At 36.7% G+C, this 274170-nt stretch overlaps 1 protein-coding gene and 1 pseudogene across 1 annotated transcript; one reads left to right on the forward strand and one right to left on the reverse strand.

Annotated features, from left to right (window-relative positions):
• Positions 1 to 1119: 1119 nt before the first annotated feature.
• Positions 1120 to 211847, reverse strand: PTPRQ (protein tyrosine phosphatase receptor type Q). The gene is made up of 45 exons (XM_054719730.1): positions 211794 to 211847; positions 211336 to 211447; positions 210498 to 210724; positions 207472 to 207541; positions 204657 to 204856; positions 203273 to 203522; positions 201507 to 201635; positions 196203 to 196349; positions 189110 to 189282; positions 173881 to 174061; positions 172380 to 172541; positions 172096 to 172275; positions 171403 to 171510; positions 170978 to 171259; positions 157921 to 158103; positions 157381 to 157482; positions 151174 to 151294; positions 136826 to 136986; positions 135973 to 136118; positions 131616 to 131784; positions 129188 to 129478; positions 128645 to 128920; positions 128120 to 128271; positions 123473 to 123614; positions 121538 to 121807; positions 85483 to 85806; positions 68964 to 69085; positions 63522 to 63708; positions 60310 to 60554; positions 57033 to 57099; positions 54047 to 54205; positions 53335 to 53557; positions 50839 to 50912; positions 41402 to 41501; positions 40088 to 40216; positions 25536 to 25562; positions 24802 to 24883; positions 21573 to 21663; positions 16745 to 16821; positions 12414 to 12548; positions 12094 to 12219; positions 11159 to 11307; positions 7328 to 7463; positions 1465 to 1588; positions 1120 to 1223 (listed from the first exon to the last, which is right to left on the reverse strand). The coding sequence occupies exons 1-45, from the start codon at positions 211845 to 211847 to the stop codon at positions 1186 to 1188; spliced, it is 6903 nt and encodes a 2300-aa protein (XP_054575705.1). The 3' UTR covers positions 1120 to 1185.
• LOC103288104 (uracil-DNA glycosylase-like) lies at positions 29461 to 30177 on the forward strand (annotated as a pseudogene).
• Positions 211848 to 274170: the final 62323 nt, after the last annotated feature.

Here is a 274170-nt window from a genome sequence, read left to right on the forward strand (position 1 = left end):
AGATATAATTCTTATCATGAAAGAAATAGAATAATTAACATTATTTTGTTTTATGAGTCAATTGAAATCTATGACAAAATACCTTATAATTCAAAACTTAACACATTGTTACTATCTAATAAAAAGGAAGTTGAAATATTTTCCTTTTTAAAAAATCTCTAATTTGCTATAACCTGGTTGATTTTTTTGTTTTCAGTCCCACCAATCACACTCCTCAATAATCACACCAAATGTGGGAATAAAATAAAGACCATTTCTGTGGTCTATTCGGAGGTCTCTATTGGCACCACAGGGCACATCATTAGTTTACAAGCTTGCAACACATTACCTGCTTTTATTACTGTTTTTATACATTTCTGCTGACGAAAACCTTCAAAACTGATAATATCGGGTTGACTAAATAGCTAATGGATAAATACTCTGAGACATTTAACCGTATATTGAAATATACAATATAGCGGTGCAGCTTGTGTCTGAACACATACCAATGTAGACAAGCTAGAAAAGTCCTCTACAGTTTCATATAAGCGATTGCACTGTTCAATTTTTTTTTTCCCAAACTAAAGATCACAATGCAATTTAAATAGCCCTCAGTGTCCCCGAAGAGCTACTGTGTGTTGTATAAAAGCTAAGTAATCCCTGCAGTGTCAGGGGTTACTGTTCAGCTGTTCGAGATCATGAGATGATATCTCAGCACTCATAAAACAGAGGATTCAAAACACAGGGGCATACGTGGAAGTACAGATCATAATGACAGTCCTGGACGTTATCCACAAGAGACGTCAACACCCCGGAGGCCAAAATAACACGACTGAATCAACATTTACAACTTTTGTTCAAGAGTAAGTCCAATATGGAGGGAAAATTCACATGGAAACATTAATGCTATAATAATAAATTTTATTTTTGGCTTATTCCCAAAATATGAAAGTCTTCAAAACCCTCTGGGATATTTTTTCTTAAACATTTTAAATGCATAATATTTATTCTGTACAAAAGAAATGACGATCCTGAATCAGCTACTTATTAGAACTATTCATAAAATGTCAATGTATTTAGCAAGGCACAGTAAGGGAAGCATAAACGTTTCTTTAGGTGTGCACATTTCAATTCAGAAGAATGAGGGGTAATTTTGGCCCCTGGGATTTGAAAATATCTTCCAGTTGTAATCTTTGGTCTGAATATTTACATGGTGGTTTCTTCCCATTCAAGCTCAACATCACCTATAACATAAATATATCACAAGAGAGAACTGAAGTTAACAATTCAAAAGATTTAAATGTTTCATGGCAAAAATATAGTGCAGATGAAAAAGCTATCCTAACTGGGCTTAGAAATGAAAAAAAATTGATAAGTGCACCAGCCAAGCTTCTAAACATTTTCAAACATACGGTTATTATTACGTTAATACTCCTGCTATCTGTGGTAAATTAGTAAATTGGGGTATGCATTGCCTCTGTTTACCTTCCATTGCATCCAAAGAGTCCATCTTCTGAAGTGCTGAATAGTTAACAAAACAGATGGGCTGGTTATTGCCTTTACTTGATAGAAGATCCAGAATGCACTGGTGTAAGAAGATGTACTGCGCCTAGACATAAAGGAAAGAGTGCTTAAATAAATTGATGTGGTGAACATAATTTTTATAAGTTGATATGTACTGTTACAGTGAAAAGTAATATTGAATTCAACAAATGCTAAATAGCTAAATTCGAAGCTACATACAGAATTTACCTTGTATGTAAATGATTTTCTACCATCTCAAACATAAGGTTTTCCAAATTCCTGTGGCTTCTTATGGCTTCAAGTGTCTTTAAAAAAATACTTGTCATTGAACACCAAGTGTTAATATGTTCCTTCTTGCCGTGATTATAAAAAGTGGCAAATTCGATTATTTAAATTTGAGTAGAAGTTTCCTTCTTGCTGTTAGGTCTAATTGAGTAATTTTTCTTAAAAATAGTTTTCTTGTTAGAATGGCAGTTGGAATGCAGATGCTAAATTTACTTTCAAAATCTGTGAGTGAGCATATCCATACACCGTGAACTCATTTAAGATAAGTTTAACAATTCTTTTAATCACCTAACATTTGGCCTACTTATTGTCAAGTATCTGGTCTCTATTTGTAAATAAAAGGCAGTTGACCATTAAAATATCCAAACAATCTGGTGCTGGACAAGAACTCCTAACAGTTCATCGGAATGTTTGGGCTAAATTTATTACCATCCGAATTCTTTAAGTTTATTCAGTATAATTCAATATTCTGTTAGCATTTTTGAGTTTGGATTTCCCCAAAGGTATATAAAGTTACAGTCATAGGAAAATCACCTTTACTTTTACTTAGGAAATATATCTGACATTAAAGGAATGTAACCATGTGTTTAAGATATATAAATATACAAATAGACAACTGCTTTAAATAGAATGTCCTCTATGTGACCATCTGAAGAGGTTATATTTATATCTATTACTACTATACTACAAAACCTGTTTGAAACTGTCTTCAGAAATTGTTGGTCATTATCAGGAATATCTATTTTTTTGTGAATTACAGAATGTTTCCCCAAACACCTCATCACTGAAATGTTAGTGCTATGAGAACAGAACTCTCATAGTCACTGCTCAATTCCTGTTGCCTGTAACACTGGCTGGCATGTCTAGTTGTGTAATAAATGTTTGTTGACTTAGTCGCATTTAATTCTCACAGCTAACCAATCTTTACCATATAAGGACAGCTTTCATTTGGAAACTATCCAGAAGTCATTAGGGATAAAGTTTTGTAACTGCAACAGATCGCTAAGTTTCATAATTCAATTTTGTTATGGAATGAAGTGTTGTTATATTATTTTATAACTAATAAAAAGTCTATTGAAATCACTAGTAAATTACTTCTCAAGGTAATTCCAAAGCAGTATTTTCAAACATATATTACACAATGAATAACATTATTGGTAGAAATAAATTGACACAATATTTCCTTTGAAAACATCAATCAATTAGTCTGCTATTTTTTAAAATCACATTTGAATTTGAAATGTGAAGCTTCTGACTGTCCCCATCTCATCTTCTCCACTGGAAAGCATGTTGGGTGGAAACTCCGCCAGCAGGGCAGGCTGAACTCCATGGGGCAGTACTACATTTTCCAAGATCCCTCTGCCATGTGTGTTATTGCCAAAGAGACAGCCAGGAGTGAAATTTCAGTTTCTTCCATAGATAGTTATGTTACCTTAAGAATTAAACTTTTTGATGTTGTTTCCTCATCAGAGGGATCATAAAGTATACGTGGTAAGATTTAAAGGACTTAACATATGTAAAGTCCCTGGCAAAAAACTAGGAACCCAAAATATATTAGTTTTTTTTTTTTTCTTTCGTGTTCTTCACATCAGTAAATCTCCAGGAGAACCAGAGCAGAAAAGAGGCTCATCCAGATTAACCCTGATTTGAACCACCAATAGTGTCTCAGGATACTATGTCACTGCAGAGTATTCTTTCAGAAAGTCCTTTCAAATCTCGTGGGGCTGCTGGGAACTGTTAGACAATGAAAGATAAAGCTCTCTCCTGGGTCTGGGCCATGCCCCTCTGGTGTCTTTTTGTTCAATATTTTGTCCAGGTTCCCGCTCCCCACTCCTGCTCACAGCTACTGTAATATGTGCTGACATGAGGATTCTTCATAGGAACTGGGATTACTCCCAAGTGCAATAGAAGAAAGTAAAAAAACTTGTGCAAGGCAATGCTGGTTTGTAAGGACTGGAGCCGGGTGTGGTCATTTTCTTTCTTTCCTGCCCCCCCTCCCCCATCCCTCCCTCCCTCCCTCCCTTCCTTTTTTGCTTCCTTCCTTCCTTCCTTCCTTCCTTCCTTCCTTCCTTCCTTCCTTCCTTCCTTCCTTCCTTCCTTCTTTCCTTCTTTCTTTCTTTCTTTCTTTCTTTCTTTCTTTCTTTCTTTCTTTCTTTCTTTCTTTCTTTCTTTCTTTCTTCTTTCTTTCTTTCTTATCTTTCTTTCTTTCTTTTTCTTTCTTTCTTTCTTTCTTTCTTTCTTTCTTTCTTTCTTTCTTTCTTTCTTTCTTTCTTTTTCTTCCTTCCTTCCTTCCTTCCTTCCTTCCTTCCTTCCTTCCTTCCTTCCTTCCTTCCTTCCTTCTTTCCTTTCTTTCTTTCTTTCTTTCTTTCTTTCTTTCTTTCTTTCTTTCTTTCTTTCTTTCTTTCTTTCATCACAGGGAAAGGACAGTAAAGAGTAAAACCCCCCAGGGAATAAAAATGTGTGAAAGAAAGCTTCAGACTTCCAGCTTGGGACATAGCAGAGCCTTGTCACATTTGCTGCATGCTGGGCATTGACCACATGCTTGATGTTTTAGATACTGTCTCTTATTTAATACTGACAACAAAATCGTGAAAAAAATAACATGGCTATTTTACAAAAGAAAATGATCTCAGAGAGGTTAATTACACAAGGTTCCAGAGCCAGCAATTAGTGGGGCCTGATTCTGAACTCAGTTCTCCAACTCCAAGACTCATGCTCCTACCATTCCCCTACCCAACTGCTGCATTTTGCTCTAGCTGGTTAACAAGCATAATGTATGAAGATTATGTAGCATGCATTGAGTATTAACTTGTGTGAATTTATTAATAGGCATTTTTGAACACACTCTTTACAAAGTTCAGTTCTACAAATTTGTAGAGTATGGCAAATTCTTTTCAACTTTTATTATTTGAAGATTGACTCTGGCCTCTAGAAGAATACAATATCCCCATCCGTCCTACCCTCTATTCTATTCAAGAGAGCCAACCAAATTTTGATCAATGTCAAGAGCATTAATCATCAGTGCATGTGTGTTCACCTAAGCACCTGGGAGGAAAATCAGCTTTCTATTTATCTTTATTGTTAACTAAAAATATGAAAAAATTTGAAGTTTCATAATGGCTAATAGTTGGATTGATACTGGCGCTCTTAGAAGACCCCTGGATAAGAATCAGATACAAAATTTGCAGGGCCCAATGCAAAATGGTGTGTTCTCTTCCTCCAAAGTTATTAAAGATTTTCAAGATAGTGACAGCAAACATTAAAACAGGTGCAAAGGCCCTTTTGAGCCCTGGAGATCTGAGAGACTGTGCAGGTTTGCATATCTATGATGCCAACCCTGATCACAAGTCATCTTCCATTTCTGAAGTATCCTGAGAGAAGGGTAGCACATCACTCATTTATTCCCTTTCAGCATATCAAGGAATGGATATGGATTACATTACTTAGTTTTACATAACCATCAATGAATTGATGTGGCTTTAAAAGATTCCTACAAAGAGATTGTAGATATTTATTATGCAAGCTTAAATGAATGACAAAATAATGGCAGGGGTGACATTCTTTGTACTCCTAGAGTAATCCTCTTGTAGTAAGCTAGATTACTTTTAAAAAAATAGAAATAGCCTTTGCCGGTTTGGCTCAGTGGATACAGTATCGGCCTATGGAAGGGTCATGGTTCAATTCTCAGTCAGGGCATGTCTCATGCCTTGGGTTTCTGGCTTGATCCTCAGTAGGGGGCGTGCAGGAGGCAGCTAATCAATGATTTTCTCATCTTCAATGTTCTATCTCTCTCTCCCTCTCCCTTCCCCTCTGAAATCAATAAAAATATATTTTAAAAAACAAAAAATTAGAAATAATTTAAAATATGCATTTTTAAATTAAGTAGAATTAACCTGTCCTAAGTATATATTTTATATTTTAAAAATACCTAATAATACAATGAAACCCTCACAATTAGCAAGATTTTCAAAATAATATTAATCTGTCAAATGTTTTCTTTCTTTCTTATTTTGTATACGTTTAATAATTTACATAATTGTACAAGTACATCTTAAAAGCAAATGCATATGTATTGGAGTTGAATGCTCAAGCACTTTTTTCTGAAAGAGATGTGGAGTCCAAGAAGGTTGGATGTCTCTGGTCTAGAGCAACATCTTGCTAAGAACATTAATGTTTCATGAAATGGCATTATAAGTCCTCGGGTCAAAAAGGGTTTAAGGATTTCACAATCATATAAGTTTAGAAAATGTTGCCCACAAAGGTTCTGCATTTGCAGTTTTCAATGTGCATTAGTATAGAGGCTCTAAGAAACTTCTTTCTCCAACTTACGTTAGCAAAAAACCTGTTTTCTTACACTTTTAAAAACTGATGCCACTCATGTTTTCTAGGGTGTACCTTGGAAAATACTGTTAGAACAGATCTTTATATTTACTGTGAGAAAATCTCAACTTGGATAGCATACAAATTCCAATCCAAAGATACAGATAGGAACATCTTGTATATTATGACTTGGTTTGGCATTTGGCTCTGACAGTTATGAATAGTATAAACTTGGAATATCACTTAACTACTTGGAACATTTGCTTCCCTGTTTGTAAAGCAGAGCCAATAATACCTAGTCTGTTGATTATTTTTATTGGACTACAGATAAAAGATTAAATAAGATAACACATGTAGGGATCTAGTATAGCATGACCCACTAGACACTCCATAGAGGGTTTTTAGTCTCATTACCATTATAGTATGTGATTTTTTTCTTTCTTTCTTTTTTTGTTTGTTTCTTTTTCCTCGTCCAAGAATATTTTTTTCTATTGAGTTTTTGTTTGTTTTTTGTTTTGTTTTTAGAGAGGAAGGAGAGAGAGAGAGAGAGAGAGAGAGAGAGAGAGAGAGAGAGTTTGGATCCCCTGTGTCCTTGACTGAGAATAGAACCCGAGACCTTTTGGTGCACAGGCTGATATTCTAACCGCTGAGAAACACTGGCCAGGGCAGTATGTGATTTTTTAATGAAGAAAAGTCTGTATATTATAGAAATATTTTTTACTTCCAAACCAAAACAACAAACAAAAATTCCCAGTTAGTTAACATATACTATAATAAATGTTATGGTATTAACATGCAATAGGAATACATATGGACAAGGGAAATACATAGAACCCCAAAAGTCAACATTTTAAACGTTTTCCCTATTATAACTAAGCATGTTTATAAAAGCGATTGATTTGATCATTTTCTAAGCTCCCCAAATTTGAGAATGTTACAACAAGTCAGTTTTACGGATTATTTTCTACGTGCCTGTAAGTACAAACAAACTACGATGAACAGTCAACTAACATTATTGAAGGGTGATTGTGGCAACTGGGCTTCAGTTCTCCTATAATCTCCATCTGCTGCCCTCCCCCAAGGATGTTTACAATGCAGGAAAAGAGAGTGTCTGCTAGGCAAAGACAAGTTCAAGTCCATGTCCAATCACATGGCTGCCACTAAGATTCTCCCTTGTAGGAATTCTAGAGCTGACACCTCACGCAGCTTTGGATCTTACCAGGTTCTGTACCATGCACATTCTTTCACTTCTCAGTTCAGCTACGAGTCCATATATATCCACAAAATCATGATCATTTATGTGTTGTGTTAAGTGGTCCAGAGCAATAAAAACTCCCGTTCTTCCAACTCCAGCACTGCAGCAAGAGTGAAATTACATAAAAATTATTCAGTAAAAAGTGGTTCATGTGTATGGTGACGAAGAAAATAAGTTATGATAGTAATATATTCCAGACAGTTTCTTTTTTATTTGGAGGTAGATATTTTGGGAGTTTCTTTGGATTGATAGTGTTACCAAGAGTGTTTAGATAGGGCAAGATGATTATTATTAATACAAAATATTTGAGGTTTTTGTTTTTCTTTAAAGGAATACTCCTTCTCCTTTCATAGTATTTTATAGGTTGTAGTTGGAGAAGTATAGAAAATATTTTGAAAAATTGTTGAAAATTCTTAACACCCCAAATTTTGTATTAAACTTATTTTGGGTTACCAATAGAAATGCTAAACATTCAGCCGTATAGCATTTCCTCTGTATGATATTGAAACAATTTCTCATGTATTTTTTTCCTATAGAATTTTGTTTACTTCCTACAAATAATAAAATTGTGAAGGTATTTCCTTTTAAAAATTAGTTTAATGCCCAAGACAGGTATGAGCTCCATAGAAACTATTATGTGATATACCTGCGAAGATTTATTTAGAAACTCCCATTAGAAAGACAATGGGTATTTAAATAGTTAATATAGGAAGTAAATATTAAAAATAAAAAAGACATTTTTAAAGTCTATCTAATCATACAAATGTAACTTTAAACAACATGAAACTGCCATTTTTGTAGTTAAGAAAAAGTCAATTTCCTGTGATTTGACCTAAGAAATAGGAGCATTACAACATAAATCTGACACACATAAACATGCCTGAATGGGGTAATCAATCATTGCATCATTCAATATATTTTGAGTGTCAGACACTATCCTAGGCATCTTGGGGTGTAACAGTGAAAAATACAAAGTTCCTCACGTATAAAGCTTGTACTCTAGAGGACAGATTATAGTGTTACACAAACAAATGCATAGTATGTACCGGCAGTAATAAGGGTTATGACGATACATAAATCAGGTTTAGGAGATGGAGGGTGATAGGGTAGGATAGGGTCATCAGAGAAAGCTTCTCTGACAACGTAACGTTTGACAGGAAAGTTGATAAGGTTAGGGAGCGCACTGCGTGGGTATGCGGGAGAGGATCATGGCAGCCGGAGGGAGTGGAAGAACAGATCTGAGTGGCAGAATGTTCTGTGTTAAAGGAGAGCAAGGAGACCATGGTGAGGAGAGCGGAGTGGAGAGGGGATGGGCCGGGTCAGAGCGGGCGGCAGGCTGGAACGTGGAATGTGAGAGGAAGGGGGGAGTCAAGGATGAGTGCGGAGTTTCTGGACCAATCAGAGTGGACTTACTGTTTACAAACTTGGGAAGGAGGAGAAGGAGTGAGATTGGAAATTGGATCAAGTGTTCAGTTTTGGACACATTTAATTTTCAGAATTTTGTGGTCATCCAGGTTGTCATGTTAAACTGAAAGTTGAGGTAAGAAGTCAGAGTTGGAGATAAAAACTTATAGGTTTAACATATTATTTAAAAGTGAATATTAACATAATCCCACTTTTCTGTAATCTCTTTTATTTATTTAAATCACAAAAGAGAAGACTCTACTGTTTTTGAGGCTTCAAGAGAGGAGGTGCTTTCCTTTTCCAATGGACTGGTGCCAGTGGCTGTGTATACGAAAGATACAGAGAAGGTGAGGCAACTATCCATTAAAGATTTTAATAATTAATGATGCCAATTTAAAATAAATCACTACATTTAGGAGCAAACTGTTGTGTCATTTATACTATATACTACTTTGCTAAAAATATTATGTATGTGAAGGGAAAATATAATTGGTAAGGTAAGAATGAGACTTTTATATCTTGTTCTATATGCTTTTTAAATATAAACATTGTTCAGATATTTTATCAAGAGAAAGCACTCATGTAATAAACATAAATTTATAAAAACAGGACATATTAAGAGAATTACATACAAAAAAGATGACTTGGAACTACAATCTTCAGACATATTATCATTAATGAATGAATGTTCATTTGTGTTTTAAGCTAAAATAAAATAATATTTTAAAATTGGGGAAAAAGAGCAGGCATTTATGTATTACTCTTATAATTTATTTTTATATTTATTTATTTTAAAGACAAGTTATTTTATTTTTTAATATATTTTTATTAATTTCAGAGAAGAAGGGAGAGGGAGAGAGAGATAGAAACATCAATGATGAGAGAGAATCATTGATCGACTGCCTCATGCATGCCCCATACTGGGGATCGAGCCCGCAACCCGGGCAAGTGCCGTTGACTGGAATAGAACCCAGGACCCTTCAGTCTGAAGGCCGACACTCTATTCACTGTGCCAAACCAACTAGGGCTCTCTTGTAATTTAAAAAATCCAAAATATCCCTGGAAAAAGTATGACCATTTAAATTACAGGTTGAGTTTTTTCCTTTAAAAAAAGTAAAAACTGGATGAATTGATATTTTCTTACTTAACTGCACTAATTATAATATATATCTATTTGAAAAATTACTAATAAACTAAATTTTAGAATTATTATGATTAATAATAAACTTATTGATTATTACAATTAATAACAAACTTTAAAATTATTATAATAACCAACTTATTAATTATTACAATTAATAATTAATGTGTTCAAAATATATTGCTAATTAAAATGTTTTTTGTGATAAATGATATACAACATAAAATTTACCATTTTAACCATTTTGCAGTACATAATTCAGTGCCATTAAGCACATTGACACTGTTGTGCAATCATGACCACTATCCACTTTCAGAAATTTTTCATCACCCCAAAGCTCTGTGCCCATTAAACAATAACTCCTCGTCTCTCTCTCCCCCAAGTCCCTGATAACTATCATTCTTTCTGTCTATATTAATTTAGCTATTCTAGGTATCTTATGTACGTGGAATCACAAAACAGAATATCATTCACTTTTTCTCTAATCTCCAAACTCCAACTGTTGAAGACACTAAAGTTGAAATTGATTTAGATATATCATGTTAGAAAACAAAAATTGTATCAATCTGTCCAGGAACACTCTGAATACTAAACAACCTTAAGTTTTATTTTTAAGAGTATTAAATACTAGTATAAATAATGAAGAGGAAAAATCTCAATTTATACTCATATCTATTAACCATGTACAGAGGCTCAGGTCAAGGAATACATTTGAATAGCTAAAACTTTGTAGAAATTTGGAATTATACTTGGGTTGGTCACTTAAATTGATCTTTATTTTCTTTTAATTATCCTCTGTAATACCCATCTAGAAATTTGCTTTTACAAGAAATGTTTACGTTACAATAGTATACTAATGTCTGTTGAAATAATAAAAGATAAGACGTTTATTCATAAAATCTTACACATACACACAAACACACATACATTAATGATGGGCTATAATTTTTAAGTTTTAAAAGGCCTATAAAGGTAAAATCCAGGCAAGAATTCAGGAAAAGTTCTATACTGGTATATATGTCTTTTATATATCTTTATCACTCACTTTATTTCTACCATCTGAACTTTTATAAAGCTACATCTTTATTTATTATAGCCAGTAATATATCTGAAAAGTAAAACCTGGAATGAATCTACATTAACTTCTGCCAGAAAAATAATCAATAGTATCATGATAATGAAAGACCACATTGAGTTTAAAGACTATTTATAGTGTCTCATATAAGGTTCTAATAATATATCTTCCTTACCTGCAGTGAACAATCATAGGTGTGGTGTCATGTGCTCGGCTTGCTCGAACCAGCTTCACAAAGTGGATGAGTGGGGTACTGTTTTCAGGAACCCCATGCTCCGGCCACGCAGTAAAGTTACACTGTCGGACAGTCATGCAATCCCCATGCTAAACAAAGTGACAGATTTAAGAAGCATGACACAATCATTTAAGTACATAATGAAGGCTGAGAGAGCTGATGCCTTTTGAAAGTGATCTTTTAAAAATGACTGTTTACCAAACAGAAAAACTGTTTTTATTTTTCCTGTAAGGTCTTTTACTGCTGCTACCATAAAGAAAATTGCCTTTAGTATGGATAAAAACAATAAGCTTGCAAAGAGATGATAACATTTATATTAAAATGTAGTATAACATTTTGTAGCATTGTAAAAGTAGATTTTGAAACAATTTTGACCCTAAACTTAAATAAACACGTTCACCAATTATTCAAAATACAGATATTGGGTGTCTGATAATGTCGGAAAGTACAAAGATCCTTATATTATTTTCTGTGTGTATAGACACTTCTACAGACTGATAAAGAGAGACCCCACACTATCACATCTGTGCTGAAGGCAGATAGAGAAGAGTGCTTTGGGAAATTCTTGGTTTAAATAAAATATTATAGTTTATCAAATAAAATAATCCTAGTAATCTAGTTATTTCCTCCTTTTCCCCCCTTGTCTACCTAAGAATTTGATGCTACCTGGTTAATATAAACTTTAACCATGTGATTTGGAATTCAGACACAGTGACAGAGATATTGAAGTTAGATGACAATTCAAAACTTCTGTTTAAGACAACAATAGGAAAGCATTGTTGACTATACAGTGCAAGGTATAGTTCTAGGAATTCATTTTACAAATTTAGAGCATTCATATTTGCTATCACATTCCTGCCCCAGCCATTTTTTACCCTTTCAATTTTCAGATCCCTGATGGTCCAATCTATTTGAACATCCTCCATTAGCTTTGTAATCACTATATCTCCAAACACCGTAACTGGTTTGTTGTCCTCTGGCCAATACTGATGGCATCTGATCTGTATTCAGAGAAGATCACCACTCATAAGAACCACTGTTATATGGATATGTATCACAGTTATTGCTACTTAGTTAAAATTGCCTTATAGATATCCAAGTTATTGATGATTTGCAGTATTAGCTGAAATTGTCACACATACATTAACACAACTATAAAATAATATTTTGTGAAAAGATTAAAAAATAAACTTACCCGCCCTTTTTCAAAACACTGTGTTAGCATTACCAGTGTTTTTGCTCTGGTTTCCCAAACCATTCTCCAAAAATCCCCAACTGTTCCTGGTAATGGACCTTGAGTAGCAATAAATTCATTTGGACATAAGTAACCCTAGAAGGACATAAATACAACATTACATCAGCATTTACATATATGTAAATAGATAATAGGTTTTCTTTTGTGTTTTTTTATTATATATGTCTCCTTTTTCCCCCATTGACCTCTCCCCAGCCACTCCCACTCCCCGAATATGCCCTCATCCCCCTACTGTCTGTGTCCATTGGTTATGCTTATATGCATGCATACAAGTCCTTTGGTTGATCTCTTACCCCCCTCCCCTGCCTTCCCTCTGAGGTTTGATGGTCTGTTCGTTGCTTCTCTGTCTCTGGATCTGTTTTTGTTCATCAGTTTATGTTGTTCATTATATTCCACAATGAGTGAGATCATATGATATTTATATTTCTCTGACTGGCTTATTTCGCTTAGCATAATGCTCTCCAGGTCCACCTATGCTGTTGCAAATGATAAGAGTTCCTTCTTTTTTACAGCAGCATAGTATTCCTTTGTGTAGATGTATCACAGTTTTTTAATACAGTCATCTACTGATAGGTACTTAGGCTGTTTCCAAATCTTAGCTATGGTAAATTGTGCTATGAACATAGGGGTGCATATATCCATTTAATTGGTGTTTCTGATTTCTTGGGATATATTCCTAGAAGTGGGATTACTGAGTCAAATGGGAGTTCCATTTTTAATTTTTTGAGGAAACTCCATACAGTTTTCCACAGTGGCTGCACCAGTCTGCATTAGTTATTGAGCAGTGTATGAAAAATATACTAGTGTAAAATAGTTTAATATTTTAAAATATTGTGCAGTTTGGATGCTAAATAATATTACTCAAAATGTCCAACACTTAATTTTAACCTCACAATGTGATATATTAAATTAACTAATTGTTCTTGAAATTTATTTCTAACTTTTCAATAAAACATGGACTACATAAAAAAAGAAACAGCAATAATGTTGACCTTAATCAAATGCTTACTTTATGCCAGAAAATATACTAAGCAATTTATAGTAAATATTTTAATTAACTTATTTCTTCTAAAACCCTTGTGAATAAGTACTATTATCCTCATTTTATTTTTTTTAATATATTTTACTGATTTTTTACAGAGAGGAAGGGAGAGGGATAGAGAGTTAGACACATCGATGAGAGAGAAACATTGATCAGCTGCCTCCTGCACACCTCCTACTGGGGATGTGCCTGCAACCAAGGTACATGCTCCTGACCGAAATCGAACCTGGGACCCTTGAGTGCACAGGCCGACACTCTATCCACTGAGTCAAATCGGTTAGGGCTATTATCCTCATTTTATAAATGAAGATACTGAAGCTTAGAAATGTGAATTTGCTCAACGTCTCATAGTTGGTGTGAGTCCAGAGCCAGCACGCTTACCCACTCCACTGTTTCTGTCATATATTTACGGGTTTTGCAGAAATTTTCATTCTCTTCCTCTAAGAAATTACTTACCTACTTAAACTTTGGTGTTGGTGTTTATTCTCTAGAGCTCAGAACCAAGAGTAATGTTGGGTACAGATACAGAGAACAGACTGATGGTTGACAGAGGGAAGGCGGTTTGGAGGACCGGATGAAAAAGGTGATGGGATTGAGAAGTACAGATTAGTAGTTACAAAATAGTTATGGGGATATAAAATATGGCATAGGAAATATAGCTAATAATGTTGTAATAACTATGTATGGTGCCAGGTGGGTACTGGAAATATCAGGTGGAACACTTTTAAACATATGGTTGTTTAACTACTGCCTTCTGACTACTGCCTAAAAATAACTGACACTATACCTGACACTAATACAAAATAATATTGCATATAAATTGCAATGAAAAAAAAACAGAAAATAAGTAAAAATGAAGGAAAGAAAAGAGTAACATGGGTAATATGAAGGTTTATTTAGCTAATACAAGAATAAAGAATTTTTTAAAATATATTTTTTTATTGATTTCAGAGAGTAAGGAAGAGGGAGGGAGAGACAGAGAAACATTATGATGTGAGAGAATCATTGATTGGCTGCCTCCTGTACACCCCATACTGGGGATCGAGCCAGAAATCTAGGCATGTGTCCTGACCAGGAATCAAACCATGACCTCCTGGTTCACAGGGTGATGCTTAACCACTAAGCCATGCCTGCTGGACATATGACCAGAGATTTATGACCAGCTTCAACTTTATTTTGACAGCTCTTGTACGTTTTATCAAATTGTGCTAAACCCTGGTCCATTCACCTGGAATGTAGGTATGCAACTTGTGCCATATCTGTGGATTTTTCTTATAAAAGGTACTGTGTAAATAAAAAGGTAATAATAGAATCATATTGATTCCAAACATGAAAATATTTAAAGAAATAGGAATAAAAGATAAAGTTTATTTTTAAATTGCAATTATCTCAGTAGTCAGAGAATAAAGTATTATATAAGAATAATACACATTTTTAATTTCAAGTAACTTATTTTACTTGAAAGGATAATGAGGCACTTTAAGAGATTTCCCCAAATCTCACTGCTAGCCATTGACAGTCTCTGGGGTAAAACTTTGAGTCTCTTAAATACATTAATTGTTAAAGCATTTCTGTTTTTCCAATCTCAGTTGAAGTAAACATGACTGTTCAATTATTTTACATTTTAAGAGTTTGGAGTTATTTTTAGGACTAAAAAAGCAATATATATTTAGTATACAATGTTTGGAAAATTCAGAAAAGTATATATAATAGAATGAGGACTTCACCTACAATCTCACTATCCAGAATGAAAAACCATTAATGTTTTCATCAATTTAGTCACAAGTTTTTAAATATGCATGTTACTGCATTGGGTATGAGAGTTTGAAATTGAGGAAGAAGTTTAAGCTAAAATATACATACATTTGAAAGTAATCATCATATAGATCTTACATAAAATCATGAGAATGATATATAACCTGAAGTTGTACTTCTACCACTTATTAGTGAAATGATTATTGGTAAGTTGAAATCTCTATTAGAAGCCTCCATTTCCCCCTCTATAAAATGGGGGTACATAGTTGTAAGAAACTGGCACATCAAGATCCATAGAGATTATAATGAGTTTGTTGTTTTAAATAGTTAGAAAAGTAATATAATTTCAGTATCTAAGTTATAAAAATCCTATCTAATAAAAGAGTAATATGCAAATTAACCATCACTCTGCTATACCCATAAGCCACACACATAATCCATGCCCACCAGCCAATCAGGAGCAAACATGCAAATAAACCCAACCAAGATGGCTACGGCCACAGAGAGCAGGAGGGAAGCTTGGGTTTCCCTGGCAATGGAAGAAGCCAAGCTTTCCACCTGCCCTTGCCGGCCTTAGGCCTCCACTCAAGCTACAAAGTTTCAATGATAGAAGATACATAAATCCAAACAGAAATGGTGGCAGCCACAGAGCTGGAAAGAGCAGGAGGCTAGGGTTGCCCCCAGCGATGGAGGAAGCCAAGCTTTCTGCATACCCTGGCTGGCCTCCGCTTAAGGATACAAAGTTTCTGCACTTTGCTTAAGGATACAAAGTTTCAATTATAGAAGATACATAAATCCCAACAGAAATGGCTGCTGCCTTGGAGAAAACAGAAGGCTTTGTTCTGCTCTAGGCTACAAAGTTTCAATTGTAGAAGATAAATAAACCCCAGATAACAGGGCCTCCACTTGGGTCGCCAGGGGGCATGGCTGGCCTGCAAACCACCACAGGCCTCTTGCCCAGGCTGCCCCACTCCCCAAGGGAACACCCACCGTGATCCGGGACACCCTTCAGGGCAAACCAGCCAGCCCCACCCATGCACCAGGCCTCTATCCTATCTAATAAAAGAGTAATATGCAGATTGACCATCGCTCCAACACACAAGATGGCTGCCCCCATGTGGACACAAGATGGCCACCACAAGATGGCCAGCAGGGAAGGGCAGTTGGGAGGGACCCAGGCCTGCAGGGGAGAGCAATTGGGGGGAACAGGCCTGCAGGGGAGGGCAGTTAGGGACAAACAGGCTGGCAGGGGAGCAGTTAGGCATCAATCAGGCTGGCAGGCAGAAGCGATTAGGGGCAATCAGGAAGGCAGGCAGGTGAGCACCGGGATCAGGCCTAAATGGGCAGTCGGACACCCTTGAGGGGTCCCAGATTGGAGAGGGTGCAGGCTGGGTTGAGGAACACCCCCCAATCTCCATGCATGAATTTCATGCACCAGGCCTCTAGTATAAAATATATAAAAATAACAACTTACAGAAACATAGCTGGCATTAATGTAATCCGATCCTGGAATACTAGCATCAGCTATCAGCTTCACTCTGTTATTATTATCTAGAAAAAAATGTAAGAAATCAATGCTAATTCCATTTTAAATTGCTACTAGATTTTTACTATAAATATAATACAAATAAGTTCATGACATAACATTCAACATTACAGATGGATATAAAAGTAAGTTAGAAGTTCTGTTTTATCACATATTTTCACTACCTAGGGACAATGACTATTGATATGTCCTTGCATAAGTTTCCAGAGTTTTTTTGTACATACTAATAGAAAATTAATCACAAACTGCTTTTTTCATTTACCTGTATCATTCCATATTAACATATATAATGATATCTATCTCATTATTTAAAAAAATCCATGTAGTATTTCATTGTTTGATTATATCATATTTAAAGATTTGAATTAATGTCATTTATTTTATAAAATGCTGAATAAAGATAACTGAAGTTTTTGCATGTACTATGTTGGAGTGTATTTATATATTACCAGCAGTAAAATTCCCAAATCATAATGTGCATTTCAAATTTTGAAAGATAGTCCCAAATTATTCTGTAAGTATTAATACTCTCAACAAAAATATTCTAACAATTCTGTTTCCTTTTACTTTCACTACCACACAATATTATCAAACATTTTAATTTATGATCTTTTGACAGATACAAATTGATATCTCATAATATTTATTTTTATCCCCTTAACTATAAGTAATATTCAGCTTTGCTTGTTTATTGACCTTTTCTATTCATTTCCTTTTCATACAATAACACTTTCCTATTAAAAATACTTCATACTAAAAACAAAGGTTACATGTGTCCTATTGTATTATGTATTAAACGTTTCTCCTTTGTTAGTTGTTTGTCTCTTACTCTATCAATCTCGATATCTTATCCCACATAAAATATATTTTTTGTAATCAAATTTCTCATTTCTTTTCATTATGGCTTCATTATAGTTACTTTTATCATTCATGTAAGGGTGTTTGTCAACAATATTCCTATTTTCACAAATTCATTCATACTTTCTTCTGGAACTTTAATATGCTCTTCTGCTTTTATTTTAAGTATTTCAATCCATTGGGATTTATGTATTTATTTATTTATTTTACAGAATGAAGTAAAATCTATCCTTTATTGTTTGTTTGCTTGTTGCCATTTGAAACAACAAATAGACCTAATTTTTTACATTCCACCTTCCCCTTCTAATTCAAAATATTACTTTATTCATTCACTAGGTTTCTCTATATTATTTACATCTATTTCCAGAGTACTATTCTCTTCTATTAATTTATGTGCCTATTCTTGATTTAATACCAAACTTTTAATTATTAGAATTTTTAAGATTTAGAAAATGTAAATTACCCCTATTACTTTTCTTCAAAATATTAATTTTTCCCCTGAGAATTTTTTCACCAAGTTGGTATTATAATTGCAATTTTCAGTGCTAATTTTAACCAGACATGGGAATAATAAAAATAATATATTATTACTAATTAATTATTTTGAATGATTTTTTAAACCTTAATGAGAAGGCACTCAATACCGGAGGAAAATGGGAAAATGAGTTTGGGTTTGAATTACAGATGATCTGTCTACCATCCTCCTTTGTTACCTCAGCTATGATATGTAGTTATAATATTTATTTTGTAGAATCCTCTTGCGGAAAACTTATATAAAAGCTTATGTTAAGCATTTAATACGTTTTCTCATATTCTTAAAACTTGAGCCCATGTTATATGTTAAAATGACTTAGCCAGATTGTTAGTAATTAATGACTTTCCCAATGGTTTTAAAGTTAGAGATGGGAAATGTTTAGCAAATTCATGCCGATGATTGTGTTCTAAAGATTTTGAATTTGGTATCATCAAACTATTTTAATGACTTTGTGGCTAGTCTTGTAACTAAGGAAGGTTTCTATTCATTGGCTACATCTGTTTATAACTAAGTCAACAACAAGTTAAATTTTTTATTCGTAGTGTTGGAACACTCCTCAAGGTCATGATGTCCTGTCAAGCAGAGATTTGCAAATCTCTTCTGCAAGTATTTGTGGCTAATTCTAGCATCTTAAAGCCCTGTAAGCTAATACCTTCTAAAAAGCACTGTGATATTTGAAATTCTACTTCCTACATTACTCAAGGGAAACAATGCACTTCACTGATCTGGCTCAGGCTGAAATTCAGATTCTATTAAAATGAATTCATTCTCTACAGGAGAAAAAACATTTCTTCGGCTTTATGACTTCTTTGCAAACACAGTGGGTAAATATATTTAATCTAAAGTCATTTGCTTATTCCGTGTGTGTGTGTGTGTGAAGGGGTGGGTGGTGGATGGACTGGGCATAGGGTTGCTGTGAGTTTACCACTTGCCTTTTAACCCAGGCTGGGAAAGTGATCTTGTTATTCCCAGACTATAGATCATAAGGGCCTATTCTCAAGTCTTAGTCACTTAGAAAGTTAGCATTTTTGTAAGATAAGCAACCTACTGATTATTTACAATCATAAGAACCAACATATTGAGTGTTTTTCCTGTTTCACTACTGGGCAAACTGATTTACATGATTATTTCATCTGATCCTCACAATAACCTTAAGAGATAGAAACCATAAATAATATGTCCAGTCACTAAAGTAGTTAGTGGGTAAATAGGGTCTCAACTCAGGGTATTTGATTAGAACCCATGTATTCTTAGCTTATTTTTTTTATTACTATACAGAGGGTATGTGTTAGTTGAATTAACAAATTGTTCTAATAACATTCTCAAAAAATATAAAATTTTACCTAACAAAATTATTTCTTATAGGACCTCCAACTCTTTAAGAGGACAGTTAAGAAAAAAGTTTCCTTCTACAAATCCATAGATATAGATGTAATATATTATTTGAAAAATTACCATAGGTTTTTAGTACTGAAATTAAGAAGAAAGCAGAAAACAACTGGATATTATCTATTTGACTCTAACAAAGAAGTAAAATGCATGAAATGTCCATTCTATTATTTTGGAACATCATTAATTTACAACATAAGTCTATCACTAACAATTATTTTTTTTGTCTTAGCCTCAGAAATCAAGAATTGGGATAATCATGTTCCTCAGTTCTTATTCTAAAGTTGTTTATTTAGTCCCATCAACCATTCTTATTCTCATTTTATCCTATAAGAAATAAGCTAGTACTGTCTATTTTATTGCTATGATGTAAATCCAGAAAATAATGCAGTGAAATCTTAATCATAAAAGATTGAAATAACACATTTAAAAATATTTCTCTAACAAATTTTTACATATTTAAGTTAAATAGTCTTTGATTCTGGACAACTAATTAGACATATTTGATTTACTTATTTTACATATACTGACATATAATAAATTCATTCAGCTAACTACATAATTGTAAACAAACATTAAATATTACATAGTAACTGTCCTTCAATCAAACTATAGTATTTATTTTCACAGAATATCACTGAGTGTGCATGAACTAGATAGTCTGGAAGAAATTTAGGTATAGATGAGTATAAAAATATAATTTCTATAACTCTTAAACTTATGATGCATCCAACCCAAGTTAACTCTCTTAAAGGGAAGACCAAAGAGCCTGTTCAGAAAGGTTATGTCATAAAAGTTTGGAGATGTAAAATATTTTTTATTTTCTACAAGGTCTTATTTGTCAACTGCTCTTAAAGTCATTTACTTATGATTTGTTTTGTTCCAGAAAGGATTTTAGGATTAAAGTTATTTGTATTTTCATCCTATTCTAATTCTTGGGAATTAGCAGATTCCATTAGATTACTACGTCCTATATCATGTTTCCTTAAATTTTTTATTTCATGTCTCAGTTATCCTCTAGTTCTAGAATATCAGAATTGGGCTCATTTCTCCCTATCCATATACTTTGTGACTTAACATTCTGTGACTGTATCCTTCTCTAAGTCCATGTCTTTTTAGACAGAAAAGTTCAGTTTTTAAGTATGAAATGTTTCTCAATATAGCTTCGAAAGGCATAACACAAAGAAAAAATTATATTTGCTTTAAAATTAAGAATATTTTAAAACTTTAGATTTTGAAAAAATATTGACAATATTTAAAAACATCACAAGTGGCACTTTTTATTTCATAATGTAAAGGGTATTAAATTAGAATATTGATAGCAGAAACATGTTCAAAAATACAACATCATATATATAGCTTTTACTAGCAGAAGTATGTTATGTTTTTTTCTTTAATTCTTAAAGCAATAGTATGTTTTGTTTTTTCTTATTGATTGAAAAACAAAGCCATTTTTAGTATGGTAAGGCACAGTTCAGCCTTATTTGTAAGACCAATCCTGGTAAGCATAAATGTACATTAACTTTATTAAATATATTTGATTCTCAATGAATATTTTGCAATGCACTTTTTATATTCCATAAGAAAACAACGCAATTCTCTTAAGGGAAACTAATGCACAAAGTTCCACGTGAACTTTCTCTTCCCATTTGAAAACTAGGTCGGTAGGAAGATGTTAGAGAGTTTTGTTACTTGGGTTCAATTACAAAGCTGAAAAACGATTAGGTCTACAGTTTCTTGCACCTGCATTAAGTGAACCTTGTGTGAACAAACTGCAAACCAGGTATGTTAACTTTAATAAAATTAACAAAGCAAAAATGCTACAATTTGGAAGCTGCTGCTAACAAAACACATTATTATAATTTAATTAATATGCAATAAAATATATTTAAGAAGTGAAAAAATGTTAAGATGCATTTTGTGGTCATGTTAAAGCATTTCACAGCTAAAACCAGAGACGGTAAGAGCACATACATGGTTTTATGTTTGGAAAGCGGTTTTTTGCTCGGTTCCAAGGCAGATCGGCATCAGTTGAAGAAAGATCCTGAAGAAATTTTGGTAATTCCTGTGGAATGAAGTCATTGCACAGTTTACATTGATTTCAAAGGTAAACAAAAAATTCCACTTAGTAAAAGATCATTCTTTTTTCTAAACCCTTTTATATTTAAATTGAAAACTCTCCTCAGAACTATAGAAACAAGGTATAAGTAACCTTAATGAATTTATGTAAACTTTCACTGAAAATATCTTGAATAAAAGTGGTCAGTTGGGCTATTGCTCTCTGGTATAATTTCTTTATACTTTGGGAAGCTCTAAGATGTGGCAACCATGTTATTATCCCTTTCTCATATTTTCTTAATGGTTTTATTATATACACATATAATATTATTTAATATTTTAATGTCTACTTAGGAGGGGAAAGGAGTCCAGTGATTTATTTTTTGTTTTTTCTCCTCAGGCAGTGTGATTTCATGCCTAGTAATTGGTACAACACTGGTCAGTTTGAAAAGATGCCAAAGGTCAATTCCTGCTCTCAGAAGGCATTGTTAAACCGAGAGTAGAATGCAAAGGTGTGATTAAGAATGATCAGACACAGATGAAGGGTCAAGGAGATCTATTATTGACATTTTGGTGAAAAATCATCTATTCATCATTAAGAAAGTTGGTGCTAAAAACATATTCATTGTTGTGTTGAGCTGAGATTTACATTTTCGAAATTTATAATTTTTCATTTTAGAAATGTCTCAACTTGCCAAATTCCTTAAAAACTACTAAAATATTTGATTTTACAATTCATTCAACATCATTATAAATAATTTATTTTAATTGAATAATTCTCCCTCCCACCTTGTTTTATATCAGAAAGAAAATCTGGACAGTCTTATGCGGATGGGTAAGTGTTAGAGCATAGGGACAGTGTAAACATCTGAATTCTGGGGTGTTGGCCTCAGAGGCTTAGAAAAAAAATTAATCAAGTGAGGAATCCTACAGCTTCCATGTGTCACAGTTTTGGGAGCATATTTGAAAGAGACCAAGAACTATGTGGGTGAGGACAGAAGAAAGGTGAACTGGAAATTACCTGAAAAGTGGTACTTTTGTAATTATTTCACATATAAATGTCCATTTATAGATTTAAATGACTCTGGCCTTGATAATCAATACACAATTACCAGGCTGATTGTTTGGATAGTAATGTTACACTTGATGGCCTCAACCATCCTCCCCACTGTTAGCTCTTTCTCCTACTGTTTCCTCTTTGCAGTGGGATCACAGTTGGGCCGTTTTGGGTCTTTATGCTTTTGCATTCATTCCCTCTCTCTGGAATACCTTTTTCCCTTCATGCACTCATTGGATTTCTGTCCGAAGTTCATCTCAAAGGTCACCTTTTTGTGAAGTCCTTCCTGACTGCTATCCTAACAGAGTTGATCCTCATTTCTTAATGAATATCTCTGTCATGATACAGTGCCTCTATAATCTTTATATACATGTCTGCAGTTATTATCATAATATGATCTTCTTTCTGGTAGGAATAATTGTCATAATAGCTAACACTTGTGCCAGCCACTATTCTTAGTATTACACATGTTCAATCATTTTAGTCTTCACAACTCAATGAGGTAGATGCTATCATTTTATAGATGAGGACATCAAAGCACAGAGAGTTTAAGTGATTTGCCCAAGGTCACTTAGATATTAAATATGGAATTGATAGAAATCAAAGTGCTAAATACAATGCCTATTATATGGTATGAGCTTATAGATATTTAAAATATAGTATGTGAATATAACTGAATTATAAGGTTTTTCCAATATATGCATCAAATATGCATTTGTTTATTAAAACATAATTTTGCTTTAACAAAATTAATACAGCATTAGGATAAAAACATTAAAAAAACCCAAATCCCTTGCATATATAGATACATTTATATAACATATACACAAAACCTATATATTTATATAAAAACACTCCAAGTTCTTAAAACCGTGATCTCCAAAAAAGCTAAACTAGAAACTATCTTAGTATAATATATGTGAAAATGTTATTGCTAATAAAACTTTTCATCTACTCAGTCATGCATAATGTAATTATGCTCGCTTCTATTCTAGTGAAATTACACTTTTGCTTCTGAAAAATTGAGAGTTCTTGCTGTGTAAATGCTAAAAAGAGTTTTATGGTACCACCGATTTTGTTAAGTCCAGACCAATATTACTTAAGAAGCATAACCAAAAAGCTGTAGGAAATACCATTAATCTTCTCACATTTTTTGTTATTATTCCCTGAGAGACTGAAATATTATAATGCTGAATCATTCAAGCCAATTGTTCAATTCTCTGTTTCATAAGTTCACACACTCTATGAATTTCATGAAAAAAAGTTTTGGTGACATTTAGAAATCTGTTTTATTTTCATAATACAAAATAACCATCTTAGTTAGGAAAGATGCTTGCAAGTCTTAAAATAACTTAATATATGATAAGACTTAAAATATGATATCTACTGTTGGTTTTAAAATAACTTCAATTTTATAGCTATATAAAATGCTAAAAGCAACAAAACTGTTCTTAACTTTTAAATAGTTTTTAGGTGACAAGTTCTTTACTTACTTTCCATAACATGAGACAGCATTATTTTCATAGTAACTTAAAAATAGGCCTTGTAAAACATAGACATTCCTTATCTATTTTTTATTTTTGGACAGTTCTAAAATAACATTATTTGTATAATCTCTGGACACATCAACTTCTGCTCTCAGGTTCTCCTATATCACAAACATAAACTAAGCAGGCAAATATAAATTGGAATTATTTAGTTTCTATATTTAAAATAATTATTTAAATATAAACTGCATTTATGGTATAACCCAAGCCCCATACTCAATCAAAAACTAATGAATACAAGTGCTATAAATTAGCGTCTACATCTGAATGAGAGAGCAGAGAAGAAAGGAGGCCAGGATGCTATCCCCGGGAGGTCTGAAGAAGTGCACCTTTTCCTGACACAGTAGGTGAATAATTCTGTTCAGGTTGCACCAGAGGCCGCCCAGTGTAACATTACTATCCAAACAATCAACCTGGTAATTGGGTATTGATTATCAAGGCCAGAGTCCTTCATGGCCTTGCATGCTTAAAGTGGACATGAAATGTGACACATGAAACGACCAGAGGTCTGGCAATGTTGTGACAACTGTTAGTAACATACCGAAAATTCTTCTTGAAACTTTAGGTTGTTGTTTGTGCAAAGCTCTTCAACATGTTGTAGGAAGGATTTCTTGCTTATCGGCCTCCAAGCAAGAAAAGGTATAAAATGGAGTCACGTTAGATTGAGTTCTTTCACTTCAGCATGGCACTGGTTAACAAGTTAAAGAACAGCAGACATTTCAAACCCCATAAACCACCCAGCTCCATAAAGTCACTCTGTCATACTTACAAAATTAACTTTTCTCCTTTAAGTGCACTTTTTTTGTATTCATGGTTCAAAATTCCTTCTATTTTTAAGTGACTTTAAGTGAATGATTTAACATTTTAATGAAGAAAGTTTTTCAAGTAAATGTAGGGGCATAAAGTTATCATTGAATCCTCAAGCACATAATACCTCTTTGTCATACAGAAAACATTTTATACATTACAAGGTTTTAGAAGATATAAAATATTGCAGTGACCTCATTCTCATAATGACATGGCTTTTAAACCCCAAGGAGTTTAAATATCCCCGTATTACTTCCCAAGCTAAAATACAGACATGCAGACTTCACCCCAGAGAGAGAGAAAGCATTTCTCCAGTTACCATGCAATTAGTCATGCTTTTATGATTTATATCCAGCTTGGAGGTTTTTCTAACAAACATACAAAAAAGGAACCATACATTATGATTCATCAAGTCAGAGAGTCTAAAGTTGATATGCAAAAAGAAGAAAAGATATTTGATAAACTTACTTGATGGATTTTCTATAACTAAGTAACCTGCAACAGAGATTGTGTTAAATGCGTTATGAGTTGAGCGTATGGCTCTTTCTAAAAGAGTTCTAGATTAAAATAAGAAAAATATAAACCAGTTATGCATAATGTGCCATGCTTTTAACTAACATGTGATCATTATTTAATATTCTATTTCATTTTTAAATGTTACATATTATTTGGACCCAAATATAGACAAATGATAATTTAGCTTCTTTCTCAATCTAAGAAGGAACTTTTCTCTGTTGTTAGGTATTTTGGGCACCACATTCAAATGGGTCACTTTTTAATATATTGCATAGTATTTAGTGGTATAAGAAAGTTAACGGGAATTTTAAAAATATTTTCTTTGTCCATAGAGAATGCTGAACCAGGAAGAATGGGTCATTGAAAACTGACATCATATTGCCTAAGGCTTGTTTCATGAATGACTTTTGATGAACATATAATCATAACAAAAATCACAATCATTTCAGTTATTTTAAACATATCTTTTGTGACAGTTCATTGGTCATATTATTTATGCTCTGAAAAAATTGAAATTATTTCTAGCAGCTAAGTAGACTATGCAACACACAAATTCAGAAATGGGTACATCTTCAGTAACAAGTTTGTCATGCATAACAAATTAGCACTGCAAAAACACAAAGGCCACAAAGTATAATGAAATAAAGTAAAACATATAACTTATAAAAAGTTTCAAATGTTAATTATTATTGGGGATAATTTTACTGTATTCATTCAATAAAGAATCTTTATAAGAGGATGCTATGTGAAGTAAAGGATGAATGGAAGGAAATACTTAGATTGAAAAACATGGCATAATGAATATTATGAAGATGGTCACAAAGGGGTGTGTTCAATGAAAAAAACATGAGTCAAAAAGAAGTATATTTCATCCTAATATAGGGATTGGTGAAAAGTACAGGGGTGGTGGAGCAAGTATTATCAAGAAGAATGATAGAATCTTGGTTAATACTGTAGGTGTCCTCAAGCAGAAGGAAACCTCGCCCAGCTTCTCAGGCTGTAACCTGGTAGAGCATCCCATTATCAAATATGGCATGACAGTGATAAAGTAGCAATGTTTAAGCAAAGTCTTGGTGGATGAGCTTGTGGGCTTTCCACGACACCTTCTAGAGATTCTAAGAAGGCAACAGAGAAATCCTGGCTCCAAATGGATATGGAGATCGCTGAATGGGCTATTATATCAGAAGAATCCTTGGTTTGGAGAGAGGAAGACAAAATCTGAAACAGAGGCCTTGGAAATCCTTCAGACATGGCAACAGTAGGAACTGAGGAAACAATTGGAAATAACTACCCCTCAGCAAAGACCATCAAGAAAAAAAGACACTATGGCCTAAACCCACACTACCCCAGACCCTTTAGATGCCTGATGCCTGAATGCTCCCATGCCATGATGTTCCTCAGAAATAGGAATGGAAAGGGAATTAGGTTGGGCAAATCCTAATTAACCGAGCTTCAGATAGAAATAAATGAGATACTTGAATTATCAAATCAATTTCCCTGTTACCAAACAAATGAAAATTTTTGAGTTGCATGGAGATCATTTTTATGGCAACAAGGAACATTTTTCAGTTTGTGATTGGTGAGATTCAAACAAACTACATCTGATTTAATTACAGGCTCATGGTCCATCTATTTAAGGACAATCAGACCGAACACATTCTCTCTTTTCTCAGAAGATCCAGGATTGCTTGAGTATCCAGGCTGGACTGGTAAAATATTTTTACTGGAATATCTAGAATCTGAAATAGAGCTAGTTTCTGGGCAGCCATCAGTAAGTCATTTAAAGAATCAGTTATGTTTAAGACATTCCCAAAAAAATGTTAAACATGAATAATCATATTAAAATATAAATAAGCAAGAAAGAGCTAAAGCAACATGTTGTTATTCATATTCTTATTCTTTTTTCATTAATATCTATTCTCATTTAGAAATTATAATTAAACAATTTTTTCCTTTCAAGTAAGTTGTTTTCAGTGAAAAATGCTACAGAAAGTTGATTTTATTTTACTATTCTTATTATATTTTTCATTTGAAATATTTCTCTAAAAATACTAAGTTTAAAACATAACTGGCTAAATATTAGACTTGAATGAATATTTGTGAGGCTTCAAATACCTGCTCTGGTTTCATTATCTTGAGCAAGTTACTTTGATCTTTCTGTGCCTCACTTTCTTAATTTGAAAAAGTGGAATGAAATTATATAAATCAAGCCCTGGCCAGTATTCTCAGTGGATAGAGCGTCAGCCTGCGAACTGAAAAGTCCCAGGTTTGATTCCAGTCAAGGGCACATGCCCGGGTTGTGGGCTCGATCCCCAGTGAGGGACTTGCAGGAGGCAGCTGATCAATGATTCTCTCTCATCATTGATGTTTCTATCTCTCTCTCCCTCTTCCTTCCTCTCTGAAATCAATAAAAAAATAGAAAAAAATTACATAAATCTAGTTCATATATGTAAAATATTCAGAAAAAAAATCCCTGGTTTTGGTAAGCAATACATAAATATTAGTTACTATCCTTAGTACAATAGTTACTTTTTCTAGTTTATTTTGTATAACTCAAGTTCATCTTACTCATTGTTTCTATAACTTATGATATAGAGAAGAATATTTTTGGTTTCTACAAGAATATTGTCTTAAATATACTCAAATATGGGTAAACTAGATTGTGCTAGATTAAGCAGCAAGATTTCCTATTTTATTTTTCCTAATCAAGGTTTCTGCATAAAGAATGGTCACAAATATCTAGACTTTCAATCCAACTCTGATTTTCCAGTTCTCAATGCAAGGTCCTAAGTGCATTTCAGTTTTCATGTAATCATCTGAAAGCATTTCTAATCATGCCCACATTTTTGACATTATTCCTTACATTTCCCCTTTAGACACTCTGTTTGAACTCCAGAAATTCTCTTGGAATTCCTCCCTCTCAGTTTGTTTCATTCCAGGTGTTTTCTCACAACCAGATTCTACTGATTCCTTAATAGCTGATTCATATGTTAACTTCCCCCTGGAATTTTCCCTCTTCTATTACAGAGAAAATAAAATCTTCCTTCTGTGAAAACAAATTTCTTAGGACAAATCACCTTCTACCTTGTATTATGGCTATTTAATTACATGCATTAAGGATGCTGCACTAAGGTCCATGTATTTTTGAAGGCAAGGTCAGGAGTAGCACTTGATTTACCACAAGTCCCTCATAACCTTATTCATAGTAGACAATGAGTAAATCATTGTTAAGTATACGATGTGGATGAATTCAGACCAAAATACACAGTAAGCTAAATACAAGTGCTCTGATTACCATGAGAGTATTTGAATTAAATCAATTTTCACTAAAATATTAAGCAATCAAGAATTCTCAGAAGGTCCTAACTCAAAGCTTTGGATAATTATGGTCACTATACTTACCAGCAAACAGTATAGAGTATAAACAAAGGTCCGATCCTGCCATCTAACACTAGAAGTTAACAGGTGCTAGATACTTTGTTAGGAAATTAGATATAGGAACAAAAAAAAAAATCGCTCTTGCCTACGTAAGTAATAAAAAATAGGTTTTAAAAAGGAAGTAAGGCCTGTTTTGGCTTTATTTTCTTTTGTATCACTCTATCTAAACCCAATCACTTTCTGCAATCTGTCCTTCACATTTGGATTTATATAATGTAAGAAACAAAGCTTTGAATAGTCTAATTCTTATGTCATTGTCCAGTCTAGGCTTATGTTACAATTCCATTTGCAATACAATTTTCAGGCCAACCTGGCGGGTCCCGGGGCCCGTTTGCTCCCCCCTGGACTTCGGCAAGATCGGCCAGAAGATGCTCTGCTGCTTCTCCCCGAGGCCCGCCAGGAAGCGAGGCCGTGGGAGCCCTAGCGGAGAAGAGCGGGGATGCAGCAGCCAGCCCGCCAAGAAGGCCCCGTCGGAGCAGGAGGTGCCCAGCACAGCGCATCGCATAGATTCAATGTGCCAGTGGGTTTCGGTGAGAGTTGGAAGCACCTCAGTGGAGAGTTCAGAAAACCGCATTTTATAAAGATAATGGGATTTGTTTGCAGAAGAAGACGTTACACTGGTTATCCACCCCCACACCAAGTCTTCACAGGGGCCCAAATGTGTGACATAAGAGCCGTGAGGGTTGTCATCCTGGCACAGGATTCGTATCACAGACCCCTGGGCTCTGCTTGAGTGTTCAAAGACCTGTTCCACCTCCGCCCAGTTTGGAAAACATTGATCAAGAGCTGTCTGCAGACGTCCATGGTTATGTTCCTCCTGGCCATGGAGATTTATCTGGGTGGACCAAGCAAGGTGTCTCCCACTCACAGTCAGAGCACATCAGGCCAATTCTCATAAAGAGAAAGGTTGGGAGCAATTTCCCGATGCGGTTGTGTCCTGGCTCAGTGAGTAGTCGAAGGGCCTGGTCTTCTTGCTCTGGGTTCCCATGCTCTGAGGGAGGGCAGTGCCATCTGGCAGCGCCACCACGTGCTGCAGACTGCCCACCCCTCCCCGCAGGCGGTGTACAGAGGGTTCTTCGGATGCAAACGTTTCTCTAAAACCAACGAGCTGCTGCAGAAGTCTGGCAAGGAGCCCATCAACTGGAAGGATCTGTGACCCTGAACTGGGAGGTGGGGTGTGTGTGTGTGTGTGTGTGTGTGTGGGGTATGCCTCTGGGCAGTTTCTAGAAGATTCTATTGAAGTATTTGTCCGTGACAAGTCGAATTTAAAAACGTCATTTTCCTAGTGATTCTGAAGCACTTTGCACATGGGGGTGAACGTTTCGGTAAAGCAGCCATGAGCCAGGCTGCCCAGGAGTGGGAGCTTTATCCAGGAAAGACTGTATGCTGTGACCAAATATCTACCACTTTGGAACCTGGCCTTGGCCTAGAATACGGTCTTGGAAGGGAGAGGAGGTCAAATTCTCTAGACTGTTCTCCTCTGTTTCCTTTATGGTTAAAAATTGGGAGAGAAGCACCTTTTTGGTGTATGTCCGCTGCTAGTGTTTTTACCCAGAGGTCAAACTTTAGCTTATAAGGCATTGGGTGTTTTTATGTAGAAAGGCTCCCTTTGCGCACCCTGGTGTTCCAGTCTGGGCCAGGTCCACTGCCCCTTTGCTCCCTTACAGAGCCCTCAGGCCCCTCCTGGAAGGACATAGGATTTTTTGGCAGCTCCCAGAAATTAGGGATCAGTTTCCTGATTGTAGCAGAGGTGAAAATTCTTAAGGAACAACCCTTGGTGTGAGCCTTCAGGTTGGCAAAGGCCAAGAGAAGTAGGTTGGGTCTTATTCCCACTGTTCCTCTGGGTGTTTCTAGGAGTAAGCAGTGGAATTTGAACAGAAAGGAAGAGAAAAGGGGATTTGTTTAAGAGAGGAAATATTTTTCTGCCAGATGTATCCCGAATTGGGTTTTGAAGGCAGTATAGTGCCAAATGCTGTTTTTTTATGGACAAATCACTTTGGGACACATTTTTCTAGAACACTGGAGAATTTTGATCTTTTAAAAACTACTTATGAGGATGCATATATTATTTAAATCCTTTTTTAAAGATGCCATCTTTGTTAGGTCTGCCCCGCCCCTCTAGATCCTGTTAGACAGACTGTTCTGCTGTTAGCTGGGTTCAAAGTTAAACCTACTGGAGTTTGGTAATAAAAGGTTGATGAAGTTAAAAAGAAATCTCCAAGTACCTCTCTGGATAGCTTAAACCTATGCCAAAATGGGCATGAATTACCTATTTCAAATAAAAATTAGATTTTTTTTTCTTGTTGTCTGTGGTATTCAGATAATAGTCTCACATTTTATGGGTATATTTTGCCCTTAAGTCTTGGCTATGGTCTAAATTTTATTTTTCTTTGAAGTTTTAAAATTTTATTTTTTAAATAAGAGAAATTAACCTGGATGATGAATATGGAAAATTAGAAAAGAAGGTGGGACATAATATGAGGGAAATATGAATTAACTTACCACTGGTGAGGTAATTAAATTCCTTTAGGAAAAAATGTTTGGTTAGATACAAATAAAAATTTACAGAAATTGATGTGCATGAAAGTTAATGTTATTTCAGGAGAGCTATTTTCAAAACAAGTGCTCTGTGGTGACCTTCAAAGAAACTCATACAGAACACTTATTTTTATTAACATTTTTTAAAACTTCTAAAATTCTTAAACGGAGAGCATTTTACTGGTAGGGTACTCTTGTTTTATTCACTTACTATATAGGGTGTCCCAAAAAAGTAGATACAATTTTGAATAATTATAAAGGCAGTGTTTATTAAAATACATTTCATTTTCAAAATTGAGCAATCAGCTGTTAAAATGTGTGTACATTTTTGGCAACTCCCTGTATTTAAGGTTATTGTCAAGTCATATTCAGCTCCTTAGTATATAGATCAGTTGGGTAATTGTCCAGATTTCAATAAGATAACCGACCATGTTCCAATATAAAAGGCTAAACAGTGCTATTACATGAATCTTAGCTATCTTAATTCCTATGGCCTTTTGCTGAAAAGAGTATTATTTCACGGCTGGGCTCATTTTTAAAAAGTCTATCAAAAACTTAAATTCCACTCAGATTACTCTTGATAGATCCAGAGAGGAACCATTTATTTATGTTGGCAGTGGTGATTGAAGACCTTATTGTCACAGAGACTCGGCTTTCCCTCAAGGTCAATGAGTTGAAATCTATAGGGAATTAAAATATAGTCCAAGTAGAGAGCCATAGATGATAGCATATAGATGAGCAGCTTAAATCAGCATTACCAGTAGCTTAGGGCAAATTAAGAAACGTTGTGTTTTCTACTAACCAGTTAAGTTAGGCAAAAAAGAAAAGAACCTCAAAGTCTATTGCTTTGATATAAAAATATGAAATTTGTACACACTCATTTGTACTTCATCTTAAAATAAAAATTTGTGAACAATTCTACCTCTCTGGTAAAATGTATTAATTAATCTTTCCAAGTTTTGCAAAATGGTGAGTGTGAGTTTTTAATTGCTCCGACACTTACATTTACTTCTAAATGATATTCTATCACTTATCCAAAACATTGTAATGCTGTCAAAGGTGTCTTAAGTTTAGTTCTTCCTCTTGTTTTTATTTGTCTCACTTAAATGGCAGCCTTTCAGATCCTTCTTCATTTTTTATAAAATCATCAATAACTTTTCTGTGGTCTTCAATATAAATTAAGAATATTATCCTAACCATTGGCTGGTACTATAGAGCTGATGCTAAAACTTCATTTTATAAGGTAAATATACAACCCGAGTAAGTCAGTAATGTATGTTTTTCTTATTTAATTAGAAAAACAATCAATTAGTAAGTGATATCCAAGTACTCTCCAAATATGGCTCCTTACATCTGTAAGGACAAACAGGTTGAAAAGGAACTCAGCTATTTGAAGGGCAGCTCTTTGGGGGCTGCCTTCCTTTTTTCATCACAGTATTTCCAGTGCCTAGAACAGTGCCATGCACGTGATAGGTGCCCAATTGTCGCTTATTTTATTCAAGCAACGAGAAATGGACTTTAAGATAGATAGGGGAAAGCAACATTCTTGCTGATGTCAAAGAGCTGAAATAAGATTCCCAGGGTGCAGGAGTTATATTTTCCTCATTACTAAGCCTCTCCACATTAGCACATTTGAAAACAAATTCTTGACAGTTGGTGTATTTTGTCAACCATGTATTCTAAATTAAAACCATGGGCATAAGCTTAGCTACCCCAGGGACAATGGGGCTGAAGCAGTAGATAGAGAGGATGAAGAGCCTGCTGACAGCTGTGTGAAAAGATGGGCAAAGTTCTCAGTGAGGACTTAATGAAGAGGAAGCTGATGACATAACACCATCTAAAAGGAAGCACTTGCAGCCTGAACTATTAGCTATGGAGGCAGATAAGCACTGAAGTTCCTCTGGAAGGAGTTGGAAGGCATCCTCAGAAAACTAAATTTCGAAGAAGACCACATCTACTTTAACAAATACAATTTGTGTAGAGGTGCTCTATAAAGATTTTCCTTAACCCAAACTATTATATTTAGTTCTGACTGAGCAGGAAACTATGCAGGACACTAGGAGAAAAAAAAATGGTGAAAGGGGAGAGACAGTGAGGATTCTATGAAAAAGGGAACATTTTTTTCCTAATGGCATAAAGCAAAAGGATTATGTTTAATGATGATGAAGAAAGACACTCAGCAGAATTGCTCAAACAGAACATTTGTGTGTCTGGAATGATGACAGGTCAGCTTCGAGTGCTGGTTAGAGATGGATCTTTTATGTGTGACATGATCACTTAAATCTTTAGCTCAAGAGTGTCTTACTTTGACAAATGTTTGAATCTGATCAAGCAGGTCCTTTGAGGAAAAGGTATTTTCATAAAACTATTTTAATTCTGTAAATGGAAACTTGATAATTAGTTAATAAACAGTAAAACAAGATTAATTATGATTCCAAAATGCTAAATGTGATTAGAATAGAAATAGGCCTGGTCTCCTCTGTTTCATCATGCCGAGTACTATTCATGATCAATAAGAATGCTGGGAGCATTGGCCCCATCCAGCACTGTGGCTCATGGAGACTGATTCCTCTGTAGTAGATTTGAGATTTTGAAATCAAATGCATTTTCATTCTCTGCTTCCATTTATATATTTTGCAGGAATTAACTGATTATCTCTGAGGCATTCAATCAATTGCTGGGGTCCAGTATAATGCTGATATTTTGCTTTCAGAATATAGTAATTTTTGTGCTAATATATAAGTGACATTTCTGAGCAACAGAGGAGTGCCTGAAAATATGCACAGGTGGCCATCCAGTGGTCCGGACAAAATTAAAGATTCCATGAAATGTGCTACACTGTGTGCCCCGGTGTCAGGGAACAGGACATGGCAGCGTCTTGGTCCTTACAGATTACCACCTGCAGTAGTCGAAATGGGCTTGTGTGGAGTGTAAACCCAGCCTCCACTTGTCAGATGGCAAATTCAGCTCTTGTGCCATGATTAAAATAGGACAAGAAGTATGTGAAGAAATCTAGGTGAACACTTGTTTTTCAAAGCTAACACAACATGAGAACACAGCAAATTCTTAGACATGCACATTATGAATCAATGTGCATTTTGATAAGATTAACTTTACCATATCAATAGCATGCAGTATTATAGAGGACACGTTGTAAGTAGAAAGCATGGGGGATGGCTTTGAGAAAAATTGCAATTTAGACAACAAAGCACTCAATGATATTTTAAAATACAGAGCACACCACCTGACAAGATTAAAATAGTCACAGCAGAGCTCTGCATCACCACAGTAACTTACTGGATGACAAAAATCTCCTTGCGTCTAAAGAAAAATGAAGAGTATCTGGAAGTAAAGATTCATTAATTATTGAGTATACAAACACTGAATTACTTTTGATTTTCTACTATAAGGACATGTGCATTAAATATTTTAAGTTTTATTCTACTTCAGGATATTTCTTATTCTGAATTCATACATTTGTCAGACATTTCTTATTTGGATTCTCATATTTTTGCCATTGCTTATAAAATAGTTTAAAACAGAAGTAAAATTAACAACCAGAATCTGCCAAAAAACTGATGGCAATTAAAATGCTAACTGTTTTACATAAAATTTCCTGTGTCAGTCAAATACTATGTATTCTTATGAAAGCCACAGTAAAGATTGCACTACTAAAGATTTTCCAGTTTCTGCATATTTGAACTTATATTTAAATGCCATCATTCCTTTGTCCCATATCAAAAATTCAAAAGGAGGAGTGCTTTCCTTAGAATTGGTCCCTGATAGAAAATGCTGCTTGAAGAAGGAAACCATGAGCCCTTGTGTATTTGAGAGGGTTAATACTGATCTCATCTAGTATGCCTCAGAGTTAAATACACACTGTGCACACACACACACACACACACACACACACACACACACACAAATATAGGTGTATTTTGATATCTCAGAATCAAACAGACCTGGGCTATCACCATGCCTGTCTTATTTACTAGATGTATGACCTTGAACAATTACTTAAAATCTCTAAGTATCTTTTGTTTTTCATTTGTGAACCAAGGATAAGAGTACCTACAACAAAGACTGAAAGTTATTTGTAAACTTGACATACAGAATTTAATACATAGTAATTGCTCATAAACAGTAGCAGTTATTATGTTACCAATCCCTCCATGAAAGTAGATTAGGGTAATTTTAATTTTACAAATATTATAAATAACAATAATAACAAAACCAAATGTATTTTGATTTATAGTTTATAAAGCACATTCATAGGATTCTTTCAAATGGTAAGCTTCCTGAGGACATAGCTATAAGTTGAACAAGAATTCAACATGCAAACATCTAAAGTTATTGAAGAAGGAAAGATACTCTTAAACTAGCAATTCAACTGTTTGCTTCATTTTGTTGAAAAATTTAATTCCATTTATTATTACAGAATTTGGCCTTGAGTCTTAAAATAATGTACCATTACATTCACTCAACTATAGTAGGCAAGATCATTGGTATGGAATGATACACAAAATTTCTGGGGGGAAAATTGTGGCTAAGAAGAAATTGAGTGTCTGTCAAGTAAGAATATTAGAAACATTGATTAATGTTATTCTGCTATTTTTTTCTGATTTAGTCACAATAGCAACCAAACTTCTGTAACTTAAGTGTGAAAAGGAGGTGAAAATAAGCCCTTTTAGAAAATAGAACCTTTACCTTGTGTTATTTAATTTTTGTCATACCTCTTTGGGAAGGCAGTCAGTGTTGCACTTAAATTAGCTTAAAAAACAATCCACAGGGCCAATCTCACAATCTTAAAGAGACAGGTCTCTGTTTTACCTGTGCATGTATTGCTGACCTTGCCAATATTTTTACCTAGGAACCTTTCTCACTTCAATGAGTTAAGTGGTATGCTTTGAAGGAGTTATCACAAAATGTTGCTTTGTTCATTTGTTTATCATATAATAGGATCATTTGTTAACCTGGTAAATGTGTAATGGATGAGCCAAAAATATTAAATGTTCTTCCTAAAAATGTGGCTTGTATTGTCAAAACTTAAAAATAAAACGTGCATATTGAAATGACATAATTATCATTCCATATAAGAATTTGAAATGTTATGTTGGTGTACCCTGACTGTTCTCATGGAGTTATAGTATATTAAATCTTTGAGTTTTATTCTCCTTCAAGAAGAAAAAGTATAAAGCGAGATAATTCTTCAGATCTTTTGTGAAACAAGGTAAAATATAAATTAAAAAATAAGAATTTACATATATAACCATTACAGTATAAAGCTTAAAATGTAAGTAATAAATAGATAACATAAAATAGTTAATTTTTAACTATAAAATCCTTTAAAGGATTTAGTACCGAGCATCACAATGCTTTTTTCTTTTTCTTTTTTTTTCTTTTTTTTAAATATATTTTATTGATTTTTTACAGAGAGGAAGAGAGAGGGATAGAGAGTTAGAAACATCGATGAGAGAGAAACATCGATCAGCTGCCTCCTGCACACCCCCTACTGGGGATGTGCCCGCAACCAAGGTACATGCCCTTGACCGGAATCGAACCCGGGACCCTTCAGTCCGCAGGCCAACGCTCTATCCACTGAGCCAAACCGGCCAGGGCCACAATGCTTTTTTCTTATCTAGATAACTCCCTATAATTAATATTTTAATGATTGGTTAGATATTCTCCTTTATTATTTCTTTTATGGACATGTGGAGACATATAGCCCTGAGGAAAATTGCCAGTTAGCAAGAAGAAATTGAGCAGGTTCTATGGAAAAGAACATGCTTGAGCACAAGTAAGAAAGAGCATATGGGTGGACTTAAAGGAAATTACCTAAGTTCTTTCCTGCAAATGACAAAGACATACAGCATAAATTACTCAACATTTTGGAAGCGAACTCAAGCTCCTTGATTCTTCACTTCTAGAACCTACTGGTACTATCCGCCATCGGTCTCCGTGGCTCTACCCTCATCAGACCTGTATGGCTTTGAATAGGTTTAGATTTTCAGCACCTAATCATGGATTCTCCTCTGTTACTATTTTTCTAGTCTTACTGTCTAATGTATTAGTGACTTTATTAACATGAACAATTTCAACAAATAGTAAAGCTAGAGACAGATCTCTGTAATGAAGAGTTAATACCCAAACCACTAGATGGCTATTTTAACAAATTTCTATAATAAATCAAGCAAAGCATATTATTATATGCCATTGGAATTACAAACAGAATGTTTTACAGTCACAAATACTAGAATCATAACAAACAAATGGGAAAGTAAAAAGCATGGACACTAAAGTTTCCAAGTTTGCTATTACTAGGGGTAATATATACTAATTTTCTATGTGTAAAAGTAAATAAAACATTTAAAATATATTTGAAAGACACTTCTACATCCTTTTATAAATAAAGTGACATATAAATAAATGTGAAAATAAGAAAAAAAAATAACCAGGAGTCAAGGTTAAATAAGGCAGTCCCTGAATTATAAACACTGAATAATAAACAATCTGTAACTCCTCACCCACTTTTTCTATTAATTGCTATGACAGTAATTGTTAAAAAATAAACAAACAAAAATACAACAACAACAACAAAAAGCAAACTCCTACCTTTTTATAATGGCTGTGTTCTGAAGTGGAGGAAGTTTCAAACTGTACAAACATGTAGAGTTTAGGGGATCTGACCTCATCAAAGCCTCAAGTTTGCCTAGAAATGGTAACCTCCTTAATAAAGAATACTTCCTCTGACACTGACACTGACTGGCTTTACCCACCCCCCACACACACTTTATTATTTGATATCTGTTAGATATCAAATAATAGACCTACTTCCTAAGGACTTTTGGAGAATTAATGAAAAATATCTTTTTAAAAATTCCCTAAAAGTTAGTGCTTAGCAGTTCACATTTTAGTATGAACAGATTAAAACAAATAAAATGAATTGCACTGAGAGACTTGAAGTTTTATCACTTGCACACCTTGGGGTGTGGAAGAAACAGACTGGGGCCCCAGGCCTGTGAGGAGGCAAAAAGCCTTGAGAAAGGAGTACAGAAAGGCATTTGCAAAAATACTACTGAAATTCAGTTGGCCCACAGAGAAAACGACTAGACACTTCCTTTCACTATGCAGTATGACCCTTCAAGGACTGGGAGACACAGCTTCCTACCACTACTGCTCTATTGTTCCCATGATGTGGTTTCACTTTGGCAGGTTACCTGGGGAATCTACTGATCTTCCACACACAACATTTCTCAGGTTGAAAACTATGCCTTGAGTAATATATAGCTATCTTACACATAGTCTTTGGAGTAATATCGATTTCAGGTGGGAATGGTCTGCACTAGAATATTAAATAGAAAGAAGTTTGCAAAGCCAACAAGCCAAATTTCCTTGTAATTTAGTGATAATACTAAATAATTTCCATTCTGTAGCATTTGGAAGGCCCCTGCTCATCAGGTGACACTTCGCTCTATAGCACATTGTAGGTATCTTAGACAGGCTGGAAATATTCATACAAAGTCGATCTATATGTAATACCTTAATCAATAAAGAAATTTTAAAAAATAAAAAAAATAAATAAAAAAGTTGATCTATTAGGCAAAGGGCAAACTTTGTAAACAATAGCTATAAGTGATTGATTCCTTAATAAATTCCAGATCTTTGATGTCATATTTTCATAGTTAATACTTTTTAAAAGTACAACTGAGTTGTTTTGTAACAATTGCCTTGTATTTATATAAGCATCACAAAATATTGACTCTTAAAAGAATCTAAACTTGTTAAGACAGCCTGATGATAGTTTTTATTGAGAATTTGATAAATTATCTTAATAGACAAAAGTTTTTTAAATGTGCCAACATTCTGAATAATATGTAATGATTTTAAAAGAATTAAAAATTACCTATTCTTTAAAATTAAGCACTTTACTATTTCCAATACATATTATTGATACATATTTAGTACACACATATTTATTTTTCCTTCCAAAGGTAATTTTTACTTTACATTTAATTTTTAAATACTAAGCAATTTAAAAAATAAGGTTTCAATATACAATTTATAATTTTAATGTAATTTCATACTAAAATAAAGAATTATAAAAAGGCTTTTATAAAAATAAACAATATCAAGTAGTTACAAATTTAACTATTTTAAACTTGTGATTAAAAATGTGGACACCTCCAGGAAATCTGATTTTTTTAAAAATCTATCATATGAAGCGAGTTATTAAACAACATAACTTTAAAGGTTTAATGTGTAAAGATATTTGTCTCAGAAAAAAAAAAAAAGCTTGGTTGAAAACACTGTAGTCCGAGGTTCATATTGAACTCTAAGTATTAAGAAGATTAAGTGATTCTCCGAACATCAGTGAGAAGTGTGCAGAAGATGGAGGTCACCCTTTGAAAGAAGATCTCTGTGACCTGTATAAATAGGAGCCCCACAAACACTTCCAACAAGCATAGGTCAGAATAGGGTCATGGCTCCAGGCCCTCTGGACCACTGTTCGCCCAGAGGAGTGTGCTCACCGCGTTAATCTCTCGTCCTTCAGTTCCAGGTCTGCCACTGTGATTAGCTGGTCCAGCTTGAATTTAGTGTCAATAATTTCTGCATCTCGTGGAGAGTATGTGCCGCCTTCTTTCTGCTTCTGACGAATCCTAAAATCCATGCAGCAACGTCCAAGAAGGGGATATCACAGAAAACATTAGACATGAGTCAAATAATTTCTTCGTTGGGATCACTTCTCTGACTATACTGAAAATATATAGCTACTCAATATCTTTTTCAGTTTTAATTCCATAGCACCTATTTTAATAAATATTTTTAACATGTTAATTTCTTGAATTTTCAAATTTTAATGAGAATTAGTTGATCAAGGCCTGAGCCATGGGCATATTTAAAATATAGAGCAAATGAGGCTGATTCTGTGAGCTTTCATTCCTCCCCTCCAATTGCCTAATAGATTTCTCACAAATAAAAAACATGCCAAAGTGAAAATAGCTTAATGATATCAGCACCACTGCTAAAAGGCAATGCTCTGTTGTTTTAATTATTTTAAATATTTTAATTAAATCTGTCAGTTATAAATTATTCAAAAATACAGAGAAAGCCTGGCATCATCTTCTTTTGTGTTATCATTTTATGGTTTCTGAGCCCTAAATCCACTCTTCTTTGCCCTGGTTTGTAATATTAGAGCTAGATACTGTAACATTTCTCTTTTGCCTGCTAGCGAGATGTTAAACTTTGTCGACAGAGGACACTGGAGTGACCCTGCAAGGCTACAGGGATGGGAGACACTTCCCTTGGGGGTTCATGCTGCAATATTTTTATTCATGTGGGCGCCCAGCAGCCCACTTGCATGAGCTCTGGCTGCCTCTTAAGTGCAGGCTCTTCCCACAGGTGAATGGTAACAAGTAGCTTCAGCTGAATATCCAGATATTCAGCAAGAGTTTGCTTCTACAGACCAATTCAGCCTGCCTACCCTCCAAAAGCAATGGGTAGCTTCTAAAGAACAGCTCCAGCCCCTTCCCTCTGTCATATTTCCTTGCCCACCGATAGGCAATAGGCTGCATGTGCTTGTGGTAGCCACTCCTTGTTAGCCTGGGGCCTTTTCTAGTTCTTAGTTCCTTTTTTTGTCCTCTCTCCCTCATCCTAGAGAGGGCATCTCCTTTGCTGCACTGACACGTTCTAGATCCCTTAGATTCTTTACCTTGTAGTAGTTAAGTATTTCTACTAGTTAACAGTTCCTTTTATTAGATATTTCCCATTCAGGTCACTGATGTGGCTTGTCTCCCTATTGGACTGTGACAGAATAGTGCTCACAAAGCACAAATAATTCTTACCTTGCAAATGCAAAAATAGCTGTTCCAAGAAGAATGATTGAAAGGATACACAAAGTGACTGAAAGGATAATCTCCACAGTTCTTTCTGAAAGTCCTTCACCTGAAGAGGACGAAGTATAACATTATCATTAGTTATTATTATTATTAAATACTATCTTGGATCTCAAAACACAGAAAAATATTTTCTTAGAATATTGCTCAAGAATACTAATAAAATTTACAAATTTGTGTGCTCATCTTATTCTCCTAAATCTTATAAGTTTGGGGCTTAATCCTTGGACTTCATTTTTTTATCTAAACTCACTCCCTTGGTGAGCTTACCCAGCCTCATGGCTTTAATCTTCATCTATATGATGTTGACTATTAATTGTTACCTAGTGAACTTACTTGTATAACCAATTGCCTCCTAGAAGTGTAATTAAAATAAAAAATAAAAATTTCCAAAGCTAATCTCCTGTACTTCCCTTATTTCAAGTGCATCCTTCTGCCTCTAGTTGATGGCAACTTCACTGTTCCAGTTGTTCAGGCCCAAAACCTTACAGTCATACCTGACTCTCTCTTAGAACAAATGCAAAATCTTTGAGGAAATCCTGTTAACTTTATCTTCAAGTTATATACTCTTTTCATTAAAAGAAACTAGAAAACTTGGGTGATAATTCCAAAGTGGTAGTAAGGAACAAAAGGAATTCACATATCTTATGGGGTAAGAACGCTGAGAAGCTTTCAAAGACTAATGATATAAGAACAAAAGATCCTCTTGAAGAGATTCCTACTGGCCAAAGAAGAAACAATTTAAACTTTATAATAAATAGAAACTGAAATTGATTGAAAGAGTCAACATATAAAAAAATCCATACATTCAAATATTATTGAAACTAATAAGCTATGGGAGGAATAATAAAATTAGATACACAATATTACATTCCTAATGAAATAAGTGATTCAGGTAACCATCATAAGTGCATCTCTAAATGATGAGTTAGGTTGATAGGAAATTGGATATTTATAGAATCAAAAATATACCCCACAGATTATCTTATGGTTATAATAAAGGAAAAAACTACTTTCTAATAAAGGATTATGCTGTCACTACTACTAAACTTGCTGATCAATTAAAGTTCATTGAAAATGTGGCAACAAGATATTATACACCTTCTGATGTGAGGTATTTTGATCTAGGCAGCAACACTTTTAACATATCCCTGCCAAAATCATTAATTGTGAATATTCAAACCTTTATATCTAATTTCTAACTTATAAGAAAATATTAAAGGAGGAAAAAGTTAATCCTACCAAGCAAAAGTAATCTGGAAAATTCAGAATATGGGACCTCCTGCAGAACAACTTATTTGATTGCTTCAATGAGTCTAAGTCATTGGGGGAGAAAGAAGGGGAAGAGAAGTTTCTTCTAGATTAAAAGAGATTAAGAGATAAGACAATCAAAGATAATGTGTGACCTGTTTATTTTGATCCTGATTCAAACAAGCTATAAAGAAAAATACCAAAGGATGATTTGAAAATATATGCAGTATTATATAATATCAAGGATTTATTGTTAATTTATTTAACTGTGACAATATAATGTATATGTAGTTATTAGAGAAACATAGTAAATTATTTCAGGGTTCCTTCTGCAATTTACTTTAAAATGCTTCATAAATAAAAGAATGAATGCATAAATAAAACAATATGGCAAAATGTTTAAAATTATTCAACTTAATTAGTAGGTTTTGGGGTGGTTCATTATAATCTTCAAAACTTTTGTGTATGCTCTACTCACTTCTCACTATTTCCGCTGCTAGCATCCTTGATCCAGGCTACCACCCTGTTTTATGTGAATTATTGTATGGACACCCAAGTTCCCTGTATCCTCCCTTGTCTTCTACCCATCTATCTCTACATAGCAGCAAGAGTCATCCTTTTAAAACATTAACTCTCTACTTAAAACCCTCCTCTCTTACCGAGAAAAGCCAAAGTCCTTCCAATGGACTATTTGACCTGGTCCCTCATTAACTCTCTGGTTCCCTGACTTCTCCTCCAATTTCTACCTTGTACACTCCTCTGGAGCCAGAATGTCCTCCTTGTTGTTTCTGGAACACACCAAGTCACTCCTGACATAGGGCTTTTGCATCAGCTTCATCCCCTGCCGAAAAAGTATCTCCCTTGTATATCGGCCTGGAAAGCCATTTCATTATCTTCAAGGGTTGCTTCTCAATGAGGCCTACACTGACCACCTCTTATGAATGTTTAGGTGCCTCCAAACTTCATATGTTGAAGTCATAAGCCCGAGGGTAAATACATTTAGAGTAAGGAAGTAATGAAGTTTAAATGAGGTCATAAGACATAAGAGTTGGGCCTAATCTGATAGGCCCAATAAGATTAGTATCCTTATAAGAAGAGATACCAGAAAGCTGGCTTTCTCCCTCTGTACACACACACACACACACACACACACACACACACACACACACACACACACGAAGGAATAGGCATGTGACTTTAGTGAGAAGGAGGCCTTCTACAAGTCAGAGTGAGAATCCTCACCAATACCAAATTGACTGCAACCTGGATCTTGCATTTCTAGCCTACAGAATTGTGGGAAAATAAATTTTTGTTGTTTAAGCCACCCAGTCTATAGTCTTTTGTTAAGGCAGCCCAAGCAAACTATGATAGCACCATTTAAAATTGAAAGATATAACTAGCTCACTTCCTACCTCCTCTCTTCTATATCCTCTGCATACTATTCTACTCTTTCTTTTCTCCATAGCCCTTATCACCCTTTAATTTACCTTATAATTCATTTATTTACTATCCTTATTGTTTATTATCTGTCCAGAATGTAAACTCCCTGAGGACAGGGGACTTTATTTTATCCAAAACTGTTTTTCAAGTTCTGAAAATAGTACCAGGCACATAATAAATGCTCAATGAATATTTGTGAAATTTACAAATGAATAAAAATATTGATTTTGAAATAAATATTAATTTTGGGGGGTTGGAGATCAGTCATTGAGACAAATAAGAATGTACAACTTAATAATTTATTTTAGACAACTACTAAAATTATAATCAATTTTAATTTATGTGATTTATAATTTTACTGTAAAAAAGTATTAAAGTTGAGTGATAAAATAGGCTAACTATCTGTAAAATATGCAGGGCTTAATGTTTCATATTTTTCCCCTGGATTGATGCTTATAAAATGTTAAAATATAAAAGGGTTCCTATGGCGATTCTGCATGGTAGATTTAAATGAACACTGGACGTTAAAGCGTTATCAGAGTTTCATGGTTTTCTAGAATCATGGGCACAATTTAGAAGACACTAAAGCAGCATGTAGCTCCTAAAGTATTTTAGATACACCTTTCTTTATACATAAAAATGTGAACGGTCTGCTCGATTGAATTTTCACATGCTGACTCTTAATTGGATATGCTTGGGAAAGGAAACGTGAAGATGAATGCGGAATCTTTATCAGGTAATATTGAATCACTGGACTTTAGAACTCAGTGGGGATAAAAATGATTTCATAGACTACAATTTTTTTTCCAGATTAGATTACTATTTCAAAGCACCAGCCAAGTGAAGTGAGGAAATGACATATGATGTATTAATAAACAATGTGTAATCCTTTGGGCACATGTATTACAAAAAGTACCATTAGGAAAGGACAAAATGTGCCATGACTGTGAGAACAGATTCTGATTCATTGCTATGCATGTACGCACAAAGCATTACCAATACAGAATGAAGACACTTCTATAAATCTTTTCATAGAAAATGGAATTATTTTACCTAAAAATATAGACATGAATCTTTTTGGAATAAGCACAAGTCATTTCCTCACTAGACTTAAGATTCTATAAAAGGTCAAATTAAATTATGTTGTATTTGTAGAATAAAACATACCATTGTAATTAAGTCATAATTATGAAGTACTAATTAAATTCTCATCAGTATTATATTTTGATTGTAATTATCATCATTTAATCTAAGTATATATATCAGATTAAGCCAGTTTTATATCTCTAAGAAGCTTAAGTTAAATTGGTTATAAAGCTTATCAGCTTTATAATGACTGGCTTTTGACATAGGAACATGTTACATGATCTTATTAATATTGCTATTAATCTCCAAAGAAAACAAGTTCAAGTTCTTTTAACCAAAATTAAATTTAAGGAGTACTTCTTTGGTTTAGTCATCCTGGATATTCTAATACCACACAAAAATTTATGAAAAGCCACTCAATTTCATAATTCAAGAAATGTAAATTAAAATAAGCTAGGCAAATGTTATTTTCATACATCACAATGACAAAATATTAAAAGTGGTTTCTAGAATGTAGGAAGAGTCTAACTTATTCATTGCTAAAAAAAAAATAAAGGAATTATTGTATCTTTATGTGTAAGAATAAAGCATACTCCTGTGAGTGTTAACTTCAAAAGCTAAGACAAGAAGATGAAAAGAGAACAGCTAGAAATCATTTAAAACGTTGAGAAGAGAAAATGGTACAGCAAGAACAGGAAGTCTGTGAGAGCAGAAACCTCACCAATAGTAATGAAATTGAAAGCTCCTGAGGCACTTAACGATTTTCAGCCAACGTGGTAACAGTGGTTACAAGCAGAGCACTGACTGGAGTCACACTGCCTGGGTCTAAAAGCTGGTGCTGCGACTTCCTAGCTCAATAGTCTTGGGCAAGTTTCTTAAAGAGCCAACTTCATACTTTTTACCAATAAATAGTCGATAATCTATTTGTCGAAGATCATGTTATAGGGTTGTGAAGAATACATTAGGTCATATATAAAAACACTAAGAAAAATCTTGGTACATAAATAAAGAATGTTTAGTATTTTTATTAATAAACATTTATCACATTAATTCATTTATTCATCAGATTTACTTTCCCAGTTATTTTGTGAGATGAGTATTATTATTCTCATTTTGGAAATGAGATTTCAGAAGTTACTTTTTTAAGTAATTAACCTGTCACATAAATTCAATATATGCCAAAAGTGCCTGAAATATGACTGTCTAACCACAAAGTTTATGAGGTTCACCCCCACATTACCACTATCTCTTTAACATAATAAAAATCTCCCCTATATCTCTGGTGTTTTGGGGAATGATTATTTTGCTGCAAAAATACATACAGACCCTGTTTCTAAGTGAGCATATTGGAACTTTTCATTGTTAGCTTAGTAATTAAAGGAGAAGTGTTATGACAGAAGAAAACAGTCACATGGTGCCTTTGCCATGGGGTTTAAGGTTTCATCTTATTCAGCTTTAATGAAGCCTTGTAAGGTGCAGAAAGGAGTGTGGTTTTCAAATCACAGGAACTCTCTATAATTAAACTTTGCAATCAAAACATTGCATACCAGCAGTTTCCATAAACTGATGTGCCTATAGAGGATTTCCAAAAAGGGTTTAAGAAGAATTCTTGTAAATTTTGTTAATAAAAATGCTAATGCTCAATCCTGAGTGGAAAAAAAAATCGATTAAGTTATAAGAATTTTTTTCAAGATTAAAATAATGGTGCATGTCATTTCCCATGTTTATTCTTCCAGGCCATAATGATATCCCTACGTGCAAACTCCTCTTAGACCCACTCATCCTTATCCAGCCAAGCTCTGCCTGCTTCTTCTCCCTCGCACTACTGTCAGCCTCTTTCACTAAAAAACTTTTAGTCTATCAGTCTATGGTGATTCTTTTGTTCATAATTTTAACTTCTGAATGATAATGTTTCTGAGAGTCGCAACCACTATCAAAATGGCCTGCCTTGGAATAATATGCCCTGAACAAATTTAGAAACACAGCCTTGCAAAGGCTCTTAAATCCTGAAGATTTCACTGATAGATAACGCAGCTAAGAACTCACTGTCTGTGGTGTGTGAAATGCCAGTGAATGAACATATATCTACTGGTGGCTTGATGACCTAAATGGGACCTATATTTCTTTCACTGAAGTCTGGGATCACAGACATGCATAAGTCTTTAGTAGGCTTGTTAAGAATGTTGAGAGTCACTAGCCCATTGCAAATGCCATTATATATCCTGATACATGACATATTTGAGAGAAAAAGGGACTTGAATGTCTTTTGTACCTTATGGTGACATTAGGGATATTATATTAATGCATTTTATTATTTGCTTGCCTCCATTATGATAGCCAATTTTTCCATTGCCCATTGACTATTGTAGAAATGGTCAATGTTATTTCTTTTTTGAGTTCTACTATATCTTCCTTGGCAATGTTATTTTTCTGAAAAGTTGTATAACTCAATGGCCTTTTATTAATGTCAAATCATGGACCAGGGCCATTTCTAGGGGAGCTCTTTGATGCCTGGCTTATCAGCAAATCTGATCTCTACAGAATCATAACATCCAATAGCCAGGTAGAAAACTGATTGGAGGACAGAAAGTGACGTTGTTAACTCCATTAACCAGCAAAGTGACGGGACTGCTTTGCTAGTCATCAAGGAAGTCTACTCTACTGGTACACTTCATACTCCAAATCTGAACATCTCATTTCACAGCTGAGGTTTTCACTCCTTGTCATTTCCTCTACTCCTGCCTGTCACTGTTTTACTATCTATAAATGACTAGAGAGCAGAAGTCCACATGACCAATCCAAAGCATTACAGAGCGAAAGCCTATTTATTACAAAGCTGCTATATATCAGAAGCGATCCCATGGAAGACCACTCTGAGGAGGAGCCTGAAAGGCTGTCCTTCTGCCACTGGCTTACAAATAATATATGAACTCTGAGAATTTAATCATAGACACATGAAACCCTTCCCTGCCGCTTCCCCTTACCAACCTAGTGCCTTTCTACCTACTGCATCCAGTCTGTGTTTCACCGGCCCCTTCCTCCCTGGCCTTGGCAGGATCCTGCGTTCTGCCCTTTGCTCCACATCTTAACATCCCTTCTAGACTGCTGTTGTTACCAGGGCACATAAGCATTAGTACCTGGGTGACTAGGGTGGTAGTAGTTATGATTCCAGAAAGGAACCAAGAACCAATTGTGTATTCCTGTTACTTTCTAGAGTTAATTATTGTATTCTACACCCTAGTCTGTGAGAGAAAGGAAGAAAGAAGATAAGCCTGGTCCCTGATACTCAGCTTTCTCCTTTTTTTATGGATTTTCATGCTCATTCCTATTCCCCTGAATATCTCAACTTTGCCTCTCAGATGACTGAATATGTTGTCCTCACCTCACATCAATAACAAAGACAAATACCACATGATCTCACTTATATGTAGACTCTAATGAGCAAAATAAACTGATGAACAAAATAGAACCAGAGGCATGGATGCATACATGGAATAGACTGACAGAGCTCAGAGGAGAGGAGGGCACTAGATAAAAGAAGGTGAAGAGATTAGCCAAAGCATAGCTCAGAGACACAGACAACAGTGTGGTGATGGCCAGAGGGAAGGGGGGTTGGGGCTGGGTGGAGGTGGGTAAATGGGGAGAAATGGGGGACATCTGTAATACTAACAATAAGTAAAAAAATACAAGAAAAAAGATAAAAAACAATATAAATTAAAATAAATAAATCTGTATGAAACCAACAAGCTATGAGAGGCACAGCACAGCAAGGAGGTCTCTTTTCAGCACTGCTAGCTATTCACTTTGTCTTTGACTCTTTTCTTCCATCAGTAAACACACCAGGATCATTAGTTAGTGGAGGCAATAGTCTCTGAATGCTGTAATCTCGAGGAAATTATGTTAATGCCTTCAAGGCATTTATTGCAGTGGTATCATTGTGTGATAAAAATCACCTATCAAATGAAGAAACACTCAACACAATTTAAATATCCCAAGTCTCATCAGTAAGCTTTAAAATGGTTAATATATTGTGTACAATTAACCAAACCAGTGATTTTATGAAATTAGAGAGAATAGTCAAAGAAATTGGTTATTCCTCTATAAACATCCATGTAGCAAGTCACAAGCCCCTTCTTGATTTCTTCAAGATCCAAAGTTTTATTAACTAAGTGGAGCCTGCAGAAGCTGGCTTTCTATACAATTAATGTTTAAAAACCTGGTGAGAATTTCTAACTGAAACTGGTAGAACAATTTATCTGCATCCAGCTTCCACTCTTACTGAAATCTATTACAGCTCATGATATGCTGTGTATCTGAGCAACATACAAAGTTCCACATTCTCAAAGCTTGGTGCAAATTGGAAGTTGGGATCCACTCAGAGAAATTTAGGGGATATAATTTCTCCTAAGGAAGTATAATTCTAAAGTTTTTAATTATAGCCTACCCCAAAATAAGCTATTAAACATTTAAATTTTTTCTAACTATAAAATATTAGTGCCTTTACATATGTTGCTTTATGTAAATCTTTTAAAGTAATACCGTCATCACCATTTTCCAAATAAGGAAACTGAAGCTTATAGAAATTAAATTATTTTCTCAAGTGGAGGAGCCAACATTTGAATGCAGGTGTAAATACTCTATTTGGGGTGTAATTGCTATCAAATCTGTGCTAGAATCCTGACCCAGCCACTTAATTACTTAATATGAACCTTGGTTTTCTCATCATTAAAATGGAGGTAACATTATCCCCTGACAGGGTCTCTGACATTATGGGTCAGATAATTATTTGCTGAGAGGGGCTGTCCTATGCACTGTTGCATGTTCAGCAGTATCCTTTGTTTCTGCCCAGTAGATGCCCATAGCTCAGCACCCAGAGTTGTGACAACCAAAAACATCTCCAAACATTCTCAAATGTCCCTGGAGAGTAAAATCACTTTGGTTGAGAACCACTGGTCTAAAGTAAAGGGTAGCTGTGAAGCGTTCATCAGTTAATACATACAAAGAACCTGAAAGTATGTCTGGTGTAGAAGATTTAATGTTAGATGATGGTGATGACAAAGAAGGGGAGCAGGAGGAAGAGGAGGAGGAGGAGAGAGGAGGGGGAGGAGGAGGAGGAGGAGGAAGAAATATACTTGCATTTGACTAAATTGTATTTGTATTTTATTCAGGCCTAATTGAGTGCATATAATTAAAAAGAAAACTCATGAAAGAGTTGATTAGAAAAAAAGCAAAATTAAAGAGGACAGGTAAGCTTCTAGATTTTAGGATTATTTCAGAATAATTGCCATAAGCCTTTTCCTTTGTATTAGGTAAAAATCTTCTGCTGCAAGATTGTATATTAAACAGCCAATTAAATATTTGCTTGGTATAATGTTAGTACACATCAGCATAGAACTAGTACCATTTCAAAATCTAGGTCCAGATTCAAATGGATGGAACTTCCATCTATTAATAGAATATTACAATATACTATTTTTCCTTAATCAGGTTAGTTAACCTTGAAATGAATTTATACTTGAGAGCATTCATTCATAAATTAATACATTTACAAACATTGCACTGTAATTAGCATGTTGAGAATTGAGAGTAAACTACAAAATATGTCTTACCTAAAGTCTTGACAGGGTCAGAGTAATCAGAGTCAGTAAATTGTCCCATGACATTTGTGGCTCTAAATTTAAATCTATAAAATAAAATAAAAATTAAAACTAGCAATTTGCATGCCATATGATTTTTTCTATGAATAATTTAGCAAATAGCTATTAAAATAAACATTTTTATTTAAGATAAAGTGAATTTACAAGATGTAGACTTGGAATTCAATGACCATCAGGACAAATAGATACTATCTTTATGTGAGATGAATAATTACCCTAGACATGGACTTCATGAACTTCATGAGAGAGTGATTAAGAATCTGGGCAGACTCATAAGCAGTCAGAAGCTCAACTGAAGCAGATTATCTACCTTCTTCACAGATTTGTTTGGATTAAATAATGTAGTCTGTGAAAGTGTGTTACACAAACAGACTTTTAAACTATAAATCATAAACACTGCTGTAACTTGTCCACCTTTGAAAATACCAGTGAACCAGATATAGAATTGTCATATAGAACTTATCTTGTTCATATGTACGTAATTAAGAAAAAGTTTCTTAAATCTATGTGTGCAAAGCTATATTTTTACTTCCTATGCTTTTATAACATACTAGAGGCCCGATGCATGAACTTCATGCAAGGAGCTTGGCCCTCGCAGCCCTGGCTGCCTCACGGCCCCATGACCCCGCCCCCCGCCCACTGGTCATTATGGAAGGTTGTTCCAGAAGGTTGTTCCGCCATCTGGTCTAATTAGCAATTAGCTCTTTATTATATAGGATGAAATAGAAAATGGGTACAGAAGAGAATCAATCTTAAAAATCACTCTATGATTCTAACACCCACAAAGACAACCAAAACACCTTATTTAAAAACTATAGACATCCAGGCATTTAAAAACATAAAACCAATTTACATTAATAAATTGCAATGCATAATTTAATCTTTATTCTCAGTTTCTTATTATTGTATTGATTATATGAGGAGTCTGTTTTGGAAAAATATACAAAATAAAAATACTTGAATAAGTATTAAACTTTGTGATATACCATTTTCATAACTATCATATGTATAATGATTATATTTCAGGCAATAACCTTGTAACCAAAGTAACTGTAATTCATAATAGATGATAGAGCATTTTTTAAAAATTTACCTACTTTCTCTAATTTTTCCAATGCTAATTTGACCTAAGACATTTATAAAGAATTTATAATGCTTTAATTAGTTGGCAAGATGAGACTAGCTATATTTTTCAAATTTACTAGTAAAAAATTATATTTTGAAAATAAAATAATCCAAGACTTTTAAAAATCTGTCATCTTGTGACACAGAAATAATAGTTAATTTAGTAGGAAAAAATGATTTAGCAAAGAAATTAACAAAGCCAGAGATGAAAACAGTCTTTTCAACAAATGGTGTCGAGAAAACTGGGTATTCACAGACCAAGGAATGGAGTTGGACCCTTACCTAATACCATTTATAAAAATTAATGAAAATTTAAAAATAGATTTCATTTGTAAAGATATTTTTAATATGATATTCAATTGGTGTGATCTACAAAATGCCAAATATTAAAGTGAGTTGCAAAGATTTCAATCACTAATTCAGATGTTTGATGAAAGAATAAAAGTATTGCGATGAACAAGGTAAATCGAAGTTATCATTAACCAAAAGACTGTAATAGTGTTTCTAAACACCTGCACATTAGCATGTAAGGCAAAATAATGAGTGAAAAATACAAAATATTACATTGGTCACATTGTCCTCTACAGAAAGAATCAAATCCTCCTATCTATATTCTCCAAGGGCACATTTTTCATATTGACCTTATGTCACTTATCAGATCAAATCATAATTACGTTTAGGTTTGTCTGTTTTTCCTATAGAACTATATGTCTGTGGAATGTGAGGACAATCCTTTGTTGATCATTCCTAGAGCCTAAAAATTCAGGTCAGCCCTGGCCAGTGTGGCCCAGTTGGTTGAAGGCTCTCCCATGCAAGGAGAGGTTGCTGGTTAAATTCCCAATCAGGGCACATGCCCAGGGTTGTGGGCTCAGTCCCCAGTGGGAGATGTGCAGGAGGCAGCCGATCGATATTTCTCTTTCCCTCTCCTTTCCTCTCTCTCTTTCAAGTCAATGAAAATGTATTTTTTAAAAATATTTTGCCGATACCGGTTTGGCTCAGTGGATAGAGCGTCGCGACGCCTGCGGACTCAAGGGTCCCAGGTTCGATTCCGGGCAAGGGCATGTACCTTGGTTGCGGGCACATCCCCAGTAGGGGGTGTGCAAGAGGCAGCTGATCCATGTTTCTCTCTCATCGATGTTTCTAACTCTCTATTTCTCTCTCTTCCTCTCTGTAAAAAATCAATAAAATATATTAAAAATATTTTAAAAAATCAAGTCACAATACATGATGGATGCCCAGTGCTTACTGGAAAGATAAAAGGATGGGTGGATGGAGGAATGAAAGATCTCAATACAATGCATGGTAGATATAAACTATACATACAAGTATTGCTTTTTTGGCTTCAGAGGTCCATTGCAAATTTTGTCTTCATTGCCAGGAATCATACATGCGTGATCAGCACCTATTATGTAGATTTCTTCATTGCTACTGAACTTTGTCTTTCCTTCTGTACATGGAGGATTAGGAAAGCCTTCATTTGTAAAATATGGTCTTGGTTTATTAAAATATGCATCATACCACTTTGTTACATTTCCATCATGCTGAGCTATTTTCAGAAAAAAAAAGAATATTGATTACAAGTAACATATACAGTATTTTCAAATTTATAAGTAGTTTTTATAATTGCATGAGGAAATTCTGAATGAAGTATCTTTCACTCTATGAACCACCAGGGTTGATTCAGCTGATTTACCTGGATAAGCAGCTAGAGAAAAAACATTCCTCAGTCAAGGGTAACTGTAATGTTCACATCTCCAAAGAAGTTACCAATAATCCATCTTGTCAAAGTCAAAGCAACCCTACTGGCATATGGAATAAATAAATCACATATTTTAACTATGCCTTTTCCTATTTTTATAAAAATTTTAGCATAAGTGTTTAGTATAATTAATGATAATATTGACAATCTATTAAGGTCAAGACTTCTGTGCTAATCAGGAGTCAGTTTATATTACTAATTTTGAACTGAAATTTCTGTACCATTCAGCAATTCATACTTTACAAATTAACAGGATAAGTTAATATTTAATGATACCTCCAGCTTCTGCTACAAGCACTTGTACATTTTTGATGGGTCCATGATCATCATTGTAGTAACATATTGGCATTCTGATTGTAATTGTTGTTGAAGTCACCAGCAATTTTCCTGTGGCATCATAAATAGGGGTTGGTTTGGTTTTTGGTCGTGCTGGAGCTGTAAACAAAGAAGTATCATAATTGATTTTTTTGTTTCTGAAGAGAAGAAATAAGCATTTAAATTTTTTTTCAGGCAGGGAATTTACAGATAAAGTGATGATAAACATAAAGAACAAATAAATTAGTCTTGTTTTGTTACAGCAAATATTAAGCAATTATTATCTCCTGGTGGTATAATTATATATTTGAGACTTAACCTGAAATAATGGGACTCAGGTGTGATTTTTGGACATCTGACTTATCTTTACATATTAAATAAATTCAAATTATATATGCTGTCACTCATATATAATTTTCACAGGTGCATTAAATCATACTATTATTTTAGTGTTTTTTTATTCTTTTAGTTCTTTTAGCTAGTTTTCCAATTTCTATTCTGGTCATACCAGCACTTCCCTCTCACCCAGTTTATCCATGCCAAATATCCTTTTATTTCTGTGGAATAAATTTCCAAGAGCAGAATTTCTGGAACAATATATGTGTTTTTAACCTTTAATAGATATTACCAGAATAATTTATAAAAGTGCCCTGATAATTTACATATTACCATCAGTGCATACAAATATCTCCAAAATCAATATTTATAGAAGCTCCGTTTGTTTAATTTCATCTCATAGCTATATATAACAATTGTTTGAGAAACAATGAGTTGCTTAATCAAATTTCATTTTCCATCTTTATTAAATCTTTTTAAAAGGCCTCTCAATAATGCTATAAAATTGACAATATTACTTCAATTTTACACATGAGGAGATGGCCTTAGACACATAGCTATAAAAGGGAACCAAATCTTTTTACTTGATCCTTTAGCTCATTCCTCTGAGATATAAAGCCTATGATATTAGATAAGTAGCAAGTTTATTGGGGAAAATATCTGTGAAGAGTAAAGATACAGTGAGCAAGAGGAGATGGTGAGAGCCTTTAGACCACAGAGCACAGGTCGGGAGACACCTGAGAAAGGGGAGAAGGAAGAAAGAATTCAGCAGGAAGAGTGTCAGGTTTCAGGGAGTTCTGAGAAGCTCTAGGCCACTGAGGAGCTCCCAAGAAAAGGTTCCCAATTTGAAGAATCTGGCATTGGACACTACTACCCAACCTGACATTATCTGTCAAATGCAAACTTAATGAGGCTACCATTAATTCAATATCACTCCATTTTACTAACAAAATCATTCATATTACTGAAGAAAAATTAATTTCTCTAGGACCTCACCACTGCCTCCAGTATATATATTTATAAATATAGAGAAGAAAGGCAGAATTAGTCTTCTTTACCTGGGATGACCAAAGCATCTGAAATGGGATTTTTTTTTTTTACTAAAGAATCAATATTGTTAATTGCATGTCTACATGTCTGCCAGTGAATAACAGACAATAAGATGAATTGATGTATGCTCTTCTTTATGAAGTCATTTTTTCAAATTGCTGATTTTTTAAAACTTTGTATTTGTATTTCCTAAACGTATAATTTATCAATTACCAGTAAAGGCAAATAATTAATATTTATATACAGTATTACAATTGTGTAAACTGCCCATTGATGAAAAGATAATATTTATCAGCTTCACCTTACAGTGAATGTTTCTCATTCTCTAGTAGGGCACTGTCCTAAGCGTTTCTCAAAGATTATCTTTACTAATCCTCACAACAATGTATGCAATAGGAACTAGTATTATCTCCACTACCCAGGCTTATAGGGGTTAAGAAACTTGCCCAAAGTCAAACAGATATCAAATGGCCAATCCAGGATTCAATCTTAGCAGTCTGACCCTAGACTCAGCCTAGAGCCTGCTTTTAATCACTGTGCTTGGTGTCCTTGCCAAAGACTGAGAATCACTGTGCTCTGGTGTCCTTACTTTTTGCTCTAACAAGAGAAGCAACAGGTGGTGGAATTCTACTAAAGGTCCATACACTTGTTTTGTTTGTTTGTTTTTAGCTCTGCAGGTTTTATACAGCTTTTTAGAGAGATGGCACAGTTACATGCAGGTTTTCAGTCTCAGGAATAGAAGGCACCCTGATGACTGAATGGCCCTAAATTCCTCGTAAAAATCTTTTTTTAGTTTTTATGGATTTGGCGGGTGACAGGCTCCAAATTTTAGTTATATTTTCAATGAAAACTACCTGTAAGATTAATGAATTGATAGATCAGAATCTTTATAGTCAGAGTCATAAAGCTGAATACATGGTTTTTCAGTAAACACTATTTAATTAACTGTAAAGAACTCAACTTTCAATATAAATAAAGGTCATTTGAGAAATCTAGTTAAAACTAGTCAACTTCTAGTCATGGGTAATTTAAAGAATAAGTTTTGCTTTCAGTAAAATTTAAAAACAAAATAATGGACTATAAAATTTGTCTCAGAAAAGTTTAAAGTTAGAGGAAAGGAAATATAAGAAAAATAGCAGGTGGGCATTCTCTTTATTTAACACTAGAGGCCCGGTGCACAAAATTCATGCATGAGTAGGGTCCCTAGGCCTGGCCAACGATCAGGGCCAATCATGGCCTTTTTCTCCCCGCCCTCCTGCTGTCGGCTGCTGGACGGGGCCTTCCTTCATTCTACGCTGCTCCCTGGTGGTCAGTGCACATCATAGCAAATGGTCAAACTCCTGAGGGGACAATTTGCATATTAGCCTTTTATTATATAGGATGGTAATTTGCATCATTATTTGGGCATTTTAATTATAGCTTTAACAGGCATATATTATTACTTAAATATGCTTCATTAAAAGCTTGACTACATCCTTAATTCTAATACAGAATTCAAGTTCTATTACTGTTTTATTAAGAGAACAGCACTTGTGAAATGAATGGGAGCTTGTGTATATACCTTTAATATCCATAGTTATTCTCATCTGAACTTTTGGTCCTGCACCAGCACTATTGATTGCATAAACCTAAAACAAAGAAACATCTTGTTACTATTTTCAAATTATTGCTTATGTGTACATATAACTGATTATGGTTATATGTAATTTTAAAATGATTCTATTTTTAAAAACAATTGCATATAGTCTATTAATTATTTATTTCTTGCACTCACTTAAATGTGAATTATATATGGAGGAAGAATATTAACAATGAAGTAATTCTTAAAACTGATCTTGTGTTACTAGTAAGCCCTGAGAACAAAGGCTGACTGGCCAAAATAGACGGTTCACAGAGACTAGGAAAGGACAGTGGCTTCAATTGGAACCTGTAGGAGGAATAGAAAAGACTCTATTCGCTCTCTTTGTCTACTCTAACATCTTTTCTTCTTCTCTGTAGCTAGGTAACTGGCTTTCTGTAAATCCATATTCAAGATCCTCTTTTTTCCCTTCTCTGAGATGAAATCCTATTCCTTCAGCCTCCCAGTTTTCCTGTATTAAATCATCCCTCTGAAAGTTGCCCTTTATGCCCTTCTTCACCCCTGCCCCAAAGTATCTGATGCTATAACCTGCGTAATGCAGCATATACACATAAAGCATTTCTGTTTGTATGTACAGAGGGTGATTTACACAGATGTGAATCCTTTCAATTAACTTTGTGTTAGGAAACTGCAGACACAGGATTTTCTTCTATTCACATTCTATTGCTATATGAAACAAAGACTATGTTCTTGCCCAGTTTATTGTATTTGATAAATGAAATTCAGAGTTTAATGTTTATTGAAGTTAATAAATTTGTTTATATGTTAGTGACCCACACTCCACATTATATATACTTTGATTGAATTAAAATTGTAATGATATGTATGATGTGGTAGTTATGGTAAATAACCCAAGCCCCAAAAACATGGTTAAAAAGTACCTAAAGAAAATACTTATTGAAGTTTGTAAATTTAAAAAAGTATCCACAACAAAAATGATATTACGGTGTGCTTCATTATTTTTATTTCTTTATGGTGCAACCTAACATTTAAGCGACATAGTAAATGATGAATTGGACAGTGCTTTTCAATTGCATTGTGGAAAAGGGTCACTTGGAAACCCTGTTAAATGAAGATATGCAGATTTTCATTCAGCAGATGGGGACAGGTGCTGAAGTTATACATTTCTAATAAACTCTCAGTTGAGGATGCTGGAAATTCCACTTTGTGAACAATCAGATAACTTATTTCTTGTTTTTTAAATTATGAATTAGTTGTGCTTTATTTCCTATTTTTTCTCATATTCACAATAGGCAAAACTGATAGCATACTCACTATTTACCATAACTACAAATCATTAATACTCACAATATTCCTATAAAGAAGTTATTATTCCTATTACTAATTTTTCAGATAAGAAAACTAAGATAGATTTGCAGAAACTGACCAGACACAGAAAATAGCAAAATGAGTATTTGAACCAAGGTCAGTTCATTCTCTTAATCACCACTCTCCCTCTAATAGATCTTTCACAAAGGTAGTCACAATGTTATGTGCAACAAGAATCCTAGAAAGACATATTATCTAGTCCTATCTAATAAAAGAGTAATATGCAAATTGACCATCATTCCAACACACAACATGGCTGCCCCCATGTGGTCAAAGATGGCTGTCCCCATGTGCACATAAGATGGCCGCCACAAGATAGCTGGCAGGGGAGGGCAGCTGTGGGCGATCAGGCCAGCAGGGGAGGGCAGTTGGGAGGAACCAGGCCTGCAGGGGAGGACAGTTAGGGGTGACCAGGCCTGCAGGGGAGAGCAGTTGGGGGGGACCAGACCTGCAGGGGAGGGCAGTTAGGGGCAAATAGGCTGTCAGGGGAGCAGTTAGGCATCAATCAGGCTGGCAGGAGAGTGGTTAGGGAGTGATCAGGCTGGCAGGCAGAAGTGGTTAGGGGCAATCAGGAAGGCAGGCAGGCGAGCAGTTGGGAGCCAGCAGTCCTGGATTGTGAGAAGGATGTCTGACTGCCCGTTTAGGTGGAATCGGGCCTAAACGGGCAGTTGGACATTCCTCGAGGGGTCCCAGATTGGAGAGGGTGCAGGCTGGGCTGAGGGTCAACCCCTCCCCGCCCCAGTGCACGAATTTCATGCACCGGGCCTCTAGTAAGATATAAAGTTAATGAGGGAATACATATACACATAGTAGTATTCTGATGATTATAAAGAGTTACTAGGAGGATTAGTTAATAAGCTAAGGTTTAGGGATGAATTCTATGTTGCTTAAAATATGAATTTCTGAATTAGATACTTCTATTTTAAAATTTCAAGACACGTTATAAAAATCATCAAATGATGAAACAAATTGTTCATGGATTGTATATATGCAATATGAACTCACATATACACTTATTTTCCAAAATGGATAATTTAGAATGAAGATATAAAATGTTATTAGCTTTTAGTAATAGCTATGTGAAATATATGTGAATTTCAATCATGTAAATAATTATTTCTGCTCTTTGCCTTTGAAATTTGCTTTTCCATGTTCCATTTATAATCACACATTAACAGTTTCCCATTTGGCAGAATTATCTCTTTATCTACCACCACTCTTTTACTTTTAGCATGCATCTCCTTTATCCTTTATTTTATTTCTGCTTTTCTAACAATTGTACAAATGTTGTTTTTGGTGTTTACTTTTGGCTTACAATAATGCACATTGTTTTCTTATTTACAGTACATGCACAACTGTGGGTTGGCTGCATGGCTTAACCTTACTTGATATTTTCCCATTCCTAGACACAGACTGAAGGAGCAGACTCTGCTCAGAATAGCTCTTCTTGAGACAGAGAGGAAGAAGGAGAGAGCTGACAGAAACTTCTAATGCTTCTCAATAGATGTGGCACATTTCATTGGCCAAAGCATATCATGTGGCCCAAGTCAAAGTCAATGGCATAGATATATGTATAAGCCACAGAATGGAAGGGGAATAAAATATTTCTAAACAATAATGCTATTAAAGTAAATGGCATTATTGTTTGTACAAATGCTTTATCTACTTATTTTCATAGGACTTGCTGTATTTTAATAGGATATCAACAACTTCACTTCTCTAAATCTATTTTCTGTTGGCATGTCTTAAACAATCCCCCAAAATATATGAAAAAAATGTAGTGTGTACGTAAGCTGAAGTATTTTTGAATGCTGAGTTTGAAAATTGACTTTGTAAAATAGGCAAATAACTAAAAGCTATGAATGCTTACACTGATATTGTATGTATGTCCACCTTTCAGTCCTTCTAACATTGCGATGACGGATGTGTCCGTTTTCTGGATAATACTGAGGTTGTGAATCCGGACAGCAGTGGGATCATCTTCTCGGTAAACCAAAGCTTGATATACTTGGATATTTCCATTGGGTTGAGAAGGAGGAAGGAATGTTAACTGAAATTTTGTCACTTCATTTGGTATCTTCTGAAATGTCATGTTGTTAGGTGGATCCTTAGGGACTAAAATGAAATATTTACCAATTAAATTTTATAAAAAATATGTTCTTTTCAATCACCATATAAAACTTATTCACTTCAAATTTATGTTTATAAGGAGTATTACACAGATTATATAAACCCTATGAATTATGGAAACAAGCAAAATGTCTGATGCATTGTAACATCATTGACATCTTAGGTCACAGGAACCATACTGCTGATCCAGTTCATTTGCTTATATATTTCCTTCTTATTTATTTAGCTTTATATGTGTATTATTTTTATGCAGAACACATTTACATGACTATTGGAGTTTAATTAAAAATAATAGAGACTCACAGGAAGTTGCAAAAATCATACACAGTTCCAAGTAACCTTCCCCTGGCTTTCACCAGTGGTGGCATCTAATATAATTGTAGTTTAATATCAAACCTGGAAACTGACATTGGTACAATGCTGTTAACAAGACTATAGACAATATTCAAATTTAACATTTTTTCATACTTTCTTGTATGTAGTTCTATGCAATTTAATCCCATGTGTAGATTCCTATAAACACCACCAAAAACAAGATACAGAGCAATCCCGTCACCACAAAGGAACTTCATCTTGCCTTCTCCTTGTATTTGCCCTCCATGCCTCCCCTCAACACGAATCATTCTTCATCTCCATAACTATGTCATTTTGAGAAACACAATGCATAATGACTGTGAGGTTCATCAGAGTTGTTGCACATATCAGTAATTGATTCTTTATTCATTGCCAAGTAGTGTCCCCTTATATGGGTGTACCAGAATTTGTTTAATCATTAAAAAAAACAAAAACATTTGGGTTGTTTTCATTGTTTTTGTTATTACTAATAAATCTGCTATTAACATTTATATACAGATGTTTGCATGAACACAAGTTATCAATTCTCTATGATAAATGCTCAAGAGTGTAATTGCTGAATCATGATTGGTTTTATAAAAGATTAACAAACTATTTTCCAATGTGGCTATATCCTTTTATAATACCACTAAAAATGTATGAGAAATCCAATATTTCTGCATCTTTGCCAGCATTTGGTATTCTCACCATTTTCAATATTATTATTCTGTAGATGCATAGTGATATCTCATTGTGGCTTTAATTTGCATTTTCCTAATAAGTAATGATACTGAAAATCTATCTTATCATGAGTTTATTTGCCAATCATATTTCCTCTTTGGTGAAATATATTTTATCAATTTTTAACTGGATTTGTTGTGTTGAGTTTTAAGAGTTCATATAGTCTAGATAGTCCAGGTTTTTTCTAAATAAATAGCAGTTAGTTGGATATATAACTAGCTAAGTATCAATAAATTATTGTGAAAGAGAATGGTATATATGAGGATAAATTTATTTTATGAATATAGTTCATAATAAAAAATATATTTTATGAACTAGTTCTTGCTATACTACATAGTGTTCTTTATATAAATAACTGATTGAATGAATATATCTATCTTGATCAAGTTGGAATGGATATATTTTTCCATACTAAAAAAAGAATTTCCATGAAGAAGGCTGTTAATACTTGGCTATTAGTAGTTCAGGTACAAGCTCTATTTTCTTGCAAACATCTTTGGAAATAGTGCCCTCTGGCAAGCAAAAAATAAGTAAATAAATAACAGTGAGGAAAAAAAGAGAGAATCAGATAATATTTTATTGTTCCAAATACCACATTTTAAGGGCAAAAAGGCATAGATAAAATAAAGGTTAAACTAGTTCAACACATTTCCACAACACTAGTTGTTAAACATTTTTATGCTACATAGAAAAAACTATATCTTTTTTTACAAGAGATGTTTTAAAAAATAAGATCAGGTTTAAAGTTGGATAAGTGGAAGAATTCTCTCAATGCTGGAAAGAACTTCCTATCCTGCAAACATATTTGGTTTTACATCTAAAATTCCATTTTTAGATGTTCAGTAAAAATGTATTAAACTACAATATCTTTGAAAGAGGTAGCACATTAAGGTTTTCAATGAATGCTTTATGGCATGAATGTAAAGAAGTTCAGCAGCATGTTTCCTCACAGGTAGGTAGGATGATGGTGACTTGCAACAAGTACAATAAGAAAATAGATACCTGGGATACATGTGGCAGCACATTGGAAACAAGTGGGATTTTAGGGTTTAGAGAATAAGATGGACCCTTTAATTTAGAACCATAACAGTAGACAATGCAGTATATAACATAATGAAAAGACTAACTCAAAAGTATTTTTACCTCCTATACTTACCTTACAGATAGCAACAAATAAACTATAGCAACACATCCCTTCATGTGCTCTTTCCAAAGATATATCTGGTGGCAAAGAACATCAGGAGTCTGAAGGAGGGTGGGCCAGCGAGTTCTGGGAGGTTGACTTTCCACATTTAATTCTTATTGGTTACAATCTTATTATTCACTCAGACCCTGCTTATGGGAACTTGAGGAAATCTGTATGGATTCTGACATTTATCAAATAGATTATATAATAAAACATGTCACTTAAATAAGTGAAGAAAACATATGATAAATGTGACCCGGATTCGGATTTTGACTTCTAGATTATTTAATAATAGAGTATTATCACTTTAATAAGCATTCAAATCATGAGACAGAAATAATTAAAATGGAGTTTTAGGTGAAGCATTTTTGGCTATAGACAATTGGGAAAATCATCTCTTCAGCAAGATAACAATTTCTAAAACATTTAGTGTTTAAATAAATGCAAAAATTGGGCTTATTATGAACTAATTTGTTTTTTGTATTTACAAGGATTGGCTATTCTGCATAATTCCACTTTGCCTCAAAAAATAGCAAGCTTCACTTTTGTCAACCACAGTGAATCACTGAAAATTATATTTATATGCATTAAAAATTTGATAATACATACCCTTTTTAGGGTGGGGTATGATAAACTGTAAGAAAGTTACCTAACGAGGTCAGTTTTTAGCAATGATGAAAAATACGTCTTACCTGATTCTAAAGTAGTAACAATCACTTCAGCACTTGACTTTCCTTCTACGTATGCCGCACTAACGTTTCCAGTGAATGCAGTGATCACCACAGAATACCTTGTGAATATTTTTAAATCTTTAATTTCTATGGTTTTATTCTCTTCATTTGACTTGATTAAGGACATATTAAATTCATCACTATCTACCTATAGGAAAAAAATAGCTGACAATGAAAGGAAGCAGCACTTGAGATACAAATCACTAAAGTATAATCATACAAAGCTACATGTAGTATATTTATATAGTCAAGATTTAAATTAGAGTTGACCCTTGAACAACACAGGTTTGAACTGCATGGGTCCAAATATATGCAGATTTTCTCAGTGAATATTTGTTCTGTTTTCAATCTGCAGTTAGAAGTCTACAGATGCAGCTTGCTGACTGTATGCATTGATGTAGGCGACTTGACTATCTGAGGATGTTGGTGTCCACAGGTGGTCCTGGAACTAATCCCTGTGGATACTGAGGAATAACAAGTTTTGGTGGAGTCAAAAGTTACATGCATATTTTCAACTGTGTGGGGGTCGGTGCTCCTAACCTCCATGTTGTTCAAGGGACAACTGTATTTTTTTAAAACAGATTGTCCTGGGAAATCTAAAGTGTTACTTTAACAGTTTACTAATTAGCAATTACTTCAATAATTAAAAGAAAAAGCAATTAACCCATCAAAAATCATCAAAATCATGCCAAAATCATCTCTGCAGTCAATGAAACACTACTTCCTACTCTAATGTTTTTTAGAGAAAAATATATATAGGTTTTGGTAGCCAACCATCAAAGATTCAAACCCCAACTTAGTCACTTAATAGCTCCCATATAGCATTTGTCAAGTCACTTATGCTCTGTCTTATTTTCTGTGTATTAAAATGGGTGATAACATGTGTTTATAGTGCTTTGTTGAAATTTAGAAAAAATAGATCTGCAGTATTTTGTTTTATTTTAATATCAGACTCACACAAAGGAAACACATTTTGTAACATAATTCAGGATATCATTTTTCATAACATAACTCATAAAATCATTTTTCAGGTATAAAAAGTATTTATATGTGCACTCATATATATACTTCTTTATACCTGAAAAAATATTTTCAGAAATACAACTTCTTTTTGAAATACACTTGGTCTTTTCTGCTCTTTCTAATTTTATTCCAATTAATTTTAAAATGCTGGTCTTGATTGCAGTTTGAAAAACTCTGAGCTGACACCATGCATGACACTGGATAAGTGTGGATGTCATAATTATTAAATATGCACAAATTAATATCCTTTGGTGTACTAAATATAGTTTTATAATTTATTTAAACATGATCTATGTTTGATGGAAAATCTAAGTTTCTAGCAGTAAGGAAAGGCTTTTCCAGAGGTGAACATCAGAACATTTAAAATCTTATTTTGTGTGCTCCTCTTAGGTACAGGATTTTGAAAGACTCTAAAACAAATTATACACACTGTTCCCAGTATTAAGTTCATTCTCAACTTCACCCTCCCTGGTAACTATAAAAGATGGCTTTTGTTCAGTATATGGTCTTCAAATGGTCTTTTCTAAGGCCTTCCTTAACCTAATCTAATGTTGCTATGAGAAACACAATAAAAGGCTGATAATTAATATCAGCATAGAAAAAAGCCAAATAGATTGTTCCTACCTCAAGACAGAGCAGCGAAAGGTGAAGTTCCACTGCTCTAAAATGGCAGAAAAAGAAATTAGCCTAGAAATCCAATTGATGAGGTGCACATTCCTCCTGGTAGAAAGTGTGTGTATTTTATTTGTTGTCAATATTTAAATATCACCTGAACATCTGGCTTTTAAAATTTTCCTTAGGACGAGGCATATATTCACACTGAGTAACAATGACCTAGGGATGAATGATAGTCAGCTTCTGTACAGAGGCATGGGTCTCCAAGACATCACTGCCCCATCCAGTTGGCTTCACTTGGACTGCTCATTTATGTTATTTGCCGGACTACATACTGTGGCTACTTGAACTCTGGTTTTATAGAGTTGAGGTGAATTCCTCAAGATTCAATAACAACTAAGTCGCTGACAGGATTTATAGTCAGCTGTTTCATTAGTCCAGAACTGTCTACACTATCATAAGTTCACCGGTAATAATCTTGTAAAGTACAATGAAACTATTCCAATGCCATCCATGAAAACAATGGATAACAAATATCGAGAAGTAAAAATATGACATAGCATATATGTGACCTACTGTATCTTAAATAATATTTAATAAAATCTAAAAAGAATACTAGGCCTTCGAATACAGCTTATATAAAATTTATTGTCTTTCTTTATTAAACCTACTTTGTCTTTGTTACTGTTAACCATTATTTGTTCACTTACCCAGGACCAATAGTTCAGACCTTTTTGACTAGCATTTCCCTTCAGTTAGTGCCAAGGTTGTTTGCTCATATTATATTTGATCCCTTATTATTATTATGAAACATTTTTTATTTATTTTTGAGGTACGGTAGTTTTTATATACAGTATCAGTAGTTAGACTGGTTCTATTTCTCTCCTTTTTCTTTCCCACCTCCACCCTTCCTACTTGGTAAACCCTTATTCATTCCTCAAGTCCCAGAACAAATTTAACCTGCTCTGTGAAATCTTGTCTTTATCCCAGGTCTCCCATAACAGAAGCTTTAATTACCTTGTTAGCTTTCATTAAAAACAAAAACAAAACAAAAAACTGCCTATATCACACTCTATAATTAGCTGTTTATATTCTAGTGTCTCCCACTACAGTGTGAGCTACTTGAGTACAAAACTTTATTTTCCATCTTTGTTTTGGAAAACAGAGGCTGCTCAATAAATATATATATTTTTTAATTTTGAAAAAGTAAATAAAACAATGAAAAAATGACTACAAAATGCATTAATTTCCAGTACAATCATCCAGGATGATATATATACACACATACACACACACACACACACATACACACACTAGAGGGGGCCCGGTGCATGAAATTTGTGCATGGGGTGTGTGTCCCTCAGCCCAGTTTGCACCCTCTCCAATCTGGGACCCCTCGAGAAATGGATCGGTAGGATCGGGCCTAAACGGGCAATTGGACATCCCTCTCACAATCCAGGACAGCTGGTTCCCAACTGCTCACCTGCCTGCCTTCCTGATTGCCACTAACCACTTCTGCCTGCCAACCTGATCCCCCCTAACCACTCCCCTGCCAGCCTGATTGATGCCTAACTGCTCCCTTGCCAGCCTGATTGCCCCTAACTGCCCTCTCCTGCAGGCCTGGTCCCCCCAACTGCCCTCCCCTGCAGGCCTGGTCCCCCCAACTGCTCTCCCCTGCAGGCCTGGGTCCCCCCCAACTTCCCTTCCCTGCAGGCCCGGTCACTCCCAACTTCCCTCCTCTGCTGGCCTTGTCACCCCTGACTGCCCTCCCCTGCAGTCTTGATCCCCCCCAACTGTCCTCCCTTGCAGGCCTTGTCCCTCCCAACTGCCCTCCCCTGCTGGCCTGATCACCCACAACTGCCCTCACTTGCAGGCCTGGTGCCTCCCAACTGCCCTCCCCTACTGGCCATCTTGTGGTGGCCCTCTGGGGCCACCTGGAGGCAGCCATCTTTGACCACATGGGGGCAGCCATCTTGTGTATTAGAGTGATGGTCAATTTGCATATCACTCTTTTATTAGATAGGATAGAGGCCTGGTGCACAGGTGAGGGCTGGCTGGTTTGCCCTGAAGGGTGTCCCGGATCAGGGTTGGGGTTCCCTTGGGGCATGGGGTGGCCTGGGCAAGGGGCCTGTGGTGTTTTGCAGGCTGGCCACACACCCCCAGCGACCCAAGCAGAGGCCCTGGTATCAGGGATTTATTTATCTTCTATAATTGAAACTTTGTAGCCTTGAGCGGAGGCCAGGGCCAGCCAGGAAGCTTGGCTTCCTCCATCGCTGGGGAAACCCAAGCCTCCTGCTCGCTCCATGGCCAGCAGCCATCTTGGTTGGGTTAATTTGCATACTCACTCCTGATTGGCTTGTGGGTGTGGCTTGTGGGCATAGTGGAAGTACGGTCAATTTGCATGTTTCTCTTTTATTAATATAGATATATATAATTTTTTTAAGATGGTCAATTTTGGCTTAATTTGAGTTTTATATGGGAAGACTTGTATGTCCTTGTGGCTAGTATTTGGCAAAACTCAGGCTGTATCAGGAGTGCAAAATTCAATGATATGTGTTCTTCATGGGTCTATGAACTAATCATTCTTGAATGTAGATAGTTATATATTCATGAAATGAGCTGCAGATAAGCTCTATAAAGACAGTGACCACATCTGACTTGTTCAATTCTAGCTATCCAGACCTTAGAATAATGCTGGCATGTTGGATTTACTTAAGAATTTGTGTTGGATTAATTAAGGAAAGAAGGAACTAAATGACTACTTGGATCCAAGAATCCCAGGGAAACTGTGAAGTGCTAGAATCTGTTTGAATTCTTGCTATCCTTGATCCAAAGTGGTTTTGGTGAGTGCATATTTCAATTTGGCAAATTTTATTTGCTGTTTAATGGCTTTCCATTTATCCTATCATACCATTGTCTCTGGTCTTAGCCAAGTCTCAGTTATATGAGAAATTATTTATCATGTCTGTCTCAGTTCACCTTTATGCAGAATGAAGATAGTAATATTTACATCAAAATGTTAGATAAGGTGTGATAATGCAAATGAGGAGATAAGATAATACTAAGCTCTGATGTTATTTATTTAGGATATATTTCTCCTAATGCCCTTCATCCTTCTCATTTGGTATTATGAGTCCCTTTTCACTGTATTTTAAACAAATGTATTATCAATTTAACCACTTGTTTATAAACATCATGTACATCCTGAGGATCAATGTAATAATAAGCATGTTATTATTCTTTGCATGTATTGAGTACTTATTATGTTCCAGGCAATGTTTTAAGTTCTTTATACATATTAACGGTTTAGTCTTCACAAAATTTCTGTACCTAAATATTATCCATTATTAACCTATTATTAATCTTTTTTTATAGATGTGAATACTGAAACACAGGTTAAGTTACCCAAGGTATAATTGAGCTAGAATTAAAATGCAAATAATTTGGTTCCAAAACCTGTGTTCTTTTTTCCCCTTTTTAAATTAAACTTATTGGGGCAACAATGGTTAATAAGATGATATGTTTCAAGTGTACAAATTTGACACATTATCTGTATATTGCATTGTGTGCTCACCACCTGAAGTCAAATTTTCTTTTGTCACCATATATTTGACCCCCTTTACCCTTTACCACTCTCCTACCCACTTCATTCTGCTAAGTACCATACTGTTGTCGGTGTCTATGAGTTTTTGTTTTATTTGATTTTCTTGTTTGTTCATTTCCATGCTCTCCATTGCCTTTTGCAGAAGGTAAGACAAGCCTTACCGATTCAACATCTATCAGATAGAAGGTTGGTCCAGTAATGATAGCAGGTTCACTCCAGCTGATGTTGATGCTAAAAGGTGATGTTGCTACTACATACACATTTTCAGGAGGACCATCTGGAGCTGTAAAAATAGGGAACCATTTACTCATCTACATCTGAGTTAGTATTTGCTACAGTATAATAATAAAGAAGTCATGAAAACTGGATAGCCATAATGAATTAATTATGCATTAATTTATAGTTCACAGCACGCTAAAGTTGTTGTTAAATAAAAACATGCAATTCCTTTCAAAATTACTATACATGAAGAACTTTCACATTAGAAATTAATGGTCATAGATACACGGTTTTTAAACTGAAAATAATATGGAAAATAAAGCTTTACTATTGCTAAAATAAATACTTATTTTTATTCTAAAATATATAGCCTAACAATGTTGTTCTAAGAAAACTTGTAAAACATATATGATTACAGAAAAGTGAAACTGGCACAAGGTAATTAGATTCAAAAATGTATTGTAATATGAATGTAAATTGGGCTTATTTTATTGTTTTCACTGAGGGGATAGCATAGTAAGTAAGTTATATAACTGATCTTATTATTACAAATGTATACATTTACCGGATTTATTATGATTACAAACAAATTCTTTAATTATTCTATTTTTATTATTGTTGTTTTATTTTATCAAGAATGCAAAACAAGGATAATATTTTAAGGAACTGACTAATGAAAACCCTATATAAGCTTTCTCTTTTTTACTTAATTTATGGGTGACACTGGTTAATAAGATCATATAGGTTTCAAATGTACATTTCTATAATACATGATCTGTTTATTGCATTGTGTGCCCACCACTTCAAATCATCTTCCATCAGTCAGAAAATGCTAAGAACCATATGATTTCATATGTGGAATGTAGGTTTTCAATTTGTGAAACCACTAGATATTATAAGGGTTTATAAAATGTTAAGAAGTATTTATTCCCAGTTAATTGGCATAGACTTTGACCTAGGAATACAGTTGTACACATCTCTCTCCTCCTTTGATCCCTAGTAGATTCTAGAGACATTAAATATTGGGAAGTAAGTATTTTACAGTATCTCTAACTTTTAAATCCACATAAGCAAACATTACTAGACAACATTATTCTGTATATCCTGAGAAGGTATATAGAAGAAGATCAAATATTACTTTCCTCAAATAATTTATAAAAGGAGGAAGTTGTGTGATCTTGGTCAAACAACAAAATTTCTGTATCTCAGTTTCCTCCTCATATACATACTTTATATGTTTTAAAAGAGGAATATGAAAACAAAACATGTAAAATTGGCCAGTATAGTGTTTGGCCCATTATTGTCATTTAATACAGTGTTTTATAGTAAAGGGCAAAGTAAAGATAAGGACTAATTAGAAATACAAATAATCTATGAGAGGGCAAAGGGCAAAGTGGTGAATACAGATGGAGCAGGAAGTAAAGGTAAAGTTGCACAGAGGAAATGGGAATTGAATAGGCTTGGAAAGATGAAAAGGATTTTGATAATCAGAAGAGTAGATTTAGGGGCACTTTTATGGGAAGAGGATGATAAGCAAAACCCAATGACATAAACAACAGGGTCCACAGACAGAATTGTATTACCGTACAATTGCTTTCTTTGGTAATCTTATGTTTATTATTTTATACATTAAAAAATATTCCTCTAGGAAGGGGTCCGAGCACTTCATCAGATGACCAAAGGAATCCATGGTACAGAAAAGATTCAGAATCTCTAAATTCAAGGAATAGAGATGTCACAGAGAGATCAGTGTTCGTTGAGAAATATAGTTGGGAACAAACTAAATAGTAGTTTGGGAACTAAGTTAAGGAGCACTTGCTTATTATGTTATGGAGTTTGAAGTCCATTCTTTAAATAATGAGAAGCTACTGTAGGGTTTTGAGAAAACTCGGGTAGCTCTGAAAAAGGTAATTGCTCAGAAGCATTGAGTCCAGGTAGGCTACTTCCCAAAAACCAGGTGAGATATGATGAGACCCTAAACTAGAATAGTGACAGTAAGAATTGATAGGTAAATATGAATTCTAGAGTTATTTAGAAAATTTAAAAAGAACTTATAAGCTTATTAGATGTTCACACAAACTGAGATAGAGGAAGTAGTAAAAGGTAATTCATGTATTAATATTAGGAGAATGCTGAGTTCACAACAGTGCATTAAGGAATAGATATTGGTTTTTGGTAAGGATAAGACTACAGAAAGAGATTATAAATTTGGATTTGTACGCATTGAATCTAAGAAACTCATGAGGATTAGGTGTCTACCTGGCAATTAGAAAAATGAGACTAAAACTAGGAAGATAGGATAGAAACAGTTTTTAAGTGTGTTGTTGTTTTTTTAACTTCAGATAATCCCTTACAAATTGGGGCAGTATAAATATGAGAAGTATATTTAGTTCAAGTGATTCTACCAGATAGATATTTAAGGTTTTAATAGTAGTGATAATCTTCAAACTATGAATGAATTATTGGTACTTAGAACATATTTTTGAGAGAGATAATATATGAGGAATTTAGTAACAAACTCAACCCATAAAAATATTTTTAATGACAGCATCAAAATAGTTTAATAATGTTATTATAGAGCAGTGATTTTCAATTAGTGTGCTGCAAGAATTTTTAAAACATACAGTACCTAACTACTTAGTTAGGAGCACTGACCTATTTTACTTTAGATTGTATAAAAAAAGAAATGGCAACAGCCAACAAGACAATAGCTGTCCGGTGTGAATGAATCAAAATTAAATTTTTTATTATATCGGCGAAAAAATCTATTTTTTGGTGTGCCACAGAATTTTAGCAATTAGTTTATGTGTGCCATGAAATAATAATAATAATAAAAGGTTGAACACCGCTGCTATAGAGGAATCTAGCAAATATGTATAACAAAGTTTCTGTGGGAAAATGCCTTTGGGGTGCCAAACATACTAGTATCCTGTCCACCTCCCCACTCAGCTCGCTCTCCCAGTCCCTGTTGGGACCTCTTGTATCTCTTCTGACCGTTGTGCAATACTCAGAACACTGACTCAGAGACCCAGTCCAAATGGCCCAGTGAAGCACCCAGGGGAGGGCTGAGGAGGGGATTTCCCAGGATTCAGAGATTTGATGAGCTGAAGGTGCTAATAATGATGACAGAATTGGGTCTGGTGACTACAATAGAAGAGACCATGGAATCTGCATATTCTGACATGTTCAGTCTTATTACTTCTAGCTTTATGAAAACTGACTCAAATTTTAGCATAATTTGTTCAGGTTACCATGCATAGCAAATGAGCATAATGAGAGCTCTCCCATCACCAGCATAATTAATTGCTTTTGGGTGTCCTCACAGAATAATGCACTTCGTTTGCATGCGTGGCAACCCTTTTCCTTTTCAAACTGGATATTCCTTAGCAGTGTGCCCACCTTCTCCTTAACAAACAGCAGCTCTGAATCTCTTTATTAAAAATGTTAAATGAGCGGATGGGCTTCAGGATCAAGTATAACATTACTGAGAATTACTACATTAGTCTCCTCATGGAGAAACCTGCTTTGAAAAATATAAAATCTTTGGTGGATTTCAAAGGTCTGTCATCTGCCCTTGACTCTCTAAAAGAGAATGAGCTACAAGCAAAGCATCAGTTTATTAGGCCCCGTGATTATTAATGTCTTAGCAAACTGCCTTCTAGCTCTGTAAGAACCATGGAGGGAGAAGCAATTTTCTGAGAGACCACACATTTCAAGTGGTATTAGACAGGAAAATATTTTTGGCTTCCTTCTCTTTATTTATACCCAAATGTTCTGTTGGCTTTTAGATGAAACTTATGTATTCATCCAACCAACAGGTATTTATTGAGCACCATCTATATTCCCAGCACTAAAAAACACAAAGCCCATGGAAGTGATCAAGGTAGGTGTGGACCTATCATATAGAGCTTCTAGTATTTAATGGCTCTTCTTCACTCCACAACTGTTTAGTGAACATATACTATATGCTAGGCACTTTTGAGGTGCTGAGATAGAGATGAGAAGCAAAGAGATGGGAAGCATGAAACCTCTATGTTAGTGGAAGGAGACAAATAACATCTAAGTATAGTATAAAAATTTGAATCAATATACAAGTAAAAATATACCATGTTAAGAAGTGATATGTACTATGACAAACAATGAAGCAGGATACTGGGAATGGGGATGCTGATGGAAGTTACCACATTAAATATGGTGGTCAGGGTATGCCTCTCCATGCAGATGACATTTAAACGAAGACTTGAAGGAGGTAAGGGAGAAATAGTGTCACAGGGAGGAAAGTGGATCCTGCAAAGACCCTGAGACAGGAGTATACCTGGTGTGTTCTATGAATAACAAGGTCTCTGGTGAGTCTGGAGTTATGTAAGTCAAACAAGAGCTGGAAACAAAATGGGGGCCAAGTCATGTAGGGCCTTTGATGCCACTGCTTAGGTCTTTAAAAGAACCAGAAGGGGCCTCTGTAGATTTTTGTATCTAACTCATATCAGAAAGATGGGTCAAAATAAATTAGATCAAAAGAGGGCAGACTATGTCTAGAATCTATCTGATTCATGTACCTTGATAGAGTATACCAACTCAATGGCTGTCAGGACTGCACTTTTAAACCTAACTCATTCTAACAGGCAAACAAGGCTGTACAATTTGTTGCCCAGACATCACAAACAGTTTACTGAGAATTTTCTGTGGCTAAGAAAGTTGACAAGATTTTTCTGTGACTATGTTGATGGTAGCTTGTGGTTGTAAATATTTCCAGGGAAATATGTCTATACCTTCTCTGCTCCATAATCTGGGTCCTTTGGGTTTCAACTAAGGAGAGATCCAAAATCATTTCCCAAGGAAAACCTTGACTAGTTTTGCAAATATGTCTATAGACCAGCTCAGAAAGCAGTATGATGCCTTATTCAACTTCTAATCTTTCATAGTAAAATGTCAAGCCTGTAATCATTCCTTAAATACTAGCAATCAAAGCCCTCATCAGGGAGTGTCTGCTACCCATGCAAAGCAGAGAGAAAAATAACATTCAAAATAATTCATGGCACATAGTAACCGTTAACAGTACTAAATATTTTAAGGTCTATACAGTAATCAATCATTATGAAAAGGTAAAGTATTTAGCTCCTTGCTGAGATGTGCTTTAATGCCAGTTCTTGAACTTTTTCCCAGTTTCTTTCTTCCTTTCTTTTTAAGAAACAATCACTCTAAACATATGCATTTTCAGTAATTCAATGAAATTGCCTATTTTGTTACAAAAGTGTTTTCTTTGTTGAATCCTTTGTGAAAACTTTCTCTTCAAACATATTATAAAATTTGTATACTTGAAGGATTAGAATATGATGGAATAAGAACTCTTAAATCCGAACTAAAAAGCAAAGGCAAACACATACATAACTGAACTGATATATGAATATGTTATTTTCATGTAATATATATTTCATCTGTATATTGAAATGAAAATGATAATTTGATTAATTCATAGGTAATTTGAGAGAAATATTTAGGACACCATATGCTCAAGTCCATTATAAAGTAGTATCTAATTATTTTTAAATTATTTAAATATTATAGTGTACTTATAAGTATATAAAATTTCATTTCTTTTAGGTAATTTTTCTTGGAATTTATCAAAATTCCAAAATACATAATAAAATAATTCCAGTGTTATATCTTTTATCTCAGTGTACAGTAAATTAGTATTAGATTCAAATAATGGGAAGACAAAATTACAGTTATGAATATCAATGATCAAAATAAAAGAAGCTGATGGCAGTAAAGGTATGAGAGTTGAAATATGCCAGCTTAAAAGCTTAGTAACATATTAGCATCCTTGGGAGACTTTGTTTGTCTCCCCATAAACTGTCACATTCTGATTTAGGATTGTTTGTGAAATGAATCTAGTCAGTAATGGGCCAAGATATCACTATACCCTTTCTCTTATAAATCACAGCAATTTACTCAGTAAGAATGATCTATCCTTATTCTCTCATTCCCCATAATCCAATCACTTCCTCTCATAAGCACTTTCACCCTGGTTTTCACAATAATGCATTTTCTGTAACTAACAACCATCATTTCCTGATTATCATGCTTCTATCCTTGCACAGGAATGTGGGTCTTATGTGGGTCAGGGTCATCTTTCCCATCCATCTGTGTCCTCATGCTAAGTGTGTTAGCTGAAAGGTGAGTCTGGATAGACCATCATTTTGCCTAGTCCATATAAAAGTTTGAATGCCCCCAAGTCTGTGCCACTTTGATTAAGGACCATCAAATTTTGGTGTGTCTAATACTACACTTTCAGAATAAGCACATTCAAAGACTTATTAGTAACTTTACCTTCTGCAGATCCCTGTAAATTTAATTTAATGATGAAAAATGTTGTAGAAAATACTCCATGGTTTTTAGTGCACCATGCTAGAATGACTTTCCTACAAGAATAAATACAAATAAATAAATGATTTGACAGCCACTTGAAGGACAGAAAATCTTGAGCTCTGTGCACTAATGATTTAAATTGTCTGCACATTTATTCAAGTTCAGTTTAAAGCTTATTTAAAGGGCCTACCCTTCAGGGTAATTTTAGTTCCAGAATTTGGTATTCTGGACCACCAGATTCCCAGCTCTGGTCACCACTACATGGACTCAACTATACAAATGTTAGTGACCTCTAAAACTGTGAGTTGGCTTTGATTCACCTGGAAGAATCTGTTTTGAGTTTTAGAAGTCTCTCAGGACTAAAGATGTGGCTGGGTAGTTTGGATGTATTTCTTGTGTCTTATATAATTCAGGGTATCAAGGGCCCTGAAGAAGTTCAGCGATTAGATTGACCATATTTATGCAGGCCCAGAGCATCTCAGGACATATCCCACTGATTAAACACTGTTTTAGTCGACTGACCTTCCCTGGTGTTAGATGTTTCCCTAGAGCCCAGTGATTTCACTGCCCTGTATAGGAGACTACTGCTGTTGTATCAAATGTCTCCTACTGCTTTACAAGACTTTAATTTAGTTTTATAGTTACATTTCCCAACAGAAAGATGGTATCACAAAGAGCAAATATTACAAGCCTAAAAATCTGTCCATTAGTCTATTTGATAAGTCCCGAGGATGATTTGTGAACATCCCAACATTAGACTTCATTGTATGACTTTCTTCTTTGATGCTTAATTAGTAGTTTTCCAACTCATTTCAGACTGGCTTAAGGTGAAAAAAAACAACAACACCAAATAAAACAAAAAAAAAAACAGAACTCTGCCACTTCCAATACTAGCTATGCCAGGTAAGACTGAACATTTTCTAATGTTAGTACCACTATTTTTAGAATCCGATAACATCATCTTTGGAATTGCATCAAGTTTACAAAACAGCATTCTACACCAGTGGTTATCAAAATGTGACCTCCAGTCCAGCAGCAACACCTCGGAAGTTATTAGAAAAGCAAATTCTGAGGCCGGACCCCAGACTTACTGAATCAGAAGCCCTGGAGAGGCTCCAGCACAGTGTTTTAACAAGCCCCCCTGATGATTCTAATGCCTTTGGTATAAGAACCATTGCTCTACAATATCAACATACCATTTGAAAAAGTAGTGGCGTTGCTCTTCAGATCAGTTGACCGGTGATTACAACTCTTATAAAAAAGCTGGACAAGGGGATTAAACGATTGCTCTCTGAAGGCTAGGGAAGTAGTGGTGGAGGGCTTGGCAGCTGGTGATAAACATGGGAACATGTATCCAGCCAACAGACACGCCACAGATTAGTCTCTTCCCACCTTTCATTTATTTTAATTCTGGATAAACTAAAAGAGTTTTCTTCCTCCCATCACTCCCTCCCATTCACAAAGTTCCTAGAGTGGTAACAGATCAACATGCTTCATAAGAACATAGGAAAACATTATTAGCTCCACCTGGAAGCTCTGTGAAGGAACAACCTGAAATAATTCAGATAAGACTATCACATATGGAGTGTTTGGGCCAGGGTAAATGTTGCTATTTTGTCCACCCATTCATTGTATGCAGGTGCAATGAATTAAAGGTAAAATAGAAAAGAGAAAAGAAACCAAAAGTGTAGATTAGGGTTATGTGTGTTAGGAAAAATCCCATCCAATTTGTTTAGGAATAGAGATGTTTGTGTTACTTACTAGAACTTATATAATATCTCCAGGTTTTTTGTTTTTTTAAAATATATTTTATTGATTTTTTACAGAGAGGAAGAGCGAGGGATAGAGAGTTAGAAACATCGATCAGCTGCCTCCTGCACACCTCCTATTGGGGATGTGCCTGCAACCAAGGTACATGCCCTTGACCGGAATCGAACCTGGGACCTTTCAATCCGCAGGCCGATGCTCTATCCACTGAGCCAAACGGGTTAGGGCTCTCCAGGTCTTTCTTAGTCCCAGTTGCCAAAGCTAATAATATCACACAGTGATAATCCTTAAAATTTCCTTTACTGATTAGTTTTTAGTGCTTTTGCTGAAAAAGATATTCCATTTGCTTATACAAATTGGATTTCAAAATATTTTATTGATATTCTAGAAAACTTGCTTAACAACCTTACAAACGCTTTATTGACATTAAATATAGAGTCAAATGCTTTATTAAATAGTTTAATTTTACATGCTTACTATTATTTCCTTTGCATTATGATTTCACTTGAATATTTCCTCTTTGTTATCTTACTTAGCACCCCTCCACCTCTTATTGGTTTCATACCACCATGAGGCTTTGCCCAAGTTCTAGTCACATTCTAAGATCTCAGGCTTTTCCCTAGAAATTAATGAGGTTCATGAATGAATCAAAGTGTGTAAAGTTCTTAGAATAAATAGTACCAGCATCTATTAATAAGCATAGCTATTGTTATTGTTTTTAACCATCCAGCCAAGGTCTCTCAATTCAGTTATTGGGTCCAATCAGAGAGTACCTTAAACCACCAGGCATAGTAATCCTATAGAATTTACAGAATTGGAAGTTTTGCATAGTCAACTCAGAATTCTCCCTACTTCCTTAGTAAATGTAGGAGAAAATGAAGCTGAATTTTTGTAGACCCAAGGCCTGGTACTGCGGCAGACCTGAACTGAGGTCAATGACCAAAAGCACAAAGATTTAAGCCTATTGCACACTTCTCTCTAAACCAAGAGAAAGAAGATTCTCAGAAGACTAAAAATAAAATCAATTCAACATGAGATTTGAAGTTTGAGATGAGAAAGTGAGAGAATTCCTTTTTTAAAAATGATAAAATGCAGCTAGCTATAAAGGGAGAGTTGTGTGTTTTTTTTTCTTTTTTGTTAGGTTAACCAGGTTTTCTATAATACTGATTTTAAAATATAATATAGTGATAATCCGTATAATTTCCTTTGATTTTTAGTGATTTTACTGAAAAACACATTCTATGAGCTTAGGTAATGGCCTTTCAAATGTTTTTTATTTAAATTATGAAAAACTCATTTAATTACCTGGCAATACATCTTTTGAATTAAATGTATAGTTGAATGATTTATTAAAAGTTTAATTTTGTGTGCTTAGTATTATGTCCTATAAATTATTATTTTATCCAAATAGCTTCTCTTTGTAATCATACTTAGCAGCCCAAATTTAGACATTGTTCTTCTTTGTTTTCTTCATAGACTATCAACCTATTATGATGCAGCTTCCTATACAAATTCATTAAGAGTTTATTATCTCAGTTAATCATTTAAATAATACAATGAATACTGCAACCTATTTAAAGGAGGCATTTATTATTTTCACATATTGCTTAAAATATTTCTCTATTTACTACATGCTTATTTTGTTTCCATATGCAGCAATTCAAACTTCTCATGTTAATTAAAAGGGAAAAGAAAAAATATTTAAATATATATCATATACTGATTTTGTGAAATAAAGGAAGCTGAACATGTCAAATATAGACATTTTTAATTTTTGCAATAACCATGCAAGTATTTGTAAAATAAGTTAGAGGTAAAAACGATGAAAATTTAGTATGAACAATTTTGCAAATGGGGAATTCTGACATTTAAATACTTTCACATTAAAGTCAAATGCCTTCTTCAAATCTAAATGCCATATTAATTTAGTCTTTAACATTGAGTAGGTCTAGATGTTAGAAACATATATAAGACATGATCACCTGATTACTTCTGCCTTTAAGGAGCTCAGAGTTCCACAGAAGAGAGAGAGAAATAAGCAATTATGACACTACATGATCAGTATTTCAGAAGCAAGTTTTGGGAGATGGAATGGAGAGAGGAATTTATAGAAAAGGCTGCTCTCCAAAAGAAGGACAGTAAGAAAAAAAAAAATCAAAGATTCTGAAGCACAAAGAAGAAAAAACAAGGCATATATAGGGAATATAAGCAAAGTCATAAAGGAGGCCATTGTGCAGCATACTAAAAAGTATGATTTTTATACAACAAGAAAGTATAAAACTATCAAAGCTTTTAAGCAGAGGAATAGCATGTCATTTAGGTGTATTCAAAAGCTGAGTTCAGATGGGGATAGATTAAATGGGAACAGAAAGACCATTTAGATTCTTTTGTAATAATCTAGGATATGCATTTTAAAGGGCTGGATTTAGAGACCCTTAACAGAAAAAAATAAATTTGAGAAGTATTTAGTAAGTAAATTCAATAGAACTCAGATATGGACTTGGGGGTGAGGATTGCTAGAAAGAATTAAAAATTATTCCTAGATTGCTCATTTCAACAGTTAGATGAATATTGGTACAATGCACTGAGACAGGAAAATGTTTATAGTGGGGGAGAGGCAATGGTAATATGGGGTCTGAGATGTCTGTGTAAACATAAGTAATCATACTAGTAACTTTAATGTACAAGTCTAGAAGAGAGAGATATTGTCTTTTTTAAAAAGTTGACTTGAGAGAGAGAGAGAGAGAGAGAGAGAAACATCAATTTGTCATTTGTCATTCCATGCATTCATTGGTTGATACTTGTAGGTACCCTGACTGGGGGAGATCCAACCCTCAACCTTGGCACATCACGAAGATGCTCCAACTAACTGGGTTACCAGCCAGGACATGTTGTCTGAATTATACATTTGGGAGTCTCAGAAAATTAACTGAGAAGACTTTGCACAGCACCTAACTCATTTCCTCATGTGTAGAATAAATTATATTCATTTCCTCTAGTAGTAGCAGGATAAAGTCTATTATAAAAATGAACTACTGGTAAATCAAATAGGTTTCTCTATGTCTTAGACCATGGCTTCTTATTTATTTATGGCTAACCATCATATAATTGCTTCTTTACAGAAAGGTTACTATCTACTTCTATTATGATAGCATTCACCACATTAATTGAATAACTCATTAACAATTGCTTATTTTAAAAAATGCTATGCCATACTTTGCCCTCTATTTGGTTTTTCTTCTTTTTAGATCATAAAGTTGCATTCCTTGGAAACTTCTTTGATGAGGCATGTTTTGTTGAATTTTTTTAACCTAACAGATGTTTGGGTAGTTAACATTCCTCCTGAGTACGGTATCCTGTGGTTTTCACAACCTAAGTGCTACCCCAGGAATTTTCCTTTCTTGCTGTCTTCCAGTCCTGGTGGTCCATAGGAGATGCACATTATGAAGAGTCTCAATTCATTCCATTCTAATTTCACACCCATACTCTTTTAAAGTTATACATTTCCTCAACATTTTAAGTACCTATTGTGCACCACAGGGATACTTAGCAGTTTTCCAGTCTATATTCCTCCCTCTACTCAACTCAAATTGCTTTTGAGTAGAGGGGTAATAAAAAAATAATTGATTAGTAAAATGATCTGCAAGATTTTAATGTTGCAAGTTAAATATTTCTGCCATTTGTAATTTCTGTGCTTGTTTGTATCTATAAGCACTCAGCATGAAGTAGAGAGTTATGGTTATTACACAGATGACTTAAGGAGAATAGCAATTTGGCTTCAATGATCTAGATCAGAGTTTGTGGGAGAAAGAAATGTTAGCTTGTGTTGGCTGAATACAGTTTTCTTTATTCACTCTAGTGTACAGTGATAGATTCAGATTCAGCAAGTAACCCAATTTAATCCTCAGCTTGCCATCCAACTCTGCTCCCTGGATCTTTAATTTGAATTTTCTTCTTTAGTAGCTCAGAGAGAGTATATACAACATATTTTCTAATTTTACAAGCCATTTCAGAACATTTTAAAATAATATTTATTATCCAAACCAGGTTGTCCTTTATTTGAGTTATTCAAAGTGAATAATTTGAGTTCAAACTATCCATCAATTGCTCTCTCCTTATCCAGAAGTTCTAGGTTTTGATAAGAGGTTCTATTTTGCTAAGAGCTTGGACACAATTTGATGCTATTACAATAAAATGCACATATCAGAAATAGTAATTTTATAGCAACTTATATTGTTTTTTTGTCTTTTCTATTATTCAGATAAGTTTTTCACTTTCATAATTTTATCTTCTCATCCTATATAATAAAAGGCTAATATGCAAATCGACCAAATAGCAAACGACTGGTCACTATGAGGTGCACTGACCACCAGGGGGCAGACACTCAATGCCGGAGCTGCCCCCTGGTGGTCAGTGCACTACCACAGAGGGAGCACCACTCAGCCAGAAGCCAGGCTCACCGGCTGGCAAGCGTAGCAGTGGTGGTGGGAGCCTCTCCTGTCTCCATGGCAGCGCTAAGGATGTCCAACTGACGGCTTAGGCCTGAATTTGCCTAAGCTGTCAGTTGGACATACCCTGTGGGCTCCCAGACTGTGAGAGGGTGCAGGCCGGGCTGAGGGACCTGCCCCTCTGTCCCCCAAGTGCAAGAATTTCATGCACTGGGCCTCTGGTATATTATGAAACAACATTTTTTTAAAAACCAAAGATAAGTAATACAAAACTTACTAATAATCTTTATCCAGATTATTTCTAATGTTTGCAAATGGCTATACTTTCCTTGTTTAGTCTGCAATCAACATCTAAGCATTTCTTACATTTAATTTTAAAAACATCACTGCTTTCATGATTTTTGTTGTTTGACTGTTCTAATTTTTTTATTCTTATACTATATGTTACTTTACCATAAAAATATTATCTTGCAATAATGTATGTAGTGTCTTTTTGTCTTTTATATCAAATGTAATCTTAGATGATCTCTACTTGGCTTAATATAACAAATACAACTTTTTTTTACTGCACTATTATGAAATTCAAATATTATCATTAGAAAAATGTCCCCTCAATTCTTGAAACTAAAAGAAGAATAACCAACTCATTTTCCTGACTTATACAATTAAAATAATGTACTATTCCCACCCACATATGAATATTCAGATGAAAAGCTAGTAAGTTTGAAAACATTAAGAAAAATTATATCTATTGTTACAAATTCTGAAATACAGGGTGGGGCAAAAGTAGGTTTACAGTCATGAGTATGCAAACAGTTTTTTCTTGTATTATTGTTTATTAATTATTGTATTATTTTCCATAGGAATAACTGTAAACCTACTTTTCCCCACCCTGTATATAAATCTTTTCACTTTCTCTTAATCACAATGGCATAAAGGCAAAAAAGCAAGGAGCCAAGCACAGATCTCTTGGCACTCCAAAACTTAGAATCAAAGAAAAAGAGGATGAGCAAAGGAGGCTGAGAAAGAGCTACCAGAGAGGCAGGAAATAAACCAGATGGGTAGATTTCACAGAAACCAAAAGTCAAAGTGCTACAAAGAGGAGAGCTTGGACAATTGTGTTGAAGGCTGACTTGTCTAGATTCTATCTCAAATGTTGAATTGCATTAACAAACATTTATTGGACACTTACTATACAAACATTATGCCAGGTACTTTGGGGAATAGAAACAAAAGATGCACTTAGTGCCCTAGAAAATAAAGCCTCTAGATCAAAGCTTATTTCACTGTCAATAAAGGACTATAACAGCATCCATTTATCACTGAAAATCTGTGTGTGTTTACTCTACTAATAGGTACTCTTTTTTTAAAAGAAAAATATGATTTGGATTTAAAAGCAATCACCTAGTAAAAGTTTTGGTTAATATAGAAGGATGGTAACATAAGGCCCCCATATTATGGAGGGTTTGTGTGAGATGGTGTTGGGATGAGTGATTGGCAACCTAAAATTTGCTCTGGAGGCCTTGGAGCAGGAAAGGCATTTCAAAGACAGTGTAGTCATCTCTCAGAGCAGAACTTGATTTACAATTTATTTGTTTTGTATGGTAGCTACCATAATTATATGTAGACTAGAGGCCCAATGCACGAAGATTCGTGCAAGAATGGGCCTTCCTTCCCCTGGCTGCTGGCACTCCAGCCGGAACAACCTTTTTGCTCTGGCCTGGAGCTGCCTTTCCACCTTCCCAGCATCTGGGGAAGTGTGGAATGCCTGTGTCATCACCATGGCGACGATGCAAGTGTCCCACCCTGCCCCCGGCTGCTCAGCACTTGCATATGCAAATTAACCCACCATCTTTGTTGGGTTAATTTGCATACTAACTCCTGATTGGCTGGTGGGCATCGTGACAATATGGTTAATTTGCATCTTATTCTTTTATTAGTGTGGATAGTGTTCTTGATAAGTAATAGAAACATTTACTTAATTATGGTTAATATCTAAACAAGAAGGGTAACAATTTAGTTTTTTTTTTAAATATTAAACTAAAGTTGCAAGAACAATCTTTATCCACCCTTAGTGATTTCTCTGGAAAAACGTTTAAAGAGTGTTTACTTGAATGCAGAAGTCCTGAAATATGTGTAGATGGCAGAACAATTTTGAGAGATTATTTTGTGTTTCTTCTCTGTATTTTTCCCTTTTCCCCATCTCAAGTTGGGGGTCAGACCCTGGGCCTTTCTTTGTGTCATAACTTTGTTCAGGTGAAAAGCATACAATAAAAAGCTTTTACAAGAGAGATCCGTCTAGGAGGGAGGGAAGGAAGGAGAGGGAGAGAGGGAGAGGGAGAGAGAAAGAGAGAGAAAGGGAGAGGGAAGGAGAGGGGGAGTGGGAGAGGGAGTGGGAGAGGGAGAAGGAGAGGGGGAGAGGGAGGGTGAGGAAGACACTGAAAAGGTTGTAAAACCTGGTTTCATATCCTCCAGATATGAAGGGAAAATGTAGGCATGGACAAAGGGTTCTTGATATCAATTACTATAGTCTAATGACAGACCACAAGAGAAAGCAGTAATGCTTTGTTGTAATATAAGACTCTATGACACAACTCTGAAAATCTGAGAAAACCCTATTCAATTAAGTTAAAAGAAATGTGTTATTATTTGAGTTAGTTTGTGTACTAACTCAGTAATTTTTATGTTCGGTTATTTTTACACTATTTAATTAAGTAGAAATCAATACATAGATATAAACTACAACAGAAATCAGTGTGTGTGATATATGATATATAGCATATGCATAGATACATATATATGTATATAATATATACTCTTGTTCCTGTATGTATGTGTGTGTGTGTGTATATATATATATATAGGTTGTTACCAAAAATGAATCCACACCTTAACAGTTGATAACTCACTTAATTTTCACTCCTTTTCAGATTTAACTGATTTGAAATAATGGGTGAAGTCTGACTAAGCTTTGTTCAAAGAAAATTTGTCCTAAAGTGTCACTAGATTTTTTTTATGGGGATACATAAAAGATAAAAGTTTACTGTACAAAGCCAGGAACAGTTGACAAATTGAGGGCACAAAAATACCAAATGAAAATTATTATTGATGTTTGTGATTCCATTGCTTTGCATTATCAGCAGTGCCTGGACAAGAATGGTCATCAGTTTGAAAACAGGCACTGACAAAAGAAATTACTCCTTTCTGTATGTGGGAAACTGTCTATTGTCTTCACTAGCAGAGAGGTGTGGACCAGGATCCAGGAATGCTGGTGACCTTTGAGCTCTGGCAAAGGTCAGGGCTGTACAACCACTGTTTAGTCCAGACAATGGTAGCTGAAGCAACTTCCCTACCAGACAGTCATGTAAATCCTTACTGATAAAATAGTCTGCCTGTTACTGGAAATTGCCTGCCTAACAGCTATAGGTGTATCCCAAATTGAATAAAAGGATGGCAAGGCCTGAGCCCAAGTGGAGTCCTTCCTCTTGAGCTGGGCTGCCCCCTGGCCCCCAGATATTTCCAAATTATTTCTTCTCTCGTCTCTTTCATTTGCATGCGGACCCTCTTCCAGAGCCCAAACCCTGAACCACGTGGGATGTGGGTATTCACATCTGTAGATTATTCTGTACACACACACACACACACACACACACACACACACACACACACACACACACACACACACTTTGTATGAAAACCATCATTTACTTAACATTAATGATGTTGTCACAGCAAGTAAGGCAGTTAGTTTTAAAATATAAAATTTAGGTTGTAAGAGCAATCTTTACCTACACTTTGAGTACTTCCTATGGAAAATCAATTAAAGAACTTTTTCTTGAATGCAAAAATATATGTACCTATACAGGACAAAACTTACGGCCGGGCAGGGTTTTTGCAGATATCCAACTTGAAGCATTGCCATAGCCAGCATTGGTGCTGGCAGCCACTTGGAATCTGTACCATCTAAATTTCTTTAAGCCATATACTGTCTCTTCCGTTAGGTCAGCTTCATAGAGGTATTGAATTTTTTGATATTCGATACATTCTTCAGAATCCCATTCTCTGCAATTTTGAGCCCGAAGTTGAGTGGTAATCTTGTAATTTTGGAAGTAACCAAAGATAGTGTCAGGTCTCATCCATGTCAATGTTGCACTAGTTGACTGAACATCAGAAAAAGCAATATTTGTGGGAACACTGGGAACTAAAAATTAAAGAGAAAAAATACAAAGTCATTGGAATTACCAAACATTTTGTAAACAGAAGTAAAAGATGGTATTTAAAAATACTACTTATAATGTAACTAGTGGCATAATAAAGTGTCTTATTACAATTGCCCTTAGATTAATATTAAGTTGATGCTTCAGAGCCCACAGGTTCAAAGAGGTAGAAGACAAAATAATTGTGATTATTTTTATTTCTAGTTTTGCTCCCTAATTCATTTACAATATAAACTTTTGCTTCATATATACAAGCACTGGTACAAAAAAACTTGCATGCTAATATAGTCATATGTCCTTCCCTAGGTATGGTCTGAGTTTTTAATGTTCAGTTCCTAAGAAAGACATTCTATATTTAAATGTCTAGACAGACACAAGGGCATCTTATATACAGTAAATGTTGATTATAAAATAATTTAAAATAAGCAAGATTACTAAATGGATTAATAATTAGTTATTTTATCTTGCACAATTTAGAATTAAAACTCTTTCTAGAATATCATCCAGCACACTGATATTAATACTCAGACTAAGACATCTGTGTATCACCTATAATACATGCTCCTACTTGAACTCACTTATTAGATTTCATATTTACTATTGGTTTGCTATATGCATACCATGTGCCAGGCTTGGAGCCTGTTTAGGGATTAAAGATACATAAGGTTTATGTCTTTTTTTTAAAAAATAGCCATTTATTGGATAAGGAATATAAGCATATTATGGTTAGAAATATGAAAGAACAATATGCTAAGTGGTATGGGTACTTCCTTCAATCATGCCTACATGCAAGGACTTTTGCTCGGAAGACTGACATAGAATGAATGATAACAATGACTTGTATGGAAATGGCATAATTCATAAAAACTATATACGAACTTAAAAATAGACAATAGGGCTCCGATTGCACTGAACCCCATTCCGGGCGAAACCCTGGGAAACTCACTCACTTTCGCAACTCCGCCGCCCCCGCAGGCCGCCCGGCCCGGGATGCTGGGGACGCCGCCGCAGCGGCGGCGCCCAGAGCCCGGCGGCCTCCCAGCACCCGTCCCCGCCGCGCAGCCCCTGCGCGCCTGGTGCCGCGGGGCCGCGCGCCCCGCACACCGGATTGAGGCCCGGGTGCCCTCTCCGTGCACCTCCCGGCGGCGCTAGACTTCAGTAGAGTTGACTGAATTCAAGGGATTAAGAAGTACAAATTGGGGGGACGCCGCGGTGGCAACGCCTGGAACGCGGCGATGGCGGCGCCTGGAGCTCGGCAGCCGCCCAGCGCCCATCCCCGCCGCATGGCCCTTGCGCGCCTGGTTCCGCGGGACGCGCACACCGCGCACCGGACGGAGGCCCGGGCGCCCTTTCCGTGCACCTCCCGGCGGCGCTAGACTTCAGTAGAGTTGACTGAAATGAAGGGATTAAGAAGTACAAATTGGGAAGTTTGAAAAAGATGGCGGCGGAGGTTAAAGGCTGTTCTGTTGCCTCGCACCCAGCGAAATCGGAGGGGATGAGGTGTGGAGGCGCGTGGGTCTGGCTGGTGGCGGGGGAAAGGGGCTTTTGTTCTAAACCTAGGGGAGATTAGCTCTCCATCACCCTGAAATACATCTTCTGGCGAACCGCGGGAGACCCAGATGCCTGCGGGGAGAGGCGGGACTCTTGCGGAGGTGCGCCCAGCAATCAGTGTTTGCTGCGCTGGAGTGCGGAACGAGGGGACTTAGATACGTGGAAGGCAGAAGGACCAGACTCACAGCCATCGCGGCTCGCCGCACCATGGCCTGTTGGCGCCCTGAGACCCCGCCCCGCCCTGGGACCCGCCCCGCACGTATTGAAGACCTGCCCCGCAAGTCTTGCAGGCACACCTGCGCCCCAAGCAACGGCTTGTGCATGTGGGTGGCCTGCCCTCTGGCAGCGGACCAGATGAACTGCTGTTCTAGTCGGACTGCTCCAGGGCCACTCAGACAGGAGGAAGAAACTACAGTTTTTGCTGTAATCCTTGCTGAGTGCCTAAGGCAGTAGCTGATCTACACCCCATTGGAGACCCAGAAACGAGGGCATCTAGTGGTCTGTGGGAGATGACACCAGATTTCAACCACGTGCATAAGGGACACATTCAAAAGGAATATTCAGTGAGCGCCAAAGCTTTGCTGCACCAAGACCCGGCTCATAAACGTGTCTCCTGCACAGCAACTCTTCCTTTATAGACAAAGAGAGCCCCCCCAGTGACACCAACAACAATCAAGACTTAACTATACAAAGGAGGACCAAGATGGAGGCATAGGGCGGAAGCCTGATTGTTGCCTACCACAACAACTTTGAGACTACGACAAGAGAGCAGAGCAGACAACATCCAAGATCACCATAGGGCTGGCTGAGTAGATGCTCTACAACTAGAATAAAAGAGGGGTATGTGGGATGATGCTGATGCCAGTGACCCAAAGACCACACTTTAAGAACTACGGCTCAGGCGACACAAAAGAACTATGTCTCAGGCGATACAACAGCGGCCTGGAACGTGCTCGGCGCAGTTCCCCCGGCGGTCTCCGGCTGAGGGGACGGCTCCACTGGCAGCCAAGCACGGACAGACGAGCCCCTATGAGACATGGGGTGGGAGACTCCGCGCTTGCTGACCTCCGAGTCCGTCAAGAATCTCAACGCCCCGGAAGCGGCCAGGTGCGCATGCTCGGCGACCGGCCACCGATGCAGACCCAAGGGCCAACGCAGCGACGCCAGACCGGCCCACCGCCATGCACCGGGCGCACCGGAGCTTCGCCGAGCCGCCGCCCGACGAGTTCTGCAGCAGCCATACTGGAGCTCTGGAAGGATGGCCAGGGGAATTGCTGAGGGGGGATTGACCGGCAGGAATTAGGATCGGGAAGACGGGGCCCCGCTGAGACCCGGGTGCGGGCGGGATTGCGCGCCTCTGGGCTAGGGTGTGGTCACACGCCTCTGGGTATAAGTGAGGCCTCACGTCCCTGGGTCTAGGTGAGGCCACATGCCCCTGGGTCCAGGTGAGGCCGGACTCCGGGTCCGGGTGAGGCCATGTGCCCCTGGACCCGGATGACGGTGGATCCCGTGCCCGGGCGAGGCCAAGCGCCCCTGGGTCTGGGAGAGCCCACACACCCCTGGGTCCAGGCGAGACCATGTGTCCCTGGATCCGGGTGAGACCTCGTGCACCTAGGCCTGGGTGAGGTCACGTGCCCCGGGGTCTGAGAGGCCAAGCGTCCCTGGGTCCGGGTGAGACCATGTGTCCCTGGATCCGGGTGAGGCCGCGTGCACCTAGACCCGGGTGAGCCCAAGTGGCCCTGGGTCTGGGAGAGGCCAAGCGTCCCTGGGTCCGGGTGAGACCATGTGTCCCTGGATCCGGGTGAGGCCTCGTGCACCTAGGCCCGGGTGAGCCCAAGTGGCCCTGGGTCTGGGAGAGGCCAAGCGTCCCTGGGTCCGGGTGAGACCAGGTGTCCCTGGATCCGGGTGAGGCCTCGTGCACCTAGGCCCGGGTGAGGCCACGTGCCCCTGGGTCTGGGAGAGGCCAAGCGTCCCTGGGTCCGGGTGAGACTATGCGTCCCTGGATCCGGATGAGGCCTCGTGCACCTAGGCCCGGGTGAGCCCAAGTGGCCCTGGGTCTGGGAGAGGCCAAGGTTCCCTGGGTCCGGGTGAGACCATGTGTCCCAGGATCCGGGTGAGGCCTCGTGCACCTAGGCCCGGGTGAGCCCAAGTGGCCCTGGGTCTGGGAGAGGCCAAGCGTCCCTGGGTCCGGGTGAGACCATGTGTCCCTGGATCCGGGTGAGGCCTCGTGCACCTAGGCCCGGGTGAGCCCAAGTGGCCCTGGGTCTGGGAGAGGCCAAGCGTCCCTGGGTCCGGGTGAGACCATGTGTCCCAGGATCCGGGTGAGGCCTCGTGCACCTAGGCCCGGGTGAGCCCACGTGGCCCTGGGTCTGGGAGAGGCCAAGCGTCCCTGGGTCCGGGTGAGACCATGTGTCCCTGGAGCCGGGTGAGGCCTCGTGCACCTAGGCCTGGGTGAGGACACGTGCCCCTGGGTCTGGGAGAGGCTAAGCGTCCCTGGGTCCGGGTGAGACCATGCGTCCCTGGATCCGGATGAGGCCTCGTGCACCTAGGCCCGGGTGAGCCCAAGTGGCCCTGGGTCTGGGAGAGGCCAAGCGTTCCTGGGTCCGGGAGAGACCATGTGTCCCTGGATCCAGGTGAGGCCTTGTGCAACTAAGCCCGGGTGAGGCCACGTGCCCCTGGGTCTGGGAGAGGCCAAGCGTCCCTGGGTACGGGTGAAGCCAGATCCTGGGTCCGGGTGAGGCCGTGCGCCCCTGGATCCATCCGGGTGAGGCTGGGTCCCAGGCCCGGGTGAGACCACGCGCCCCTTGGGTATGGGTGAGGCCACGTGCCCCTTAGTCTGGGTGACGCCGTGCCCCTGAGTTCGGCCGAGACCAAACCAGAGGGAGTTGGACCTCCATTACTACCATTTGTCCACCATCCAGAGCCGAGGGGTCAGTGCTGACATGTACACATAAGGAACTACTGGACATTGAAATTGGGTCTCAAAAGAACTGTTGGTCCAGGGGGAAGCTCGCTACAGATTGATTCATTTGCCTGTCAGCATGACTATTGTTGCTCGTCTCACATTCAGTTCTTATTAGTGTATATCTAGTGACATATGATCTCGCTCATCTGGGGGAAATGATGAACAACATAGGCTGAGGAACAAGAACAGAACCAGAGGCAAGGAGGCATCGATCGGACTATCGGGCCTCAGAGGGAGGATAGGGGAGGGTAGGGGGAGGGTGGGGGGAGGGGGAGAGTTCAACCAAAGGACCTGTGTGCATGCATATGGGCCTATCCAGCGGTTAAGTTCAACGGGGGATTGGGGCATGCGTGGGGAGAGGGGTGGGATGGGAATGGGGGGATGAGGACAAATATGTGACACCTTAATCAATAAAGAAATTTAAAAAAAAAAAAAGAAAGAGAAAATATATTAGTTAAAATACAAAAAAATAAATAAAATAAATAAAATAAAAATAAGACAATTAATAAATAAATAGAAAACTCACTCATTCCTAAACATATCATATGAATTCAACATTTAATAAATACAAATGAGCACCCAATTTGTTCCAAGTGATATTGTAGATTCAGAGAATACAATGAAGAAAATAAACTAAAGTCCCTACCCTTGTGTAATTTACATTAAGGAGGTTTATCTATCTATCTATATAAAGAGGAAATATGCAAATTAGGCCAGGACTCTGTAACGGGTCACAACCAGACAGGAGGAGGTTGTGCACGCATGTGAGGCCAGGAGCGGAGATGCAGACAGAGATGGGGGCCTGCCTGAGCCGATGCAGCAGCTCCGGTGGCCCAGTGCAGACACAGGCAGGGGGTCGGGGGGGAGGCCTGGGGCTGGCTGAGCCAGAGCACCGGCTTGGGCAGCCCCAGAGTGGACACAGGCAGGGGTGTAGGGGGAGCCTTGGGCAGAAATCAGGCATGGGTCCTGGCCGCCCTGCGGCGGTGGTTCGGCCTGACTCCCGCGGTGGCCTGCAGGGTGCTTCCTCACATGGCAGGAGGCGGGGCACCTCCTCAGGTGCATTCAATCGCGCGCTGGGCCTCTAGTATATATATAAAAGGCGAATATGCAAAGTGTCCCCTCGGGAGTTGGACCAGGAGACTGGGAGTTTGATTGTTCACTATGATGTGCGCTGACCACCAGGGGGTGGTGCAGAACGAAAGAAGGTCGCAGCCAGCAACCGGCAGCCAGCAGCTGGGGAAGGAAGACCCAATCAGCCCTGATTGCTGGCCAGGCCTAGGGATCCTACCCATGCTCAAATTTCATGCACCGGGCCTCTAGTATACAATAAAAGTATAAATAAGTATTAGATATAGTACTTTGGATAATGATTTGTGTTGTGGAGGAAAATAAGGAAGCAAAAGAGAAGAATTACAGGGATATTGAAATTTTAATTGAGTTGTTAGAGAAGGCCTCACTGATTAGAAAACATGATATTCCTGATAAAGGTGGGGAAAGTAAATGTGAAAATTTGGGGAAAGATCATCCCAGCAGAAGAAAATACATTATTAAGGAACCTAAGTTGGAACCATGCTTGGTATATTTAAAGAATAACAGAGGATAGTGTGTCTACTAGGAGTCAAAGTCTAAGAAAAAAAAAAACACTGAAAGCCAGATTATGTACAATGTTGTAAGTCATTATTACTTTAATCTGAATAGAAAAGTGACAGGCTCTAACATATGTTTTCATGGAATCCCGAGTTGCTGTGTTGTGAATAAACTAAGGGATACAAGAGTGAAAAGAGAGAGAATAATTAGGAGGCTATTGTCAAGTCAACATAGGAGATCATGATGGCCTAGACCAGTAATGTAGTGGCAAAAATGACAGGAAGTATTGAGATTCTAAATATAATTTAAAGGAGCACTAACAGGATTTGCTGATGTGTGACATGTGGTGTGTAAGAGAAAGACAGGAGTAGAGGGAAATGCTAAGGTTTTGGACTGAGCAAAAGAAATATGAAGTTGCTATTAACTAAGAAGGGGATAATTGTGGAAGGAGTAAGCTTTGGGAAGAAAGATTGAGAATTGATTTTGAGTATGTTTACTTTGAAAGGCCTATTAGATATCCAGAAGAAGATGTGAAATAGTATATAGTTGCATGAGTCTGGTGTTCTGAAGAGAGGTCTAGACTTGAGTTGAAATTTTAGATTTCCTCTTAAATTTTTACTGAATTATCTACAGACAGATTGCTTGTATATTTGCCTAAATCTGGAAAAGACGAGAAAGTCGAAAGCAATGGAAAACAAGTAGGAGATTACTTACAGCCATTGGATTAAATTGACCTGATTTAATAACTCTGTTTTCAAATATTAATATTTATCATCAAATATCACTGCATTTAAGCAAACAATGTTTAAAGGAGCATTGCAAACAGAACACTGATGCATTACTTATAACACCCTCCCTCTTCTATCTTTAGTTATGTGGGAAAACAATTAGAGAAAAGCTATTTTTTAAGAAAAAATTACCTTTATAGAAGAAATTTTGAATTGGCTAAAAAGTAGAATTCCCATAATTCAGTCAAATTCCTCAGCCACTAAGTTTGAACTCAACCACTTGAAGAAAAGACACATTTTCAAGATATTTTAACACAAAGCAGAGAAACATGACTGGCTTGGGGATTCTGGATAAGTTTTAAGAGAAAAGGTAGCATGTGAGATGGGATTTCATTGATTGCAAAGGTAGAGATTCTAGGGAGTAACGTGATCTAAGCCAAGTGAGACCATAGTTCATAATTCATATTGGCAATTAGAAATAGAAAGACTGCACAATGGCCTGGGGACATACTTTTCCCGTGAGACTTGCAGATAACTTGTCAGGCAATGGAAAACCAGCAAGTTGTCAGAATAAGATGTTCAGAAGACCATTTTATCAAGTCCAGTTTGGCAATTGCACAAGAGGAAAAGGAACAAATTCATAGACCATTTGATTTGTTCAGGAAAGAAGAAACAATATAGTAGCAACATGGAGAAAGTCAAGTTTTAGATCTATTTTGGTCATTGAATCCATAGAACAGGCAAATGAATGAGAAGATCAGAGAATCAGAATTTGAAAGAAGTTTAGAGATGATCTTGGTCAACTTGTCTTTTTATGTCTGACCTTTATGTAGGCAGATGTCCCCTAAGATTATTGGCCACTATACACATAGCTTCTTCCAGTGTTTCTACCAAACACTGATATAGGTACTGATGTGATGAAATCTTGCTGTTGTAATTAAGAATTCAAATAAGTTTACTTCAAAATACGGAGAGATTATCCAGTGGGCCTGATTTTATAACATGAGTCCTATAAAAGCACAGAGTTTTCTTTGGCTAGTTATGAAAGAGAAAAGTAAGATATATTAATCAAAAGATATATTCAGTGTACAAAAATTCCTCCACTGCTGGCTGTGTAGAAGGAGGGGACCACTTACTAAAGAGTTGAGGACATCTCTAGTCACTGAGAGCAGCCTTTGGCTAAGAGCCAGCCCAGAAATGGTGATCTCAGTCCGGCAGCTCTAAGGAACTGAATTCTGCCACAGCCACATGAGCTTAAAAGAGGGCCTGAGCTCCACCTGAGAGTACAGCCGACTACACCTTGGCTCCAGCTGTGAGACCCTGAGTAGGAAATCCAGGCACAGCATGCCCAGATACCTGACCTACAGAACTGTGTGTGAATAAATCCATGTCGTTTTAAGTTTCCAATTTTGTGATAATTTGTGACATACAATAGAAAACCAATTTAACTTCCCTCTATAGAATGGCCTATCTCTACTTATCTAGCCTTTGCTTTAATATAGAGAGCCAAGGGAAACTCAAAATCTTGAAGGGCTTTATTTTAAAACTAGAGGCCCAGTACATGAAATTCGTGCACTGGGGGGGGGGGGTGTCCTTCAGCCTGGCCTGCGTCCTCTTGCAGTCCATGACCCCTCACTGCTTACCACCAGCCTGCTCACTGCTCCTTAGGGCTCGGCTTGCTGTTCCTTAGTGCTGCTGCAGAGGTGGGAGAGGCTCCCGCCATCACCGCTGCACTTGCCAGCCATGAGCCTGGCTTCTGGCTGAGTGGCGCTCCCCCTGTGGGAGCGCACTAACCACCAGGGGGCAGCTCCTGCATTGAGTGTCTGCCCCCCCTGGTGGTCAGTGAGCATCATAGCGCCTGGTCATTCTGCCGTAATGGTAGATTAGGCTTTTATTATATAGATTTATTTCCAGATAGCTCTATTAATTTGTTCACCCTTCATTATTTTGAACTGATACCTATTTTCCTATAAATCCTAGATCTACCCTGAAAACCCACCTCAAATAGGCCTAATCCTATTTTCATCTCTGCTTCACTCCATTTATACCAAATATCTAAAAAGGTTTTGATTCCACATTGATTTCTATAAAAAAATATTGAGCAACTATATGTACACACACACGTATAAACACACAAAATCTAATATGCTCATCTACATATTAGATTTTGCCCCTGAAGGTCTATATTAATGCTTGCAACAATGAAGGCATCTAATAAATATTTTTAATGTATGAACAAATGAATAAGAGGGTATAACAGGGATTTGATTTAGACAGATGGTCAGAAAAGAATTTTCTGATGAATTACTATTTGACCAGAGACCTGATAGATCAGATGTAGCTTCCCAGGTGAAAAACAGCAGGATGTGTTAAGACTCTGAGGAAGAAAAGAGTGTGGCACTTTGGAAACATTATAAAAGGCTGTTGGGTCCACAAGGATGTAGATAGGAAGATAGAAAGTTGGAGCAGTAGGCCAAAAATCAGAAAATGTTGAGCCTTCTAGACTAGATTCAAGAGTTTTAGTTTTATTATAAGTGCAGTGGGATAATTGAGAAGTTTTAGATTGAGTTTTCATTTGCATTAAAACCATAGACTCTGCTCTTTCCCCAGGAGAGCCAGGGAGTATGGTCTAGACATCACCAAGCACCCATTCTATGTTTCAATTTCCAGTGCCTAGCATTTAGTGGGCAAATAACAGTGGGAAGGAAGAGGGGTGCATTAGCTATCCAATAAACTAAAGAACTAAGAGGGCTACCCTTTCCCCATTTCAGCAGGAGGGAGGACTAGATGCCCATGGTTCTATGAGGAACTTCACCCTTAAATGTTCAGATTAAAAAAAAAAAAGACTTTAAACTTTTTTGCACAGTAAAAAGATTTTCAGCAGGTTAACATTGACCCATAGACTCCAGCATTTTCCAAAAAAGTGTTATGAAGAAGTCACGGTCTAAATAGGATAGTACTTTAACTTGACAAAGAAACAGGGTCTGTGCAAGAGCTGTTTATTTTTAATCTGGCTATGAAAGAGTAACAATTGCAGTTGCCTTTCATGTGACAGGTACAGTGATGAACCTTGAACAGAGCCCCAGTGTCTGACACATGGGCACTCAGTGAGTGTCGACTGTGTGATTAGATTATGCTTCACTGAAATAGCCCTTTGGTTTTCATGTAGTAAGAAATGTTGTCCACATTTTCCAATCAAGTGTATTTAAAAGAATGGTAAGAAATGGAATCTAATCTGAGGCCAAATATATAGTATAATTCATGCACAATTCTTTGTAACGAGGCTACCTTAGAGGCACTCATAAATGACCACCAGTAACCCTCATTTATATCCAGTATCTTCTCTTTTGATGAACTGTGTATTGAACTAGACTATTTCAAAGTGACTGCCCTATTGAATTACAGATACAAAAAGGATTACACTCATTTTAGCATGGAGAATCAGATTTCCATTCTTTAAGAATGACTAAAAACCTCAAACTTTTTCTATCCACAGATGGTACTAATTTGAACACATCATGCCATGCTTCCTGGAGTAATCACGCAGCTTGCTTAGATTTTCTAAACATGACTGAACTGTGATGAAGCGATCAACATTCACTGCCAAGGTATTCCGTAAATTATATTTTTATTCATAAATTATTCTTACTGGTGAAATTCTTTCATCCTGATTAAAATAAAAGTCTGTCTATCTATATAAGTACAATTTGTTACAGGTTTAAATGCATGTCAGCTTTAGTGACTACTTAATAGATTCAACTTAAGAGTATGAAAATGTATGTAAAAATTAATTATTCTCTAAACTTCTAAATATCAACTATTAGAAGTTATCAACCTTTATCACAGAATTCTGATGATAGCTTTATTGACTTCTTGCTGAATTTGTTAAGTATACTAACATGGAAGACCAAGTTTCCTTAATTCTTTATTTATAACTATATATTTTTATCTTCCAGCATAGATATACTCTCTTTTAAGAAAAACAGGTGTCTGGAAATTTATAAAACTTATAAAAGTATCAACACAATATTTCTTAGCTTATTAAGAATATTTTTTCTCTAATAATTTTAAATAGTTTACAACTCTTTTAGAAACACAAGGAACAAGTACATAATTTGAGCACACACAAATAAAAGTACAGTTTACTAACACTAACATAGTATGGACAAATATAAAAATATAAACTCCTACAAGGTTGAGTGCAAAGAAAATTTCAGCATACTACATATAAATTTTGAATTAACTTATATTTTGTTATCAGCATTTATTGGACATTCACATTGAGTGGTATGGGCAAGTTGTGTCTTAGTGTATCAGATCCTTTTTATACGTATATTAAAAGTAAATTTAGCTAATAGAAACCAGTGCAAATAGGTGATGCCAAGAGGAAAGGCTCAATGGAAGGAGAAAATATAGTAGCTATAATTTGAAAGAACAATTGAGGATTAGTAGAGATGTGAGAGAAAAGATGTTTAAATAGATTGAAGGGGAAACAAAATGTTTGTCATAGACTGGAGAAAAGAAAGTCTAAGGAAGTAAAAAGAAAAGGCAGGCCGTCAAGTATGGTATTATTGAAAGGCACTGACAGTTTGAGAAATTAGTTTAGATGACTATTTAATTGGTAAAGTACAAACTTAAAGGAAAGACTGAGCCTCCATATAGCTATTTATAGAGAAAAAAAGTAAACTTAATATAAACTGCTTAGGTATTGTATATATACGCAGCATCATGCAGGTTACAATGATGACAAAGAATTATTAGGAATAAGCAAAAGAATATTGGCAGAATGTGATGATTTATTTACATAGAGGAAATAGGAGTACAACAAATGGAATGAACCCAAGAATTTAGTCAATAGGTAAAATAGATATGCCATATACATTCTAGAAGTATTTTATGGTTTAGCTCTCAGTGTTCCAGCAAATAATATTTAAAAACCAACATTATAGATCTCTGTGGCAATAAAGACAAATTAAATAGTCAAGAAAAATGCAACAATCTCTGGTACTGAGATCAAAGATATATTTCTCCTCCCCAAATCACATAAATAGGGTATCATGTAACTTACTGAACAATGTCTTCAACAACATCCTTACATGGTAAATAAGGTTTAACTTAGCTCTTTCTTATAACAGCTCTTAGTGTGGGTGGGCATAGTAATTATCAGCTACATTTTTGTTAAACTATTTCTCCAGAAGTTTTAATTATTTAATTCAGGTGCACTTCTCTCAGGTACTCTGGCTTAGTCCAGAGATAAATTTTTGGAGTAGCTGGAATAGTATTTACCAAAATATGCTACATAAACATTATTTTAGGTAATACTACAAAGCTGAGATATGGACTGGCACACTAATTAGTATGACAAATTAAACCATATAATTTGCATTAAAGGCAATTGAGAACGTGTCTATTATAAGGACTGTGATTTCCTAAAAAAGAAGTCAACATGCCTGTCCCAATATATGTAGACACAGATAACTAGCGACCCAAAATTCTATGAACAAAAGCTATAATAATATTGGTTTTTTAAAAGATTTTAAAAATTGATTTTTAGAGAGAAAGGAAGGCAGGGGAGAGAGAAACATCAATGTGATAGCAGTGAAACATTGATCGTCTGCTTCCTGCATGCAGCCTACCTGGGATTGAGCCCACAACCTGGGCATGCACCCTGACTGGGAATCGAACTGGCACTCTTTGGTGCACAGGATGATGCCCCACCAAACTGCATCGACCAGGGCAATAATATTAATTTTAAACTAAGTATTAGTGAACACAGAACTTATTTATAAAGTATCTCAGTAAAATTTCTGGTGGGAAAAGTCTTTTATTGAAGACACTACAAAGGAAAATGAGTTATACATATCCTATTTGGAGGTTAAATGAGTTAATTTATTTTACAGAGTAATTAGTTTGACGACTGTATATAGCAAATTATCTCATGAGAATATAACAAATGACAACTTTGATTTAAAATAGTTCATATGAAGTAGTTCTTAGGGGAGCAATTACATAGTAGAGTTACTTTTCTATTAAGACCATTGCATTAACATCTGGAGACTAAATTGAGCCATTAATATTGATGATGAAATGAGAAAGACATACTGGTTTGTAGGGTTTCACTTGAGGATAGAAATGAGTAAGTAAAATGTACTTCATATCTTGTTAGCATAGATAAATAGAGATGTCTTAGGAGGAGAAGCTTAGATTAACATAAGAAGTCAGGAAAAAATAATTTAATTAAATACGTATATATAAGCTTTGAAATCATGAGAGTGAAAGAACATTTAAAAGGAGTGTTTATAGTGTCAGAACATCAGATGATGAACTCAGCAGTTAATAGTGAAGTAAAATAGGAAAAGATAATAAAAATTGCAAGTATGCCAATAATATCTGGCACACATTGATATTTAAGAAATATTTGTTTAACAAATAAATAAGTGAAAAATTAATAAATGAATGCATATATGCATGGATTCATGAAAAATTTTCATGAAGAAAGGGTCACCAATGCTGATTGATGAACAAGTGTCACCAATGCTGATGCAATCAAATCCTACTTGAAATTATTCCACTTTTTAAGGACTATGGCTATACAAACAAAAAACTAACTAACTAAAACCCTTAATAAGTTAAAATACTCAAAAAATCCTGGACCTAATGTTTGGGGAAAATTCTATAAGAAAGAAAAAAGAACTTGTATTTCTCAGGGATTCAGAATGAGAGAGAGGGAGAGGGAGAAGAAAAAAAAGAAGTAATTTAATGATATTTCAGAATAAAAGCCACACTCTCCAAAAAGAAGATAACAAAATCCAGAGTTTTTGAAAAGCATCACCAATAATATTCAATATGAGTTTAAAATTTACTAGGCAGATAGAGAAATTATTAGTAACAGAAATGTGACTAATAGTCAAGAAGAAAAAGTGTTCAATAGGAAGATTATAGGATAAGGAATTAGAATAAAATGAATTTTAAAAAGCTATTATAAATATTTTATTTGACAATGGTAAACAGTTATTATTGTAAAGCAAATGGGCAATATCAGCAAAGAAAGTGGAAATAATGAAACAGAACTAAATGAAAATTCTAGAATTTAAAGTACAATATCTTAAATGAAATATTCATAGGAGTTTTTTAACACTGGATTTTAAAATGGTAGAATACAAAGTCAATCAACTTGATAATACATCAATAAAACTCCAATCTGAATAACAGATAAAAAAAGTTTAATAAAGCTTTAAGGAATGACTTCAAAAGGTGTGTAATTGGAGTTCCAGAAGTGCTGAAAAATATTTGAAGATGAAAAGAACCAAAACAATCTTGAAAAATTAACACTTTTTTTTAGAACTTACATTACCTGATTTCAATATTCTTTTATAAAGCTATAGTTATCAGCACAACATGGTATTGTCATAAAGGTCAGCAAATAAATCAATGGAATAGAATATATTCTAGAAATAGATTCAAGTGTATGGGTAAACTGATTTTTGACAAAGCTACCAAAATAATTCAATAAAGAAATTGTTCTGAAAACACTGAATAAATGTTTGAAAAAAAACTTTAGAGCATATCTCATACTACATACATACATATAAAAAATTAGAGATAAATCATGGAGGAGAAGCTTAGGTTAAAAGTAAAAGCTAAAATGTTCTTGAAGTAGAAAATATTTCTTACATAGGACGCAAAATGTACTAATGTGAAATTTAAAAGTGCTAATTTGGATTTCTTCAAAATTAAAGTCATTTGCTCATCCAAAGGTACATTAGAAATTCAAGTTATTGACTATGATAATATTTGGATATATAATATATCCAATAAAGGACTTGTATCTAAAATATATAAAGAATTTCTATAATTGAATCCTAAAAAAGAAAACAACTCAATAAAAAAATGGGCTAAGACTTGAACAGAAACTTCCCAAAAGGAGGTAGTACCGACAACCCTCACTTTTCACATTCCACCATATTTGAATTTCTATTTCTATGGTTTAATTAAATTACACCTGTCTCTCCAAAACAGGGGTTCAAGCTTGTTACCATTGTATATTAATGAGTATTTGCATAAAGTGAACTTTGCTGCTATCTCTTTTGTCCACAAAATTGCTACATAAGTAACAGATGTACAATATATACTGTGACCAATCATGTAACTTCTTTTAATGCCTATCATTGATTGGTTACTGTGCATCTGTTACTTAGTTCATGAACAGTCAGCAAAGTGTGTAGTTTTATTGCCTCCTTGTCCCCCATGTTCATGTGACATATTGAACAACAAAGATGGCAGCATCCCATGCTAGAAGTGAAAATTCAATCAAACATAAAGGGAGTTTTAGAACAAATAGCTAATCATGGAAATGTGGACATTGCTGCCATTTAAGAAACTTTAGATATCCAGCCAGGGGAACTTAGTAAAAACAAACTTTATGGACATAAGAAAAGTGGTTGTGATGAAAGGATGTAGAATGATGTCCCAGAAGAAATAATACTAACAAGAAACTTCACACTAATGGAACTCTTGAAGAACATTATGAAGAGATAATGTTATACTTCATAACACCATAAGTGTTGGAAGCTTTGGAATGTAATCCAAATTTTGAGATGTATAAAAATTTGCCATGTCATAGGAAAGATGCTCTCTCTGTATTATAACCTAAACAATAAGAAAAATAAAGCAACCACTCTTGATAAGTTTTTTTTTTTACAAATTAATCTAAGACTTTAATTCTCAATATTTCTAATGTTTTAAATTATAGTACAGTAAATAAATATTGGTTTTACTATTTTTATTTTTATATATTTATAACTGACAGTAAAACATATTTAATATAGTGACAAAATATTTTGAAGATCATGGAATAATCATAGTATCCCCCATAGACTATGAAGATTGCTTTGCATAGATTCAGCTCTACAGTTTATGGTATCACACTACCACATAAAAATAAAATAGGCCAATATATGGTCAATAACCATGTTAAAGAATTTAATACCATTAATCATCACTGAAATGAAAATTAAACTTACACTAAGATTGAAATTCTTTATACTAATTAAAATGTTTAAAATAAAAAATAACACAAAATTCTGCTGATAACTAAGAAGTAATTAGGACTCTCACACATTGCTGTTGGGTATGTATTTAAAAGAGTACACTTTAGAAACCTGTGAGTTTCTTGAACAGTTAAACATGCATCTAGACTATATCCTAGCAATTCCACACACAAAAAAAGAGTCATTCAAAGATATCTATGGCAGTTTCCCTCATAATACATATTTTGGAACAATCAAAAGAAAACAGACATAAAATAACAGGGTACTCATATAATGGGAAATAACAACAATGAAAGAATGAATTACCCAAACCCTCAACAATGACTTTCCAAATTATGTTTAAAGGAATAGAGCATACATAAAAGAGCTACCAGAAAACAAAAGGTAAGATAGCTATAGGAAATCCTCATCTATAATAATAAAAGCATACTATGCTAATTAGACCAGACAGCCAAACTACCTTCTGGATGTCCTTCCAGATGAAGCCACCATGACGGGGACCAAGGCAGATAGGGGCAATCAGGCAGGCAGATAAAGTGGTTAGGTGCAATCAGGCAGGTAGGCGAGCAATTAGGGGCAATCAGGCAGGCAGGCAAGTGGTTAGGGATGATCAGGAAGGCAGGCAGAGCGGTTAGGGGCAATCAGGCAGGCAGGCAGAGCAGTTAGGGGCAATCAGGCAGGCAGGCAGAGCGGTTAGGGGCAATCAGGCAGGCAGGCAGAGCAGTTAGGGGCAATCAGGAAGGTAGCCGAGTGGTTAGGGGAAATCAGGCTGGCAGGCAGAGGGGTTAGGGGCAATCAGGCAGGCAGACAGGTAAGTGGTTAAGAGCCAGTGTCCTGGATTGCGAGACGGATGTCCGACTGCCGGTTTAGGCCTGATTCCAAAGGACAGTTGGACATCCCTTGAGGGGTCCCAGATTATGAGAGGGGTGCAGGCCAGGCTGAGGGACCCGCCCTCCCATGCACGAATTTCATGCACCAGGCCTCTAGTACATCAGTAATTACCCTAAATATAAATGGACTGAATTCATCAATAAAGGCACAGAGTAGCAGATTGGATAAAAAAAAAACAACAACAACACAGTGGGGGGTGGGGGGTAAGGGGGGAACAAGGACACATATGTAATACCTTAATCAATAAAGAAAAAAAAACCAACAACAATGTGCTGCCTTCAGGAGACACATCTAAGCTGCAGACAAAGGTAGATTCAAAGTAAAAGGGTAGAAAATGATTCTCTAAGCAAATAATATCCATAGAAAAGCAGGTGTAGCCATATTTATATCTGAAAAAATATGTTTCAAGATAACAAAGGTAACAAGAGACAAAATGGAAATTTTATAACAATAAATGGGATAATACATCAAAAAGACATAATTCTTTTTTATTGTATGTTTTATTGATTTTAGAGAGGAAGAGAGAAACATTGATGTGAGAGAGCAACATTGATCAGTTGCCTTCTGCAAGCCTCCTATCAGGGATCAAACCTGCAACCTGAGCATGTGCCCTAACTGAGAACTGAAACCAGTCTCCTTATGGTGCATGGGATGATGCTCAATCAACTGAGCCACACCTGCCATGTCAACACTTTTTAATATATATGCACCAAATCAGGGAATACCAAGATATATAAAGCAACTAATAACAAAACTAAAGGGAGAAACAGACAAAAACACAATCATAGTTGGGGACTGTAAAACTTCATTGACAGCTACAGATAGATCATGCAAACGGAAATTCAACAAAGAGATATAGACCTTAAAAAACACTTTCAACCAAATGGACATAGATGACATTTACAGAGCCTTTCATCCCAGAACATCAGATTATACATTCTTCTCCAGTGCACATGGAACATTCTCAAGTACAGACCATATGTTGAGTCACAAAACTAGCCTCGACAAATTCAAGAATGTTGAAATTACACCAAGCATATTCTCTGACCATAATACATTGAAATTAGAAACCAACTGCAAAAAGGAAGCAAAGAAACCCACAAATATGTGGAGATTAAACAACATACTACTAAAAAAATGACTGGGTCAAAGAAGAAATGAAAGGTGAGATCAAAAGATGTAGAGACGAATGAGAATACAACATATCAAAACTTCTGGCATGCAGCAAAAGGACTAATAAGAGGGCTGTTTATATCATTATAGGCCTATCTAAAGAAATAAGAGAGCCCCAAGTAAACAACCTAACATTAGATCTTAAAGAACTAGAAAAAGAAGAACAAAGGCAACACAAAGGCAATAGTAGGAAATAGTAATAATTAGAGCAGAATTGAATGAAATAGAGAACAAAAAGACTACCTAACTCTGATACCAAAACCTGGCAAAAAACTACAGACCAATATCTCTAATGAATATGGATGCAAAAATACAAAACAAATTTAATACAATAATACATTGAAAAAATAACACATCATGATAAAGTAGGGTTGATACCAGGGGCACAAGGATGATTCAACATATGCAAATGGAGCAATGTAATAAACCCCATTGACAAAACAAGGGATAAAAAATCATATAATCTTACCAACAGATGCAGAAAAACTATTTGATAAGATACAACATCCATTTACAATTAAAACACTCAATAAAACAAGTATGGAAGGAAAGGGCCTCAACATCATGAAGGCCATGTATGACAAACCCCAGACAATATCATACCCAATGGTGAAAAACTGAAAGCTTTTCCTTTAAAGTCAAGAACAAGACAACCATTCCCACTCTCAACACTCTTAATTCACATAGTTCTGGAATTCCTAGCCAAAGCAGTCAGGCAAGAGAAAGAAATAGACAGCATCCAAATTGGGAAGGAAGAAGTAAAAGTGTCACTGTCACTTTTTTGCATATGACATGATTCTGTATATAGAAAACCCTAAAGATTGTACCAAAATACTAAAGGAAATAATAAATACAGTAAAGTTGCAGAATACAAAATCAATGAACACAAAAAATCCACTGCTTTCCTATTTACTAACAATGAAACTTAAGGAAAAGAAATGAAAAAAATCAACTCCTTTTAAATTGCAATAAAAAATATATAATACCTAGGAATAAACTTAACAAAGTATGTAAAGTACCTACATACTGAAAACTACAAAGCATTATTAAGAAGGACTTAAATGTAACACGGGAAACCATAAAAATCCTACAAGACTCCATAGGCAGCAAAATAGCAGACATATGTCGAAGCAATTTCTTTACAGATATAGCTCCTTGGACAATGGAAACTAAGGAGAAAATAAAAATGGGACTACATCAAAATAAAAAGCTTCTGCACAACAAAAGAAACCACCAACAAAACAACAAAAAAGTCCATGGCATGGGAGAACATATTTGCCAATGTTATCTCTGATAAGGGTTTAATCTCCAAAATTTATAGGGAACTCCTACAACTTAACAAAAGGAAGATAAACAACCCAATAAAAAAAAATGGGCAAAGGACCTAAATAGTCACTTTTCGAAAGAGGACATACAGAAGGCTAAGAGATATATGAAAACATACTCAAAGTCACTAATCATCCGAGAGATGCAAATCAAAACGACAATGAGGTACCATCTCACACCTGTCAGAATGGCTATCATCAACAAATCAGCAAACTACAAGTGCTGGAGAGGATGCAGAGAAAAGGGAATCGTCATGCACTGCCGGTGGGAATGCAGACTGGTGCAGCCACTGTGGAGAACAGTATGGAGTTTCCTCAAAAAGTTAAAAATGGAACTCCTATTTGACCCAGTGATCCCACTTCTAGGAATATATCCCAAGAAACCAGAAACACCCAACAGAAAGGATATATGCACCCCTATGTTCATAGCAGCACAATTTACAATAGCTAAGATTTGGAAACAGCCTAAGTGCCCATCAGCAGATGAGTGGATTAGAAAACTGTAGTACATCTACACAATGCAATACTACACTGCTGTAAAAAGGAAGGAACTGTAAAACTTCATTGACAGTTCGCAAAAGCATGGATGGACCTGGAAAGCCTTATGCTAAGCGAAATAAGGCAGTCAGAGAAAGATAAACATCACATGCTCTCACTCATTTGTGGAATATAATGAACATCATAAACTGATGAACAAAAATAGATACATAGACAAAGAAGCATCAAACAGACTGTCAAGCTTCAGTGGGAAGGTAGGGGAGGGTTAGTGGGGGGTAAGAGATCAACCAAAGGTCTTGTATGCATCCATATAAACATAACCATTGGACACAGACACTAGGGGGGTGAGGGCATGTGCGGGGTGAGAGGGGGAAGAGGGGAGAGAGGGAGGACAGGGGAGGTCACTAGGGGAAAAAGGAGACATATTTTCTACTAATTGTAATACTTTAAAGAGTTTTAAAAAATGCCAGGATCCAGAAAAAAAAGAGATTGAAAAAGACACAATTAAATTAAAAGATATTTCTTGTTCATGAATGGGAAGAATCAACATATTTAAAATGACCATATTACCCAAAGCAATAGACAGATTTCATGCAATCCTCCTCAAAATCCCAATGTCATTTTAAAAAAGAAAAAAAAATCATCAGAATTATATGGAACCACAAAAAAAAAAAAAAAAAAAGCCAAAGCAATCCTGAGAAAAAAAGAATGAAGCCAGATGTATCAAACTCCCTGACTTAAAATTATAATACAAAGTGACAATAATCAATTGAACATGGTATTAGCTGAGAAATAACTACACAGAACAATGGATCAGAATTGAGAGCCCAGAAATAAAACCACAGAAGTAAAAAACATACAATTGGGAAAAGAGAGAGAGAAAAAAAAAAGCCTCAAATAAATGGTGCTGGGAGAATTTGAAAGCCACACAAAAAAGAATCCTATATAATAAAAAGCTAATATGAAAATTGACCCAATGGTGGAATGACTGGTTGCTATGACATGCATTGACCACCAGGGGGCAGACGCTCAATGAAGGAGCTGCCCCTTGGTGGTCAGTGCACTCCCACAGGGTGAGTACTGCTCAGCTAGAAGCCGGGCTCACGGCTGGCGAGCGCAGCGGCGGTGGCGGGAGCCTCTCCTACCTCTGTGGCAGCGCGGGGAGCGGTCTTAAGCTGGCAGTCGGACATCCCCTGAGAGCTCTCAGACTGTGAGAGGGCATAGGCTGGGCTGAGGGATAGCCCCCTCCCCCCCAGTGCATGAATTTCATGCACCAGGCCTCTTAGTGAAACTATATTACAGTTTGTCCCTTGTACAAAAATTAATTAAAAAATGGATCTAAGACCTAAATGTAAGATCTGAAACAATAAATTACATGGAAGAAAACATAGGTACTAAACTTATGGACCTTGGTCATAGAGAACATTGTATGAATTTGAGCCTAAAGGCAAGGGAAGCAAAGGCAAAAATAAATGAATGGGACCCTATCATACTAAAAAGTTTCTGCACAGCATAAGAAACCACCAACAAAACAAAAAGGCAACCAACCAAATGGGAGATGATATTTGCAAACAACAGTTCCAACAAGTAGTTAGTATCCAAAATATATAAAGAACTCATACAATTCAACACCAAACAAACAAATAATCCAATTAATAAATGGGCAAAATACCTGAACAGATGCCTCTCCCAAGAAGACATACATACAGCCCTCAGATATATGAAATATGTTCCAATTCACTAGCTATTAGGGAAATGTAAATCAAAACTACAATGAGATACCACCTTACACCTGTTAGAATGGCTATTATTAACAAGACATGTAATTAAAAATGTTAGAGAAGTTGTGAAGAGAAAGGAACCCTCTTTCACGGCTGGTAGGAATATAAACTGATACAACCACTATGGAAAGCAGTATGGCGTTGATAAAAAAAAACTAAGAATTGAGTTACCATATGACCTAGCAATCCTTCTTCTGGGTATCTACCTGAAAAATCTGAAAACATTTATTTGCAAAAACATATGCACTCTTACGTTCGTTGCAGCATTATTCACAGTGGCCAAGACATGGAGATAACCAAATTGTCCTTCAACAGAGAATTGGATAAAGAAGATGTGGTACATATATTCTATGAAATACTATTCAGCCATAAGAAAAGATGAAGTATTACCATTTGTGATAACATGGATGGACCTTGAGAATATTATGCTAAGCTAAATAAGTCATTCAGAAAAAGCTAAGAATCATGATTTCACTCATATGTGGGATATAAAACTGAAACTAGAGGGAAGGGGGTGGGGAGATAGTAAAAAATAAAAGGTTCAAATATACAGTGACAGAAGATGATTTGACTTGGTTGGTAGACACACATGCAATATACAGGTCATGTATCATAGAAATGTACACTTGAAAACTATATGACACTATTAACCAATGTCACCCCAATAAATGTAATAAAATAAAATAAACCATTTTTAAAAAAAGAAAGAAAAGAACACATATAGCTCAAGAACAATTGATATTGACCTATGTTGATTAAAATCAAGACAGTGGTTTCCAAGGGAAGTTTCTGTGGGAGACAGAAATGTTCTACATGTTGTTGAGTGGTGGTTACGTAGGTTTATGCATTGTGAAAATTCACCGAATCGTATACTAAGTTCTGTTCATTTCACTATACAAAAAATAATTTCCCATAATTAAAAAACATAAAAAGAAATCAGAAAAACATAAAAAGAAAAAAAGCTTTCCCATAAAAATATACTTATATATAAATTTAAAATACTTTCTAGCTTATAGAAAATAATAATAATAATACAATAATGTACTTCTCATATATCCATATTAGAAATGAAGCCTTACAAGTTAGTCAAACATGTCAACTATTTTCAACTACCTTTTGGTAACTTTAATCTGCAGGTGGAGTTCTTCCTAGTACTTCTGAGAATAGCATTCTATCCAGATTTTAGGGAGTGTGTCTTATATAAAATCAGCCATTTCTCTATAACAATAACTTAAATGAAAAATTTCAAGTCTATCATTTTAAAATGTTATACCTCTCATACATAACAAATAGTAATAAAAATTGTATATAAAAATTACAATTTTTTTTTAAAATCCTATTTAAAGTAAACTAATTTAATTAGTAACAGACTTTTTTGGGGCTACTGATTTTTAATATATCATTTAATTGATATAGTTTTCATTGTTATGTTCTATCTGGAATAATATTTATCTTTCTAACATTGCAATTTGTTTTAAAGTAATAATTATTCATAATAAGGTATCCAGGCACAGAATAAGTGATTGTTTTCAAGTTTGCAGTAAATAACTAGGTTGTGAAAATTCAAGTTACAATGATGATATTAATATATGAAGAAATGTTACTTTTTATTTGAAATTTTGGAAGTTTTTAATAACATGGTGGCTGCTATTTCTGCATGTTTTATATTTATAAAATAGGTTCCTCCACCAAAGTTGTTTTTGTAGACCATGAAACATATTTAAAATTCATTGTTTTGAGGTTAACAATAATGTGCACTCCCTTATATTCAAAGCCTTTTTTTTACATTCATACTGCTCTGATTTTTAAACTGAGTTAAATTAGTATTAATAAAATTTTGCTATCATTAAAATTCATTTATTCTACATTTGAGAGTTTTTATACCATTAGTAAACATTTTCCCCTGAAGTTTATAATCTCATAGGAACAATAGTCACATTCCTGAAGCATGCAAGTAATATTATTACCAGAAAAAAAGGAAGGAAGGAAGGAAGGAAGGAAGGAAGGAAGGAAGGAAGGAAGGAAGGAAGGAAGGAAGGAAGGAAGGGAGGGAGGGAGGGAGGGAGGGAGGGAGGAAGGGAGGGAGGAAGGGAGGAAGGAAGGAGTAAGGGGGGGGTTTGCATGCACACACACATTCTTAATTTACTTTAAAAGGAAAGTAAAAGAGAATAAGAAAAAATGGGGTGAATGGGGGAGGAGGTTGATATGTAAAGGCTGTTATGAAAAGTATCAGCTACAGCTGCATACGACAGGAATGGAAAATAGTGTAATAAGATATGCCCCAGTTCCTAAATAAGTTAATAAAAATGCTGCTGGAAGAACAGCTGGCTTTATCTGGAGCTGGGATGAAGAAAAGAGTCGGTGCCTAGAGTCGACTTAATGAAAGGTATTAGAGCATCAATGGGGTCAAGAAGAATTATGCAGAGTAACTCAAATTCATTTTTCTTGCAAAAGGAATTACATTTAAAAGGATTTTAAATTTATAATTTAGAATTTGATACCTAAGACAATTTCATAATAGCAGACATTACACCTTTGGGACTGATCCAGGCTAAAAAATGTGAGATATGTACAGGGCCTTTAAAATTTTCCCAGGATATATTTTGCTTCAGTATTTTACAGATCTTATCATGTTAACTAATAGTGTTTTTAATAGTATAGGTTAAGCACATATTTGAGAATAAAAATTTAGTTTTCTTGAATTTTAAATACATATATGGGTAAAAGCAAAGTATATATGTAAGCATATACTTTCATGAGGAAATTTGTAAATGGACCCGAATTCCCCCCACTCCATAATGACTCTATTTAGATATTGTAAAATAATAGAATAAAACTACTCTAATTATAATAAATTAAAATTAGTTGTTACATTTCTAAGGTAATGGAGGCATTGTAATTTAATAGAAAGATTTATGGATTAGTAAGATTTCTGCTAATAGTTATAATATATTTAGCAGACATTTAACCTCTTTGCTTCATTTCCCATGTATGTAAAATGAATGCCTGAATGACATTATCACAGAGATCTAATGAAAATCTAAAATTATATAATTATAAATTTTTAAAGCATAAGAAATAAATTTGTTTCATTATATTCTTCCCATTAGTACCTCATATAATAGTTATGTATTAAATAACTTGACCTTGAATATATGGATAAAAAAGGGTTCTATACATAGAGAGGAAATATATTCCCATGAATGCACTTCTGCTTTGAGGAAGATGGAGTAGATGCATCCTCCCTATTCTGCCCACAACTTACAACTTTGGGCATTAAATATGAAACAAACATAAGAAGACTCTGAAAGGTGATGAGAAGAAGGCAGAGCAAAGAGGAAACTCAGGACCCAAGGAACAACAGAGTGGTGAGTTACCTGGGTTTTCTTTTTGACTCATATATCCCAGAAGACAGCAGTCTGGAAATGTCAACCATCTCAGCTACCGAAAAAGCCCCAATAAAGACCTCTCTTTCTAGCAAAAAAGCAAAATCAAAATAAAACAGTAAAGCCTTGCAAGATAGAAAACCTTTAGACGATAACAGCTCTACCCCAGCACCACAGAGAAAAACTGTGATCCCATCCCCTGCCATGACAACAAAAGTCAAAAGGGGAATGTAGTGTCCTGCCATCGGCCGGCCATAATGAAGCAGCCCAGCCATCCTTGATAGGATGAGGGCAGAGAATGAAAAATAGGGAGCCGGGGATTTTACCCTTTCCAGATGTCACCAGACCCCTCCATCATGTCAGTGGAGAGCATGTGGGGAGCAGTAAGGAAGCCAGGGTCGGGAGGCCTCCTGAAAGGAGACCTAGTGGGCAGCCTCTTTCCTGTGCCCACCCAGCATCCTCCCCTGGATGTCAGGAGGCTGAGTGAGGAACTTGGATTTCTACCTCCACAGGACAGTAATGAAGAGGTGACCGCCCTTTCCCTACCAGAGTGGTAACAAAGGAAAGCACTACAAATGTAATGACCTTAATAGTTACAGGGCTATTCAAATTATCCGTTTCATATTAGATAAGTTGTGGTAGGTATGCTTTTTGAGATTTGAGTTCCTTTTATCCAAGGAATAAAATTTATGTATGTAAGTTGTTGGCATGATTCCCTTATTATTTTTTTTTTAATGTCTGTAGTGGTTTTATTCCTAAATGTTGACAATTTGTGTCTTCTCTGTTTGTTTTGTTTTTTTTTGCCAGGCTTGCTAGAGGTTTGTCAATTTTATTTATTTCAAGAACCAGCTCTTTATTTCACTGATTTTTCTTATTGTTTTCTGTTTTCAATTTCATTTGTTTCTGTACTTATTTTTATTATTCTGTTCTTTCAGCAAGTTTTGGACTTATCTTCCTTTTCTTTATCTATACTCTAGTGCAGTGGTTCTCAACCTTTCTAATGCCGCGACCCTTTAATACAGTTCCTCATGTTGTGGTGACCCCCAGCCATAAAATTATTTTTGTTGCTACTTCATAACTGTAATTTTGCTACTGTTATGAATCGTAATGTAAATATCTGTGTTTTCTGATGGTCTTAGGCGAACCGCTGCTGTAGAGCCTAAGACCATTGGAAAACACAGATATTTACATTACGATTCATTAACAGTAGCAAAATTACAGTTATGAAGTAGCAACAAAAATAATCTTATGGCTGGGGGTCACCACAACACGAGGAACTGTATTAAAGGGTCGCAGCATTAGAAAGGTTGAGAACCACTGCTCTAGTGCAGTGGTCGGCAAACTCATTAGTTAACAGAGCCAAATATCAACAGTACAATGATTGAAATTTCTTTTGAGAGGCCAAATTTTTTAAACTTAAACTTCTTCTAACTCCACTTCTTCAAAATAGACTCGCCCAGGCCGTGGTATTTTGTGGAAGAGCCACACTCAAGGGGCCAAAGAGCTGCATGTGGCTCGCGAGCCGCAGTTTGCCGACCACGGCTCTAGTGGATGAGTGGGAAAACAAATTATTAATCTGAGGTGTTTCTTCTTTTCCAATTTATGCATTGAGTGCTATAGTTTTCCTCTATTAATATGTTAACTATATTTCACACATTTTGATATATTTTCATATCAATTCAATACATTTTAGTGTACTATATTTCTTTATTTCTCTTGAGACTTCCTTTTTAACAAATGGATTATTTAGAAGTATCACTTTTTGCAACTGGTTTGACATCACATTTCAGCTTCAATTTTGTCTCCTGAGAACACTTAAACAGAATTTTAAAACTCCACAAAATAGAGATCCCCTGGCCTGACAGTGTCACTGGAGAACTCTATCAAATGTTTAAAGAATTAACACCAATCATACACAATCTCTTCCAGAAATTAGTAGAGAATCATATCATGAAGCTAATGTTACTTTATCCAAAGTAGACAAAGATAGTGAAAAAGAAACCCGCAGAACTGCAGACTAATATTCCTCATGAATATAGATGTAAAAACCCTTGACAAAATATTAGCAAATAGAAATCAGTAATATATAAAAACAAGCACACCATGATCAAGTGTGGTTGATTCCAGAGACCAAAAGCTGTTTAATATTAGAAAATCAATCACTATAGTCCATGATGTTAACAAATTAGAGAAGAAAATCACATGGACATGTCAATCAATGCAAAAGAAAATTACATAAAATTATTTTTTTAAATTAATGGCTACTAAATCAGACCCCATACACAGGAGAAAAAAGAAAACTTTACGAGACCCATATAAGGTAAGTACTATTATCCCTATTTGAGGGTGAGTATGTGGGAAAACTGAAATTATGAGAATTGAAATATCTGGTTGGCAGGGAATCTCTTCCTCACAGCCTTGTGTGTAACTGCTAAGATCTACTAATTGCTAATTATTTTTATTGGGAAACCATAGAAATTTACTCTAAAAATCATCCAGCAATACAAAACTATAAAATCCTAATTTCTCTCAAATCCTCTTCACAGTAGTAACCACTGTGTCTAAAGTACTTTTTATTATTTAATTTTAATTTTATTTTATTTTTCAATAATGGTTTACATTAAATATTATTTTGTATCAGGTATACAGCATAGTGGTTAGACAATAATATACTGTACAAAGTGTTCCTCCAATATTTCACATACCCACTTGGCTCCATACATTGTTATTATAATATTATTGACTATATTCCTTATGATGTACTTTACATCCTTATTACTATTTTTATATAACATTTTTGAAATGACAAAATTATGGAAAATGGAGAACAAATCACTGGTTGTCAGAGAGTTAAGATAAGGGGAAGTGCTAGGAGGGTGGGCATGAATTAATTATGTGTGGTCATAAAAAGGCAACATGAGGAATTATTCTCATGAGTCTGTCCTCTATTTTGATTGCATCTATATAAAAATTGTGTTTGTAATATTGTACTATAGCTTTGCAAGATATTACTATTGAAAGAAACTGGATAAAGAGAACACAGGATTTCTCTGTCTTTTTTCTTATAACTGCATGTGAATCTACAACTATCTCAAAATAAAACATTCAGTTAAAAAAGTACCCCATAAGACATGCCTTTCTTAGATATTTTATCACATAATTGCATAAAAATCATTTTGTGGCTGAAAGTTTCTACTTAAGGTACCCAAAGTATACATATTGTACTGATCACTCTTCGAGGCCTGTATATTCATTGATTGATTCATAAAATATTTATTGAGCACCACTGTATGCCAAACACTTTTATAGGTACTGGAAATAAGTGTGAACTACACAAAGAAGTCCTATCCTCATGAGCGTGCACTGTAATGAGTGCAGATCCACATACATGGCACATGTACAGAAAAATAGAGCAGGAAAAGGGATAGAAATTTCTAGCTAGAAGGAAGTTCAATCATAAATAAGTCAGATCCTTTTTGAAGACGTGGCATGTAAGGATAAATTTCAAAAGATGAAGAAGAAGACGTATATTTAACTAGCAAAGAGAATGTTGAGTTGTAAAGAGTTTTATGGGCCACTGAAATGATTGTGGAATTTAATTTTTGTGACTTGAGAGGCTCAGTAAATATGAAATGAACAAATCATTTTCCATCTAAAGAGGTTACTACAGTGTTTGAGGAAAATGGTAAAAAAGTAATTTTTGAGTTACTTATATTATTTCTTACTCTAAATTTAGTAGAATGTCCAATTTTCCATGATATTATATTCAAACTTCTATAGCAATTATATAAAACTAAGACCAGAGTAAGGCCTGCCTCCCTTCTTACATTCTTTCCAATGCAATGCCCTCTACTATAGTCAGAATTCCAACTCAGCCCGACCCTTGTATTACATTCCTTTATTCCAGTGTTGCCTCTTTCTGTATCTTGGAATTCCTATTTACTCTCCTCTATCTGTTAATCTCACTGTTTTCATCAATAATGATGGTGCCACAGGGTGGTTCACTATGAGTGCATTAGCATACCCATAATCTTCAGATCTCCCTAACCCCACCATCTAAAAGAGCTCAAATAAAAATAGGATGCATAGTTGACATTTTCTCACAGCATGTTAAAGAACAAAAAAATAATTTAGAACACATGACTATTTTATTAATGTATATCAGATGATCTAAACATGAAGCATAACTGCCTATGAAATTCAAGGTTCAAGAACATAACATTATCTTCCAATTAGGTTGCTGTTTCTCCTATAAAGCAATTCTGAAGCTACCAAAGAGCAACATCCAATTCTTATTTCACTTCATTATGTTCTTCAATAAAATCTGTTTCTCCTGAATTCCTATTTGATTAGATCTCTAATCTACACAACTAACATATTTATATAGTTTTGTATTTAACTGCTTTATATTTATTGTACATGTCTTTGTAATAATGGTGGAGTTGTTTGGTCATGCAGCACAGCGATCACCAGTGCCATTCAAGACTCAATAGAGCTTGCACATAATAAGCAGTAAGTATATATTGTCAAATGTCCACCACACTACAAGTGTAAAAGATACTTCTCCAATGAGGACATACAGATGGCCAATAGACATATGAAAAGATGCTCAACCTCACTAATCCTCAGAGAAATGCAAATTAAAACCACAATGAGATATCTCCTCACACCTGTCAGAATGGTTACCATCAATAAATCCATAAACAACAAATGCTGGCGAGGATGTGGAGAAAAGAGAACCCTTGTGTACTATTGGTGGGAATGCAGATTGGTGTAGCAGTATGGAGTTACCTCAAAATATTGAAAATGGAAATGCTTTATGACTGAGCACTTCCACTTCTGGGAATTTATCCAAAGAAAACCAAAATACTCATTCAAAAGAATATATGCACCCCTATGTTCATTGCAGCATTACTTACAACTAGAAGCCTGGTGCATGAAATTCATGTACCAGAGAGATCCCCTCAGCCCAGCCTGCACCCTCTCCAATCTGGGACCCCTTGGGGGATGTCCAACTGCCAGTGTAGGCCCGATCCCAGACATCCCTCTCACAATCTGGGACAGCTGGCTCCTAATTGCTCACCTGCCTGATTGCCCCTAACTGCTCCCCCTGCCAGCCTGATCACCCCTAACTGCCTCTGCCTGCCAGCCTGATCGCCCCTAACTCCCCCCGCCACCGGCCTGGTCGCCCCTAACTGCCCCCCTGCCAGCCAGGTCGCCCCACGCAGCCTGCTGTTCAGTCATTTGGTCGTCCCTCACTAACCCCCCTGCTGGCCTTGTCACCCCACAACACAGCCTGCTGTTCGGTTGTCCATCCAGTTGTTTTGGTCATGATGGCCCGTGGCTTTTTATATATTAGGATAGCCAAGATTTTGAAGTAGCCCAAGTATTGATCAGTAGATGAGTGGATAAAACAGCTAGAGTATATTTATACCAACGGATACTATGCAGCCAGAAAAAGGAAGAAAATTATGCCCTTTGGGACTGCATGAATGGACCTGGAGAACATTATGCTAAATGAAATAAACCAGTCAGAGAAAGACAAGTACCATATGATTTCACTCACATGTTGAATCTAATGAACAAAGTGAACTAACAAGCAAAATAGAGACAGTCATAGATAGAGAGCAGATAGCTCTGGTGGTGGGGGGTGGAATGATGAAATTAAGCAAAACAGGAAAAAAGAGAGAAAGAACTCATGGGCATGGACAATAGTGTAGTGACTATGGGGGGAGGGGGAAGTGGAGATGGAAAAGAGTATATAGGGAATAAATGGTAATGGAAAAATAATAATAAAATAAAAGGGAAAAAGATACTTCTCATCTGATGTTCATTCTTAAGAAAAGTATTATGTTTAAAAATTAAGTCTGTATGAAACATACTTTGTAAAACCCTTGAATTTCAATTAGAGTAGCAATGCTAATAGCTGTTTCTCTCTGATCTGTGACAGGCACTCTAATGGCTTTTGTGCTTTTAGCAATTACTGACTGGTAAGTAGAATGTGTCAATTCATTTGCTTAAGAACAAACAGGATCATGCAATTTTCCTCCATGTTTGACTTCTCATCTCAACCAAGGAAATAGGTGAGAAGAGCAAGTCAGGGGGAGGCAGACAAAGGGAAAAGTGAACTTTTGAATTAGTATAATGATTTGCAATCCTTTGAGAGGCACTTTTACCACCTACACTCAATCTATTAAAGGGTACTTAAGAATGGTATGAATTCTTATAAATGACATAAATATTTTTTTAAATCTTGTAAATGGAGATCAGATTTAGTCATAATTACAGTTTTCCCAGTAGACTCTGCGTTGTTCAGAAAAATCCACAAAATAGGAATCCAAATTAAGTACAGAACAAATATACTGTTTGAAGGATAACAATGGGCTGTAAGAGCTTTTTCTTTTTTATATAGTGTACCATTAATATAATTGCAAGCTCAATGGATTTCCATTGTCCCTACAGGTACCTGATATCTCCTATTGGACAAAAAGCTAATAAATCAACACAGAAAAGAATACTCTTAAACACTAAACTGTATAGTTTACTTTTCCTCAATTAAATTTTGGGCATCTGAAGGATATAGCTTATTTTTCGCTTTTGATTCTAAATTACTGAACTTGGAAGCATTTTGAATAAATCCAACTCTAAAATTGTCTTCCAGGAAAAAAAAAGTTTTTAAAATTCAGTATTAAATCAGGACATTTACTAAGTTTTGAACATGATATGAATCAGTGCATGCATTTTGAACTAATTGGAGATTCTAAAAGTTAAGTCTTACAGACACATGAACTTGCTATAATATTTTTATTGGTACATCTGATATATTGTGACATAAAATTCTGTTAAAAGTACTAAGTTTAGGGGCCTTCATTTATACCTGCCCTAGTCCAACATGTTTGACTATGACAATGGAACCAGTTTAGCCCCCAAATACTAATCTCCTCATAAATTCAATGATCATGATGCATGTTTAACTGTGCTCAGATATGACCAAGTTTACACTGAGGAAAATACCCAAAAATCCCTGAAAGGAATGCTAAGGTCAAACAGTAGGCAGTGAGAGAGTGAGTCAAATTTGACTTTACTTTATGTCAAAAATAAGCACAGAGCCGGTGACTCAGAGCTGACTATACACTGTGACTAATCTTAGACCACCATAAATTACAAGTTTGTAACAGCTATAAAACTGTTTCCATTCTGAACAATGAATCTCCAGTTTTACTAACATCTATCTCATTAACAAGCAATTCACGTGAATCCAGATAAAAGCAAATTATTTCCCTAATAATTATAATTACAAACTAGACCAAAATCCTCGTTTTAAAGATGAAAAAATAAATATTTTTTGAAGCAGCAATTAATTCTTGTTTCATATGAATGACTCTTCTTAATTAAAAAAATAGATATTGTATTTGCCTGGGAGAAAATGCCATGTTGCCTCATGGTTATTTGGAAATAATATATTGCTCTGGAGTAAAAACCTTATGAAAAATTATGAATTTCCTATGAAAAATAATTTCTTTCTACTACAAACATGAGTGCCTTATAATGCCCAAGGCTCTCAGGAGCTGTGAGAAAAATGAAGACAAATAAGACAGAGTCCCCAGAAACAAAGAGTAACAGTGAAATAGAGAGGTTTTCAAACTTCAGCACTGTTTTACCCACATATCTTGCTTAAATGAAGATCCGTAAGTCTTAATTTCCAAATTCTGATTCCATAGGCCTGGAGTAGGCCCTCAGAGATGTATATTCTGATGCAGGGGGTCAGAAGTCCAAATTCGGAGAGCCATATGTCTTTGGTAGCAAGGAACAACATAGTACATTGTACAATATGTCTAATATTTGCCTAATTGATTTAAGAATTCCTGCAACCTCCACTCCTGAGGCCTTTTAATCCTGAGTTAAGATCCAATTCAAATCTTTAATTAAAATTATTTTTGAAAAGACCTGAACCTTAAGTTCAGATGTCTCTACATCGAGTGCAGATTGCAATTTGCTTATGTGTATCAGTTTTACTAACTGAACTTCAGTTTCATTCCTGTGACTAAGCAGTCACCTTGTGTTCCAGTGGACTCAGTAATAAAGAGTCGTCTACTTTGTTTTTGGAGTCCTGAGCTTCTCATTTATCTCAGAAATACTCTTTTTTCACCATTTTCTAAAACTCAGCCCCTGCCCAATGATCAAGACTATTTTACCTGGTGCTAGACCACCCCGATGCAGACCACCTGCCTGGATTTGAACATATTTTCTTTTCCCGGACTGCGCATAGCAATGATCTGCCTCCCACCCACAGGGAAACACCTGTCACCCCTTTCTGGACTTCTCTGACACTGTCTGCCTGTTCTCACTGCTACATATCACCTGCCATCGAGTTCCTTGGTAATCTGCTCCAGTATTTTCCAAAATGTACAGAACATCAGCTCACCTGGAGAGATGCTTAAAAGTACAGATTCTTGGGCTTTATCTTTTGAGGCTATTATTTAGCAAGTCTGAGATGAAGTCCAGGAATAGAAAACACATTTAAGCTGGACTTTTAAGAATTAATACCATTTCTGTGACATAGAAAGGGAGAAGGACAATATAAGGCAAAGCAATCTGATGGTAAAAAGTGTTGAGCATGTTTAAAGAAGAGAATGTAAGCAATGTTTAGTCCATAAAGTTTGGCTAGAGGCATCAGCTTTATGAAGAGATGCAATAGAGGGACATAAGAATGGAAAGCTAGACAGAAGCCAGATTCTAACTGGTGATGAATTCTGGGAATAAATAAAACATTGGGAGTGTTCTGGGACATCTCCTACACATTGTTGTTTTCATTATCACCTCTATACTTCAGATAACCAAATCGACACATTTAATTTCTATCCGTCAGATAATAAACTTCAACTGTCAACACATAAATCCTCAAAATTGCATACTGGAGCCAATTTAATCAAAGTAAGTGGGTGGAAAAACGAGACTGATGGGCAGTCTAGATGAGTATGGGTGATAAGGCCAGTGTAGAGTACTAACACAGGAAGAACAGAGGTCTATTATAAGATGGGAACAGTCAAGTTGGAGAGGGGGAAAATTGAACAACTAGGGCAGAGATTGGAGTGATAAGATCTGATTTTATATAGGAGAGATGGGAGAGAAAAAAATCACATAAAAATATGAGGTATGGTGTCCAAATAATTATAAAAACAGGCATAGAAAACTGAGAAAGAGAAGGATAATTCATCCAACATAAATTCCATTTTGAATATGTTTGGTTGGTGTTGATATATCAACCTAGTCCTCAGTTGAAATTTTCTAACTGTGTGTGTGTGTGTGTGTGTGTGTGTGTGTGTGTGTAAGAGAGATGAGAGAGGGGAGGAAGGATAAAAAGCAGAAGAGACTAAATTGATTAAATAATGTTCTAGGGGAGACATGAGATTGAAACAAAATTGAGCAGCTAGATTCTTGAAAAGAAGGCAATGACAATGCTGAGAGAATATCTGGAGAGTATAAATGAAGATATGGGTAAAACTTTGAGAGCAAATCAGTATTTTTGATATTACTAGTAAAATGAGTGATAATGTCAAATATGGATGATGGTGTGAGTAGAATATAGTCAGAACGGGACCAGAAATTTCCTATGGAAAACTGATGGAGTGTACACAAGGGATGTAGAGAAGACTGTGAAGTCTCTGGGAGACTTCAAGAAGGTGAGTTTATAGCTGAACAAGGTAGAACTATTTCTATTTTTTTCTGGCATTGCTCATCAGCCAGGATCTGGTAAAAACAAACAGGGGGATCCTCTCAGATTAGGGAATCTCCTGGAAGTTGAGTCTCAATTACATGGTTTGAGATCTAAGGATCAAGAAAAAGGTGGAAATGAATCTGTTGCAGCTGAACAGGGAGAACAGAGGCGTCTGAAGAGATGTTGCATTTGAAGGATGAGAAGGAAAGAATGCTGATTGGATGCTGAAGTCAGGGAGAAGGTACTCCATACCTTGAAGTTCTGCAGTTTATAACCTCAAGGGTAGAAAAGTGAAGAAAAACTGGGTGACACATTTCAAAAAAAAAGGAAAGGGTTAACAGATGTTTCCAAGGTGAAGGATCTGGATGCGCCAAAGGTAAATAATTATGCCAATACCCATAGTCTCCACTAAGGAAGACCTCCAAGGAAGTGGAGTTACCAAGAAGAAATCAGGTTTTCATCTTTATGAGTCTGCTCCATGTTGGAGAACTTGGAGGATGAAGGAGATCATGACATACGATGGACCACTGTTAGAAAGAATGAGAGTTTTCTTTGTAGACCAGGCCTTAGTGACCTGGATATTTTTAGTCAAATAATATAAAGAATAAAGCCTGGCATATAGGGAAGGAAACATATAAAAGTGAGTCTGACACTGCAGCATGGAATTCAGAGAAACAGCTAGAATTCCATAAAGTAAATTAAGAAATACAAAAGTTTACAAATTCATTCCCTGTTTTAAGTTATAATAAAGCATAATTCAGTAAGTTTGGAGTTTGGATAGTAAGAAACAGATATTTGTGGAAACATAGTAAAACAGATTTTCTTCTTTTTTCCTGTTTTGATCTCCCAGTGTTGTAAAGAGGAGTCAATATACAACACACCTGGTAACACACGTGATAAAAAAGTATGCTTTGCACTTTTCAATATTTCTTTTATATCTTTAGATAAATGTGCTATAAAGATTGCAATGATATTGACAAACGTATGACATTACCCATGAATAGTTACCTGTTTCAGATTAGTTATCTCTTTCAGGTAAATTACCTGTTTCAGATTAGTTACCTGTTTCAGGTAGCGTGCTGATATTGCAAGTACTTTCATCACCTTCACCAGCTGAGGTTGAAGCTCTTATTTTAAAGACATATGAGGTATTGGCAAGAAGTTTCATGAACATATACATGTGATCTTGGGGTGAGACTTTTGTAGAATTCCTTTCAACTGTTATCATATAATGTGTAATCACTCCATTTGCCTTTTGGGGTGGGTCCCACCTCACTAAAGCGGACTGCCAGCTAGTTGCCACACACTGTATGTTCTGTACAACATCTGGAACTGAAGAGATAAATGCCTAAAGTTAACATTATACACATGTAGCAGATAAATCATTTAATTATGTGATTGCTAAATAAAATCATATCTAGTAGACACAGAATACAAATTTAACATATCAGCCTTTCAATTTGTGCTCCAAAAGTTCCCTTTTTAAAAATCTTTATTGTTGGAAGTATTACATATGACCCCCTTTTAGCTGAATCAAATGGCAGTTGGCCTATTTTCTCTGCTATCATGTTAATCCTTACAATACTAAAGCATTCACTTAATATTTTCCTAGGCCAAAGCCGCAATCACATCCTCAAAACTGCATAGTCAGAGGCAACTGCATAGTTTCAAGTTCAGGCAGCGACTGAAACCTGCTCCTTTATTTCTTAATCAGAAAGGAGAAGTCTTAGAAATACTTTATTATGAAAACTTTTTTGTGCAAAACAAAGATATAGGGTTCCTCCCTGATATGGCACATCTGGGTCTAACAATACCAGCAAACATGTAAGCAATTTAGGCGGGGGAAGGGGGTGCTTTTATATTAAGATGGCCTCCTTGGAAGAATTGTGAAGACCTGATTCGTCAGATCCTTTATAAAAATCGTTGAAGGGAAGATTTAAATCAGTCCTAGTTTTTAATTACTAGGACTGATTCCCTATAATCCACGTTTCCCTATAACTTCCCTGAATTCACTTGGAAGTGACCCCGTTTTTCAGAAGTGCTCTATTTATGGTAGACCTGGTTAAAGAGCCATAAATACCCAGCCCACCACAGAGACTGCAGACTGGAGAGACATGGTTACTTCCCATGGAAATGTTGAATTACCTGGTGACCCCTAATGTCAGCATAGCTTATCCTATTACAGTAAAAAGAGGATGCTATAAGGAAAATTAGAATACAGTTAGATTGCAAATAAGTAGTGAAAGGAACCAACTAGCTTTCATTATGTAAATCATAGTTATTGAAAGAATACTCAAGTAAAGTTGACTTGTTTACAGTTATCTCCCCTGATCCAAATTTATGTCATTACAAACCTGTTTGTCTTCCTCTGGAAGATATGGGCATCAGAACTACTGGAGAATACTTTCAGAATGAGTGAAATTTAAAGTTAAAGAAAAGACAATTTCACATCTAATCCAGGGCTCTGGCAATTAAATATCATTAACTATTTGCTTCTTTCTTTTCAAAAACGTATCACAATATTTTCATAAAATATGTTAACAAGAGGCACTTGATAACTTGCTTAAAGTTAATGTGCAAAACTGAGTTTTGTGAACATCTATTTCACTGACTGAAGCTAAAAACTATGAACTAATCAGCTGATATTATAACTCTTAAAGTTGAAAATGTTCTATTATTTTACCAATCAGGGTACAGAATGTTGTGTGGTCTTAGGAATTAAGTAATTTTCACAGATATATAGATCCTACTTTGCTCCTAAACTGGTCTTTCATTACAATTTCCTCAGTTCAAAAAGAAAACAAAAGTGTGAATATATGCATATGAACACATGTATTTGATAGCAGACAAGACCCAGTCTAGCTTTAAAGAATTAAAATTCAACTTCCCTTTGAGTGAACTATTAAATAATACTTTATCACATAAACTGAAAAAGGGAAGGGAAAAGGGTTAAATACAACTGAAACATCTTAGGTGATTCAAAACGCTGTGTCTAACCTGATTCTTGGGTTGTGAATTTTAGTACATTACTAAATTGATTGCCATTTCCCACTTTGGTAAAGGCCGAGATGCTGATAGAGTAGGTGCTGACTGGCTCCAGTCCAACAAGCTTGGCTTCAGTTTGAACACCTGAAATATTCTGAAAAGCAGGAAAAAAATTAATCACAATGCATCATCAAAAATGTGTTTGTAACTGGAAGACATATTTTAACACATAAAAGTTACACCATGTTTAACCTATCCTATCTAATAAAAGAGCAATATGCAAATTGACCATACCTCTGCTACACCCACAAGCCACGCCCATCAGCCAATCAGGAGCGAGTATGCAAATTAACCCAAGCAAGATGGCTGTGGCCACAGAGAGAGCAGGAGGCTTGGGTTGACCCTGGCAATGGAGGAAGCCAAGCTTTCCGCCTGCCCTGGCAGGCCCAGGCCCCACTCAAGGTTACAAAGTTTCAATTATAGAAGATAAATAAATCTCAACAAAAATGGTGGTAGCCACAGAGCTGGAGAGAGCAGGAGGCTTGGATTGCCCCTGGCAATGGAGGAAGCCAAGCTTTCCACCTGCCCTGGCGGGCCCAGGCCTCCGCTCAAGGCTACAAAGTTTCAATTATAGAAGATAAATAAATCCCAACAAAAATGGCTGGGGCCACGGAGCAAGCAAGAGGCTCAGCTCCACTCAAGGCTACACAGTTTCAATTATAGAAGATAAGTAAATCCCTGATACCAGGGCCTCCACTTGGATAACCGGGGGGCGTGGCCAGCCTGCAAACCACCACAGGACCCTCGCCCAGGCTGTCCCACACCCCAAGGGAACCCCCACCCTGATCCAGGACACCCTTCAGGGCAAACCAGCTGGCCCCCATCCGTGTACCAGGCCTCTATCCTATCTAATCCTATCTAATAAGAAGATAATATGCAAATTGACCATCACTCTAACATACAAGATGGCTGCCCCCATGTGGTCAAAGATGACTGCCCCCATGTGGACACAAGATGGCCACCACAAGATGGCCAGCAGGGGAGGGCAGTTGGGAGGGACCAGGTCTGCAAGGGAGGGCAGTTGTGGGCAATCAGGCTAGCAGAGGAGGGCAGTTGGGAGGGATGAGGCCTGCAAGGGATGGCAGTTGGGGGTAATCAAGCCTGCAGGGAGGGCAGTTAGGGGTGACCAGGCTGGCAGAGGAGGGAAGTTGGGGGTGACTGGGCCTTCAGGGGAGGGCATTAGAGGTGACCAGGCCTGCAGGGGAGGGCAGTTAGGGGCAAACAGGCTGGCAGGGGAGTGGTTAGGGGGTGATCAGGCTGACAGGCAGAAGCGGTTAGGGTCAATTCGGAAGGCAGTTGGACATCCCTCAAGGGGTCCCAGTTTGGAGAGGGTGTAGGCTGGGCTGAGAGACACACACCCCCATGCACAGTAACAGAAATTTAGCAAGAATTTCATGCACCAGGCCTCTAGTGATTTAATAAGCATGGATATTTTAATTAAAAGAGAAAATATTAAATATTTTTGTGGTGCAGGCAGTGCGCAGCTGATAATGGAAGGATAAACTGGACATTCAGCATGAAGAATCTCATTAATGCCATTTCATAAAAAACTAGGTTATTTTGTTTTCATTTTGCCTCACAGATTCTTACTTGGAATTACATCCTAATTACTTTCTTTAAATATACCAAAATTAACGTCCTCAATTTAAATCCAGCTTACAGGTGGTCAGAGATACTTGATTTTTCTTGAATTCATCTAAATTCATTTTAAATACCCAATAATATTCTGTGTAAGTAAATAAATTAATTCATCATCTACTATATGCTAAGCAAGGGGAATACAACAGTGAATAAACAAATCTCTGCTCCTATGAAGCTTAAATGATGAGTTTTCCTAGACAACTCCTACATTTTCTATTTGACAGAACCTTAGGAAAAAGAGATAAGGAAGAAAACAGCACAGGTGCCCAAGAAAGAATATGTTTTCTCATAGAAAATTTTACCATTGAGTATAAAATTTCCATTCAAAGATAATTATCCTAACCAAGAGGGAAGTTAAGATTAATCATTTATGTAAAGAAAAAGATAATATCCTGTGTGGTATAATTTTAAGAATACTGCATTATATCTGACCCCAAATATAAAACACTTGGACTTATTTATTAAATACTTCAGTAACATAAATTTAGCAAGATTACTAACTCTTGGGTACTTAGAACCATATTTTAAATTAATCTCTGGCAAGTCCTTGAACTCACTACATTACACCATTTCCTTTCATTTTTTCGCATTTACTATTTAAAAAGCATACTGTCAGATAACCAGCATATTGAAGAATATATAAGGCATGGCCCCTGTCATCAAGGAATTTTAATGTTAATTAGAGAAATCTACAAACAATTGCTACTAAGGAAAACTTAAACACTGTGTAGGTAAATTTTGATTTTGGTTAGAAAGGGCTGGTACCCAGAGAAGTGACTGAACTCAAGAGTTTTCAATGAAAGTGTGAGAGTGGATAGTAAACAGGTGGACACAATAACAGTAAGGAGGACACATAAGTGAGGAGTATTGCCAAACATCTTTTAAAAGAACTTTTCACTGAATAAACGATTTCAGGATGCAGGACCGGCCTGAGTTATCTGCAGACCTGGATCTTCTTGATCTCCATGGGAACCACACTGGAGTGACTGGCATGGCAGAGACACGTGGAGTGGCTCTGGAGTTATTCTGCCTCCATGAACCCACATATAACTCGAAATAATAAAAATAATAATAATAGAAACTGATACTGTTGTGGCATAGGGGTGGATGAAAACATAGAAAGGAAAATAGGAAAATATACTTATAGAGAAAACAAAACAGTGGGAGGGAACTAGATAAAGGAAACTAGATGTCAAGAAAGGAAAAGGGTGGCACAAGAGTACATTTAATGGAATTTGAACGAAAACAAGATCATGAGAATTGATGGAAGAGAAAATAGATGTAGAAAGAGGAACTAAAAGTAGATTTTCAAGAAAAATTATGTTCTCCACCCCAAAACTACATAATCAATACTTTATGGTATAAAGATTATATTTTGCTGCTAGTGGAATGTTAATGGTAGTATTCATATTGAGAGAACAGAATGTCTAAAAATCTTAGAATACAACTTATTTTCATAGTCAGGTAATGACATAATGTCATTTTATACTTAGGGCTATTACATTGCTGGATGGATATTTTGTTCTTTTTATAACTATGCATAATAACAATAGCTAACACATTTATCCTATGCCAGGGATAGTCCTAAGTGCTTTTTATAGATTCTCCCTTCTAACCCTCACTTTTAAAGATATGCATCTTTATAACTCCCATTTGGCACTTAAAGAAACTGAGTCATAAGAGGTTAAGCAACTTGTCTAATGCAGAGCAGTAACTCTTAAAGGTAATGGCATCGATGCTGGAGATCGCTGTTCTGAGAAGAAAAGATCGCACATAGACACCCATGCTCCAACACACATACACATTATCCTTCAAGCAAGATAACAATATTAAAATGATTCATTTCCCCCTTTTAATACCTATTTTCCAGTGACACCTATAGCCAAAGCAAATTAAAAGTTGGAAAATGTTATGATTAGAAAAGAGATAGATATTAGAGGGCTAGAGATTTGGGGTCATTAATATAATTTCACACTTTTGGGAAAGAGAGTCCACATTTATGGAGTATTAAATATAATTCAAATTCTACTCAGCCTTTCAGATTTTGAAGTAATACATTGATTTCCAGAAAGGAAGTTATTTGTTTCTTATGATATAATCTTAATCACAAATTTTGATTTTGACTATTCCCTTTGTAAGCTACATATGCTATAAAAATGATTTACCATCAGCAATAAATTGAAATACATATAACAACAATGTTTACTGCAGATTTTTTATACTCTTCTTGCTATAACTAAATAAGAGCATACCAGTGCTTCAATGTGCCTTTGGGGAAAAAAGAAGAACACTTAAAAAAAATAAATGTCATGTATTTTATAACATATTTTGGCAATTAAATGCTAGAAATCATAGAAGTATATTTCAGTCCCTTTGCTACATCAGTTCTTTGGCTAGTTTTCATTGATTCTGAAACCTAAAAATGGAGGAGGGAAAGGGTGTTTAGTGTTGCAAACTAATTAGTGTTGAAAGTAAAAGATAATGATATATCTTAAAATACCAATTAGTGTGGGATTATATGCTATCAGAGAAGATTACCAGAAGTCCAGTAAAAACAGTTTTCAGAAAAGGTTAAAACCATTAACTTGGCACGTCATTCTAACAACAAATGTAATATAGAAATATATTACATTTAAGATAATAACAGGTTTTAGTCTGGAAAAATTTTTTACTATGTACTTGCCAGCATTCACAAAATGGTGCAATTATTTCTTAAAATGTAGATATGCAGAAATTAGAAATTCTAAGTAAATCACTGTATGAACTCTTCAGCTTCCATTATCTGGCAAGTATTTTCTGTGTTTTCCGTATGCATCCTTCAATTGCAGGAAACTAAAAAGGTTTCTTAAAAGATGGCCCTCGTTTCATCTAAAGCAATCCATTTTCTCCCTGCATGCCAAAAGTTTCATTCACGTTCTGAATTTTTAAAATAAAAATATACTGTCATAATCAACCTACCTTATAAAATATAGTATCAGTTTCATGTTCATGAATTTTAAAACTATATACTTTAACAATACCGCCTGGAACAGGACTCGGGCTCCATTGCAGCCACACAGAATCTGAAGTGTAGTTGATTAAAGTCAAATTTTGAGGAGGTGCTAAAGGCACTGTAGGAAAACACATTATAAAACTTATATTCGTGATTTTTAACATAAAAATATCATTGTGACTGTAGCTTCCTGAAGACACTAGTTAAGAAAGACGTACAGAATGATCATATTTTAATTTCAGAAACCAATAGCATACATAATGATGTTTTTGGAACTCAGTAGTTCCAAAGTAGCTTTAAACAGAACACTTCATTCTGAAGCCCGAATTAAATAAGAAAAAGAATAAAAGTTAAGCGGAGTAGATGAATAGTTGTAAACCTGTCACAAATAGACCATCAAATATCCTCTCATTTTCCATGCGGTTCCTTTCAAAAGAGAGAGCAAGGGCTGCAACAGCGAAGCATTGGAAGAAATATGAATTCCGGCTTACCTGACTCGTCTGTGTAAAAGAAAAGGACACTGGAAGGACCGAGTCCCTTTATAGTTCTCGCAGCAGCAAAAATACTATATAGTGTAAATGGTGAGAGCTCTTCCAATATTATATAGTTATCAGAAGTAATGAAAGAATAGCTTTCATTTGGTCCTTGTAAAGTTAAATCATAACTTATTATTGCACCATTTGGTTTTACTGGGGGATCCCATGATAAGAGAACTGAGGTAGAGGAAAGGTTTTTAAAAGTGTTGATTATTGGTGAAGTTTCTGGGACTATAAGAGAAAAAAAGAATATTAAATGAAACAAAAGTGAATTAGCATTCAAAAAAAGGCTTTAATAATAATGGGACTTCATTTATTAGCATCTAATTATTTAAATTTTAAGAAACTTAGAGCTTATTGTGTTTATTGAAAGGCTAGTTACTTGAGAACAAATAATCTATATAATTATAAAAATAATGTTTTCTGTCAGAAAGAAATATAAATTAAAAAAAAAACACCCACAATCTGCTTAATAGACAATAAAAGGATCCAGCCTACCATCTTCTTCAGTTTTGATGTGTAGCTGGGCAGTATAGGTATCAGAAAATCCCTTTTCGGTTGATGGAGTGATTTTTAATATATAATCAGTGTATTTTTCCAGATTATCAAAATACATGCTTGTCTCATATGTAACTAGAGGTGGTCTTACGTGGCGAGGAGTCTGCTGTAAGCTCAGAGAGACATAATAGAAGACTAGACCGTTGGGTTGAGGTGGTGGGCCCCAGCTTACATTTATTGCAGTTGACGAAATGGACTCGTAAGTCAGGTTTCCAACAGGCCCTTCAGGTACTATGACAGGTAGTGTGCAAAATATAAAAATTATCAGTCACCCTAAATAATTTTAAGTAAATTCATAAACTGAAGATAATTGTTTAAATGCCATCTATTGCATCATCAGTTCTTAAATTGTTTAAATGCAGATACAGTAAATATCATCTATTATAAAATATCTTCTAAATAATAAAAATCATTCAAAATAAGTCCTGTCATCCCTCACATCTATTATGTGTGAGAACTGTTTTTCTATAATATTCTCTTGGTTTTTCTTTCTTACAATATGGAGATTATGAGTGTGTAGATATGCATGTATGCATGTGTATGTATACATATATTTAAATATTGCAATATTGTAATTAGCTATAAAATTCTTTTGTTTCTACCTTCCAAATATTATCCTTCTTGTATAGGAGGTTATCTAGGACCTCTTGCCTAGAACAGTGCACACAACACGTTTATTATCCATGGTGCTATAATAACTGACAAAAAGTTATAGGCTGGTAAAAATCTTAGGAGAAATCTGCGTTTAAAAAATGCCTGAAATGATATTGACCACATATTGCATTAAAACACTTTTGTTAAAGTCTATGTAAACAAATATCTCCATATATTTTATCATATCTTATTCTGCTGTTTAATTTGTGAGCTACTTAAAGATTTTTCCAACAAGGAAAGCATTCACTTCTCGTATATATATAGTCTGTCAACCTATAATCTTCAGATGATAAACATGGAATTTTACTCTCAGCAGTAGAGGTCAATACCATTTCTCAATGTGAAACTAGTCCTATCTAATAAAGAGGGAATAAGCTAATTGACACTCACGCCATCAAAAAAGATGGTGGCGCCCACAGCCAATGAGGAGGGAATATGCTAATTGACCGCCACACCCTCAAAGGTGGCGACGCCCACAGCCAATGAGGGGATATGCTAATTGACTTCCATGCCCTCAAAGATGGCAGCGCTCACAGCCACAAGATGGCAGCACCCAGTCACTTCAGTGCCGCCAGGGCAGCCCGTGGGCCTGCCTCCGGAGTCCCCCAGTCCCCTCAGCCCCCCAGCCGCCCAGGGCCGCCCGAGGCTTAGTTAACCAGGGCTTGCTGAGGCTTTCGCTGCCAGCAGTGGCAGCAGCAGAGGTGTGATGGGGGTGTCGCTTTTCCCGATTGCCGGGTTGCTTCCTGCCCCTGCGGGACTCCTGGACTGTGAGAGGGGGTAGGCCGGGCTGAGAGACTCCCCCTTCCAGTGCATGAATTTTCATGCACTGGGCCTCTAGTCTTTAATAAAAGTGGACGAGGTGGGGTTGGGGGACCAGTTGAAGGGGTGAGCAAACACAAGTTGGTAGTTACAAAGTAGTCACAGGGATGTAAAGTACAGCACAGGGAATATAGTCAATGATACTATAATCACTCTGTACGGTGCCAGATGGGGACTGGGAATATCAGGAAGAACACTTTGTAAAGTATATGACTGTTTAGCCAGTATGCTGCAAACCTGAAACTAATGCAACATAGTATTAAAATGAATAAAAGTTACAACCATAAAAAGAAATAAGCAATGATCCATGTATCATTATAGTCTCAAAGCTGAAACCTAAAAAACATAGAGAGTTTCAGTCGTTATAGTTTTCTGAATACTCAGCACAAACAAGATTCTGCAGAAGCTGCATACAAGAAACTTCTGGGGTTAAAAAAGATATTCTGGGTATATTAGTCAAAATTACAACACAAACAAAGAAGCTGCATAGAGTCCTATGTGGATTAAAAGACTGAAATGAAATAAGCAGCTAGAGAAAAAAAAATGTATTTCCTAAAGCAAATGGATAAGCATAGTAGCTATTAGGAAACCCATCCATGTGTACAACGGTTTTTCATGGCCAAACCGGATGGCTGTGACATCCTTTGAAGCAATAACAGCAACACAATTTTCATGAATAAATGGTAGCAGTTTATCTGAAGAGAAAGGCTGTTATTATTCTAATAGTTTTATAGCTATGTTAAATGCATTTTCAAACTTTTATAATGACTAGTTAAATGTGCCTAAATAAAATGTAGATCTTACTATGAATACATTCAAATAGAAGGTTGTGAAATAATTATAAAGTTTTAAGTTAATCTTATTAAATATTAATAAATACTTTTCATTTACATACTGTCTTGATCTGTGTATACTTGAACTATGTCACTGCTTTTATTCCCATTTCCAACTGAAGTACTTGCTGTTACCCAAAATGTATAGTAGCTGAATATTGCCAGTTTATCTATTATTGCAGATACGGTCATATTGTCAAAGTCATTGGTGACTTCATGGAGTGTAAAATTCTGAAAAATAAACATATTGTTTTAATTGTTCAGAATATAGTTTTAGTATATATAAACATTTCAAAAATAATTTTTCATGAATCGGTTGCCTCATTATTTTAATATGTTAATCTTTGAGGAAAATCAACATAGGACATTTTATTGCAATAATTAAACTGGAAATATGTTTGTACTAAAAGAGGAATCCATGGTAGCAGTTTTTATTAAAAAATCAATATATAGAAGAGCAAAGAGAAAAAACTCTTAGCAATGAAGAAGGTCCAATGACCAACTGAAAATGCTACACCTCTTCTGACAGTGTTAGTTTTCTTATGAAACATTCAAGTATTTTTTAAAATGTTAACAATATATTTTAAAATTTGAGAGTACAATAAATTTTTAATTTTTCCTTCCTATTAAAGAAGAAGGAATTATGAAAGTATTCACCTCTCTTAACTAACTAGATATAATTATTCATCTTTAATGAGTCTTCTTGTTCTCTATAATCCTGGGGAGGAGAGGAAGGCAGTTAGATACACTCTCTTATATGCAGAGTAAGAGAAATTTCAAAAATTTCTGGCCTGACTTCTAGTTATATTGGTCCCAAGGCATTGTTTAAATTATTGGGAAATTTATGCGATCATTGTCTCTCGAGCAAATATTAAACACAAAACACACAAAGAAAATAAATTTTAAAATAAAGGAAAACAGACTTTTAACAAAAAAACATTTGGCAATTAGTAAAAATAAATTTGTAATATGTTCATCTACATAGAGAAATCTAAATCATTCCCATCTACACAAAGCCCTTACTTAGAGTTCTATAAACCTGCCTTCATTCTGGCAGGATTGCTCTGGGAAAATCATCTAATCTCACAGATTCTTCTTCCTCAACATAAAATGGGAATAACCACTTCTACTTCACAGAGAGCTTTGGGGATTAGATGATATGAAGCACATTAAGCAATTAAAACCATGTCTGAACATAACAAAATCAACAAATGGCAATTAGGTAATTTAATTTAATAACATTGAATAAACAATTTGACTAAAATGTACAGTTAGGATGATTTTACACTGTATCAACAAATTAAATTCATCAAGTTTTGAGGTTCCTTTGCCAATATTTGGGGGAGAAGAGAAGAATGAGTGTAATAACAGATCTATTTTAATTTTGTGGTGATTTATTTAGCAGCAGACAAATTAAAATAATGTAACAATCTCACACAAAATATGATTTGTGAACTTCAATATCTTCTAACACATCTACTTAACACATGGAATAACAAGCTTATATGAAGTACCATATAAAATATTAACATAGTTTTTTGGTGTCACTTTTAATTTTTATTTATTATAGAATTTATTCTGATTACCTATTATATGACCTTGATGACAATTAAGTCACAAATTATTTTTAATCAGCCATAAGTTATTTATACTGAGTGTGCAGAGACATGCATAGACATGTAAAAATATAACAAATTTAGAATTAAATCAATTATCTAGATTATTTCATTCCTTTATTTTTGGAAAAAAAATCTTATGATTCAAATGATCTAATTAAGGTTTACTCTTTTGTGTATAGAAATGTAGTCAGAAGGTATTTAGCAAAAACTTTTCAAATTTGATTAATCACCCAGTATTTATTTTGCACTTTATAATATACTAAGACAATGCCAAGCATACTGAGGAGACATGACATGAGTAGGTAGAAATTAAAATGCAGAAGCATTAATACACTTTATAAAACACAATTTGCAACAATTGAGAGCAGAATGGGGATTGTCAAGTAGTAGTAGAGAGATTAACTTCCCCAGAATAAGAAGGAAAGATCACAAAAACTCAAGTGCTCCAAATTATCACTAAGTACTGAAAATAATGTTGTTCTGTTAAAATAATTTATGTCTTTTCAATTAAAAATATATTTTATAAGGGAATAGACAGGGATGGAAGATGCTGGTTTTATAAAATATGTTTTTATTGATTTTTAGAGAAAGAGGAAGGGAGATGGATAGAGAGATAGAAACATCCATGAGAGAGGAACATCATCCATCAGCTGCTTCCTGCACGCCCCCTAACTGGAGATCCAGGCTGAAACCTGGGCATGTGCCCTGACTGGGAATCCATCTTATGACCTCTTGGTTCCTGCATAGATGTTCAACTACTGAGTCACAGCAGCCGGGCTCAATTAAACTATTTATTGAGTATTAAACCTATGCATGATACAGTGCAGAGGACTTCAGGAGATGGAAAGTTAAGTGTCACATGACCCTTTTCTTCAGGTTGTTTGTTATGGCATAAGGGAGCATAAGACAAGTATGAGATACCAGGACTGGGAAGCAGAATATGATGTGCCATGCGTGAGATAATTCTATAAATCTTGGCGGGAAGGAGAAGGAAAAGCATGGGGAAGAAAATAAGTTATACACTTATTCCATTACATAATTTTGATTTTGAAGATTTCTTCTATTCTGCCAATCCAAAATAGAAAATTAGGGAGTGAAGATTTTGATGCTATATTTAACATTAACTGTAGGAAGAAATTAAAGCACAGATAAACTTCAAACAATATGAGAAATGTTTAACATCATTAGCTTTTGCCCTCTATCAGTTGTCAAACTTAAAAGCGTTCTCAAGATTATTTAATAAAATATTACATTGTCTAAGATAGATAAATGGCAAGCGAGATTGTTTTATATACCCAGGTTTGAATAAGGAGGCTCATAAGATCGTGTTGAAACCACAGTTAGATGTTTACACTTGATTATTTAGACACGGAGAACGAGAAGCAAAATAGAATCATGAATAAGCCATCAAGTAAATTGTACAAAAGCAAAAGCTTTGGTAAGATTCAGAATTACTGACACCACTTTGCAAATTTTTTGCTAAATGTGTGAAAGAAGAAAAATCTGCAATTCCAATAACCTCTGTGACATAATGACATTGCTAAATGTATAAACAACATTATAGTTAGCAAATATTAATAAATTATATACTAATCCCCATACCTCTTCCCCAAATAGAGCAGAACAAAGGGTACAGCAAAAATTGCTTGACATACAGAGTAGGGGGTGGGAAGGATCCTCCCTCTTACTCCTTTCTTAGAAGACCTAGAATGGAATGGAAAACCAAACCAACCTCTGGACTTTCTTTTCCTCCCTGCTGGGTTAGTGCTGAGACAGCTTGTAAAGTTCTGCTCTGACCCCATTCATTAGCGTCAACCTGACTACAGATGCACTGCAGCAAGTCATGCTCTAGGCCCAGAGATTGCTGCTCACAGGACTCACTCTAGTAACTAAACCTAGGTTGTCAGTCACAAGTAGGATCAGGCAACCTGGAATGTCTAAGACTTAGCTCTCTTCTCCTGCTCAAAATGATACAGAGAAATAAGAATGGCCAGAGTCACAACCAGCATGCAATCCATAGTGTTTATCAGGAAACAGCAGGATTTTTTTCTAAATCAGTGTTTTCCATATCACAGCCCATCTTTCTTCAATCCTGATTCAGTCACAAGTCCAATTGTATTCTTTTAATACATAGTAGTTCTGTAAAATGTTTAGTTTAGAAAAATAAATTCTGCAGGAAAAAATAAAAATATTTTCTAAACGAAATGAATTTTAGCTATTTTCATATTATCGTTCATATCTTTGAAAGTGTCCATATGCAAAGTGTGTGAGCCTAGTATCTTGTATACCTCAAGTTAACCACATTTCTAGTTTTCATTATATCTGATAATAGTAGTAATAGTTACAACTACTCTAGCTAACAATTGAAAACAGTTTTTAAAAGGAAAAAACACACAAACATATCCAAACATGAAAGGTATTTATACTGTATACAAACAAAAGAAAATTTTTCTTAGTTGAGAAATAATTGAGGGTAAATGAAACCACCAACTCTTTAGGGAACACTTCTTAGAGGAGTGGAATTAAGGGCCATATTTTTATACAGAATTTTAAATAGGTGGCAGCTTCATTGTTGATAATACCTTTGAAGCTAATATAGAAATGTGTGTGTGTACACATACATAGAGAGATTAAAATATATCTGACATTTCTCCACCACATTTTTCTGCCAATGGGAGCTTTATAAAATGACGACAGATAATTATCAATGTAAGATAAATTATTTTTTCTACCATGCCCAGTCTATACCATCATCAAGTGAAGGATGTAAATAAAGAACTGGAGAAAACTCAGGTCTTACCTGCACAAAAGTACCTGAAGTATTTCTGTAATAAACAGAATAATATTGTATAACCCCATTAGGTTTTGAAGGTGGAGTCCAAAAGAGAATGATTGATGAAGAACTGATATTTGCATAATGAACATCTTTTGGGGGATCACTCGGTGCTATAAAAAAAGCAATTGAACAGAAAACTGAACTTGTGGCTCCAAATAATGTCTGAAATGTTCTAAATTTTACCTGCCTTTGGTAAGTGATAATAACTGTTTTAAAAAAAAAAACACAAACTTAAATTGGAATACCATCTAATTACAAGTTAGAAATTAAATCCGTAAGGCTCACTGGGCAATCCCTCTAACACTATAGCAATATTCAAGCAGAGGAAAGAGTGATTCTTAATCATAAAACACTATCTTAGCTCTGAAGCATGCCTATTGCCCTGGATTTAAAAACAACATTATAACATGTTTCCAATATAGAATACATAAAATTAAATTCTAACTTAGAATTTTTAAATCGAATAATAGAGGGCAATGGCAGAGAGCTGACTTTGTGCATTTTATTTTGTCTCACTTAACAAACACATAAAATGTTTAAGTGTCCAGTTCTGTTCTGAGTGCATTTACAAATATAGATTCATTAAATCCTCATAGAACCTTGTGAAGTAGGTACTGTATTGTTTCCATAATACAGATAGGAAATTGAGGCACAGAGAGATCAGCTAACTTTACCATCATCACACAGCTAGAAAGTGACCAAAAAGCAATTTTGCATCCAACCAATGATAGATATTAGGATTAATAAATTTATATTTAACACTTATTTTGTCTAGGTAGGGTATTCTTTTACGTGGTCTGCAAGGATAATAACTCACCTCCTTCGGGTGTTCGAAAGTTAATAATATTGCTTCTTTTTTTTCCATCACCAAATCTGGTGCTAGCTGTTACATATGCACTATATTCAACATTATAGTCCAAATCTGAAAACTCTAATGATATTTCAGTTACATTAATAGTTCTTAATGATGACCTATCCCTGAGAGAGAAAAAAAGAGATTATCTGTAGAATTGACTTTTAAATTAAATGTTACATATATATTTTGAGCAGATTACATTAAAAATGAACATGTGCACAGAAATTTATTAATCCAGACTCATAAGATAATGATGCCACTTATCCTGAAATGCTAGAAAGAGAGAACTTCAGAATTCAATAAATAAATTTATTTTGTTTTCAAATATATTCAGTATCTAATGTGATCATATTAGAGTTTGCTTGGATTAATTTTAATGAATCTCTAGGCATACTATATGTTCAAAGTAATCACAGCATTTTTTTTCATACCAATGTTTTACTTGTTCAAATATTTGTTCTTTTAAGTGTTGACAAAATCATATTTGTACTACATATTTATCAACAAACTCGTTTTTCATATATTGTACAAAAGTAATATCTACTTCAGACAAATTCGAATAAATAGTAAATATCTGAATAGTAGTATTTAAAGTAGCAAATATGTATTTAATTAGAAACAAGACTGAAAATAATATATAGGAAAAAAATAGAGTACATATTTCTCATTCAATTAAAATCTTAAAAGTATTTAAAATGTCAATCCAGAAAAGAAAAGAAATACTCTTCTAGTAAGTAGTAAAACGCAGGAGAAGGGAAAAAAGTGAAAGAACAAAATATAGCTAAGTAAAAGTGTCCTACAATTATTTTATTTCAGTTATGTTAGTTCAAGCTTCATATTTTTGAACTAGGTATAGATTACAATCTAAATTAAAGAATGAACCTGTATATAGAGATGCTGAAAACTACATTTCTAAAATAAATTTAGATTTTAAGAGCAATAAAATTAATTTAAAAACTTATGAAATATGGCCAATATCACAGAATAAATACATATCTCTATAATCTCATTTTTACTTCTTTATAAACACACTAGAGGCCCAGTGCACGAAATTCATGCACTGGGCAGGGGGGTGTCCCTCAGCCCAGCCTGCACCCTCTCCAATCTGGGACCTCTTGGGGGATGTCAGCAGAACACTGCAATGTACCTAATCCAACACTAATATGTGAAAATACACATTTTGGCAAACTCTCACTACTAGTCTAGATATTAATCTTCTTAATTTCTGCAAGTTTAATTGACAAAAAAATAAATCTATGTAATTTGCACATCTCTGATGGTGAGTGAGATACAATGTCTTCTTATAATTTTATTGGTCATTTTTTAATAACTTGTTCATGCATTTTCTTTTATTTAAGTCTTTTGAATAGAGAACAATATATGTTGGAGTTAGGGATTATTGTTCTTTTAGACAGTGCTCCAAAAAACAAAGAAATATACCTTTTCCACCCTCTCTGAATTTAGAGGTGACATGCATGCAATCAATATTCAGTAAAATTCAACAAAATTTACTGAGTATCCACTTTATGTCAGGAGCTCTGTTGGACATAAATACAAGTAAGATACAGAAAGAAAGAGCAGTAAATAAGTATAAAACTATTCATTAATAACCATGTGATCTCCTTAAAGATGAGAATAATAAATCCTACCCCCGCCAGTGCCTAAAAGTGAAGAAAAATAAAAAGGAATGAGCAAAAAATGAGTTGTGACTAATAAGTAGAGAAGGAAAATAAAACAATAGCCCTAAAGATGCAGGAAGTTGTTTACTACAGAGCTAGTTTGTAAGAGTGGAGAGTAGAATAGAAGGCTGAGTGAGGTGGGAAGAGCAAGCAAGGAAGCCTACCTGACAAATCCACAGTCACAAACAGTGTAGAAACAGAAGAAATATGAATGCCACACAATACTTAACCTCTAAAATACATAGCTTTCAACATCAGCCAAAGCTCCTGATCAGTACAAATTTTCAAACTGGGAAAAAAACTTGAGGGGAATCTTCAGTGAAATCATTTTAATGATTTAGTTCTAGGAACTTATTACAACATTTTTAAAGCTATTTGAAACTTAATAAATCAAAACTATTCAAATGATTCTGAAATTATTCAGAAAAATATCCTGTATAATAAAAGCATAATATGCTAAGTGTCCAACCAGTCGTTATGACATGCACTGACCACCAGGGGGCAGATGCTCTGACCGGTAGGTTAGCTTGCTGCTGGGTTCCGGCCAATAGGCCTTGGGCGAGAGGGCCGGACATGTCCTGGAGCCTTCCTGGGGTCCCTCTCAGGCAAGCAGGCCCCCCTGATAGGCCCTGATCGGGACTGGGTGAGATAGCCCTGATCAGCCCCGATCTCTGGCTAGGCCAAGGGACCCCATCCAAGCACAAATTCATGCACTGGATCTCTATTAAAATATAATTTTTAGGGCATAAAGGAAATTCTAAAGCATATAAGCATTTCTTTGCATTACCAATTTCTTTGCTTAATTTTTATCACATCGAGACCATGCCAGGCAGCAATGGCCTATAAAGTAATTGTGAATACAAAAACCACATGGGAAGACTTAAAGATTTTTTCCCATTTCCCTAAGTGTGAACCTGAATGGTTTTCTACATAGGCTTGAGCCCCTATGAAAGGTGAAGGTCTTCATTCTAAACTACATCATTTTATATTTTGTTTCCTGTGGGTAATCTAATCTGATAATACATTCATTTCTATGAATTCATTTTCAAAACTTTAATCTGCTGTTATCTAAATACTAGAGGCCTGGTGCACAAATTCGTGCATGGGTGGGGTCTAGCCGGCCTGCCCTGATCAGGGCTGATCGGGTCAGGCTGGCAGGGGAGAGGGGCCATGGGCGGTTGGCCAGTTGGCCCTGCCCCCTGGTCGAACTCCAAGTCAAACTCCTGATGGAGGGGACAATTTGCATATTAGCTTTTTATTATATAGAATTCTAGATAGATCCTTTTATTCACTGAATTCCACTACCCCAAAACAAAGAATTTCAATATCCAATTACTTGACTTTTTATCAAATCATTATCTCCCTCATATGTTCCCACTACAAGCAAACTGCTCTTCTATGTTACACTTCAATAATTTAGTAATTGGGTATTAAACAGACCCAAATAAGCAAGGCATAATTAGTTGCACATTCTATAATCCTAAAGCTTTTCTAGAGTCTCAGAGAAAGTCTGAGTCAACATAGGGTATTCAATTGCTGCTACTGCTCTTATTGTCATCATTTGGTTAGCTGGTTGATTTGGTTTAATTTTGTTTTGCTTGTTTGCCTTTAGCAGAAAAAGACATATTTATAAGATTTAGAGGAAAAATCCACTAAAAAGAATGTGTTTGAAGCTAAGAATGCACTTATAAACCAGGACCTTGGAGAAGATAAGGAATTAGGGTCCAGAAGACAGAAGCATGAATTGTGCTTGAGTTGAAGGAGAAACATTTTCATTCCCTGAGGGTGGATAGATTCCCTCAGGCTAAATAAGAAATTTGGATTTTATTCTAAGAGTAATGGAACGTTCTTGGGATGTTTTCTGCAGGGGTGTGAAATTTGGGTGTATGGTTAAATTAAATATCCCATGCAATACAAAGATTAATTTCCTGTCGCTCTATTCCCCCTCCTCCTCTCTCTCTCTCTCTCTCTCATCTATGTAGTTTCTGGCCCACCCACATCTTCAGCTATATCCTTTCCCATTTTCTGTTGTGCCATTATACTCCAGACACAACTATCTTGCTGTTGCCCTTGTCAAGTTTCTTGCTGTTAATTGTCTAATGAAATTATTTGAGCTCTTACATCTGGTTAGTATTCCCCTGGACTTTTCAGCTACATGTGTCAATAAGTTCCCATTTTTGCATAATTCATTTTAGGTTGGGTTCAGTCACTAGAAACTGAAAGAATCTTGACTAATAACATCTGTTCCAAAATGGTAACTACTATCCCTCTTGAGCTCTTTTCTTTAGCTCTCCAAGACATTTTGTTCCCCAAATCAGTAATGCAAGGAAATCACAATCTCCCCAGCTTTGTGTATTTCACAAATAAAATGAAGAGATCCCCTAGATTTAGGGTTTAAACATTTAAGATCCAGACAGACAAAATAAACAACTAAAAATATTGGCCTTAAAACAAGTTGTGGAGGGAACTGTGGTAAATCACAGAGCAAATGTTCAATCTAAAGACAGCCTCCATTCAACTTCAGGTGATTCTATCATGGTGAACATGGCAGAAGTATTCTGATTTTAGTAAGAAACAAAGAAACCTGAAGTTTTACCAGATACCCACTCATTTTTAAATGCTCCTGGATTTCTAGTCAGAATTATTAATAGTTTACATGTCCAGCAAAGCCTGAGTGGTCAACATATAGCCTGTTTGTGCACCTTGACATTCAAGCTTTATACAAGTAATTCATTAAAAATGAATAGCAAGAATTAAAATAAAATTTAATTAAAAAATTACAAAAAAGGTATAACGTAATTTTATATTATTTATGTTTATGTAAACCAGAGGCCCAGTGCACGAATTAGTGCACAGGTGGGATCTGGTCAGCCCAGCCCCAATTGGGGTGGATTGGGGCCCGGTCTGTCGGGAGGAGGAGATGGTGGGAGGTTGGCTGGCAGGCCCACCCCTGATCAGGGTCCAATCAGGGTCGGGCCTGCTGCAGGGAGGGGCTTCAGGCAATTGACAGGTGGGCCCCACCCCCAATTGGGGTGAGGGGGCCAATTGGGGGAGGGGCCAGCTATGGGGAGGGGCTGTGGGTGGTGGACCAGCTGGCCCTGCCTCCAAATGGGGTGGGGCAGTCAATTAGGGGTCAACGGCTGGGGGAGGAGCTGTGGGAGGTTGGCCAGCCAGCCCCACCCCCAACTGGTGTGTGTGGAGGTGCTGATCAGGGAGAGGGGCCTCGAGCTGATTGGGTGTTTGGGGCTGATCGAGGGTGGGGCTGGCCATGAGGAAGGACTGTGGGTGGTGGGCTGGCTGGCCCTTCCCCCAAATGGGGTAGGGGGCCGATCAGGGGCCAGCAGCCTGGGGGAGGGGCCATGGGTAGTTGGCCAGCTGGCCCTGCCCCTGATCAGAGTGGGGGGGTGATTGGGGGTGGAGCTGGCTGGGGGAAGGGACTGCAGGAGGTTGGCCGACTGGCCCCACCCTTTATTGGGGTTGGGGGTCAATCAGGGGTGGGGCCGGCCAGGGAAGTGTTGGAGACCGGGTGTGAGCTGGCATGATTCTTGCACCTGAAGGGGCTGGCAAGACTCAGCCCCTACCCACACAGTTTTCCCAGGCTTGTTTGGATGGCAGTTATCAGTAGAATGAGAGCAACCTTTGTAGAATGAGAGCAACCTTTCATAGCTTGCCAAGAAGTCTGTAACTATTTACTGAGATTTGCTGTACTGAGAATCTGCCTGATTTACTGCACCGAGAATTTGTCCTTCTGCTCTGTCTCTCCCTTAGAGATTAAGAGGAACAAAGAATACATTCCTCTTGAGAGACCTCCCATTCAGTGTTTTGTGTATAAAAGGCATTACGCAGTTAATAAACTTGCTGCAGTCTCTTGATGACCTGTAGTCCTCCCGATCCCGCTCTCCTGTCTTTCTTTCTTTTCTCAATTCCCACCTCCCTACCTCAGCCCGGTTCAACCTGTCAGGCTGGCCCTGGCAGGGAAGGGGCTGCGGGAGATTGGCCAGCTGGCCCCACTCCCTGATCGGGCGGTTCACTGGCCAGTTGTACTGGTCGTTATGGCGCTATGGTCGTTGGCTTTTTATATATAGAGATAGATGTGTTTTGCTCACCTATTTTGCAACTTGCCTTTTTAGTTTATAATTATGTCGTGATATTTATCAAGTTTGATACCTATAGTTCAAGTTTATCCATTTTAACTGCTCTATAGTAGCCCATTCAATGAATATTCCTCATTTTTTATTAATTAACCTACTGTGGTTGGGAAGTTAGATCTTGTTGTGGCTGTGATGAACACTGCAATGAGCATTCAGGTATATGCATCTTTCTGCTCAAGAATAAGTGTTCTACGAGGGTCTATAAATACATGTGAAAGCATGAAACAGTAAAACTTGTGTACCCTTGAACAAAATGACTAGCAAGAAAGAGCAAAGACAGAGAACTTCTACCATCTCATTAGAAACCTCAAGTTAAAAGATCAAAAGCACCCTTTTACTCAACCATTCCCTCTATCGGTATATCTCTCATAATCCCAATTTGGCCCCAATCTTCCATGTCTATAATGCTGTTTATCAACTTATTGATACAGTTCATCCATGCTGCCTCAGAGCCTTCATATACTGTTTCCACTGAGATGTTCTCCTGACTTATGACTCTATCTTTACCACCTTCATTCTAAAATGGGAGTAAATTAATGAAATTTGAAATGGCCCTCTTCCCATCCTGACTATTAATCTATATCATATGCTCAAACCATTAGGTATTTGTAAAAGGGTGAAAATATTTTAGAAAACTGGAAGAAATAGGACCAAACATACTTTTTAGCATATGAAAGGCCATTTTCTAAGGTATGCTTTCATGTTACAGGGGAAATTATTAGACTAGTGACATTTGATTTAAAAAAAATGTTGTTCAGAATTGTTTGACTGCCTAACATATTGCTTAGCAAGTGTCTTTAAATTATTTTGCATATTACATTTTATCTCTAATTAGTCTACCATCATTTTAGCCTTCTATATATTTTATATCTCCCTGCAGAGTAAAATAAACATCTGTCAAACTGATTCAGAATTGCTTTTCATAATTACTGCTAAGAAAAGTGAGAAACATTTCAAAGCCAAAATCTGTACATAAGCTAGACTTTTCAGCATCACTTTTATTTGGGCTAAACCTAATAGAGCATTCATTCAGAAGTTTTATACACAAAGAAGAAAACTACTATTAAAATTTACTGACAATATAGAAGTAAAATGGCTAAATAAATCCAAGTTGAATTCAAACATAAAGTAAATAAATAAGCTTTACATCAGTCTACTTAATCCAAAGTGTATTAGAAGAATAAGCTTACTATGCTCTAATAGAAATTTATTTGTTTAATAGTAGTTGCTCTAAAAATACAAGGGTTATATATCATTTGAAAACATAAAAGTATAATTTATCAGTATAACTGAGGAAAAATACTACATAACCATATTGCTAGATGATAAAAGTTATTTCAGAAAGCGAACTTTAGAAGAAAAAGTTAATTTAGTATGCAATGGATGAAAACAGATTTCTGAGAACACCATCCACAAAACATATGTGACTCACACAGTAGTGGATATAAAATGACTGTGGATTATTCTTCATGAATTTTTTGTAAAGAAATGCTCACGACAAAGAGAGAAGTCATCCAATATAATAAATGTAACATGAAGCCTGCAGCCTTAGCCGGTTTGGCTCAGTGGATACAGCATTGGCCTGTGGACTGAAGGGTCCCAGGTTCAATTATGGCCAAGGGCACGTGCCCGGGCTGTGGGCTTGATCACCAGTGTGGGGAGTGCAGGAAGCAGCCAGTCAGTGGTTCTCTTTCATCATTGATGTTTCTATCTCTTTCTCCCTCTCCCATCCTATCTGAAATCAATAAAAATATATTTTTTTAAAAAGGGAGAGGAACCAGATGGCGGCATAGGTAAACACCTGAACTTGCTGTCTCGCACAACCACATCAAAACTACAACTAAAGAAAGAACAGATATCATCTAGAACCACGGGAAGGCTGGCTGAGTGGAAGTTCTACAACAAGAAGGAAAGAGAAAAGTGCATCTAGACTGGTAGGAGGTGCAGAGGTGTGGAAAAGTGAAGGTATGGAGGCACGTGTGAAAATGGGCTGGCAACTGGGTACACTGTGGTCTTTTTCAATTGGGAGGGAGATACAAACTCCCGACTGCTCTGAATTCCAGTACTGGGCGAGACTCTGGGGACCCAGACTCATAAGGGGAGAAACTGGACTGTCCAGCATCAGGCTGGAACACAAGGGCAGCTTTCTCTCAGAGGTGGTCTCAGCGTTCATTGTTTCTGCTTGGTGCCGTGAGACACAGAGACCAAGGGACCTATCCGGGGCAGGGCCAACGGGCAACCATTGCTGTTTGCTCCACCCCCGTGATTCCCTGAGATCACGCCCCACCCAATTTACAACCCCACCCAAGCTGTGCGCACAGGCGTTTGCATATGAATGGCCTGGCATTTTTCAATCTAACCTAACAAACTGCAGCTGGGTCAAAGAACCCCAGAGCTTCAAAAAGAAGGCCTAAGGCTCGTCAGCAGCCTGCATTGCTTCATAGCTGTGCCTCATCTGGGCACCTCCAAACCCCAAACTAAGAGGAGGAATCTGCAGATCTCTCTGTAGCTCCTGCTGGGTGGCCTCAGGCAGGGGCTGACTTTGCACCTCCTTGGAGATCCAAGAGCCAGTGCACCCAGTGGTCAAAGTGAGACCACACCAGATTACAACTCTTCAGAACTATAAGAGACACACTCAGGGGGCAGACTCAGTGAGCACCAAAGCCCCATTGAAGCAAGTCCTGCCCCATAAGGGTGTTTCCAGCACAGCAGCTCTCCCATTGTAGACACAACTGGTCCTCACAGCCAATTGGTCTGGAGGTCAATCCCGCCCAGTGATACCAACAGCAATCAAGGCTTAACTACAACAAGACTGTGCACACAGCCCACAAAGGGGTGCACCACCAGTGTCCAACTCAGGTGACTGGGAAGGCTGAGCCTCTGGGCCCTATAGGACATCTAGCACACAAAGCCACTCTATCAACACAGGGAAGCAGCCAAAATGTGGAGACAAAGAAACAGGTCACAAATGAAAGAAATGGAGGAAAGCAAATGACTGGATATAGAGTTCAAAACCACGGTTATAAGGTTACTCAAGAATCTTCTAGAAACCTCCAAGAAATTTAGTGAGACCCTCAAGGATATGAAAAAGGACCAATCAGAAATTAAGCATACACTGAATGAAATAAAGAATAATATACAGAGATCCAACAGCATACTAGAGAATCCCAAGAATCAAGTCAAAGATTAGAAATACAAAGAAGCAAAAAACACCCAACCAGAAAAGCAAAAAGGAAAAAGAATCCAAAAATATGAAGACAGTGTAAGGAGCCTCTGGGACAACTTCGAGTGTACCAACATCTGAATTATGGGGATGCCAGAAGAAGAGAGAGAGCAAGATATTGAAAACCTATTTGAAGAAATAATGACAGAAAACTTCCCCTACCTGGTGAAAAAAAATAGACTTACAAGTCCAGGAAGCACAGAGGACCCCAAACAAGAGGAATCCAAAGAGGATCACACCAAGACACATCATAATTAAAATGCCAACAGCAAAAGACAAAGAGAGAATATTAAAAGCAGCAAGAGAAAAACAGTTAGTTACCTACAAGGGAGCACCCATACGACTGTCAGATGATTTCTCAACAGAAACTATGCAGGCCAGAGGGAGTGGCAAGAAATATTCAAAGTGATGAATAGCAAGAACCTACAACCAAGATTACTCTACCCAGCAAAGCTATCATTTAGAATTGAAGGTCAGATAAAGAGCTTCCCAGATAAGAACAAGCTAAAGAAGTTCATCACCACCAATCCAGTATTATATGAAATGCTGAAGGGTATTCTTTAAGAAGAGGAAGAAGAAGAAAAAGTTAAAGATAAAAATGATGAACAACAAAGTGACAACAAATACATATCTATCAACAAGTGAATCTAAAAATCAAGTGAATAAAAAATCTGATGAACAGAATAAACTGGTGAATATAATAGAATCAGGGGCATAGAAAGGGAGTGGACTGACAATTCTCGGGGGAAGGGGGTGTGGCGATGGAGGAAGAGACTGGACAAAAATTGAACACCTATGGACGAGGACAATGGGGGGTGGTCGGTAAGGGCATGGGGTGGGTTGGAAACAGGGTGGAGGGGAGCTATGGGGAGAAAAAGGAGAAACAACTGTAATAATCTAAACAATAAAGACTTCTTTAAAAATTTAAGAAAAAGAAGAAGCCTGCATCTTGTGAACATAATGAAAAGAATAAATAACCAAAGATGCTGTTGTTGTTGTTTCTTAAAGTAATTATTGGAACAACTGAAACAGTGGAAGTAGAATTATGAGAGAAATAGAAACCCTGCTATTAATAATAGCCACAATTTATACAGTATTTTAAGAGAACTATACAGATAAGTAAGTGTCAGAGTCAGGATTCAAACCCATGTCTCTTTGACTCAAGAACCATGTGCACTATGTTATGATACCTGCCTCCTATTCTTCCCAATAAAACATATGGAAAAAATCCTCAAAAGGCATTAGTGACTGTGAAAGAACCAAGAATTATGACTATTCCTTAAACTACATGAGCTAAAGTTTCTAAAGCTACCAATAAGTATCTTAGTGAGAAGTTACTGGAAATTTAAAAATGCCTCTCTATACTTAATTATCATTAATATATATCTCAGTCTGTTACAGATAATATTCTTGAACATGCTGACATGTTTTTTCCACTTTTGCTCTTTCTTTATGTGATCTTACCCCATTCAACCCGAGGCATCCTTTGTCTGGAAGAGCATCACTGCTCTTATGGCAGAAAGTCAACGAGAAAAAGTCAATATCAATTTTTAACTCTTAAAATATACTTTTAGTTCATTCATCCATTTAAAATATGATCTCAATTATAAGCCAGGTGGCTTTCTGTTCTGGATACAGCAATGAACAAAGAAGTAAATCTTCTCTCTCTCTCTCTCTCTCTCTCTCTCTCTCTCTCTCTCTCTCTCTCTCTCTTCTCTCTCTCTCTTTCTCTCTTTCCTTTCCCTGCCCCCTCCCTTTCAAGCTATCTCTCTCCGTGTGTGTGTGTGTGTGTGTGTGTGTGTGTGTGTGTGTGTGTGTATAAAATGAAACCAAGTTTTGTAGAGGGAAAAATTTTTTCTACATTCTCTTTATACATCAAGAGTCAATCCTGTATGATTTGAGACCATAGAGTTTGATAAGTAATGATGGTGTAGAGAGGAAGGAGTAGATAAAAAATTAAAGTTTTTATCAATCAAGAATAAAAATCCTATATAATAAAAATGTAATATGCAAATGGTCATTACGCCGTGAAGCGTAACAACCCACTGTGTAATGACCGAATCACAGATTAGCAGGAGGGTGGGGAAGCAAGCTACAAGTGGGCGGCAGAGAGCTACAGGAGGGGGCAGGGCAGCAAGCTATGGGGGGGGGGCGGGCGGAGGGAACTTCAGGAGGGTGACAGTGAGCTACTGGCTACAAGCAGGGATGGAGAGCTATAGGAGGGGGCAGGGCAGCAAGCTATGAGGGGGACAGGGGGAGGGGGACAACGGGGGGAGAGCTACTGAAGGGCGGCAGTGAGCTACTGGTGCACGTATTCCTGCACAGGGCTACTAGTAAAAAAATAAAAAGCTTTGCACTACTAAAAAAGAGTGAGAGGAAGAAAAGGGCAAAGCAGTATAACTAGGGTGTCCTGGGATCTTAGGGTGATGGTAGAGTGATCAAAACATCCAAATAGGTTTGTGAAAGAAATCCCATTGTAAAGGACTTGTTCCTTCTCAGGATGAAGAGAAATGACAAGCCTCTCAGAAAATCTTTGTCTTCTATTTAGTACCATGGCCAACAAGACCTAAGGGCTCCTCTAGTGGACACTGAAGAGCTAGGGAAGGGTGTGGAAGTCACCTTCGCATCCTGCACACTGCAGATGCGGGCAGGGAAAACAACCAAGTGCCTCTGGGAGTTGAGACAGACATGCTGAGACCCAGGGCACTAGAAGAAGCCTGGGGTTGGATCAAGGACAAAACAGAAAGTAAGAACATTGAAACTAGAAGCTAGGACTGCAGGTCAGTACCTGAATGATTCCCCAGAAGCCAGGTCAGATAAATCACAGTATCACAGACATGAAATTCCCTCACCCCAGTTTCATTGGACTTCCCCTATACCTAGAATCCATCTTAGGAAGTGAAACAGAAAAGAAATACTCATAGAAAGAGGAGGGGAAAAGCACTGTTGGGGAGGTGAACTTTAAATTATTTACCCAAAAGAAATTGAACTAAACCCAGAGGGGTTGAGAAAAGAATGATTTACCCTGAATCAGTGTCCTCACTTCCCACACCAACATTATAAAAAGCACAAAAAGCCAGTCACAGAACATGAGGTCATTTTACATAACATCTGAATTCATATGAGCCATACAAAATTATATAGTCTTGCTATATTCTGGAAAGGTCGTATAATATACATAAATGCCATTGCAATGCATCCTACTATCTTTTTATAAAATTCAGAATTTTATAAAATAGATAACTTAGAATTATAGCTGAATTCCTAGAGTAAGTGGGTCTGATGGACTGTAACAGTTCATAACCAGAGAGAAAAGAAGCAGGTAGACAACACCCCACAGAATGCTGTCTAACCTTGTGTGTCTCTGTGTGTGCTGCACACATGATGCTAAAAACACCCTGATGCTTTAGTGAGACAAGCATGATCACTGCATAGAGAAGGGACTGGGAACTCTAGCCAGAAAAATCTTGACTCTCACTTTCATTAACTTACTTCCCTTTCAGTTTATTCTAACTCAGTAAAATGATGTCAAAATCTTGGGGTATCATGCTTGATTAAAAAAAAAATCTGGACGTTATCATTGATTTATCTTTTTTTTTTATCCCTGCAACAAATCCATCACCAAGTCCTGTCAGCTCGTCAGAACTTCAGTGGCCCATCTGTCTTTTCCATGGCCAATATCATCTATTGCAAAGACTACTAAAACAGCACCCCTACGAGGTTCCCGCTAGACCATTGGCTCCCTACAATTCACTCTCTGTAAAGTGTCCACAGTGCTTGAAATTCTCCAGTAACTCCCATCGTTGTTAAAATGAAAACTGAATCCTTACTGTGGCTTGGCTATTGACCTCTGTCTGCCCCCCAGTATTACTCTCCTCTGTCTCTGTTACCTCAGAAACACTGACCTCCTTTCTTGTCTTCAAAATGGTAAGTTGTGTTTCCTATGCAGTTGAGCCTATGCAGTTGGTGTCCCTTTTTCCTGGACAACTCCACCCTGCAGATCTTCCCGTGACAGGGAGGTCGTTGTCCTCCTCAGATCACAACTCAATGCCTCTTTAAAGAGGATTTTCCCAAGCACCCAAGCAATAGTACAGTAGCCCTCTTTCCCTTGACTTCCCCTCATTAGTTTGTTTGTGGGTATACAATCCAGTTATCCCTTTAGATATAAACTCCTTGAGGGTAGGGGGCTTATGTGTATTTTCTTCAGTATTGTTAATTGAAGGGATTAAAAAATGAATAAATAAATGAATGAATATGGTAACAAGAAGAGAACAATTAACTTCTTCCCACTACTTCTCTTCCTACTAACATCATTCATGTCACTCCTAATTTCACCATGACTGGGAAAAAAATGACTAGGAATAAGTCAATGAAGAACATAGGAGATGTAGTCCTACACAGCAGTACGTAAAGAGTTTAAAGAGAGAATAGGAAAAGAAAAATTTTAATTTAGGAGAAAAAAGTAAATTTCTTTGAAATATTGTAGCCTCTCAATGCTGGATCTTCCAAGTCAGGAATCTAAATGTAAGAAATGCCTATGCTCCATAAAATATTGTATAAAATGTATTTTCTGAGTTCAGATATTTAAAATGCACTAGGATATATATTACAAAACTGATGAATCATTCTAAGAGCATTAACATTGATGAAAATTAGGATTTTTATCTATTGAGTTTTCATGAAGTAGTACTGCCATGTTATTAATTGACAGGAGACACACTATAAGATTTTAACTTTTTCACAATTAATGCATAAATAGGTAATCAGGTAAAAGTTATTAGAAAATTATAAATCCACTGTTTACATTTCAATAGAAAACTGACCTTAAGTAACAGATTTCTGAAGACATATCTTTTAAATTTTAGTTAAAATGATTATATTCAAGAAAAGTTAAAAAGAACAGTAATATAGAAAATAGTTGAGTAAAACTCAGGAAGAGTTTAAAATTATATTCTCTATTCACTTAAGTTGATGGATCAATAATTTTAATGAGCAGAAATGTAGTATAATTATGCATAATACATAATTGTCTTTGTTTTAGTTACAAAAACTATATTATTTGACTATGCTTGGATTTCCACATAATATGGAAAAACTTGTTTCTTAATAAAAGCATATTAACTAGCCTATTAATAATCAGGTTCCTAATGTAGTATCACATTTTGAAATAAAAAAAAAATAAACCACATTCCTATTATGTTACAGATTAATACTTGTTCTCAGAACTATTTCCAAAAAAGAAAAAAAAAATCTTACCAGACATAAACTGTGTAATAGAGGATAATTCCATTTGGCTCCACGGGTGGTTTCCATGACAACTTCACCCTGACACCAGACAACTGTTTCACAGAGAAGTCACGGGGGGGAGAATCAGGAGCTGAAAAGTTAGAGTAAAAGATGATGCATTTTATTAAACGTATATTAAAAAGATTAAAATGAAGGTGCACAACATTTTTTATTATAAACTTTCTGGTAAATGAATCAGGTACAGTGTTTTTCTCCATGGCCATGAGAAACTGATGTTGACTTTCAAAATGAGATGATAAAAGAAGATTTTGCATGGTGGTGTTAGAACATCTGTTTCTGTGATTCAATGGAAAAAAGCATTTCATGAGAAAAAAGAGCAAAGAGTATTTCACAGTGATTCACCTACTGCTCAAGTACATCTTGGTAAATTATCATTCTCTAATAAAAATGAAACTATGTGGTGAATAAATGTAATATACAGTAAAAAAAAAAAGCTCCCTACAAAATAAAAATAGATGGGGGAAAAATCCACATTTAAAAAGTGAAAGTGATCAGCATAACATTGGGAAAGCAGTTAAAATGACTGACCTCGCAAATAAAAACTACACACCTCAATTTCAGCTGTGTTAATGAAATGTAAAATAATATAGATATCTGTTCATTTCATTTTTGAAGCTGAATAGTGTACAAAGGAAACACCAATGCAGCATATAAATAGGAAAATACAGCTTAGGGTCTACATCTCATTCTGCTATAATCGTGTAAGGAATCAAATACTTTAGCCATTCTAATTGAACAAGCACTAAAAGAAATTGCTGTAAACCAGCTAGCCAAGTATATATTTCCATTTAGATAAAACATTTAGAATGTCATTTCTCAGGTGCTGTATTACAGTATAGTTATGTTTTGGACTATTAATATGCAACTTTTACATATAAAATGGAATAAATCACTAAAACTGATCATTGTTACAGTTTTACATGGAAAATGAACAAGTAGGAAGTTAATAGAAATTCTGGGAATTTTTTGAGATCTTCAAACAATGTTAATTTATTAATCTGTACATGTGCACATCACTTTTTCCAATAATTTGGATAAAATACTACCTGAATTATTTTTATTTTCTGAATAACCTTAGTTATAGTTGTGTAGATACATGTGTCTCTGAGTGTTTTCTCATTATTTTGGTAACAACAATGTTTAAAAAAAAGGTTTATTGAGCAGAGAAAAGGTTTATAAGTTCTAAGAACTAATGATGACAGCTGTATTTGTATTTTCATTTGGTATTCCCACTGGCAGTACAATAAAAATGCTATCAAATACTGATTATCACAAGAATCCACATATCATTTGGAGATGCCTGTTTCCCAAGACATGCATTACTTCTATCTGAGAGCTCTCATTTGTCAAAACAAAAGCTTATGCTATTTTCCCTAATATCTTTGCAAAACTTAACATTTTTATTATTGGAGGAAAATATATTTCAATAAAAAATAACACTGATTTAAACATATGTTGTAATCAGGCATTTCTATTCTATACTATTCTTTAATATATTTATGTGGAACATGCGTTAATTCCTGGTGTTTTATACTTAATCTTACTATATCCTTGTATAACACATTTTTATGTAATACTTTGTATTGCTTAATAAATATAATTAATATGCTTATCTAAACAAATACTGCACATCTATCATAGCCAGGTATTCAGATGCACAGTCAATGCACTGAAACTATTGACTTGAGAGGTAACAAGCTCTGACTGTTATAATCATTTTGGCATTTGTATAAAAATTAGAAAAATAAATGCAACGTCTTTTGCATTTTACTCAGTTCATCATGACAGAGAATATGAGAATACATGAGAAGGGTCTTCATAAGGCACCTACTCTCTGTGCCTGGCATGATCTTTCCTATCTCTCACCCTACTTCTTTAGTCATCTTCCTTCAAGTCACAGGTTATACATAACTTTCCCAGATGTCTCAGAATAGCTGGAGTCCCTCTTTTTTCCTGGTGAATAATTTTGGGAACACTTATACCAATAATTAGAATTATAAGTATTATTTGTGTATACATTTATTAAATTTGTATCTCTTCTACTGAACTGAAAGCTCCATGAGGGCAAGGAACTCCTAATATCAAAAAAAAAAAAATCAAACTTCATCAGGACTTTATCCCTTCTCAATTTCCTTGCAGTGTTTTGATAAGGGGGTCTTCTTTACCCTTAGCAATTGTATCAATGACGAGGCCAAGGATTTGGATGGATGTTTAACTTGACTCTATTTTTAGCAAACCAGGTTTTCAGATGCATAGTCAATGCACTGAAACTATTGACTTGAGAGGTAACAAGCTCTGACTGTTTGAGATATATGTTCACTATTATCCTAGGCCCTTTCATATAAGATCTCAAATTCTCAGAACAATTTAATTAGAATAGAAATAAAGAACTGGGCAAATAAATTATAACAGTTTTAATTCTTCTTTTCCAAGTTGGATCTATTTTATTTCTTTTTCTTGCCTGATTGCTGTAGCTAGGACTTCCAGTACTATGTTGAATAAGAGGTGAAAGTGGATATCCCTGTCTTGTTTCTGATCTTAAGTTTTTCCCCATTGAGTATGATGCTAACTGTGTGTTTGTCATATATGATCTTTATTATGTTGAGATATGAGCCCTCTATTCTCACTTTGCTGAAAGTTTTATCATAAACTAGAGGCCTGGTGCATGAAATTCGTGCACGGGTGTCCATGTGTGTGTGTGTGTGTGTGTGTGTGTGTGTGTGTCCCTCAACCCAGCCTGCACCCTCTCCAATCTGGGACCCCTCAAAGGATGTCCGACTGCTCATTTAGGCCCGATCCCAGTAGGCAGTCAGACATCCCTCTCATAATCCAGGACTGCTGACTCCCAACTGCTCACCTGCCTGCCTGCCTAATTCCCCCTAACTGCTTCTGCCTGCCAGCCTGATTACCTCCTAACCACTCCCCTGCCAGCCTGATCGACACCTAACTGCTCCCCTCCTGGCCTGATTGCCACTAAGTGCCCTCCCCTGCTGTCTCGGTCACCCCTAACTGCTATCCTTGCCAGCCTGGTCGCCCCTAACTGTCTTCCACTGCCGCCCTGGTCACCCCCAACTGCTCTCCCCTGCTGGCCTGGTCACCCCTAACTTCCCTCCCTTGCCAGCCTGATTGCTCCTAACTGCCCTCCCCTGCCAGCCCAATTGCCCCTAACTGCCCTCCCCTGCCGGCCTGGTCACCCCTAACTGCCCTCCTCTGCAGGCCTGGGTTGCTGCCATCTGCCCTTCCCTGCTGGCCTGGTCACCCCTAACTGCCCTCCCTTGCCGGCCTATTCGCCCTTAACTGTCCTACTCTGCAGGCCTGGTCTCCCCCAACTGCCCTCCCCTGCTGGCCTGGTCACCCCTAACTGCCCTCCACTGCAGGCCTGATTGCCCCAACTGCCCTCCCTTGCAGGCCTGGTCCCTCCCAACTGCATTCCTCTGCCGGCCATCTTATGGTGGCCATCTTGTGTCCACATGGGGGAGGCCATCTTTGACCACATGAGGGCAGCCATCTTGTGTGTTAGAGTGATGGTCAATTTGCATATTACCTGTTTTTTATATAGGATGGGTGCTGGATTTGGTCAAATGTTTTTCTGCATCTATTTATATGATATGATTTTTATCCTTCATTTTGTTCATGTGATGTATAACGTTAATTGGTTAGCAGATATTGCACCAACCTTGCATCCCAGAAATAAAACCCATTTGATAATGGTGTATGATCTTTTTACCTCAATATAACGGGCTAATTCAGGCAAGGTGGTGTCCATTAAAGCTGAAAGTTCATTATAAAATAAAATGGGTTTTCCAAATGTGTATGTTAAAAAATTGACAAATTAGTTAGTTTGCCTATTTTACTTAGGTGCACTAATTTCGTGCACCGGGCCTCCAGTTTTCTTATAATCCTCTTTATTCCTGTAGTGTCACTTGTTACTTCCCCTCTTTCAGTTCTGATTTTATTTACTTGGGTGTTCTCTTTTTTCTTGATGAGTCTGGTTAAAGGTTTATAAATCTTCTTTATCTTTTCAAAAAACCAGCTCTTGGTTTCATTGATCAAATGCATTTTTTTTTACATTTTATTTCATTTCTTTCCACACTGATATTTATTATTCCTTCTATTCACCTTGGGCTTCAGTTTTTCTTCTTTTTCTAGTTCCTTTAGGTGTACAGTAAGATTGTTTATTTGAGACTTTTCTTATTTCTTGAGGTAGGTATATAATTGTGTCCCACAGTTGAGGGGTTGTTGTGTCAGAATGGCTATTATCAATAAATCAACAAACAAGTGTTGGCAAGTTTGTGAAGAAAATAAACCCTTGTGCACTGTTGGTGGGAATGCAGATTGGTGGAGCCACTATGAAAAAGGTTATAGAGGTTTCTCAAAATGGAACTGCCTTATGACCCAGTGATACCACTTCTGAGGTTATATCCAAAGAAACTCAAAACACTAATTCAAAAGAATATATGCACCCTTATGTTCATTGCAGCCTTATTTACTATAGCCAAGCCATGGACTCAACCCAAATGCCAATCAATAGGTGAGTGCAATATTACTCAGCCATAAAAAAGAATGCAATCTAACAATTTGCAGCAGCATAGATTGACCTAAGTGAAATAAGTCAATCACAGAAAGGCAAATACACATGATTTCACTTTTATGTGGAATCTAAAGAATATAAATTAACAAACAAAACTGAAACAGACTCATAGATATAGAAAACAGACTGATGTTTGCCAAAGAGCAGAAGGTGGTGGAGGACTGGATGAAAAAGGTGAAGGCATTAAAAAGTACAGATTGGTAGTCAAAAAATAGTCCTGGGGATGTAAAATACGGCATGGGAAATATAGTCAATAATATTGTAATAACTATGTATGGTGCCAGGTGGGCACTGGAAATACTATTGAGGGGAACCCTTTGTAAAGTATATGATTGTCTAACCACTATACTGTACACCTGAAACTAATACAAAGTAATGTTGAGTGTAAATTGTAATTGAAAAAAATTTTAATTTTAAAAATACAATTTTGGACAGGTAAAGGTTGATGGAGAAATAAGCATAGCAAGTAGAGGCAATGACTAAGGAAGACTAACCTCTAAGAAGACCTAGAAACTGGGGCAACCCAGAGCACCCTACCACCTTGCTCTAGTGAAGTAATTTGGTGGAGGGGAAACCATGGGGACCTGAAATGGGAGAAGGGGCTCCAAAGACTTTATTATACTGAGTAAAATAAGAGCAATGCAGAGAAAAGCCTTCCTTTTACACGTGTACAATGCACATTTTGTCCTGGTGAATGACTAGAATCTGAACATACACGGGATACAAACTAGCTTGAAGACTGGGAAACTTGAAACAGAAATGGAAAAACAAAAACCTTACAAATGCTTATGATACAACAGCGCCCCCCCCCCATTAGAATAGAGCATCCTTGTATAGTAAAAATTAACAGTCCCAAAACACACAATATATAAAACATAAATGAAAATCGAAACCCAAGTATATTCCTCAAAGTTAATTTTCTTAGCATGATATATGCCTCTAACTTGGTGAAATACTGGTGTAAAGTGGTCTTGGTAGTAAAGCTGATTTTATTTAGATTAAGAAAAGGTAGGTTTAAATATTCAATAAAAAGGCTATAAACAATCAGGAATAACATCTTGCAAATTATGTAGTGAACCTGGAAAACAGCCTGAGCTCATTAACAAACTAATTCTAATGCAATAAGAAACTGTTGCAGGTTCACATAACAGAATCTACTACAAAACTTACGTAAATGCCTATTCTTATTAACATAAAAGTTGAACTAATGAACTCATGAACAGTTATAACTAATGCATTAGTTGGTGTTCAAACTATTCAAACCAAAATATTAACCTTAAAAATTCCGATGAAAAAAAAAATTAGTGATTTTTTTTTTACAGGGCACGGATGACACCAGAATAATTTAAAAAGCGTCTTACACCTGATTCTATTGAACATAAATCTGACTATACTAACTATTTTTACACCATGACAATGAAATCTGTGTAATGCTGGAATGGCACACAACTGATACCCAAGGATACTGTTGTTGTTGTTTTTCATTATATCTTTATCTTCATACATTTTTTTTTTCCTGAAATGTGATGGATTCTAAATACATCACTATCCACTACCTTACTTACCATCTTCTTCTGTCAGTACACTAATTGGTGCACTCCGAACTCCTTCACCTTTGAGTGTGCTAGCAGACACTTCAATTATATATTGGGTATATTTCTTCAGTCCTAAATAGAAACAAAATTGACAAGTTGAGACTTACCAAATATCCTTTAATAATATGAATGAAGCAAACTATGAAATGTCTCTGAACAATCATCCAAAAGTAAAAGCTAAATGGAAATGCAGATCTTTGAAATAGTAACTCCTGTCATGAAGACAAAATGATACTGGCTAATGTGGACAAGGATTGACCTAGAATACTCTTTCATGTGACCTGAAATAAACTCCTGGCTTATCTAACCAAAAAGCCAGAGTGCCATAGCCTGTATAAAACTGCTCACACTCACACTTAATATTTATAATAGAACAAGCTAATATTTTGTGGCCATCCTATCAATATAAAGGTAAATATTTAACTATATATATATATATATATATATATATATATATATATATATATATATAGTGTTTATGTGTATATGTATATATATATATTTTTTTACCTTTAATGTTTTGGATCAAAGAGGTTGTATCTATAGTTCTTTCCTCATTTCCATTACTTCTCTTGAGATAAATTGTATATTTTTGTATGATTCCATTAGGACTATGTGGGGGATGGAATGATATTTCAATCTCTCCAGAGGAAATATTTTTGTAAGTAATATTTTCTGGTGCACTGTCAGGCACTAAAAGAAAAGAAAAAGAAAATAAATGCATAAAATAATTCCATCCTAAAAATCTATTTTGTTGAACTTCTCATTCATGAGCACTACAATGTGATTGTAATATTCTAAATGAAGTACGGTGTAGGTAAATTATACACTAAAAAGAAAAATTTCACCAAAAAAGAAAATTTATACTATTATTTTATAAAATAATGCTTATAGGATGATATTTTTATTAAAATACTTGTAACTGTAGTAAGCTACCTTGCACTGCAGAACACACAGACAAAAGAAAGAGGATTGAAAAACACTTTAAAATTATTCTGTTTTTAATTAAATATATATAGTTAATTAGTTTTAGTCTAAAACAAGATCTATGACAAGGCAAGTAATTTTCTCTAGACATAATGCTGTATATTATCGCCTGGCAACAAAACAGTCTTAAAGCACTAGTTCTTTTGTGTCTGCTAATGTTTTCATTCTATTAAATGCAGTGGTCATAAATGGTTCTCTACATATGTTCAAATAACTAACTGTATGTAGGATTCAAATTCTGGCAAAATATATATTCTAAACTGAATGACAATCTTACTTAAAATAATTAAACACTGCATAAAATAAAACATATTTTTCTTTTAATTACTTGCCAAGTTGACAGGAAAGTAAGAAAACAGTGGTGACCAAAAAACAAAAACAAAAATAAATAAAATAAAACAAACAAACAACACAGTAAAATCAGTATCCTCAGAAGGAAGCTAGAACTAAAGCCAGCTTTGCCTTGGAGGATATTGGTCAATCCCAGTGACTTTGAGCTTCTGTATTAATAGCTGTGCCAGAGAAAGACTTGAACCAGAAAAAGGGTAAGGGATATCCCTGCACAAAGAGCTAGAACCCATAAGAATGCAATTTCAACCAGAACCATTATATGGGACAACTGTAGGGGGCACCTTGAATTCTTCTGCAGAATGCCATAAAATTCACCAGGCATGGTCACTATTGGACTAGGGCAATGTGGTCTATTCACTCTCAGGAACTGGAGAGTGGAGAGTAAACCCACTGTGCAAAGGAGGACAGAAAAGAAACTTTTTTCTCTTGCCACTCTTCTTGATAAAGAGGTGGGAAAGAAAGAGAAATTATGCAGTTGTAGAACTGCAAGTCTGTTACTAGGAATTTATGTGGCCCAAATCCTGCTGCCTATATTGCATGAAAAACCTCTACTTCAGAATTTAAATTAAAACAAATTTGTAACTCTGAGTTGCTATCATTCAAAAGCAAATAACAAAAGTAAACATAAATTTCTGAAGAAACTCAACTCGGGCCACATAAATTCCTAGGAACAGACTTGCAGTTCTACAACTGCATAATTTCCCACACATAAGGTTTCAAGGAATATGAATTCACTAATAAAATCACTAAATACCTAAGCAAATTAGGCACCAACGGTTAATGCTGGCAAAGAAGAGGGAAAAAATAATACACATACTCACATACACGCACTCACACAAACACACAAGACTTCAGCTATTGAACTTGCTGTAGAATAAAAATATGGATGTTTAGTATATTTAAAGGAATAAAACATTTTTTTAAATATAAACAGGTAATTCTTCAAATAATAATAATAAATAATATAAATAAGCAAGCAGGGTTGATGAAGAACCAGACAGGCTTTCTAGAACAGAAAAACAAACTAACTGCATTTAAAATTCTCTTGATATGTAAAAGCAGATTAGATAAAATAGAGAGAAATTTAGTGAGAAATTTGATAGTATTGGAGAAATTATCAAAATGTAGCTTAGAGAAAGATAATATAATATATAAAATGGCAGTCAGATATAGAGGGTATACTAAGAAGGTCTAATAATAGAATGAGAAGAGTTACTTAAAAAGATAATGGATGAGACTTTATATATATTATATATATATATGTATATATACATATATATATTATATATATACATATATATAATATATATATTGATTGATTTCAGAGAGGAAGGGAGATAGAAACATCAATGATGAGAAAGAATCATTGATCGGTTGCCTCTTGCATGCCCCACACTGGGCATGTGCCCTGACAAGGAATTGAACCGTGACCTACTGGTTCGTAGGTCGACACTCAACCACTGAGCCATGCCAGCTGGGCATGGCTAAGACTTTTCAAAATAATTGAAAGATATGAAACTTCAGATCAAGGAATTCCAATAAATCCCAAGCAGAGTTTTTTAAAAATCATATTTAGGCACTTCATTGTGAAAGTACAGTATACAAAAAAGAGAGAGGGTCTTAACAGCACCAGAAAAGACATATCATCTATATAAGAATGAAAATTAGACTGACAATTAAAATTAATTGAAAAACAACTGGAAATCTACAGCCAGAAAAACTAGTAAGATCTTCAGACAATCAAGAACAAAGAATGCCATCAATACAACCTCAATAAATGAAATTTTAAATAATGTACTCTCAAGAAAAAGAAATTCATAGAGATGAAAAACTGCAGTTGCAAAGATAATGTTTAAAATCGTCTGCACAGAACAATAACAATAATGGCTAATTTTGGAAATAAGCAATATAAACTAAATATGTAAATATTATTTTCATTATAGAGTCCTGCTATTAAATTATTTCCTTTCAAAAGAAAAAAAATGAACCTTTTATTAGTATCCTAAATACCATGTACATAAATAGTGGTACTATTAATTTTAATAAAGTAGAGAAATAAAATTCTGAAGACTTGAAAATGTAGATACAGTACCCCCCATGCCAATTATTACCTGCTATGAAGTGTATTGTATCTAAGTAAGACTTCATAGAAAAAAAATTGACCTAAGAATGTTGATAGTTCTAAAATTTTTGGAAGGTTTGTAAATCAGAACATAATTTGATGTAACAATATATAGCAAGATAATCCTACTATCCCTTCCCAAACATCCAAAATCTACTCAGAATGCTTTGTTAACTTTCTGGCCTTCAGTGAAATCTTGGACCTGCTGAGAACACTACATCTTAGCCCGGGTGGGTAACAGGTAGCCATTTGTTTTTCTGCACAAGTTCTATAACCATAGGACCTGGGAGTTGAATAGTTGAATTTATTGCTCCTCTTTGCCATATTCAGATCTTTTCTCCTTCCTTCCTCCTGAAAAACTTTATGAGCTACACTTTCTTAAGACAGTTATCTAGTGACACTGCCACTTCTCCAAACATCTTAAAAAATTTACCACCTGGTTGACTGACTTCCTCTCTACCACTCATAGAGACATCAACATTGACACAAATGAGCTATCCAATTTCCTGGTGTATGCATTCCTTTATCTCTATAATTCCAACAATCTTTTCTCTACCTCACCTTTCATAGCAACACCTAAGACCTTGTCATTCCCAGTAACTGCCAGTACTTGGCAACCCCTTTCTATCTTTCCAGCTTACTGACACTTGTTCTGCCAATCGAGCAATTATTTTATCCTCATCAAATCTTCACTTCCACCTTCCTACTTACTCAGATCAGTGTCTCTAAAATCATTCCCTAGCAATCTCCCTCAACTCCTGCTTTTTCTATCTTACTTTCCTGGCAAAATTCCAATTTGGTTTAAACCAAACTCAGTGCTAGTTTCATATCAGCTATTTAACAGTTGAAAATGTCTGAATAAAACATAATTTCATGGTGACTAGTCTCATATAAATTTATAATCTCAAATATCAAATAAAATAGTTTTCACTATATAGCTTTTATATATATAATTAATTAATTAATTCAGTCTCCCATGCTGTTGTGTATATTTTCACCATTTTTTCTCTCCACAAACATCTAGTATCATCCCTCTCCTCATTCAAAGCTGATATATTGCCTCTTATTTCTTGAGAAAATGAAGCAATTCAGAAGAGAATTGCATTATCTTTCTACCACCAATTTTCCTTTAATTTTCTTCTCCTCTGCTCCTTTCCAAGTCCTAGCCTTCCACTTCTGCATTAGGTTCTATTCCATCTATATAGTCCAATGCTTTAGAACTGAAGTTATACCCCCTCTGTTGGATTTTTATTTTTCCTTTTTTATTGAATTATTTATATCACTAGAGGCCCAGTGCACGAATTTGTGCACAAGTGGGGTCCCTCGGCCTGGCCTCTAGGATTGGGCTGAAACCAGCTCTCTGACATACCCAGAGGGGTCCTAGATTGCGAGAGGGTGCAGGCCATGCTGAGGGACCCCACCGGTGCAAGATCAGGGCCGGGGAGGGACGCGGGAGGTTGGCCAGATGGGGAGAGACTGCAGGAGGGCTCTAGGGCATGTCCACCTCATCTTGCTCAGTCCTAATCGGCCAGACCCCAGCAGCAAGCTAACCTACTGGTCAGAGTGTCTGCCCCCTGGTGGTCAGTGCACATCATAGTGAGTGGCTGAGTGGCCTTAGCATATCATTAGCATATTATGGTTTGATTGGTTGAACGGATGACTGGACACTTAGCATATTAGGCTTTAACCCTTTGCACTCGCTTGCTTTTTTCTCGATTCCTTTATTCTAATGCTAAACATGTCAAGTCACACTCGACATCCGAGTGCAAAAGGTTAATTATATAGGACTATATACGTGTGTACACAGTAAAAAAAAAAAAAAGGATTATTGATTCTACTTGTCCTTTCAACTGTTGCTCCATTCTACCTTCCATTTTATATCAAAATATGTCTTTACTTGTTTAGTCCATTTTCTTGTCTCTTTAAGTCCTGCTTCAGTTAGTTATTTTCCCCATATTTTTTCCATGAAACCTACTGCTGTGAAGTCATCAATGGCCTCCATCTTGCTATATCATTAACAATTACATGATATAGCACTGTCAGTAGCATTTGACATAGGAAATAAATTCCTTCTATTTGAAAATCGTTATTCACTTGCCTTCCAAAACATGATCTTGTCCTGATTATTTTCCTATCTCACTGGCCACTTCTGCTTAGTCCTTGACTTGCTCCTCCTTGATTTCCCAAATTATACAATTATTAGAGGCCCGGAGCACAAAATTTGTGCACTGGGCGGGGAGGAGGGGGGGGAGTTGTCCCTCAGTCCAGCCTGCACCCTCTCCAATCTGGGACCCCTAGGGGGATGTCTGACTGCTGGTTTAGGCCAGAACTGCTGGCTCCCAACCGCTTGCCTGCCTGCCAGCCTGATCACCCCCTAACCACTCCCCTGCCAGCCTGGTCACCCCTAACTGCCCTCCCCTGCTGGCCTGGTCAACCCCAACTGCCCTCCCCTCCAGGCCTGGTTGCCCCTAACTGCCCTCCCCTGCTGGCCTGATTGCCCACAGCTGCCCTCCCCTGCTGGCCATTATGTATCAGCTATCTTGTGACCACATGTGGGCGGCCATCCTGTGTGAGGGTGTGATGGTCAATTTGCATATTACCTCTTTATTATATAAGATAATGCCCCCAGGACATAATTATATGCTTCTTTTCAGCTTTAGGACATTCACCCTGATGTGACTTTATCTCATCCCTTGACTTTGAATATCAGAGATATGGTGGTGCCTCCAATTTATGTATTCAACTCTGGATTCCCTCCCTGACTTTCAAACATATATCCAACTGCTTTCATGACAGTCACTTGGATATTTAAAACATATTCAAAACAAAACTACTGAATTTCTCTAAACTGACCTTCTTCCTAACTTCCCCATCTCAGTAAATGGTGCCATCACTTACTCATCCAGATATGCAGATCAAAAAATAATTCTGACTTATCCCATTACTCCCAAATCCAGCATATTCAGCAGCAGTCTTCTAAAACTATAAATCATACCAGGTTCTTGTCTCATAATTCTCTAATAGCTTCCCATTAAAACTAACCAAACTTCTTCTATTGGCGCCCAAAAATCTGCATGGTCCACCTCTGTCTCTCTCTCTCGCTTCATCTGCTAAGCTCCCCCTCCCAATAACTCATACCACTTGAATGACAGAAATATTCTGTTCTTCCTCAACTACATAAAGTATCTTCTCGGTTCAGGAACTTGGCAATTGCTATTCCACCTTCTGAAACACTTTTCTTTCTTATCCTCATCTAATTTAATCCCATAGATTAATATTTCTGGGTATGTATAACAACTTCAGAGAGACCTTTCTCAGTCCTTTATCTCAAATAGCTGCTCACTACTCTGTAACTCTGTCTCCTCTCCCTCATAATTTTTCTTCATAGAACACACCACTATCAAAAGGCGTATGTATTACTTACTAATCTATTTCCTGTGACCCTTCTAAGAATGTTAACTTCCAGGAAGTAGGAATTTTGTCTTATTTACTGTTGTATTCTTGTTATAGTACATGATATGGAGTCTATACAAATCTGCTCAATGAATGAATAAATATGTTTAATATGACCGAAATGTATTAAAATCAAGATTGAAACTCACAGCTAAGGAAAATAAGTAAAATTGAATAGCTTTTTAATAGCAAAAAAAGGGGAATTAGTAATGCTATGCTTGAATTTTATAGCTCAGTATAACTTCTGATTTTGAAAAATTATCATTGGCACTTTCTAAGTTGTCCCTCTGGAGTTTCCTGCCTACCACCAGTAGTTAGGATATAAATATGCCTCTCTGACCCAGGCTGATATTCTTTGCATTTTTATTGATTAATCCTGAGAGGATACTAGTGGCAGGAAAGTGAGAAGCTAGGAAAATTTCTGAGCAAGTGAAATAGGGAAACTAAGGCAATAAAATTAAACAAGGCCAAACTATTTGAACTACATCAGCCAGCTGGCGAACCATAAGACCTTATCTTCCCTAACCAAGGACATTTGAGAGCAAATGGCTTATACCTCCCCTCTCTAATCAGAGAAAAGATAGCTTAAATCATCCTGGCCTGGGGAAATAGAGACCAAAGACACAATTAATGCTATTTGTGCCAGCTAAACCCAAGGACAGATGAAGTCAGGGGAACAAAGAACAAAAACCCATTAAAGCCAGACAGGTCCAAGTTAAAAAGTAAAACAAGTATAACAGACCAAAGAATAATCCCAAACTTCCTTATACATTCATTTTAATACATCAGCATATTAAAAATACACCTAGAAAGCTGATGGATATTCTGCTGAAACACTCCCCTATGATTCTCACCTGAAAAGGGGGGAGGGAGAGAGAGAGAAAAAGCCCTCAGGACAAAGGCTCAATGTAGGCTCACTCTAGAACACACTCATACCTCTTCCCAGGCATGAACTTTGTATTTGTTCCTAAATGCTAAGGGTCCCTAAGAGACTTACAACCAGGGGAGCAGTGGACTCTATCAGCTCAACCCAGGCTTACCGCCTGGTCCTGTCTCCAAGTGGTCCTGTCTCTGACTTCCCAGTGAGCTAAAGCTTTCCCGCCCTGGCTCACTTCTTTCCTATAGCAATTCTAGAGAGCCAAAGCAGAGCCCTGCCTAGGCTCTCTCCTGTTGCTTCGTCTACTCTAAGTCCTTCCTTTGTTTCACTGCCCCCAGCTTTAATAAATGTATTCTCAAAATCATCTGGACTCCATACTGTGCAATCGTTCCTACACAAAGTCAAGAACTCACACACTACAGGCTGGACTGCCCGAGTCAGACCCGTTGCAGGCCAGTCCTGGTCCTGGATCTTCGGGGTAAATAATGCAAGACCAACTTGATAAATTACCATTTCAGAGAGTGATGAGGCACTCTTCAGTTTTCTGACATAACATAGTGTTTCCAATTGTAGTGTGCAAAATAAGTAATTCAGGAATAAAAAGTAATTATTATAGTTAGTTGAAAGAAGCTAAATCTTTATAAAAATTAAAAATAAATAATGTAGCTCATGATTATACTAAAATAGGAAGTGGGAATTTACCTTGTGCATGCCAAAAGATTGTTGTTTGGCATATACTGGTATAGTGTTAATGTTATGTAGATAAATTAAGATATGCATAGCCCATGGACAGACAATAGTGTGGGGAAAGCCTAGGGAGGGGACTGGAGAGGGGAGGAGTGGGTCGATGGGGAAAAGGAGAACATTTGTAATACTTTCAACAATAAAGATAAATTTTTAAAAAAGAAATGTGATTAAATATAAAATTATAGAGTCCCACACCAAATTTTGGTCAACATCTAAGTTACTATCCACAGTGGTTGTTGCTCAGAATCAGATGTATTCAAGGCATTTGGCTAAAGGCTTACTGTAAAGAAAGCTATGTTTTGCTCTGGATGGGTGGCTCAGTCAGTTGGAGCATCTTCTCATTTACTGGGTTTAATTCCTGATCAGGGCACATACCTGGGTTGTGGGTTCGATCACCAGTTAGGGTGCATATGGGAGGCCACCGTTTAGTGTTTCTCATTCACATCAGTGTTTCTCTCTCTCTCTAAAATCAATGAAGACATATCTTCAGGTGAGAATTTAAAAAAGTAGTTATGTCTTAAAAAGAATACAGAATATATGGATCATCATAGAGTAATCTGTATGGGAACTTAAAGTTCTTTATGTGATTACTGCACACTGCGTATGAGAAAATACAAACTAATCTCAAGTTTGCTTGTCAACTAACTGTACATTCTATACTTAAAGCACAGATATAAACACACACACATGAATTAGTCATGTATTGCACTTTCCTGATTGAATACAGGAGTATAGTATTTTACTTCCAAGCATTAGTAAAACCTGATTCCCCAACTAAGATAAAATGTTTAAACAAATAATTAACTCCTATTTGTAATTAGCAGAATTAACACATTACTGAGTTATCACATTCCTCCATTTCTCATGAAACAATAATAAAATGTGGGCTCTTCTTTTTATATGAGTAAAAATAAAATTATTGTATCTAATCAGTATCATGAGCCCTAAGAACAGATAGATGGTTGTTCTTGAGCATATCCTGCTTCAAATAACACCTGAAAACTATTTAAAATTTTAACTTCCTCTTTTGCAAAAAGAGCTAAATTGGTGGCTCAATAGTAGTAAACATGATCCAGGAAAAATCACTAACATAGATCCCATTGTCCGCCATTTCCATCCAGATGGAGAATACAGAGACTGTGAGAGTACCCTGATTTAGGACAGAGAAGTAGGAATTAGGAGCATGGACACAGAGCTCTAGGCCCTATATTTAGGTCTCTTTTGCTTCTAGTGTAAAGATGACCAATTTGTACTCACCCAAGTGGGTGAGCTAGTGAACCCTGTCATAATTGTTTCTCACTTCTCTATTTTTCTCACTAGATCAGGAGCCTTGCATGGCTGTCAGGAGGCTTAGCTTCAAGTCTGAACATTATTTCTCATCTACTATGATTTTTGAGAAATTCTATTAAAATATAAGTGGCCCGGTGCACGCTTCCTGCACATTAATTAGAAGAAATTAATTAGAAGAAATATCTTAATATCGCTATTCGCCCTTTCTCTATAATAGAAGTGTCAGAGTTGAAAGAAAATTAGTAAAATGTATATGAAAATAATATATAAATTGATTAATAAGTAAAAAATAACAACATGATATAACAACAATAAAGACATGATATAAAAAAAACAAAAACATGATATAAAAACATTGATAAAAACAATGACTGATAAATTGATTAAACTAATTCTAATATCTCCTGTATACCACATTAAGGGTAAAAACACTTTCAGAGTACTTGACCAATTTCCCTTGTGATGAAGTATTTACAACTTTCTTTCTTTATTTATTTATTTATTTTATTTTTATTTTATTTATTTATTTTTTTAAAATATATTTTATTGATTTTTCACAGAGAGGAAGGGAGAGGGATAGAGAGCTAGAAACATCGATGAGAGGGAGACATCGACCAGCTGCCTCCTGCACACCCCCCACTGGGGGACGTGCCCGCAATCAATGTACATGCCCTTGACCGGAATCGAACCCGGGACCTTCCAGTCCGCAGACCGACACTCTATCCACTGAGCCAAACCGGTCTCGGCTTATTTATTTTTAAATATATTTTATTGATTTTTACAGAAGGGAAGGGAGAGGAAGAGAGAGTTAGACACTCGATGAGAGAGAAACATCAATCAGCTGCCTCCTGCACAACCCCTACTGGGGATGTGCCCGCAACCAAGGTACATGCTCCTGACTTGAATTGAACCTGGGACCCTTGAGTCCGCAGGCCGACGCTCTATCCACTGAGCCAAACCAGTTAGGGCTACAACTTTAACTTTAACGTCACACTCTCTTCAAACTCAGGAGAAAGCAACATATAACTGACCATGTCCGAAAACGGGTTCAGGTAGGAATATTCCTACTCTGTCTAGTTTGTCCTTGTGATTTATTAATAGTCATCACAAATGAAAACTGTCTTCGAATTAATTTACGTGGGAAGCCAGTGACAGATGGGGACAAATATTGTGCATGTGCAAGTCAACATTTATTTTTAAATTACCAGTGCATGTCATATGTACTGGCCAGCTGGTCAGTCAGACGGTCAGATGGACGGACGGTCAATCACTTAGCTTTTATATATATAGATTCCTAGGTCTCCTCATCCATAAAATAAAGGATTCTGTGTATTTTCTAAGACACCTTCCAACACTAAAATTCACATTTTAAATTACATTTCAAGTTAAATTCACTTATGGCTTATTACTATCCCTACCTGAGAATTAAACTCATACAACAAATAATGAAATAAAAATCAAATTTACTTTTTAATATTAAGTAAAAAAACTGCAAGCATGTAATAATTAGAAAACAAAAAACTGATTTTTATAGATAGTCATAAAAATAAGGTGTACTTGATGCTATGACCAATTAAATAGTGAAACAATAAATGTTCATGAATATGGCTATTGTTTAATATCACAATAGGATTTTTAAAGTCCTTACTTTCCTTCCTAATGCTGTTCAGTGCTCCAAACAGTGAAATACACTGCAAAAATGAACGGGAAGATCAAGATATATTTATCACTTAGCAGCTCTACTGATGGCTTCGAAACCAGCATTATTGTGAAGGGGAATGGGCTTTACAGCTAGGTGGATTTGGGTTCCAATTCCAGCTTCATCACTTACCAGCTACATAACCTTAAGCAATTAAATACCCACCAATTAATAAACTTTAGGTGGGTAAAATTCATTTTATTCTACAGTGGTATATTCCCACTAGGGCTTGGCATATTGTAAATATTTATTGAAAGGATGAACCTCTCAGATCTCCATTCTTCATTAGGCAATGAAGATAATAATACCTTAATGTTCTATTCCAGAATAAAAGGCAATTATTATGAAATCCAATAGCAAAGCCCATGGTACTTCCCAGGTGCTTAAAATATACTTTTCTTTCATTGACCCAGTGTAAAATAAAATAAAAATAGGCCTGGTAAAGAGCAAATACTAATATTTAAGCACCATATCTATAAAAGCAATGAAACATGATGGTATGTATTTTAATATCAATTAGGTTTCACTTTAGGGGAACTCTTGATGATAAAAAAAAATGCTCTTTTCATCACTCTCCTGTTTCTGAAATTATAACCAATGCCATTCTCTATGGACATTGTGTCATCGCATATAATTAATTTCTGTGACCAGCTTCCCTCCAAGGTAAGCTGCTTTACTAGATTCCTTGATCCTCAAGGTCAGTGACAGGGCCACACTGTCACAGGGTCTGGCTAAGCCATATGAAGCTGCTGACATTTGGGCATTATGACCTATATATAGCACTGGTCGGCCAACTGCGGCTCGCAAGCCACATGCGGCTCGCGAGCCGCGGTTTGCCGCTCTGCTGACTAATGAGTTTGCAGACCACTGACCTATAGAAATAGCAAATCCATATAGTTCAGCCAGTTGCTAGTCAACAAATATTTATTTTTTACATGTAGGGATAAAACAGTAACTTTAAATTTAGTTCTTAATTCTTAGCACACACTATAAAGTTGGCTTAAGAGTGATGCTCCAATGTATGATTATAACCATAAACAACAAACTGACATCATCAGGCAAAATGTCTTCCTTTGTGCTGTTGGCTCTTGCATTGGTGAAACTGAAACACAAGCAACTCCTTGCTTGCACTATTTCCTTTAGATCAGATATCCCCTCATATGGCTTCTATAAGGTCCTCCTGCCCACTCCACCTGACTCCTTAAGACCTGGGTTAAATGCCACCTCCTCCATAAGGCTCCCCCCCCGCATGTCCTTTCTGTGCTCCCACTCTACGCCTCTATATACAGACATACCTCATTAGAGTATAGGAATCTATTCTTATGAGTGTGTCTCTGCTTTTACCTAATTTGAAAGCAAGTAGTTATTAATTCACAAATTTACAGGCAAATTGAAAAACATCTTTAGTTTTTTAAGACTTTCATTTGTAATATTTGCTGATTTTTATTTTGGAGTCCCTTGTATGCAAATCAGATTTTTTAAAAATTTGCATGGCAAGCCTTTTCATACTCGTTTACCAAAAAAAAACAAACAGCCTGGCCGGTGTTGCTCAGTGGTTGAGCATCAACCTATGAACCAGGAGGTCACGGTTCAATTCAGGTCAGAGCTTGATCCCAGGTGGGGGCATACAGGATGTTTCTATCTCTTTCTCCCTCTCCCTTCCTCTCTAAAATCAATAAAAAAACATATGTTTTTATAAAAGCAAAAAAATTCCTGGATTATACAAAATGGAATAATGAGGGGTTTTAGTTAAGTAAAATAAAAACAGTATAACAATTGTCAGCCACATTCATTACTATGCATTTTTTTAAATATATTTTATTGATTTTTTACAGAGAGGAAGGGAGAAGGAAAGGAAAAGGGATAGAGAGTTAGAAACATCGATGAGAGAGAAACATCTATCAGCTGCCTCCTGCACACTCCCTATTGGGGATGTGCCCGCAACCAAGGTACCCTTCGGTCCACAGGCCAACGCTCTATCCACTGAGCCAAACTGGTTAGGGCTACTATGCATTATTAAACAAATAAATAAAAAACTTACCAGTCTCAGAAGTCCTTACAGAGAGTAAGGAAGATAACTGATTGCCATGACCCAATCTGGTGTATGACCTCACAGAAATGTTATAGAGGGTATAAGGTTTTAAGTCCCTTAAAATTATGTGTGTTGTTGAGGTGTTCTTCATAAATAAGGAATCCATATTTTTATAGAGAACTTCATAAGCAACAATAATCCCATTGGGTTTCTCAGGTGGTAACCACTTCAGACTTATTTCATGTGCAGTAACATCAGTAACTTCCACAACTTGAGGTGATGATTCTGGTTCTGGGGGAAGAAAAGACAACTTTAAATACTTGTATTTTTTTCAAGTTTATTGGTTCATCTACTAAAGGCAGCAGGAGGTAGATGGCAGTAAGCAAGCAACACCGCTTGCTTTTTTCCATTAAAACTGCACCTAATAGTCTTACCATCTTCCAGAGTTCTCACAAAGATGTCATTTTCTTCAGACAAAGAACTTTCTCCAACATGAGTTGAGGCGGCCACCCTCATCTTATATTTGGTGTATTTCTTTAACCCTATAAAACCAACAGGCAATTTCTTTTAAATTTCGTAAAATAACACTTAGATTAGTGCCATTTGACATAGGAATAGTGAAAATAATTTATTTTGGAGACTGATTCCTCCAGTCACTTTCCCTATAATCCCAATCTTCCCAAAGTCCTTGGGCTTGAGGATCTTCCCATGTTGGTGAGGTTTTAGTTCTTTCCTAAAATACTAAGGAATGATTTGAGGCTGAAAAATAATTTTGGCACACTGCAAAGAGTATAGTTGATTTGGCACAAACACCGGATCAGCTGATTTACTTCACATTCATTCCTTCAATAATCCTGAGTTATTTCAATATACAGACAAAATTTCCTGGGTTAAGTATATGCCTAAGATACTTGTGATCTGATGGTTTTACTGCTTTGTAGATAAATACAAAGAAGAACACATTTAATCAAGGTACTTCTCCACATATTTTGTAAGATCTCGATGGCAGCACAGCACAGCTAAATCTGGAATGATGAAACACGCGTCCTGCAGGGCTTAAGGCAGAGAGAGATGCAGATGTTCCATCAGGATAGAAATGTTTTTCAAAAAGCAAAACTTTGTTCTACCTGTTATGAGAAAGCTGTTATCTAGAGTAGTCATCTGGAATGCTCTGTTTGTATCCAGTTCCATTGCATAAATTGTATAATGAGTTATTTTTCCATTGGGAAATTCTGGAGGATCCCAATATAACAAAATGGATGAGGAACTAATGTTTTTATAGTTTATAATCTGAATGGAGCTTGGCACTTGAAAAGAAGAATGAACAATTAATATGCAAGAAAAGAAAGAGGATTACAATGTGCAAGAGCAACACTTGCAGGTAATTATTTCAAAGGAAATACGTCCTTACCTTGTTCAAGTGTCCTAACATGGAGAACCGTTGGTGGTCCTTCTCCCATGATGGTGAAAGCAGATACACTAATCATGTGCTCAGTGAAAGGTACGAGTCTCCTGATAACGTAAGACAGCTGTTCGGCAGCAATGTCAGTGATATACTGATTCCATGTAGTTCCTATTTGAAATAAAATGTTTTCTAAAACATGTTTGGGTTCACGATCGAAATTATGTTTGCTCACACAGTGAAATCTTAAACTGGAGTCCACATACTTCATTAATCCCTCCATTCACTCCTTTATATGAAAGGCAGATGTATAATTAATAATAAATATGCTGAGTACTCCCAACAATATCTATAAACATTTTATGCTCATAATACAGCTTTGCTAGTTATTATGCTATCCTGGAATATGAGATTAGTGTTTTGAAAAATATAAAACTTGCTAAAAGAGACTGGCTAGGATTTTTTTTTCCTGAAAAGACAGACTAAGCAATGATATCAAATTGAGCCTTTTATTTGAACTCAAAATTCACTATACCTTCACCAAAACCAGTAGTATTTTAAAGCAAGCATGTTTGGATAACTGATATTTAAATCTGTCTGAACAAGGATTTCAAATAGTGTTTAGCTTTTTACTTATTTATTTAGAACTTGTGGTTCCAATGATGTTAATTAGCAATTAGGCCAAACTTGAAGTATTTAAGGAAACATCTGTATCAGAAACTGTGGGCCTCTTAATTTCTAGTGTTGCCCGCAGTCATCTTTGCACAGAAAAAATGAATAAGTCAGTAAGTGAAATAAACATATACTGAAGGTAATGTGATATTCTGACTGAGTATACCATCAATAAAGTAACACTTTTAATTTGCAACAGTACAAATATCAAATCAGAGAAAAGGAGAAAATGTTCTTCTCACTTAGCATTTCAGAAAAACCAGAGAGAGAATTTAAATGGATGTTCTCTAACCAAGTACTTTTAATTTGCTATATATGGCATTCTCCTTTTAGAAACAATAAGATCCACTGACCCTGAAGAGCAAGTGTGCACACTAATGACATCACCACGTCGTTGGGGCACCTACACCTGTTTATCACTTGCATGCACTAGAGTTGTAACTTTCTGACCTATTTACCTTTAGTGACATTTGAAAACCTATTAGTCAAAAGCTGCAGAGAGTGTGAGGCCTGCAAATGATTTGAAGATATGTTAATCCCTCCCCATCACACCTGCTTTGGCAACTGTAATAACTGATTGTCTATGCAGCTTGGCCAAGGACTCTAGGGTGCTACTTTCTCTGGGAGGAAGGTCAAATGGGTTAGGAGGGGCCAGCTCCTGCCTGTGTGGCATTTCCATTTGCTGCATGAGGTTATCCAACAGTTAAAGAAGAAAAAACTCTGACTCCAGCCCATGAACCATTAATAATTTGGCTGAACTCCAAACTGAGGTTCATATCTGTGCTAGCTAGCACTGGTGGTTTCAATGCATTTGATAGAACATAAAAACTGTACCTACCAACTGTTAAATGCTTGTCTTCAGCTCTATTCCTCGCAGGAAAGTTACTATGTGGATGACTGTTGTACATAACTGAAGCAATCGCATACAGGTCAGAAGATATCTCTGCTGAACCCTCAAATAATTCTGCCATTGACTCTACTATGTTCACAGTTTCTGGAGTGAGCGGGTTGTTTATGTACTGGAATTAAAAATAGATATTTACAAAAACTGCTTATAACCATTATATTAACAATGACTTCACTCAAGTATTAATTTAAGAAACTAGTAACTTTGGAATTACCCTTTTTGAAAAAGATATTATTTCCATAACTCCTGTCTCCTTTATATTCCAAAATTTTATTCTGAAGCTACTAAAATCCTGCATGATGTTACACTCTGATCACTCCTGTGTCTTAAGAGACTAATACTGGATTGTGGCAAGAAGCAGATATTTGTTTCTGACTTCAGTTGTAAAATTCAAAATCCTCATGCAAAGACTCCAGGACTAAAATATTTTAACTGTTTCACACACACACACACACACACACACACACACACACACACACACACAAAGGTAAGTATTCTAGGAATACTGCCTAATACCAGATGTGAGAGTCCTGCATGAATGCTTAATATACGTTAGGAATAGGAGTTTATCTATGATGGATTTAAGTTGCAGACATGAACAAAACTGCATGGCAATGGTTTTCAAACAGGTTCATGGTAGACATACCTATCCAAGGCTCTGTCCCTAAGGAATATTTTAAGTAACTGTGATTGTTCCTAAAAGCATAATGTTCTTCACACACATCAACTTCACCAAAGTGGCAGATATTGAAGTAAAAAACATCAGGAGCAGGCTACGAATATTTAGAGTTTTTGTTGGGATAACAAGATGACTTTTCCCTCCCCACACAGCATAGCTGATTGAAACAGAATGAGAAAAGACTGTTTTGGCCAAATAGTATTAGCTATTTTTCATGGGTTGTCAACCTTGGAAATAAGGTTAAATATTAATCAAAGAAAATGTTGCCTTTAGAGACTCAATAAGCAAATGCAATGTTTGGACTTTGGATTCTAATTACAACGTATCTACCAATACAGATTTTGAAGATAATCAGGAAAATATGAATATGGTCTAGGTATTAGATGATACCAAAACAATGTTAGTAATTTTGTTAGTTGTGGTAATGGGATCATTGAATGAATTAAAACATCCATGTTTTTTAGAGATTTGCACTTGGACGTGTAGGAACAAAATTTATTTTAAAATATGTTCACAAAAGTAGCAACAACAACACAAGAGAGCTGAGGCAAGAATGGCAGAATGTTTACAATTACTCAATCCTGGTGATGGGTAATTGGGAGTTCATCATTCTCTTTTCTCTCCTTTTATGTCTGCTCAAAATTTTCCAAAATAAAATAGTTGTTTTTTTTTTTAAAGTTTTTGTCTATTTCTTTTCAAGTTCTGCTTCAAAATCCACTGCTAAAACATTTTATTTAAAAAATAAAATAAAATTACCCTATTTATTCTCAAATATAAATTTCTCAGGATTTATAATTAATTCATAATAGAGGTTTTATTTATACATTTTGGTACAGTTGTCTTTTAATTATCTTATATGTTTAGGGGTTATCTTTACTCACAGAGACAAAACCAAGTTTTTAATTCCTTATTAATATAAAGCACTTAGTATTTTAAAAAAATAGATGCTCAAGAAAGAAAAATCTCAGGAAAGCTAGACATTTTAAGGCAGCTTATTTATTTAATTATCGACAAAGGTGGGTCATTTAAATATTAACTTTTCTGAGAGATAAAAGAATGGAGAAAAGATTTAAGAAAATTTTCAGTTCTCCAAATAATATTTTTGAGATAAAATTATCTAAATCTTGTTACACCTTTATCCACAAAAGTATTGTGATAAAGAGCAGGGGGACACCTATATGATCCATTCCAAAAATGTGTGATTAAAAAACCCTGGAGAAGGAACCCTATAGGGGACAAGTGAAAGGTCTTCTGTCTCCCAACGATTCACTTCAGCTCTGCCTCCACGGGAAAATCAGGGAGGGCATGAAGCACAAACACATAACTCAGAGATGCTCTGGTATTTCAGTCGATAGTTTATGCCCAACCACACAGCTGTTCCCACTATCAATCAGCCCCTCTGAAAATCTACTGTGTACAAACCACTACAGAAGGTACAATGAGGTAGTACAAAGAATTTCCCGCTGAACAATGATTTTGCATTAAATCTCTCAATATTTATACCCATGTCAGATAAATTATTGAAATTAAACCCTAGCATCCCATCAATTAACTAGGCTAAGCATCTCTCTTGATATACTGCCACTTCAAGGTAAGAGTTGACCTGAATACTCTTATCTGCAATTCTCCAAAATTCTGGTATTCATTGGAAAGGCCCTCCTTAACTTGGGCAATGATATGAGCATTTGGTTCGTCGTAACCTAGAATGTTCCTAATTATCATGAGGTGTGCCATTTGTGATATTTCTGATATTTTGCCTCTATAAAAAATCCACTAGATTCTAATCTGTTTTTAATAGATGAAAAAGAAAAAAAATAAGAGCAAAAAATGATGGGAAAGAATCAGAACTTAAGGAGTAATGGGAAGGGGCAGAGAAAAGCAGAAGTAGAAATAAAGGAAATATGAGGCAGAGGGAAATCCATTGCAACTTCCAAAAGTTTGAGACTCACTGAGTTGGCCTAAGGTTCTCACCCTCAGCACTACTGACATTCCGTGCTAGATAATTCTTTTTCTAAGGAGCTGTTGTGTGCACTGTGGGCGGTTTAGCAGCATCCCTGGTCCCTATGCACTAGAGGCATCTTCCTAACTGTGACAATAAAAAATGTCTTCAGAGATTGCCAAGTGCCTCCTGGAGAGCAAAATCACCCCCAGCTGAGAACAACCGAGTCAGGGAATGTCACAATTCATCAACATGAAAGGCCTCTTATAAGCTACCCAGGAATCTTTGGAATTTTTGTGAAAGAATTAGGAGTCCTTAGAGTTAAATTCCAAACCCACCTGAATAAACCAACTTGATTCTACATGTAATATTCTTCATTATAGTTAACCTGATTTTATTTAAAACAAACCCTAAATATATATGTATCTATATAGCCTGAATTATATCTACCGATTTAGACTCACTGGAAGTTATGCTGAGTTAATTAATAACAATTTATTCTTAAGAATTGCTTCTATATTGTATAATGGATTATAACATGACTTATGTTATCTATTATGAAGCAATAGTAAAAAGAAAAGTTTACAATTAGCATATGTTTGACATCTCCTAACAGATACCATATCATTCTGTACATTATTTGGGTGAAAAAAAATCCTTTAGGCTTGATTCTGTTATGTTCCTATTGCACAATAAAGTAAACTTATCTCAAGCAATCCTAAACAGATACTGAGTCCTGTCCTCAGCCTCATTCCATAGCACTGGCCACCATTTAGTTGGCAAACATTGATACACTTGAAAAATATGTTGTATAAAAAATATGTACTTGTATGAATCTCAGAAATTGTAATACTAGGTAGCAAGATGGTATCTTCTGGAAGAAAATGTCCCAGGGTTCTACCATAAGAATAAGTACAAGAAGAGACCTGAGTGTGACAGTCAACTAAAGAGAGTTCATGGACAGACGAAATTAGGTTACTTCAGACTTCAATCTCAGTAGATGAATCCCCCAAAGAAATTAATTTTGTCCACTGCACTGATATAAGTAAAAAATCTACACCGAAGGAGAAATTAATTATGTTCAAGTTGGTTCTAGTAACACTATATACGGAATATTGTGTTCAGCCAAGTAAGAGGCTCATTGACAAACAGGAAATATATACAGGAGCATAATCAATAATAGAAAGGACCTAGAAACCATGACTAAAGATGTTTCTCATCATTCTTCAAATGGTAAAAAGTTAAATCAATGTGTATTATTGTTAGTACTTCACAGACAAACATTTAAAGTGATTATGTGTCAAATACAGTACTAAACACTTTTGCCCATGAACTGTCACTTCATTATAACACAAGGAGATAGGTATTCACCTTTCCATTTCACAGTCATCTGTTCATGTGCACTTTACTAATGATAGCAAAGGAAGGATTGGAACACATTTTCCTGGTTACAAATCCCAAACTCAAGACTACGATAATCTACTGTGTGGGTCTAGAGAGGACAAACAAGACAGGTTGGTAAATATTGGAGGACAAATATTTCAGTTCAAAATAGTTAAAGGGCAGGGTAGTCTCTTATCCATCTATGTATTTTCTGGACCTAACAGAATATCTGAAACTTTATAGTTACTTAATAAACATCTGTGAGACCATTAAGAAGAATGTTTTAAGTTATTGATCAGGAGAAGAATGTTTTAAAGTTATAATGTAGTGAATGCCCTCTTTTCAGAGTTGACTAAATGTTATATCAGAGGCTGGATTCCCAATCATTTAGTAGGAATGTCATAGATGAGATTTATATAAGTTGGAAGTTGAAATAAAAGTCCTCAAACCCTGAGATTCAAGTTTCTAATGCATTTTTTCAAGTATGTTTGAATAGTGAAAGTAAAATCTTATACATATTTAGGCTTGCTTAAATAACTCCTATTCATTAAGAAAAAAATAAATCGCCCTGTCTGGTTTGGCTCAGTTGGTTAGGCATATACCTGTGCATGGATAGTATGCCAATTGGATTCCTGGTTAGGGCACATGCCCAGATTGTGGGCTCAATCCCTGGTGGGGGCGTGCAGGAGACAGCCTATTGATGCTTTGCTCTTGCATCAATGTCTCTCTCCCTTCCTCTCTCTCTAAAGAAATCAATTTAAAAATTTAAATAATAGAAAAAAGAAACAAATAAATATCTAGGGGGATCACTAGGAAAATTTTTCCAAAATGTAGATGATATCAGATTAAGCCTAGCATGATGGTAATATATTTTTAAAGTTTAATTATCATGATATATATACATGGCTACAAGAAGAGGTGATGAAGAATTTACAATGAAAATGCCTGTCCATTTTTTAAAAAATTTTATTGTTTAAGGTATTACAAATAGTAGTACCTCTCTCTCTCTCTCTCTCTCTCTCTCTCTCTCTCTCTCTCTCTCTCTCTCTTTTTTTCCCCACTGACTTCCCCCTGGCCTCCAAAATGCCTGTCTATATCTTTCTGACTTTCAGTCTTACTTCTGAGCAACACTATTAAGCACTTGTTTTCAGTTCTTATGGTGTTTATTTCTAAAATCACTAAATATTGTGCTTATATTTCCTATTAAGGCTCACTTATTTTAAACAGTATCTATTGACTTTCTGCAATAGAGGAGAGTTATATTACATAAATAGATACATACTTACCTTCCCTCCCTGTTCTTAATTCTTGTTTGATTACTTTTATAACTTAAATTAATATACTTAAGTCTGAAAAAAATTATCCTAATACGTATGTGAAATATAAAACAGTGCACTGAGAGAGTGTGGTGATAGCCTCTCAGGTGGTCCCCCATTTCCTACGTCCTCTTGTTCATGGTCCTGTATAATCCCTTCCTTTTGAATTGGGCGGGACCTGTGATTTACACCTAACCAAGAGAATAAGGCAAAAATGATGGAATTCCACTACCATGACTGCATTTCATTACCCAGACTCTTCTTGCTGGCTCGATGAAGTAAATGGACACGTTGGGAAAGTCCATGTGGAAAAGGAACGTGTGAGACCGCCGTGAGTTAGCGTTAGGATACTCTCCTGTTAAGAGCCAGCAAGAAACCAGGCTCTCTCTCAATTCTATAGCCAAAAAAAAGAAAAGAAATTAAATCTTCCAAAAAACTAAATGATCCTAGACATGCATTCTTCCCTAGTCCAGCCTCCAGATGAGAACACAGCACAGTCAGCCCCTTGATTGCAGCCTTGTAAGACACTAAGCGGAAAACCCATCTAAGCTGTATGGACTCCTGACCCACAGAAACTGTGAAACCAGATAAATGGGAATTGTTTTAAACTTCTGGAAAATTGTTATACAACAATAGAAAACTAGTGTAGTGAGATAACAACAATAGTCTAGGCAAGAGACTATGCAATTCTGAGCTGGGGCGGGGACACAGGAATGAAATAGAGATGTATGACAGTCACACTCTAGAGGTAGAAATAACTGGACTTAGCACTGAATGGCTATTTGAATGCTAAGTATAAAGAGCTAACCCCAAGGTTTCGAACCTTCATGACAGAGATGATAATGATGCCTTTATCCAAAAAGAGAAACATAAGGCATATAAAAATGCCATAAAAGCCTTCCAAACACTTAGACAATGACCTTCATGTCAGGGCTAGGTGTTGTGCCCACTCCAAGGGGTGAGGGAATTCTAAGCCTATTATTTGGTATGTTCTTGACATCCTGAAAGCATTAATTACCTAGACAGACTTTCTTCTTTTGTGTCCTGTGGGAATATTCACAGGTCCTCTTCACTGTCCCAGGAGCTGTCTAGTATCTGTTCCTCATCTCAACTTCTTTCCTTCTAAATATTTACCAAATGCTCTTAGCCAAAAATAAATAAATAAATAAATAAATAAATAAATAAATAAATAAATAATTTTTGTTTTGCTTTATGGAGTAGATGAGTTTAGATGTGATGAGCCCTAGAAGAATCTTCCCACAAATGGTTGTAATTAGGAATGCAGAGTGTTGAAGATCATTGTGGAAAGCAAAGCAAAAGAATCATGCAAATAGAAAGCAGTAGTGTAATGAGCCCTGGCCAGTGTTTCCCAATGGTTAGAGCATCCGCCTATGCACTGAAGGGTTGCAGGCTTGATTCCCAGTCAAGGGCACATACCTGGCTTGCAGGTTTGATCTCCGGCCCCAGTCAGGGCTCGTGTGGGAGGCAACCAATTGATGTTTCTCTCTCTCCCCCCACCCCACTGTCTCTAAAAAAAAAAAATCAATGGAAAAAATAATCTTGATTGAGGATTAACAACAATAATATAAAAGTATAATGAGATGGCTGAAAATAGAAATCTCTGGAATACTTTTATGAAGGCAGAATTAGAAAATCATAAAAGAGAAAGCTAGCTCTTTTATTTTCTTCATTGTTCATTGCATAAAGGCAAAATTTTATAAAGTCACAATGTATAAAAGTGGTGGAAGTATAAGGGAACAAATAATTATGTAAAATACTGGGAGCAGGATGGCAGAGAGATGGATTTGGAAGACACAGAAAGATGAGGAGTGTTAAAAATATGTAACCACTTATAGTGTGGTGAAGGCCTGGGGAGGGTGGGTGCAGGGTGGAAGAGGTCAATGGGCAGTACGTCTGTAATACTTTCAACAATAAAGATGTTTCATAAAAATAGTAAAAAAGTATCAAATCACTTATTTGATATTTAGGAGATCACTGGAGAAATCAAACAAGATTTCAAAGATTTAAAGCATTTTTGAAACAAGACTGGGTGTGAAGGCTATACTTTTTGAGACATTTAAGAGTGAAAATAGAATAACAAGACTCTTACATATGGTGTCTACAAGAGACTCACTTCAGACTGAAAGTAAAGAAATAGAAAAAGATATTTTCATCAAATAGAAATGAAAAAACAAAAAGCTGTGATAGCAATACTTATCCTAGACAAAATAGACCTTAAAACTAGAGACAAAGAAGGACCCAGCAATTTGCTTCTGGGTATATATCCAAAGAAACCCAAAACACCAATTCGAAAAGACATATGCATCCATATGTTCACTGCAGCATTATTTACAACTAGAGGTCTGGTGCACGGATTTGTGCACCAGTGGGGTCCATCGGCCTGGCAAACCGGCTCTCCAATATCCCCCAAGGGGCCCCAGATTGCGAGGGGGCAGTTCTCGGGTGACACACCCTGGAATCAGGCTCCCTCCTCTCTGGTTCTAGGTGCATCACCCAAAAACCGCAGCTGCCAAGTCACCGCAGCTCAGCAGCTCCTGCATTGAGACCTAACCCCTGGTGGTCATTGCACATCATAGCTACTGTTCAGAGAATCTGCCCCCTTGTGGTCATTGTGCATCATAGCTACTGGTCGGATGGTCACTTAGGCTTTTATATATATAGATAATCAAGATATAAAAGCAGCTTAAGTGTCCATCAATAGATGAATGGAGATATTATCGCGAGAACCAAGATGGTGGTATAGGTAAATGTGGGTACTTGCCACCTCCCACAACCACATCAAAATTACAACTAAAATACAGAACCATCATTCAGAACTGCCTGAAATCTGGCTGAATGGAAGTCCTATAACTAGAGAAGTAAAGAAGAAAGCACAGACACTGGTAGGAGGGGCAGAGGTGCAGAACAGGCTGGTCTGACACCCACATGTGGCACTTTTTTTTTTAATAGGGAGGAATATCTCCAAGGCCTCTCATAAGGAGCAAGGTGTCCCAGCCCCACACCAGACCCCCAGCTCAGCATTCCAGAGCCCATAACTTCAGGCTATAAAAACCAGCAGAGATTGCTGCTAAGTGACACAAAGGCTGCTGAAGATCCAGGCAGTTCCTCTTAAAGGACCACACATGAACTTACTGGATCCCACTTCCTCTGAGCTCCAATGCCTGGCAGAAGCTTTGGGGGATCCAGGAAGGAATTGAATTGTCTGGCTTCAGGGCAGAACTTGGGAATGGCTTTTTTCCAGATGGAAGTACTCACAGGAATCACACAGGGGTCATTGTTCCAGTGCTGGGGCCTCCCTCATCACAGAGCTGACTGGCAGCCATATCTGAGTTTACATCAGTGTGGCTCACACTGTTCCCTCCACCCTGTTGATTCCCTTAGACCCTGCTCCATCCAATTTGCAGCCCCATCCAAGCTGTTTGTAGTGGCTTTTCCATATGAATGGCCTGTACTGGCTCAGGCTTCAGACTTTGCTAAAATCTCTCAAACAAGCAGCAGCTGGTGTTAACATGCCCCAAACCTATCATTAAAAGGCCCAAGACCTGGCACTAGCACCAGCCTGCCTTGTTTCACAGCCTGGGCATTTCAAAACCCAATACAAATAGCAGACATCTGCAGATCACTTTGTAGCTCCTGCCAGGATTACTTTGCACCTCCCTGGAGGCCTATAGCCAGTGCACCTGGGGTACAGCTTCATACCACACCAGATTACAACTCCTCACATACATAACTCCTCACACACTCAAGGGGTAGACTCAGTGAGCACCAAAGCCCCACTGAAGCAAGTCCTGCTTCATACAGGAGTCTTCTGCATAGTAGCTGTTCCATTGTAGTCACAGCTGGTCCTCACATCCAATTGGCCTAGAGGTCAACTCCTCCCAGTGATACCAATAGCAATCAAGGCTCAACTACAAGACTGTGCACACAGCCCACACAGGAGTGCACCTAGAGTGCCAAGCTCAGGTGACTGGGGTGGCTGAGCCAGTGGGCCCTAAAGGACATCTATTACACAAGGCCACTCTACCAATTCCAGGAGACATAGCAACCCTACCCAATACACTAAAACAAACAAAAATGTGGAGACAAAGAAACAAGTCACAAATTAAAGAAATGGAAGCAAGCAAACTATTAACCCTTTGCACTCGCTTGCTTTTTTCTCGATTCCTTTATTCTAATGCTAACCATGTCGAGTCACACTCGACATCCGAGTACAAAAGGTTAAAAGTTCAAAAAAATGGTTATGTTACTCAAGGATCTTAATGAGAGATTCAGGGTTCTTAATGAGAGCTTCAAAGGAGGTAGTGATATTTTCAAGGATCTTAGTGAGAATGTCAAAGACATGGAAAAGGACCAGTCAGAAATTAGCATGCACTAATTGAAATAAAGAATGATTTACAGGAATTAAATAGTAGAGTAGGAGATTCTTAGAATCAAATCAAGATTTAGAATATGAAGAAGCAAAACAATATCCAATCAGAAGAGCAAAAAGAAAAACAATCCAAAAATATGAAAATAGTGTAAGGAACCTCTGGGACAATTTCAAGTGTACTACATTCACATTATGGAGATACCAGAAGAAGAAGAGAGAAAGCAAGATATTAAAAACCTATTTGAAGAAATAATGACAGAAAATTTCCCCTACCTGGTAAAAGAATTAGACTTTCAAGTCCAGAAAGCACAGAGAGTCCCAAACAAGAGGAACCCAAAGAGGCCCACACCAAGACACATCATAAATAAATGCCAAGGGTTAAAGAAAAAAGAGAACCTTAAAAGCAGCAAGAGAAAAGCAGTTAGTTATCTATAAGGGAGCACCCATATGACTGTCAGCTGTTTTCTCAGTAGAAACTTTGCAGGCCAGAAGGGAGTGGCAAGAAATATTCAAAGTGATGAATAGCAAGAACCTACAACTAAGATTACTCTACCCAGCAAAGCTATCATTTAGAATTCAAGGTCAGATAAAGAGCTTCATAGACAAGAAAAGCCTAAAAAAGAGGGAGGGAGAGAGAGAAAAACACCAAGCCAGTATTACATGAAATGTTAAAAGGTATTCTTTAAGAAGAGGAGGAGGCACAGGCAGAGGTGGTGGTGGTGGGAGGAGGAGGAGGAGGAGGAAATTTATGAACAATAAAATGGCAATAAATACATATCTATCAATTGAATTTAAAAATCAAAATAAATAAACAGGCAATCTAATGAATAAAATAGAACCAGAGGCAAGGAAACAGGGAATGGACTGAGGAATCTCAGAGGGAAGTGGGGAGGGGGCGGGAAGAGTTTAACCAAGGATCTTATATGCATACTAGAGGCCCAGTGCCCCAAATTTGTGTACTCGCGGGGGCGGCGGGGGGGACGGGGGGGCGGGTCCCCTCAGCCCCTCCTGTGCCCTTTCACAGTCCGGGAGCCCTTGGGGGATATCCAACTGATGGCTTAGGCCGGCTCCCTAAGCCGTCAGTTGGACACCCTTAGGGCTGCTGCGGAGGTGGGAGAGGCTCCCACCACCGCTGTGCTCGCCAACCATGAGACCAGCTTCTGGCTGAGCTGTGCTCCCCCTGTGGGAGCACACTGACCACCAGGGGGTAGCTCCTGTCTTGAGTGTCTGCCCCTGGTAGTCTGTGCGTGTCATAGCGACCAGTCGTTCCTCCATTTGGTCAATTTGCATATTAGCCTTTTATTATATGCATATATGCATTACCTATGGACACAGACAGTAGGGTGGTGAAGGTGGGATGAGAACCCAGTGGAGGGGGACAATGAGGAGGGGAAGGGGGACTTCTGTAATACTCTCAACAATAAAGATTATTAAAAATTAATTAATTAAAATATTTTAAAAATTGATGAATGAATAAAGAAGAAGTGGTGCATATATACAATAGAATATGACTCAGCCATAAGAAAAGAGTGAGATCTTGCCATCTGTGACAACATGAATGGACTTAAAAGGTATTGTGCTGTGTGAAATAGGTCAGACAAAGGAAGACAAACACCATATGAATTTACTTATATGTGAAATATAATGAACAAAATAAATGAAAAAGTAGACCTTCTGGACTCATAGATACAGAGAACATTTTAATGGTTGCTAGAGGAGGTTGGGGGAATAGGTAAAAAAGGAGAGGGGATTCAGAAGTACAAATTGACAGTTACAGAATTGTGATGGAGATGTAAAGTGCAGTATAGGGAATATAGTTAATAATCCTATATCATAAAGAGGTAATATGCAAATTGACCCTCATGCCCTTGCACAAGATGGCCACCCCCATGTAGTCAAAGATGGCTACCACAAGATGGCCGGCAGGAGAGGGTAGTTGTGGGCGATCAGGCCAGCAGGGGAGAGCAATTAGGGGCAACCAGGCCAGCAGGGGAGGGCAGTTACAGGTGACCAGGCTGGCAGGGGAGAGCAGTTAGGGGCAACCAGGCCAGCAGGGGAGGGCAGTTGGGGGTGACCAGGTCAGAAGGGGAGGACGACCGGGCCGGCAGGAGAGGGCAGTTGGGGGTTACCGGGCCAGTAGGGGAGGACAGTTAGGGGCGATTGGCTTGGGAGGGGAACAGTTAGGCATCGATCAGGCTAGTGATCAGGCTGGCAGGCAGGCGAGCGGTTGGGAGCCAGCAGTCCCGGATTGTGAGAGGGATGTTCGAGGGTTCCCAGATTGAAGAGGGTGCAGGCTGGGCTGAGGGACATCCCCCCCTCCATTGCATGAATTTTGTGCACCAGGCCTCTAGTATTGTAATAACTATCTATGATATCAAATGGGTGCTAGATTTATCAGGATGATCCCTTTGTAAATTATATAAATGTCTAATCACTGGATTGTGCACCTAAAGCTGATATAAATTTGTACAACTGTAATTTAAAAATAAATTTTTTAAAAGAGTGACTGGAAGAAAAATGTCTTTATCCTAAGATAGGTGCCAACATCAAGGAAAAGGATAATAAATTAATACACTAACCCAGAGGTTTCATCTGTTATCGCATATATTCCTCACTCTCTGAAGTGGGTATATAAGCCCGGCTTTTAAAATAAGGGCACCAAGTCTCCAAAAGTTGATTTGTCCAAGTTCTTGACCTAGAACAGGGCAGAGCCAGTGCTAGGATCCTAGCCGGTTTAAATTTAGAGCCTTAGCCATATCTTTCTCCCTGCAAGATGAACCCAAACACCAATAATAGGCCTCATCTAATGAAGAAGATACCATCACAAAAATAAAGTATAATGTCTCCTGTATTGAGAGATGGTAAGGGAACTAATATAGAGTGCCAACCAAGGCGAATGATCCAATGCCATGATTAATAATCACAACAGAAACTGCCAGTTATAAAAGCAATCATAGGGATGTAAAGTACAGCATAGAGAATATAGTCAATAACTTTGTAATAACCATGTATAGTGTGTCAGATGGGTACTGGACTTATCTGGGTGATCACTTCATAAATTATATAAATGCCTAATCACTATGCTATACACCTGAAACTAATATAATATTATATGTTAACTGTAATTTAAGTTTAAAAAATTTTTAAAGAAAAATCTATGCTAAAATGTAATCACAATAAGTCACAATTATTTAGCATAGTACTTACTACCTGCCAACTTACAGTTCTAAGTTCTTTACATACATTAATCTATGAAATCCTTATTACCAACCTTTTGTTTTAGGGACTGTTATAATCCCTATCTTAGAGAAAAGGAAACTGAAGTTCAGAGATGCCAGGCCAACTTGCCCAAAGTTAAATTGTCCGTAAAGGCAAAACCAAGGTTTAAATCCAAGTATTCTGTCTCTTAGGACCATGCTCTTAACCTCTCTGCCCAGTACAGCCCAGTAAGTGACCAAACCCAGATTTGTATGGTTCCAAAGCTCATGTTCTCCCTACTATGTCACAGGGATTGCAGATCATATAGACAGAAGCAAAATTACAAGAAGTCTCTCTATAGAACCTCTTCCCTTCAAGAGAAAAACAAGTGTGAGAGACCTGTTACCTAAGTCCCAAAAGAGCTACATATCTCATTTAAGACCTTCTTGGCAGGAGTAAAGGGTTGAGTTTTTGCCCTTTACCTGAGTATCAGAGAAAGTCGAACTCAACATCTTTTCACAGAAGAAAGGAGTCAACACAGGATTAAAACTGAACCCTAGTCTGGAGATGGTGAACAACTCGGAGTAATAATCCTGGGCAGCCAGAGTGCATTGAGCACCTAGAAGAGTCAACTTTCAAATAGATGCCAGAAACAGAGGAAGGCTGGGGTTAGAAATAGAGTGACTAAATGTGGGAAAAATAACAGCACAGCTGGAAGAAGCAGTGATTTTGAACCAAAACAGTAGAAGCCAATTGCTGAATACCCATTGGGCAGTGCCTCCAAGCTAAGTCCTCCAGGTGAACTCACTGGTCCTAAGTCTGTTTATTCTATGTGTGCCCAGCAAGCAGTGTGCAGGTGATATTTGACTGAGTTGTACACTTGAAACCTGTATGGTTTTGCAAACCAATGTCACCCCAATAATTTCAATTAAAAAAAAAATCTGGATTTGACAAGTCTACAGGCTTAGGGGCCCTCACAGTGAAGAGCTGGCTGGACAAGGTGAATAAAATCAGTGAAGGAAAGTCAGGGCTGCTTGTGCTTCCTAACAGAAACAAAGGCAAAAAGCAAGACTTCCAGGGTGGCCAGAAGCAAAAATATTGTCCTCTTATTTTATATATATAATATGATTTAATTTCTTTTATTTAGTTACTAGGGGCCCGGTGCATAAAATTTGTGCACTTGGGAGGGGTCCCTCAGCCCAGCCTGCCCCCTCTCACATACTGGGAGCCATCAGGGGATGTCCTACTGATGGCTTAGGCCAGCTCCCCATTGGGAGCGGACTTAAGCTGCAGTCTGGCCTCCCTTTGCGGAAGGTGACCGGGCTACCCACTGCTGCAGCCACTGCCAGTCACCACAGCCGCCAAGGTATTTTCATCAACATGAACTCCAGTCCCTTCACCATGAAAAAATGACAACTTTCTTTAGGCATTTTCAAGATGTGTCTTTCATAGGATATGACATTTCTTTCTTTATTTGTCTTTTTGTCCTCACCTGAGGATATGTTTCCATTGATTTTTTCCCCTTCCCTCCGATCACAGGCTCAGCCCCTTCCCAAGCCTAAAGCCTCTGCCTGAGGCTTTAGGCTTGGGAAGGAGGCCCCCCAGCCCCTCCGATGGCCGGCTGGGAGTGACCTGGGTGCCGAGGAGGTTCCCGGGACCCAGGTATGTATGCAAATTAACTGCCATCTTTGTTGGGTTAATTTGCATACTCACTCTGATTGGCTGTGGGCATAGTGGAGGTATGGTCAATTTACATGTTTCTCTATTATTAGGTAAGATTTGATTTATTTAATAAAATGTACTTGCTCAATATAAGGCAGCTCTGAGAAATATACTCTCCTAAGGCTAAACAGACAAAATCATTTGTCAATAATAGCTACTAAAATGACTGTACCTTTTGTTGTTCCCATTGCAAGCACAACCTTAGTAGGATTATTTAAACTATAATAGGAGTTTTGAAACAATTCATTAACTGAATTACCATAATAATATTCACATATGAAAGGACCTTTTGCCTACTTAATTGCTCAATTAACATTTTTCATATGCTGAAAGAGAATAATAACATTTCACTAATAATATCTGTCTTAAAATGAAATATGATCCAACTAGATTATCAACAAGGCCCAAATTTACTTCACATTCTACTATAAAGCTTGTCAAGTATTTTGTGTGAGTGACTGAAAACCTTCCAAGTTATCATGTGCCAGGACCACGCAGAAAGGGCTCACAAGATATAAAATAAAAGGCAGTACCTCATCTTTTCCCGTGAGCAAAGTATTTTCCAAAATTACTCCGGTCTCTGAAACTAGCACTTTCACTCGGTATTGGTTAATGATTCCATTTGATTGTCGTGGTTTCTTCCAAGTAATTCTTATTTGTGTGGCTTCTACTTCTGCAAGCTGTAAATCAAATACTGCACCTGGAACTACAAATATAAATAAAAATAAGGAGGTGGAAATTTTAAAATACATTTTAAAACTTTTAAAAATTTTCCAAATTCTTAATGATTTAAGATCTATAAGAAATTCTTCTAGAAAACAAACTAAAACAATTATTAATTTATCAATAATTAAGTATGTATAAGAATCTTTAAATACATCCGTATTTAAAGTTAAATTTCTACACATTGTTCTCAAAAATGAAAATAAGAAATGATAACGTGGAATAATTTCCCCAAATCAAAATGTTATAATATTTGTTCCAATAATTACATTAATAAAAAATAACTTCCCAGAAGAAGCTGTTTCTGGATGATTAATGCAGCATAGTAGAAACCTTGAAGGCTTTATACAAATTATAACAACATATCAAAAAACAATATCTAGAAGACTTGGAATACAATAAAATGTAGTTGGTAAATTCAATTAGGCTATCATTTAATTTATTACATAAGATTGTTTGAAGAGTTGATTGATTTTTATCTGCTGATTTTATAAATTAATTACATGAGTCTCAAATTTCAGGCACCCTTACATATTTCAGTAAAGAAAAACAGGGACAAACTAACTGGTTTATGACAAAGCACCAAATGCTTAAACAAGTTCTAGGTATAAAGTCACCAAAAGCGACATCGAGGAAACCTCCAGTGCAAAGGAGTAATGGATCAAGGACAAACTGCCCTGGGCTTTTGTCCACATTTTTCATATAGCTCAATGTGTGGTTACAAATAGCCAATTCACCCCTCCATCCCCAGTTTCCTTATCTATAAAATTGGTGTAATTATATAATTCCTATTACTATGTAAGGTTTCTGTAAGGAACAAATGATTCAAGAGAATTTATAAAATGTTGGTTCAAGAAAGAAAAAATGTCAGAAAAATAATGTCCTTTATAATCAGGATGTGGTAACATATTAAATTGATTTTCCTAAGTCGAGGTATTTCACATTAGTAAAGATTTAGCAAATTTCACTTAGAAGAGAGACACCTTAAAGCCCGGGGGGTGGGGGGGGAGGAAGGAGGGTATAATATAAATGGAAAATTACTCTGTTCCTTTTAAGATAACATAAAGAAATTAAAAATTAATGTCACAACTTCCATAAATATTATTTATAATTAGTGGATAGAATCATGCTTAAATTAATCATGAAAGAAACTGTATGGAGGTTCCATCCAGTAATTAAGAGTGTTTTCTTTATCTCTATGACATAACCATTTAAAAAGTTCTCTAGATATTGTAATAATATAAATATTTCTATACTTTTTTTTGAATAGTTAATGGCTAGATGGATGAATAAGTCATTCTGGCCAAAGAGCATATTATTTGATTATTGCAGGCAAGATTCTAGTGTCCAGCGAGGGTAAAATCAGAGCTCAAAACTGGGAGATAAACATAACATGGCTATACATCTGTAATTTGCTAATCTTTTGAATCTTCTATTCTAAAAACATTTTGGTATATCTCTAAATAGAAGGATAACTCTTTAGATTGATCCCCACAGGAGTTCTAATCTCAAGAGAAAGCTGTCCTTTGAAGGATGGAGGAAGAGTTCTAAGATCCCACAATCATTGATTCATTCATTCATCACTCAACAGAGCACTCATATAGTCACACTGCTCTGGGCACCTGGAGACAGAGGGAGAAATAAGATAGATAAAACATTTTGCACAGGTCACCTCTTGTACAGGTTTTATTTCATTAACAGATATTGTTTCCAGAGCTTATGTTTTTATTATCATATTTACCAACACATATTTTTCAAGGGTGGAGAAACTTTCCAATTGACTGAGTAGTGTGGAAACAACTCGGCCATTTAATTAGCAATGTTGCCATTTCACCTTTCTTCCATATTGTATTTTGGCATCCCTATGTAGATACAACCTTGGCCAGTATGGCATAACATATTCATAGAAGAGATAGGTCATTTTTTTATTTAATTTGAACTCACATAGTGGAATCTCAATTTAAGAAGCCAATTTAATGATTGCATTAATCAGATTAATCAGGCAGCTAAACCCTGCCTCCTAGAAAATAAGTGAAATTTGATGTAACAATTAGTTCCATTTGATGTAACACATTAATGTAGTAGGATACCACAAACTACCCAGTACATAGTTTGCTGTCTTTTAGTTAGCCAACTTAGAATAGTAGCAGATAATTTCTTCATTTTCTAATTTAGAAGATGTTTTAATATAACTTAGTAAGTATTGCCCCATGATACTAATGCCTAAAATTATGATTCAAGTAAAAATTAAATGGTTCTATATTACCTTAAAAATGTACCCCAAACTTGTATAAGAATGACTGCATACCTATCTTTCTTTTTTCTTATAAAAGAAGAAAAAACTAGGGCAGTGGTCGGCAAACTCATTAGTCAACAGAGCCAAATATTAACAGTACAACGATTGAAATTTCTTTTGAGAGCCAAATTTTTTAAACTTAAACTTCTTCTAACGCCATTTCTTCAAAATAGACTCGCCCAGGCCGTGGTATTTTGTGTAAGAGCCACACTCAAAGGGCCAAAGAGCCGCGTGTGGCTCTCGAGCCTCAGTTTGCTGACCACGGAGCTAGGGGATAAAGGAAATGAAGTAGACAGCATTGTATCTTATCTTCAGAAAGATATTTGATCTGTTATACCACAAATTCTTATAGGGAAACCAGAGAAGTGTGGATTAGATCAAGCTCCTTTAATATTGATACCAAATTAACTAAAGAAAATCAAACACACAAGGCAATTAGTTATTGTATTGTCTGCAGGGACTTTATAAAACTCAAGTCAATACATCTATAAGTTTTGCTAATAAATGAGAAACAGAGTTGATCTATGGTTGGTAAAAAATATTCCAAATGATCTTAAGTTTTCAAATAAAAAACTATTAGAAAAAACAAAATAGAGACAAATGACACTGGGTAAAGAAAATACATTAAAATAATTTCTACCATTATGGAGCAAATTAAATTTCCATCAGAAATACATTGTGGGGAAAAAAACCTATTGAAAACTAAATGTCACTGGAAATCCTGAAAAACAAAGTTGACAGCCTCTCAGTGATTTCCCTACTAAAAATTTTATTACCATTTGCAGAAAGTAGCAAGTTGAAATCACTGAAAACAAAAGTCTTCACTTCTACAGCTATTTATGGGGAAGTAAATATGGCTTCCAATACTTTGCTTTATATGATGTTAAACTCATTACAAAACATGTGACACTAGCTATACAAAAGTTATTAGGTGATATTGAAGCAACAAAGTTTACTTAAGATTTGTTTTTGTTGTTTTAATCCTTGCCCGACGGTATTTTATTTTTTTATTATTATTTTTTTTTATTTTAGAGAGAGAATACAAGGGAGGGAGAGGGAAAGAGAAACATTGACGTGAAAGAGATACATTGATTGGTTGCCTTCCACATGCCTCCTGACCTGCAACCCAGATACGTGCCCTTGACCAGGAATCAAACCTGCAGTACAGACAGAGGCTATAACCATTTAGCAACACCGGCCAGGGCACTTAAGGTTTTTTCAGCCTCATACAAATAATAAGAAAATGCTGTTGTCTATATTCAAGAGCACCATCTCATTTTCCTGTCTCTTAGTTGGGTAACTCATGACTCATGATTTTGTAGCATTGGAGATTATTAAGTTACCAATTTTTTCCCCAAAATCATCTTTTTCATTCTTATGTAAAAATCTGTTCAGTAAAATATTAAGCAAATATAGAAGTCTTATGAAATATATAGTACCACTGCTATAACAACATGACATTGATTTTTTAAATATATTTTATTGATTTTTTACAGAGAGGAAGGGAGAGGGATAGAGAGTTAGAAGCATCAATGAGAAAGAAACATCGATCAGCTGCCTCCTGCACACCTCCTACTGGGGATGTGCCCGCAACCAAGGTACATGCCCTTGACCGGAATCGAACCTGGGACCTTTCAGTCTTTAGGCCGTCGTTCTATCCACTGAGCCAAACCCGTCAGGGCTGGTTTTTCTTTGATAATCAAAATATACTGTAGACCATAATATTCTCAGTGTTAATGAAATCAGCCCCATTGCAATGTAATTGCAGATATTATTTTCTGTAAGGGTAAATTCAACATTTTTCTATGAATATCTGGAGATTTGTTAAAGCCCCAGTTGTTTTAAAAATTTGTCCTAATGAACAGACTGAGGAATCTCATAGGGAAGTCTTGGGAGGGTGGTGGGTGGGAAGTGATCAACCAAAGGACTTGCATGCATATATACATAATCCATGGACACAGACAATAGAGTGCTGAAGGCCTGGGGTGGGGGGCAGGAGGCGGGCTAGAAGGGATCAATGCGGGGGGGAAAAGGGGGCATATGTAATACTTTCAACAATAAAGATTTTTTTTTAAAGTTCGTCCTAATGAATTTTTAAATAGACTATAACCTACTTTTAAATAAGGAAAAGAAAATAGAGTAACTTTAATTAAGAAAATAAAGTGAGTAACTTTAAAATCTATTCTCTGTTGTATCAATACATGAAAAAGATCATCTAAAATTGAGAGATCGATTTTAATTGAAAGAATATAGTTCTTATGAGTTATTAGAGTATTCTCATATAGTTTAAAGATTCCTGTATTACAAAGCTTAATTAGTGGGACCATGATTCATTAGTGTTGTCAGAAGTAGAAAGCTACATTCACTGCATTAGACAGAGTATTCCAGTGAAGCCCTCCCTAAGGTTGAACTATCCCCAAGAACTCCATGGAGGAAGGCTGGCGTGCAGAAGTTAAGAACCATGTCATTCCTGCCCTTACTGGAGTTCACCTGTTGTCAATGGGCCCTCCTGAGATCCAAACGGATGTGGTCTATATGGTGAGTAGCCTAAGAAGATAGTATGATGAAACTCAGGGTAAACTGCTTGCTACAGCCCTGACTGGTTTGGCTCAGTGGATAGAGCATCGGCCTGCAGACTAAAGGGTCCCAGGTTCGATTCCGGTCAAGGGCAAGTACCTTAGTTGCAGGCACATCCCCAGAAGGGGGTGTGCAGGAAGCAGCTGATCAATGTTTCTCTCTCATCGATGTTTCTAACTCTCTATCCCTCTCCCTTCCTCTCTGTAAAAAATCAATAAAATATATTTTAAAAAGAAACAAAAATAAAACTGATTGCTACACAGGGCAAATAGAGCCATCTATTGAAAATAATTTGGTCTGAAAAATAACTCATGTGAAATATATTGAACAATGTCCCTAAAATTATACTTATTATTTTGTGAACAAAAATGCAGAAATAAAAAGGGAAATGAATGTTTACATGATATTCAAAATAAAAAACACGGGATTGTATGTGGCAATATTTTCTATTTCTCTGTTTTTGTCAAATACTGTAGGCCAAGAATGATGACAATAAAACAATCTTAAATTCTGGATTCAGAAGCACCAAAATTGGTTTGACTTGAAAGAAGACAAAAGTTTTTAATTTATTTAACTGTATAACATAAGAAGAGAAATTAGCTGGTCAATTAGCTTGGTTGAGAAAATGCTATTGCAATCAAACTCAAGCACTCTGGTGTGATGCGGGCCAGGGAGCTCTGCTGTGCTTGACAGCTATCCATAAATCTGTCCTGTTTTCTTGGAAATGCTTAAGAGCAGTTTTTAGTTGGAGACCAGGAAAAATTAATGTCTAGTGGAGAAGACATATAAAGCCAAAACTCTTCTAATAGAAACACGAAGGAAAAAATTTAATAGAAAAAAATGAGAACATTTTGCTTATGTGTATGCATCTCTTTCTTAATCTGTGTATTGAAACCATATATGCGTTAGCATTTTCATTTGAAAGTGATATAAAACATAATTTGTATGTTCTTTAAACAATAAAATATCATCGTTTTACTGTTTTTTGAAGGGAAGTACAAAATTCCCTAATGGTTGCTGCCCTCTAATGGTCAAATACTTGAATGGATATATTTCTGATGAATTCATGCCCAATCGTGTGTGTGTGTGTGTGTGTGTGTGTGTGTGTGTGTGTGTGTGTGTGTGTGGTGTATGCATGCCCATGTATGTTCACACATGAATATATTTAATTTATGTTACTGTATCTTATCTTTCACACAAAGAAAATATGTGAAACTTTTAAAATGTTAATGTGATTGTGAAAAAATTATTGTGTTCTTTTTAATTATACAATCCCTAAATAGAAATAAAGACATTTAGCAAGTTTGGTGTAGGCCAAAAAAATGCTATAAAAGAGTATGGTAAAAATTTTTTAACACTATATTTTACCTAAAACTGTGATGTTTACGAGATACAAATAAAAGTGTTTCTTTAGGAGAAATATTGTTTTAATAATTTCAGTATATGCTTGTAAATTAGTATTATGCACCCTCTAGGATTCCTTACTTGCTTAAAATATCCTCTTCATTATAAACATATTTGTTATAGGCGTTGGAGATATAGATTCCTCTGAACATTAATCTGTGAAGAAATATATATTCTACATCAAATAATGTGAGTTAAACACTGTTAAATGTATTTGCTTAAGATTTCTTGAGGTTTTGCCAATATTCACTGTGAACCTCTAGCAGGTCTGTTACTGCATGTAGTGTTTCCTAACCTCTTATTATGAAGTAAGCTATGGGTTTAATGTTCTGAGTTATGTATGTTTAGAATGTACTAGGTAGTCACCTGATAAAGAAATAACATGAATTAAGTACATATGGGGTGTCCAAAAAATGTATACACACTTTAACAGCTGATAGCTCAATTTTGAAAATGAAATGTATTTTAATAAACACTTATTTTATAATTATTCAAAGCGTGGGTGTACATCTCTTGGGAAACCCTATATAAGCCAAATAGCTTCTAATATAATGTTTAACCAATGCAATAAAATTCACAAGCAGAGCAAAAACATCTAATTAATACACTAAAGGAGGTGTTCTTACCTTCTGGGGGAGTGAAAATTGAAATATTTGATTTGGGTCCAATCCCTGCACTGGTTTCTGCAGCAACATATACATCATACATTGTAAACGGTGTTAGGTTAGTGAATGCAAACTTAAGGTCTTTTGTGCTGTTATCCCAAATCCGACCTGAAAAAAAGCAAAAAAAATATACCTGTGGATTATTTTCTCATCAAACATGTAATCATTCTCACATATAAGGATATAGTACATTTAAAGTACTAACTTGTGCATTGTTTTTTAATACAATTTATTTTTGTTGTTAATCCTCACCAGAGGATTTTTTTCCAATTGATTTTTTTTAGAGAGAATGGAAGAGAGAGAGGAAAGGGGGTTGGGAGAGAGAGAGAGAGAAAAAAAAAAAAAAAACATGATGTGAGAGAGGCACATCAATTGGTTGCCTCCCACACGTGCCCAAACTGTGGCCTGGATCAAACCTGCAGCCCAGCTACATGTCCTAGACTGGGAATCAAACCCGTGACCTTTCCATGCATGGGCAACACTCTAAGCACTGAGCATACTGGCCAGGGCACTATAACGTTTAAATATATTTTAAATATAGAGCTTAATAGTGCATTGATATTGATTTAATTAAAATAACAAAAATAACATGAAAATCATGCAGTGTTTAAAATGACTTTTATTAAATTATAAAGTCCTGTTCAATTCCAATGTTATTTTTTAATACATTTTAAAGGAACACATTAGAACTACTAGATTTAATAAATGAATTTGGCAACGTAGCAGAATATAAAATTAATAAGAAATCTATGGCATTTTTATACACCAATAATGAACTCTCAGAAAGGGAAAACAAACAACCCCATTTACCATTGCAACAACAAAAAAAATTAGATACTTAGGAATAAACTTAATCAAGGAGGTAAAAGAACTGTATTTGGAAAAAGAAATAGAGGAAGATATATGCAAGTAGAAGAATATACCATGCTCATGGATTGGTAGAATCAACATCATTAAAATGTCAATACTACACAAGGCAATCTACAGATTCAGTGCAATCCCTATTATAATACCAACAGCATATTTCACAGAGCTAGAACAAATTCTCCAAAAATTTATATGGAATCAAAAAAGACTCTGAATAGTTTCAGCAATCTTGAGAAAGAAAAACAAATCTGGTAGTACAATACCAGATTTCAAGTTGTACTACAAAGCCATTGTATTTAAAACAACCTGGTACTAGTACAAAAACAGGCAAATAGGCCAATGGAACAGAACAGAGAACTCAGAAATCAACCTGAGTCATTATGCTCATTTAATATTTGACAAAGGAGGCAAGAACATACAATGGAGCCAAGACAGTCTCTCTTCTCTCTTCAATAAATGGTGTTGGAAAAGTTGGGCAGATACATAAAAAAAAGAAAAGAAATTAGACCACCATACACAAAAATAAACTCAAAATAAATAAAAGACTTAAATGTAAGATGTGAAACCATAAAAATCCTTGAAGAAACCATTGGCAGCAAAATCTCAGACATCTCTCATAGCAATATGTTTACTGATACAGCTCCTAGGACAATGGTAATTAAGGAGAAAATAAGCAAATGGGACTACATCAAAATAAAGAGCTTCTGCACAGCAAAAAAAAAAAAAAACAAAAAAACAATAAAATAACAAGAGTGCCCACTCCATAGGAGAACATATTTGCCAATGATACATCCAATAAAGGGTTAACCTACAAAACAGGGAACTCATACAACTTAACCAAAGGAAGATAAACAACCCAATTAAAAAGTGGGCAAAGGACCTCAATGTCTCCAAAATGGACATGCAGAAGGCCAAAGGCATATGAAAAAGTGCTCAAAGTCACTGATCATCCCAGAGATGCAAATCAAAATGACAATGAGGTACCACCTGTCAGAATGGCTATCATTAACAAATCAACAAATGACAATTGTTGGCAAGGATGTAGAGAAAAAGGAACCCTCGTGCACTGCTGGTGGAAATGCAAACTGGTGCAGCCACTGTGGAAAACAGTATGGAGTTTCCTCAAAAAGTTAAAAATGGAACTGCCATTTGACCCAGTGATCCCACTTCTAGGAATATATCCCAAGAACTCAGAAGCACCCATCAGAAAGGATATATGCACCCCTATGTTCATAGCAGCACAATTTATAATAGCTAAGATTTGGAAACAACCTAAGTGCCCATCAGCAGATGAGTGGATTAAAAACTATGGTACATCTACACAATGGAATACTATGCAGCTATAAAAAAGAAGGAACTCCTACCATTTGGACCTAGAGAGCATTATGCTAAGCAAAATAAGCCAATCAGAGAAAGATAAGTATCACATGATCTCATTCATATGTGGAATCTAATGACCAACATAAACTGATAAACAAAAATAGACCCAGAGACATAGAAACATTGAACAGACTGTCAAATCTCAGAAGGAAGGCAGGGGAGGGTGGAAAGGGGGAACAGATCAACCAATGAACTCATATGCTTATATGCATAACCCAAGGACACAGACAGTGGGTGGTGAAGGCTTGGGGGTGGGAGAGGGCAATGGGGGGAAAAAAGCGGACATATGTAATATTTTCCACAATAAAGATTTATTTTAAAAAATCAGTGACATTTTATATTCAAATTTAGTCAATTAAAATGCTAAATATTCTCATTTTCATCTATAGAAAATTTTATTTAGAAAACATTTCTAATTTAGCTTCTGAGAAAAATTCCTTAAGTAGTCCAGCATCAAAATTCCTTAAAACCTGAACTTTTTCACTAAATAGTTCTTTCACCTTCTTGCTATAGTTGAAACCTGACTGTCCCCTCTAAGGGCCACTTCTGTTCCCTTCAGCCTTCCCAATAGTGGTAGTCTATTTTTCCCCAGAGCCCTTATGACATGATTAGCCCTTCAGGTGTGGTAAGTGTTTTCCATGTTCCTCATTACCCTGTCATAGGCCATTCTAGCTCCCTCCTTACAAAAGCCTACAGTTTTAAATGTGATGTTAAAATGACATCCACTGGCCCTCATTGTTGTAGTGATCTTCTAACCCCAGGGCCAGTCCCTCTCATTCTGGATAGAGTACCTACTACTTCAATGTCACTTTCTTCAATGCTACCATCTTACTGTGTGGTGATTTCACTATTCCTAGAGATAATCCTTAAACTACCTTGAGCTCTTTTTTAATAATCTAGTCCTGCACTCTATCTCAGTCACTCTCTCATGGTCATAACTTGGTTATCGCTATTACCAATAACTGCAAATCCTCCATAATCTCAATTTCATTCAACTCTCTGATCACTCTTTCTTATCTCCTATTCACTTACTCTAGAACCCTGAAACAACAATTCTTTGAGTCCACTGAGACCTCCAATCCATTTATCTTACCACTTCTTCTATTTTATTTTGTTTGGTCCTTCACCTCTTGATTTCCTCAATGTCACTGTCAATTATAATCACTGCCTGACGTAAGTCTTCAATTCCCTTGCCCTTCTCTTGTTGAAGGGAGCTGGAGAAAAACACAATCCACTCTGACTGGTATCACTTCATTCATTACCACATCTCAAATGAGACCGTAATGGTGCCTAGCACCTTACTTAATTCCTAGTCCTATCACTCTCTCTGTTCTTCTACATGATTATTTTATACTTTCTATTCCCTCCTCCGAGTTCAAAGGTCTGTCTGCTCCATCATCACTCACAGTTGATAGTCTTGCTTCTCATTCCATTAAAAAAATTAAATCAATCAGAAAAGATCTGCCACAGACTCCCAGCAACAAAATTACCTGTTTGCCAGCCTCTGTACTCAAATATTCTGCCTTACAGTCTGTCACTATGGACAAACCATCTGTATTCTTATCTCAAACCAATCCCTACATTTAAGCAAAAGATCTCAACTTCTGCCTACACAAAAACATCTTCTCAATAATTCTTGCCTTTCTTATATCATTACGTTTTTGTTTCTTTCTTCATTCACATCAGACAACAGACAAGAATTATTTGTTCTTTCTGGGGGAAAAACCCTGTTAGCTCTGCTTACCCCCATCCTCACGCTCTGCATCCTTTCATTGCTTCACTTTGCAGCAAAACTCAAGAACTGTCTGTTATCTACTACTACAATGTTCTCCCATTCTCTTGAATCCATCCCAATCAGTCATTTATCCCCATACTTCATCATAACTGTTCTTTCCAAGATTGTTAATGACCTCCATGTTGTTAAATGCAATAGTTACTAAATGCATCTTACTTGATTTATCAGCTTTACAGATGAAAGATTACCTTGTCACTGTTTTGCAAAATAATACCAAAACATACAGAAAAGGTATGTCTCTGTATTGTGTTTGTCTCTGTGTTTCAGAAAGAAGAAAGGGTTGGGAGGAGAAGAAAGGACTACCATTTTTTAAAAAAACTGCAAGTATTTCAGAATTTTAAGAGCATGGGTATTTAGGAATGAAAAATAAAGGTTACTCATATGATTCATGAGATTCATAAAAGTTTCACAATGAATAATTTGGAACTCTATTTTTTTCATTCTTCCAAATAAATAATAATATGTGAGTTCATGTTATTTCATTATTTGAATTTAACTTCTCTTGTATAACCATAGATCTCAAATTAGGAAACAATTTTAGATTTTATTTAATTAACTACCAATAATATAGTATTTGAACCCCTCGAAATATCAGTGACAAATGGATGCCAAAGTTCTCCTTGTTCACAAAGATGGAGAACTTGACACCTCATAAAGTTGCTCATATTATTTTCAGAGAGCTCCAACTATTAGAAATGGAGTCTGTATTCTAAGCAGAAATCTGAGTTAGTATAATCTAAGACTATTGTTCTTCATAAATATATTTGTAATCAGAATAACTCAAGGTCTTCTTGTTCAAATATGAAGACATATAAGGAGTCCCAAAAAATGTATACATACACTTTGAATAATTATAAAAGCAGTGTTTATTTAAATACATTTCATTTTCAAAATTGAGCTATCAGCTGTTAAAGTATATATACATTTTTTGGGGGGGTTCTCTGTAATTCTCCTCTAACACTTTTCTTCTTGAGGAGTTATCTCTTTGTTCAGCTCATCCTCAACAAATATGGAACATGGATAGTATTTTGCCATCTTTATACTTATTTATGGTTTTAAGAAAAATTTCAAAGAGCCTCATCTTCCTTATTACTTTTCAATTATTTGCTTCAATTACAGGGTCTTTTTAAAAGGAGTCTGATACTTTTAAAAAATTGATACCAGTAACATATTTTATATAATTCTTATTCTAAAAGGTAAACATAAAACCAATGAACTCTTACCTGATGGCCCATATAATTCAACTCTATAACTAAATTTCCCTGTTACTGTCATTGGTGGATCACATGAAATTGAAAAGGACTTTCCTGTAATGTTGCCTGTTACACAGTTTTGTGGTGGTCCTTCAGGTACTAAAATAATCACAGGGGAAAATAAATAAATAACAGAACAGATATATATATATTTAAAATTAAAATTTACCTGATTAAATATACATAATAAAATATAAAGTCAAAAACAAAATAAAATATCACAATAATAGCAAAGGGTTTTCTTAACTTAAGAAAAGGAAAAATAGAATAAATTGAATTTGAATAAGACATCATAAGATCAACTTATTTGGATCATAAGATCAACTTATTTGCAACAATTACTAGTCTTATTTAATGCTGCATCTAAGTTTCATTTATTTATAGTTCAGTGTAGAGTTACACTGTCCTGAAACATGTATATGTACATATATATTGCATTCAACAGGCCTGTATCTGGCTTGATATACACTCAACTCCTGGTAGATACAAGTAAAAGCGTCAAGAAAATAACAACCTTCAGAATCTATTGGCAATGATCTTTACTTTTTGTATCAATATTTGTACTTGGTTCTGAGAGAATATTTATAGCCTATAGTTAGAAGATTCTAATGTAACACTGGTAACATGTAAAATTAATAATGACAATTTAAAATAGTCTATTTTTCATAGATGTTTCTACATTTTACACTTTAAGTTAAAATGAAACATTTCAATTTTTTTTTTCAAAACAAATTTTGTGCCTACTAAATCTTACTTTGGGTGACCCTCATGAATTTGTTTTTATTGTATAAGAAGAAGTAAAGGATACAGAAGAAGAAAATGCTATGATTCAAAGATGGTTATTAAAATTTTAAAAAATTTAAACTTACATGTAATGAAATGATAAAAACTAACAGCTATGTTACCAGAAAAGAAAATACTATGCTTTAGTGAAATTACTCTACCAGCAATAATTTCCAGTAACTTCAAATATTACCAATCACAACTGAATGTTTGATACTATATATTTAGTATGGAATTATATCAGTATCTACATAAATTTACATATATATATCCATACTACCATAATTAAATAGATATTTTCAGATCTAGAAATAGTATGTGCTTTTTGAATTTAGTGGTAATAATATCTAATTATACTCATTGAATCCTAACACCACTGCCATAAAAAACATACTATTACAGTCTCCTTTTTTCACATGAGGAAACTGCAGGGCAAATAGGATACTAATATGTATATTTTTAACTACTGTTTTTATTTAATACTGAAATGTTAATTGCATGATATTTATGCTACTGCAGGTGATAGCTTTACATTGGGTGATAGCAATATCAGTGAGAGAAGGGTATAGGTGATTATAGAAGATGCAGAAGGGAAGGGATGATTATGAATAAATGCTGAGATCACAGAATAAAAGCTGATCTTAGAATCAAGGTCATTAGTTCAAGAATCCTTTCAAATATTTCTGCTTCTAGATGCTTATGTTATAAAAGAGAAGTGAAATTGAAGATTCTCCAGGTAAGATTTCTATTGTCTGTCATTAGGGAGGAAAGTATTGAAAGGGAAGAAATATTTTAACAAAAAGATCTGTATCAAAAAAAGAAAGAAAGAAAGAAAGAAAGAAAGAAAGAAAGAAAGAAAGAAAGAAAGAAAGAAAGAAAGAAAGAAAGAAAGGCCTTTCGTTCGTAATTTAACTTTTATCCCCACACAAACCCGAAATAAATAGAAACCATACCTGATTCTGGTGTTCTGACAATTGTACTATCAATATAACCTGCTTCCGTTGTAACAGCAGAAACTTCAAAAAGATATGTTGTATAAGGTCTCAAATGTGTCACTACAAAACTGATAGGTTCTTTCCACACAGAGCTTATCTTACTCCGTGCCAATGTGTTCGATGAGTATGTAGTACGCGTTGGAGGCGTACCTCTACTAAGGGTTGGAGAAGGGCTGGTTGTACTCCACAAAAAAGATTCATTATTCTCCTAGTGAATAAGATAAATATCAATGGAAAAATGTGTTGTCTCTTCACAGACATAAGAAGTTTATTTCTTTTTCCTTTATACTATAAATATTATCATTAAATTTGTGATATGTGTATGATTGGTTAAGATTTTAACAAATTAGCCTATACAAGTTCTGGGAAAATCTGATAGATTATACCCTAGAATTATACCCATTTATGCCTATAGTTTTAGAGCATAATATACATATTGCATTCTTTATACCTTAATCTTTCTTGTGAGTAGGATTGCAAGTGGCTTAAAACAAAGATAAAACTATAACAAAATCATTAGTAAGAATTTTTGAAATTCAAGTTAAAAGTACAAGAGCCAAAGAGTTGAAATTTTCCCGTTTGTGAAATTTCAAATATGTTTCTTTCTTACTGTTACTATAATTTTTTCTCATAAGCACTCAAAATACAAAGCATGTGTTGTGTATGTGAGTGCATGTTCATGTGTGTGTGTGTATGTGTTTGTATATATTAGAATATATCCAAATTCTACAAAGAAGATTTTGAAACTTGTAAAAATCCGAGCATTTAAAACAGAATTTTGTTTGGCTGTTTCTCCATCAATATTATCACAAAGATCAACAATATTATTTTTAGAAGAGCATTATTACAGTACTTCTAGGGATTTCCCATTGGTGACTAGAATAATAACAAATTTTTCACCAAAGATATGCACAACAAAAATCTACTTCCACAAACTTAACCTTGACAATGCCCATCCCTTCACTTCCTGTCACATCTTGTTATTAGTGATAGCCTACACTTTCTTACTTCAGAGCTTTATAAAGTATCCTTCACGCAAAATGTGTCTCTCAGACAATCTCCACCTATCTTTTCTCCAAGGCCTATCACAAATGCTAGTCCTGTCAGGAGTCTTTCCTGAGCTCCCTAAGCAATTCTGACACTTTACTCTTGAATTCTCAAACCCTTCTCTTATTCTACTTTGAATATAGCCAACTGTGTGTAACATGTTACTATGACCTAATACTATAAGTAATCAAATTGCTATACCTTGGCAAAATATATAGTATCCAGATGCAGGAAACTTCAAGATATACATTTATTTAAAATTCTTGAGACATAGAAAATGTTCCATAATACTTACATTGCATTCTGGCAATTTCCCAGTCAAAATGTCCTCTACTCTGATTGAGACATCTTTCACCACTATCCCACTTCTTGCATGTTTGACACTAATCTTGAAACTGGTAATTTTGCCATTTGGTTGACGAGGTAAGTACCAAATCAGGTTTACTGCTGAATAGTTAAAGGCCTCAACCGTCAGATTTACCACTTTTCCTGGAGCTGGGGAAGTGAGAGAGATTACAAGAGAGGTAAAAATAATGTTATAAAACTTAGAATGCCAGTTATATAATTTTGGGATATTACATTTCCCATGTTATATGAAACTAAATATGTAATACATTGGGGAAGGGGGAATCTACTTGGGTGAGATGTTTTGAAATACATTTAATTAACTTCTTCCTAAAATAAAGAACTAGAAATTAGGCCCATAGTGTTGTGTTTAAGGGGTAGATAAGTTTAACTTCAAGACTATTTGATCAACACATCTATAATAATAAAAGAATAATATGCTAATGAGACCAGACATCTTCCAGACGTCATTCCTGACAAAGCCGGGGCGGAGGGAAGCCAGCCCGGGTCCTGGGTGCCTGTGGGCGGCTGGAGGAGGGAAGCCCAGGTCCCAGGTGCCGGAGGGAAGTCGGTGCTGGCAGCCAGGGGAAGGAAGGCCTACTCTTGCACGAATTTTAGTGCATCGGGCTTCTAGTCTAATGATAAACTACTTCAAATACATCTGAAAAATTCAATTAATAGTTGTTTGTGAATATACAAAAAAATAACTGAAATATGAATCTCTTCTCAAAACCTTTTGGAATTATATAGATTCTCTAGGTAATGAAGAAATGGCAAGTTAAAACAAATATCCACCAATTACACCAAAAAGCATTTCTAGAATGTCTAAATATCTAGTGTCTAACATAAAGTGGATACCACCCAGTTGGTTGTGATTATTACATTTTGAGTTTCACACACCCTTAAAATTAATTTTCATCAGAATTCATGGTACTTTGGTTTCAATTATTCATAATCTGCAATAATAATAATCTGTATATTATTTTAATTGGAATGAGACAAACAAGTGCAGAATGAAAGAAAATTATGCCCATTAATTTCAAGGAAATTTATACAAAACTGACAAAGTAGAGTAAATAATCAAGATCCTTCAGAATATTGAATAAACATGACAAGTCACTATTAAAAGAAATAAAAACAAAATAAGACATTTGGGGTAAAACATTATAAGTGATAGAGTTGCCTAGTATTAAGATACCAAATAATAGTATTTAGGTGCACATTGTAGAAAAGAATGACAAAATATGATTTATAAATGAAAGCCACATAAATTATAAAAAAGTTTGGCCTTGGGAGAGGGGCTGTATGTGAATGATATGACAAACAGTACAAACTAAGAAACTTAAGGACAGCTGCAATGAGGTACCATCTCACACCTGTCAGAATGGCAATCATCAACAAATCACCAAATGACAAGTGCTGGCAAGGATGTGGAGAAGAAGGAACCCTCGTGCACTGCTGGTGGGAATGCAGACTGGTGCAGCCACTGTGGAGAACAGTATGGAGTTTCCTCAAAAAACTAAAAATGGAAGTCCCATTTGACCCAGTGATCCCACTTCTAGGAATATATCCCAAGAAACTAGAAACACCAATCAGAAAGAATATATCCACCCTTATGTTCATAGCAGCACAATTTACAATAGCTAAGATTTGGAAACAGCCTAAGTACCCATCAGCAGATGAGTGGATTAGAAAACTGTGGTACATCTACACAATGGAATACTATGCTGCGGTAAAAAAGAAGGCATTCTTACCATTTGCAACAGCATGGATGGAAATGGAAAGCATTATGCTAAGCAAAATAAGCCAGTCAGAGAAAGATAAGTATCACATGATCTCACTCATTTATGGAATATAATGAACAACATAAACTGATGAACAAAAACAGATCCAGAGACAGAGAAACATCGATCAGACAGTCAAACCTCAGAGGGAAGGTAGGAGAGGGTGGGGGTAAGGAGGAGAGATCAACCAAAGGACTTGTATGCATGCATATAAGCCTAACCAATGAACACAGACACCAGGGGAGTGAGGGCATGAGTGGGGGTGGGGAGGGACAAAGGGGGGATAAGGACACATATGTAATAATGTAATCAATAAAGAAAAAAATAATAAAAGAAAAAGAGTTTGAAAGCCTGGGGTAAAGGGTATGGGCAGGCTAGAAATGGTCAATAGGGGAGAAAAGGAGATATATATAATAATTTCAACAATAAAGATTTAAAATAAATAAATAAATAAGATTTTTCCTCACTGCCACTAGAACAATAGAGGTGTGTTTAAATTGGTTTGGTAATGACTACATGTTATGGATAATATTATAACTGTTAAAATCCAATATTTCTAAAAATTTAATGTCATATAAATGCTTATGATGATTTTAACAGGAACATGCAGGATATAAATGTGCATAAATGGCACAAGCCTACCTTCATTATATGCTGTTATATAGAAATATATATATGGGGGGAGGAGACCAGCCAGAAATGTACCAAAATGAGAACAGGATATTTTGTAAAACAGGGCAATGAATAATTTTCATTTCATGCTTTTTTATTTTTGTGGGTTTTTTTTAGTTTCTTAAGATAACACTTGCTTTTATAATCAGAAATGACAATATATACTTTAATGAATAAATTAACTATCTAAGAAGACTCTAAAAGAATTAAATGGTCATGCTATTGAATATTTTATTCATTTTAGCAACAAATTAAGTAACAAAAACTCATAACTAAGTTAATGTAGAAAAAATGCTTTAGGAAAATTACCACTTTCTGCAGTTTGGAAGAGAAATGGGTCACTAAACACTCCAATGCCAGCACTGTTTTCAGCAGCCACCTAGAGGAGATCAAAATAGTTATGTTCAAGGGTTTTGCTCTCTAATTAAACAGAATCTGAAATAATATAACTTTGACTTGTCTTATTATTTGGTAAATGATAAAGACCCTTTTCCTCTCATCCTTACAATACACCCAAAGTGTAAGGCATATACAGAGTTTGTCCATATTTCCATTTCCCCTAAGGATGTATTTGCAGCATAGTTTGATTCAACAGATTTCTCATATTCTTAATGAAAAAATTAATAATCAAGTTTTATAGCCTATGCTAACAATTACCATTTAAAGTGCAACTTCTATGTACCAGAAAATCTTCAACTTTTATAAATCTCATTTTAGCCACATAATCAAAACATGATGCATTATTGTCAACAATTTATAGATGAGAAAACTAGTTGAGAGAGGTCAGATAACTTGCCTGAAGTCATATAGGAATAAGTAGCACAACCAAAATCCAGCTAAAATTTGCCTTATTTTTAAAGTTCAACCTCTTTCCACTATAGTCACTCTATGCAAGATCTACAATTATTTCTGTAACAAATACAAGACCATAGCTATGGTATCTGGCTTTAGAGTTTACAATTTAATCAGGCAAATAAACACTCAGGAAAACACTTTTTAAAATAAGCAGATCTTTGCCCTAACTGGTTTGGTTCAGTGGATAGAGCGTCGGTCTGTGGACTGAAAGGTCCCAGGTTTGATTCCGGTCAAGAGCATGTACCTTGGTTGCAGGCACATCCCCAGTAGGGGGTGTGCAGGAGACAGCTGATCGATGTTTCTCTCTCTCATCGATGTTTCTAACTCTCTATACCTCTCCCTTCCTCTCTGTAAAAAAGCAATAAAATATATTAAAAAATTAAAATAAAAAATAAAATAAGCACATCTAATTAATCATTTACACTAAGGATTCTAGAATTTAGGAGAAGAAAAAGTTCTTTTTGACTTGGATAGCTAGTCAAATAGAATAGGCAGAAAAAGTGTCATTAAAAGAGAGCAAGACTCAAGGCCTTCCAAATTCCATACCAGAGTCAGACAACCTTGGTTTCAACTGCACCTCTACCAATTCCCAGATAAGTAGATTTGGTCAATTAACTTAACTGTTCTGAGTCACATTTCCTTTTTCTTTAAAATGGCAATAATAATGTATCTGAAAGGGCAGAGCAGGACAGCACAAAATGTACTGTACCCTCCATCCTGTGTAACTATGTATATGACTCCTTTTTCTTAGAAAACCGCGAGAATGTAACAGTTGCATAAACCTGCCAATAGGAATGTAGAGAAGTAGATTCAGTCCAAATTAGGCAATCTCTGTAACCCACGTCACTTCCCTAAGCCCACCCAAATGTCCAACCCTTTATAACCCATCGCTCCCCCGGGGTTCGCTCTCTGGCCCCACTGCTGCATCAGGAGGAGGCTGGGAGCCAAACCCGGGTTTGAATAAAGACTCTTAGCTTTTGCATCGGAGAAAAGGCTCCCTAGTGGTTGATTATTGGGGACCCTGAACTCTGGGCATAACAGTATCTATGTCCTAGGATTGTTCTGAAATAGCACATGTGATATACTTAACAGGATTTTTCCATTATCATATAGATTTGATACCTACATTTTGAAGATATCAAAGGTAACATGCCAAATACCTTTTGGAATTCTGCAATGGCTAACATTTATCCCCACAGGGTAAAGGACTCAACAATGATTTATAAAGTGTGGGATGAAAAGAATAAGAGAATTCAAAGGAATAAAAATTCAAACTCCATAAAACTAGATCTAAGCAGAGCTAAGTTGGCTAGTAGCTTCTCATTATCACATTAAAATATAATCTCTACTTATTACCTTCAACAGGATATTTTCACATAAATTAGTCTGAGTATGTGCCTGTTTATAGAAAATATCTGTAGTATGTCATTTTCAGATGTCAGTTAGGAAAAGGTTTCCCATTCTTAAACCCACGTTTCTGCACTAAAATTGCCATTACAAGTTTTTGATTTTTGACCTCAGTATCAGTAAAAGTTTGTTTTTACTTTTCTCATTTGTGAGATCCCCAATTTTGGTATATGCTCTCCAGTTCTTGTTATTTTTCTTTTATTATTTCACAAATAGGCACAATTCCAGTAGGAAAAACCCTCCAGGCAAAATCTCTCCATCATTTCTAACCATCTAGATTCTAGAAGGTCATCCCAGTTATGTCTGATCACATATTTATACAGCTCTAACAGATTTTTTCTCAACATCCAATTACCTACAATGATCAAAGAACATTTTGATGTTATGTTGGAAGTACAGAAGAACAAGAAAACATCTGTACTTTTTACCACCTCCCTAGAAATATCACAGATATCTCTTAATTGTAAACATTTTCGATATGGCCTAACTAGGATAGTTTTTCATAGGTTATTTTTTTTATTTCATTTTCAAATAAGATGTTAAATGTTGCATATTAAATGTTGTAAAGGATTAAACATTTTTATTAGCACAAATACACAGTAAATTATCAGGAAATATTGGTGAATGGAGCTGATCTGAATTCATGGTTCTTTGAAAAACTGGCTCATTAGTTACTCCCATTCCATTATCCAAATTTTCAATAACAGACATACAAATACAACAGTATTCAGAGAAAAATAACAAAGCTAACTTTGATTTTAATTAAAAAGTAGAACATTTTCACTTATAAACCCTAAATTATTTAATTTAAACTTGATTTATTCTTTGAAAAAGTCATTAAGCTAATGCTTTTAAAAATAGATAAATTACATAAATGCACATAAAAATGAAAGAGGATTATAACATTTGTTTGTTTTAAAAGCCCTGATGGGCACTGAGGTCGTGATTCAAATGATCATTCCTCAGGCACTTCTGTGCAGCTGTAAAGGCTTGACCAGATGGGAAAAGCTCCTTCACCTTTAAAATAGAGGGAATATTTTAATACTAAGTAATTGTTAAAAAAAAATTATTACCTTGATTTCATATGTTGTTCCAGGATTAAGATTAGTAAGAAGAACTTCCAGACTGTCTGGCTTTGCTCTAACTTGTGTATATGCTGTTTGCATCCATGGACAAACTTCCTTATACTTCACAACATAAGAGGTAATCCTTCCATTTGGATTAGGGGGTGTATTCCAAGAGAGAAGAATCCCAGCAGAACCGACTCTTTCTCCTGCTAGGAAGACTGGAGGCCCTGGTTCTATTAAAACAAAATCATGTTTAATTATTGTATGTTCACCATCATAGGGAAGAAAAGTATTTGCAAATGTACACTTGTGAAGACGAACGGTCTCTTAAATGTGAATGTATCCTCCTTAGAACCAAGAGAAAAATAAAAAGATTAAGTGCTTTGGGAAATACCAAAAACATTCTTTTGTAAGAATGTAAAACATGGAATGCTACTAAATACTACATGCCAAATATACATTTGATGCCAGGTTATTTTCAAAAGAAACTTACCTGCGCCAGTCTTACACACAAAACTAAGAAAACAAGAAAAAGTCTTACAAGCTGAATAATTCTTTCTTAGCAAGGACAGTGAGTTTATTTTCAGGCTCTCCATTATTTAAATATTACGAGTAACAGTCTCTGATCCATTTCATGAACAGGTATAGAATAGTTACCTTTAGTCTTGGAAAGAAAAGGACACGAAAGAACCAGTAAAATGAAGGTTCTAAACAGATCACTTTCTTAAGTTTGCAGTTTGCTTTAATTACCAAACTGCTTTGGTGCATATAATGCCCATATTGCTAATACAAGTGTTTCCACCCAATAGATTTATACTGGCCCCAAACAGAAGCACATACTCACGCGTTACATTCGTTGTCACTGTTCTACTAACAGGTGAGCCGTATGTTGTAGCAGAAATTGAAGAGATAGTTACATCGTACCTAGTGCCAGGAACAGCATTGGAAACATCAACCTAGAACACCAAAAGCAAACAAATGCAATAAAACTCTTCCTGGAAAGCAAGAAAGCTAAGATAATGAATCTATCCCAGTCAGAAAAATAAAGCAACTTTGCTGTATAACGCTGCACTGTTTAAAATATCACGTTTCACAGTATTGTAAAATATAAGCGTGTTCTATCACATAACCATTCACACACACACACACAAAAAAAAAAACTTACAGAACCTACGGCATTATAGAACACCAAATCTGCATTTCCACCTATGCTAGTTCATTGTCACAAGAAACAACTATGTAAGAGTCACAAACCTATAGCCCACTGCTTAGCCCTCGTTTTTATGAGTGTGTACGAAATACCTGTGTCTCTGAAGTTCCAACAAAAACTAAACAAAGTAGGATAAGAATATCCATCGTTATTACATTTTTCAGGCAGTGGAATCACATTGATGGCTCTCGAGAGAAATGGTGCCTGCATTAATGATTTAAAGGCAGATCCTCCTGGCAAGTACACAATTAATGAGCCTGGATTACTCAATAGCTCTGCCCTTTCTTTGTTAAACTATTCATGAACCCTTGGATGGATGGCTGTAGGTTCAGGGTAGACTTAAAAAAAAAAAAAAAAAAAGGGTATAGACGTTGCTAAGGTAACAGTCCACTGATGCTGAAACTTACACGCCTCAATTCGGCAACAGTGCTTCTGTCTCCCACTTGTGCTTTTGAAAACTCTCAGAGGAGGACGTTTTCCTGCTGAATGAGTTTCATGAAGAACTGTCCTATTAGGACCAAATATAAACACAATTTGGGCTCGGCAAGTGTGATAATGAAAACTGTACCTGATACTCTCCGCCTCCAAGATCTCTGATAGTAACGAAGCCACTGTCAGGAACCAGATCCACGTGAAACCCCTCCGCGCGGCCGGAGGGCAGGCTCCAGCGCAGAGAAAAGGAATGTGCGGAGATATTGAAGGCTTTGAGTTTCTCGGGCTTTTCCGGCTCTGATATTGAAAAATGAGAGTTTTCAAATGGTTATTCACCGAAAGCTTCAAAGAAAAAAAAAATGGAAATCAATAGGCTAAGGGTCAAGTTACAAACTAATCACATTGTTGGAAAGCGTGGAGCCCTTTAAATTATGTCTAGCCATACGGAGGTGTTAGGCATGGATATCAAACCTTTAACAATAACTAATTTTTAAGTATAATGATCAGAAATAGCATATCGACTTAGGTTATCTGTCTCTGGGATTTTTTTTTTTTCTTACTAAAATCTGTTGGTGGACCAGATTTTTTTTTAAGCTTGGCTGTAATAGAAAAATTGAATCACTTTATAGCAAAGTAAGTACAAACTATCCAATTTATCTGGATATTTACCAAATAGAAGACAATTGGAAAAAATGTATAACCAAAACCTGGCAAATTTTTTAAAGGTTAAAAATTCTGATATTTAGTTAGGTGTTTCTTTTTAAAGGAAAGCTAAGTTTTCAGATGGGAGAGGAAATATGATAGTTTTTAACCTAGCCTAACGGTCCTAGCTATTTCAACCATAATTTTCTATCTTTGTTTCCTCTGTTTTCAAAATTTTTCTTATGCTGCCTGTACCTCCTTGAAGGGAGTTTGGGACATTAAGTTCTGCTGATTGGTTGCCAATGACTCATTTTTTTCATTCTGCTTTATCTTTAGTGCAAATTTCAGACAAACAATATATGAGAGGGAGAGAATTTATGAGGACAAGCATGTGAAAAACATACCCAATACACATCCAATATAACACTGTTTCCAGAAGAAAGGAGTCTGGGATTAATAATTGAATTCCACACACCATTTTAAAGCCCTCCCCCCTCCAAGACCATTTGAATGAATATATTTTTTAAAATAATTTTTATTTATTTTTTTTTATATTTAATTGATTTTTCACAGAGAGGAAGAGAGAGGGATAGAGAGTTAGAAACATCGATGAGAGAGAAACATCGATCAGCTGCCTCTTGCACGCCCCCCACTGGGGATGTGCCCGCAACCAAGGTACATGCCCTTGACCGGAATGGAACCCGGGACCCTTGAGTCCGCAGGCTGACGCTCTATCCACTGAGCCAAACCGGTTTCGGCTGAATATAATTTTTAAATGTACTTTGCCTTACAAAACTGATCATGGCACATTGCATAAAACAGAAATCTTAACAAGTCAATTTCTCTTTTTGGGGGAGGTGGGAGGGAGATACTTTTAGAATTATTTTTTATTCCCTTTGAAAGTTCCTTTAATGTTTATAATGCTTCCCTAGTACCTGAAACTGATATAAATTACGGTAATTAACTTGCACCACGACATTCTCTCGGCATCTCCAAATTGCCCACAGAGTGAGAACTACAGTTTTATAAGAACTCTCTAGAAATATTGTAGTCCTGGCCTGTGTGGCTCAGTTGGTTGGAGTGTCGTCCCTTGCACCAAAAGGTGGTGGGTTTTATTCCAGGTCAGGGTATTGGGTTTGATCCCAATTAGGGCATGAGCTGGAAGCAATAGATCGATTTCTCTCTCTCTCTCTCTCTCTCTCTCTCTCTCTCTCTCTCTCTCTCTCTCTCTCTCTCTCTCTCTCTCTCTCTCTCTCTCTCTCTCTCTCTCATCAATAAAAAAAAAAATAGAATTATTATAAGCCCAAGGTAAAAAATCAGGGAAATACCCAGTTTGAGATGGCTACAATTCCTTTGTTGTTCATAGCTGCTGGCATTTTCCCTGGATGATTGTGCACACAGACCTATGTCCTTGGTATTCTTTTAGTCAGCCCACATTAAAATAGACAAAAAGTCTAACATGACAAAAATCCAATTAACTACTACCAACACTTTACTGATTTATATGAGGGCTAATACTATTGCTTCAAGGGTCCTGGAAAATAGCTAATATCCCTGAAGTCTTAGGGAAGAATCTAGAAAAAGACCTCAGCAATCTGATTTGGTGTTTTGGTGTTTCGGAAGAAAAAGGACGATAGGAGAAGTGAAGGTCTGCTTACTGAGATAGTGGTGAGATAGGATGTGGTTTCCTAGACTGAGGTTTAAGATTACACACTGAAGAACTCTTGGCTAAGGATGAAGCGTGTCTCACCAAGAGGAGGAAGAATATATTTGTCTGGAAATTTGCCAATCTGATCAGGAGGGAAGGTCTGAAAACATCAAGACAATTTGGTAAAGACCTTTCAAAGCAGAGTGGATAGAAGCCTGGGAAATGGGCAGAATCTAGAGTACCTGAGAAAAGGCAGCCTGCGTTTCTGGGATCACATATGAAAGAGAAACAGTCTGGTGAACATGCAGGCCATAAAAAAGATCCTAGATTTTTTCCTAAATACAATGAAAATTCATTTAAGATTTTAAGCAGGAAAGCAATTTGATTTGGTGGTTTTTGTTTTTGTTTTTTAATTTTAAACCATTACTCTGGAACGGTATGATTTGGAGAAAGGTAAAAATAGCAGTGAGAAGCAGGTTAGTGGGATACTGTTAGGTCTGGGCAAAGAGAAGAGAGGCCTGCCCTCATAAAAGGTGGTGGAGGCAGAGCAATGCTGAGTCACGTGGAAGAGTGCAGCTCTTTGCGTATGAGCTGGAAGAGTCAGTTAATTGAAAGTAGACCCCAGAATAAATACATGATTTGCACTCCATGGAATTTAATCCCTCAAAAGGTTGGAAAATATGAAACAAAAAATATTACTCTTAACCTAATTGTTACTAAACAATAAAAACTAGAGGTGGATATGTTTGTTTTAAGAGAACAAAAAATCACAATATGTTCAATTTAATTTGGGCTAGCAAAAGGAATTCTAGGCTTTAATTGGATATTTTTTGTAGACCATAGTCTCCCAAAAGTTAATCTTCAGAACCCTAAATCTTTAAAACTTAATAGATCTCCCGTGATCAAAACACTTTGTCAAATAATTTCTATTTTCTGTTAGTTTTCTTTATTGCAGGATATCTCAGAGCCTCACATATGCTTAAATATATCTCTTATGATTCTCTAGAGCAGTACTGTCCAATAAAAATATAACGTGAGCCCTGGCCGGTGTAGCTCAGTTGGTTGAGTGTCATCTCATGTACCAAAGGTTGCAGGTTGTATTCCTGGTCAGGGCACATGCCTTGGTTGCAGGCTCAACCTCCAGCAGGGGGCATGCAGGAGGTAGCCCATTGATGTTTCACTCTCACATCAATGTTTCTCTCTCTCTTTTCCTCTCTCTTCCTCTCTCTCTAAAAATCAATAAAAATTTTTAAAAATATATATATAATGTCAGGCACACTAAAAAAGTAAGGAGAAACATGTAAAATTAATTTTAACAATATATGTTATTTAAACCAATTTATAAAAAATATCATTTCACATGTAATCAATATAAAACTATTAATAAGATTGTTAATTTTTTTCAAACTGCCTTTGAAATCCCATGTGTCTTTCACACGTACAGCACATCTGAATTTGGACTAGCCGAATGTCAAGGCTCAGTAGTCACGTGTTGCTAATCACTACATATTAGTGCACTCTAATGCATCTCCCAACTTTCCCCTTGGCATTTCAGTAAATTTACCGAAGCTGCATTTTGAGAAGCTGAGAAAAAAACAGAAATGCCCCATGATCGGTATCTATAAGGGAAACAGCTCAAAAGAGTTGGGAGAACCTCAAAAACAAAATTGTGATACAAACTATCGTATATGAACCTTTGAGAAAGAAAGTAAAAATAGATCTGAAATGGAAGAAAACAGCACACCCACAGCTCCTCATTATATTCTGACTCCTAAAAGAATACATACAAAGTGAGGCCAAAATGTTACATATCCCAGAATATTCACAAAACAGTTGTACAAACCTATCAAAACAGTATCAGGAAAACAAAACCCTACAATGCACAGCTTTTTAAAAATAGAACATGAAGACTCTAAAAGTTTCGTTGCATTATTGCTTTTATTACTTCCGATGTACCAAAACTGTAATGATAAGCTATCACATTTACTAGTAAGCCTTTCCATGATTAAATTATATGTTGGGTATAATATATACTATGATCCTCATGCATTGGATACAAAAAATAAGAACTCTTACCAAGTTTATTATATACTATGCACTGAGCTAAGCACTTTCACACATTGTTTTATGTAGCAGTCATAACAATTCACAGATACAATTATTATTGCCATTTTTAAATGAGAAAATTGAGAGCGAGTTTCGGTAACTTCTCCAAGGCCTCAAAGCTAACAAGTGAATGGTAGAGCAGGATTTAGACACAGGAGCAATAGCTTCAGAGCTCAAGCTTAATTAAAATTGTAAACCTTAAAATGGAGATGAAACTTGATTACCAAGGTAGGCCCAATCTAAGCACACAGACCCTTTAAAGTGGAAGAGAAGGCCCTGGCCAGTGTGACTCTGTTGGTTGGCCATTGTTCCATGCACCAGAAGGTTGAGGATTCAATTCCCAGTCAGGGTACATGCCTGGGTTGCAGGCTCAGTTCCCGGTGGGGGCCATGCAGGAGGCAGCTGATCAATGATTCTCATCATTGATGTTTCTATCTTTCTCTCTCCTTCTCCCTTCCTCTCTGAAATAAATAAAAATATATTTTTTTAAAAAGTTCCTTATCCTTTTGAAGATACTATCAGGCTCAAAGAACTTTCTCCACCCATGCTATGTAGCTAGCCTTTCCTTTTTCTGTACAACCACATTGTTTGAACATACTCCCATTACTTCACCTATTAATTTGATTTATACTATGTGTTTTCTTGCTTCTATTCTTTACTACTCTCTGCACATCCTAAGACTATGGTGAGTTTTTTTTTTTGTTTTTTGGTTTTTTTTATGTGTAAAGCACATAATAGGACATCAAAGACAAAGTTTTTAGGAGAATGGGAGATCCCCAAATCAGCATCTAATTTCACTAGCTGGACCTCTAATTTAATGTGCAACTAAGTATAATATTGGCTGCATTTACTGAGTATTGACTATGTACCAGATATTATTTTATTCATTTTACGTTTATTATCTCAAAAATCCTCAGAATATTCCAGCAAAATGAGTATTTTTACCCTCTTAAATATTCTGTGGACTGTAAGTTTCAAATTTTAAAAAATACATTGACATTTTATCTTGAACAATACAATATGCAATATAAATGTGAACTTTAAAAATACCAAAAAGAATTTGTATACCTGCAACAACGCTGATAAATGTTCCAGATCCTTCAACATTGCCTCTTACTCTGTGTACTGTGATGTTATATATTCCACCAGGAGTCAGATCTGTAACTGTGTACTCAGTCATCCTTCCCCAAACGAGATATTCTTTTGCAAATGTTCTGTTTGATATATAAATCTTGTAATGAGTGAAGTTGGTCTCTGTTGGATTCCACATTAAATTTGCTGAAGAAGTATTCACAGCTTTTAATATTAAGCCACATATCTTAGATGGTTCTATTGAAAAGGTAAATTACATGTAAATAAAACTACATATATATAATGATATAGCAAACATGAGTAATATAATTTAAACACTTATGTTATAATCCTTAAATTTATTCATGTACTAGTATAATGTCCTACATGTTCAGCTATGCAAATAGAGAAATAGAACATTATATATATAAACATATGTTTTTATTTAAGTGCCATATTAACATCCTCCCTTGTTCCCAACTAGTTTCCTCAACCAATCATAAATCACTTCCAATAGTCATTCTTCTGGTCTTGTGTCTCCTGAATGTTCATTTTTTAGCTACCACCTAGCAGTTAGCTAGTGTTCAATGAAGATGACACAGAACAAATAAGTTAGAGAAGCAATGAGGACCAGAAGTGAGGGCATTTTCAAATGTGATCTGGTTATATCAGTTTTTCAATAGTCCTATATCACTGCACTTCAATCCACTCATCAATGGAAGTCATGTTGTTTCTTGCAATATTGGTCTCCAATGGAGAGGATCCTACAGGCCTCACAATCTTTCACAAGAATGTTATAGTTATACTACAGTATAACAAATACTATAACTCTTCCCAACCCTAAAAAATTATGAGACAGATTTACAATTGATTTACAAACTTCGGGGAAAATAAGATAGAGTTTTCTGTTTATCAAAACCCTACCTCAGAAGAAAATAAATTGTGCTTATATTATTATGTGTATATATACACATGCACACATGTGTCCCATATGTGTGGCATGCATGATATATATACATACATGTTGACTTCAGATTTTTTAAAAACTCTATGTAGTTCCCAATACATTTATACATACAAATTTTTTAATTCATATATTTTTGAGAGTTCTCTTAACATTTTTGATCATCAGGCTTTTATTATTCCTTTATTATCAGGCTTTGTTTTTTAAAATAGCTTTATTTATGCTGAGCCAAAATACTTTCAATTTTTTAAAACTATAAAACAAAGATTTCACTTATGATATATCCTTACTTGTAGTCACTTTTTTCATCACGGATACACTGTAGTCTTTGCCTCTAACTGTCTTCACGTGAAACATGTAGTCCACACCTGAAGTCAAATTCTTTACTTTGACTTTGTTTCCGTAAACAATTACTTTAAATAGCTTTTCCTTTCTAGATGTCATACAATAAGATACCTAGAAGGAGGAGAGATAAATTTATGTTTTTCATGGTTTAAGAAGTATTTACTTAGCACCAACTTTGTACTAGTTACATTCACATAAACTGCTACTGCAAGGTCGGGGCTGTGATCCTTCCCATATTCGCCAAGAAGTAATTTGAGTCTAGTGGAGAATAAATAGCAGTCAACTGCCCACAGCACTAAACATAGAGGACTAAATTAGAAGTAATTCACTAAAAGACCAATAGTCTCAAACTGTTTTTACATTTTCATTTACATATGCTCTGATTTATATGTGTATATGTACATAATGATTGGGACTTTCCCTTTTGGTTGCCTGAGAGCAAAAAAATATATATTATATAAAGTTGCATAACCGCTCTCTGAATTCCGTGCAAGCAGAAGACAGGAGGAGAAAGCAGGACCTACTGAAGTCTGACTTTCTGGCCTAGGGAAGAATGCCACGACGTTTTCCTGGCTGCCCAAGAGGTGGGAAGTAGGGCTTTTGCCCACACCTCCAGCTAAATGAGGAGGGCTCCATATGTACTAGTATCACCACCATCACCTGCTAGAGAAGGTAGCACCTCCCAGTAGGTCATGTACTTAGGCTGAAGGTGTTTTGAGGAGAGAGGAGAAGAGAAGAGAAGAGAAGAGGAGAGGAGAGGAGGAGAGGGGAGGGGAGGAGAGGGGAGGGGAGGGGAAGGGAGAGGAGGGGAGGGGAGGGGAGGGGAGGGGAGGGGAGAAGAGAAGAGAAGAGGAGAGGAGAAGAGAAGAGAGGAGAGGAGAGGAGAAGAGAAGAGAAGAGAAGAGAAGAGAAGAGAAGAGAAGAGAAGAGAAGAGAAGAGAAGAGAAGAGAAGAGAAGAGAAGAGAAGAGAAGAGAAGAGAAGAGAAGAGAAGAGAAGAGAAGAGAAGAAGAGCCATGGATCAATTTGTACACCCACCTGTGCCCTGACAAAGATGTGAGAGCCTCCATGGGTGAAGTATAGACCACAAAGAGTGGTCAGGCTTGAACTATCTTTCCAGGACCTCACCCAAGAAGGCTGGCCTCCGTGCAAACAGACCCTCACAGCAGAAAGCAGCAGGACATATGCTACAGGGAGGAGCTGAAAGGAGTTAAAAATGATTGAGCCAGAGCTGGTCTGTCATGTCAAGGAAGTGGGCAGTGGAGGTAACCCCCAGGGGCCTCGAAGAACTCATGCATGTGCCGGGGAGAGAGCCAGTGTTTGCAGGACCGTTAAACTGCTGTCATTGGAAGTCAATCAGTGTTAGGGGGGTAGACGAAACCAGCAAGAGAGAGAACAAAAATAGACACCCAGAATGAAGAAGGCATTTCAATTTTTTGTTAAATGAATCAATCATAAATGTCACACGCCATACCAGCCCATCTTTTATCATAACCTGAGCCAATCCATTATTCATTAAGCGTTGAGAATTGGCATTGCCTTTAGAAATGTTCAGTGAAGTATCTGATCGTTCCAATACTTCGGAGATTTTTTTTTAAATTCATTAAATGATCTTTACTCTTCTTCACTCCTTACTTCATGTTTGTAAAACAGAAACATATTTCTAAATGAAAGTAATCACATAAATTTTATATATTATTTCAACGTTATTATGCTTTTAAGAACATTGTTATGTGGCAGGAGTGAAACAAATTTTCTAAGCAGACATGTTTATCGCTGTTTTGTGGGAAGAGTGTTTTTTACTGGAGGAAGATAATCATTAGGTCTAGAAGCATATCATTGCTTATTGACTTATAAGGTGTCACTGACAATTACCTTGATTGTCTGGCATATGAAAAAATAGAAGGAGTGAACAGAATGCTGAATACTTCTGGTCTGAAAAAAGATGATAGGAGAAAGTACCATGTAATAATAGAAGAATATTTTCTTAATAAAGTACTAAGTTCAAACATAAAAAGTGTCATATAAAGATACAAATGAAAGGGGTAGTAGGAAAAGAAATTGTCTGTAGTGATCTAATGATGAAAATATGTAAATTTTTAAAAGTGCAATTTGAAAAATAGAGGTTTGTTCCTGTTTTATGTGGACTACACATGCCTAATAGAAACCAACAGAAGAAAACTGAATTCATGCTTTATGTCTACTTTCAAAGCATAGTTTGAAGACCTGGGATGATTAATTTTAAATGATGAGGAAAATGATCCCAATTATGCAAGTACACTTTGCTAAGCAACCAGGATACTGTTGCTTAATTCATTAAAATTTAACAAATAATCTCATTGGTTGCATAAGACTAGGATAACCATTAGTAATATAATATAGTTAATAAAAATAATCTGAATCCTAAAGATTAACATGATCTCTTAAAATAAGTTTCACTTAATAACAGATAATAATTTACAGTCTCTGAAAGAAATGTGTTCATTGATATAGTAAAAAATAATTCTATGGCTATATATTTTATCCAGCAACAAATAATTTTATGGGCTTGGTTAACCCCATGGAAAGATCATTTCTTTGGGCATTTGCTTTGAAATAATGTGAATCAGAACAGAAAGACAAGGGTAAAAAAATGTGGATCTTTTACAATTAACATTTAAAAGGCAGATTTTTTACTAGAGAATACCAACACTGAATATAGGAATGGTTTGAATCATTCTAAAAGGATAGAATTTTTCATGAATGATTTATTATTCAAGATGCCCCTATCATTGAATGACATTTACAAATAACAGATAGAATGCTCACTCCTGACTTTGTGAACTTGCTAATGTAGGAAACCCTCTCCTCTTTTCCATGCATCTGAATCCTACCTGTTACTGAAAGTTCATCTCATGTTCCAAATTTTCCTGATAATTACATTCAGTATTGATGTCTTCCTCCATCATCACTCCAGTCATATATGAGAACACTGATATATAAAGTTTTATTTTTTATCAAATATTTATAGAGCACCTATTTTATTTTATTTTTTTAAATATATTTTATTGATATTTTTACAGAGAGGAAGGGAGAGGGATAGAAAGCTAGAAACATCGATGAGAGAGAAACATCGACCAGCTGCCTCCTGCACACCCCCTACCGGGGATGTGCCCGCAACCAAGGTACATGTCCTTGACCGGAATCGAACCTGGGACCTTTCAGTCCGCAGGCCGACGCTCTATCCACTGAGCCAAACCGGTTTTGGCTAGAGCACCTATTTTAGAGCAAGCATTATTCTACATACTAGAGATATTATAGTAAACTAGTGACCCATCACACAAAATTGTGTGAGACCTGGGACCCTTCCTCCCCCCCCCCCCCCCCCCGCCATGCCATGGGACCCTCCCGAGTCCCGGAGTCCCTCCCCGCATGGCCTGCACACCGTGGGACCACCCCGAGTCCTGGAGTGCCACCCCGATGCCCCACCTCTGGGCTGTGCAGAGCACTGCCAGGCCCCGCCCCCGCGGCACGCACACACGGGGTCACGGAAATCCCGGCAGAAGCCACACGAAGCAGACACCAGGACCACCAGGACCCCCGCGGGGTCTCAGGAACCCCGGCGGAAGCTGCGTGGAACAGCTGCCGGCCCCTCCCCTGCTGCCCTGCCCCAGCTGTGCACACCACCATCTTGTGATGGTGTTATGGTGTGAGGGTCAATTTGCATATTACCTCTTTATTATATAGGATAAGACAAAAAAGCTTCTGATTGTAGGAAATTATATTTCTAGTGGTGGCACCTAACAATAAGCAACTCAAATAAATGAAGGAGATAAATCATCCACACCATGAGTGAATAGAAAAAGCAGTTTTATTTAGACTTGGTAATCAGGGGAGAATATGAGGAGATGGTATGTGAGCTATAAACTCAATGATAGGAAAAAATTAACCAAAACTGGAGGCAAGATATCCATGCATAATGAATGTCAAGCACAAAAACCTTATAATGGGATGTGCTTGAGAAACAGAAAAAGCCAAATATGGTCTCAACATAATAACTAAGTAGACAAGATATGTAGATGAAGGTCCACTCAAATGAAGTATTGGAGACCATTGCAAGGAGTTTAGATCTAATTGAAGAGCAATGGAAATCTATGGAGGTGTTGAACAAATAAGAGACACTGTTTTTAATAGTTCTCTCTGGCTGTTATGTGGAAAGTGGATTGTAAGGTACTCAAGATCGGAAACAGATCAGTTAGGAGGTGAGAGGCTATTATCTGTCACCTCGGCTGCTGGTCGCAGTAAGAAATGATAGTGCCTAGGACAAGAGTGGTGCAATGGGGATGGAGGAAAGTGCACACATTAAGGGTTTTAGAGGTGGAAGTGGCAGAACTAACTAGCTGATGAATTGAGGGATCAGTGAATAGGAAGAATCAAAGATAAGCAAGAAAGTGATTGCAGGACCCTGTCCTTTCCTGAGATGAGAGATACTGGAAAGAGCAGGGCTGGGGTCACAAGGGACAGCCTTATAAGCCATGGTAAGGAATCTCTGAAGCACATTTTATTTTGGTTAAAAAGAAAGAGAATGATGATTGCTATATGGCAAGGGAAAGGATAAAGAGAAATTCACATTAAAAGTGAGCTTCTCAACCAAAGGACCTGTATGCATGCATATAAGCCTATCCAACGGTTAAGTTCAACAGGGGATTGGGGCATGCGTGGGGAGAGGGGTGGGATGGGAATGGGGGGATGAGGACAAATATGTGACACCTTAATCAATAAAGAAATTAAAAAAAAAAAAACAATTTAAAATATGGATTAAATAAGTTCTAAAAGATAAAGTGGTATTTTGTAAATATTGACACTAAAACAAAATGATTATACTTTTAAGTATATCTAAAGGAATAGAAATACTGCTGGAAGCAAATTCCAGTAGTTAGCATAATAAATGCGAGAAGTTCATCAGAAGGCTGATGGACAGCTTCAGGGCTGAAGATTTGCATTATTATTGCCTGCTGCCAGACAGCTGAGGGCAGTTTCCCCCAACCTGATGGTCCTTTATTGTTTACCTGGCCTTACCTTTGATATGTATATCTGCTTTGCTAGAGGGCAAAATGTGTGAATAAAAAGCCCTTGTTGTGAAGACTCCAGGAGCTTAGTCACTAGAACTAAGTTTCCATCTGGCACCCCAAAATGCCTTCTAAATTCACATTTCTTCTCTAGTCTCTTTAATCCATTTATGCACAGCCCCTTTTCCAGATTCCTGAACCCTTGTAGATGCTGAGAAAGACCCTGGCAAAATACCATTACGATTTGATTTAATAATTTATTAGAAAATGCATGAATAATTTCCTATGGAAATTTCATATTTTTCCTTTTTGTTCTTTCCATTCCAATTCTCCCACAGAATTTTATCTTCATGTAATTATTTTCATGCCAGAAAGTCCCTTTACTGACCACCCTATTAAACCCCTCTTTGACAAATCTCCTGGATTGAGTTGTTGCAATCGTTATTGTTACACAACTGATCAAGACAACAAAATTATTATAAAATAATTATATTATTTTGTAATGTATTAAGCAGAAAAATAAAATGTCATTGAAAATGAAAAAAAAAAAAAAAAAAAAAAAAAGTGAGCTTCTTTGACCAGCCAGCGTGGTTCAATGGTTGAGCGTCAAACCATGAACCAAGAGGTCACTGGTTTGATTCCAGTCAGGGCACATGCCTGTGTTGCAGACTCAATCCCCAGTAGGGGGCGTGCAGGAAGCAGCAGATGGAAAATGTTTCTTCTCATCATTGTTTGTATCTCTCCCTCTCCCTTCTTCTCTCTCTAAAAAAATCAATAAAAACATATTTAAAATGATAAATGCTTACATAGTTAACCTTTTAAAAAAGTGAACTTCTTTGTGCAATGTAAACAGTGGAAACTTATAAAAAGGAAAAGTAATAATTCAATCATTCACTCATCAAAATATTCATTGACTCCTGCTATATATCAGATACTAATCTCAGTAATGGAACCAAAAGGTGATGAGTAGACAAAAGGTCTTCCCTCACAAAATTTACATGACAGAGCAGTTGCCCAATACATTCTCTCATTAATTCCCACAACAATTCTATAGAATAATAATAATCTTCACTGACAGAAAAAATAGGAGCAAAGAATATAAAAACTTGCCCAAGGTCTCACAGTTGGGGTGAAGTTAGGATTCAAAGCAAGAAATTCCAGGGCTTTGATCCTCCTGTTCCAGTGTACTGCCTACCACACCTTGTAAGAGCACAGGGTAACTGAACACAGGCATATATATCAAAGTTGCATCGTATTAGAAGGCTAGCACATGCGGTCTGGAAGATAGAAATTATGGACAGGTATACAGTAACTTTGGAACTCTACCCTTAAGGAAATGGTGATGTTAGCACATGTACATCTATAATTGCAATACAAGATAGCTTGACAAAAGTAACAGAAAAGGTTAAACTGAAGTTTCATAAAAGCTCTGTGCAAGGAAATATTACTCTCTGATAATGGGATCAGAGAAGGTTTTAAGAAAGAAGTAGGATTTGAGCGGGGCACTGATGGGCCAATTTTTGCCAACTTCCACCTTATCATTAAATCCAGGTAACAACAGTCACTCTGCAACTGTGTAGTCCACTATCATAGCCCCTTGTCAATGTTGCTGTTAAGTACTTCAAATGTGTCTAGTCAGAACTGAGATTTTTTTAAGTATAAAATGGACACTCAATTTTGAAGAGTTAGTATAAAATAATGTAAAATATATCATTAATAATTTATATATTGTTTACATGTTAATATTTTGAATATGTTGGGGTAAATAACATATATTACTAAAATTCATTTCCTTTGATTCTTTTTACCTTTTTACTGATTCTATTAGAAAATTTTAAATTACACATATTATTCATTTGTGGATCACATCATGTTTCTATTGGATAGTGCTGGTGTTACATCACTGAGTTCATAAAAAAAATAGTTAAAATGTATACGAAAGGAAATGGCAAACTTTCATAAATGTTCTATGTCAACTATTGATTTATTTTCTAAGTTCACAATGAATTCTCTTAGGTCTTAAATATGCAATCTAATATTTATTTTTATGCTTGGAATAGATTAGACCTTCAGTTCCATTACAGTTCTGAGATTCTATTTAAAGATATAAATATTTTTGCACTCACAGTACACATGAAAAAGGAAGTCAATACTTTCAGAGGATTACTAACTAGAACAAATATTCAGTGTTTAAATGAATTTCACAGTTTGTCCATACTAATAAATGTTCCTTATCTTTTGAACTCAGAATGCTGGGCAAAACAAAATGAGGAATTCTATTGTTTAAAGAAAACCCTAATATAAAATTTATTACCAGAATATTTTGTATAAGAATGTCACTCAGAGATTAATTCTTCTGCAAAAATATAAAACTCAAGTTGATATCCTAATCTCATAAGAAATATGATACTTGTGTTCTTATGTGCTCTATGACAAAGACTTTAATGACTTTGCATGCCACACAGATTCCATCATCTCACATTGGTAGAGAACTTTTAAATAATTTGGTTTTCCACCCTTTAAGAACCAAATGGAATTTATATTTCAGTAATGGAACTGACAATACATGGTGACTTAAGATTTTAGTCAAAACAGTTCCTTTGGAAACTTGCCTTGGTTAATCAACCAGACCTTAATACATAGTAGCTTCCTCCCTTTTGTTTTACAAGGTTTGGGGACTTGATCTTATCTCCTCCACTCTTTATTGAGATGTTGGTCTTCTAGACTGCAAGTAAGCATCAAGAAGACAAGAATTTGTTGTTGAAGGATTAACATTTTTGAATGTTGAACACTGAATTTGTTGACAATGAAATTGGTTCTGTTCTAGGAATCTTTCAATTTAGCCTGAAGGAATACATAATACCTACATCTTTTTAGATTTTTTTTTAATTTATCTTTATTATTGATAGTATTACTGATGTCCCCTTTTTTTCCCCACATACCCCTTCCATCCCACCCCCACCCACCCCCAGGCTTTCATTCACTACAGTATTGTCGATGGGTTATGCATGTAAGTTCTTTAGTTAATCTCTTCCCACCCCTCCCTTCCCCTTCCTCTGAGATTCATTATCTTTTTAAAAGCAAACAAAAAACTCCCTTTCACTTTATTTCTTCTAAATTTAAACTGTAAATTAATTATAATAATAAAAAAGCTAACTCTATTGTTTATGTTTCACTATTGCCAACTTTCAGATCCCTGCTCCTCTTCCCAGCCTACTCCATATCCAGATAATCAAGATAAGAAGGCCATAGCTCTCTTTGCCTCTAAGCTTAGGGAAAATTTCAAACAACACAGCCTCTAGTCCTTCCAGGAAGCCCCTACACCCTCGATCCACAATAAAATCCAGAAACCAACCCTACTGGCCTTGCATTTACTTACCTTCTCGCTGCACCCCTACAAGAGCCTGTCCCCTCCGAGGAACCCTCAGTGTGTGTAAAAGCCTAAGGCACTTGATTCCTAGTCATAGATGAGTGTGTTGTGTCAACTGCCTTGACATCCAAAACATTTCTGGTGAGCAATCATGTCTGCTTCTGAGCAGACATCAAAACAAGTGTATTATATAAATGCTATGACAAAGACAAAAATAAAGTTGTGTGAGTCAGAGAAGAAGGTAAGTAACAATTTTTAGAAATAGCTTGGGAAGCCACCACCTGCCCCCTTCAAAAAATGGTGAGAGTGAAGAATATATAAGTGATCATTTAAGGTAGGAAAAACAACTGCACAGATACATCTCAAACAGGTGTGTACTATCAAAGAAAGATTAAGATGTCTAATGCATTTACAATATGAGTCCGGAATTTAAGATAAGTGTAGGACAAGGTAATGAGATGATGGTTCAACAGATTTAGAATTGTTCTGAAAGTTGGCTTGATCCTGAGGGTAAGAGAGAGCCAACAACAATGGTAAGGGCCGCAACTGAGGCATATAAAATGGAGATGGAAAGGAAGGGAAATATTTTTACAATAATTCTAAGTTAGAATCACTACAATTCCATGAACAAGTACATATAGACATGAAAGAAAGAGAGCAGTCAAAGGATGACACTAAAATTTCTAGTATGGAAGACTGATAAATGATGTTAAAAGGAACTTTTCTATAAGGAATGATATCTGAGTAGGGTCTTGAAGAATTGACAAAGAAAAACATAGAAAAGAATATATTCTGATTGAAAAAAACAATATAACCAAAGAATACAGTCAGGAACACATAAAGTATAAGAATAATGGTGGGCAATACAATTCAGTGGAAATATGAGATGTATGGGAAATAGAAGATTAGAAAGGCTGTTGGAGTCACTCAATGGAACCAAAGATCACAATAAGCAATATATATAATATTAGGTAGACAGTAGAGAGCCACAGAAGGCTTTATTCTTTATATAAGCCTTACAGTTAGATCTATAATAGTATCTTCCTATATATAAACTATCCTATATAATAAAAGCCTAATATGCTAAGTGTTTGACCATTTGTTCTACCGTTCGACCCAGTCGCTATCATGTGCACTGACCACCAGGGGGCAGATGCTCCAAATGGTAGGTTAGCTTGCTACTGGGGTCTGGCCAATCGGGACTGGGTGAGATGGGCCAAACACGTCCTGGAGCCCGGTCAGCTGGCCCTGATCGACCCTGATTGGGACTGGGCCAGACCAGCTGGACACACCCTGGACAAATCCGTACACTGGGCTGGTTTCGGCCCAATCCCCGCAGGTCAGGCCAAGGGACCCCACTGGTGCATGAATCTGTGCACCGGGCCTCTAGTTATTTAATAACTAATATTTTATATATTATTTTAAATATTTTAAACTTAAGTTAACTAGTGAGTAATACCTTTTAAATATATTTTATTTATAGTTAATGTACAATATTATATTAGCTTCAGATGTACACCCAGTGATTAGACATTTATATAACCTATGAAGTATTGCCTCAATAAATTTAGTACCCATCTGACACCATACATACATATTACAATATTATAGACTATATTTCCTATGCTATACTTTACATCCCCATGACTATTCTGTAACTACCAATTTGTACTTCCTAATCCCCCCAACTTTTTTACCCATCCCCCCCAACCCCCCTCCCATCTGACAACTGTCAAATTGTTCTCTGTTGCTATGTGTCTTTTTCTGGTGTGCTTATTTATTTATTTTGTTTTTTAGAATCCACATTTAAGTGAAATCATATGGCATTTGTCTTTCTCTTTCTGACTTATTTTCCCTCAGCACAATACCCTTTAGGTCTATCCATGCTGTTTGCAGATGGCAAGTCTTCATTCTTTTTTATGGCTAAGTCATGTTCCATTATATATATGTAACACTACTAAATCCATTCATTTGTTGATGGACACTTAGATTGCTCTCATATCTTGGCTCTTGTAAATTATGCTACAATGAACATATAAATAACAATCATATATAACAATCATTTTTAATCAGTTTTTTACTTCTCCTTCTCCTTCTCCTTCTCCTTCTCCTTCTCCTTCTCCTTCTTCTCCTTCTCCTTCTCCTTCTTCTTTTTCTTCTTCCCCACCTCCTCCCCTTCCTCTTTTCTTCTTCTCCCTTAATAAGACCATTTAATATGTCTTGTAATACTGTGTTTGATGGTGATGAGCTCCTTTTTCTTGTCTGGAAAACTCTATCTGTCCTCCAATTCTAGCTTTGCTGAGTAATCTTGATTATAGGTCCTTGCTTTTCATCACTTTGAATATTTTGTGCCAGTCCCTTCTGGCCTGCAAAATTTCTGTTGAGATATCAGCAGACAATCTTATGGGAGTTCCCTTGTAGGTAATTAACTGCTTTCTCTTGATACTTTTAAGATTCTCTCTTTGTATTTGACCATTGGAATTTTAATTATGATGCCTCTTTGGGTTCATCTTGTTTGGGACTCTCTTCCTGGACTTGTATGTCTATTTCCTTCACCAGCTTAGGGAAGTTCACAATCTTTATTTTTTCAAATAGGTTTTCAATTCCTTGCTCTCTCTCTCTCTCTCTTCTCCTTCTGGCATCCCCATGATGCAAATGTTAGTATGCTTGAAGTTGTCCTCAGGCTCCTTAAACCATCCTCATTTTTTTAAATTCTTTTTTCTTTTTGCTGTTCTGTTTGGATGTTTTCTGCTTCCTTATCTTCCAAATTGCCAGCTTGATCCTCTGCTTCATCTACTCCACAGTTGATTCCCTGTAATGTATTCTTCATTTCAGTTAGTGCATTCTTCATTTCTGACTGGTTCTTTTTTATGTTTCTAACTTTATTTTAATGTTTACTATCTCTTTGTTGAAGTTTTCCCAAAGTTCGTCTACTCTTCTCTTAAGTTCATTGAGCATCCTTATAACCAGTGTTTTGAACTCTGCATCTGTAGATTGCTTGTTTCCATTTTGTTTGGTTCTTTGTCTGTAGTTTTGTTCTGTTCTCTCATTTGGGACATGTCTCTTTGTCTCCTCATTTTGGCCAACTCCCTGTGTTTGTTTCTATGTATTAGGTAGAGCTGCTATGTCTCCCAGATATGGTAGAGTAGCTTTATAGTGGCACAGTCTCTTAGGTCACTTAAACTGGGGACTCCAGGTGCACTCTCTTTTCCCACCCTGTGACCTGTGTGCATCTTTTTATTGTAGTTGAGCCTTGTTTGCTGTCAATGGGGGGTGTTTTACCCCCAGGCCGATCGGCTGTAAGGACTGGCAGTGACTACAGCAGAGGATCTACTGCACAGAGGCCAACCCCACAGAGCAGGACTTGTCTCAGTGGGGTTCAGGTATCCACTGAGTCCACCCCTTGAGTGTGTCACTTGTGGAGGTGGTTGGGTGGTTCTGTTTCAACATGGTCTGAAGCCGTCCACTGGATGTGCTGGCTCTGGTGCCTCACAGAAGGTGTAAGCAAGGATCAGCTGCAACCTATGCCCTGCCTAGGGCTACCAAGCATGAGCTACAAAGTGATTTGCAGATGGATGCTTCTTGTGCTGGGCTTGGAGATGATGGGAGAGGCCAAGCTACAAACGAAAGCCGGATGCCACTACTGCCAGGCATGGGGCCACTTAGCAAGAGATATGGGGCTCACTGAGGCCAGATGCTGCTTGTTTGGGGTTTGTAAACCTTTGAGATATTTTAGGAAAGTCTACAGCATGAACCAAGACTGACCATCTGTATAGAAAAGCTACTGGAAACAGCTCAAGTGGGCCTGAAGTTGGTTGGAGCAGGGTCTCAGGGAATCCCCAGGGTGGGGTGAACAGTGTGAGCCAGGTTGATGGAGACTCAGATCAGATATAGCACCTGTCTCTTGGCCCTGGGGGTGGGGGAGGTTAGGAACAATGGTCTCTGGGAGAAAGCTGCCCCCGCAAGCCCTCATTTATAGACAGACAACTCAGTTCCTCCCCTTATGTCCCTGATGCCCCAGTGCTGGATGTCAGAGGAATGAGTCTAAGTAAGTCCATGTGGGCCCTTTAAGAGGAACACCTAGGACTCCAGGAGCCTTCCATCTCACTCAGCCACAATCCCCGCTGGTTTTCACAGCCAGAAATTTGGGGTACTTCTCAGCACTGCAACCCTGAGATGGGGAGCCTGGTGTGGGGCTGGAACCCCTTGCTCCTCAGAGGGGACCTATGAATCCAGGATATTCCTCTGGATGTTTAACCATCCCACGTGGATATGGGACTAAACCATTCTGGGTCTCTGCCCCTCCTATCAATCTAAACATGGTTTCTTCTTTATATCCTTAAATCCCCTGAAAGGAAACCTGTGGCACATCACCCAGCTTTAACTCCTAGAACTGTTATTTTGGCCAGTGCTGCAACAGGAGCATTATCCTCCAGCGCCGTCATTCCTTTATTTACTTTTGTACTGTGTATGTGCATGTCTAGCTCCATTGAAATTCCAAGCTCATTTAAAGTCAAGTATCAGCTTTTACTTAAATTTGAATGCCTCCCATGACAACTTTGTACTTTTAAAGCAGTACATAGAAGAATTGCTTTGGAGAAGAAGTTTACATTAAAGGAATGCTACTATAATGTCTAAAACCATGAGTGGAAAATGAAGGACAAAAAGAAGGAGTAAAATAAAGACCTCGGTAAACATCAAGGTTTTATGACAGCAGCACTGTTCTTTACCTGAAACTTTTCGAAGCCTCCTTGTGGGAGTTTCCAAGACAAATATATTGTGTTTTCTTCCTGCCCCAAAATTAGCAAGTCTGATGGTGGGTCGGGACCTAGGGCAATGAAATAAGACACAGAAATTATATATTTTTTAAGGTTCTGCCATTATCTTATCTACACTGGGCTGATGACCTTGGACTATCACACCATGGAAGAGAGGACAGGATACCTAGGTTTTTCTAGTCAGTTTTAGCACCATCTGATCTCATGCCAGCTGTTTACCCTGAGTCCCAGTCTCCTCATCTTTACACTGGAAGGAAAAAAAGAATTTTCTAGAAAGCCTTTTTCCACAATAAAATTATATGAACTATGGATTTTTCAAAAATATTTTTCTCATAGCAGAATTCAGTGTGCAGTTATTACAATTGGGATTTTTAAGTTAAAATTTTATGGCACTGCATAAAGTAAGTGATGCATCTTTTCCCCTACCTTAAGTTCACAAATTCCTTTTTCCTTTAAACATTTTATCTGAGAAGGTTCTAGAAACTTATTTTTCTAATCAGTAACATGTCTCTACTTCTAAATTATATTTCAAATTTAAATGTTGCATTGCTTTCTTTAATTGGAAGACATGTAATATTAACGTTTTATCAGAATCAAATGATTTCATCTCTAAATTCAAATTTTGCATGAGATTTTTGTCCCTACTTATATACTGATTTAGTTTATTAGAATTCAGCTCAAAATTAAACCTGTATTACTGATTCACAATTCTTTTTATTTCATTTTTTGTAGTGCATATTGCCTTCCTACTGGAATTAATTTATCCCCCCACATTACCATAATACTTTTTAGCTCTGTTTTGTAAATTTTTAATATCCCATCTACTTCTAAATGGATTTGAGTTGGTTTTCAAAGAAAGGGTGGTACAAAAAATTGTATATCATTAAAGACACAAGTGAAATTGTCTGGGAAAACAAAGCCAAAACAACAACCTCTAAAAACATATTATCAAACATAGGTAGAAATGAGGAACTTGAGGTCCAAACAGAATAATGATTTCTACAAAGTCACAGAGCAAAGAATGGGTAGAGTCAGGCCTTCCAACAACACAGCGACTCTTCTACTGAAACACAGTGGTTATAAGGACAGAATTTAATGTCAGGGAAACGGGGTTCAAATCCCTGTCATCATGTATAAGCTACTGAAATTCTCTAATCCCCACTTTCCTCATTTGAAAAAATTACCTCATTGTGACTGATAGAATAAAGGTTGTCATTGAAAATTAAGTGATACAAATCATAAAAATTTTTAGCAAGGTGCTTGACAACGAACAATCATTCGATGCAATAATCACAATGGTGATGATGGTGATGATGATGTTGACAACTATAATGACACATGCAAATCTAAGAAAGTTTCACTGATATAAAATAATGAGTTATCATTTTAAAAAGTGAAGCCATTTCTCATTTATTTCTAGTGTGTGTGTGTTTTTAGGATGATCTTTTTGAGAGGCAGCAGTATCATATCAATTGGCTTAGATACCTGGGTTAAATTTCACCTTACATAATGAATTATGAATGCCTCTGAGCCTTAACCTACATTTTAGGTAATCTCGGGAGAGTCAATGTGGTCACTTAAGCACATAGCACCATGTTGATATATAAGCGCTCAAATTCTTTAGTTTATTTCCCTGGAATTGATTTGACTGCTGCTGCATTTGCCAGAGCTTTCCCTTCCTCCACATGGAAAATTCTGAAATTAAGCCTTCTCTCATTCTCCTAGGACACTGGTACTTGCGTGCACATTCATGCAACTATGACCTACAGATCACAGGGCTCTTTAGAACATCTGAATATGTTCATACATGTAAGTGATGCTAATAAGGTCAGAAGAGGCAAATTGAACCCAAATAATGCAATTGAAAACATAGTGACATCTATTTTTATCATAGTCCAAGGTTTTTGTTTGGCTTTCATAAAATGTTATAGATACAGTCAAAATGTTAGAAAAATATCGAGTATTCCATAATGATAGTGCCCTGGGATTTAGGGCACTTTGAACTTTCACTAAGAACTTTGAATTTCATTTTAGTAACAAGGTTTTATACCTAGGCAGGAATAACTATTCTCATTTTCTAAGTGTGGACATAGTAATTTTGCCTAAGGTCACATAACTAATAAGTGATAGAGTCAGGAATATAACCCAGGCTTTCTCCATATTACATGCAGTGCTCCTTCTCAAGCATGTCACAAACTAGTTCCAAATTCATTCATTTAAGTTAGATATTGGCTTTAAACAAAACTATTCCCCTTATTTTTACCCATGAAAAGTTAATCAAATATAAAGTGAACTCACAAGTGCTAACCATGAGGACAATAGGATGGCTTCTCTTTAATCCGTTGGTAGTTATAACGCTAACTGAAAAGTCAGTCCCTGGAGAAAGGTTATCAAATGTGAATGTCCTACACAGTAAAAAAAGCCACATATTAAGATATTTAGCTCAGAAACATTTGGAAAACTCTATTATCTCACACTACCTGAAGAAATAACGTTATATATGTTTGGTTTTTATTGCCTATCATGGAAACAATGTGCCATGCTTAAGCAGAAATGGTTAATTAGAAATCACATCTTCTCACACAGAGAAATTTCATATAAATCAGAGTGTATATTACACATACAAGAAAGACAATATCCTGAAATAACTCATTATTATCTATTTGCAGAGATAAATTTGGCTCTACGTATCAGTTATTCTAATTACATTATAATCCAAAAATTTTTCTTGCAAAGTTTTCTAATATCTATTTATATTAAACCATTTAATACCATTTAATTTATGAAACACACACACACACACACACACACACACACACACACATATATATATATATATATATATATATATACATATATATATATAATGTTAATTTTGTGTTCCATGTAACTTGACATAATTTCTTTCAATATTATCATACCTTTTTGTGGAAGGCAGGATTTCTTCTTTCATTAACCTTTCACTGGTTATTGAAATAATGTACCCATCCAGAAGACTTCTGGGTGAAGGCCAGCTAACAGTTACTGCACTTGAGTTTCTGCTATGGTTCAGAAATTCAACTGCACTCGGGGCTGTATCATTTAAAGCACACACATAAGATAACATTTTCTAACATACTAAGCACCTGCTCTAAAACAATCCATTCCCAGGATTGCTTTGATTTTCTTCAAACTCTGAGAGTAGCCAAGACATTTTTTTTTATTCTTCTTAGTAGACATGAACAGTTAAAAGTCAAAAGAGGAAAAAAACCAGCAAGAATCATTTTAAATGTTAAAATAAAGCCGATGTGTATCCCAATAGCATTGTACTTAATATTTCCCTTGCCTCTAAAATGTAGGAAGAGATTATATCTTGGTCTTGTACAACCATGACCCTCAGAAATATTTAATGATTTTTAGGATTCATTCTAATTAAATACCAAATAGTGACAAGGTTAACCATTAGGAAAGTTAATTGCAATCTAATTATGAAATGCTTCTCTTCTTTCCTGAGAAAAAAAGTTTAATTAAATAATATATAATATATATTTTCTTTCCTCTATAAAATTCTTCCATGTATAAGAACAAAATGTTAAGCTATTCTTCTCCATTCCATTCCTTGTTATTACAGTAAAAGAATACTAGATATGACCTGTTTCTAAATATATAAATATTTATATATAGCATCAGTGTCAAGAATAACTAAAATAGTTATTCCAGCAGACTAGTTGACAATTTTACTTCACCTAGTTGTGAAAATATACATTTCGCATATATCCTTCCCAATCATCCTTTATTTCATATGCCAGCCACGGAATAAGTTACCATCTGCCACTGGGAGTAAGTTGCTAACACTGGGGAAATGGCACTTCATTGTCTACCTAACTGAACAATGGAGAAATTAAATCCGAAATGGAAAATTTGACCAGACCCAGGCAATTAGCCACCCTATTACCTAACAATACATACACAAAAAAGGTTGTGCTAATCCATATAAGAGGAAATAGAAAAAGAGACAAGAGAAAACACTACCAGGCCATAAATAAAATCTAGAAAAAATGTACTATTTATTAAATCTTCCCTAAAAGCAAGCAAACAAACAAAAAAACCACAAATAAATATTTGAACATTGAATAAGACTGAAAGTGCTTACACGGCTGTACCTGTCTGTATTTCTTTTATGGTAGGAGTGCTGTCTTTAAAACCTTCTTTCTCTGTCCGAATTGAAAAAGTGTACACTGTAGCAGGCTCCAGGTTAGAGAATGTTGCTGCTTCTTGCACTACCTTCTGAACCTAGCAACCCAAAACAATACATTCGCAAGTTTTCATGTAAGAAGTGCTCTATAATCGAACATAAGCAAAAAAGCTCGGGGGTTATTTAATTTCACTACTATCTAATATAAGAATGCAGTAATATTGAATTCAGCATGAAAGATTCAAGTTTAATTCCTCCAAGAGCCTTTTATAACGTACCATGAAAATGTCAGCACAGTTTATGCATGTGATTTCATAATGCTGAAAATTCCCATCAGCTCGATTCCAGAGAATTTCTATGGAAGAGTCTGTAACTTTGCCCTCATGGATAATTGATGGTGCCTCCAAACCTACCAAATACACAAGACACACTTAAATTCTTCTTGGAAGTTTTCTAACTGGGTTTTTCTTTTAATTTATCCTTTTAAAGGGGGGGAGGAGGGGGGCAGATAAGGAAGCACAATGTGAAAAAATAAGAGTAAAGTTTATTAATCAACTATCTCTATATATGCTAGTTAAAAATAGTTGTTTACACATACAATGACAGTTTATAAAATATGATAATCAGTTGCAATACTCAGAGTCATTGTAAATGCCATTACAGGCAGCTAATATTGATGTTGCAGCAAAAACTACATCAGAGCAAATTCACAGGAACAAATGCACAATATTCAAAAGAGAAAAAAGATTAAAGTTTTCTGAAACTATTAGCATAAGCTGAAAAGACAACAGAGAGAAAAATATGAAGTCAGGACAAAGTAAAATAATCCTCTTTGTATCAAATATTGGCTGAAGCTAGAAACAAATTTTTATCTGCAGAGTTTTTAATGGTTATTTTTCTAATTTTAAAGATCCTATTTAGCATAAAGGCAAAAATTATTGCAGAAAAACTGAAAAACTGACAGTTTTAGATTATCTTATATACTGATATGTTTTGCTGCTTGATATCACAATATTGACATTTTTAGATAATCTAGCACTAATGATTTTCAAAGACAAGAATTGTCAAAGAGAATGCTACTCATGAGATTTGTAATATACGGAAGAGGGGCAGAGAATACATATATAAAAAGTATATAAAAATTACAAGCAAAAATAAAATATGTACTGACCTTATTATAAATATATTAAAATACTATTGAAATAATGTGACTTGTGACATCAGTTTGGGAGTATTTTATGGAAAATTTAGGTTTAAACAGTAGTGGAAGGATTATAATTTGGGAGAAAGAAGATACTTGGTAGTATAATGATATATGTGAAAATTTATATAAACAGAAAGAGCAAATCATAAAGCACCTGGACATGGTATAGTCAAAATTGTAATGTTTTTAAGACTCCATGTGATATTTGCATGGCATTTATTAGTCTGTACCATTTATTTCTGCATACACTAGATGAATATCTTAGATAAATTACATATATCCCAAATGTTCAAAATCAAGATTTGTAGAATTTTTGAGTGACTTAAAAAACAATGAGTCTAAATCAACATGAATCTCATAATGTAAGTATTGGTATGAACAAATATAATATGTTTTCATTGTAAATATTCAGAGGTGGGAAAAATATGCTACTGGTTCATTCCCGACGAATGGCAGCACAGGGAGAGCAAACACACATGACGTTAGACTTTGAAAGACACTTTCAAAAAATGTAACCTAGTCCTCACAATCTGCCTAAAATTACACACATCCCTCACTTTTGGATTCAGCCATTGAAAGTTCTGATTACAAGCACATTTTTTATAATGGGTAGATTAAAAATTTTATCACCTCAATTTTATGCAAGGTTAACTCTAGGCAATAAAAGATCAGGCTCAGTATGAGGTATCTGCAATTATTTTAAGAGATCTTTAAAAACTATTGCATTACCATGAGCATAGCCTACTAATTTGAAATGGTACACAAACCAAAATCAAGACAAAGCTTATGCAAGTCCTAAAATACTTACATGTTTTTACTGCAGGCACATAATATGCATTACTTAATTTAGTCCCACTGATGATGGAAACAAAGAAATTGTATTCTGTGCCTGGGGTTAAGTTGTCAACAGTTATTTTATTGTCATGTTTTAAAGGCCTGGTTACATTTGGCCCTCCTTCAGTTACAATATGTATGCCATCAAACACTCCAATATCAGGTGTTAGAACAAATAAGATTACAGAGGTGCTGTAACTTTCATAAGGAATAACAATTTGGACTGGTTTGGGCTCTGAAAGACAAAAAGATAGATTTATAATTAGTAGGTTTTTTCAAATTTTCAAGTATATTTCTCTGTATTTTGTCTGGCATGTCCTAGCATATGTGAAAATATTCAATGTCTCTGCATTAAACTTATGTTTCCTATGTCAGCATTAGACAGAGAAACAAGGTGGATCTTTGGATAGACCAGATGTACAAGTATACTGGAAGTACATAATTAACTTTTACTTCTTGATTTGCAGTAATAGTGTCAAAAACATAATTAGAGATTTTGCAAGTGGTTATCTTTCTTTTATTTATTAAATAAATACTTCTGAGAACCTATATACCACAACGAGTACTCAAATAAAATAAATAAGGCCAGGTTTCTGCATTTAAAGAGCTCCCTATCTCAGAAGTAGATGCACATTTCACTAACTAGAAGCCCAAATGGTCCAAGTGTTACTGACTTGGGTAGGAAGAGAGAGGAAACCTCAGGGAAATGTCCGGACAGATTTTATCAAGCTTATGCTTGAGCACAAGGGAGGCAGCACAGAGGAGAGGAAAGTCCTGTGAACTGGCTGGGGGCTGGCTCTGCTTGGCTGCTTTTATAAGCTGGGGACAAGGCAGGCTTGTGTGGAAAAAAAAAAATTGGCTTTTTTGACAAAAGCAGGTTTATGGAATTTTCCATTTCAGGATCAGGCGACTTCCCTTTGCAGCTGTGTTGCCTCCTAACTCTGTTCTCACCATGCTGTGAGGGCAAGGTGATGGACTACTCATCATCACCACCCCAGAGAGGTCCGATAGCAGTCAAACCTTGACCAACGACGCAGGTGGGTCCATAGTTCCCACATGGGCAGTTAGAAGGGAGATGAAATCAACTGCCTCTGTTTTTGCGTAGGGAGTGGAGCAGGGGTAACTTTCTGGAGGTCAGTTTAGCTGGCATTCCTTCTGGCCACCTGGTCTAAGCTTGGCTTCCTGATCACCCGTATTCTCCCTCTCCCGGGCCCCAGTCCCTATCCTGTGTCAAGAGCTGAGCTGATGACGTGAACAAAAAGCTGTTGAGAGGAGAGGAAGAAATATCAAATGTAGCAGAGATAATTGGGGAAGGCTTTCCAGAGTCAGTGAAGTTTTATCTGAGCCTAAAAGGGTAGTACAAGTCTACCAGAAAGAGTGAATCTGAGGGGGCAGAGGTAGTAAGAAGGAAATTCCAGGCAAAGAGAATACATAAGCCCAGTGTGGAAACCCAAAAGGCATCATCATGTGTTGGGAGTGTCCAGTTCTTTCTGCTCTTTATTAGCAAATTACTTAGTCCCTCTGTGGTTTGGTTTCCTCATCCCTAAAATGAGAAGGAGACTAGCATCTACTTTGCAGGGCCATTGTGATGATTAAATGAGAGGCTGTATCCTATCTAATAAAAGAGAAACACGCAAAATGACCATACCTCTGTTATACCCACAAGCCACGCCCACCAGCCAATCAGGAGTGAGTATGCAAATTAACCCAACAAATATGGAGGCAGCCACAGAGCTGGAGAGAGCAGGAGGCTTGGGTTGTCCCCGGCGATGGAGGAAGACAAGCTTTCCACCCACCCTGGCCTGCCCTGGCCTCCGCTCAAGGCTACAAAGTTTCAATTATAGAAGATAAATAAATCCCAACAAAAATGCCAGCAGCCACAGAGCTGGAGCCAGCTGGAGGCTTGGGTTGCCCCTGGCGATGGAGGAAGCCAGGCTTTCCATCCACCTAGGCCGGCCCTGGCCTCCACTCAAGGCTACAAAGTTTCAACTATAGAAGATAAATAAATCCCAGATACCAGAGCCTCCACTTGGGTTGCCAGGGGGTGTGGCTGGCCTGCAAACCACCACAGGCCCCTCACCCAGGCCACCCCACGCCCCAAGGGAACCTCCACCCTGATCCAGGACACCCTTCAGGGAAAACCAGCCAGCCCCCACCCGTGCACCAGGCCTCTATACTATCTAATAAAAGAGTAATATGCAAATTGACCATCACTCCAACACACAAGATGGCTGCCCCCATGTGGTCAGAGATGGCTGCCTCCACCCATGTGGACACAAGATGGCCGCCACAAGATGGCAGCAGGGGAGGGCAGTTGGGAGGGACCAGGCCTGCAAGGAAGGGCAGTTGGGGGTGATCAAGCCTACAGGGGAGGGCAGTTAGGGGTGACCAGGCCAGCAGAGGAAAGAAGTTGGGGGCAACTGGGCCTGCAGGGAAGGGCAGTTAGGGGTGACCAGGCCTGCAGGGAAGGGCAGTTAGGGGCAATCAGGCTGTCAGGAAAGCAGTTAGGAATCAATCAGGCTGGCAGGGAAGTGGTTAGGGGGTGATCAGGCTGGCAGGCAGAAGCAGTTAGGGGCAATCAGGAAGGCAGACAGGCGAGCAGTTGGGAGCCAGCAGTCCTAGATTGTGAGAGGGATTTCCGACTGCCCGTTTAGGCCGAATCCTATCGGGATTGGTCTTAAACGGGCAGTCAGACATCCCTTGAGGGGTCCCAGATTGGAGAGGGTGAAGGCTAGGCTGAGGGACACCACCCCCCCCCCCCCCCGCCCCATGCACGAATTTCATGCACTAGGTCTCTAGTATCTTACCTTATAATAGACAAATATGCAAATTGACTGCACCTTCGCTACGCCCAAGCCACGCCCATCAACCATGCCCACCAGGAAACCGTTACAGGGTCACTGGGGCCGGTGGCTTTCCTGGCGCCTGCTCCGATGGCAGGGACCCGGCTGGGGTGCGGTGCTGCGGAGCCCAAGGACCGGAAAGCCGCCCGGGGCTTTCCGGGCCTTGGGCGCCAGCCGGGTGCGTGCTGCGATCGGAGCAGGGACCCGGCTGGGGTGCGGTGCGGCCGAGCCCAAGGACCGGAAAGCCGCCCGGGGCTTTCCGGGCCTTGGGCGCCAGCCGGGTGCCTGCTCCGATCGGAGCTGGGACCCGGCTGGGGTGCGGTGCGACCGAGCCCAAGGACCGGAAAGCCGCCCGGGGCTTTCCGGGCCTTGGGCGCCAGCCGGGTGCCTGCTGCGATCGGAGCAGGGACCCGGCTGGGGTGCGGTGCGGCCGAGCCCAAGGACCGGAAAGCCGCCCGGGGCTTTCCGGGCTATGGGCGCCAGCCGGGTGCGTGCTCCGATCGGAGCAGGGACCCGGCTGGGGTGCGGTGCGGCCGAGCCCAAGGACCGGAAAGCCGCCCGGGGCTTTCCGGGCCTTGGGCGCCAGCCGGGTGCCTGCTGTGATGGGAGCAGGGACCCGGCTGGGGGGCGGTGCGGCCGAGCCCTGGGGGTCTGCTCCTGCAATCGGGTCGCAGGGATGCTGGGTGCAGCTGAGCCCAAGGCCACCGCCCAGGGCCAAGCCCGGACCCTGAAAGAAGGTAGAGGGCAGTGGCCACAGCCAAGGCCTGGGTCCCCGGTGCCGGCAGAAAACTGGTGCAGGCAGCCAGGTGAATGAAGGTCTATTGCACGAATCTTCGTGCAAACGGGCTACTAGTTTATAGATAAAGTGCTTAGAGCTGTGCAGGCACATGCTTAGGCTGGTGAAAGCATGCGGTGTGTATGAGGAGAGGGGACAAGGCATGGAAAGGCCCCTTCTGTGACTGGACACTGTCTATGAGAGGCTTCGCATACCAGGCCACAGATGTCAGACAGTATCCTGCAGGCACAGGGATTTGAGCAGACATTTCATTTCATTTTTAGGAACACAGCTCTGGCACCTGCCTGGAGGAAATTTTACACTCTCCCTGACCTCTATTAAGTAGCTTTATTTGACCTCAGCTTCCCACTGTGCTATTTAGAGCTGATTTGAAATTTCACACAAATTCTATTCACATTATTTTTCCTCAAGTCAATTTTAATCTCAATTCTATCTTTGGATTATTGGGATACCATCCAGTATATCCCTAGATTTGTCTTTCCCCCAAGTAGATATCTTCTTCTAAAATACCTGTTCTGCAGAAAGTCCTTTTTTCCTCCACAGAATAATTAGATGGCCTTTTCAGTTCTACTGGTGACATATGGTTTCAGGCAACGGAACTTGTTCTAAGTCACTGTTAAATATTTGATAATGAGATTCTGCTACCTCGCATAGAACCAGTACTGTGGAAAAGGATTTAGGCACATACCTATAATTAGCATTCCAGAGCATTAAAATCTGTGCAATATCCATCAACTTATTCAGCTGGAACATATAAATTTTTTGCCTCTTCTACTCTTGGGGTTATGAGAAAATATTCAATAAACTAAACATTAAAAAAATTTCCATATGGTATACTACTGGGTTTCAAGGCACTTTTATACATGTTTTTTCTTTTCCAGTTATATTATCATAACTTCTCTCTTTTGGTCCATAACTAATTTTTTTGTAGATTTCCTCTTTAAATTCCTTCCAGTTCTCTTCAGTTACAAAGCTCCTACAGTAAATATGGCTAGGATGACATCCCACAAGTATCCAATCTATCTGAATCTGTGGTCAATGATCTGCTAAAGCTCCTAATGTGCCTTGAGCAGGAATTAATGATTTGGGATTAGAAATGAGTGACCAGTGTAGTCATGGAAACAATTCATTTCCATGTTCCTGGGTGCCAATGACATTTTCTAAGGAGAGATGCAGCTTTAAATAGGCGTAGTCTAGTTTAACTTCTAAAGATATATAGAACCTGGCCAGTGTGGCTCAGTGGTTGAGTATTGACCTATGAACCAGGATTCCTGATCAGGGCATATGCCCGAGTTATGAGGGTCTACAGGAGGCAGCCAATCAATGCTTCTCTCTCATCATTGATGTTACTATTCCTGTACCCCTCTCCCATCCTCTGGCTGAAATCAATTTAAGAAAACAGTTTAAACAAAAAAATAAAATAAAATAAAATAAAATAAAATAAAATAAAATAAAATAAAATAAAATAAAGGTATATACAGTCAGTGACATTCCCTCCAGTGGGAAAATGTGGGATTTTCCATCAATTTCAGTTGCCCAGGGAAATGGAGCCAATGGCCTTATTGAGTGACACATTAAACCTGAGGGCTCACCAAGGCTAGAAATGTGTAGAATAGGACAAAGTTCTTCCTTCTCTTCAAAATTCTATCCTGAACCTCTGCAAGCTCAAGCTGGATAAGATTTCACTTTAAAAAAAGAAAGGTATTGACATAACCTGGGGATTTGTGATGGGTCTCCACCACTATTACTGTGACCTCTATCCTTACCCATTTTACTTCAAAGGCTCTTTCAGAAGAATGGCTAGCACTGAGGGCTGTGTGAGGTCTTTTCAATATGAGAGAAAATGAACTAGGCCAAATTCAAAGGCTATTATTACAGACAAGGTAGAATTAGGTCTCAGGGATACCCAACTATCTTAAAATTTATTTTTCTATACCAAGAGGTAAAAAGAAAACACAAAGTATCCTATTGCTCTCGTTGCCTCAAGAAAACTGGGAATAGTTCATTCCTCCAACAAGGAGATCTGCCTGAAAAGCTAAAACAGCTTTTCTTCCCACCAAGGACGGCCACAGCTCCTCGATGCCACACTCCACTCCTACTGAAAAATACAACCCACCACAACAAATACTCTCATAGTGCTTGCTTCATGTCTGAGCCCTTAAATTATATTAACTTCATAAATTAGATATGATTCTTATCTTTCTCATTTTAGAGAGGAGGACACTGAGGACCAAAAAGTTTGAATGACTTCCCCAAGGGTGTAAACTGGTAATTGTGGAGCTGGATTTCTAACCCAGGCAATCCAGTTCCAAGTCTGTGCTGGTAAGACTGCCTTTTCCCAAAGGGCACATTTATGTTTCAAGGTGCATAATAATAAGTGGAAATCAAGCATTGCTAGTTATTTTCAGAATAATAGATGAGAGAGAGAGAGAGAGAGAGAGAGAGAGAGAGAGAGAGAGAGAGAGAGAGAGAAAATACCCTCTATGCTTGATTGCCTCAAATTGTATAGAAGAGAGTAAAACAGGACATAGTAAATTGTAGTTATCAACTAATATTGGTTGAATGAATGCATGGAAAGCATTAATTCTACCTATGTACTTTGGAATAGGTTAATATTTATTTTATCTTCTTGAAACAAGTACAAATGATGAATGATAAATAATCTGATGATTATGAAGCTTAAGAACTGAATAAATAGGCCAATAGGATTATAAGAAACTAGAGGCCCAGTGCATGATTGAATCATGCCTGTGTAGGGTCCCCTACATGCTTTCGCTTTCGATCGCGGGGGAGCTGGGTGCCTGTCTGCTGGTGCACCAGGCCTTTCAGAAGCCTAAGACTAGAGTTCATTTCCCATCTATGCATTTTAATTTTAGTACTTCCATTCTGCCAATAAATCCTAGGCATGAAATAATTGCTTTCAACAATATCTCTTTCTTAGTACTCTTTATCATAACTTTTCTATGATAATTAACTGTAGGTAGGTTTCCTCAGAAATTTAAGGAAGAGTCATTCATGAATTTAGTTTTAGTCTTTGGAGGATAAAACAGAAAGTTTCGATGTTGGTTGAGTGTAGACACTGCTGGTACATAATTTTTTGAACCAATTCATTTTTCCACCAGGCTGCCCTTACAGATAGCCAAAAGGCCTGTGAGGTCCCATAATCTTCCCTTCCTCAGAGTCACCACTATCCACCCAAATTACTCACGTCAAAACCCTAAGTTTCTCCCATCCTTTATTTACCACAAGCACTCCAGCATCAAAGCCTGGACCACCTACTTCCATAATATGAAATGTACCTGTCCTTCTCCAACTTGTCCACAATAATCTTTTGTCTACACTCTACAACCTCTTACACAGTTTCCTTGCCCTTTTACGTATCATTCTTTGCACACAGCCACAGGTAAATGTTTGTAACATAGGTCACACTGTCACTCTCCTGCATAAGCTCTCAATGGCTTCCCATCACCTCAGAAGTAACACAAAAGCACGTACTATGTGACCTGACCTCTGAATACCTCTCCAATGTCATTTCCCAACACCTTTCTCCCTATCCATTAGACACCACACCTTCTGGCCTTGTTGTTTTTTATATATACCAAACTTCTTCCTGTTTTACATCCTTTGTGCTAGCTGTGTGTACCTGAAGTACCCTTCCTCCATCTAATTCCACTGGGGCTCCTCCTTTACATATCCATTCAAATGTAACTCCTATTACAGCCTGTTTACAATAGAACCCTCCATCCCTCTTCAATTACTCTCCATTACAAAACTTTGCATTTTCCTCTCCCAATGTTTATCATAATATAAATATGTATAAATATTATTTCAATCATATATCTTCTTTTTAACTGTCTTTCCTTAATAGATTTTTCAATGATTACTAATTGAGTAAAATAGAATTATTTAAGAAAGGACATAAAAATTATTGTTGGTTTGATCCTAAACCTTTTATATACTGTCAATATTTACTTCCAGTGTGCTACTGTATACCTTTGTTGATAATAATTGTAAACACTTACATAGCTATGTGTCAGGCACTGTTCTAAGCCCTTACATTTACTACATCAGCTATTCTTAGGAAATCCCATTATTTTTCCCTGTTTTATAAGTATAGAAATTGAGGCATTTACAGGTTGAGTAAATGCCTCAATTTCTATACTTGCCAGGGCTATTCAAAGAGTTGAACCCAGATTCAAGCCTAGATAGTATGGCATTAGGACCAGGTTCCTAATCATAAACAATCGTAAACAACGTTGCCTCATACAAGCAGGGAACATTGTCAGGATAAAGGGGATAAAAATTACTCTAGTTCCTGAGGCTACCATTAGACAAAGCACACTAACAATCTACTTAAAACCTATTACAGAGGGGTCTATAGGGAATAATTTATAGCACCCCAAGATCAGCAAATATCTGTTAAGGATGTAATGATCAACATAATTTGATGAACAAGAATAGATCTAGAGACAAATGGCAGAGGGGGGGGGTCGCGGGGAGGGGAGGGCGGGTTAGAAAGCCGCCAAAGGACTTGTATGAATGCTTATTAGCATAACCAATGGACACAGACACTGGGGCGGTGGGGGCTTGCCTGGGGTGGGAATGGCTGGGGGGCAAGGGGGTCAAGCGGGGAAAAAGGAGATATATGTAAAATTTTAGACAATAAATAAAAATAAAATAAATAAATCTTAAAAAGAGTTTAAAGAACAAAACAAAGCAATAATCAAGGTCTTCTATAGATCAGGCTTTGTGTGTATGTATCAGGCTTTACTTTAAGTATAGTAGCATACCCTAAATAAAGCTACCTGCCTCCATGTGCAATAAAAATTAATAAATAAATAAATAAATAAATAAGAAGTATTTGGTTCTCACTTAGAGTTTGTTGAATAGTTACCAGCTCACTCAAATTCCCATTCATCACTGTTGCCATTCCAATGTCATAAGTCATTCCAGGGATTAAGTTATCAATCTTGAATCTAGTAGCATCCCTTACAAAAAGAGTCATGACTTCTTTTGTATCTGGTATGGGTTTGATTTGAATGTAGACCTCATGGCCATCTTGTGGGGATTCCCACTGAAGAATTATACTGTCCTCCCCCACATCATCAGGTTTAGCATAAACTTTCTGTGGTGGATTTATACCTTAGAGAAACAGAGAAATAGATACACATATCTTAGTTTATTGTTAGCAGCACTCATTCTATTGAGTAAAATTATCTCAGTTCAATATTAATTAGTATTTAAAATAATTTAAACAAATCCTTTGTCACCATTACCTTGAAAAATAACTCACTTTTGGAAAAAAATGTATTTGTTATTACTATGTAAGATTTACTAATTATGATTAAGTTCAAACATTACACACCAAGGGAAAATAGACAGTATTTTGCAAATTTTTCAGATTTTAAAGTTTTATTGAAATTATTCAGTCTTTTATCAAATACTAGAGGCCCAGTGAATGATTGAATCAAGCACGTGTAGGGTCCCCTACATGCTTTCGCTTTTCGGGGTGGAGCTGGGTGCCTGTCCGCTGGTGCACCAGGCCTTTAAGAAGCCTCCGGCTCGGCGGAGGCTTCTGAAAGGCCTGGTGCTGGAGCAGACAGGCACCCAGCTCCCCCGCTTTTGATGGTCCGCGGCCGCTGAGGGGGGCTACCCTGCTGTTGAGAGGCGCAGGGGGTGGGGCTCCCACCCCCTGTGCCTCTCAACGGCCGCTGAGGGGGGCTGTCGTGAAAACCTGGCTACCCTGCTGTTGAGAGGGGCAGCTGGGTGTCCGCGGCAGGCCCCCTCAGCAGCCTCGGATCTGGCCGTTGAGAGGTGCAGGGGGCGGGAGTCCTGCCCCCTGCGCCTCTCAACAGCAGGGTAGCCCCCCTCAGTGGCAGCGGATCCGTGCCTCTCAATGGCCGGATAGGCCACCCCGAGTCCCACCCCCCAGCCTCCCGCCGCCCAATCGTGGGCGTAGCAGAGGGATGGTAATTTACATGTTACTCTATTATTAGATAGGATACATAGGAACCTACTATGTACCAGGCATTCTCCTAGCATGTAGAGCACATCAATAAAAAATAATCAAGGTCACTGCCTTATAGAGTTCATATTCTAATGAGTGAAAATGGTCAATAACAATCCTATCTAATAAAGAAGGAATATGCTAATTGACCCCCACGCCGTCACAAAGATGGTGGCACCCACAGCCAATAAGGAGGGAATATGCTAATTGACTGCCATGCCCTCAGAGATGGCGACACCCACAGCCACAAGATCGAGGTGCCAGGTCCCCTCAGCCCTGCCAGGGCAGCAGGCATGCAACAAGGCCGGGCCTACTGCCAGGCAGGCCCAGCTGCTCCACGCACCTGCATCCGGAGTTCCCCAGTCCCATCAGCCCCCCAACCATCCAGGGTCAGCCCACAGTGCAGGCAAGCCTCAGATGGCAGCTGCCCAGCTGCCCAGGGCCACCCGAGGCTCAGGTAACCAGGGCCAGCCAAGGCTTGCACTGCCTGCAGTGGCAGCAGCAGAGGTGTGATGGGACGTCACCTTCCCCTGAATGCCGGGTCGCCTCCTGCCCCTGAGGGCTCCCGGACTGTGAGAGGGGGTAGGCCAGGCTGAGGGACACCCGCTCCATTGCATGAATTTTATATATAAACTAGAGGCCCAGTGCACGAAATTCTTGCATGAGAGAGGGGGAAATGTCCCTCAGCCCAGTCTGCCAATGCTTGGAATCCAGAACCCCTCAAGGGATGTCCAACTGCCAGGGATCGGGCCTAAACCAGCAGTCAGACATTCCTATCACAATCCGGGACCACTGGCTCCTAACCACTTGCCTGCCTGATCACCCCTAACTACTCGCCTGCCTTCCTGATCTCCCCTAACTGCTCTGTCTGCCTGCCTGATCACCCCTAACCACTCGCCTAGGCAGGTGGTTATTAGGTGCCTGACTGCCTAATTGCCCCTAACCCCTCTGCCTGCCTGCCTGCCTGATCACCCCTAATCACTTGCCTGCCTGCCTGATTGTCCCTAACCCCTCTGCCTGCCTGCCTGATCACCCCTAACCACTTGCCTGCCTGCCTGATTGCCCCTAACCACTCGTCTGCTGCCTGCTCAGTGCGCATTATAGCAACTGGTCATTCCAGTATTTCTGCTGTAACAGTCGCTTAGCCTTTTATTATATAGGATATATAAATTTATATATATGTATATGTATATATATACATATATATACTGAGTGGCCAGATTATTATGATCTCTGAACGCATAATAATCTGGCCACTCAGTATATATATATATACTCTTAGAGGCCTGGTACATGAATTCATGCATGGGTGGGGTCTGGCCAGCCTGGCCAGGGGGAGGGGACATGGGCGGTTGGCCTGCCTGCCTGCTGGTCGAACTCCTGGTCAAGGGAACAATTTGCATATTAGCCTTTTATTATATACGATATACACTGAGTGGCCAGATTATTATGCATTCAGAGATCATAATAATCTGGCCACTCAGTATATATATATACATACACACACACACACACACACACACACACACACACACTAATAAAAGGGTAATATGCTAATTAGACTGGATAGACCAGACATCTTCCAGGTGTCCTTCTGGACAAAGCCACAGTGGCAGGGGCCGAGGTAGAGGTGGTTAGGGGAGATCAGGCAGGCAGGCAGGTGTGCGATTAGTAGCCAGCAGTCCTGGATTTTGAGAGGGATGTCCGACTGCCAGTTTAGGCCCGATCCCAATCTCAGGGGATCGGGCCTAAACCGGCAGTCAGACATCCCCCAAGAGGTCCTGGATTGGAGAGGGTGCAGGCCCAGCTGAGGGGACCGCCCCCCCCATGCACGAATTTTGTGCACTGGGCCTCTAGTGTGTGTGTGTGTGTGTGTGTGTGTGTGTGTGTGTGTGTGTGTGTATGTATATACATATACATACACATATATATATATATATACATATGTGTATATATATATAATGTATACATTATATAGTACTTTAGATATGATAAGTGCTAAATAAAAAAAGAAAAGTAAACCCCAGTTAGGGAGATCAAGAGTGTGGTGCTTATGGAAAGAAACTGATATTACATAGGGAATTCAAGGCAGGTGTCTTTGAAAAGATGAGATTTTTTTAGCAAAACACTTGAAGGAGTTAGACACACAGATTTCTGGAAGAAGAGAATTCCAGGCAGAAAGAAACAGTAATGTAAAAGCCCTATGATAGGAGTTTACCAGGCATCTTCCAACACAGAAAGAACGCCGGAGTGAATGAAGGGAAGAGTGAAAGGATGAGGCCAGGGGTCCACAGGGAGCCAGGCCCTGCAAGGCTTCCCAGGCTTTCACTTTGAATAAAACAGGTAGCAACTACAGGGTTAAATGCAGAGGCATAACCTTTCCTAAATGTTCAAGAATCACTTGGCTGTTTATATCAATAACAGACTATGGAGAGAGCCAAGCGTAGACACAGGGCAGCAAGGCCAGGCACCTATGTGAGAGAGTGGTGGCCTGGTTGACCATAGCCCTAAGTGGGGACAAGTGGTGGGGATTCTGGGTTTCTTTAAGGAGATAACCAGCTCTGGCTGGTTTGGCTCAGTGGATGGAGAGTCAGCCTGAGGACTGAAGGGTCCCAGGTTTGATTCCAGTCAAGGACACTTGTCTGGGTTGTGGGCTCAATCCCCAGTGCGGGGAGGGCAGGAGACAGCGATCAGTGATTCTGTCTCATCATTGGTGTTTCTATCTCTCTCTACCTCTCCCTTCCTCTCTGAAATCAATAAAAAATATGTTTTTGTTTGTTTTTTAAAAAAAGAGAGAGAACCAGCAGGATTTCCTGACAGATTGGGTGTAGGCTGTGAAAGAAATGCAAGGGTTAACAACACCTTCAAGATTTTGACCTAGACTATTGGATGAATGAAATGGCTGTGAATCTCTGTGGAAAGGGCTATGAGTAAAGCAGATTTGGGTAGGAACATCTGCAGTTCAGCTTTGGACATATTCCATTTTAGATGTTTCTTAGATTGCCAAATGAGATATATTGAGTAGGCAGTTAGATATTTAATTCTAAAGTTCAGGAGAATGGTTTGAGCGAGAGATATAAATTTAGGCATATTAACATGTAGATGGTTTTTAGAACTTTGGGACTAGTATTTATCATAAAGATAGCTGCAACTTTAAATTATATTACCTTTCTAATTTCTGAAAGGTATGACACATTTAGAAATAAAGGGAAAATCATTGTGTTTATAATTCATTTAGAACATAATCGGAGAAAATTTCCTTGATACTCTATTGCAGTGGTCGGCAAACTCATTAGTCAACAGAGCGGCAAACCGCAGCAAGCCGCAGTTTGCCGACCACTGCTCTATTGCAATAACCAAAGAAAATATTTAGATTTATCTCCTTACACAATTTATTTGAATATCAAGCCTGTGATTTTTACTACTATATAACACTCTGGAATTTGTAATGCCTTCCTTTTAGTCTTAATTCTTTGTCCTGTGTTATATGCTTCCCCTGAACTTTTAATAGTTCCCGAGCACAATAATAAATCATTAGTTCATTATGATAAAGATGGTTATGGAATTTTAAATTGTTCAGTAGTTTTACTTTAAATAATCTTTAAAGAATTTATTATGATTTTCATAATTATTTTATTTGAAGAAACTATAATTTGATTTTTAATCTGTTCTGAAGTTTACTTTCTTATCAACATAATTAAACACCCTTTTGAATTTTTCAGTAAAGTATCATTCTCAGCCAGACCCAGTCTGTTCATCCCATACTTTAATTACACAAAATTATAGTTGGACTGACTTGGTGTTGAAACTGATCATTTATGTAAAATTATCAGAAAGTAGCAGCACGATCCAATTAGAAAAACTGTTCACAGGACTCCGGGGGGCGGGGGCAGTGAAACAACTTCAGATCTTTGTTCTTATGTACTTGCAAAGCTTATAGCTATTGTAAACATTTACTCCTGAGATGAAATCTACTGAATACCACACACAGGCAGAGATTGAGGGAACATCTACTTGGTAAGTCTGTGGCAGCCCTGTAAGCACAGAATTCTCTGTGCATGCCTGTGCATTTTCATGGGAGAAGGTCCATTCTTTTTTCACGTTCTCAAAAGGCTCCATGCCCCAAAGAAGTTAAATTTTACTGAATAAAAAGATACTCCTTCTTATGTATCGAGGCTCTTCATGTTATGTGTCTAGTTTACTTACATTTTCTAAACTCTCTCTACATGACCCTCTGTACTCCAGCCATGGCAATCTACTTTCAGTGTCCGGTGTTCAAATGTTGGTCTCTTCAAAAAGCCTTCTCTGGCCAGGTCGCAGTGGCTCAATGATTCTCTCTCATCGTTGATGTTACTATCTCTCTCTCCCTCTCCCTTCCTCTCTCTGAAATGAATTTAAAATAATTTTTTTTAAAGCCTTCTCTGGCTTTCCCAGGTATGGCTAGACAGATGCCTCTTCTTTGGCCCTCTCTGTGTATGTACATCTATTTGGTCTACTTGCAACGTTCTTCTGCCTCCTCACCCCACCTGCTGCACTCCTTCTGCTCCTTTATGACTCAGAGCACCACTCCTCCACAGGGAACTTCTGTAACCATCCCTGCTCCCCAAGTCTGGGCTAACTGATCCCTCTCTGCGCTTCCACAGTATCCAGAGCATTCCCCTATAATAGCAATTATAACTCAGCATTATCACTTTTTAAAAATTTATTAGTCTTGCTCCATTAGTGGAAGGCAGAGACCAGGTCTAATTCATGTTTGCATCTCTAGTATCTATTGCAGTTCCAGATACTAAAAAATAATTTGTTGAGTAAATAATAAATGAAAATAAAAGAATATGGCCTTGAACATCAGGGGAGTGAAAAAGCACTGGGTTACTAAATCCTGGACATGTACTGCTGTGTCAGCTTACAGTTTATATACATAGAAAATGACCCAAAATTAAGCATGCAGGCCCAGCCAGTGTGGCTCAGTGGTTGAGTATTGACTTACGGACCAAGAGGTCACTGATTCCTGGTCAGGCACATGCCCGGGTTGCAGTCTCGATCCCCAGTGTGGCACGTGCAGGAGGCAGATGATCAATGATTTTCTCTCATCATTAATGTTTCTATCTCTCTCTCCCTCTCCGAAATCAATAAAAAAATATTTTTTAAAAAAACAAATAAATAAATATGCAGATTCACATGCACCTTTCTCCCCTCCCTCTATTAAATAAATTGGTACGTACCACAGGAGGTTTTAATATGACTTCAGAATTAATGTATCTATGAGAAATCCTCCAAGTCTGCCTGTCAGTTAAAAATGAAACTATCTTCTTAAAGTGTAAGGAACTCAGCTAAGCATTTATCAAATGAAGGATGCTTTGTCTGAGCTCAGAGAAGAAAAACATCCATTGGAAAAATTCTCTTGGTTAGGATTTCTAACACTGGATACATGTATGTTAAGCACTTGCAATTTCATAAACATTAAATAATATATTTTCTTATTATTATTATTTTCAAAGACTACCAAGTATTTCCACAAGTCTGAGAAGGCTAATTCATCTATGGCTGTGAACATGTAGGTTTTCCACCTCAGCTCTAATATGTTTAAATTTTAACTGGTGAAATTTCAAAGAACTTTGCACGAAGGCATGTTAAATACACACACGCACGAACAATACACACATTACACACAAAGGGATAGGTGTTTAGCTCTGCAATTTCATACAGTAGTGTTTTATCTTTTAAAAAAAGAGTGACTTATACTTAAGGAGGTCAATAGAATGCTTAAATAAGATAAATTATTATGTTCTAGACAAGGATTCAAAAAACTGTCAGGTGGAGGTGAGTAGAGATTAGAAATGCATTGGCCCAAAGTCCTGGGATGAAACTGCCCCCTAGTGGTGGAGTAATCACACTGAGTAAGAAAATGAATGAAGTAAAACTGATTAAATGTGCAGACCTTCATATTTGTTGGATCTAGTATTATTAAAGAGAACTGGTGAACTATATTTTATGATCATTTATTTTCTGGCCACAGCTGTAATAAGGAAGATGTCTTCTAGGAATTCTGGTTGAAACAATGCTGATGTTTAAATCTAAATTAATTTAGTTATTTGGAATCCATGCTTAAAATTGTGATAGAACATTCAAACGAATATTCAACTGTAAGTATTTCTACCTATAAAGGATCAACACAATTAAATTTCATCAAAATTATATTCCAATATATTCAGTTTATGTATGTTTTATTAAAAGGCAAAATATGCCCACACTTACCTGTAATGGCTGAAATAGGTTGCTCAAAGCAGCTTAAAGTTCCTCGTTCTGCTACACTGAATAGATATATCAGATAATGGTGGAAAGATCTGAGACCTCTAATTGCTGTTGATATGTTGAGTTTTTCAACAAATACCTCTTCTGATTTATTATTTTGAACATCCAAAGTAGTTACAAGGTAATGGTGAAAAGATTCAGGATCTGGAGGATCCCAATGTAAAAATATTTCTGTTGGGGTCACATGAGTAACTGTGACATTTTGGACTGATAATGGGCCTAGGAGATAAAAATACACGCTATTAGTTATATGGGTTGCCAGAATAACCTCTCACTTCTCAATACTTCTATAATACTTTAGTTTAAAGAGAAAGGAAAAACTAGGTTTGAGTCCTGGCTCTTACACTTTCTGGCTCCACTCCCTGAGTAACTTGCCAGCTTTGAACCTCACTTCTCTTGACTATAAAATGGGAATTATAGTAGTAGCTGCCTTATAAAATTATTGTGAAGATTAAATGAGATAAGGTATGTAAAGCACTTGGCACAGTGTTTGACACACATTATTGTTCAGTCATTATTTTTAATGCAACCACCACTGAAAAGACACTCACGGCATTTAGTGATCTCATTTTATATGTCTTTTCCCTCTTCTGTCTTGTCAAACTAGAGTGCAGGGACTTGATATTATTCACTCTTTAGTCCCATCATCACCGGAACTCAGGATCTCATCCTCTTACAGAAATATTTCCCCATCACAAACCATTTCATCCAGTGCCAATGATTTTCCTAGTTAATCCCTACAGATTAATGTTCTTAAAACAGCACCTTACACATATCAGTCATAAACCCATATCCGTTCTCTGCCCTCCCAACATACACATTCTTCTTGATTCTTTCTTTAGAAGCAATATCTCAAGAGTTAAAATTAAACCATCTTGTTTCCTGTTTGGATCTACTAAGCAAGTTATGTTACTCTAGTCAATTTACTTAACCTTTCAGAAGCTCAGTTTTCTCATTTCTACATAGCTACTCCCTGAGTTGAGGTAAGGACTGATAAAATAATGCATTAAGAGTGCTTTGTGGGAGGTAAAGTGAGTCTTAAAATACAATAGACTTAACTGATAACCATCGCTTCTAAGGTCAAGTCTAACCATCTGAGACAGAGACCTCTAGCACTCCCAAGTCTTTTACCACCTACCTCTCAAACTGATTTGACCCTCATGCTCAAGGAAATCTTCTCCAGTCTGCGTTACTCTTCTCCTACAAACTCTTATCTCCATAAATTTGCTCATATGTTTTTTTCCCTCAAGTTTGAGCCCAAGCCTCTCCTTTCCACAAGTCTGCCACTATCAACCACCCTCTGAATTCTAAAAAGCACTTATTAAATATGCACCACTGAGTGGGAATTGAAGTTAGGTTTTGTTATATATAGCATTTCCTTTTATTTCTCACTATTTGTCTCCATTGTAATCCTCTCACAGTCCAGACACACATGTTTATTTTTTTGCTATTAGCACATATCAAAAATCCATTTCCACAGAAATTTATTGAGTATCTACTATGGACTGGACTCCAGTCTAGCTGGTGCCATAAGATATAGTTCCTCATAGATTAATATTTTAACAGGAAAGCCAAACATATAAACATATTAATTACAATTTAAAATTGGTAAAGTTGCAGGTGTACCTAAAGTGTTAAGAGAAAATACCAGATCTTCAGGAAATATTTACAAATGATGATATTAAATACTTGAAGAATGATAACTTCAGATATCTTGTAACTTACGTGTTTCAACAGTGAATACTGGACTTAGCGTAGTTTTTGCCTCCCATTCATTTATTGCAAAGAGTAAAAATCTGTATACATGGCCAGGAGACAGATGGGTAATTGCTTTTTCTGTAGTATTTGGGGGTATGCTCTCAAAATATTGTTCTGCATAATCTAAATAATATTTTATAATAATTTTATATCCTAATTTTAGCCATTTATTCAAATTATTCCAACCATTCAAATTATTCCAACTAAATACAACTTCAGTTGTTCCAACATTCTTTATATAGATCAAAAGATTTTCCTTCAGAGAAGGTGCTGAAAGAAATATAAAAAAGAATCATTTTAATTACAAATTATAATTCTATTTTAAAAGTTAATAAAATGATGAGATGCATAAATATAATATTAATAATTACATTCATATTTGCAAATAAATGGCAATGGAACATAACAGAAAAATCTTGCAAAAAAATAGTTTGATCCAGTTGCATTTTGTTGTAAAATGTAGCAATCTGTTTCATTCTTGGGTAGCAGTGGGAAAGAAAAGATTTCATTTTTCTTAAGGCCAAAAGGTGATCCATCTGTCCATGTGAGATGACCTTCTTTCTGTAATAAGATGTACAAAAGAAGCCAATTTAAAGAAGTGTCATATCTTCAAATAAGTATACTTGAAGATATTTATTAGTTACACTTGTAATATAAAATGTTCTAAGATTGTTAAATCATAAACCGGTTTAATATATATTTATGCAGACTTCCTTTATTATGAAGATTCTGAGCTGGGGACAGAGTTCACTTTCATTCACTCCTTAGCCATATGTATTCAGACAAATTGCTGAATCTCACACTAAGCCTCTATTTTCTCATATGTAAAATGGGTATAATAATAGAATCTACACATTAAGTTGTTGTGAGGATTAAAGAGGCAGTGCATGTGAAGGGCTCAACACAATTCCAGGCAGAGACCCATTATTCATTAGTTGTTAGTTATTTTATTTAAAGTCATAAATCATATGCATCAGGAGTGGTTTATGATACCTTTCTGCTAAGGGATATCACTGATGGATATCACCAACCTCAATTTTCAAAAGCAGTGAATGTACCTCTAGCTAGTCCTGTGGCTACCCTCATTGAAAAGGGTAGTAGGAAAAGTACAAGGTTTGACAGAGATGCACCTGTATTCTAACCAATATTTCTGTCGCTATTTATTCTTGGACAACTGCCAACCTCTTAGAAACTAAACTTTTCCACCTGTACAATGGAGATAGTCATAAGTACTTTGCATGGATGTCAACAGGTTTAGAGACTGTGTAAACAAAACACCAGGCACATAATAGGTCCTCATAACATAAACATAATTCTTAGAGATAATGAACTCTGTGGAAACAGAGACTATGTCTATATTGTGATTATGATGGCATCCCAGCATCAAGTACAGCTCCAGGCTAGTTGCCCAGATAGGATTAAAGAGAATTACTCCCCCCAGACATTCTGAAGACTTTTTTAAGTACATTCCAATTCCACCTAACAGAATGGAGGAATATTGTTTCCTCATAGAGTCTGCTTTATTGCATACATGGTGCTGCAGTTTTGGAAACTTTATAGAGGCTTGAGGGGAAATGTACTAGTGGTTAAGGCATGAGTACTGGTCAGACAGACACAGGCTGAAGCCTGGCATGGCCACTTATTACCTATGTGACTGAGAAGTTTTCTGAGCTCCCCTTTCCTCATCTATACAGTGAGAACAATGATAGTGCCTACCTCATAAGGATGTTGTGAGAACTAAATGAGGGTTACCGATTTAACCCTCACAAAGTTGATTAGAAAGACTAATACCCTGTCATTCCCCAAGTTCCTGCTGAGTATCAGACCCCAGTGAAGCTAGGAATTGCAATGATGAATAAGACAGTCATTCCTTGAAGTTCAGTAACAAACGCACCCTTATTCAGCATGGGTGAAAGAGATGATTAGTTTCTCACACTTTCAGGGACTATAGCCCAGCAGGTGGCTTTGAGAAAGCCTCCCAAGAGGTCAGCTTAATGGAGAGGTCATAGAGGACAGTGGTTAAATGCAAACTCTGATGCGTGTCCATGTGGACAAGTTAATCTACCTGTTCCCCAATTTCCTTACATGTCATACAAGTAAACCACATCAAATGGTGCCTAGCAATACAGATTAGGATATCTCATGGAGAACAGATTTATGTTTGAGTAACAAGATATAAAATTAAATAAATCATCAGGAAAAAAAACACACAAACTAGACAGAAATTATTGTTTTAGGTCTTGGTTTTTCCTACAAAATGCTGACCAAAATGAAATTTCACGAGATATCCCATCGTGTTAAGAATGTTGGAGAAAAGCCCTGGCCAGTTTGGCTCAGTGGATAGTGCATCAGCCTGCAGACTGAAGGGTCCCAGGTTCGATTCCAAGCAAGGGTACATGCCTGGGTTGTGGGCTCGATCCCCAGTGGGGGGCATGCAGGAGGCAGCTGATCAATGATTCTCTCATCATTGATGTTTCTATCTCTCTCTTCTTCTCCCTTCCACTCAGAAATCAATAAAAATACATTAAAAAAAAAAAAAGAATATTCTACTCTTAAGTAAAAAACAACAAAACTTAATAAAAAAGGATGTTGGAGAAAAATGTCACAGAATCTTTTTCACTGGTATTGAAAAAATCTTCAGGTATTTCTGTATCTTTTTTAGTAAAATTAAACCTCATAAACCAGGATATGTGGAGTGAAATAAATAAAATGGAAAAGACTTTCAATGTTTTTGAATTCATATTACTGTATTGTTCACTGAGGTGAGAAATAGAGGATTGTGGGTGAAGGTGAAAGAGGTTATGAAAAAATACATTTTAATTTAATTTAATAACAAAAAAAAGAAGTAAAAGAAGTGAAACAGGTTTGGTGGGAAGGAGATGACAAGGCAGTCTGGGCAATGTTGATGTGTCTATAGATAATTTCAAAAGGCATAATCAGAAGAAAATTCAATGTCTGGAGCTCATAAGAAGAAAGTAGACTAGATAAATGTTTGAGAATCATTGGTTTAGGTATAAATTAGGTAAAGAAATGGATGGGGTCATTCATATAAATTTAGAGGGGTCTGGGGAAGACCAAAATTAAAGCAAAATTAGGTAAAGAATAGTTGCCTACAAAAGAGACTGAAGGAGGTGGGAGAGGGATGAATATGCAGAGTACAGAGGATCTTTAGGGCAGTGAAAATACTTTGCATGACATCAAAATGATGGATACATGTCATTACTTATTTGTCCAAATCTATAGAAAGTACAACACCAAGAATAAACCACATGTAAACTATGAACTTTGTGTGATAATGATGGGTCCATGTAGGTGACTCAGTTGTAACAAATGTACCACTCTGGAGTTGATAATGGGGAGGCTATGGATATGTGGAGACAGTGGGGAGCATGGGCAATCTCTATACCTTCCCCTCAATTTTGCTGTGAAACTGTAACTGCTCTAAAACAGAGAAACGGAGACAGAGATATTGAAAAAAAGAGAAAGTGTCTAACTTATAATAAATACTCAATCAATATTTATTGAATAAAGGAATCCGATCTGATAAAAGAGTAATATGCAAATTGACCATCACTCCAACACACAAGATGGCCACTCCCATGTGGTCAAAGATGGCTGCCCCATGTGGACACAAGATGGCTGCCACAAGATGGCCAGCAGGGGAGGGCAGTTGTGGGCAATCAGGCCAGGAGGGGAGGGGAGTTAGGAGTGACTGGGCCAGCAGAGAAGGGCAGTTGGGGGAGACCAGGCCAGCAGGGGAGGGCAGTTGGGAGGGAATAGGCCTGCACGGGAGGGCAGTTGGGGCAACTAGGCCTGCAGGGGAGAGCAGTTAGGGGCGACCAGGCCTGAAGGGGAGGGCAGTTAGGGGTGACCAGGCTGGAAGGGGAGGGCAGTTAGGGGTGACCTGGCCAGCAGGGGAGGGCAGTAGGGGCAATTGGGCCAGCAGGGGAGCAGTTAGTTGTCGATCAGGCTGGCAGCGGAGTGGTTAGGGGGTGATCAGGCTGGCAGGCAGAAGCAGTTAGGGGCAATCAGGAGGCAGGCCGGCAAGTGGTTGGGAGCCAACAGTCCTGGATTGTGAGAGGGATGTCCGACTGCTCGTTTAGGGCCGATCCCACTGGGGATCGGGCCTAAACGAGCAGTCGGACATCCCTCGAGGGGTCCCAGATTGGAGAGGGTGCAGGCTGGGCTGAGGGACACACACCCCCCTTGCATGAATTTTGTGCACCATGCCTCTAGTAAATGAATAAAAGAGCATGGGGCGAACAGTTCTGTTCATCATATTTGCACATTTTTATATTTACTGACCTTCAAATCATTAAGACCAGTCCATAATATTATTTGGTTCTTTGACCTGAGATGCGAAAATATAAATTTTTTTTCCTCTTCATTTTTTATATCCACAAGGTGTGCAGAATTTAAGGATAACTTACAATGTTGCTGGGCTATAGTCCATGGTTTACTCTCTTTGCTAATTCTGTAACAGCTATTTTTTAATGCTACCCATCCTTGTGAACATGAACCTATCAAAAGAAAAATGCTTTATTAAAGATGAATTTAGTAATATAACATTTCAAACTTATATTTTTTTAAAATCTGAAGAAGTGAATTGTGAAAGCTTCACAGTATTCATAGTGTACTTGCCCTATATTTCTCCCAAACCAATAAAAGTGCTAAAGCTGTTATTCAAGTAGAAAATGAATTACTACCAATTAAAATAGTTTTTCAATAGCTGTAAAAGTTAATTTTGCATAATTACTATCCAATTATAACTTAATTAAAACAAAACCACAGTGTTTTTACCTTTTTCTAAGTTACTTTAGGTTGACTTCCTACCCCTTACTCTGAACACTGGTAAAAAACTAAGGATATTTCATGTTCCTTTTTATTTTTGAGAACCAGGCATAATGCTTGCTAAGAATTCTGTTCTCTGCCACTTCAAATGGGTTCACCTTCCAGAAAAAACTGAAATGGCTGCTTAGAGTTTTTCTTCAATAATGCATGCCATAGAAAGACTGAGGAAATGTAGGCCTGCTCAGAGTACATATGGTACTTTGATAATTGTTGATGCTTCATCAGTGCCTCAACCCACGATATTAGGAAAATGTGAGAAGCATCATTTGAAGAAACTGCGGTCTTCATTTTTCAGAGGGCAAGTAGGATGGGGAGAGGGAATGCTTTAATTACTTCACTGTCTTTTTCTTACTATTCAAGTGTCCTTCCTCTTAACTTGTAAACATGCATGGTGGTTTATGTGCATGTTTAATAGAGAAAGTATTAAAATGGGACTCTCAGTCCATCACAGTGAGGGTATTGCTCTCATTAGCTACTTACGACTTGTCTTCTCTTATGTCATTTCCCACCATGTGGGGGAAGGAAGTGGAACCAAGAAAGCACACAAAAAAAATTGAACACATTTCCTTCCCCCTTGCAATATGCTAAACTGTGATTGCATTCTATCAGAGATGAGTAATAGAGAAGTTTAAGTCAAATTTTAATGAACCTTTAAAGACCTGAAAATGTGACTGCTCACTGATATTGTAAAGTCATCTAAAAAAAAACTATGGAATTTGTATGAACCATTACTAAGGTGAGAGAGAGAGAGAGAGAGAGAGAGAGAGAGAGAGAGAGAGAGGCCCACTTGATTCAGTTTAAAAGAAGTGGTAGTAGGAAAATAAAGTTGGTTCTTACCTTTACACTGCTAAATTCAGCTTGTTCACTATATCAGTTAAATACCGAATGATATAATTAGGAAAGGGGGACTATGCTAATTCCCTTACAAGTAGCTCACAGTGGTTAATACTAGCCTGGATCTCTTTTTTAAAGAACAATATAACTGCCAAGTTATCTACAAAATATATAATAAATATATTGTTTAATAATGAACCAAATATCTACACACCTGTTTCAACTTGAACATCCAGTCTCTGAAGTATATGTACAAAATCCAAATGCAACTGTTTAAATTCAAAAGTAAAAGCATATAAGGTGGCAGGTTTCAAATGATCCCACTCATAAGCTATGACATTATTTTGCATAATTTGTGAAGAATTATTAAGAGATATTGACACTGAAATGTCCTTGGAAGATATCACACTCCAGTTAAAAGAAACACTCGTACTTGTTGCTATTGTTTTAATATTTTTAGTTGAGATTCCACCTAAAAAATCAGAAAGGATAATTAGTATGTTTTCAAATAAAACTGAATGAAACACAAAGACTATTGAATTACAAAAGATCAGCCATGGTGGAAAATACCTAATTATAAAATATTTTCTAGATTATATGGGAGTTCCTCGTACCCTCTTTAGGATGAATGAATTAGGTTACAAACCTACATTATTTTTTTAGAATAATCTGCATTACATGTAACATTTCCATTATACTTACCTATATATATCACACATTAAATGTCAAAATGAAAAATTTTATTCTTACCTTAGTTTATTATTTCTTTCAATATTGAAATTTACATTATATTTAAAGAACATAATATTACTCTCATGATGTGATTTTCAACTGCCATTACATACCTGTTAATCAGTGTAAAATTCAAATTATCTGGTATTTTCCCTTTTATAATTATATAATAAAGCTGAACAACATATACATATTACTTACGCATTTGAAATGACTTTTCACTTAAAATTTGTCCATATTTTATGGACTGTATAATGATGTGGTAGTCTTCATTTTCTTCTATTGTTATAATTGATTTTGGAGGGTTTTGTGGATCTGCAGGAATGCTTTTGACATTCTGTAAATAGTGAGATACATCTGCTTATGAAATATTTTCTAACTATGTCAAATACATTAAAAGTTTGCGGAAAAAGGAGGCATATGTAAAACTTTAGACAATAAAAAATAATTAAAAAAGTAAAAAGAAAGAAAGAAAAAAAAGTTTGACTTTTTTATATCTCCTTCATAAAAAACAGTTTTTCCAATATAGAATATTTATTTTTACATGTTACTTTTTAAATAACTACTCTGTGTATAATATACAAATTCTAAAAAGGAAAATACATAATCATTTATATGAAAAAGTTAAATATTATTTTGACTACTTATTGAAGATACTTCATAAAATGCTAACATTTTATGTATTAATAAAATAAAAGTTAGAAATCAAAATAACTATTAAGTTCCTACTTCTGATGAGTTTTTTAGTTACAACACATCTACATTATGCTTACTTTTCATCAGAGCCAAAAAAAAAAATGATGCCTTACTTTTTGAGCCAAATTATTAATAAGTTGGTATTTTAAAAAATAAAACTCAGGACTTCCTCCCTCAGGAAATTCTTCCCAGTCAACAAAAATTGTTGTTGTTTGTTTACTTATCGGTATATAATGAAAACTTTTTGAGATCTGAAATAGGAAAGGAAAGGAATGGTGAAAAATAATAGAAATGCATTCTTGGTTAATATTTTATAAGCAATTTTACTAAAATGAAACCTAAAATATGCCAAATTATAATAGAAAACTATTTTAGCAATATTGATTTCTACACATAAGTTAAATAATATTCACTGGATACTCTATTTGTAAACATAATTTTGAGAACAACTTAAGAAAGGCAAGTAAAATGTGAACAAGGAAATACCATGTTCCCAGGCTCAAGAGAGTTGGGAGAAACTCACAGTCACAGGAAAAACACAGTACAACCCCTGGCATGTCACCTGTGCACCTCGATGGTAATGGCTACAAAATTAAATTACTTCACGGGCATTCTTGATAATACATCCACAATGAAAATAAGTTTGAGTACAAAACATTTGACTCTGAGTCATTTTAGAGCCTTGGTTCATTTATAGGTAAAGAAAATGTTACTAATTGAGTCAAAAATGTTAGACCACATGACGAGAGACCTTTTATGTTCCCTAGATCACAAAAATAAAGAAATAAAGAGTTCATCTCTCAGGAGAACAATATATTTTATATTTATCAAAAATCCAACCAAAAACAACCTTAAGATGAATCACCATACCTTGTCTTTGGTTCTTATCTTTCTCCCCACTGATAATCCCCAATACAATTTGTAAGCAGGGAAGACAGATGCCATCTATATGCACAAATCTGTGCGGCACCTAGCAAAGACACTTTCCTTAGGTTATAAACCTAATATTTGGTGTTATTTCTCTTCAACATGCCCCTTATGTTCCAAAGTGAATAGACTCAATGCAATAGCATCCTACCAATCAACTAATTTTTCTGAAAAGGGCACATTAAAAAATGTCTTACCTTAACAATATATTGTATCCAGAGCAGTAAAATGATTGATTTCTCCATCTGGGAAATAAAGCATATTTAGTTCAATTAAACACATACATATTTAGATTCAATACTAAACTATTGGACATTCTTTATGTGGTGTGTGTGTGTGTGTGTGTGTGTGTGTGTGTGTGTCACTTTAATGTCATGACTTTTAATAATGACATGACTATTCATCCAAATGAACATTAAGGCATTGGTAAGTAGGTGCTGCATGATATTCTCCACCTCATAAAGTTGGAAACGTAAGTGCTTTCCCACAAATACCAAAATAATTTGCTTCTAGAAGCTGCTGTGATGAAATATAAAGGTGTTAAAAAATAAAATGAGTTATTAGGCAATTACACAAAATTACATTGTAGTGTGTGAAACTTAACCTTAATTGATGGAAATGTAGAACACCTACACTCTGCTACTTCGTTGGAAGTAATTCCTCACATTTTATCGCCATGAAAAAAAATTTCAATATGCTATTGATGAAACTGTAACTTCAAAGGGAAAAAACATTCAAAACCCGTTTCGATTCCATTTATTTTTTTTAAATGTATGCATCTGAAAAGCTTGTGTAACTTTTCATAGAAACTTAAGAGTCCCTCAGGACCTAAGAACGTTTTACATTCAATTTAAGATATAAAGAAAAAAAAATACAATCTGTATTTAAAATATATACTTCTAAAACTGAAAAAAAAAAAAAGTCATTTTAATAGTAAACAGGTACCGGGATCAATTTCACGGCTCTCTCTCAAGCCCACTCTAAAGCAGGTTTCTGCCTACAAAATCCTCTTTAGTTACTATTAAGCAGGTGTTCCCCTCAGACACAATGCACCCAGTTAAAAAGAAATACCTAACCATTCAATCCACAAAACTGCAGGGCTGTAACCTGGTATTACTTTTCTCAGCACAAGTGCTCTATTCCCCACCCCACTCCCGCCCCAAATCTCAGCGTAACGTGGAGTGTCCAAGTCTGGGCGCTGTAAGATCAAAGTGGCAAGAAAGGCCGCTCCCGCTCTGCCGGTTCAGGTCCCAAAGTCCCCGCTCAAATTCAGGTTTGAGTCACAGGATTTGCTCCGCGAGCGGAGAAAGGGTAGAGAGCAGCTGCCCTGGAGCGCGCAGTTTTAGAAAGAGCCCAAAGGAGCCTCTTGTAACCGCAGAGAGAGGAGGAGGACAGAGGCAAGAACTGGGGGTTGAGAATGGTTAGACTGGCGGGATGAGGAGGAAAGAGCCCAGACCTGCCAGTCCGAGCGCCGGGAGTGCACAGCGGAGGAGCCTGCGGGTGCCGGGCTTTGCAAGTTTCGTGCTCGGAATGCAGCGCGCGGTGGCGGGTCCCCGGACGCAGAGGCGGCGCGGGGCGTGGCCGCAAGGACGCGCGGGGGGCGGCGGCCTCGGCCCACCTGGCGGCCTCCCTGCGCGCTCCCTGGTCCCTGCAGCTCTCTGAGCCCTCGCTCCGCTCCGCGCCCTTCCAGCCGAGTTTTCTTCCCGCCAGCGGTGCCCTCTCCCACGGTTGGGTTAATGAAGTGAAGGTCTCCATGGCAACCGTAAGCAGTGGGAAGGAAGAGACGTGGGAGGCGAGTCGCAAAACATTGATGTGTGGAGGAGAATTCTCCTCCACGTGGAAAGGGGAGGAAAGGGGAGGGCGATGAGTGGGAAACAGTGGCTTCTCATGAGAACCAAAAGGAAGTCGAGTGGCTGTGAATAGCCCTGGTTGGGCAGATTTAAGCTGTTTCCTGCAGCATTTGACAGTTTTGATTGACCTTTTCTCCCTCCTGAGGTCTTCTCAGCCTCCCTGACATTACCCTCATCTGGTTCTTCCATCCATTTTCTTAGTCCACAGCCTCCTCTGATGTTTCCAGCTAAAATATTGACTTGACACGTGGTACCTTCCTTGAGTCTGGGTTATTTTATTCACTTTTGTGATTTCAGTCCTATTCAAGAGTCCCCATCACTTCGTCTTGGATCTCATTTCTTTCCAGGGCTTCGGAGCTGTATTTATAGCTCCACACTGGCCATCTCCCACAGGCAATTCAAAACCATCTTTCCATAACTAAATGTATGCTCTTTCCTCTCCTTGCCCTTCTGAGCAGAGAGTCAGCCAACCAGCCAAACAAACCAATTCTACACAAAGCCCACCTATCCCCCCAAATCTCTTTGATTCTAGTTCTAAAACGTCTCTTAGGGTGATTACTTCCACTCTATTTTCACAGTCATGCCCTTACTTGAAAACTTTAATTATCTGTCTCTCTCCAAAAAGTATAAGCCATTTTTAAGAGTTGGAACCTCAGGTTAGATCCTGTTGTTCCATTTACCAGCTGAGCATCTATCTAAAAAGTTTACTGTTGTCAAGAGTAAAGTCTTAGAGTGCTTAATCCTATATAATAAAGAGGTAATATGCAAATTGACCATCACTCCAACACACAAGATGGCTGCCCCCATGTGGTCAAAATGGTCACCCCCATGTGGACACAAGATAGCTGCCACAAGATGGCCAGCAGGGGAGGGCAGTTAGGGGTGACCAGAACTGCAGGGGAGGGCAGTTGTGGGGGACCAGGCCTGCAGGGGAGGGCAGTTGCGAGGGACCAGGCCTGCAGGGGAAGGCAGTTGGGGGTAACCAGGCCTGCAGGGGAGGGTAGTTGGGGGTGACCAGGCCTGCAGGGGAGGGCAGTTTAGGGCAACCAGGCCTGCAGGGGAGGGAAGTTGGGGGTAAGTAAGCCTGCAGGGGAGGGCAGTTGGGGGTGACCAGGCCTGCAGGGGAGGGCAGTTTGGGGTGACCAGGCTGGGAAGGGTGGGCAGTTAGGGGTGACTGGGCCAGCGGGGGAGGGCAGTTGGTGGTGACCAGGCCAGCAGGGGAGGACAGTTAAGGGTGACCAGGCTGGCAGGCGAGGGCAGTTAGGGGTGACCAGGCTGGGAGGGGAGGTCAGTTAGGGGTGACCAGGCCAGCAGGGAGGGCAATTAGGGGCAATCAGGCCGGCAGGGGAGAGCAGTTAGGGGCAATCGAGCTGGCAGGGGAGCAGTTAGGCATTGATCAGGCTGGCAGGGAAGTGGTTATGGGGTGATCAAGCTGGCAGGCGAGCAGTTGTGAGTCAGCAGTACTGGATTGTGAGAGGGATGTCCAACTGCCCATTTAGGCCCAATCCCAGTGGACATCCCTCAAGGGGTCCCAGATTGGAGAGGGTTCAGGCTGGGCTGAGTGACACCCCGCCTGTACACGAATTTCATGCACCGGGCCTCTAGTAGAGTATAAATACGGAATAGAGTGGCAATTGGTATTAATTCATTGCATGCAATAACTGCCAATAAACTCACATTTGGACTGTATATTCTTGTGTGATATCCCAGTCTCTCCTACCATAGTTAGCTAATGTGATGTTTCTAAAATACTCACATGATCCAGACCTGGGTGCTTACTTGAAAGCTTATTCTGACTCTTGGTTGCTTACAATATACCTCTGAACAAATTCACTTTTCAACATCACTTCTCTCCTCTTTGGCACCCTAACTCGTATCCTCAATGAAGTAACAGGCTATAAACATTCACACTTCTGTTTTCCTATAGAACTTTATTTCTATTGTAGCACAAAAATTTACTTTTTTATGTATTCATGTCCTCGGTCAGATTAGGAACTCCATTATGGCACAGACTATGTCTTCATTGAAGCACAGGTGTCTATGTGAACTATATTTATATTGTTTTAATGTAGGATGTTCTACATGTCTTTTGTCTTTAAAAGTAGCAAGTTTCAAAGCAATATATCACAAAATGATTTTATTGACAATGAATTAGCTTTCAGGCTTTGGGAAATATGATCAAATTAAAAATCCATCAAGATCCCTGGCCAGTGTGGCTCAGTTGGTTGAGCATTGTCCCATGCACTGAGAGGTCACAGATTCCATTCCTGGTCGGGGCACATGCCCAGGTTTTGAGCTCAATCCCCAGTGGGGGCAAGCATCAATGTTTCTCTCTCTCATCAATGCTTCTCTCTCTCTCTCTCCCTCTCCCTTCCTCTCTCTATAAAAAAATCAGTAAAAACATATTTTTTAAAAAGTCATAAAGGATATTAAATAAACTTACTGTGGTAATCACTTTGCAATATACACATATATCAAATCATCATGTACATCTTAAAATTCTATGATGTTGTATGGCAGTTATATCTCTGTAAAACTGGGGGACAAAGAAAATCAGGAAATTGGTCGCTATAAATAAATACATAGTCCATCAAGTGAATTGAGTAAATTATATATATTTTGATGTGGCTCTTTTTCTTTTACAACAATAGCATTTTAAACAAGCAGGCATCATAACACTACCACCTTCTGTACTAGGTCAATAAACTTAATGGTAAGTTAATCAATAGGGTTTCCTTAAGATACCCTCCTTCCTGAAGAGACAGCCTATGAAAGAATGTGGCCTTGCTCCTGCCTTCCCCTTTTATTTGGCCTAGGAACTTACATATAGAGAAATAAAAGTGGAAGTTTCAAGAAAATTATGGGTCATTTATTTTAAGAAAAGGAAAGGATAGATTTATTACTAGTTCAGTGCATTTATTCTTAAGGAAAATATTTTTCAGACAGGGGCCATTTAGGCAATAATGGCGACTATTAATATCTTCTAACATGAATTTCCTATTAGGAAATATACTGTTTGAGGTCTTATTTACCTACTTGCCATGAAAGAAAATCCATGCCTTCACCAGAGGTTGGGTGGACATATTTGCAAAACCACATCCTGGCAGAAATGAAAAATATACAAGTAAAGACAATACCCAACCCTTCTTCACCTTCAACTTCCAGTCATTTATTCAATCAAAATATTGAGTGATTACTATGTGCCAAGCACAGTGCTAAGCAATGCCCAGACACAGCTGGGTGTCCTACAATTCAACTCAATTCTGATATTATCTACCCAGAGAAAGCATCAGATTCCACAGGTTAAGGGTTCAGTCCTACAAGACTCCCCCTGCTCCCCTCTTTAGACTCTAGTCACAAGGCTAGGTTGTTACCTATTCTTCTGACAAACCCTAATCGATTGGAGGTTCCCAACCCCATCCTTGGGTTGCTTAATTTGTTAGAGTGACTCACAGAACTCAGGAAACCTATTTACTTACTAGATTACTGGTTTCTTATAAAAGGAACAGCCAAATGGAAGAGGTGCATAGGACAAGGTATGTGGGAAAAGGGTGCAGAGCTTCCATGCTCTCTCTAAGTGGGCCATTCTCCAGGCATTTTCATTTGTTCACCAACCAGAAGGTCTACAAACCCCGTCCATTTGGGGGTTTTGGATGCTCTCTTTTGTAGATCATTGATTACTGCAGATTAATTCAACCTCCAAACCTTCTCCTCTCCTTGGAGGTCAAGGTGGTTCTAAAAGTTCCAGTCCTTGATTCTCATTGTGGGCCCTTTTTTGTCAACCAGCCTCCATCCTTAGAAGTGGTCAGAAAATTGTCTCATTAACATAACAAAAGACACCTTTGTTGCTCTCATCCCTTAGGAAATTCCAAGGGGTTTAGTAGCACTTCCCTGCCCATAGAGGAAAGAAGTCCAAATATATAACTATTATAATTCACAGTATAATGTCTAGATACCTGACATTCCTTCTTATTAGATTGGTCTAAAACAGGTCTCCCTATCTCTAGTTTTTCCCTACTTTAATTCATTTTCAACTTTCTTCAGAGTAATCTTCCCTAAAGGTCTGTTCAGATAATGTTACTTTCCTAATCTCAAAGTCTTCAATGGCTCTTCAGCCTCCCTAATTCCTACGTTTGAAGTCCTCTGGCACATTTTCAGTTCATGTCATGCATTTTCAGTTCACTCTGTTTTTCTCCTATTTCATCTTTTTCATGAAATTTTTCCTGTGTTCCCCTAACAAGAGTCACATCCCCTCCTCTTTTCTTTTGTGGCATTTAATGGTGCTAATGATGGCTCATTGCATTCTATTTTTCATAGAATTATCTGTGAACATCTTAGTATCTTTTTCTTAATCTTTATTGTTGAAAGCATTACATATGTCCCCTTCTCCCCCCCCTTGACTTCTAGCCTGTCCATGCTCCCTGCCCCAGGCTTTCATCACCCTATTGTCAGTGTCCATGGGTTATGCATATATATGCATACAAGTTCTTTGGTTGATCTCTTCCCATCCACCTACCCTCCCTCCTTGCCTTCCCTTTGAAGTTCAATAGTCTGTTCTGTGCTTCTCTCTCTGGATCTATTTTGTTCATCAGTTTATTTGGTTCATTAGATTCCACATATGAGTGAGATCATGTGATACTTATCTTTCTCTGACTGGCTTATTTCGCTTAGCATTTTAGTATCTTTAACAGATTGTAATCTCCCTGAAAGTAAGACTTCACATTACTCAAGGAGCCAATTGTGATATCTTACGTAGTAGGCACTCAAAAAATATTTTTAATAAATACTTGTTCAAGGGATATTATAAAACTCTGTCTTTTCCCTTTTCTAGGTGGCCCTTGGGACTTACCACATTGTAAAGATTTTTAAATGTTTTGGGGAACAGCAAATAGAAATTTCAACATGAGTCATGTCACTCAGGCAAAACTCAGGCATGATTTACAAGATTACTATAAAAGCCCTTCTGGTTCTGCTTGGAACTCCAGGGTCTTTTTCAGTCATTTGCAATGTATTTGAGATCTTTCTTTATGCTTTACCCTTTAGAGTAACAAGATTTGTCACATTCCAGAGTGTGGCAAAGTTTACTGTTTTAAGGTTAAAATGGAACAGAACTTCAAAATTAAAGACCAACATAAAAATAGTCTTCCTTAAATCTTCTAACTTGTATAAATTAATGGTACTGGGTTTTGGGTTTTTTGTTTTGTTTTTTTGTCTTTTATTGTCTTGTATTTCTTGTTCTTACAGTTCTTTTTTAATTACTTCTTTCAAAGAAGACATTTTACTCAAAATTTTCTCACAAAAGTAACATTTTCATAAGCTGATATGTAATTAAAGTAAGTCATATTTCTAACACTACTTAATGGAAAGCCACTGTTGTTATGGAATTCCCAAAGCTCTATTTTGCTGGCATAAGTTATAAGAGAAAGAAAATAAAAGATGGATTAGCAGCATTTTTTTTTTCATTTGTATTTGGTTTCTTTCTTTTTTTTTTAAATATATATTTTATTGATTTTTTTTAGAGAGAGGAAGGGAGAGGGATAGAGAGTTGGAAACATCGATGAGAGAGAAACATCCATCAGCTGCCTCCTGCACACCCCCTACTGGGGATGTGCCCGCAACCAAGGTACATGCCCTTGACCGGAATCGAACCTGGGACCCCTTCAGTCCGCAGGCCGACGCTCTATCCACTGAGCCAAACCGGCTGTATTTGGTTTCTTAAATGTGATGCCAAAAAGACTGGTTTTTGTTCAGTAACTAAGATTGACCTTTTCTACAAGGTAAAATTTCCTGAATACTTGTGGTATGATCTTTGTAGCATATTCATTCATACAATATGAAAAGTAGTTATTACAATAGCTCTTTTATGAAAATATTTAATTGTCCAAATCAATCCAAATTGATTTACTTTGAGTGAGAATGGTATGTTTAATAAAGTGTTATTGGCTGTACTTCAGAACCTAAGATTAGAAATTGGATTTATCTATATCCATTGGTATGGACTAAAATGCAGATGTCATGTTGAGAAACAGATCTTCATCTCCGGGGTGGGGATGGTTGTGAAGTAATTCAGAGTTCTGGCCCATTAAGTTCATGGCTTTGCTGGTAGATTTGTTAACAAGTGTGCTGGAATGGATGAAACTTTTTTCTACATGAGATTATCAGCATCTTTAACATACTGAATAATTTCAGTTCACTAACTTTTACTGAGAAACTTTGATGAAGAAAGTATCTTGGACGGAGGGACAAGGATAGAGAAACAGAGCTAAACCCTGACTGACTATAAGGACTTTATATCCAAAGGAGAAGATCCACTATCCTTACACCTTGAAAAATCAGAGAAAAAATATAATTAAATTTCTAAATTGTGACTAGGTGAGAAATTGCATTTCAGTGTAGATTAAATTTGAAATGCTTTTACTAAAATTATTGTTATCTCTTTTCATTGTTAAAGGATTTAGGTTGTTATTTTTTAGGAGATCTTTATATATAGGAAGATTAGCCTTTATCAGTGATACATTACAAATATTATGCTTTTGTTTTACATTTTCTTTCGATTGCATGACGTTTTTGGTCATGATAGAATTTGTTATCTGTTTTCAGTTTTCTTATTAAACTTACCAATCCTTTCTTTTGGGCTTCTGGATATTGAGTCAGAATTAGAATGGCTTTCCCCACTCTAAGGTTATAATGAATTATTCCAATTTTCTTTAGAACTTCTACTCTCTTTTTCCTTTTTCTTTTTCACATTTAAACTTCTGATGTGTTTAGAATTTAGCCTGATGTCGGTGGATGTATGAATCCTAATTTCTCTCTGTCCAAGTTACAATCCAGTTGTTTCAACACCATTTATGGAAAGTTCATTTGTATTCCTCTGCTGATTTGAGGGCCACCTTTATCATATACTACATTCCAAAAAGGTTTGGTCTGTCTTTCTGCACTTTCTCACAGCTGTTTATCTATCAGATGCCTACTTTCTTACGAGACTGTAAATTGTGTGAGTATGAGCACTGTGTCCTTTTTATTTGCCTATGTCCTCAGAGCTTACAATGTGTCTGGCACATACTGGTAGCAGGTGCTCAATATATTTTTCCTGCATTTGAGAATGTTTATGAAGTTCTCGGAGAATGTTGCTCCTTTTCCCACAAATAAGTTTAAAGATGACTTGTTGTTTTTAATTTAATAAATATTTTATAGAGCATGAAAATAAAAAAAAATGTGTGGTAGACAGTATACAGTATTATGTGCTCATTTGAGGTACATAACAGTTTTTCTTCAGCAAAATGTTAATTTATTTTAACCAAAAGCATTTGATTCAGTCTATATATTAATAGGGGTCAAAGAATATTGAAATGTTAATATCTAGATGAAACCCTTATATTAAGTACAAATAAGAAAAAATCAATTTTTTTATATACAGTAGACACTGGGACTTTGTAGATGTTCATTTCATTCTTTCACCCATTTCTAAGTAACCCTGGAGATCCAAAATATCTAATAAGTTGCAATTTTGGGGGGAAGCATGATCTCAAAACCAAAGAAATCACCTAGCTCATATCTGAGCCTAGACGATCAGGCCCCGCATCTGCTTTTCAATGCAACTTTACTGTTCTCTTGTTGCTGTTTGACTTCATTAGGTCCTCACGATAATAATACCAACTAGGGTATTCCCTCCTTTTTACATACAAGGAAACTCAGACAATTATGTACTATAAATGTCAAAGAAGTTTGACATTTGCAAAGATCTCAGGATATATTCCTTGCATATGTCAATAATCTGTATGTAAAAAGTGCAGCATTCTGTTATAGAATTATTAATACATTCAAATAATTTTATCTCATTCTTCATTGGCAAAGCAGCAGCATGAGAAGCAAAAAGCGTGTAACTTCAGTAGTATGCAAATACATCTCAAAAATCAGAGGTGCATGAGATAGTAAATAGCTAACTAAATGTTAAGTAGTAACAACATATTTAATAATAGTTTTAATGGTATAAAAAAATAAAAGCCCAAGATATCCCTCCTCTATTTAGGAACTGATGCTACATTTCCCCATTACTTATTACTGGGATAACTATTAAGTGAATGTATATACATAGGAATGTGTGGCATTGTGTTTTCTTTTTTTGTAAAAGCATTGAATTTAAAATTCTTAATTCTATGCAAGGCTAACTCTTAAAGAAGAAAAGATTCTGTGGTAGACACCTTACTGTACCATCCAAGAGAAAAGAACATAGGACTGGAATAGTAAA

Source organism: Eptesicus fuscus, chromosome 7 (assembly GCF_027574615.1).
Source record: "Eptesicus fuscus isolate TK198812 chromosome 7, DD_ASM_mEF_20220401, whole genome shotgun sequence".
NCBI lineage: Eukaryota > Metazoa > Chordata > Mammalia > Chiroptera > Vespertilionidae > Eptesicus > Eptesicus fuscus.

Bases quoted from the DNA above. Each gene is read 5' to 3' on its own strand.
- PTPRQ (XM_054719730.1), bottom strand. From the start codon at position 211,847: ATGGATATTCTTATCCTACTTTGTTTAGTTTTTGTTGGAACTTCAGAG. The intron at 151,295-157,380 runs GTAAGTAAGGTA...CTAACTTTTCAG, and splicing joins TGTACTGACAGAAGAAGATG to CTCCTGATTCTCCCCCCCGT. The intron at 57,100-60,309 runs GTAAGCATTCAT...TCTTTGTTTTAG, and splicing joins GACATACATACAATATCAGT to GTTTATGCAATCAATAGTGC.